The sequence below is a fragment of the Megalobrama amblycephala genome, linkage group LG7 (genome assembly GCF_018812025.1).
Source record: "Megalobrama amblycephala isolate DHTTF-2021 linkage group LG7, ASM1881202v1, whole genome shotgun sequence".
Lineage (NCBI taxonomy): Eukaryota > Metazoa > Chordata > Actinopteri > Cypriniformes > Xenocyprididae > Megalobrama > Megalobrama amblycephala.
In genome coordinates this window covers 11,466,331-11,754,688 of record NC_063050.1, presented here as the reverse complement: position 1 = coordinate 11,754,688, position 288,358 = coordinate 11,466,331, and the positions used below count along the sequence as shown (strand labels likewise).

General features: G+C 38.5%; 7 protein-coding genes and 4 long non-coding RNA genes across 14 annotated transcripts in view; 6 read left to right on the top strand and 5 right to left on the bottom strand.

The window, feature by feature from the left end:
* The window catches only part of LOC125271348 (complement C3-like), a 79,509-nt gene extending 14,855 nt beyond the window's left edge, over positions 1–64,654 (bottom strand). Inside the window, exons 1-33 of the mRNA XM_048195410.1 lie at positions 64,494–64,654; positions 64,225–64,420; positions 63,924–64,092; positions 63,667–63,740; positions 63,458–63,546; positions 63,183–63,265; positions 59,862–59,949; positions 52,510–52,612; positions 52,263–52,383; positions 46,878–46,993; positions 46,027–46,173; positions 45,666–45,869; positions 45,334–45,525; positions 45,097–45,249; positions 44,882–45,011; positions 40,785–40,856; positions 40,413–40,610; positions 24,858–24,960; positions 24,564–24,652; positions 24,319–24,458; positions 23,834–24,046; positions 23,100–23,160; positions 20,291–20,374; positions 17,839–18,042; positions 17,588–17,663; positions 14,232–14,391; positions 5,068–5,163; positions 4,817–4,973; positions 4,465–4,628; positions 859–1,017; positions 599–655; positions 425–515; positions 221–266 (exon numbers count right to left, since the gene is read on the bottom strand). Of these exons, the coding sequence (XP_048051367.1) occupies positions 221–266; positions 425–515; positions 599–655; positions 859–1,017; positions 4,465–4,628; positions 4,817–4,973; positions 5,068–5,163; positions 14,232–14,391; positions 17,588–17,663; positions 17,839–18,042; positions 20,291–20,374; positions 23,100–23,160; positions 23,834–24,046; positions 24,319–24,458; positions 24,564–24,652; positions 24,858–24,960; positions 40,413–40,610; positions 40,785–40,856; positions 44,882–45,011; positions 45,097–45,249; positions 45,334–45,525; positions 45,666–45,869; positions 46,027–46,173; positions 46,878–46,993; positions 52,263–52,383; positions 52,510–52,612; positions 59,862–59,949; positions 63,183–63,265; positions 63,458–63,546; positions 63,667–63,740; positions 63,924–64,092; positions 64,225–64,420; positions 64,494–64,564 (4,106 nt within the window). The 5' untranslated portion in view covers positions 64,565–64,654. The remainder of the gene's footprint in view (positions 1–220; positions 267–424; positions 516–598; positions 656–858; positions 1,018–4,464; positions 4,629–4,816; positions 4,974–5,067; positions 5,164–14,231; positions 14,392–17,587; positions 17,664–17,838; positions 18,043–20,290; positions 20,375–23,099; positions 23,161–23,833; positions 24,047–24,318; positions 24,459–24,563; positions 24,653–24,857; positions 24,961–40,412; positions 40,611–40,784; positions 40,857–44,881; positions 45,012–45,096; positions 45,250–45,333; positions 45,526–45,665; positions 45,870–46,026; positions 46,174–46,877; positions 46,994–52,262; positions 52,384–52,509; positions 52,613–59,861; positions 59,950–63,182; positions 63,266–63,457; positions 63,547–63,666; positions 63,741–63,923; positions 64,093–64,224; positions 64,421–64,493) is intronic.
* Positions 1–132,104, top strand: part of LOC125271359 (complement C3-like) — a 731,185-nt gene extending 599,081 nt beyond the window's left edge. The window contains exons 5-14 of the mRNA XM_048195426.1: positions 124,533–124,623; positions 124,746–124,794; positions 128,523–128,613; positions 128,813–128,902; positions 129,844–129,949; positions 130,238–130,327; positions 130,468–130,548; positions 131,139–131,222; positions 131,384–131,519; positions 131,960–132,104. Coding sequence (XP_048051383.1) covers positions 124,533–124,623; positions 124,746–124,794; positions 128,523–128,613; positions 128,813–128,902; positions 129,844–129,949; positions 130,238–130,327; positions 130,468–130,548; positions 131,139–131,222; positions 131,384–131,519; positions 131,960–132,101 — 960 coding nt within the window. The 3' untranslated portion in view covers positions 132,102–132,104. The remainder of the gene's footprint in view (positions 1–124,532; positions 124,624–124,745; positions 124,795–128,522; positions 128,614–128,812; positions 128,903–129,843; positions 129,950–130,237; positions 130,328–130,467; positions 130,549–131,138; positions 131,223–131,383; positions 131,520–131,959) is intronic.
* Positions 68,831–75,693, top strand: zgc:65894 (uncharacterized protein LOC335798 homolog). The gene is made up of 4 exons (XM_048195427.1): positions 68,831–69,007; positions 69,943–70,051; positions 70,241–70,351; positions 74,159–75,693. The coding sequence occupies exons 1-4, from the start codon at positions 68,951–68,953 to the stop codon at positions 75,214–75,216; spliced, it is 1,335 nt and encodes a 444-aa protein (XP_048051384.1). The 5' UTR covers positions 68,831–68,950; the 3' UTR covers positions 75,217–75,693.
* Positions 82,639–100,562, top strand: dennd1c (DENN domain containing 1C). Of its 3 annotated transcripts, none has more exons than XM_048195415.1 (23): positions 82,639–82,840; positions 83,838–83,902; positions 84,255–84,298; positions 86,078–86,127; positions 86,228–86,347; positions 86,617–86,686; positions 87,194–87,274; positions 87,357–87,431; positions 87,762–87,815; positions 87,905–88,015; positions 91,522–91,622; positions 93,396–93,441; positions 93,534–93,635; positions 93,710–93,835; positions 93,916–94,017; positions 96,044–96,134; positions 96,219–96,259; positions 96,395–96,445; positions 96,994–97,041; positions 97,151–97,270; positions 97,514–97,602; positions 97,678–97,885; positions 99,414–100,562. In XM_048195415.1, exons 1-23 carry the CDS (start codon positions 82,824–82,826, stop codon positions 100,149–100,151), a joined length of 2,550 nt encoding a protein of 849 aa, XP_048051372.1. In that variant the 5' UTR covers positions 82,639–82,823; the 3' UTR covers positions 100,152–100,562. The 3 variants fall into 3 exon arrangements, with proteins under 3 accessions (XP_048051372.1, XP_048051371.1, XP_048051373.1); XM_048195414.1 differs by having other exon boundaries at positions 82,641–82,840; positions 99,411–100,562; XM_048195416.1 differs by lacking the exon at positions 87,357–87,431 and having other exon boundaries at positions 82,641–82,840; positions 99,411–100,562.
* Positions 100,552–103,783, bottom strand: LOC125271390. The gene is made up of 2 exons (XR_007185582.1): positions 103,521–103,783; positions 100,552–101,744 (listed from the first exon to the last, which is right to left on the bottom strand). It is a non-coding gene; the product is annotated as an uncharacterized LOC125271390 (long non-coding RNA).
* Positions 132,105–144,790: 12,686 nt separating the features above from the next.
* LOC125271347 (complement C3-like) lies at positions 144,791–200,505 on the top strand. Its single transcript, XM_048195408.1, has 41 exons — positions 144,791–144,943; positions 145,017–145,212; positions 145,396–145,564; positions 146,068–146,141; positions 152,176–152,264; positions 159,842–159,924; positions 163,620–163,707; positions 164,229–164,331; positions 164,467–164,587; positions 166,664–166,779; positions 166,906–167,052; positions 167,148–167,351; positions 167,481–167,672; positions 167,747–167,899; positions 167,981–168,110; positions 168,366–168,437; positions 168,615–168,812; positions 169,997–170,102; positions 171,653–171,741; positions 171,870–172,009; positions 172,302–172,514; positions 172,662–172,722; positions 172,976–173,059; positions 175,645–175,848; positions 175,965–176,040; positions 176,193–176,352; positions 187,717–187,806; positions 187,916–188,072; positions 188,263–188,426; positions 188,504–188,662; positions 189,077–189,136; positions 189,943–190,033; positions 190,161–190,209; positions 196,870–196,960; positions 197,172–197,261; positions 197,895–198,000; positions 198,274–198,363; positions 198,689–198,769; positions 199,340–199,423; positions 199,584–199,719; positions 200,284–200,505. The coding sequence occupies exons 1-41, from the start codon at positions 144,873–144,875 to the stop codon at positions 200,423–200,425; spliced, it is 4,929 nt and encodes a 1,642-aa protein (XP_048051365.1). The 5' UTR covers positions 144,791–144,872; the 3' UTR covers positions 200,426–200,505.
* LOC125271396 lies at positions 194,828–196,203 on the bottom strand. The gene is made up of 3 exons (XR_007185589.1): positions 196,119–196,203; positions 195,864–195,916; positions 194,828–194,868 (listed from the first exon to the last, which is right to left on the bottom strand). It is a non-coding gene; the product is annotated as an uncharacterized LOC125271396 (long non-coding RNA).
* A 7,498-nt stretch (positions 200,506–208,003) lies between the features above and the next one.
* LOC125271393 lies at positions 208,004–211,408 on the bottom strand. Its single transcript, XR_007185585.1, has 3 exons — positions 211,272–211,408; positions 211,028–211,060; positions 208,004–208,219 (listed from the first exon to the last, which is right to left on the bottom strand). It is a non-coding gene; the product is annotated as an uncharacterized LOC125271393 (long non-coding RNA).
* Positions 211,409–219,636: 8,228 nt separating this feature from the next.
* LOC125271344 (complement C3-like) lies at positions 219,637–250,010 on the top strand. 2 transcript variants are annotated; one of them, XM_048195406.1, is made up of 41 exons: positions 219,638–219,794; positions 219,868–220,063; positions 220,221–220,389; positions 220,898–220,971; positions 221,123–221,211; positions 230,647–230,729; positions 231,556–231,643; positions 232,164–232,266; positions 232,404–232,524; positions 232,660–232,775; positions 232,908–233,054; positions 233,150–233,353; positions 233,483–233,674; positions 233,750–233,902; positions 233,984–234,113; positions 234,376–234,447; positions 234,624–234,821; positions 235,417–235,522; positions 236,042–236,130; positions 236,241–236,380; positions 236,673–236,885; positions 237,020–237,080; positions 237,336–237,419; positions 239,020–239,223; positions 239,339–239,414; positions 239,572–239,731; positions 243,400–243,495; positions 243,609–243,765; positions 244,839–245,002; positions 245,080–245,238; positions 245,642–245,701; positions 245,779–245,869; positions 245,983–246,031; positions 246,594–246,684; positions 246,884–246,973; positions 247,397–247,502; positions 247,795–247,884; positions 248,192–248,272; positions 248,853–248,936; positions 249,098–249,233; positions 249,752–250,010. In XM_048195406.1, exons 1-41 carry the CDS (start codon positions 219,724–219,726, stop codon positions 249,891–249,893), a joined length of 4,935 nt encoding a protein of 1,644 aa, XP_048051363.1. In that variant the 5' UTR covers positions 219,638–219,723; the 3' UTR covers positions 249,894–250,010. The 2 variants fall into 2 exon arrangements, 1 of the variants encoding a protein (XP_048051363.1); XR_007185580.1 differs by lacking the exons at positions 247,397–247,502; positions 247,795–247,884; positions 248,192–248,272; ... (1 more) ...; positions 249,098–249,233; positions 249,752–250,010 and having other exon boundaries at positions 219,637–219,794; positions 245,983–246,050; positions 246,884–246,921.
* On the bottom strand, positions 236,375–238,528 carry LOC125271394. Its single transcript, XR_007185586.1, has 3 exons — positions 238,417–238,528; positions 237,677–237,716; positions 236,375–237,310 (listed from the first exon to the last, which is right to left on the bottom strand). It is a non-coding gene; the product is annotated as an uncharacterized LOC125271394 (long non-coding RNA).
* A 2,147-nt stretch (positions 250,011–252,157) lies between the features above and the next one.
* On the top strand, positions 252,158–287,845 carry LOC125271342 (complement C3). Its single transcript, XM_048195404.1, has 43 exons — positions 252,158–252,192; positions 258,702–258,747; positions 259,704–259,807; positions 259,892–260,087; positions 260,180–260,348; positions 260,979–261,052; positions 261,181–261,269; positions 261,370–261,452; positions 261,553–261,640; positions 261,813–261,915; positions 262,750–262,870; positions 263,013–263,128; positions 264,174–264,320; positions 264,407–264,610; positions 266,216–266,407; positions 266,495–266,647; positions 266,719–266,848; positions 266,941–267,012; positions 267,927–268,124; positions 269,005–269,119; positions 270,758–270,849; positions 270,929–271,068; positions 272,458–272,667; positions 272,788–272,851; positions 272,943–273,029; positions 273,275–273,478; positions 273,579–273,654; positions 274,522–274,681; positions 274,920–275,015; positions 275,259–275,415; positions 275,609–275,772; positions 278,655–278,810; positions 278,994–279,053; positions 279,133–279,223; positions 279,315–279,363; positions 279,654–279,744; positions 279,913–280,002; positions 280,148–280,253; positions 286,631–286,720; positions 286,831–286,911; positions 286,989–287,072; positions 287,187–287,322; positions 287,508–287,845. Exons 3-43 carry the CDS (start codon positions 259,734–259,736, stop codon positions 287,647–287,649), a joined length of 4,950 nt encoding a protein of 1,649 aa, XP_048051361.1. The 5' UTR covers positions 252,158–252,192; positions 258,702–258,747; positions 259,704–259,733; the 3' UTR covers positions 287,650–287,845.
* Positions 287,846–288,358: the final 513 nt, after the last annotated feature.

Genomic DNA, 288,358 nt, shown 5'->3' with positions numbered 1-288,358 from the left:
CGGTCGCCCCTGGAGTCATTATAGTCACAGGAGTTCACCAGCTGTTCCTAGTACTCAGTTTCATGACACAAATGTACCACGGTTGTGGTAAAATCAAACTCGGGCTCTGACCAATTAAACCTAGTGTGAAAACAGCCTAAATGTGCACATGCTAATTAATTACAAATAAAAATGTTTTCTTGACATAAAAATAAATGTATTAGGACATTTGTTCACATACATGAAATCCATTGTGAATCTGTAACTTTCAATGGCTCCTTGTTTTGCTAAAAGGAAAAAAAAGTATTTGGTGATTTTAGTTCAGGTCAGGTCTTCCCTTGGAATATAAAAATAAAATAGTAATAATTACAATTAAAAGCAATACACAGAGGTTTTATTTTAACTCTAAATGTATGGAAAGTGCATGAACTCTTGTCAATCTTACTTTCAGAGTCTTTTTCCATTTTTACACTCAGATCAAAGAATGTACAGTCAGACTTCTTCCCAACAGGTCTGGCGTAGTACAGCGTCAAAACCTGAAAAGAGCAGCACGTCTCAGATTAGATGATCAAGCGTTTTAATCTTGATTTTGATCAAATAAACTCTCATGAACACTCACTGAGAGAGAGGCTGTTCCAGTTCCTCTAGCAATTACACTGAAATCCTGGTTCTCCACCTGTTGAGTGAACGCAGATGTACTTAATTCAGCAGAATAATCAAATCTATGATGTAACCAAACACTATTGACACTGACAATTAAAAATTGTGAGTGACGAATAACAAAACTCCCAAAATTCCTCACTTGCTATGATACAACAAAAACATATAATTGACATGAGCAGCACGCAATTTGAAACGGGAGAGAGAGTTACTACTTACCTTGTCTGACCGCGTAAGATGCGCATTATTTCTGACAATGGTCCATCTGACAGGTCTGTTTCTTCCTATCACTACCAGCTCCACATCCAGATTGAAGTTTTGTTGGTCCTTCACTTGTGTGCGATACTCTGCCACGGCCTGGAACACCATGATGGTTGCCTAGAAAGCACAGAAAAGCATTTAAAGACAAGTGATTTTGTACCAATCTGATAAATGTTGTGCTTTACACGGTTCATAATAGTAGCGCTGCTTTGTTCCCATTTTTCCACAATTGCTGATTAATGTTTCTTATTCGAAACAGAAGGGGCATTGCTTATCAGATAAGCATATTGGTAGTGACACCAGTGCAACAGTCTAACAAAAGCAGTATCACATCCATGGTTCCCATTATGCATTGCGGCATGAAGCATGTCACCGTTGTTGAGATTCATATTTTGATTCTTGATGTCTGTGTGTCTTAATATGGTAGAAATATGTTTTGTTCACCATGTGTTAAAGTAACATCTGATTGCTACAACAATCCTGGATCTATTGTTATAGAATCACAGCGTTTGTAATACAATATTTAAATGCATTTAATGATTGAACTCAAGCTCTATTATTTTCAGTAAATTGTATCTAAACATCTGCTAATTCTTAATAAGAACTTTTGTAGATGTCAAACTGGTTAATAATAAGTGAAGCTGGTAATGCTGTTTGTCTTGTTTAACCTTCGTATGCTGAGATCTTGAGAGATCTGATAATGTTTAATGTTCTTCACCGCAACCGAAACAGCAGCTACCTTTTAAACAAAACAATTTTTTGCTGCATTTACACCATAACTACTGTAATATGGAAGAGATGGGAACCCGTCACGTTATACTCAGATCGGTTCATGACTCGAATTTATGCATTTCAATGGCAACGCTATCAACGCCGAAATGAATCTGAATGAAATGAATGGCATTTTAATTTGCAACATTCTAAGAACATGAAAATGTCCAGTTTCCTTAATGTTAGTAGAATGTTTTTTAAAGGTTAGTATGATGTTCCTGAAACATTCTTTCAATCACTCAAACACCTGCTGTGAACAAACACTGAAAGAAAGAGAAATAAGAACACAAACTTCAACTTTCTTCAGCCACAGCCTTAGATGAACTGAAGATAAAAGACATTAAATCTCTGAAGTTCTGATTAAACAACTCCACAAACAGCATTACCAGCTTCACTTATTACTAACCAGACTGACTTTATTTCTGTCACACATCTGCAGAAGCTCTTATTGAGAATTAACAGAGGTTTAGATGTTGATGTCTTATTCGACAATGTTTAGTTTGAGGTCACTTGGAATGTTACAAATCAACGTTCCTACAATGTTGAATTTTAGATCAAAATTAAGTTGAAAGAACGTTTGAGGAACATTGTACCTTATAAAAACGTTCCTATAACGTCAAGAAAACTAGACATTTTCTACGTTCCCAGAACCAACACTGAATATTTTAGAGAACTTTCTTATAACAAAATTCTGTTAGCTGGGTACCTCCCATCCACTCTATTCTGAGTTTCAGCTTTTACCCTCAGGATCTCGGTTAAGATTTCCTTCTGTTAGGATTAACAGGTACAAACATTAATTTATTCCTACTGCTATCTCTTTTAATAAATTCTGGCATGTAGGTAGTAGGTGGATGTACACTCAAAAAAATATTTCAGTCTAAACTTAAGTTTTATGTAATTGAATTACATTCAAATTTTCCATCCATTTGGATTACATAGTTTTTACATAAACAAATTAATAAACTTAACGTGATTCATATTTGTAAGTCATATGTAAATTAAATAGGCAAGATTTATCTAATAGTATGAGGAAAAATGCCCAGGTTATACAACACTGTTTAGCATTCATGTGTTTGCGCACTACTGAGTTAAAGTACCAGTGAAGCAGTGTCAGAGTTAATAAGATAATTAAGTGATTAATTGAGTGATGATTGATCATTATTGAAGACACCTGATGATAACCAGCAGAATCACCAAAGGAGAAAATCACAATTTTTAAGCCACCATCATGGAGATGAGTGTTTGCTTTAGTTGGGCTCTTGACCCTTGACTATTTCATATTAGATTTTGTTTGGGCTGTTGTAACAGTCAAGCAAACAGAAAAGATGGTCAAGTGGTGTTGGATATGTTTTCACATAATCATTATTGGACTTGAATCTCTGAGTTAGATTTACATTATTGATTAAAACAAAACTGTGATTCTACAGCAGAAGATCAGCTTTTTCCATATAATCCAAAAGATTTCACAAAAGTTGTTCTAAATAAATCTTTCTTTTAGGCACACACAGACATCAAGAATCAGCCTGTGAATCTCAACAACGGTGACAAGCAACATATTCTGATAAACAGATCAACTCTGAACTTTAGAAAACAAACTACTAAAAAGTCACATAAAAACAGCAAAAAAAAAAAAAAATAGTGACAATAAAGGAAATTACTAAGACAATTCAGCTCATAATTTATTCATGCAGCAATGCATGATGGGAGTCATGGATGAATTTTGATTGGTGGCTCCCAGAATGCACTGCAACATGCTTTATTATTCTCACCACTGTTGAGATTCACAAGCTGATTCTTGATGTCTGTGTTTCTAAATGAAAGAGTTTTTTTTTTTTTTTTTTTTTTTTTATTATTATTTTATTATTTCATTTTTATCAGAACAACTTTAGATAAATCCTTCAGATTATATTGAAAAAGCTGATCTTCTGCTGTAGACTCACAGTGCTGCTGTAATCAATAATGTAAATCTAACTCAGAGATTGGGCACTAAATGAGTTCAGTGATTCAGATCAAACAATGATTATGTGAAAACATAACCAACAACACCTGATCATCTTTTTTTCTTTGCTTGACTAGCTGTTACGACTCAGTTACAAAAGCCCAAACAAAATCTAATATAAAAAAGTCAAGGGACAAGAGCCCAACTAAAGCAAACCCTGATCTCCATGACAATGACTTTAAAAAGTTGTTTTTTATTGTCAAAATTGTGAATGTCTCCTTTGATTCTGCTTGTTAACATCAGATCAACTTCCTGACACATTTACTATGTTAAAATCATAACAAAGTGAATGAGTCAAAATTAACACAAGTGTTGTCCCTAAACTCACACACTGATGTGTAAGTGATGTTTTTTTGACTGGACTTGACATGTCTTCATGTTCAGAAGTAGCACAGGTGTTCTATTTAGTTGTTGTTTTTCTCTTTCCTTCAGTGATTCTGTCCGTTAACAGCAGGTGTTCATCACTAATGCTTGATTAATGACTTAATTATCTCATTAACTTCCCTCTTGAATGGTCTTGGTCTCAGTCTTGGAGGGTCTGGTCTGGACTACACCTCTGGTTAACCTTCCTGACACATTTACTGTGTTAAAATCATTGACTCAATGAATGTGTCAGAATTAACACAAGTGTTGTCCCTAAACTCACCCATTGATGTGTAAGAATTTAACACATTTTGAGTCAGTTTTAACACATCCTTTCTAAGAGTGTGACTGACAGCCGCAGCGGAGGGAAGAGTTACCCCCATTACAACTCAACCTACTGCTACAGTCAAATAATGAGGTGTTTATTGTACCTGTGTGGTGCTAGAACCGCCATAATGAGACTGTTGTCTGCCCAGCCAGTGCACTGCCTCTCCTGCTTTATCGAAGTCTTTGGCCTTCACAAGTGCCAGCACAGCATAGGCCGTCGCCTCTAGTGAGTGATAATGCTGTCCAGCGACATTCCAAAACCTACCAGCTAATTCAAACACAAAATAGGAATAGAAACAGGACTATGTTGCCGTTTCCTCTATTTTCTTTATTAAGGTTATTGACACCAACAGGCAGCTATCATTACACCACAAAACTTTGATAATTCTTCCATTATTTACACTTGCGTTTGGGTTAGAATTAAAGCACAACACGTTTTGATGATTTGTCACTGACCTTCTCCTTGGGTGGAATGTTTCATCAAGATGTCTTTATTGAGTTTTTCAGCATTGGCCAGGGCGTAGGACGTCATCGCAACAGCGTAAGGATTGGTCAGTTTTGGAAATCGACCTTCTAAGAAGTCAACAGCCTTCCTGATACTTTCATGCAGACTCTATAAAATTGTGTGTGAGATGTTAAACCAAAGATACAAAAAATCAACTTTTAAATCTTTTTGATGAACAAAACAGTGGAAGAGATGTACTTACACCAACTGCTCCAGCACAAATCTCTCTGCCCTCTTGCATTGCAATCACAACAAAGGCCGTCAGAGAGGCTTCTGCATCTTTGCCTCGTACGTCACCCTGTGTAGTAAACATATCATGAAAATGTGTGTGTGTGTGTGTGTGTTTTACAACAACTAAATCCATGCCCCAGATAGCAAGCAATGATTGGAACAATGTTAAATCAATGTTAATGTTTCAACGTTAACTGCATTGAATCAATATCACTTTTGCACCCGCAATTAATGTTGAAAAAATGTTGAAATTTCAATAAAAAAAAATCAATGGAAATGGCATTGATGTTGGTTCAATATCATGCTTGCACTCTCAGAAAATGAAACACAACAACTACAGCTGACTTAAAGGTGCCATCAAATTGAAAATTGAATTTACCTCGGCATAGTTGAATAACAAGAGTTCAGTACATGGAAATGACATACAGTGAGTCTCAAACTCCATTGTTTCCTCCTTATATAAATCTCATTTGTTTAAAAGACCTCCGAAGAACAGGCGAATCTCAACATAACACCGACTGTTACGTAACAGTCGGGGTGTACGCCCCCAATATTTGCATATGCCAGCCCATGTTCCCAACATTATGAAAGCCATTACACAAGGGCAGCCAGTATTAACGTCTGGATGTGCACAGCCAAATCATCAGACTACGTAAGCAAGCAAGAACAATAGCAAAAAATGGCAGATGGATTGATAATAACTGACATGATCCATGATATCATGATATTTTTAGTGATATTTGTAAATTGTCTTTCTAAATGTTTTGTTAGCATGTTGCTAATGTACTGTTAAATGTGGTTAAATTTACCATCGTTTATTACTGTATTCACAGAGACAAGAGCCGTCGCTATTTTAATTTTTAAACACTTGCAGTCTGTATAATTCATAAACACAACTTCATTCTTTATAAATCTCTCCAACAGTGTAGCATTAGCCGTTAGCCACAGAGATGCAGCAGCCCTGCAATTAAAGATGCAGCAGCCCTGAATAGGCGCATTTCTAATTATGCCCCAAAATAGGCAGTTTTATTTTAAAAAAATCTATGGGGTATTTTGAGCTGAAACTTCACAGACACATTCAGGGGACACCTTAGACTTATATTAAATCTTATTAAAAAAAAAATTCGATGGCACCTTTAAAGCCACACAGCCTGAAATCTACTGAAGATAAAAGAAGACAATAAATCTCTCAAGATCTCAGCAGAAGTTCTTTTTGATAATTAACAGAGGTTTAGATGTTGATGTTTTATTGAAAATGTTTGGTCACTATTTTGGTGGTCAGTGGTTCCTTTAGTTGGGCAGTTTGACTCTTGGCATTTTGTGTGAGTTTGTGGTCTTTGTAACAGTGGTTACCAAAGCACAGAATTTGTTGCAAACAAACCAGAAACAAAGACGATCAGGTGATATAATTTTCATCATCATAAAACAAAATCTTTTACTAATTGGTCAGGAGCAAGATTAATAAACTACTCTGCTTTATGAGGCAGAAAACTATAGCACTGGATCATTTTGTTTTTGGTTCCCTTTAGATACTTCACTTGTACTGCGTATGGGGAAAAGCTCCTTTTTCCTTGATGCTGAAGCCTTTTTCAATAGCGCAGTGTAACTGCACGGCCATTGGTTCAATCATGAAAACTTTTTGAACCAATGACGGTGTGGCGTAGCTGCGCGAGCCTATGGTGATGCAGCGTGCCAAAAAGCCAGCCAAAACAGGCGGGGCTTATGGCTATATAAGCGGCCATTTCGCCACAGGATTTGAGATCTCTCTCCTTCAGCGACGACTGCTCTTCGCTGGATCCTTGCTGAATGCCTTCGCCGCTTGGAACAAGCTCTCTCCGCCGTTGAAGAGGCACCGCAGCAGACCAGCTGAGACAGCAGCGCCGGTGCCCTCGCACACTGTCGCTCTCGAGCCGCCTGCTTCTCGCTTCCGGTCGTTTCTCAGCGAGTCTCCTGCCGCCATCCGGCGCTTCTAAAAGCAGCTATTTCTGCGGTTTTCTCGCCACTGCTAAAAGAGCATTTTCCAGCGGTTCTCGCCACTCTAAAAGAGCCCCACAAACGCAGTTTTCACGGCGGCGACATCGTTACAAATACCGTTCCACAGCTGTGGCACCTGCAGAGCCCCTCTGCAGGATGATGACGGCCACAGTGAGTGCGTCTGCTGCCTGGGCAAGCCCCACGCAGAGGCAGCGCTCATCGAGACTTCATGCCCGCACTGCGAGTGCATGAGTCTCGCTTCTCTGCGCTCGTGGATCGCTTACTTCAATGAAAGCGGTCCCGCCCCTCACGCCCTCCCTTCTTCTTCCTCCTGCGAGCCGGCTAGGAAGAGACAGCGGGGTAGAGGGGCTCAGCGCCCGGACGTGGGAGAGCTCACGCCAGCCCAGCGCCCACATGCCTCTCCCTCTCCAACGAGAGAGCCGTCCCCATCCTGTTTTCCCACCCAGAGCAGAGCAGGTCCCTCAGCTGAAGCGAGCGACCTTGTCTCTTTTGGCGGATCAGAGGATGAACCGTTTGATGACTCCATGTCTCTCGCGGCATCTGAAATGGATCATCTGAAACGTGGCCGCTCACCTCTGTCCCCCCGCGGCTGTGGGCTGGAAGAACAAGAGGGCCCTTGCTTCTAAGCCCTGCAGAACGACCTCCACAATGGCTGGCAGAGCCTACTTGTCTGTGGGCCAAGCTGCATCGGCGCTTCACACCATGGCCATTCTCAAGGTGTTCCAGGCGACACACCTCCGCTCACTGGAGGAGTCCACGGATTTGGCCCTGCGCTATGAAAGCCACGACCCAAGCCATTGGAAGATCCATGGCCAACCTGGTTGTGTTAGAGTGCCATCTCTGGCTCAACCTCACAGAGATTAAGGAGATCGACAAAGTGGCCTTCGTGGATGCCCCAGTCTCTCCGTCCGGTCTCTTTGGGCCAGCTGTAGAGGGGTTCACAGAGTGTTTCACCGCATCACAGAAATTGTCCCAGGCAATTTCCTGCCAAAACGCTCCAGCTCTTCCACTGCTTCAAGTCGCCTCAGGACTGCGCCGACTCAGCACCAGAGCAAGCCGGCCCCCTCTACCTCACAGGCAGCGCCCCTCCAAGGAGCAGCACCAGCGTGCCCACCCCGCTAGATGTGCCACGCTCCCGAGACGCCAGGGACCCCAGCCAAGAATAGAGCTCGACCCGACGCCTCCGAAGTCTTCCTGATCAACCGGGAAGAAAGAGGAAGGGGCAAAGTCCTGCTGCGGCCAGACCACCCCAAAAGCTCTCTCGCATAGCTCCCCCGCTGCCCCGTTCAGTTCCTGGTGTTGGGGATCAAGTGTTTGTAATGCGTCCTTGGCCCACAGTGTTTGCGCCCACGCAAAACGCCGTTGTTATGGTGAACACAATAAATATTTCACATTTTCATCATCAGTGTTAAGGCCCCTGAACAGCGGCCTATCACCCAACATTATCCAACCCCTTGTCACGCGGGCCGAGGCCTGGCAGGCCATCCCCGGGGTGTCAAAGTGGGTCTTGGGGATTATAAATCACGGCTACTCTCTGCAGTTCGCCCGAAGACCCCCGCTCATGTCCTCCGCGCCGAAGTGATGACTCTGCTAAGGAAAGGAGCCATAGAAGTTGTTCCCCTTTCAGAGAGGGAATCAGGTTTCTACAGCTGTTACTTCCTTGTCCCCAAGAAAGATGGCGGTCTCAGACCCATCTTAGAGCTCAGACTTCTGAACCACTCCCTCATGAGACGCAAGTTCAGAATGTTAACGTTGAAACGGGTCCTCGCCCAAATTTGTACCGAGGACTGGTTCTTCTTGCTGGATCTGAAAGATGCTTACTTTCACATCCACATAGCCCCCCATCACAGACGATTCTTGAGATTCGCCTTTGAGGGAGTGGCTTACCAATACACAGTCCTTCCCTTCGGGCTGTCTCTAGCTCCTTGCACTTTTACGAAGTGCATGAACATGGCGCTTTCCCCTCTGAGACAGACAGGAATCCGGGTTCTGAATTATCTAGACGATTGGCTCATTTTGGCCCAATCTCGAACCGAGCTAGACCATCATAGATCCATGCTCCTCAGCCACTTGCAGTGCCTAGGACTCAGGGTCAACTTTGCCAAGAGCTCACTGCTCCCCAGCCAGCGTATCACGTCCCTGGGTGCAGTTTTTGACTCAGTCCGCATGAGGGCTGTAGTCTCGCCAGAGTGCGCCCTGGCAATTCAGCAGCTCGCAGCTTCTACCAGGAACAAAGCCTGTTTCCCTCTGACGTTCTTCCAGAGGATGCTAGGGCTGATGGCTTCCGCCTCCCCGGTTCTGCAGCTCGGCCTTCTACGGATGCAGCCTCTGCAATACTGGTTGAAACTCAGGGTTCCACCTCACGCCTGGCGGCATGGCTGCTTTCGCGTCAGGGTCAATCAGGCCTGTCTGTCAGCCCTGAAACCTTGGACGAACCCCAAGTGGTTCAGTTGTGGAGTTCCCCTGCAGGCGGTTTCCAGAAGGACGGTGCTCTCGACAGATGGATCCAACCTAGGTTGGGGTGCTGTATGCGAGGGCAGACCAGCCTTTGGCTTGTGGTCTCACGAGGAGAGCCATATCCACTGTAGCATCTGGATCAATCAGCCACACAATTATTCATTGTATTTAATGAATTACCCATAAACTCACTCTCATTATCAAAGTTCTGTGAACCCATCCCCCTAAAACTGCAACTAGCATCCCAAACGTAGCTAAACCACAGGCAGAACTAGGTGTCCTGTTACAGATACTTGGACCTTTTACGATCAAGAAGAATTTTGCAGAGACTAGTGACTCTGGCTTCATTCTTTCTGAGAAGGAAAAATAAACTCTCTTAATCCTAGGCATTCTCTATATAACCACTTGGGAAATGTATAAACATGTATCCAATTTTCCCATCTCATGACTTTCCTTTTATAGGTTTTATTCTATGTATTAATTCTCTCTTTTAAACTATTTTGGTATTAATGTTCCATAGTTGCAAATGTATAGTTAACTGAAATCACATTGGTAGCATGTTTGGTATCTACGGACTCCAACTTTCATTCCCTATTTGGTAATTTATGTTACATGTTACTAACTCCGTGACACATTAGTATTATAAGAATCTAGAAAGTTCTTTTCTCATTTATCCAATCCAGTGTCTTATGCTAATATCTTGCTACAGAACAAAGACTCGTAAAACTTCCCTCTGAAAGGGAAACTCATTATTGGCTCAAACACCTTAAGAGGGTGTGACATCTTCACCCCTTATATTCACTGATCACAAGATTAAATCTCTCTCTTCTCTTTTACTGACAAATGCTGATGTTAAGATGAAGCTAGAAGTTTCTACAGAACCCCACGCTTGTGCCAGGCTTCCGCCTAGAAACTTCCATTTACCAAAGATCCTCTGAATCCAACTGGTTCTCTTTCATCAAGAAAATATCAGCCAAGATTCAATGGGAGCCTCCACAAATTGCATTAGGACAGTTTTAATTCAACTTGGAGAGACATGCAAGTATCAAACTTGAGTACCCCTTTTAAAGAAGGGCCTGTTAAAACTAAACTGATGGTTTGGTCAAGGGTGTTGATCTGCTGAATGTCCAACAATGCTGTAACTTCTTGCTTTCCTGTACTCTGCTTTAGCTCTCTCTCTCTCTCTCTTGGTAAACTGTATGCATGTATGTGTGTGAATGTTAGAGTAGTTAAGTGTTTAGTCTAGTTAATAAAGTCTTGTTCATGTCACACGTAAAGTTGTCTGTGTTTTGCGCTCATATGCTGGAGTCCCTATTCATGCAGATCCTGAATACAGGCTTTTAGTAGTACTGTACAATAATGTTGTTATTTCCCATAACCTGGAAATGAACATTTCTTAGAATTAATAAACAATTAACACTGTGTGTTCATTGGACAACGTTTTTTTTTATTATTATTATTGTAGTTTGTTTTGTTTTTTCAAATTGATTGTAATATTAATTTTATTACATTAAGTTAATTTTATTAACTGATCCAAATATTTATAATTAATTATAACTAGTTATGATTAATTATTCATATTTATTTTGAGCTAATTTGCTACACCACATCAACTGCTTCGAGATGCTGGCAGTGGAACTAGCCCTTCACTCCTTTCAGGCGTTCCTGAAGAGGCTCCTCGTCTTTGTCCAATTGGACAGCATGACGGTGGTGTCCTACAAAAATCATCAAGGAGGCCTCTTGTCCAGCTGCCTTTGCGCCCTGGCGAAGCGCCTCCTGGAATGGGCAGCACCCAGACTGCGGTCACTCAAAGCGACGCATATACTTGGCAGAACGAACCTGGGAGCAGATATGCTATCTCGGAGCAATGTCCCCTCGGAAGAGTGGATGCTCCACCCCCAGACGGTTCACAGAATCTGGGAGATCTTCGGGAAGGCAGAGGTCGGCCTCTTCGCCTCAGAAGACAACTCTCACTGCCCAACCTATTTTTCGAAGGACTTAGATGCGCTGGCCCACGACTGGCCCAGCCTCCTTCTTTACGCTTCCCCCCCAATCACTCTGATCCCCCAGGTCATCAGGCGAATCAGGGAAAACAAGCACAGAGTCCTCCTGGTCCCCCACTCTGGAGGAACCAAATTTGGTCCTCAGAGCTGTTCAGGCTTTCCACGAAAGCCCCATGGCCAATTCCCCTGAGACGGGACCTCCTTTCTCAAGCGAACAGGACGATCTGGCATCCCCAGCCAGAACTATGGGCTCTGCACCTGTGGTCCCTCGATGGGAGCCTTTGAGCCTCCCCGGGGACATGCTACACACCATTTCTCAGGCTAGAGCCCCGTCTACACGACGCCTCTACGCCCAGAAGTGGTCGGTCTTCGTTGACTGGTGCTCAGCACGTAACGCCGACCCTGTGGAGTGTGACGTATCGCCAATACTGTCGTTCCTCCAGGAGCATCTGGATAAGGACCTCACGTCCTCCATGCTCAAGGTGAACGTAGCAGCCATCGCAGCATTTCACGCTCCCATTCCTGGCCAATCTGTGGGCCGAAAGAGCCTCATTGTGCGTTTCTTGAGAGGTTCTAGGCGGTTGAACCCCATCCTCTCACTGTTCCCACGTGGGACCTGTCCACGGTCCTCGCCGCTCTCAAAGGGCCTCCCTTCGAGCCGCTGCAGTCAGCTGACCTTCGCCCCCTGATGCTTAAAACTGCTCTGCTACTGGCACTAGCAACGGTGAAGCACGTTGGCGACCTGCAGGCCCTCTCCGTGAGCCCTGCATGCCTTGAATTTGGGTCCAATGACTCTAAAGTCGTTTTGAAACCCAGGCATGGCTACGTCCCTGAGGTGCTCTCGACTCCATTCAGAGCAAAGGTAATTTCCCTCTCAACACTACCTTCTTCCTCGGACGAAAGAGAGGTGGAATTACTCTGCCTAGTCAGGGCATTGAGGACCTACATTGAGTGGTCAAAGCAACGCCTCTCGCATTGGATAGTCGATGCAATTGCTCTATTTTACTCCTCTGTGGGCCTTGACTGCCCCATAAGAGTAAGAGCGCATTCCACTAGAGGGATGGCCTCTTCGTGGGCCTGGTCTAGTGGTGTCTCTCTCAAAGACATCTGTGAGGCGGCCGGCTGGTCCTCGCCGTCCACTTTTGTCAGATTCTATAATTTGGACATCCCGACCTTGCATGCTCGGGTCCTCTCGGTATGATACGACGGCCTCTGTTGAGTTCCATCATCATGCCACTGTCAGGGAGGTATCTCCCTCTCCAGTGTAACTAAGGGTTCGACAGCTGTTGCCCTCTCACTTGTCCTCTGGGCCCCTAGGATATGATGGCGTCCCTGCTGTGGCACGGTGCGGTTGAATTCATTCCCCATACGCAGTACGAGTGAAGTATCGAAAGGGAACATACTCGGATACGAATGTAACGAGTACTGCGTTCTATGCCGTGCCACAAGGCTGCGGCTTTAGTGTCGTTGCTTCAGTCGAATGACCTGAAATCCTATGGCGAAATGCCTGCTTATATAGCCATAAGCCCTGCCCATTTTGGTGGGCCTTCTGGCACGCTGCATCGCCATAGGCTCGTGCGGCTACGCCACACCGTCATTGGTTCAAAAAGTTTTCATGATTGAACCAATGGCTGTGCAGTTAAACTGCGCTATTGAAAAAGGCTTCAGCATCGAGAAAAAAGGAGCTTTTCCCCATACGCAGTACTCATTCCGTATCTCAGGGAACCAAGGTTACGTTTGTAACCGAGAATTTTTCTTTGCAACAAATTTGGTGTTTTAATAAACACTGATACAAAGAACTCACATGAAAAGACAAGAGTCAAACTGCCCAACTCAAGGAAACACTGACCACCAAAATGGTGACCAAACATTTTCAATAAAACATCAACATCTAAACCTGTTAATTCTCAAAAAGAACTTCTGCTGAGATCTTGAGAGATTTATTGTCTTCTTTTATCTTCAGTTGATTTCAGGCTGTGTGGCTTTAAGTCAGTTGTAGTTGTGTTTCATTTTCTGAGAGTGCAAGCATGATGTTGAACCAACATCAATGCCATTTCCATTGATTTTTTTGTTGAAATTTCAACATTTTTTCAACAATAATTGCGGGTGCAAAAGTGATATTGATTCAATGCAGTTAACGTTGACACATTAACATTGATTTAACATTGTTTCGATCATTGCTTGCTATCTGGGTGCAGGACTTCAGGTATTACTTATGTAGCTTGCTACAGTGTATCATTTAAATGTATATAATTGGGCCTAAAATATAATAATTACTACAGTAAAAAAAAATTAAGCAATAATTTAAAGTTTTCATGACTGATTTAGGGTTGGATGCAACAAAATTCTCCCATGGAACACAAACAATAACAAACAATCTGTTATTATAAAAAATGTCAAATTAGATTTTTTTTTTCTTCAAATAATTAAAATGTGTGATGATCACTGGCTGTTCAATTGCACTTGGTTTATTAATACCATGTAAATGTCTGTCCTGTGAAATGACATTCAGTGTATAACTATAAAAATAACAGAATATGATACTCTCTTATCTAAAAATGATAAACATGTTGCAGATGAAAACAAATTAATTGCATCTTAGACATTATGTGTAGGTCACTGCAATTTCTCCTCCCCAGACAAGTTTAAATACAGTAAGTCACAGCCACATTCAACTTACCACCATCTCTCCGTGAATTACAGGTGATTCCTCTTTAAAGGAACCATCTGGCAGTTGTTTGTGGAGAACCAGCCACTTGAGGGCGCTGCAGAGCACATTGTCCTCTATAGTAATTAAATTACTGGCCATGGCGAAGACTTTAGCTACATAAGCAGTCAGCCTTTAACAAACAGAAACAATTAAATTATAACTCATAAAACAAACAAATGACAATTTAATACTAATAACCACTACATGACTTCAATATTCTTCTAAATAACTGAAACATTGCTGGATCTTGTGCTTTTAAATAACAGACATAGTATAATCAATAAATATAAAAAACCCATGCAAGCAAAGATTTCACACAGAAAGAGATCAGTGAATCAATCAAGTCCAAGATGATTACAGCATCATCACAACAACCAAAAACATCAGATCAACATTGTTGTTTTTTCCTGCCATATCAAATGTGTTTTATAAACACTCAATTACAGCAGCCAGAGAAAACTAATGTTAGAGTCAAGAGCCCAACTAAAGCAGACACTGGTCACCACGATGGTGACTACAAACTATTATTTTCAATAAAACATCAACATCCATATCTGTTAATTCTCAACAAGAACTTTTGTACATAATAATTGTACAGAAATAATGTCAAACAGGTTTGTGAACTGGTTTCACACTCAGTGTGGCTGAAGTCAGTTGTAGTTCTTGTGTTTCTGCTCGTCTCTTTTTTTCTGGTCTTGTTTCTCTGTCCTTCAGTGATTCTGGTTGTCAGGTGTTGTCAGTATTTGCGCTGCAAAATATGCAGTTATGATTACAAACAGCATATTTTGCGGCGCAAATACTGTTTAAAACTCCATATTTTACGGCGTTTGACTGTAAACGTGATTAATCTATAGCGTAATTCTGACCCTCTTGGCTTGCGATAGTTTAATCTAAACTCGTTTAACCCTTGCTGATTTAAACATTCAAGAGCCAGAAGACGTGAGTGAGAACTCGCGTGCGCTGTGAGAAGATTTGTGTGTGCGCTCATCTGAAGCGCACGTGGAAACCCGCGTCTCAGACAGCGCGCAAATATTGAGTTCTCTTTCAAGTCTTGCGCTTCAATGGACAAATTCTTACAAAAATTATGTCAACACGCCTGTCTTGATGAGTAGCATATCCTAGCAGTCTGTTATGTTTTAAGTGAACTTATACAATCGAGAAAGACAACACATGTGCCCAGTATCAGTATTTTGGATCCTTGCATTATGTCTTAAAATGACAGAAGAGCAATATTACTACTGTCTGTGTTGTTAATGTTAATCAAACAACAAAAGACAAGGAAATCACTCACTACTCTTGATTGAATAGCTTTTGTAACTTTAATAAGGATTAATCTTTAATTTATAGAGTCAATGTTATTTTACATTTGATTACTTTATTCAGTACTTTATTCTGTATCTGACAACTACTGTTAGATACCTGAAAGAACTGTATTGTATTTGAATCTTTGCTCTACTGTATTTATATGTGCTGTTGCTTACAGTTTGATTATTTGTTCTTATTTTCTTTATTTGTATTTGACAGTACTCCTTTTTCCCCTGAACATCACATATGAACCGTACTGAAACTGTGACCCTAAAATCGTAATAAAAACCAAACCGTGAGTATAATCTGAACCATTACACCCCTAGTAAATATGTACATAATAATAATAATAACTGTACATAATAAATATGTATATCCGGTCCCCACTAATTATTCTAGAATTAAATTAATTCAACAAAGGCAATCTCTTTTACTACATATTTTTGATGGTTCAAATGTATACTCTACATGTTTGACCATTTATGAACTATCATTCACTATATATTGTTTAAGTGACTAATGTGCCCTACTATCACCATTCATGTCTATGCAACCAATAAATAAATTACTACTACAGCACAAAGTTGTTTACAAGAGAATGAATTTCTTCATTGATGTAGTCACTTAATTTTGCACCAGATGTATGCATTTAAATTTAAAATGTACAAAATTTTCTTCTGGGGGGCATGCCCCCGGACCCCCATAGAAGGCCCGATGTCCACCCACCACAGTCGCACTAAATCCTGTGGGAAACACTGTACAGGCTATTAAATGTAACACTGAATCGGTGTTGGAGTTAATGAGATAATTAGGTGATAACGAGCAGAATCACAGAAGGACAGAGGAACAACAAGAACAACAACTGACTTCAGCCACAGCCTTAGATGAAATCAACTGAAGATAAAAGACATTAAATCTCTGAAGATCTGATTAAACAACTCCACAAACAGCATTACCAGCTTCATTTATTACTAACCAGACTGACTTTATTTCTGTCACACGTCTACAAAAGTTGTTATTGAGAATTACCAGAGGTTTAGATGTTGACGATTTGTTGAAAATAATAGTTTTGTTTGATGTCACCATGATCAAGGTCAGTCTTTGCTTTAGTTAGACAGTTTTACTCTTGATTTTCTTAGTGTTTGTTATAACAATAATGACAAGAGAAAATGTGATCAGCTACTGTCAGCTGCTTTATTTTAAGAATATAATTTTCATGTAGTGGCTTAATTCACTAATCTAACGACTGAACTTTATATGAATAAAATGTTAAGTTTGTGTTGGATCTCTTCTAAAAATACAATGATAAAACAGTTTTAATCAAAAAAGCTGAATGAGCTTTAAAACACTTTAAAACTTTGGCAAAACTTCCTCACACACAGACATCAAGAATCAGCATATGAATCTCAACAATGGTGACATGCTTCATGCTGCAATGCATTCTGGGTGCATCATGCAAAAAAAAAAAAAAAAAAAGCATTGCAGCATTAAGCATATCACCATTGTTGAGATTCATTGGCTGATTCTTGATGTATGTTTGTGAGTAAATCTCACTGTAGTTAAAAGTGCTTAGTGTACAATCTGTTTTAAAACTCATTCAGTTTTTCTGACTAAAACTGTGCTGAATCTTTACACAAATCACAATAAAATAAAGTTTTTGTACATGTTAAATTCAGTCATGAGATCAGTGAATTAAACCATTACACAACAATTATATTCTTATCATGAAGCAGCTACTGCATCATATTGTGTTTTCTCTTGCTTTACGTTTTAGAGTGTAATTAATGGTGCGTTCATTAGGGATCTTGTAGCTTGTCTTATATGCTCACAGCAATGTCTGTGAATGTATTGGCAACAGCAAGTCTTGGTACTTGCTCTGCAGCAGCAGCATAGCAAATCTATTCCTCCAAGACCACATACATTAACACTGCCATATCCATTAATACGCCAATCTCAATTACCATGCCAAATCTCTTCAAAAGTTGTCATAACAGAAATCTAACTGATTGAAATGAAAATACCATGTGCTGCTTGGCCTGTCTATCCAGGCTGCGTAGGATCCATCTGGTTTACGGTAACCCAGCTGCCGTTGATAACCTTAATACAAAAAAAAAGAAAGAAAAAAAAGAGAGAAATAAAGAAAGAATATTTATTTGTTTATTTTATATATATATATATATATATATATATATATATATATATATATATATATTTTTTTTTTTTTTTTTTTTATCATAGTTAAATTCCTTTTTTTCTGTTGTATCCTGCTGACCTGTGCTGATATGGTTAACAGCTTCATTACGGCGCTCCATGCCAATAGCCTCCCACTGATTGGTGCTGTCCAGATAATGAGTGGCAGTAAGAGGTAGAGTCATGTAGATCATGTTCTGCTCTCCACATCCAATGGGCTGGACAATAAGGCGACCCATAAAGTCTCCACTGATGGCCTGCTCAACTGTCTGAGAGATCTCTTCACCTGGAAGGATGAAAGAGTAAATTCAGGCTGAATTATTATTATTATTATTATTATTAGCTATCTTTGTTACAATGAGCTGTCATTTATGCAACATTTTCAACACTATGATGTGACTGGTTTTTAACTGACAGCTCAAACAGTCAGTAATCTTTTCAGACTTTGACATTCCCAGTAAATAGTGGATCTGTAAATTCTGGACCTATTTTCCTGCCTGGGAAAATAACACTTTTAAAATATTAATATTGCATGCATATTCTGACTACAATTAGTTTCCCAAGTGTCAAATACAAATAAATAAAGAAAGACTTTATCAACCATCCCAGCTAACAGAATTTTGTTATAAGAACGTTCTCTAAATATTCAGTGTTGGTTCTGGGAACATTAAAAACATCCAGTTTTCTTGACATTAGAGGAACGTTTTTATAAGGTATAACGTTCCTCAAACGTTCTTTCAACTTAATTTTGATCTAAAATTCAACATTGTAGGAACGTTGATTTGTAACGTTCTAAGAACATAAAAATGTTCAGTTTCATGTTAGTAGAATGTTATTTAAAGGTTAGTATGATGTTCCTGAAACATTCTTTCAATCATTCAAACACCTGCTGTGAACAAACACTGAAAGAAAGAGAAATAAGAACACAAACTACAACTTTCTTCAGCCACCGCCTTAGATGAACTGAAGATAAAAGACATTAAATCTCTGAATAAATCTCCATCTGATGAAACAACTCCACAAACAGCATTACCAGCTTCACTTATTACTAACAGACTGACTTTATTTCTGTCACACGTCTACAGAAGCTCTTACTGAGAATTAACAGAGGTTTAGACGTTTGAGGTCACCATCATGGAGGTTGGTGGTTGCTTTAGTTGAGCTCTTGACCCTTGACTATTATAGAGCCGCTTCTTTGTCAAATATTGCAGGTGTTTTTAGAAAACATTTCTGCATTGATAAAGACAGGTAAATCAACTGCTTTTTTTTTTACTCTTGGTATTCAAATTTTATGTGAAGTAGTAATAAACTAAAAAATGTAATAAAAATCGTCTTTAACAATGAAGTGATTTGTGTAATTTTGTCCAAAACTATTTATGTAGTTAAGTTAAAAACAATGCACTTATCAGCACTCATCATACAAACCTCAACAATGGTGACAAAAAAAATCAGCTGCATAATCAAAATTTTATTTAAAAAAAAGTCAAGGGTAAAGCAAACACTAATCCCCATGATGGCGACTTAAACAGTGGGATTTTCTTTGGTGATTCTGCTTGTTAACAGCAGATCACCTTCCTGACACATTTACGGTGTTAAAATCATCACACAAAAAAATGTCAAAATTAACACAATGAGTGTTGTCCCAAAACACAAGCACTGATGTGTAAGACTTTTCTTTTTTTTTTCTTTTTTTTTTTTTTTGGACTGAACTTGACAAAGAGATCATTGCAAATTTTATCTTTATGTTCAGAAGTAGCACAGGAGTTTTATTTAGTTGTTGTTTTCCTCTTTCCTTCAATGATTCTGCCTGTTAACAGCAGGTGTTCATCACTACTGCTGGATTAATGACTTAATTATCTCATTAACTTCCCTCTTGAATGGTCTTGGTCTCGGTCTTGGAGGGTCTGGTCTTGACTACACCTCTGGTTAACCTTCCTGACACATTCACTGTGTTAAAATCATTGACTCAATGAATGTGTCAGAATTAACACAACAAGTGTTGTCCCTAAACTCACCCATTGATGTGTAAGAATTTAACACAGTTTGAGTCAGTTTTAAAACATCCTTTCTAAAAGTGTAAGTACATAGTAGTTAAGGCCACCTAATATAAAGTGTGACCGCATTTACTCCTCTGATGAATGTCAGAATTCATCCCTGACCACCTCTGAATATCGTTTTGGTGATCACAATGTTTCCTGTGTTATTTTTTTCCTGTTCAATTGCTTGTGTGATTGTGACCGCACTTGATGAACAGATAAAATTACAAATTTTTTATGTAAAAAAAAAAAAAAAAAAAAAAAAGGTTTATTTAACAAAAAAAAAAAAAAAAAAAAAAAAAGAAGTGGTAAATAAAAGGGACTGCAATTATTACAAACTAGCCCCAAAAATAAGTATTGTTGTACAGAATTTGTAGTGGAATAGACAGATGTCATCAGATAATTGTAGATCAAGGCTTGAGCTCTCTTTAATCAAAACATGCAGACAACCTTTAAGAAATAATCACTACACATTCATGAAAACATCATTTTTCTTACCAGTAATTGCGATGTAGGTGTTGACAGTTGTGCCTGGAACCTGATCACGTGGTATTTCAGATCTAACCAATATAGGGTTTTCCCCTGTTTGAATTTGGGATGAGAAACAAAGAACGGGATGATGGAGAAGAGTCATAAGTCATGTGCTGATCAGATTTTTACGGAGTCCCTAAAGGGACAGGGTGGTGGAAAAAGTCTGGGATGGGTGGAAAAAATATTTTTCAAAGCTTTTGCATTCTCTTGCAAAAATATTTGACGTTCTCGCACAAAGATTTTTGCATGCGCTCGCAAACATTTAGGTTCTCTCGCAAAACCTGTTGTGAGTTCGGACAAACACTTCCTGTTTAATATCCCTCTAGCAGAGGTTCAGACAGCTCTGTACATTAAAAACACTGTTAGAGCTTGCTGTAGAAAAACGGCCAAATTCTGACAGTAACAAACCATTTTCCATTAAAACAGTAATATACTGTAGAAAATAATGCATTCTGGGTAATATTTGTTATTTTTGAGAAAATAGCCTACAGGAATATACTGTGAGTTAACATCGCTCAAAGTCGACACTCAGAGGCTGCGTTCTAAATCACACCCTATACCCTCATTCACTATTCCCTACATTAGTTCACTAATATAGTCCACTTGACAGAGTGAATGAAAAGAAGAGAGTGAATTCAGACACTGATGAACACCTGATAAGCAGAATCACTGAAGGACAGAGAAACAAGACCAGAAAAAAGAGACGAGCAGAAACACAAGAACTACAACTGACTTCAGCCACACTGAGTTCACAAACCTTTTTGACATTATTTCTTTCATACATGCACTTTTTCAGTGTTTAGTCTTTTAATGGGTATTTTATCTTTATTGATTATACTATATCTGTGATTCAACAGCATAAGAACCAGCAACCCTTCAGTAATCATTTATTTTAGAGAATTTATAAGTCTTATAATGCACAAAATATTTTAAGCTTCTACAAGACTTGCACAGCAGAGACATCAACAATCAGAATATGAATCTCAACAATGGTGACATCCAAAAGTTTTATGTTGCAATGCATGCTGGATGCCAGCATTGCGCAAAACACCCAGCATGCACTGCAGCGTGAATAAATTATGCAGCTTTATTGCCACCATTGTTGAGATTGATGTGCTGATTTTCTAAAATAATGTCTAAATAATGTTGCAGTTTTTTTGTGCATGTGTTTAAAAATAAACTCTTTTTAGATGATTGTTGTTGTAACTCTTGCTGGAGTTTCACAGTGGTGATAATGTAAAATATTAGTCTGTTAATAATGTAACAATAGATAAAACATGGTATGAATTCAGTAAATCAAGAGACTATGTTGTAGTTTGTAGTAAGACAGTTGTAGTTCTGCTCGTATTTATTCCGTTCTTGTTCCTCTTTTCAGTGATTCTGCTTGTTAACAGCAGGTGTTCATCATTAATGCTCAATCATCACTTAAATATTAACTTAATTATCTCACTGCAACAGCATCAATGTTACTTTTACTCTGTAGTGTGAACACTAGAGGATGTTCCTGTGGGGCTGAAAGGGTTAAAGGTGTAAGATAAAAAGACACACACACAAAATGTATTTTAACAGTTACAAACTGTAAGTTAAAAAACAGTTATATACTGGCAACACTGTTGCCAGTAGTTTACTGTCAAATTGAGTTTTGTGGGTCACCATTGTGCTGAAGAGTAGAGCCTGTGCTTAAGTTCAGGAGAAGATCAAGAGACATTGATGATATGCTGCATGTTGTTTTATTTAATAGATGGTGACTGTGTTGTTGCTGATACAATAAAATCTTTTTATTTGAAATGTTTTTTTTTAACTCTAAAGAAATAAGTTCATAGTAATAATATGCATATGTTGCTTCACTGTTCCCTGTGTTGCCCAATGTGTTCCCTGTGTTGCCCAACTCCGGTGAGTTTGGGAACTCTTATGAGTTTTACTTACAGCTCTCACTGATTAATAAAGGCTTTTGCTCCAGTGTTCACCATAACACAAATTCAAAAAAAAAAAAAAAATGAATTCATTAATAAGACAGAACATCTCTTAGCAAGCCTACATTCCATCCCTAAGTTGTCCACTAGATGGCGCCATTGTATCACAAATGAACGATCCGGTTAAATTGGCAGCTCTAAGCAATTCTCCAGTGAGTTTGGGAACTCTCATGAGTCACATGACAGTATGACTGTCTGTGTCAACTCTCGAATGGGTGATTCAAATGATTATAAAGTGGTACAGACAGAGGTGTAAAGTCCAGGGGTCAGAAAGTAAAAGTCCTGCCATATAAGTCCTGCTGTTGTAACTGAATTATGACAGAAAGATAAACAAAGAGAACAGATAGTCAGGTGGTGTTTATGTTTTCACATAATCATTATTTGACCTGAATCACTAATGGTCAATTATCACTCAATTATCTCATTAACTTTAACACCGCTTCAGTGGGTGGAATAAAAAATATGGCAGGACTTTTACTTTCTGACCCCTGGACTTTGTCCAAACTCACAAGTGTAAAAAGTAAAAAAATAAAATAAAATAAAAATTCTTCCCATCCCAATTTTTTTTTTCCACCACCATGTCCTTTTAAGGGCTCCATAGATTTTGTACTTTTTTAGTGAGTAAGAATAGGAGTATCACATAAAGTATAGGAATTCATTCTGATCTCTTGATTAACTGAAACAATAATTATATTCATATTAGTTTTTTTTGTGTGTGTGTGTGTGTGTGTGTGTGTGTGTAATGTTGTAGAACTGAAGTAAAACACAGTAAATATTATTGTGTGGTTAACAGTAAATCTCACCATTCTTAACAGGATTGAGCTCCACATTTTGTCTATGTAATGGAACCAGTACACCCTCCGACTGAGAGAGAGAAAGAGAGAGAGAGTGAGAGTGAGAGAGAGAGAGAGAGAGAGAGAGAGAGAGAGAGAGCGCGCAAGAGAGAAAGTTAAAGGTGCAGTAGGTGATCTGAGAAATGCTAACGTTAGCACCGAAAGTGATCCCACCCTCCCTGCAAATCGCAGTCCAAAGCCACGCCTCCTCCAAAACACAGGAATGCACACACATCTGTTCCCGGCAAAGTGTCGCAAGATATGGAGTTAAACTACCTCATGTCTCAAAGCACATCATTACAATAATAATGAATGTAAACTGTTTGACTGACTTCTGTGCACATTAACTCACCATAGCATGATATGCACTGATGACGTACGATATTTGCACAAACAGGGTGCACGAGGGAATGTAAAAACATGCGCTAACAGGCAGGTAGGACATCGTATTATCTCATTTCCACAGATGATATACTGTATATTTATAAAAAATACATTTAGACCGTTTAACATTGCTATCAGGATATGAGGAGAGTTTCAAGAAGTATAACAAAAAAATGTTTCTGTAGAGAATCTCCTATTGCACCTTTAACTATATGTGGTGCTTTAGTTTATCTATTCAAAATATAACAAACATCTATTGAGTATTATATTAACGAATGACCAAATCAAATGAAAAGAGACAGATTTCACATCAGACGTACCACCACCTTCAGGGTCTTTCTCACTCCATCAGTGTGAACAGAATCATATGCTGAAGCTTTCACCTCAATATGATGATCATCCAGTGTCATGGGAATAATCACATATGAAACTGCTATGCTGGAGCCTTTGTCAACGTTTACTGTTGTTCTGTGTGTGCCTTTCTTACTGGCAGAGCTGCAAACATCTTTTGCCTCCATAAACTCCACTCGCACCTGGAGAAAACAGGAGACCGAGACACAAATCGCTTCAACATCTAGAGTAAATCAAATATTAAAAGTGCAATGATGGACATTTCTGTTTTAGCACAGGGCAGTATCCTACACTTTTTTCAGTTTGAGTCACAGGCAGCTTAAAAACCGTAATGACTCTCAGAATCCATGTATGCTGTCAAATTATTTGACTTCAGCAGAAAATGTTATTATGATGCAGATAGTTTTAATTTACACCATAAATCTGACTATATTTTTAATATCAAATCTGATACCTTCTGCTTCTTTGGTGTATAGTTGTGAATAATGGCCTTGATTTCCAGTTGTTCTCCGCGCACAGCTGAATAAGGCATCTTGAGGTCAATGAAAAAACTCTTAGAAACGACAATCTCCTCAGGTTCTGCCACACAGATGCCTTTGAGGAGGAACACACACAGACACACAGAAGGATTTAAAGCAGCAACTCCAGGATGATGATGTTTTTCAGAACATGGTTCCTGGGTTTACAGCTTCATCTTACCAAGTGTTGGTGACAGACTGACAGCCAAGACCTGCCATGTAGTAATAGAGTCTTTCAGGTAGATCACTTTATCTGTGACTGGTGCTGGACTGGAATATGAGGAAAATACAAGAAAAACTGTTGCAGTACTCTTCTAATGGCTGTTTACCATCAGACTCACACACACACACACACACACACAGTGTCACCAACAGCTCACGAAGAATAAGATTATGTCAATTATTTGCTAAGAGTCACTATAGGGATGTGAACGAGGCTCAAGTTACAGCTTTTGTCTAAAAGTCTCCTACTCACCAATTCTCACATAGATCAATCTCCTCCCAAAGCCAACTCTCAGGGAACTGAGTACGTGACACAATATCATCAGAGTCTGTATAATAATCATCGTCATCATCACCTGTTGCAACAAGAACAAAAAGTTGTGAGAGAACAGACCAGTTAGAGCACACTGTAAAACAAAGGTAGTTTCTTTAACTTTAGAGTTATCATTTTACATTGACTCAGTTAAATTGTATTCACTTAGAATTTCAACTTGACAAGTGTAATTATTTGAAATTATAAAGTTTAGTTAGAATAACTTTATGAAAGAAAAGTGAACTTACTTTTTTTGTTTTCAATACCACTGCCCGTTTATTTCACACAATTTGACTTATTTTCTTAGGTTAAACAAAATAAATACTTATTTTATTTAAATAGTTCTTATGTCAATTAAAATTATTTTATTTCAAATGTTGAGAACTTTTTCATTTAAATTCATTTCTACTGCAAATAATAATTGATCGGATTTCAGCCACTGAAACATCAACTGCAAATCAAATCAATTACATCTCTCAAGATCTGAGTAGTACGGTGGCCGAGAGAGCTCAACGCGCTGCAAATGAAGAAAACACATGCAAATAGAAAAAACACCAGCAAATAAAGAAAACATCTTCATCAGTTTGACAACACATGCGCTGCAAACTCCACAACACTTACAAATAGTGAAACGCGCTGCAAACTCCACAACACTTACAAAAAGACAAATGCGCTGCAAACTCCATGTCATATGTTGTTCTAAACAATACCGTTGCTATGCATACTTGACCTGTAGTGCTGAACCGTAAATAAAGTAGTTGAGTTCCTCCCCAGTGCTATGATTGTTGTGTATATGACATGGTGTCAGAACAGAAGTAAGTCTATCGTTAATACAAAAGGATTATGACATTGAACAACGGATGAATATTTTACAATGGATGTTCTACACTATAAGCCACCTGAGCCATTTGATTTTGACTGTCCTAATGTGAGCGCCGCGTGGAAAAAGTGGTAGCAACGTTTCGCCCTGTTCCTCACAGCATCGGGAAACAGTGACGCATCTTCAGCGAAAAAGGTTGCTATTTTGCTCACGATACTGGGAGAGAGAGGATATGATATATACAGTAACTTTGGATGGGCACCGGCTGAAGGTGATAGAGGCACGGAAGATCGCAATGACTTTGATACGGTTCTCAGAAAATTCGAGCAGTATTCCAACACGAGGAATCCAGTGATGGCTCTCCGTGCACAGTTTTGGGCATACCAGAGGCCTGAAGGACAGGGTCTAGAAGCATTTGTGAATGATCTCAGGACGATGGCAAGTAACTGTCAGTTTACCGATTTAGAGACCAAGCTACGAGACAAATTATTTTTCTCCATAAAAGATCCGGCAATGAAAATGAAAGTAATGGGTGATGACGGCAATGCATCCCTTGAAGTAGTGACACAGCGAATGCGCACGTTTGAGAGCGCTAAGAGGGAACTGGATATGATACAAGGCAAGTCACCGCAAACCCCGGACCAGTCAGTTCACACTCTAAACTCCTACACGCGAGGCAGAGACCGTAGACGTTATCAAGGACGAGGAAAACAGCGCGTGCAGACAGCGCGAGCTAGTAACCACCGGCAGAGTGGAGCTACTGCTCAAGCAACACAGCACACGTCCAATGCATGTAGCAGATGTGGCACAACGCATCAACCTCGCAACTGCCCTGCATATGGTAAGGAGTGTCGTCGCTGTAAGAAATTAAACCACTTTGCAGATCAACATCAAGCCAGAATGTCTAGCTATCGGAGCAGAGGTCGTGGTCGTGGAGCATCAACTGTACACACAGTGGAGTCTGATTTTGAACATTTCTTTATTGACTCAATGACACATGATATCAGTGACTCCTGCTGGTATGAAGAGGTAATGGTTAATGAGGACAAGATTGAAATGAAGCTAGATACAGGAGCAGATACAAACTGTATGCCACTGTCACAGTTTAAACAGCTAGCAGGATACACCAGCATCCCTGTTTACAAGTCTACAGCCAGACTGTCAGGATATGGAAAGCACAGCACAGAGCATATAGGAAAAGTTCATTTAAAATGTGTGACGCGCAAGGGTGCTCAAGCAAGCTATGACTTTTTCCTCACTACTGAAGACAGACCAACCATCTTAGGTCATCAAGCATGCTCTGGTCTACGACTCATTCAAAGAATGGACAACATTGAAAAATCACTAACTCAAGAAGATCTGATTGCTCAGTACCCTGACGTGTTTAGTGGTCTAGGAAAATTCACAGAACCATATGACATTAAGTTGAAGCCCAATGTGACGCCAGTAATTCACCCGCCGCACAGAGTGCCTTTGAGTCTTCATACTCGCCTTAAAGAAAAGCTTGATGATATGGAATCAGCTGGCGTTATCTGTAAAACGTCAAAACCCACAGACTGGGTCAATAGTCTTGTAGTAGTGGAAAAGAAAGATGGTTCACTTCGTTTATGCTGATTTCGAGCCATTAGAAGAGAACACTTCATCAGAGGTGGACATTCCAGGGGTCAGAAAGTAAAAGTCCTGCCATATTTTTATTCCACCCACTGAAGCATTAATGAGATAAATAAGTGATTAATTAAGTGATGATTGAGCATTATTGAAGACACCTGATGATAACAAGCAGAATCACCAAAGGAGAAAATCACAATTTTTAAGTTACCATCATCGAGGTCAGGGTTTGTTTTAGTTGAGCTCTTGATCCTTGACTGTTTAATATTAGATTTTGTTTGGGCAATTTTAACTGCATTAAAACCAAACAGACAAGCAAAGCTAAAAAATGGTCAGCTGGTGTTGGTTATGTTTTTACATAAACATTATTTGATCTGAATCACTGAACTCATTTAGAGCCCAATCTCTGAGTTAGATTTACATTATTGATTACAGCAGCACTGTGATTCTACAGCACAAGATCAGCTTTTACAATACAATTTTTTTTTAGAGTTCTGATTTTAAAAAAAAGGAGAGCTCATTTAAACACACATACATCAAGAATCATCCTGTGAATCTCAACAGTGGTGGCCATCATAAAGCATGTTGCAGTGCATTCTGGGAGCCACCAATCAAAATTCATCCATGGCTCCCATCATGCATTGCTGTATGAATAAATTATGAGCTAAATTGTCTTAGTAATTTCATTTATTCTCACTATTAAAATTTTGCTGTTTTTCTGTGACTTTTTAGTAGCTTGTTTTCTAATGTTCAGAGTTGATCTGTTGATCAGAATATGTTGCTTGTCACCATTGTTGAGATTCACAGGCTGATACTTGATGTCTGTGTGTGCCTAAAAGATTTTTTTTTATTTTTTTGTGATAAGGACAACTTTAAAAAAAAAAAAAAAATCTGTATTGTATAAGCTGATCTTCTGCAGAATCACAGTGCTGCTGTAATCAATAATGTAAATCTAACTCAGAGATTGGGCTCTAAATGAGTTCAGTGATTCAGATCAAATAATGATTTTGAGAAAACATAACCAACAACACCTGATCATCTTTTAACTTTGCTTGTCTGGTTGGTTTTAATGCAGTTAAAACTGCCCAAACAAAATCTAACACTAAAAAGGCAAGGGTCAAGAGCTCAACTAAAACAAACCCTGACCTCGATGATGGTAACTTAAAAATTGTGATTTTCTCCTTTGGTGATTCTGCTTGTTATCATCAGGTGTCTTCAATAATGCTCAATCATCACTCAATTTATCACTTAATTATCTCATTAATGCTTCAGTGGATGAGATAAAAATATGGCAGGACTTTTACTTTCTGACCCCTGGAATGTCCACCTCTGCACTTCATGATCCCAACCAGCTCTGATGTGATCAGCCAGATGTCAGGGAAAACAGTGTTCACTGTGCTTGATCAGACAAGTTCGTACTGGCAAGTTCCACTCACTGAAGCCAGTGCTGACCTGTGCACATTCAGTACTCCCTTTGGGAGATATTCCTTTTAGCGGATGCCATTTGGAATATCAAGTGCCAGCGAAGTCTTGCAGCGGAGAAACCAGATGGTTTTCGGGGACATCCCAGATGTGCATATTATAGCAGATGATTTGATTGTCGCCTCATTAGATGAGAAACAACATGACAAGACATTACATGAGGTGATGCAGCAAGCTAAATACATGGGCTGTAAGTTCAACAAAGAAAAGATCAAATTCAAGAGGTCTGAACTCGTGTACATGGGTCATGTGATCAGCAAGGAAGGTCTGAAGCCTGACGAGTCAAAAGTGACAGCTATAACTGACATGCCAGACCCAACGTCAAGAGAGGATCTTCTAAAGATCATGGGCATGATCAATTACTTGTCACAGTTCATACCTAATCTGTCCACAACGACAACGTCATTACGGAGCCTACTCAAAAAAGACACAGCATGGACATGGGAACCGCAGCATGCAGCAGCCCTCAAGACATTGAAGACACTTATCAGCAGCAAGCCAGGGCTTAAGTTTTTTGACATAACCAAAGACACTGTGATACAATGTGACGCGTCATCGACCGGTTTAGGAGCCTGTTTGCTGCAGGATAATCATCCCATTGCATATGCATCTCGTTCTCTGACCACAGCAGAACAAAATTACTCTCAAATTGAAAAGGAGTTGCTGGCGATCTGTTTCGCAACTGAAAAGTTCAACCAGTACGTGTATGGCAGACCTGTGACAGTACAGTCCGACCACCGCCCGCTCGAGATGATCACCAAAAAGCCACTGCACAAGGCTTCACCAAGGCTCCAGCAAATGTTGTTACGTCTGTTAAAATTCAGCATAGATGTGAAGTACCACCCTGGAAAACATATGTACATTGCGGATACCTTAAGCCGAGCGTATCAGACCTGCGATGTTCCATTTGACAACATAGAGGACGCACAACAGCTACGGGTACACAGCGTCACTGAAGTACTTCCAATGAGTAGCCAAAGAATTGAGAAGATTCAGCAAGCATCAGCCAGTGATCCGACTCTCCAGGCAGTAAGATCAGTCAGAGAGGTTGGCCGTCTCACAAGGCAAGTGTAACTCCCCTAGCACAACAGTTTTGGCAGGTGAGAGATGAAGTATATAACGAGCATGGACTTGTTTTTGTAGGAGATAGAGTAGTAATTCCAGAATCTTTGCAACAGGAGATCATTTCTGCCTTACATGACACTCATATAGGCATTGAGAAGTGCAAAAACAGAGCCAGAGCTATCATGTATTGGCCAGGGATGTCTAGGGACATTCAAGATGCAATTGCTCGTTGCAGTGTATGTGCAAAATTTCCAAGAAGCAACACCCAGGAGCCATGGGCTAATCTGTGCTCTGACATATTTACTTTTAATGGAACAGATCGCCTACTTGTCGTTGATTACTTCTCTAAGTACCTTGAAGTGGTGAGTCTGAAAACCAAGACGGCACAAGAAATCCTCAACAAGCTGAAGTCCCTTTTTGCCAGGCATGGAGTGCCGGACACGCTGGTGAGTGACAATATGCCGTATGCCAGTCATGTTTTTCGTCAGTTTGCTGCAGATTGGAACTTTAACCTGGTGACGTCTAGTCCCACATATCCGCAGTCCAATGGACAAAGTGACAGGTTTGTGCAAACAATAAAACAAATAATGAGAAAAGCAGCAGAGGATGGCAAGGACATTTACAAGTGCCTGCTTGATTTCCGTGACAGCCCTATCAGCGGACTCCAGGTCACTCCAGCACAATTGCTTATGGGTCGCCGTCTCAAGTCTATCTTGCCTGTATCCTCACGTAAACTGATGCCTCAACCCACAGTGCAGGGTAGAGATGAGTTAGTGGCTCGACAACAACAGATGGCACGCTACTATAATTGGGGGAAAAGAGAACTGCCTTCCCTCCAACCTGGTGAAAGCTGCCGCATTAGACAAGGCCGCGTATGGAACCGAGCAGTTGTGGTACAACCTCATACCACCCCTCGATCATACACAGTCATGACAGAAAATGGAGCCACTTACCGTCGCAACAGAATTCACTTGTCTGTGGATCCTGACAAATCAGCATTTCAAGTGACACCGGACATTGCTGACCCAGACTGCACACCTACAGAGCAGAAGGAGACACTAGAGTCCCCTACAAATATTGGGTTCCCCAAGGCATCATCACAGCCGCCAGTGTCAGTTTGTGAGCGCCCAGCCAAGGCAAGATGTTTGCCAAAGAGATTTGATGACTACGTTATGTACAAGTAAAGTTTAAATGTTGTACATGTGTTAGTAGTTACATGTGTTAGTAGTTATAAGTCTTAGCACTGTGATTAATACTCAAGTTAGTGACTTTAGACCAGTTAAGCTACTTTTATACCTAACTGTTGTCTGAAAGATATTATGACTTCACGCAAGATCTGAGGTTAGGATTTTGCTAAGAGATATTTTGGTTTATTATGTTTATTGAACAGGTTTGATGGATAGTATGCACTATGCATTAATACTGTAAGTACAGTGAGAATGCAATTGCGAATAAGCATATGCAAGTTAGTAATGTTGACAAATAATACTTGCTGTGTAATATGTTGAAAATGTTATAAGTTGTGTTATGTCTTTAAAAGGGGAGATGTCATATGTTGTTCTAAACAATACCATTGCTATGCATACTTGACCTGTAGTGCTGAACCAGAAATAAAGTAGTTGAGTTCCTCCCCAGTGCTATGATTGTTGTGTATATGACACTCCACAACACTTGCAAAAAGACAAACGCGCTGCAAACTCCACAACACTTACAAAAAGACAAACGCGCTGCAAACTCCAACACTTGCAAAAAGACAAACGCGCTGCAAACTCCACAACACTTACAAAAAGACAAACGCGCTGCAAACTCCAACACTTGCAAAAAGACAAACGTGCTGCAAACTCCACAACACTTACAAAAAGACAAATGCGCTGCAAACTCCACAACACTTACAAATAGTGAAACGCGCTGCAAACTCCACAACACTTACAAAAAGACAAACGCGCTGCAAACTCCACAACACTTACAAAAAGACAAACGCGCTGCAAACTCCACAACACTTACAAAAAGACAAACGCGCTGCAAACTCCACAACACTTACAAAAAGACAAATGCGCTGCAAACTCCACAACACTTACAAAAAGACAAACGCGCTGCAAACTCCACAACACTTACAAAAAGACAAACGCGCTGCAAACTCCACAACACTTACAAAAAGACAAACGTGCTGCAAACTCCACAACACTTACAAATAGTGAAACGCGCTGCAAACTCCACAACACTTACAAAAAGACAAACGCGCTGCAAACTCCACAACACTTACAAAAAGACAAACGCGCTGCAAACTCCACAACACTTGCAAAAAGACAAACGCGCTGCAAACTCCACAACACTTACAAAAAGACAAACGCGCTGCAAACTCCACAACACTTACAAATGGTGAAACGCGCTGCAAACTCCACAACACTTACAAAAAGACAAACATGCTGCAAACTCCACAACACTTACAAAAAGACAAACGTGCTGCAAACTCCACAACACTTACAAATGGTGAAACGCGCTGCAAACTCCACAACACTTACAAAAAGACAAACGCGCTGTAAACTCCACAACACTTGCAAAAAGACAAACGCGCTGCAAACTCCACAACACTTACAAAAAGACAAAGGCGCTGCAAACTCCACAACACTTACAAAAAGACAAACGCGCTGCAAACTCCACAAAACTTACAAAAAGACAAACGCGCTGCAAACTCCACAACACTTACAAAAAGACAAACGCGCTGCAAACTCCACAACACTTACAAAAAGACAAACGCGCTGCAAACTCCACAAAACTTACAAAAAGACAAACGCGCTGCAAACTCCACAACACTTACAAAAAGACAAACGCGCTGCAAACTCCACAACACTTACAAAAAGACAAACGCGCTGCAAACTCCACAACACTTACAAAAAGACAAACGCGCTGCAAACTCCACAACACTTACAAAAAGACAAACGCGCTGCAAACTCCACAACACTTACAAAAAGACAAACGCGCTGCAAACTCCACAACACTTACAAAAAGACAAACGCGCTGCAAACTCCACAACACTTACAAAAAAACAAACGCGCTGCAAACTCCACAACACTTACAAATAGTGAAACGCGCTGCAAACTCCACAACACTTACAAAAAGACAAACGCGCTGCAAACTCCACAACACTTGCAAAAAGACAAACGCGCTGCAAACTCCACAACACTTACAAAAAGACAAACGCGCTGCAAACTCCACAACACTTACAAAAAGACAAACGCGCTGCAAACTCCACAACACTTACAAAAAGACAAACGCGCTGCAAACTCCACAACACTTACAAAAAAACAAACGCGCTGCAAACTCCACAACACTTACAAATAGTGAAACGCGCTGCAAACTCCACAACACTTGCAAAAAGACAAACGCGCTGCAAATTCCACAACACTTACAAAAAGACAAACGTGCTGCAAACTCCACAACACTTACAAAAAAACAAACGCGCTGCAAACTCCACAACACTTACAAATAGTGAAACGCGCTGCAAACTCCACAACACTTGCAAAAAGACAAACGCGCTGCAAACTCCACAACACTTACAAAAAGACAAACGTGCTGCAAACTCCACAACACTTACAAAAAGACAAACGCGCTGCAAACTCCACAACACTTGCAAAAAGACAAACGCGCTGCAAATTCCACAACACTTACAAAAAGACAAACGCGCTGCAAACTCCACAACACTTGCAAAAAGACAAACGCGCTGCAAACTCCACAACACTTACAAAAAGACAAACGTGCTGCAAACTCCACAACACTTACAAAAAGACAAACGCGCTGCAAACTCCACAACACTTGCAAAAAGACAAACGCGCTGCAAACTCCACAACACTTACAAAAAGACAAACGTGCTGCAAACTCCACAACACTTACAAAAAGACAAACGTGCTGCAAACTCCACAACACTTGCAAAAAGACAAACGCGCTGCAAATTCCACAACACTTACAAAAAGACAAACGCGCTGCAAACTCCACAACACTTACAAATAGTGAAACGCGCTGCAAACTCCACAACACTTGCAAAAAGACAAACGCGCTGCAAATTCCACAACACTTACAAAAAGACAAACGTGCTGCAAACTCCACAACACTTACAAAAAAACAAACGCGCTGCAAACTCCACAACACTTACAAATAGTGAAACGCGCTGCAAACTCCACAACACTTGCAAAAAGACAAACGCGCTGCAAACTCCACAACACTTACAAAAAGACAAACGTGCTGCAAACTCCACAACACTTACAAAAAGACAAACGCGCTGCAAACTCCACAACACTTACAAAAAGACAAACGCGCTGCAAACTCCACAACACTTACAAATGGTGAAACGTGCTGCAAACTCCACAACACTTACAAAAAGACAAACATGCTGCAAACTCCACAACACTTACAAAAAGACAAACGCGCTGCAAACTCCACAACACTTACAAATGGTGAAACGCGCTGCAAACTCCACAACACTTACAAAAAGACAAACGCGCTGCAAACTCCACAACACTTACAAAAAGACAAACGCGCTGCAAACTCCACAACACTTACAAAAAGACAAACGCGCTGCAAACTCCACAACACTTACAAAAAGACAAACGCGCTGCAAATTCCACAACACTTACAAAAAGACAAACGCGCTGCAAACTCCACAACACTTACAAAAAGACAAACGCGCTGCAAACTCCACAACACTTACAAAAAGACAAACGCGCTGCAAATTCCACAACACTTACAAAAAGACAAACGCGCTGCAAACTCCACAACACTTACAAAAAGACAAACGCGCTGCAAACTCCACAACACTTACAAAAAGACAAACGCGCTGCAAACTCCACAACACTTACAAAAAGACAAACGCGCTGCAAACTCCACAACACTTACAAAAAGACAAACGCGCTGCAAACTCCACAACACTTACAAATAGTGAAACGCGCTGCAAACTCCACAACACTTACAAAAAGACAAACGCGCTGCAAACTCCACAACACTTACAAAAAGACAAACGCGCTGCAAACTCCACAACACTTACAAAAAGACAAACGCGCTGCAAACTCCACAACACTTACAAAAAGACAAACGCGCTGCAAACTCCACAACACTTACAAAAAGACAAACGCGCTGCAAACTCCACAACACTTACAAAAAGACAAACGCGCTGCAAACTCCACAACACTTACAAAAAGACAAACGCGCTGCAAACTCCACAACACTTACAAAAAGACAAACGCGCTGCAAACTCCACAACACTTGCAAAAAGACAAACGCGCTGCAAACTCCACAACACTTACAAAAAGACAAACGCGCTGCAAACTCCACAACACTTAAAAAAAGACAAACGCGCTGCAAACTCCACAACACTTGCAAAAAGACAAACGCGCTGCAAACTCCACAACACTTAAAAAAAGACAAACGCGCTGCAAACTCCACAACACTTACAAATGGTGAAACGCGCTGCAAACTCCACAACACTTACAAAAAGACAAACGCGCTGCAAACTCCACAACACTTACAAAAAGACAAACGCGCTGCAAACTCCACAACACTTACAAAAAGACAAACGCGCTGCAAACTCCACAACACTTACAAATAGTGAAACACGCTGCAAACTCCACAACACTTACAAAAAGACAAACGCGCTGCAAACTCCACAACACTTACAAAAAGACAAACGCGCTGCAAACTCCACAACACTTACAAATAGTGAAACGCGCTGCAAACTCCACAACACTTACAAAAATACAAATTCGCTGCAAACTCCACAACACTTACAAAAATACAAACGTACCTGTATCTTTGGAGTTTGCAGCGCGTTTGTCTTTTTGTAAGTGTTGTGGAGTTTGCAGTGCATGTGTTGTCAAACTGATGAAGATATTTTCTTTATTTGCTGGTGTTTTTTCTATTTGCATGTGTTTCTTCATTTGCAGCGCGTTGAGCTCTCTCGGCCACCATAGAGTAGAGGATGATTAAACAACTCAAAAAACAGAGGGCTGTTTCATAAAACAAGATCAGAAAACAAGCCAGGCTTATTTTAGTTAGTCAGACTTATTGTCTATTTATTAATTCTGTTTCATAAAACAAATTTAAATGAGTTCAAACTTGATTTGTAACATTCCAAGCATATGAAAATGTTCAGTTTCCTTAATGTTAGTAGAATGTTATTTAAAGGTTAGTTTGATGTTCCTGAAACATTCTTTCAATCATTCAAACACCTGCTGTGAACAAACACTGAAAGAAAGAGAAATAAGAACACAAACTACAACTTTCTTCAGCCACAGCCTTAGATGAACTGAAGATAAAAGACATTAAATCTCTGAAGATCTGATTAAACAACTCCACAAACAGCATTACCAGCTTCACTTATTACTAACCAGACTAACTTTATTTCTGTCACACGTCTACAGAAGTTCTTACTGAGAATTAACAGAGGTTTACATGTTTCTTTTGAGGTCACCATCATGGAGGTTTGGTTGTTGCTGTAGTTGAGCTCTTGACCCTTGACTATTGTAAAGTTGCTTCTTTATCAGCAATTGCAGGTGTTTTCAGAAAACATTTCTGCATTGATAAAGACAGACAAATAACTGCAATAAAGTGGTTTAATGAACTGGTTATATTTATATATATATATATATATATATATAAATAATTTTCTTTACTTTTGGTATCGAAGTGTTATGTGAAGAGGAAACAAGCTCTAAAATGTAATAGGATTTTTTTTTTTTAATTATTTAGAAGATAAAAACGACACACTTAGACATCAGCACTCATCATACAAACCTCAACAATGGTGACAAAAAAAACAAACAAAAAAAAAATCAGCTGCCTAATTAATTCGTCACAATGCATGCTGGGAACCCTGAATGTGTTTTGTATGCTGGCATGAAGCATGTCACCATTGTTGTATTTCATATGCCGAATGTTGATGTCTGAGATTTATAAGGATAGAAATACAATGATAAAACAGTTTTAATCAGAAAAGCAGAATGAGGTTTTAAAACACATTGTACACTAAACACTTTAAAACTCCAGCAAAACTTTCTCACACACAGACATCAAGAATCTCAACAAAGGTGACATGCTTCATGCCACAATGCATTCTGGGTGCATCATGCAAAAAAAAATAATACATTGCAACATTAAGAATGTCACCATTGTTGAGATTCATACGCTGATTCTTGATGTCTGTGCGTGAGACATTTTTTTAAAGTGCTTAGTGTACAATCTGTTTTAAAACTCGTTAAGATTTTCTGATTAAAACTGTGGTGGATCTTTATATGAATCACAATAAAACAAAGTTCATAAGATATTACTCATATTAAATTCAGTCATAAGATCAGTGAATTAAGCCACTACACAATGATTATATTCTTATCACAAAGCAGCCACAGCATCTGATTGTGTTTTCTCTTGCTTTTCTTGTTATAACAAACTCAGTTAGAGCAGCCAGAAAAACTCTAACATTACAAAGACAAGTCAAACTACCCAACTAAAGTAAACACTGATCACCATGATGGTAACATAAAAAAAAATAATAATAATTCTCTCTTAATTCTCAATAAGAGCTTCTGTATATAGAGTTGTTTAATCCTCCTCTGCTGAGATCTTGAGAGATTTAATGTCTTCTTTTATCTAAGGCTGCGGCTGAAGTCAGTTCAAGTTCTACTCTTTCCTTCGTTCATTCTGCTTGTTAACAGCAGCTATCTTCAATAATTCTCAATCATCACTTAATTAATTACTTAATTATCTAATTAAATCCAACACTGATCCAGTGTTACATTTAACAGCCTGTAGTGTGCACTCTGAACAATGTTCATTTCATCTGGGCTAAACCATGTGGGTCCTACATGGGAGGCGTCCCATGTAGCGCCCCATGTCTTTTATCTTCAGTTCATCTAAGGCTGTGGCTGAAGAAAGTTGTAGTTTGTGTTCTTATTTCTCTTTCTTTCAGTGTTTGTTCACAGCAGGTGTTTAAATGATTGAAAGAATGTTTCAGGAACATCATACTAACCTTTAAATAACATTCTACTAACTTTAAAGGTGCCCTAGATTCAAAAATTGAATTTATCTTGGCATAGTTAAATATCAAGAGTTCAGTACATGGAAATGACATACAGTGAGTCTCAAACTCCATTGTTTCCTCCTTCTTATGTAAATCTAATTTGTTTAAAAGACCTCTGAAGAACAGGCGAATCTCAACATAACACCGACTGTTACGTAACAGTCGGGATCATTAATATGTACACCCCTAATATTTGCATATGCCAGCTCATGTTCACAGCATTACACAAGGGCAGGACGTCTGGATCTGTGCACAGCTGATGTGATCAGACTAGGTAAGCAAGCAAGAACAATAGCGAAAAATGGCAGATGGAGCAATAATAACTGACATGATCCATGATAACATGATATTTTTAATGATGTTTGTAAATTGTCTTTCTAAATGTTTCGTTAGCATGTTGCTAATGTACTGTTAAATGTGGTTAAAGTTACCATCGTTTCTTACTGTATTCACGGAGACAAGAGCCGTCGTTATTTTAATTTTTAAACACTTGCAGTCTGTATAATTCATAAACACAACTTCATTCTTTATAAATCTCTCCAACAGTGTGTAATGTTAGCTTTAGCCATGGAGCACTATCAAACTCATTCAGAATCAAATGTAAACATCCAAATAAATACCATACTTACGCGATTAGACATGCTGCATGATGAACACTTTGTAAAGATCTATTTTGAGGGTTATATTAGCTGTGTGAACTTTGTTTATGTTGTTTAAGGCAAGCGCGAGCTCTTGGGGCGTGGACCACGAGAATTAAAGGGGCCGCACACCCTGAATCGGCGCATTTATAATGATGCCCCAAAATAGGCAGTTAAAAAAATTAATAAAAAAAAAACAAACTATGGGGTATTTTAAGTTGAAACTTCACAGACACATTCAGGGGACACCTTAGACTTATATTACATCTTTTAAAAACATGTTCTTCGGCACCTTTAAGGAAACTGGACATTTTTTAATGTTCTTGAAATGTTACAAATCAACGTTCCTGCAACATTGAATTTTAAATCAAAATTAAGTTGAAATAACATTTGAGGGACATTATACCTTATAAAAGTTCCTGTAACGTCAAGAAAACTGGACGTTTTTAATGTTCCCAGAACCAACACTGAATATTTAGAGAACGTTCTTATAATGAAATTCTGTTAGCTGGGAGGTTTTCTTTTCTTACTGGCTATATGTTTTGTGCCCAAGATTTAATTAGATTGTTTTAAAATATATGAATACATTTCTCTCTTGTTTTGTTTGACAGCTGTATTACCTTTTATGGTTATTAGAAGAGCAGAAATTAAAATCACACTTAAGGCCCCGGTATACTTCAAACGAAATCGAAGAACGAACTGATGTGACGTCATTTCAAACAAAATCAGGCTAAAACGAAGTTTGTTTTGTGTTCTTTTTGGAAGTTCGAAACAACTTGCCAAAGCAAACTTTCAGGAAAAGTTTGCTCCAGCTGCAAAGCACCTTCGTACTACCATTGGTCAGTGACGATAACGTAATAGGAGGAGTGCGCTGAGGCTCCGCCTTCACTCACGTGGGACGCGTCCTTGACTCATTTCGTGTGTTGAGCTCGTCGAGGTAAGAGCTCCGCGGGTGAAAACATGAACACACTGGATAGCCGCTTTATAGTACAAAATGAAGTTGTGCTTTTAAAAACAAAGAGGCACTAACACTGTTTTTCCATGTTTGATACTGTAAAGCTGCTTGATTTTAAGCAATCTATTGAATAAAGTGCTATATGAAGACGTGACATGACTGGAGTGCTACTTTGCAGAGCTCATGCTAACATGTTATGATCAGACACTTTTCTTATGCTTTCTGTAATAAATGCTTGCTGTTTTCTCATTTTTGTTGTGTTTATTTTGTTACCAAGAAGAAAGTGCACGGCACATATTTACATATTCATCTAACCGTCGCTCTCAGCAGTGTGGGCGGAGTCAGATGTTCGTTTACAGTATATCGCTGTTCACGCATTTCGAACTTCGTTTTACCCCTAAACGAAGAACGAAAAAGAACTTCGTTTGAAGTATACCGGGGCGTTTACTTGTAGGTATAAAATTGTACATAAGGCACATTTAATGTCCAACATCAAATATTTTAACAAAATGTATATTTTAGTCAGAATAGTCAGCCCTGTCTGTGAAACCAGGCCCATTTCTCACAGCTAAATCTGTTTAGTTAAAAGAAAATATTTTCATAGTTCAATAGGGCCTCAAGAGTGAAATAGAACATCTGGAATCTCAACATGTCTTAAAATGTTTCAAAACATAAAGCACATGGTGAAAAATGTTGAAAAAGCACATATGCCACCTACAAAATATAAAAAGCAGTTACTGGCCTATAATACACATAATAAATAATTGCAGAAGCAGCTCCTCTAATAGTATCATGATACAGGCATTTTACAGTGTGTCATAATTAAGATATTGTAACCATCTTAATCCATTAAAATACTTACTACGAGCCAGAATCAGCTCCTCCTCTTCTGTCTTCATGTTTTTGCGGGTTTTCATCTCATTGCAGCAGAGCAGGAAGGCTTTGACACACTCTTGCCCGTCTATAATGTAGGTGGCTCTTCGTTCACAGGTGTAGCCGAGTTTATTCTCTCTCATCCCATCAATGCAGCACTGCTTCTGTTCACCAGAGTATTTACCAGCTGAAAAGACAATGTTTGTGTAGTAGAACAATGAGGGGAAAATTAAGCTCCCTAAAATATAAACAGTGAACTAAATGAGAAGGGCTCTGAATCTTTAAGACAGTAAAAAAGCGCAGAAGATACTTTCTGCTCTGAGTGGCAATAGTAAAATCTGAGTAAAATCCAGCTCCTCACCTAGTGTACCAGTGATCTGCAGGATACTCTCAGCCCTTCGTTTTCTCTTTGCAGGGACGGGACACTCAGGAACTAGAGGACAAATCATTTGAATAAATTAGCATATTACACAACAATTTTTATTTATACAGACATTTCAACTCAAGATGGCCTGCAATCTAAGAAGAAATGTGTAGAAAAATTACACATATTATGTGTAACACTCTAGTTTACACATTTTGTGTCAATGTTGCATAGAAATGTGTTGGAAGAGTTTACTACTAGATATATTTATGGAGATGAGAAATAAAAACCCACCCTGTACAGCTATGATCAGCTGTTCGACTGAGCTTTCGATGCTGTTACGAAAAGGCCGAAGCTGATTGGTTGGTTCATGTCACATGACCTGCGATGCGCTTGCGGCATTCTGAAAAGTTGAGATGTTTTCATCTCGCCGCGGCATAGGCGCACCTGGGTAAACGAGCGCACCACACCGCATGTGCGTCGCTTCTATTATGAGCGTTTTATGTCGCATCTACATTTAAAATGATGAATTTGCGTGTGCAAAAGTGATATGTGAAAGGCCCCTTAGTCAAACAATTCAGCCCAACATTAATCAGTGCTGACAAAGATGATGCTTGCCCTGTCCAAACGATACCGTTTGATTAACTGCTCGTCATCAAACATTTCAAAGACATTCTTGCTCCCCTGAAAGATTTGCGCTTGTCTGTCTCCTCAGTGCCATCAAAAGCCCCTACTGGCAACTTCTAACCACTTGAGAGACCTCTCGAGCTGTCTTAAATAACTGGGAGAGAAAGCATGATTCTTAGCTTTAATGTGTAATATTAACACATTACAGGTGTTCTTGGCTGCACAGATTGTGTTGATGCTGTGAACAAATACACAGGTTGTGTTCATTTTAAAACTACACATAATATGTGTAAAACAATTGAACTCTTCCAACACATTTTTATGCAACATTGACACAAAATGTGTAAACTAGAGTGTTACACATAATATGTGTTATTTTTCTACACATTTCTTCTTAGAGTGTGTGAAATCGTGACATTAGAGAAATCGTTATATTAGAGAATTATTAAATGCAGTTTCAAACGTTTTATTTTTAGCTAATTGTCAGTAATTTGGACACAAGTAAATAAATCTGTGTTAGAAAACCACACTGTAAAAATAAATCCTAATTTTACAGAAAATAACAGATTTTTTACGGTCGTTTTCTTTTTAATTATGCTCAAAACTCTGTAAAATTAAAAACAATATATATAAATTAACAACTCACCTGTTATTTTAAGTATTATGACATTAATGAAAAATTCACATTTTCATTTAAATTACCGTATTTTTTATACAGTATTTTTTCTGTTCTCTTAAATTACATACAAATGTATGTAACATTACAAAAATAACCCAGATAGCAACATTGTGTCGGCCCAGATCCGGCCCACATCTGGCACATGTGGCATGATGATCTGGCCCACATGCTGCAATAAATTACGGTCCTTGTGTGGGCCACTTCTGTTTGCCAGATCTGAGCCACAAGCAGGCCACAGCAATGCCACATGTCAGCCAAGAGCAAAGAAATAAACCTAAACTGGACCTTATCTGAGCCACAAAATCTGTGTATATTAAGTATAGAGTCATCTCAGCCTTAACATCTAAACCTCTTCTAATCTCAATAAAAACTTCTGTATAAATACGACAAAAAATAAGTCCATCTTGATCGTAATAATTGAAGCTGCTAATGCAGCCCAGGGCCTCGAACACTAGGGGGCCCCCGAGACAATTCTCTTTCGCATTTTAAAATGCATCATTGTCACTCATCCGAATCAAGAGTCACAGGCACAGCGGACACAGTCAACTCAACATGTCGAATGAAAATGTAAGAAAATATGACAGTGGCACAGCATTTCGTGATTAGTGATCGACCGATATTGATTTTTTATAACCGATACCGATACCGATTATTTGCATGTTTATGTACCTGATAACCGATATGCAGAACCGATATTTATTTACTGTTATACTTCTGTTTTTGACAATTATTACAACACAAATGAGCTGAACAAACCATTTTATTTATAACAATCACTCCCTCCTTGCATACAAAAAAAAACTTTATATTTATACACAAATAAATAGAGGGGTCTGAGTCTGAAATGCTTTCTGACAAAGTGCTGTAACTTATCTATGCATTTACACAAAACTATAAATTGGTCTACTCAACCGCGATCGCGTGTGGAGATAATAAATAATTTCCACAGAGCTGCATTTATTTATATTTGTATTAACTAAATAATGGTTATGTAGTAAATCAAATGATTATATAATCTAGGGTGTTTAAACGAGATAATCTTGTCAAAAATTTCATGCAGTGGCCGTGCTTGAGGCTTCCTGATCATCAACCCATTCAGGTGCTGAGCAATATGAACGAACTTTTTTTTCCGAGACTATATAAAGTTAAACAGCACTTGTCAGTTGGCATTTTATGATCTAAATTTAATCTAACGTTAAATCATGAAATGCCAACTGACAAAGTGCTGTTTGACTATAACTAAATCAATCAACCGCGATCGCGCATGGAGATAATAAATAATTAATTTCCACAAAGCGGTAGGCTATATTTATATGTGTATTAGCGAAATAATTGTTATGTAGTAAATGATAATATAATCTAGGGTGTTTAAACAAGATAATCTTGTCAAAAGTTTCATTCAGTGGCCGTTCTTAAGCCTCCTGATCATCCGTCAGTTGCTAAGCAATATGAACGAACTTTTTCTTCTAGACTAATTGTGAGCAAATACAACAGATAGAGAATTAAATTCAGCGCTTTTATTTTCAACATGCACTCATTCATGTCTGTTTTATTTAATTCATGTAAAGTTACGTCTTTATTGGGGCAGGACATGACGAATTACACTACGTGACTCAATGAGTTCGTCTCAATTGTTTAGAAACAAGCTGCATAAATTAACTGTATCAGGAATTTATGTCTCAGATCTCATTTGTGCATGTCTGTTATGTTAAATAAAGTTGATTAATTAAAGCAAACCAAGTAGAACATATACTTTACCTGTGCACTGAGTTGTTGTTGACTGATCTCCTCAGACGCCCGGGCTGCAATGGCGGAAATCTCAAAACGCCCACAAGATGGCGCCGTAAATCGGCGAATCCGATATTACAAAACCGATACCCGATTATGGAAAAATGCTTAAATATCGGGAAAAATATCGGTAAACAGATATATCGGTCGATCACTATTCGTGATAAAACTGACCGAATTTAAAAGCCGAAAGTTTGCCCTAATCTGCGTTAGCCCAGGGCCCCGCAAAGTCTTAATGCAGCACTGGCCATTGTATGAGCCGTAGTGAGTGTGCTGTGAGATTACACTTTTAGCCCACTGTGATTTAGAAACTGAATTGACCGAAAAAACAATGGCGTCCAATGCCAACCGTGTTAAAAACACACACACACACACAAAAAAAAACTATGCCGACAAATGCTCAAAAATGGCACAACATTGCCCGACGGCTGACCATCAACTTGGTGTGTCCCGGCCTTAAGATGAAATCAACTGAAAATCTCAGCAGAAGATGTTTAAACAACTCCACAAACAGCATTGCCAGCTTCACTTATTACTAACAAGACTGACTTTATTAAGTGAACGAAAATCTCTAACAAATTATGACAATGTGGAGTAAAGAACACAAAAATATAGAAACAGTTAAAATGCTAGAGCAGCATGTGTTTTTTTTATATATCACCAATCATCGCCCAACACTCAGTTTTGGTCTCCCCAACTTGTTGATTAGAGTTGTGTATCCGGTCCTACTCAACCCACTCCGAGCGGGATTCGAACACCGTGATCTCCAGCGTTTGAGCTGGGTATGCTAACAAGGAGGGTAAAGACCACAGCCTCTAGTGTCAGTCACTAGTGTGCCTCTTGAGGCCAGGGGAGTAAGGTTTACACGCACAGCTCGTACTGCCCTACGTCCGTCACAGTTGCACCCCTGACAATAACCCTCAAGATTTTTTTGCTAAGGGAAATTAAGCTAATACAATAATATTTTCATTAGCTGAAAGAAATAATAATAATAAAAAACCTGTTCTGGTGTTTGTTCCTCCTGCAGTGTGTGACTCAAACATCAGACCTGCATCACCGAAAACCCCCATACTGTCCCTTCCACCTCCTGCCGTACAGCCGGTGTCATGTTTCTCTATTCTGTCCCAGATCTAGAGGAGCAAAAAAAAAAACACTAGTTACATGCATTTTAAATCAGAGCTGATTGTGCCATTATGTCTGAGGAACATACTTCACCTGAGTCTGAGTGAGTCTGTTCTTGTTAAGGACATGCACAGCCTTGTCCACCACCACCAGCCCAACTTGAGCTCCAGGATCTCCAGTTATCTGCAGCTTGACCTCATCTCCCGGGCCATAGGTATTTTCCTTGTCCTCAACCTGAAGCTTCAGCTGTCATTAAAATGAGATGATGTGTCAGTAAAACAGACTTAGTTGATTGGTACACCAAGCCATTTCTTGTGATAGTTGACCCACCGTTCCCATGCACGTGTCCTTCACGTCGACCCAGACTGAATCAGACACCACCTCAGTCGAGCCCACATGGTAATAAGCCACGAAGCGGAAGGACGGCACCATGTCTTTGGTTACAGGTAGAGACAGAGCCACTAGAGCTTGTCCTTTCCTCTTAAATCTGTCTGCTTGAACGATCTGACCTTTACTCAAGATCTGAAAATGAGGCAGACGAGTTTACAGTATTTATGATATTGATACAGTTTCAAACACAAGCTGTGGTAGTAATAAAATATTGACAAAATAAATTCATATATTTGTGGTGCAGCTGAATAAGAAATATCCATAATCTTTACCATGTAGGTGAAATCTTGATCTTTAAATCCTGGACTTTGTCCCACATTCAGATAGACTGTCATTGAATCACCGATTTGAAGCTCTGCTGCATCAATGCTAATGTGCATGTAATTCTTGGAGTCGCCTTTGGGAACATAAGCCTGAGCCGTCATCTTCTTCTCTGCCTGCTGTCCATCGCTTAATTGTGGATCTTTGGTTTTTGCCTGTCAATAGTAAATATATTGTTTTCTGATGTGCTGTGTACAATATGCTCCATTTTTTGTTTTGTTTTGTTTTTTGTTTAACTTCTGTGAACTGATCTATTTTCCACTAGTTCACCAGTGAAACTGACTGAACATCAGTTGAGTTTGCAGGTCTTACAGTGATCTCCAGTGTGGAAGATCCTCCTGCAGTGTTGACGGTAACCTTCGCAATGCCATTGGCTTTTGTTTGTCCTCTGACCTCTCCAGGATTGACCTCCACTTCCACATTTTCAGCAGGTGTCTGGTCAGGATTTGTTACATACACCTGTTATAGAACCCAGAGCAAAAATTAATTAAATTGTTCCATAGTTTCTGCAACCTTTCAGGTTCCTTTCTAGTTAACAAAGGCTTTTGACTGTAAATCAGTGGCAGATTTCCAGGATGAGATGTAAAATTACGGGTAAATTTCTTTTACAAGGCTTGACGTTGAGTGTCATAAATTTGAGAAATGCTCAGCTTTATGCAAATGACAGGTGAGAAATGCTGCAGCAGCCAGTTGCTTCAGGTAGTAAGGTCTGTCCCAGCTAACAATTGAAACTAAATTCTAAAAATTAAGTGAACTTCACAGGGGAGCTAAAAAGACATACACGCTTTATACCTTCGCCCACGCTGTCGGAATCCGTTCTTTGGGCCGACGGGTGGTCCTTACAGAAATCTCTCAGATTTCATCAAAAATATTTTTATTTGTATTCCAAAGATGAACGAAATCCTCACGTGTTTGGAACAACATGAGGGTGAGAAATTAATGACAGAATTTTCATTTCTGGGTGAACTAACCCTTTAACAGTACAGCATTTATGGTCATTTCCAATTATTGATATCATTTTAGTGCTGATGTGTTCATTTTATTGTGTGAAAGCAATCGCTGGTTTGAACACCAGATATGGTCTATTTTACCAGAATAGCCAATGTAACAATTTTATAGTAATTTATGGAAATTAATGTCTAACATCAGCTACTGTTTTATACCGAGACACTGAAGGGCATTCCAGGTTTGAAGAATTGTGGTGTTTTTTTGAAGTGGATGGTGTATGGTGACGTCACAATCTGAATGCCTCTCCTTTCTGCTTCCACCATTTCACTGCCTGAAACACACACACACACACAAGGCATATGGCAACGTTGATATTTTCTCAATTTACAGTAAAACTATGTTAGACAAAGTAGATTTCTGAATACAACTTTCTAATTTACTTACAAAAGATTCTGCAAAAAAAAAAAAAAAAAAAAAAAACCCCTTGAGAAGAGATGTTTATAAATTAGGTAAATAGAGCAATTTCTGGAACACTTCTACAGGTGTCTTCCATTCAAATGTCATGGGAATTGAAAACAGCACATCATTGGCAACCCTAAGGCCTACCTTTTTAATTCCCATAGTGAAATATATTGTACTTTGTATTTTGCAAAAGAAACAACTTTATAATAGTCAAGGGTCAAGAGCTCAACTAAAGCAACCACCAACCTCCATGATGGTGACCTCAAACAAAACATCTAAACCTCTGTTAATTCTCAATAAGAGCTTCTGTAGACGTATGACAGAAATAAAGTCAGTCTGGTTAGTAATAAGTGAAGCTGGTAATGCTGTTTGTGGAGTTGTTTAATCAGATCTTCAGAGATTTAATGTCTTTTATCTTCAGTTCATCTAAGGCTGTGGCTGAAGAAAGTTGTAGTTTGTGTTCTTATTTCTCTTTCTTTCAGTGTTTGTTCACAGCAGGTGTTTGAATGATTGAAAGAATGTTTCAGGAACATCATACTAACCTTTAAATAACATTCTACTAACATTAAGGAAACTGGACATTTTTATGTTCTTCGAATGTTACAAATCAACGTTCCTAAAATGTTGAATTTTAGATCAAAATTAAGTTGAAAGAACGTTTGAGGAATGTTATACCTTATAAAAACGTTCCTGTAACGTCAAGAAAACTGGACGTTTTTTTACGTTCCCAGAACCAAAACTGAATATTTAGAGAACGTTCTTATGAAAAACTTCTGTTAGCTGGGTTCACACCTTTACCCCACACCTAGTCTAATTACAAGCATTAGCTTAAAAAAGAGTGTTGTTGTCATAGAGTTTAATCATCATGGCTGTGATTTGGCTGTAGGCCTTAAATAGACTGCAGCAATTAAAATTTGTCAGACTCAGAACTTTTACTAAATTATATTTTATTTTGTTTACTTGTATTTGTTTACTTACTCAACTGTGCTATTTTGAGACACCATTAAATATGAACTAAAATGTGCTTTTAACATACTATTTTTTTTTAGATAGTATGTTAAAAGCACATTTTAGTTAATATTCATGGTGTCTCAAAATAGCACAGTTGAGTACACTTAGATGTTCTTAAGATTATCGTAAGAAGTACTAAAGAAGAATTTTTAGTATATTAAAATGTTTAAAGAATTTGAATTAAAGGGTTAGTTCACCCAAAAATGAAAATAATGTCTTATTACTCACCTTCATGTCGTTCTACACCCGTAAGACCTTCGTTCATCTTCAGAACACAAATTGCGATATTTTTGATGAAATCCAATGTCTCAGGGAGGCCTCTATTGCCAGATCTCCTATCAAACAGCTAAACTGCTGAAATCACGTGAATTTGGAACTCCGAACGACTGAATTGACTCGTAAAATTCCAGAGCAGTGTTTTGAAACTGGTTATCATTAGATATTGTTGAAAAGTCGTTAATTTGTTTAGAAATACTGTGCTCACATTAACTGTTTTAAACATGTTTTTAGTACATTTATGGACCTTGAGAAGTTCAGTGGCTTTGCTCTCAACAGAGGCCTCAGTGAGCCATTAGATTTCATCAAACATACCTTAATTTGCGTTCTGAAGATGAACGAAGGTCTTATGGCTGTAGAACGACATGAGGGTGAGTAATACATGACATTATTTTCATTTTTGGGTGAACTAACCCTTTAATTATTATTAGTAAAGTGGGTGTTTTTTCAGCAAGAATTCACTCTGTCAGTGTTTCTAATATAGTTTGCTATCTAATTTGGGTATTTTAAGTGACTAAGCATCACTCAAATAGCACTGTTTGCGTTCGGACGAGAAGACGGTTATTAGGAGTAAGAGTATATCGTTGGTACAGGACAGGACATCGTTGAAGGACAGACAAAGGTTAGAGCTCTGATCGGCTTGCATTACAAGTTCCTTTTGCACCGAAAGAGAATCGTTGCAACACAAGATAATGCTCTGAGTCCCCGTGTTCCTCTGGCACTGCTGGATAGTGCACCGCGTTTTGGAAGACTTTGTAGCCCGGCGGCGAAGCAAATGAGAAACAGAGCGGGCCACTTGTCATGCTTGATTGCTTTACCCACACCTGGATCGAGGTACTCTGTATTATTTATGTTGCTCATTGGAGTGAAGAGGCCAGTGTGTCCTTTTTATTGGCCTCAACGACTCAGGCCAGCAACGTTAGGGTGGGTGAATGCATGTGTGTGTAGGCCAAGTGGCAACCTCCCCCAATATGGAAGTGACTTAAACTGCTATTCATCGACTGGCCTCTAGGGACAGGCTCCAAAAGTGAGCAGAATCTCATTGACCACTGTAATGACTGAGGCAAATCAGACACAATTATTGGTTAGTTAACCAATAGTTTTAAGCTCACTCTGGAGTCTGTCCCCATCCCCCGGGAAGTTTTCAGTTACAAGTTTATTGCGCTGAGGAATGTGGTTGCCGCATGGAGTGCAGAGTAGAGACACAGAAAATCTACATCTTCCCTGCATTTTCCACACAGAACACAGACTCTATGGCATTAATGTATAGACAGACAGTGCTATAAATGAATCCTTCTCAGGAAATGGTATCCATTATTACTGATGTTGTATTGTACTCATTGTATTTACATGTTTGATGATTGTTAAATGTTATGACCTGCACGGTAACTTCAATCATGCCATGTTTAGTGTCTATGCGTTCGTATCGGGATGATTTAAATGCTTGTGTATGCGGTATGTCCATACCTGTGCAACACATCAGTATTACAAGAATCTTTATTAGTTTTATTCAAAGACTCAGCTTGTTAATCTACTTGGTGTGTGTTGTCACCCGGAAATACAACATCTTCATTGGCCCCCATCATTCCTAAGAGGTTGGACTTTGACCAGAGGTTAAAAGCCAGCGAACCATGCCACTCCTCTCTCTTCTTCCTTGCTTCTGGACGACCGAACAGGTCTCCTTGCGGCCGGCCTCTCTAGGCCCGGCCGCAAGGCTGGTAGGCCCCTGGCCTACAACACCCAGCCATGTGCTCATCACCCAACAGACTGGCAACAACTTCAGACAATAACCTCAAGAGTTATCCTCAACCTGCAGATCCAACGCTCCTCAGCCTAAAGGCATCTTGCAAGTATCGTACATTTTAATGCTAAACAGCGATTTAGTATTGATTTGTAAAGACTTACCTTTGCTATTGCTAACAGAAACTGATGAGTCCTTTCCAGATTATCTTTGACATTTCATGTAGCTCTAGTAACAGCATCTCTTCCGGTTCAACTCTATCATTACTCACTCTGACTTGTGTATGTGTGTGTATGACCCTTTGTGTATGTTATGTTATGTGTTTGTTTGTTAGTTTAGTTATGTGTTTGTGAGTTAGTTAATAAAGATTGTGCACAATACACGTTTGGTTCTGACTCCGTCTGCTAATGAATTGCCTCTTAAGTGATAGATTCGGACTACGTGCTCTGAGTAGTACAGTACAATAAGAAATATTATTTTTCCATAACTTGGAAATTGACATTTCTTAGAATTAATAAACAATCAAGACTGAGCGTTCACTGGACGAACAGGTTAACTGATTGTAATGTTAATTTTAATGTAGCTACGTCCAGTTAATCTGATTAACGGATTTGCATATTCATAATTAATCATAATTAATAATCATAATGAGTTATGAATAATTATTAATATTTCCCCTTTGAGTTAATTTTCGCTACACCACCATGTTAAAATGGCCAACTTTACAGCAGAAAAAAAACATTGTGGTTTTGGTCTATACAGCTCATTTTGCCCTTCATGACAACTCTGAGGGGGTTGTCATGAAGGGCAAATTTCTTAAATTTCTGCATAATTAAGGGCGTGGTCACTTGAGTGACAGGTGAATTGCGCTGCTGTCTGTGGGCCGTCATGTTACCTCAACTAATTCCAGCTGCTGAATTTGGCATCTCTGCCCTGTTTGTGCTTTTTCGGGATTATCTTATACAATTATATAATAATATGGCTTGCTGCGTTAGCGGTCGATACTTGAGACAGATGTGCGTCTCTGTAGATGTGTACACATGCGGAAAATAAACAGAACACGCGTTGTTGGATCGTCTTGGAATTGGCTAAAAGTTGTTTGTGAGATTTACTACAATGACAATGGTGGGAGGATATAAAACTCTGACAGCACTGCTTGGATATTATAAATAAAATCCAATGCTGCATTTTGAAAAATTATACTTTGGATGCGGGCTCATTGTTTGTGAGATATATACGATCGTATACAGTTTTACAACATAAATGCTCCTCAGGTTGCATAATTTCTTGAAGAATGATGATGGAGAGCAGATCATTCCGAAGAAATGTGATGTAAACAATGGATAATATATCAATATTTCATGGATTTAACGCTTTTGTGGACAACAAAATTGTGATTTTCTTTGGTGATTCTGCTTGTGAACATCAGATCACCTTCCTGACACATTTACTGTGTTAAAATCATCACACAAAGAATGTGTCAAAATTAACACGAGTGTTGTCCCAAAACACAAGCACTGATGTGTAAGAATTTAGCCAATTTGAGTCGTTTTTAACAAATGCTTTTTGACACATTCTTAATGTCTGTGTTTGACACAGTGAATGTGTAAAAATTAACACAAGTGTTGTCCCAAAACACAAGCACTGATGTGTAAGACTTTTTTTCTTTTTCTTTTTTGACTGGACTTGACAAAGAGATCATTGCAAATTTGATCTTCATGTTCAGAAGTATCACAGGTGTTTTATTTTGTTGTTTTCCTCTTTCCTTCAATGATTCTGCCTGTTAACAGCAGGTGTTCATCACTACTGCTTGATTAATGACTTAATTATCTCATTAACTTCCCTCTTGAATGGTCTTGGTCTCGGTCTTGGAGGGTCTGGTCTGGACTACACCTCTGGTTAACCTTCCTGACACATTTACGGTCTTAAAATCACTGACTCAATGAATGTGTCAGAATTAACACAACAAGCGTCGTCCCTAAACTCACACACTGATGTGTAAGAATTTAACACAGTTTAAGTCAGTTTTAACACATCCTTTCTAAGAGTGTAGGATCACACACAGGCATGTAAATGTGTATACAGATGTTCAGTATCTGTCATGACTTACCACTTTCTGTTAAAAGACTGACTGAAACATAGATTGATCGTCCAACCAGCTGGTCAATTTTTGGAAAGGTTTTAGTGATCATCTCCCTGGTCAGTTGTGCAGTACCTGCTCCTTTCCTTATCTATTCATATATGAGAAAGACATGAATATCAAAGTAAAAAGCACTTCTAATGCTTTATTTAAGTCATCCTCTAGGTGAAGAGAAATTAGATTGATCTTAACTTGTAAACTGTTTAATTTCTCTCACCTGAACTCTTTGAAGAGATGCAGGAATACTTGTTTTCTTCTCACCGTCCATCACACCAAACACCACAAATGCATTTCCTTCCAACTTCTGTCCGAACAGATACCTAAAAAATAAAATTTCTGCTGTAAAAACAACAGTGCCGATGGCTATCCCTTATTCACATCTACTTTCATTGCATAGAAAAAGAGCAGCTTGGGTGTTTTCTGTTCCACAGAAGAAGGAAATGAACCATTTAACTTTTTAACTTCAGTCTGACCCTTAAAATTACTTTAGTTGGTGTAACCAAATTAAGTCTGTTCAATCGACATTCTTCCAGGCAGCTGTTTAGGGAATCCAAGTCCTATCTATTTGAATGGGGAAATCCTGAAATCTCAAACACTGCTTGTCGGATTTACAAATGACTATATGCACGGAGCATTCTTTAGAACTTCTGCAAGTGATGGTGTTTTGAGCATCAATAGTGTAATACTTTTAGTTTAGTTTATAATCAGAATATAGTCACTTAAATAGCAGGCATGGCATTAAGGTGGACTCAGTATTATTTCAAATACACTATTTGTAAGTTAGTCGGCCGAATCCAACAACAAACTTCTAACAATAGAATTTATTCAAAAGCGAAACTAAGTGAAAAAAACTATTACAAGAAATGGCAAATATGTGCAAATAAATGCTACTCTGCCGCCACCTGCTGGTTATAGTGGTAACTACTGTCTTTTTTTTATTTTTAAATAAAAGTGTTTTCTATCAAATGTTGGATTTCCTACATTTTTAAATGTTCGGTTTTTCAAATGGGGACACTCTCAGAAGGATGAACACATGTTTGTGATCATCACATTAAAAATAACATTTGAAGCGTTTCCAATAGCTCTATCTTTATTTCCTTCAATAAAACTGGTTTAGGGCAATTCCACCGCTATGGACGTGACATTTGGAGTCAAAACTTGAAATATAAACGCTCAAAGAATGTATTTAATACCAACATATTGAACTGTCTATTTATATTTTCATAATCCCTTACTAAAGGAGTCCCAACATTAGAAAAATGTCAGTCTATACAACAGTTTTATATTTTAGATGAGGGAAATACACATGCATTACGGACATGACAAAAAAGTCACCAAGTTTTGGGTAACAACATATTTTTTTAGGAATTCTGTGAATTACATTGTGCGAACCAAAAGTAATACTGCCCACCGAATGAAGAAGGGTTGGCTCTCCACAGAGCATAAAATAATTATTTTATTTCATTTTTCGTGTTCGCATTTATGAGGAAAAAACAACGTTACGGACGTGACCAGTCTGAAACCAAGCTAACAGAATTTTGTTATAAGAACGTTCTCTAAATATTCAGTGTTGGTTCTGGGAACGTAAAAAAAGTTTTCTTGACGTTACAAGAACGTTTTTATAAGGTATAACGTTCCTCAAATGTTCTTACAACTTCATTTTGATCTAAAATTCAACATTCTAGGAACGTTGATTTGTAACATTCCAAGAACATGAAAATGTTCAGTTTCCTTAATGTTAGTAGAATGTTATTTAAAGGTTAGTATGATGTTCCTGAAACATTCTTTCAATCACTCAAACACCTGCTGTGAACAAACACTGAAAGAAAGAGAAATAAGAACACAAAATACAACTTTCTTCAGCCACAGCCTTAGATGAACTGAAGATAAAAGACATTAAATCTCTGAAGATCTGATTAAACAACTCCACAAACAGCATTACCAGCTTCACTTATTACTAACCAGACTGACTTTATTTCTGTCACACGTCTACAGAAGCTCTTACTGAGAATTAACAGAAGTTTAGATGTTTCGTTTGAGGTCACCATCATGGAGGTTGGTGGTTGCTTTAGTTGAACTCTTGACTCTTGACTCCTGTTGAATTACTTTTTTTTTTTTTTTATCAGCAATTGCAGGTGTTTTCAGAAAACATTTCTGCACTGATAAAGAAGATCAACGTGTCTGTTTTAATAACAGACAAACAAATGCACTGAAGTGATTTAAATGATTGCATTTTTTGTAGTTTTGCTTATTTTTGGAATTGAAATGTTATGTGAGGAAGAAATAATAAACTCAAACGATGTGACAAAAATCATTTGTAACACTGAAGTGTCTTGCGCAATATTGTCCAAAACTATTTAGAAGTTGAAAATGACACACTAAGACATCAGCACTCATCATACAAACCTCAACAATGATGACAATCAAAAGAAAATTATTAATGTCACAATACATGCTGGGAACCATGAATGTGTTTTGTATGCTGGCATGAAGCATGTCACCATTGTTGTGTTTCATATGCCAAATGTTGATGTCTGTGAGTGTATAAATGACACAAAACAATGTTTTAAACAAAAAATTAACAATGATAGTGTTATTTAGACACTCACATCAACATTCAGCATCTGAAATGCAACAACGGTGTTACAAATGTTCTTTTTCGCATTTTATATTTCCCAATAGCATTTCCTTAAATCAGTAATTACAGGAAAATTACCATTTTAGTGCTGTCATTAATCTGTTACTAAAACAGACACATTGATCTGCTTTATCAGTGCAGAAATGTTTTCTGAAAACACCTGCAATTGCTGATAAAAAAGCAACTCAACAAATGTCAAGGGTCAAGAGTTCAACTACACAATGTCCATCTTTCTACACAATGCTTACTGTTAAAATAAAGTTTAAAAAGGGGGGTCTTTGATCCCTTTTTTGAAAGCATGAAATATGGTTGGTTGAAAATTTAATTTAAGCCGGGTTCACACTGAGTCCTTTACGATGGTTGCTTGTCAGACTGTACGAACATGATCCTCATGTCACACTGTGGGATCTCAGCTGTCATTAATGTCAGACTGCACGACAGTCAAGACGCGTTAAAAACGGACGCACGCATGAAAACTTGTCCGGAGTTTTAAATCATCAAAACATACACATTCGATGACAGTGAGCTGCGTTACACATGGGACTGAAATGGTGGCTAACAACGACATCTCTATCGTTAATTTTGAAAATGGCTTGTCTTGAAAAATTAAGACAATTTGACATTCGACGTAGGAGAAGTCACACTGGAGGATTTCGAAATTTTTTGAAAATTACCCACCTCCATCGAGATTTCTTGTACTGTATTTGCAAAACTACTGCGCTGGTGAGCGCTGTAGTCCAGAGCTGCGCTTGGAGTATTTACGACAGTGTGATTTACTGAAGGAACCTGTAGGGGGAGCTTCACAAATCTTACTGAGTTCCGCTTTAAAAAGGTGATTTCTAGGGATGAGCAGATCGATATGAAGTATCGATATATCGATACTGACGTTGAGTTAGGGCTGGACAATAATTCAATATCAATATATATCGCGATATAATTTTTTTCGATAACGGTGATATGATTTTTAAACACATTTCCGGTATTTCGATATATACATTACAACATTTCTCACTGACTTGAGGCGCAGCCGTTAGAAAGAGCAGAACGCGATTGGCCATTGGCGTGATGACGTACACCACAGAGACACGCAGCCATCAGCCAGTGCTCAGCGTTAATATGGTTTGTTTAAAATAGCAACATGGAAAACAGACAGACAGAGTTCAGATAATGTATGTTTCAGTCGATGGATGCGCAAAACGTTACAACAACGATAATCAAAAAGCGTGGACAAAACAGTCACTCTTTGTAAACTGTTAACTGCGAGTGCCGTATGCTCTAATGTCCAGTCATTTACGCCGTCATCACCCGGGTGTTGATAGCGCGCGAGCGTATGTGAGACCTGAACAGCACACGATGCTATCTGTTTAAACTAAACTCATTTAAGCTTTGCTGATTTAAACCTTCAAGAACAAGACGCGAAAGAGAACTCGCACGCGCTGTGAGAAGATCCGAAGCGCGCAAACGCTTATTTCAGTCAGCGCGCAAATACTGACTTCTCTTTCAAGTCTTGCGCTTCGGCGGACAAATTCATACAAAAATTAAGTCAGCATGCCCGTCTTGGCGAGTATCCTAGCAAACATAGTCGGCTATGTCTTAAGTGAACGTATAACAGTCGAGAAAGACATCGCATGTGTAACAGTATATGTAGCTACTGGATCGTGCATGTCTTAAAGGGAAAAAAACTATTCCTGCTGCCTGTTTTTAATGTTAAATCAAACAACAAATAACAAAGAAATCACTCACTGCTCTTGACTGAATAGTTTTTGTAACTTCAATAATGATTCATCTTTATTTATTTTATACAGTAAAGATAATATGCAGTGTTATTTTATATTTGATTACTTTATCCATTTTCTGTACCTGAAAACTACTGTTAGATACCTGAAAACCTGAAAAGCACTGTTTATTTTATTTGAATATTTGCTTTATTGTACTTATTTGTGATGTACTTATTTGCTTGTAGTTTGATCGTTTGTTCTTATTTTCTTTATTTTTATTTGACAGTAGTCTTATTTTTAGGGTCACGGTTTCGGTATGTGCACATACCGAACTGTACCAAAACTGTGACCCTAAAACCGTGATACAAACCGGACCATGAGCAATTTGAACCATAGTACCATAGTCAACCTAGTGTCATCAACACTCAACAATGTCCCTGCCCCAGCAATGTGTTTTTGTTGTTTCTCACTGTTTTTTTCTGTTTTTACTGTTCACAATCTTTATCTTGGCTGAAGCACTTTTGTTTTAATCTATATTAAGGATAATAAAATCAGCCTACGTTATAGTTTAATGTTAAAGATATTAATATTACAAAAGTGAGTGAGTCTTATGTTTATTTTTTATGTTTGTATGAAGGCTAAATACAAATAAAAGCTGAACATACATTTATTTCTACTGTTTTTATATCTAAAATATTACATAGTTTTATAGGAAGAGATTTCATAGATTTGGCAAATTCATTTTTCAGACATTGTGGCCGTTCTTGGCAGTTTTTCTGAGGCTATTATATAGTTCATATCGATATCGGAATTATATCGTATCGACCGAAATTAAGAATTATATCGTGATATAAATTTTGGCCATATCGTCCAGCCCTACGTTGAGTATTGAAAGTATCGATACTCAAATGAAAATATCGATACTAAGGTGTGTTTTTTTTAACCAGTGATTTTGTTTATTTAACAATAAATTGAATGCATAAAATATGCATTGGATTGGACAAATAACCTATGTAAGCGAATAATTTGTAGTAAAAGTATTTTTCTGCTCATCTGAACACGCAAATGCTGCAAGTCAGAACCAATCGATCACAGAACGTTCGCTCACTGCCGACACTACATTCAAACGGCTGTAGGGCTGCGTTTAGTATCGTAAGAAACCATTGATGATTTTGGGAAACGCAGCCCAGAACAATGCTTAACAGAAGACAGAAAAATATAATATTATTATTAGTTATTTCACAATAAACAAAATGAAATAGCCTACATAGTTTGTGCATTTACATTTATTTAAAATGAATGTTAAAAGTTCATATTGATATTCTGTCAGAATACAAATGTTTCATTTAATGGGTGCAACATCCTGTCAATGGCAGTCCCTTATGACCATAGTTCAGCTAGGCATAGAGTAGGCTTATTTGTAGATTTTCCATACCAAGTAAACATTTTAACCATGTGTAAACAAAAATATAATCTAATATAATGTTAAGTGTTAAGTATTAATCTTCAATATAATGTTAAGTGGGTATCATAACCCATTTTACTCTTAGTAATTCAATAACTGAATAAATGTTAAAATCTAAAAGTTCATATTAGAGGTATCGTATCGGTATCGATATCGGCGATATTGGCCTTGAAAGTATCGGTATCGTATCGGAAACAAAATAAGTGGTATCGCCCATCCCTAGTGACTTCGACTTCAGTGAAAGTTAAGCCGAGTTCAGACTGCACGATTTTCAAAGCAGTCGGGTCACTGTTCTTTTCACACTGCATGACTATCTTGGCCAGCATTCAGTCGCTGCTGTGTTCAAACTGCACAATGGATCGGCGATAGAAGGTTTCAAACTGCATGACTTTACAATAGGAAGAATCGCCGACAACTCTGTCTGGCACGCAAATTACGTTTCACAACCAAACACACGCGAGACGTGACAAGGAAACAACACGATATCACGCGTTCAAGACCGGAGTTCTCACGTGAGACTGGTCCTGCGTTTCAATCAGCTCCCTAGTTCCCTAGGTCTTGAATCAGTATAATGAAAGTGAATGTGGCTGATACCCTGATCAGTGCCCTGACTACTGAACTAGGAAGCTGATTGAGACACACGGTGGGATTATTATTAAAAATAGTAGTCCGCAAGAAGCTTGAAATACGAATTGCCTGTGCGCTGATTTGCAGCGAAAACAACATAAATAAAAGAAGAATATGGAGAAGGAAATGTTTGGGGAGACTGTGGATTGTGTGTTCTGCAACGACAGTTGGAACTAAATACATAACTTTTCAATGTGCTGCTGTTGCGGATGGTCAAGCAAATGTTTGTGCTTTGTTTTTGTTTTATATAATTGTAATGTTTATCTGAAACGAAGCCATCTCAGATCGCGTCTTTGCTCATTCACACTGCGTGATTGTCACTCGCGTGAACGAGCTCCGATTTGCTTGTGATTTCGGGCATTTGTCGGCGATTTCTCAAAACCTGTCGGCGAGCCAAAATCGGGGCTAAAATCGTGCAGTCTGAACTCGGCTTTACATTAATACACCATGAGATGGCGGCAAAGACTGTCTTTATGAGTGAGTCAGTCAGTCAGTCACAAAGACTTTTATATTAAAATGGACTGAAACACAAAAGTTGATTTTACTTTAAACAACATCATATGAGACAAAGACAAAGATTGCTTTCCTTATTGGACATTCTGATTTAGTGATTATGAATATAAGATTGACCTGAAGAATATAAGCTAGATGCAGGTATCTCTCATAATACTCTACATATTACAATGAGTTTCAATGAAGCGGCTCAATGTTCCTTCGTTACTAGTTCTAAAGTGACGTTTTAGAATTAATAATGAAGGTTTGGGCTCAACTGTTAAACTGTCAACTTGAGATTTGAAACTGTGGCAGAAGGAAGTAGTTCCTCATGAGAAGGCGGGACCTTTTCCACATTGCAGTTTCATAAGTAAAAGGATTGAACCGTCTTTCTATATCTCTATAGTCTAGTTTTTGGTGTAACCCAATGATGTCAGATTGATTCAGTCATTATATTGAATAAAACCAATTAATTTAAATGTTACCACATGAGTCACATTTTAGGAAAAGTTTTGGTTGCTCACTGTACATTATTTTGTAGTTTACATACAAATCTATTTTTAAATCAGTGTGTTCACATATTAAAGATTTATTTTCAATACAGTGAAGCAGAACATGTGTTGTCTTACTTGGCTTCAATGTCGACTGTCAGACTCTGTTCATCCACATAGAAGAACGACTTACTGGGTTTTAGCCTGACTTCAAATGATGGAAGCACTAAAACCAAAAGACAAATAAAAAACATACTCAGAATTTGTCCTCTGCATTAAACCCGTCCAGGTTAGTACACATATTAGGAGCAGAGCAGTGAGTAGTAAATGTACACACACACACAGACCAGTTGGCAGCCATTATGCTGGGGGGTCAGTCATTTCTTGCCAGTGCTGGAATCAAACCAGCAACCTTTGGGTTACCAGTCGAACTCGCAAACCATTAGGCCACAACTGCCCCTCAAGTTATGGTTCTTTCATCTGATTGGCTGAGAGGTCTTTCCAGCCATGCAATATTCTTCCAGTATCGCCACAGTAACCGTTTGAATTACTCCGCTGTCAGCATTCTCACAGCGAGTGAAGAATTAGTTTTGGGTATACCAAACAGGCAATCTTTGGTGTTATTAATCTATTACTTGTTCCAGAGTTAAAGGCATTGTAGGTAAAAAATTTATAAACAACTTTCTTCCAAATTTGTTTAAACTTTCTATATATATCAATGCATAATTAAAATGTAAGTACTCTGATAAAAAGAGTATAAAAATCGAGTGACTCTAGACCGTTTAATCTGTATTAAACACAGCTCATTATTTCCATTCGGGACGAAACATAGGATTGGCTTAGGCAACCATGGCAACCACCCTTTTGCCACACATGACCTGCCCACTTGCGCGCGCACGTTTGATTTGAGGAATTCAAGAGGCACGGATCCTAGGAATACCAAAACAATGGCAGAGAAACAGCAAGCAAAATTCACAGTACCGGCCTATGCAGTTAGTGAAGGCAAACCAGGCAAAAAAAGGAAGACAGTAACAGTACAAGAAAAGGCAATGAACAAAAAGTCTTTGGATAAACAAAGAAACAAAACGCGAGTTAATATCAGCGTGGCTCTCCAGCGATGGCGAGAACTGAGGGAACTCAAGGGGCTGAAAAGTGACTCCTTGATGGCTTTATTTCTGCTGGACAGGTAAATCTTTCTTTTTGTATTTTGATCATACATATTTTTTTGTTTATTTTTTCATGAAGCATGTGTCATTAGCACACGTAGCTGCGTAATATAGCTAACATAACATTACTTAGCGAGCCATAGTAGAGACGATAAATAATCTATAGGCCTAGCTCAAGATGATAGCTATAGTGTTGAATTGTGCATAATTTTGCTTTAGATAACTAAATACATGTTTAACAGATAGTAGGCCTAATGTTACTCCGCATCTAGGAACTTTTCTTAGAACTATATTTACCCTCTGTCTAACTCTTTTACCATGTTCACCTATAAGTTTACCTGCACGTTTTTTTTCGCCTTTGTTTTGTTTTTATATTCTCTACTTATGTTTACTGATGTCTTTATCTTGTATCTGTGTGTGTCGTACACTCTTTGTTGTATGTGTGTGTTATTATTTTGTGTCTGCAATGCAGTTGTGAGTTGATATTTGAGTGTATGTTACTCTGTTTATCTGTAATCAAGACATTTTATAAATGTGATGTAATTGTTGTGTTGATTCATCTTCATCACAGTGTAAATGATGGTAATGGAAAAACGTGTATCATGCAACCTGTTTTTAGCTTTGCCTTATAGATAACTAGCTCGTTAGCGAATCAAAAAATATATATTTTAAACTTTACCAATATCAATATGCTAGCTTGATAGTGAGTACTAAAATACATCTTGTTTGTTTATCTTCATAATTATAAAGTTATTTTTATTACATGTGATTCTGACATGATGTCACTACATGCACTGTGCTCCTTCCTCTCCGCTCGTCTCAGGTAAATAATGCGTCTTCCAGCTCAGTGGTCGGAGTCGCACGTTCATGCGTTTTGGGGGCGTGGCTTTGGAAGGAGCCCAGAAGGGAGGGGGTGGAGTGAATGGAAATAATGAGCTGTCTTTAAAACAGTCGTGAGAGGTCTACAGACACTCGATTTTTATACTTTCTTTTTCAGAATACTTACATTTTAATTATGTATTGATATATAAATAAAGTTTAAACAAATTTTGAAAAAAAGTTTTTTATACATTTTTTACCTACTCTGCCTTTAATAGATTTGGCTTAATGGCTATATTAAGATTCATAACTTTATATTTACATTGAAATTAAATCCTGTACTAACTAAAGTGCTGCTTTTGTACGTTTGACTGAACTGTTTGCTTGTGTTTATTTCCTATTTTACTTCTTATACTGTTATAATAGCTATTGTTGTTCATTTAAATATTGTTCAATAAATACATTTTTATATAAATAACATGCCATATTTTTTCAAGTGGTGCTCGCTGCAGAGCCAAATGACCTCCAGCTCCACCAACCTGTGTAATAGGTGGAGAGTTAGGGTTATGGGTAGGATTATGGTGTGGTTGGACTCGGAGGATGCAGCTCCACCCATCATGCCCACAGTAGGTCGAGAGAGGGGGAGCTGGAGGTTATACTCCACCCATGGCTCGACAGTGAATAGCCTCACTGGTATTGAGTAAGAGTCCGTTAGTGATTCGACTTCAGTGAAAGTTACATTAAAGGTAGGGTATGTATTTTTCAACAACACTGTTGGACATTGTTGATATTTGAAATCAACCCAAACAAACACATCCCTCTCTTCAATGCTCCACCTCCGAAACTCACTCTCCAATCCTAACCACCCTGCTCCGAGTCGGTCTTGAACCCCAGCCCGTCTGCTGCTGTCATGTAATGTGATTCATTCTGGAGCATCAGTGAATGTTTGAACCTTTTGTGATAGTTGAGTTTGAGTCCCTCAGTTGTCCTCAGTGTGAAAAGATGGATTCAAAATCATACAGTCACTGCTGGAAAGGGTTCAAATATGCAAAAGATGCTGGAAAATCAAAGAATTTGTAGGACTTAAAGAATTTTTCTGAAGAACAGAGCTCAGTTTAACTGCTCAGAACAAACAAACGACTCAAGAACAACCATCACAAAACAAACAACCAGTCGTAAATCATCCAGGTATTAAGAATCAAGGGTATTTAAACTTTTAAACTGGGTCATTTTTATAAATTCAGCTATTTTTTATTTTTTTTATCTTGTGGACTTTATGTAAACATCTGTTATGTGAAATACTTTATTCAGGACAGTACTAAATAAAAAATAACATGCAATTTTCATGATCCTTCTTATTTTGTTCAAATGATTAACATTTTTGCATATTCTGCAAGGAGTATGTAAACTTTTGAGCTTAACTGTATATATAGATATACATACACAACATACAGTTTGTTGACACAGGTCTTACCATATTCTTTGACCTCAAAGTCTGCAGTAAACTTCTTCTGAGGAGTGTTTGTGTACCGAGTGACCACCTTCCAGATCCCAGAACTGAAAAATACAGAACATAAACATGAACATATCTGATTTTTATGACATTAAAACAGATGATAATCACAAAACAGATGATTTTCTTATAATTTAATTAGCATTGTCCTGAATTAGACACTATAGGCACTAAAAATGAAGCTTGGTTGGTACACTCAGGTTGAACAGCTTTAGTTCTGTCAGTGTTTTACATACCTGGCAACCTCAGGAATGGCGTATGTTTCAGACTTCATTCCTTTCACTGTATATATCTTCTCTGATGAAACTGTGATGCCTTGTGGATTCTTAAGAAAGACAGAAATTTTTACAGTACCAAAACCACTATGGAATGTCCCCACAATTCACAAAAACAAACGTGTGTGTGTGAGTGTGTAATAATATGGTGCTGTTATATAAGTGTGTACCATGATTTCCACCGTGATTCCAGACTGACTGAGGGGTTTCAGGTTGGGTGTCAGAGAGAAAATCCTGTACTGAACTGCAAAAGTCAAAGCACAAACTGAAATATGAGTTTTGGTTCTTTGGTTTTCTGCAGATTCAAACCCTGATAAAAGCAGCAGTTCATTTAATAATAAAAACAATGATGTACTGCTGATGTAACGTTTAAAGTTCATTGTGCATTAATTCACTCTATATTTCCAATGTTTTCACTGAATCATACCTTTGCTAGCAGGCGTGTAGATGGGCTTGTCTGTCTGTACAAATATATATCCAGACTGGAATGAGACCATGACCACTTTCTCCATATTTTTGGATGGAAATTGAGCTTGAAGATTCACATACTGCTTCTCCAGAGGATCATCAGAGAAGAAGTTCTGATCATCAGGGATCTGAATAACAGATAATGAATTAGTCCATTGCAAATTTTGAATAAAAGAAAAGCATTTTTCAATTTACATACTAAAATGTACGATTGTAGATGAAGAATCACACACACAGTACATTAGATAAGGTGGCCTCACCGTTATATCTGTAAGGATCTGGTAATTGTTTTCTGCCGTCAGTCTCACTGTTTTGGACAGTATCTCCTTGTCTTTCCTTGGGTGGTTCTTCACTATGATCTTTACATCAAAAGCTCCTCCAGAGTAATCCTGAGCCTCGATAAACACGTTCTCTGAGGAACCCACTCTCAGCAAATTAGGAGCAGACAGAACAAACCTGAGGAGATCAAATCAGATCAAAAACAGATCTATTTGTAACTCTATGAGCTAACAGTGTGTTTAATACTCACAGCGGGTCACACAGTGTGAGGAGGGGTGAGGAGAGAAGAACAACAGTCAGCCACAGCAGCTTCACGTCCATCCTGTCTGTCTGTGTGTCTCTTCCTGTGAGCGTCTGTGAACCTGCAGCAGCTCAGATTTATACCCGCCTCCGTGACCCTCACAGAGTCCAAACTGCTATTTCTCTTTGTTTGCTTTTTTTGTTTGCATTTCGTTTTACTGGAAATCACACAAGTAATCACAGACTTAACTCAAGTTCACCCATGTAGAATATACGAGTATAGCAATAGCTATGTTAAAATAACTGTTTTGAATTTTTATTTTTTTACATGGAGGCTTTGATTTCTCCAAGGAACTCAACTCATTTAACATAAACATTCAGAATTAAAAAATAATAGTTCAGATTTGTCGACTATATTTTGTTTAGTGACTCCTCCTGTAAGCTTGTCATTGTTACTTCAGCAAATGGTGACCATTTCTTGTTGCTGTCAGTCAAATAAAGTGCAGATTTCCTGTAAATGATCAGCAAAAAACAGTTAGTGCAACCTTTGGTAAATTGGCAGCTGCTCTGTTGATCTTTTAAGGGTCATGATTTTTTTTTCCAGTGGGGACAAAACATCCAGTGAGCAGCAGTTCTAATGTCACCGGAGAACCGTTTTAGGTTTCAGTAAGATCTGTTTTATTAGTTATTTACAAAACCATCGATGCACTGGTGGTGTAAAGAACCCAGACACCTTAAAACTTAAAATGAAACATCCAGAACATTTTAATCTCCAACCACATATCAATTCAAAAACCTTACAAAGCCAAACTGAAGATGATTCTTTTCTGAACAATTGGAGAATGTTTATTTGTAACCATTTAGAAAAAATTTTGAAAAATCTCCATAAAAATGTAAAAGACTAGGCTGTCCAAACTGCAAATAAACAGAATGAATTAGTTAAGTTAACTTAAAAAGTTGAATATGATAAGTTGCCTATTTAAGTAAGCTCAACTTTTTTTTTTTTTTTTTTTTTTTTTTTTTTTTACAGTGAATATAATTGTACTTACTTTCTCGCGAACACATAAGTTTACTTTTTTTTTTCAGATACGAATGCCAAAAATGCGTTTTTGTTTCCTTTTTAAAGTACTCCGGAATACATTTTCACTGAATTATTCGTTTTTTTTTTGTTTGTTTGTTTTTTTGCTGATTTGATGAAATTATTGTAAAAAAAAAAAAAATAAATATATATATATATATATATATATATATATATATATATATATATATATATATATATATATATATATATATATATACTGTTTATGTAGCCCCTCCAGTTCACACCTGCCCACTCTAAGAGGGACGCAAATCTGTGTCTGAGCAAAAAGAAGCTAACATAGGTTTATTAAATTAGCCTGAATGTTTTTTTTTACTGTAATTTTCAAAATGATTTTTCTACTATTTGTCTTCATATTTCCTTCATACTGAGGTTATTGATTTATTTATGATATGAGAGGTGACAATATCTTGAGAGACAAGCTAAAAACTTTAATTATAATTGTTAAAATAAATTTAATAATTAGAGAGAATCATCACTGATATACAACTTTTAGGGGAAAAAAAAATCACGTGAGCTTATTGTAAATGTTGTATTTATCATGAAATTGAGATACGCAGACCTGGGGATTATTATTATTATTATTATTATTTTTAAACAACTTCAATATGGTCACAGTTAAAATGGTGTTATTTGAGATAAAGACAGCTTTAAAAATTATACTGTTCAATATTTTTAGGCAGTAAGATCATGATTTTACTGGGGACACTGAAACCCAGGAATGACTCAGCTAAGACTCAACATGCACCTCTCAAGAGAAAGATGAGGGAAAGCTGGACCTCTGTTGTCATGGAGATGATTACATCATAGCAGCACTGTTGGTAGTGTTGCCAGATTGGGCAGGTTCCCTCCTGACATTATTCAGAGCAGCGCCATGACAGGTATGAAAGAGAGGCTGTGAGGGATAGACTGTTTTCAAAGGCATCTGCTGTAAAACACTTTATAAAGCTCCTAGATCACTTATAATTTTACACAGCTCATATTATCGGGAGTTTTTTGTCAACTGAAATTTCTTGGAAGATATATTTTTGCAGTGTTTGAAACCTGCAATTGTAGTTATTATGCGGAATTATCTTTACACGGGTTGTGCATCAGCACAGCTCCTCAGCGTGGATGAATCTAGTGTTTGCTGTCGGTCACCATACCGGTGTGGATACTGTACTTCTGAATCACAGATTCTATGTCTTGGAAGTATGACAAAAATAAGAATTTTCACCGGAAAATGTCATCTGAACAAGTAAGTAACATGTCTGCCAATTTTGTTCTGACCAACTGAGAAAACAAGCATCAGGCCTACAATAAATCACGCTGCCAATGATGATTAAATCTAACGATCACTTAGCTCGGATCACGTCAAACCGTGCAAATTATTATTACTGTTATACTTTGTTCTCAAATTGTTAATGTTAACAACACCAGCTTTGCGTGAGTATTTAGTGTGTATTAGCGTTACCTGTAGATTTCAGTTTCTGTAGCCACCTGCAGCATCCTCACATGCCATATAACCTACTAGCGGGGACTCCTTCTTTATGTAAACAGACGTTACGTAATGACTGAAAGACAAATGGCGACATGCTTGAATTTTCCGTGAAAACTCACCAGTACCACCTGAATTATAAAACATTATTACAAGCGTACCGTCGTGAATCAGGCTAAGGTATGAGGAGATAGTTTTGAACACTGCTGGTTATGTACTTGATTGACTCAAAAATTAATTTTTACTCAAAAAAACAGTTACGGACTGCAGATTTAAGTCGGATTATCATACAGCATGTTTTGTAAGGACATCGGCTTTATATTTGAACTGTGATTGGTTACGTTATATGTCAGTCAAACGTCCTCTTGGGCGGCCCTTGGCCATGAAAGCTGCAAAAGAGTCCAGACCTTCTGCCGTCAGTGTGAATGTCTGGCTACATGAGACTAAGTTACCGGGAAAAGCAACGTAATTGACCCTTCGCCGGGAGTTTGATAGACAAGCGATCTAACCAAACATAACGCCGAATCTGCCATGTTGTCAAACAAAGCAGTCAGGAGTTAGATTAACCTCGGTGGACTTGAACTTGAAAGATAGTGTGTATTGACGTCTTTCCGTGTTTGAAACAACATTCCTTCTCATGTTCATTCATGTTTATTTGATGCTATAAATTAACTAGTAGGAAGAGATGATCGGTTCACGAGCTGCTTGAGCTGAGGCGCTACAATCTGTCACGACACACTAAAGAGCCACAAAACGGTTTTATTGTTCGAAATTCTTAACAAATTACACAATTTGAAAGCTGAACAATAATCCAACAACAACAAAAAAGAAAACAGCAACAATAATGAGCTTACAACTTAAATATTCATTTGTACCATTGTGTTACCATTGTGTTAAAGGGTTAGTTCACCCAAAAATTAAAATAATGTCATTTATTACTCACCTACTCATTCGGATTGCGTGTCATACCGCCAAACTGCTGAAATTACGCAACTTTGACGTTACGAATCATGATTCGACATGCTGATTCATAACGCTCCGATGCTTCCTGAAGCAGTGTTTTGAAATCGGCCATCACTTTATAAGTCGTTGTTTCGTTTTTTTTTTTTTTTTTGGCGCACCAAAAAAATTCTCGTCGCTTTATAATATTAATATTGAACCACTGTACTCACATGAACTGATTTAAATATGTTTTTAGTACCTTTATGGATCTTGAGAAAGGAAATGTCATCGCATTTCATCTCCCTATGCAGGCCTCACGGAGCCATCAGATTTCAACAAAAATATCTTAATTTGTGTTCCGAAGTTGAACGAAGGTCTTACGGGTGTGGAACGACATGAGGGTGAGTAATAAATTACATTATTTTTTAAAAATTGTCCTAATCAACCCAGGTGAAAAAATGCTATAATAATTTAAAGTAAATACCATAGTGTTTTTGAACCATACTATAGTAAATTGTAGTATACTGTATATATTATAGTATTTACAACATTTTGTTAATGAATGATACAGCATACTGTAGTATTAATAGTGAACTGATAAGTCTATGGTTCTAGTATGGTTCAAAACACTATAATTACTATAGTATTTTTTTTTTTTTTTTTTTTACCTGGGAACCTTGATTGACATGGCAATACAATTCTATCACATTATTTTTGCAGTTAATGTTTTGGCCGTTTTTTTTTTTTTTTTTTGGAGTGGGCGGGTTTTGATGAGCTTTGGGGTGAAAATCGTCCACCCAATCTGGCAACACTGACAGTTGGAAGCAAGCTGACGGGAGCGCGCACTACGCAGTAGTTTGGGCGAGACAGTAATCCGGAGAGGTTGTGAAGAACGAGCTGTCCAGATTCTACAGATTTTCACCTTATTTTTTGCCTCTTTGAAGTCAACATGCGTGAAATAGTGCACCTTCAGGCGGGCCAGTGCGGGAATCAGATCGGAGCTAAGGTAGAACAGCAAAAATAAACGCCTCAATTTGCTTCGATGTTTTATAATAGGCCTAATCATACCATCAAAATATCGTTTTGCTTTGCGCTGTTACATTTCATGTAACGTTATAGTTTTTGAAATCGTTCCTTTTAGCAGTTCTCGGAATGTTATGGAATTCGATGGCTTTTTAAATTGTATCGCGAACGTTCGGTGAGTTCCTCATGATCCTGCGTCGTATTTGTTTGATGCGTATCTCGCGCCGGCTGTCTGAGAGGGGTGTGGCGGCTGGCTCGCGCTTTAATCGCATTACAATCGCATTACAATCATCTATAATATTGCAAGAAGATTGTTATAAAATAAGCATTTTAATTATAACGACACGTTTAATAGAAAACCTTAGAGTCTATTTTCGTCGTGTTTTCTTCCATTGTGCACTGCAATGGCGTAGTAGACGACGCCAGACATTTTGCCCATGTTCATGGCAAACATTTATTTATTTATTTATTTATTTTACTTTAAAATGTCGACTACAAAGAATATGAGCAGTGGAACTATTATCCTACAGGCTTTTTATTTTATTATTATTATTAAATTTAAACAGTAAAGCAATTATGTTGCAAAACAACGAATGAATGAACAAAAATGTAAAAGATAATGTACAAAACGTATTAACCCATTGTTTTGTCCAGCAAATATTATAATAAATTGTATGCATTTTTAATTGTTTAAAAGAAGTGACAACGTAGCATCTAGTAATAACCTTGTCCTAAGACCACAGTTCAAGCTGTCTGCTAAAAATGTAACTTCATAATATAGTGTTCTTCACAACAGCTATTGTAAAAACAATGTGCCTCAATACTTTATGTAATATAATTTTTGTGACAGCTATCCCTGGCCCTATTACACAGCATCAGTAGTGAGACTTTTTTGGCTTCTATTTTTGTTTCCCTCAGTTCTGGGAGGTGATCAGTGACGAGCACGGCATTGACCCAACCGGCAGCTACCATGGAGACAGTGACCTGCAGCTGGACCGGATCAGTGTTTACTACAACGAAGCTTCTGGTAGGCACATCACCACAGTTTAACACAGGGAATGTCAAATGTCCTGGATTGACCAACTGAAGGACCCTTGCATATCACAGACACACTCCCACCCTATACTAAGTGTTTGTTTTTTCATTACGATTATAAATTAACCCTAATTTTTCCACAATCTCCATACCAACATTCTCTGGTCGTCTGTTTTCCCAGGAGGAAAGTATGTCCCTCGTGCCATCCTTGTGGATCTAGAGCCAGGAACCATGGACTCTGTCCGCTCGGGGCCTTTTGGACAGATATTCAGACCTGACAACTTTGTTTTTGGTATATAAACACTCTCCACTTGTATCTCATTGCATGCAAATATCTGTGTTTGATTTTTGAGTGTTGTTATACAGTGATTCACTTGTACAAGTATAGCTAGGAAAGTTCTAAATGTTGAAGATATCTCTGATATGGATCTCATATTTCAGACATTTTTATAGTGAAATTAAAGGGATAGCCAGAAAATGAAAATTATATTATAACCTTAACTTAATTATTTATGATTTTTTTTTTTTTTCCTTATGTGAAACACTCATGAAAATTTTGAAAAATACAATAAACATCAGTGGGGTCCAGCATTATTTTGTACCCCAAAATATCTTCTTACAGGTTCAGCACAAGAATGAATGTCATACAGGTTTGGAACAACATGAGGGTGAACAAATGATGGCAGCATTTTCATCTTTGAGTGTAGTATCCCTTATAATTTGTTTTAAATTAAAGATAAATCACAGACTCCTAGTGGCAGTGAAAATTAAAAAGTTTTATTTGATTAATTGATAGAAATTTATAAACTACAAAAAAATTACAAGGAAAAACTCATTGGTACTATGCTAATTAGTACCCACAGATCGGCTAATTTTGAATAATTTATATTCATCAACATTAGAATAAAATTACCTGTTGTGAATCCTGAGTAAGGATTTCACTAGCATGATGTGGTTTTGAAATATGTAGTAATTTAGTTTTCATTTTAAAGGGTTAGTTCACCCAAAAATTTAAATTCTGTCACTAATTTCTCACCCTCATGTCGTTCCAAACCCGTAAGACTTTTGTTCATCTTCAGAACACAAATGAAGATCTTAATGAAATCTAAGAGCTTTCTGTTCCTCCATAGACAGCTACGTGACTACCACTTAGATGCTTTAAAGTGGTATGAACTGAGCGGTTTAGTCTAAATTTTCTAAAGAGACACAACCATTTTATATGATGAACAGATTTAATTTAGGCTTTTGTTCATCAACTCACGCATTAGCTGTGCTAAACGGAATCTCAAGCATGATTGCTTGACATGCGAAAACCAATAAGGTTCATTCTTGTGTGTTACGTAGCACATTTGAGCTTCAGCCAATGAGGTTCATTCTTGTGTGTTACGCAGCACATTTGAGCTTCTTCAAGAACCAATGAGGTTCATTCTTGTTACGCAGCACGTTTGAGCTTCTTCAAGAACCAATGAGGTTCATTCTTGTGTTACGCAGCACGTTTGAGCTTCTGCCAGAACCAGTGAGGTTCATTCTCGTGTTGCGCAGCACGTTTGAGCTTCAGCAAGAACCAATGAGGTTCATTCTCATGTGTTAACGCAGCACGTTTGAGCTTCTGCCAGAACCAGTGAGGTTCATTCTCGTGTTGCGCAGCACGTTTGAGCTTCTGCCAGAACCAGTGAGGTTCATTCTCGTGTTGCGCAGCACGTTTGAGCTTCAGCAAGAACCAATGAGGTTCATTCTCATGTGTTAACGCAGCACGTTTGAACTTCTGCGAGAACCAATTATGTTCATTCTCGTGTTATGCAGCACGTTTGAGCTTCTGCCAGAACCAGTGAGGTTCATTCTTGTGTTACGCAGCATGTTTGAGTTTCCATGAGAACCAATGGTGTTCATTCTTGTGTGTTACGCAACACATTGTGCTTCCTCAAGAACCAATGAGGTTCATTCTCATGTTACGCAGCACGTTTGAGCTTCAGCAAGAACCAGTGAGGTTCATTCTCGTATTACGCAGCATGTTTGAGTTTCCATGAGAACCAATGGTGTTCATTTTTGTGTGTTATGCAGAACGTTAGAGCTTCCGCAAGAACCAGTCAGGTTCATTCTCGTGTTACGCAGCACGTTTGAGCTTCAACCAGTAAGGTTCACTCTTGTGTGTTACGCAACACATTTGTGCTTCCTCAAGAGCCAATGAGGTTCATTCTTGTGTGTTACGCAACACATTTGTGCTTCCTCAAGAGCCAATGAGGTTCATTCTCATGTTACGCAGCATGTTTGAGTTTCCATGAGAACCAGTGGTGTTCATTCTTGTGTGTTATGCAGCACGTTAGAGCTTCCGCAAGAACCAGTCAGGTTCATTCTCGTGTTACGCAGCACGTTTGAGCTTCAACCAGTAAGGTTCATTCTTGTGTGTTACGCAACACATTGTGCTTCCTCAAGAACCAATGAGGTTCATTCTCATGTGTTACGCAACAGATTTGTGCTTCCTCAAGAACCAATGAGGTTCATTCTCATGTTACGCAGCACGTTTGAGCTTCAGCAAGAACCAGTGAGGTTCATTCTTGTGTGTTATGCAGCATGTTTGTGCTTCCTCAAGAACCAGTGAGGTTCATTCTCATGTGTTACGCAACAGATTTGTGCTTCCTCAAGAACCAGTGAGGTTCATTCTTGTGTGTTACGCAACACATTGTGCTTCCTCAAGAACCAATGAGGTTCATTCTCATGTGTTACGCAACAGATTTGTGCTTCCTCAAGAACCAATGAGGTTCATTCTCATGTTACGCAGCACGTTTGAGCTTCAGCAAGAACCAGTGAGGTTCATTCTTGTGTGTTACGCAACACATTTGTGCTTCCTCAAGAATCAATGAGGTTCATTCTCATGTTACGCAGCATGTTTGAGTTTCCATGAGAACCAGTGGTGGTCATTCTTGTGTGTTATGCAGCACGATTGAGCTTCTGCAAGAACCAGTCAGGTTCATTCTCGTGTTACGCAGCACGTTTGAGCTTCAACCAGTAAGGTTCACTCTTGTGTGTTACGCAACACATTTGTGCTTCCTCAAGAGCCAATGAGGTTCATTCTTGTGTGTTATGCAGCACGATTGAGCTTCTGCAAGAACCAGTCAGGTTCATTCTCGTGTTACGCAGCACGTTTGAGCTTCAACCAGTAAGGTTCACTCTTGTGTATTACGCAACACATTTGTGCTTCCTCAAGAACCAGTGAGGTTCATTCTCGTGTGTTACGCAACACATTTGTGCTTCCTCAAGAGCCAATGAGGTTCATTCTCATGTTACGCAGCATATTTGAGTTTCCATGAGAACCAGTGGTGTTCATTCTTGTGTGTTAAGCAGCACGTTTGAGCTTCAGCAAGAACCAATGGGGGGACAGAAATCTCTCATACCCCTTTTCCACCAAGGCAGTTTGAGTGCTGGCTAATAGCAGCTCGATTGTAATCTCCATCTATAGACAAATTACGGCGAGCCATGTTTGGATGCCGATGTAGGTTCGCAAAGCCATGAGCATCAACAGTAGTGAAACATCCGCGATTGTTGATAGAAGGCTTGTTCGAGATACATCGGAGCAGAGCGGACCGATTCGGCGGGTGCCTCGGATCCGCGGGAGCATTTGTAGAGCATACGACTCCTTGTTCTTTTGGATCGTTCTCGCGAAGCTTTGATGTCATGCGCCAATCGCTATGCGAGAAGCCGAAGCATCTCAAACGAGCCTGGTGTATTTGTGTTTGGCGCTGCGGCGCTACCTTTGCTGTGAAATATGAGACGTATACAGTGACATAAGACCTGGCTCTGTGCTGGCTCTCTAGCCCGTGGAAAGGCAAACCGGTTCTTAGAAGGCTCGTCAGTTGAACCAACTCCGAACTGGCACTAGTACTATCTCTGAACTAGTGCCCGGTTCATGCTGGTGGAAAGGGGGTATCAGATTTTGTTAAAATATCTTCATTTGTGTTCTGAAGATGAATAAAAGTCTTAAGGGTTTGGAACAGCATAAGGGCAAGTAATTAATGACAGATTTTCATTTTTGGGTTAACTAACCCTTTAATAACTTTGCATCATGAAGCACTAATGGATTTTGTGTCCTGTTGTACTGTAGGTCAGAGTGGAGCAGGTAATAACTGGGCTAAGGGTCATTACACAGAGGGTGCCGAACTGGTGGACTCAGTGATGGACGTGGTTCGCAAGGAAGCTGAGAGCTGTGACTGCCTGCAGGGCTTCCAGCTCACGCACTCGCTGGGAGGAGGAACCGGTTCAGGCATGGGAACGCTTCTCATCAGCAAGATCCGTGAGGAGTATCCTGACCGCATCATGAACACCTTTAGTGTGGTGCCATCTCCTAAAGTGTCGGACACGGTCGTGGAGCCCTACAACGCCACGCTGTCCGTCCATCAGCTGGTGGAGAACACAGACGAGACCTACTGCATCGACAACGAGGCGCTGTACGATATCTGCTTCCGCACACTCAAACTCACCACGCCCACGTATGGTGACCTCAACCACCTCGTCTCGGCCACCATGAGCGGTGTCACCACCTGCCTGAGGTTCCCTGGACAGTTGAACGCTGATCTTCGCAAACTGGCGGTCAACATGGTGCCCTTCCCTCGTCTGCACTTCTTCATGCCCGGCTTTGCTCCTCTCACCAGCAGGGGGAGCCAGCAGTACCGTGCCCTCTCCGTTCCTGAGCTCACCCAGCAGATGTTCGATGCCAAGAACATGATGGCCGCGTGCGACCCGCGCCATGGACGCTACCTGACCGTGGCCGTTGTTTTCCGTGGACGCATGTCCATGAAGGAGGTGGACGAACAGATGCTGAACATCCAGAACAAGAACAGCAGCTACTTTGTGGAGTGGATCCCAAACAATGTGAAGACCGCTGTTTGCGACATCCCGCCCCGTGGGCTCAAGATGTCTGGAACCTTCATCGGCAACAGCACTGCCATCCAGGAGCTCTTCAAGCGTATTTCAGAGCAGTTCACTGCTATGTTCCGCCGCAAGGCCTTCCTGCACTGGTACACCGGAGAAGGTATGGATGAGATGGAGTTCACGGAGGCCGAGAGCAACATGAACGACCTGGTGTCCGAGTACCAGCAGTACCAGGAAGCCACCGCCGAAGAGGGAGAGTTTGAGGAGGAGGGTGAAGAGGAGGCCGCCTGATCACCATCTCATGCACCACCTTCTGATTCATCTCCATCTCCTCTTAAGTCAAGTCAAGTCACCTTTATTTATATAATTTATCTAGTGCTTTACACAATACAGATTGTTTGAAAGCAGCTTACATTGATAACAGGAAAATTATGCATTTCGGCTGTTGTGCAGCTGAAGTCAGTTCAGTGTTGATTCAGTTCCATTGTAACGATAATTAAATATTAAATTAGTTCATTACATCTATAAAGCAGTTCTGCAAAAAATTATGGCATCGTCCAGCTCAGTTCAGTTCTCATACAGCAGCATCAGAGCAGTCAGATCAAAAATACTGTTGAATATTAAATATCCCAGTCCTGTTCTGTTAAACAGAGACAATCCATTCAAATTTTAGTGTGATTCTAATTCTTCTGTGATTCTAGCCCATTCCTTGTTTTGTTGAAATGACCATGGATTCACTGAATAAAGACATGACAAATCTGAAAAAAAGTTGTGCTGTGTGTCTTTTAGAACAAACCTTGAAATAAATGTTAAAATTTAAGTTTAACTGGTTTTATGATTTTATTAGTAGGTCATTCCTGGGATTTGGTAATATTTTAGTCCCCCAGACTTTTTTAAAGTGTTGGTTCACCAAAATGAAATGTTAAAAGCTTTTCACAATTTCTTGGTATGTCCATTATAATGAACAAAAATAATTATTGCATTTAAATTTTATCATAAAATAATGTCATATTTCTGTTGTATACTAAGCATTTTGTCATGTCCCTGAGACACTTAACTAAATTTGTAAATGTTCAGTGTCTATAATTTTTGGCAATATTGTATTTATTTTTTTCTATACTTTGTTGTGAAAATATATTTAAAAAACAAAACAAAAGATATTTTATAAAAAAAAACAGACTGTTAAGTTACAATGTACTTATTTCATTGCTGCCATATATGGTCTACTCTCCTATATTACATGAGGAGCAGTGGCCATTTTGAGCAACAAAAAAAACAACCATGTCGCATATCTGTATATTTGACATTGTGTCAGGGTTGTAAACTTGTGACAGGGTTCAGTTTTTCACTTAATTTACGAATAATTTTAATATATATATATAAGCAAAGGTTTGCCCTGTTGAAGTAGGCTGTTGGGTTTTGTTGGCAAATCTGTCATTAAAATTCTCAAGGACTTTGGAATCCGAGGCCAAGCCCAACGGCAAGCTGTTAACAAGCTGCTGAACAAGCAAGCCTATGGCTTTGGATTAAGGGACATCGGTTGGTCCCTGTAACAATAGGAGCACAGAGTAGGGTAAAAGCAGAAGGGGGCGCAACTGGGATGCCGATGAGCCCCCTGGAGGTGTCATGGGCACATATCTTCGAAGCGCCAAGGAAAGAAGGTGCCCACCTGAAGACCCCAATGAAGCTTTGTACCTCCTTCCTCTTTTCCCTATTACCTCCACAACTGTTCCCCACTCGTCTCAGGAAGGTGCAAAGTAAGGGATATTATCATCTAGTCCTAAAATGTAATATCTATATATATATATATATATATATATATATATATATATATATATATATATATATGAAATATGGTTTCAGTAAAGATATACTTACCAATATCTTGACTTTCAATACGTTCCGTGGATGGGCGGGGTGGTCTCGCATCTTTGTCATCTTTTTCACCCTTGATGAGTTTGCATCCCTGAAATATAAAATTGAAGGCAACGTCTTGGGTATTACCCTAGATTACCCTAGCAACCGCATAGCAACACCTTAGCAACCACCCCGGGTACCCTAGCAACCGCATAACAACACCCTAGCAACCAACAGGACACCTTAGCAACAGCATAGCAACACCCTAGCAACCACCCACGAGTACCCTAGCAAACCTGTTACAGTCTTCAACCCTTCACACTATTCTCAACCTTGTCACATTAATATTTGTTTATTTTTGTTTTTATTTATTTATTTTTTAAAAAAAAGGAAGGTATTTCTTTATGATTGCTATCACCGGACATGAAGGACTAACACAATAAAATTGTGGTTTTAGTTAAACATCTAATTTTATTTTATTTTATTATTTTTTTTATTTTTATTTTTTTACAAGAATAAAGAGACCACAGACACTCAATTTGCCCTTTTAACTTAAGTCCCATAAAAATGTGAAAATTATCAAATGGTAGCCTACATAGTTATTACATTTCTATAAGAGGCACATGAGCAGTAATAGGCCTAGATGTTTGTTTTATAACAAGTTGTGTGTAAAATCCTTTTTAAACCAATTCCATTTTGTCCGTTAAGGAGTTAAGAATAAAAGTTTAAATCTGAATATAAATAAATAAATAAATAAATAAATAATAAAAGGTCTTTAATGCCAGAGGTGGGAATGATTTGTTGGAGGTTTGATAAGCACGATCAGTTAGTTGACTGTCAAAGAGTGCGAGCCGACCGAGGTAAGATGTAGATAAACAATTCAAACAACTTGAGTTTTATGGCAGAAACGTTAAATGACTGACGACTATGAAAAGTAGCCTATTAGACTTTTTTTGGTCAAATTTTGCTGTTCTGAATTGAAAATATAGCCTACGTGTGGACCAGTGGCGATTTCTTTAAGACTGCAAGGGAAGCTCGGCTTCCCTTATAATGTCACAAAATTAATGGTCAAATATGTACTATTGTATTAACATTTTATTGACTAAAAATGCGTTAGAAAACGTTCATCTCAAAGACGAGTTCGTTCAGAATCAGTTACATATAGCAGGTCGGCTGACTCGATTTCCTTCTCATACATTCCCGCAGCGTCACAGTGCATTTCCCTATTGAAGCCCAGCGTCCATTGACTTCAATGGGGCTGCTTTGAACGGTTTTTTTCAGCGCTTCGAAACTAGACGGTCATTGGATAAACGCTGCGATTATGTCCCGCCCACGGACGCTCAGCGTCTCTGGGGGTGAATGGGGAGTGGGCTGGCCCGGTGTTACAATATATTCGGTTTCTGAAATATTCTGTTCCACTGGGTGGCGCTTACGCGAATATTCATGATATCCTGCTAATGTGGGCGTGTCCTTGAGACAACGCGCAAGTGAATGGAACTGAAAATATTAGTACACGCTCCTCAAATTGCAGCTGTTTAATATATTATTTCGAAATGTTAATAAAATATTCTTTTGAAATATAAATCCTTGGAGCTTTGTTTTGATGACAGTCTTCATGCCAGTAGCTACTTAAAGAATGTTATTTTTGTTTAAAATATTATAATTATGATAGGAAATTATAGTTTAGTTTCGTTTTATTTAAAGTTTAACAAGGCAGGATATTGCAGCACAAAACCCTGAAATGTGTCAAACATAACACATACTCAAACAACCTTATGTAGCCTAATTTAATACAATTTCAAAAGCAGTCGAATAAAATAATTCTGATATATAATTTATTTCTGTGAGGTAATGCAGCACAAATGCACAGAAAAAATATACAGCTACTTTACAAGATGACGTTATAGCCTACTTGTTATTATCAACAATGTAATAATATGGTCTTGTTTTGCTTTTGTGATTCCACATTATACTCATCATCTTGAAAGTCGCTGTCTGTTTCAGATTGGATGTGAGAGCTGAAGTCTTGGCAGTGTGTGATCTGGACATGCATGAAGGCTGTTCCTGAGTGTCAAGGCCCTGTTTAAATATTTACCTCAGAAGCTCACATTTTGCATTGCTTCATTTCACACATTGTTTGGAATTTCAATTTGATTTACATTCATAAAGTAATTACTTCTGTACTTGTTATAATATTTAATGTCATTAATATTTATAAAGGCTACAACTGGATTTGTTGTTTTAAAAATTGAAATAAAAAACTAAGAAAAAATGAAAAAATCTTTTAAAAAAAAAAGTCAATTTTCAGAATTTTTAAAGATAATTTTGTACAATCCAAATAAGCTTTAAAGATCTTTAGAAAGGGTTTTAACAATGTTTGTCATGTTTTTCAACTGCACATGCACCTATAGGTCAATCAAGGTCAGTTACAATAACTTAAGAGACACTAAAGAGACCTTTCTACTGACTCTAAAAAACACCAGAATAAAGATGCCCAGGGTCTCTGATCACCTGTGAACGTGCCTTAGTCCTGCTGCAGGAGGTATGAAGACTGCAGATGAGAACAGAGGAGCAATAAACTGCAATGTCTGTAAGATACCTGAGACAGTGCTACAGGAAGACAGAAGGACAGCTGATTGTCCTTCCAGTGCCAAACCACATGCAACTATAAATCCCACCAGACATGTTTGAGAATGTGAATTGCCTTGATGGAAGAGTGGAACATCTCACAGCAAGTTCTAGCAAAACTGGTGCTGAGAATGAGACATCAGACTTTCAGATGTTCATCAAATGTCTATGAAATTTGTTCAGTTTATGTCTCAGTTGTTGAATCTTTTTGTTTGTACAAATATTACACGTTAAGTAATTTGCTGGAAAACAGTTGAAAGTGAAAAACTCAATGTGCACCAATATTGATTGAATAATAATCAAGAAATTAAGGTTGACATCGAATATTCACACCAGTCTATACCTTATTTTTATTAGGACACAGATACATTTGTAGAGGTTTATTTCAAGTTGTCAACACTATGCAGTAGTCACAGAATGACAACGAAGAAAGCAGACTAATCAAACTATTCAAAAAAAAAAAAAAAAAAAAAAAAAAAAATTAAAGCCTCAAATAATAATAATAAAAAAGCTAAACATAAAACACATTAGTGCAAAACAAGGTTATTGGCTCATGTTTGCTCTGTATCCTTACGTTAACCGTTTATCTGAATGCCTGTCCTCTACTCAATCAGGCAAAATAGCTTAGACGATTTATCATATTACACAAACTATGCATTGTTTCGAACATGTGAACTGTTAACTAACATTGTATATTTTATTACCTTTTCGAAATAATCTATTAAACCGTTGCAATTTGAGGAGCGTGTACTAATATTTTCAGTTACAATCGCTTGCGCGTTGTCTCAAGGACACGCCCACAATAGCAGGATATCATGAATATTCGTGTAAGCGCCACCCAGTGGAACAGAATATTTCAGGAACCGAATATATTGTAAAGGTGCGTTCACGCGGCCTCGTAATTCCTGTAGTTACGAGATTCTAACTTGTAAAAAGCGTTCACGTCCTCGTAGAGATCGTAATTACAGCTTGTAAGCTGGGAGTTTTCTGAAAGCTCCCACATGTACCACGTGGCCGCTGTACCACCTGACCGCTGTAGATTCATTTAGGCGTTGATAGTGGTGCCATGGAAACGCTTAATTCCCAGTCAAAGGACGTGAACAGCTCCGAATATAACGTCACGTGTTGTCATTTCAAGATACCAGTAAATACGAGGTGACGTGAACGCAGCTTTACACCTGACTCCGAGCTTCTGCGTGATGATTGGAGGGTCTGTCGAAAGACTGCATCACCTTTTGACTGACAGCGATTCTGTACTATAAGGAATCACTGAAGCTATTCGCGCTCAGTCCCATCATCGCGGATTTCTCAAGTTCAGTCGAAATAAAAACTGCTGCAACCTATTTCTTTGATATTTGCTTGGCGAAATTGCTTGATTTTCATCATACATTTCACACAATTATACACCACATTCCTTGTTTCAGTTTTACAGAGTTTAATATTTTTTTTTTTAGATCGTTCATTCATTCATTCATTCATTCATTCATATAACCTTAGTAGGCTAGGCTATAGCTATAGCGTCGTGGGTGAAACTGCGCACGATGGCAGACGGTGCTAATATTGTCGACCTGATTTTGGCGAAGCCATTTGAAAGTGTTCCTTACGAGGAAAAACTTAGAATTAAACAGCAGGGCAGATCAACACCTAAGATTGATTTAGTGCAAAAGATAGGGAAAAATAACAGGTCTTTTCAGCTCTCCTGGTATGACAAAGTTAGCTGGCTGACTGGAAGTGCTGTGACAAATAAAATGTACTGCTGGCCTCTTGATGAAACCATCTCACGGATGTGTTGTTTGGTCAAAGGTGGGGTTTGGAGATCTGTCTAACTTTGACTTTGTGATTACTTGGTGTTCCTTAAAGACATGGAGTTGGACAGTGCAATGCCTCAGCTTTACAAACTGTTCTCATTAGTGGCAACAATTGGAGCTACATCTGTAGGTGTAGAAAGGAGCTTCTCCTGTTTAAAGCGACTCAAGTCCTACACCCGAAACACAATGGGCCAAGGCCGTTTAAGCAGCCTAGCTCTGCTGGCCATTGAGAGGACACTGGTCAAGTCACTTGAAAAGACTCCTAGTTGGTACGACAGGGTCACAGACCATTTTCTTGAAAAGGAACGTAGGGCAGAATTTACTTTTAAATAAATAGACAATTTTATGATGTAGGCCGAAAATGAGCTTCCCCTCTCTGACAGACCAGTAGCCGCCACTGGTGTGGACGTGGTTCATTCGTAATTGAATGAGAGACAAGACGCGTTAATGACCATTTCAGCATGTTAGATTTTATGATTTCTCGTTTCCACAAAATAAATATGGCAGGTTACTGTGAAAATAAGAGTTTAAAATAAGAAACAATCACAATTACGAGAAATTAAGTCACAGTTTTGAGTAATACAGCGGCAATAATGAGACACAATTACTCACAATTGTGAGTAAAAAATGAGTGATTATAAAGTCAGTTACCTTAGTTTTTTATCTTGAGGTGGAAAGATGGCAAATTAAATTGAAAACGTCCTTAGGAATATTACTAACCATTAAATAATATTTTACTCGCGTTCAGAAAGCTGGACATCTTTACGGTTTCCTCAATTTTCATGCTGATCCTCCACTGAACACTAGAGGGAACCAGTTTGCACAAAAATTGGTACCACTAACTTGGATGTACTTTCTAAGCAATGACACTATTAGTCAAAGAAGCTGTCAGAATATAGTGTGTTTCTGTTTGAGAAAGTGTACGTCTGTGTAAATAGGACAAAGTTACCTGTTTGCTCAGCACATGTTGATCACCCTTTGTGTTAGTCTAAGAGAGAGAGAGAGAGAGAGAGAGAGAGAGAGAGAGAGATAGCAAACACACGAGGAATGATGAGAGCATAAAAAACAGCAGTGATACAATAGAGGAAGTAAGTTCCTGTGTTTCCTCTTCCATGTGTTTGTTTTCAATCATCACTAGGTGAAAGTGTAAGTTTATCGTACACAACACACATTCAACAATTTAACATAATAAAGTGCATGAAATGTTACATACACTAATAAGTGAGCATTTTGAAATAGTCTAATTAAGAGATTTCTGAAGTGATTCAACCTAAAGATGATACCCGATCTACCAGAAGGCAAAAAACTCTAGTTATTATTGAGAATATGCAATTATAAAGTGGATATTATAGCACCAGTAGACCGGCAAACGTCATGTAGGTCTCTCTCTCTCACACACACACACACACACACACACACACACACACAGACACAGATCAGGAAGTGCTGTCTTAAGTTGTGTGCTAGTCGGCGGAATTGGCTGTTTGATGTGAGGATGTGTGTGTGCAGAAGTGTGTGTGTCGAAGCATGTTAATAAAGGATCTAATGACTTTGGTCTGCTGACGCTTGAACACCCCCGAATGGGCCCCAACATACAAGTGCATCATGGGCTCCAGGATAAAGTAAGATTCTCTCCGTTTGTCTCTTGATTTCTCTGTTTGCTCATTTTGTGGTCTCCTGCTTACTTCCTCTTCCTCGCTCTGTCGTTCTCGGACGCGAGGCTTTTCTATCATGTCACGATTCAGCGAATGAACTCGAACACCAAAACAGCAACGTTTGGATAGTGCCGAGTTGAGGTCTGCAGATGGAGAGTTTGGACAGATTTCCAGTGAGATGCGAGGAGAGCAGATGTTCATGCAGAAGCATCACCTCTCTCCGTCCTTCATTTCAAGCTGTCTTGTGGAAATGCACAGCGGCTTCAAAAGTCACTAAAATCTGTCAATGTCATTGCATTAGACAAAATAATAAGTGTCTGTCTGCGCAATGAAATGCTACAGGATGCACGTCACTGTTCTTCATCACTGTTGAAGTCGCATTGTGTCGGAAATCTTGTAGGTGTTTTTGTACTTAGTGGATGCATTAAGTTCACACTGGTGTAGAAATTCACATTAACTATCTTCAACACTATCTATCATTCCTTAGGAAGGAATCATAGATAACATCCCTTATATCGCAAATAAAGACTCCGATCTTTCTCAAATTGTGCTCTGATCTGCCATTAAAAGTCATAGATCTCAATATGAAACATTTCTCTTCAAATTCTCTCAAGAGCAAATGACTGATATTTTGTCATTTATGCAGTTTTTCCTGCCACAAACATGCTGTTAGGATCGTTACATTTGCATAGATGCAATTAAGGCCGGCCGATATGTTCAGAAGTATTTTCTGTTGATGTGCTTCAACTAATTTAGCAGTCGACCACATCCTGCTCCACGCGTGAAGCCGCTGTATTAAGAAACAGAGAAGAACAGAAGATAATGATTCATTGCTGATCCTATTCAGAGTCGCCGGCCATTCTTATATATGTTTCACATCAGACGTGCCTAATGTTTTTCTGGTGTGATTTCAATGATTGTTTTGTAATGATGACTATTTTGCTCGTTGTTTTGTTGTTCTCAGAGAAAACCCTGATAAAACCTTCTACTGGTTCTTTCAAGCCTCATGTCCAATCGCCAGAGATAAAGGTGGGTACCACACACATACACACTGACTAACTGATGTAATAAACACACATGCACGCACAAGCCTGTCTTTTCTGAGAATGGCTTTTCCTGTCACATGACAGAACCAGAAAAACCACACAGCAGGGCTGATACACGCTCATCAGAAAGAGAAAAGGCAGGGGAACTAGTTATCATCTGCTATGAACAGGGTGGTGATGGGAAACACTGACAGTCTAAAGAGAGATGGGGTTGGACCTTTAAGAACCAGGCTGAATAATGTGGATAACTCTGACCTGACTTTAACCACATCCTCTAGTTGAGAAATGAACTGATGTGCCTGACCCGGGTGTGTGTTTTCTTTCTGTTTGAGTAGATCCTGGTGTGCTGTTTCAGTTCCCCGAAGACTTTAATGATGAGGTTAGTCCTCGGGATCATTGTGGTTCTTTCCTTCTGTTTTTTATTTATTTATTTGGTCACAATTTAGAGTCCAGTTCTCACTATTGACTATGACTTTTGCCTCAATAAACTCCTAATCACTGCTTATTAACAGTTTGTAAGGTAGATGTTAAGTTTATGTATTGCGTAGGGTGAAGGGATGTAGAATATCATGCAGAAAAAGGCATTATTAATATCTGCTTTATAAGTACTAATAAAAAGCCAACATCCTAATTTGCATGCTAACAAGCAACTAGTTACTAATGAGAATTGGACCGTAAACTAAACCCTCACTGGTAACACTTGCATCCTCTTCAGTTAAGCATTAGTAAATAGTTAATTCATCATTTATAAAGCATTAATAGACATTAGTAAGCCGTTTATAAATGCAGCTGTAAATGCTTTGTTCTTGATTTATAAGCATATCTATAATGTTTAATAATTGTATTTTCATACTTTATTAATGATCAATTTATAATTTCTAAATTATTATACAAGTATTATACAATCAAGTTATTTAGGAGTTGTCAGTGGTTCATAAGATCATTTAGGAAGTGTAAGTGAATGATTAATAAACTATTTAAATGTACATTTATGCATCTTATTATTTAGAGTAATAGTTACTCAGTGTGTTAATAAATGCTTTATTAACACATATTCCTACTGTAATTCATGATTAATTCAGGTAGTTATAAAACATTTAGTAGTTGTCAGTTAACTATTTTTGTGAACTCATCTAAAGTGAGGACTATTTATGCCTCGTAAAGCTTTTATAAAGGAGGTTTAAAGGCTCAGTTATCTTAAACACAATACAGTGATACAGAACATAGAACTATTTATTTCAAGATGCAAAAAATGAAACTGTACACTGTACACTTGATATAACATGAAAAATAAACCTCTGCAATATATAAAATAATTTGTTTTTGCTTATTTTGTTCTTTTTTGTTGCTTGTTTAGTTCCTTTTTATTTTCTATGATATTACACAGGTTTATTTTTCATCTTATATCAAGTGTACAGTTGTACAGTTTCATTTTTTGCATCTTGAAATCTGTATTAATGTATTGTGTTTAAGATAACTTTAAAATCTCCTTTATAAAAGATTTACGAGGCATAAATTGCCGTCACTTTAGATGAGATCACAAAAATAGTTAACTGACAACTACTAAATGTTTTATAACCTGAATTAATTATGAAATACAGTAGGACACACTGAGTAACTATTATTATATGACTAAATAATAGGATGTATAAATGTACATTTAAATAGTTTATTAATCATTTACTTACACTTTCTATCTTATCACTATATTATGAACCACTGACAACTCCTAAATTACTGGTTGTATAATACTTGTATAATAATTTAGAAATTATAAATTGATCATTAATAATAATAGTCTTAATATATTAATGTACAGTATATTAACAATAGTTTATTATATACTTAGTCATTGTTTTAGCCTTTCTAAACTCAACAGTGAAAAGTATTTTAACACATACGAAAAAAGTGAGGATAGATTTTAAACAAAAGAGGCCTTACCGGGTGAATTTGACCTTCAGCCTCCACATCTGGGTCAAAAAGTCTCATCAGATCCACCAACATCCACATTCTGGTATCAAACACCCACTTTTTATGATCCACTCCACTTCCTGTTGAACTCGGAAATATCTCACGTTACGCATGTAAAGTGGGTTGCGAATGCAAAGCAATATTTGCACAGGCACTGATTGATAATACATCTGCTGTTCTCACACAGGAGTCCCTGCAGTCCTTGCCTCGCTTCTGCTTCCCTTATGACATAGAGAGGTGATAATCATTCATTATAATATTAAATATGGTAATGCACACTCCAGTCTTTTTACCTTTAATGACTGATTAACCGATCGGTCGGTCGGTCGATTGACAGGGCGAAGGACACTGTTGCCGTGCAGCACTTCACATTCGTCTTGACCGATCTGGAGGGATGTCAGCGCTTCGGTTTCTGCAGACTCACGTCCAGCTCTCAGACCTGCTTGTGCATACTCAGGTCTCAAATGCGCAAAATGCACATAAAAACACCTCAGTTTCATCCTCAATGTACATGATTGATGACCCCTTTTAATTATTAAGAAGTCTACTTCTCATGGCTGTTGGCTAACCACACTCACTTAGGTCAATTTTCATGTAATAAACTCTACATTAATGTTAGAGTTATGATCTGCTTTTAAGTTCTTAGTTTTAACTCAATGTAAGTACATAAAAAACAGAACTAGCAGTCATTTGACCTGACTAAAGTGTGATTTCTTTCACTCTCAGTTATTTGCCATGGTTTGAAGTCTTCTATAAACTTCTGAATAATTTAGCGGACTACGCAACGAAAGGGCAGGTAAGGCTTTAACCCTCTCCTGATGATCCATGTTTAAAAAGCTATTTATACACTTACATTAGCAGAACAATTAAGATCTAGTTAAAGTAGATCTTGATAAAGTCTCTTCTGCTCAACAAGGCTGCATTTATTTGATCAGAACTACAGTAAAAACAGTAATATTGTGAAATATTATTACAATTTTAAATATCTATTGTAATATATTGTAAATTGTCATTTATTCTGAATTTTAAGCATCATTTCTCCAGTCTTCAGTGTCACATGATCCTTCAGTAAAAATATGCTGATCAATGTTGAAAAAAGTTTTTTTTTTTTTTTTTTGTGTGGAAAATTCAGCTTTGCCTCCACAGAATTAAATTACATTTCAAAACGAGATTTTTAAATAGTAATGATATTTCACAATATTATTGTTTTTTTTTTACTGTATTTTTCGTTAAATAAAAAAATTCCAAACTTTTGACCGTTAATGTATCTAATGCCATTTTATTTATTTGAACACCCTGGCAGACGAATGAGATGAAAGAGCTGCTCTCTGTTCTCTACAAGCACCCCGTCCCTCCGGCGAACGGCTCCATCACGCTGCAGATGGTAAGTTCCGATTGGCTGGTGGAAGTTCCGTTTATGACATAAAGTGTGACATCACAATCAGGGTCGTTTGTTCTTCACTGAGGGAGGAAAGCTAATGATCCGAACTGAGATGCCTGGCATCTTTGGACACGCCCCTAAAGGGGAGGAGTCAACAGGGGTGAGTCCCTGACCCGCTTTAGAACAAGCCGACCGGACTAAACCTTCACTCCAGCATCTAATAAATCCTAATACAAGCCGTAATATGAGATTGACCTAATCCAGCATGTGAAGCTAACCACAAAAAAAAATAATGACCTTAATCAATGCTTAACTAAAACACTAACTAACTTGATTCTTCTCAAAAAAATAATCACAAAATCTTTGTTCATCTAGCCTAAAACCCTTTAGGCAGACTAACTCGAAGGCCTAACTTCATTTATGTGGTAGCTGTGATCCAACGATGCAATTTAGTTTGGCACTTTTGTGAAATAATGTTTCTCTTCATCAGATCCCGTACTTTATCGCGCCAGATCCCAAGGCCTTGCCCTCTATTCCAGAGAGTGTGAGTTTTTCCCGTCGTTTCTAATCTATGATTTCAATAATGTGTGGATTTGATCTGCCTGGTCATTTCTCGGGTCTTATGTGTTTCAGAGGAACCTGACAGAGCTGGTGGTGGCCGTGGACGTGGGGAACCTGCTGCAGCTCTACGCCAGCATGTTGTTCGAGAGGCGGATCCTCATTTACTGCAGCAAACTCAGCACGGTGAGTTCAGTGCGCAGCAGCTTTTGTGTCTTGATTCGCTTCGGCGACTAAAACTTAAACGAAAACAGTCGAGCGTGGCGCTAGCAACACCAAGGTCATGAGTTCAGTTCAGTTCCCAGGGAATGCATGTACTGAACTGCATACCTTGACTGCAATGTAATTCGCTTTGGATAATATCATCTACCAAAATGCATGAATGTTAATGTGAAACTTAAAAGGAATAGTTCACTCAAAACATCTTTCGCCAGCATGCTGTTTCAATCCATATCCCCAGCTAACAGGGAACATTCACAGAACTTTTGCTAACGTTCTGGCAAGGTTTTATTAAAGTTATAAACAAATGTTCTTCCAGTAATGTTAAAGGATTAGTTCACTTTCAAATAAAATTTTCCTGATAATTTACTCACCCTCAAGTCATCCAAGATGTTCATGTCCTTCTTTCTTTAGTCGAAAAGAAATTAAGGTTTTTGATGAAAACGTTCCAGGATTATTCTCCTTATAGTGGACTTCAATGGCCTCCAAATGGTTGAAGGTCAAAATTACAGTTTTAGTGGAGCTTCAAAGAGCTTTAAACGATACCAGACGAGGAATAAGAGTCTTATCTAGAGAAACGATCGTCATTTTCGGAAAACTTATGACAAAAAAACTGAATTGGCGCTGCATTCGTTCCGTAAGTTAAATAGGGAAGGTGTAGGACATACGAAAGTGCGGTTTTGGTGGAACCACTTGGAAGGCGATCATTTGTCATTATAAAGCATATACATTTAAATTTTTTTAGAAAATGACTGATTGTTTCTCTAGATAAGACCCTTATTCCTCGTCTGGTATCGTTTAAAGCCCTTTGAAGCAGCACTGAAACTGTAATTTTGACCTTCAACCGTTTGGGGCCAATTGAAGTCCACTATAAGGAGAATAATCCTGGAATGTTTTCATCAAAAGCCTTAATTTCCTTTAAACCAAAGAAAGAAGTACATGGGCATCTTGGATGACATGGGGGTGAGTAAATTATCAGGAAAATTTATTTGAAAGTGAACTAATCCTTTAATAGAACATTCATTCAAAATTATCAAGGGCTGTGTTCACAAAAATATTAAGGCTAAAAGTAGCTCCTAACTCTTAAAAAATAATGTCAGTCCTAAATTTAGGACTCCTACATTTTTGCTCTAAAACTATTTCACAAAGCATTTTAGTGTTAAAACTAACTCCTTAATTTGTGTAACATTAGGATTAGTCAAGAGGCCTTCTAAGTCACTAAGACCAAATCACAAACAATCATAAAATGGCAATCTGCCAGCAATCCGCCCAAAGACACTGTACACCATTGAGACGATAGAAGATAGAGTGTTGAGTGCTGAACCTTTTCATCATAAATACAATAAATATATTGATTTATAGATTTTAATCTGTGATGACGTAACATAAAGATTCATTTATATATGAGCAAAATGTGTAGCATGATGGAGAATAAAACATTACGGTCAAGTTGAAAATAAGCGCCGATAACCTTCTGGGCAGCTCACATCACCTGAGTTCGTGTTCCGGCTCGTGGACCTTTCCCAATCCCATCTTCCTCTTTCGCTTTTCCACTTGGCTTTCTGTCTATCATAATAAAAAGGCAAAATGCCAAAAATAAACCTTTGAAAATAAAGAAAAAAGAAAATAATGTCAGATTACATGTGTCAGTTGTTTTCACAAGTTTACACTTACAAATGATCCAATAGAGTATAATAAGTATATTTCCAAGCTCCGAACTCAGAATTTAGCCCAAAATAGTACTCCCCCATATCCTGAGAATATGAACCAGCCAAGAGTGAGGCGTCGGTGTGGGTGAGGGATGCTGAAAACTGTTGAGGTGACTAGGTGTGTCGGCTGTATATGTATGCCTCCTCTCGAGCTGATTACATTCGAACGTACTCCTCCTGAAATTTGTTTACAAAACATCATTTGTCGCTTGAATTTTGCAATCTCTTGAGATGCAGACATGCAAGAGGCTGACAATTAGCTGAACATATTACTTGTTTAATTAGTGACACTTAGCCTACATTTTAAAATCTTTGTTTGAATATGGCAACATGATAACTCGTTCTACAAAATTTCTATTCATAAATCACTGACTCCCCCATCAGCCAATCGTTGTGGGTACAGAGACAGAGTGCAACGCGTCATAATCTGAAAACCACGCCCACTGGGGGGGAAAACAATCCAACCATCTTAAATGAGCATTTAAGGAGCCAAAAGTGGATACAGGCGATTGAGACAGAGCGCGACATGTTATATTACACTGAGAACTACGCCCACTGGAGGGGAATGTAATCAGCGACAGGAAATATAATATATAAAACTGACATTAGGATATTTGACTTAACAGTGACTGAATGTTTACTGCACACGTGGGCTTACTGAGGCGAGTGTCAGGATCCCAAAATTTACATATTCTTCCTGCTGATGCTTCACTTCTTATTGCCTGTATCCACTTTTGTCTCCTTAAAGGCTGGCTTTTACAGTTCGATAGCTTATAAAAACTTTTCTTTATGTTTTTTTTTTTTTTTTTAAGCTTGTTTGTACAACTTGTCACATATCAGTGTTTAAACCTTGTTCTGTTCAGCCTCACACAATACAAAGTCAATGGAGACGGTTGGATTGTTTTCCCCCCTGGTGTGGGCGTGGCCTAAATGTGCTCTGTGTCTCCCTTATGTAGCAGTATGTAGCCCCGCCCTTTTTCAGCATTGCGCTCATTGTCTTTTGACTCCCGGTTTGAATTTCCACAGCAATCTTACGTATTTATGAATAAATTATTATAAGAATTACATATAATATAAACTAAAATCGTCCCGGTATACTGACATTTGTTAAGACATCTGCTTTAAACATTACAATGCTCATGATAACTTTTGTTAACTCTACAATAAGTAAATCCTCTTCACCAGCTAATTTTTCTTTGACAGCAATGCTATAGAAATATACAGGGCTACTGCAAAAAACGGAAGTTCAAAGGCAAAATTCTAAAGATGGCTGCACGCACGTTTCTCTGTCGCATAAGGTCTATAGTTAGTAAGCGTGATGACATCATCCATAGCAACAAGGTCAATATGCTATAATGAAAAGTCATCTTCCACAAATTATGTCAGATTGCTTGATTATCATTTGGAAATCACATATGAACCGTGCAAGTGCACTTTGGTGCAGCTTTCTACATCAACCCAACAAAAGTGTTCAGTGGTCAAATGGACTTGGTTCCTCATCAGAAACCCCAGTGCGAAAACGCCTTAACACCTAACCAGGCATGACACAAAAAACCTACATGCAAAAAAATCTCTTTTTTTTTTTTTTTTATATTAATATTCCAAAAACGAATTAAACATCTTCAGATTGTCTGAGAATTTGTCATTTCTTTCAGCGAAGACAGAAAAGTCCCTTGATACTAGAAAATTTATTGTGTTGCATCTAGTCAGGGCTTCATTAAACATGCACCAAACAGCAGCTAACAGTGTTTTGTGTGTGTTCAGCTCACGGCCTGCGTACACGCGTGTAACGGGATGCTCTTCCCCATGTACTGGCAGCACATCTTCATTCCAGTGCTGCCACCTCATCTGCTGGACTACTGCTGGTATGAGACACACACACGTACATGTGGTTTAAGGGGACTCTCCATGGGCGTAAAAGTCTTTCTCAACTGTGGGTCTCAGGATGATTGACTAATATTTTGCCTCTGCAAAGAATAACTAATATCAATTGTAATATTTATTTATATTAAAATAATGCTTTAAAAACATGAACTCAAAAAGATAACTTTTATTTTAATTTAATTTAATTATTTTTTAATAAATTATTTTTGTAGAGAACAATTGGGAGCTTTTAAATAAGGTCTATTAAAGGAACACTCCACTTTTTTTGAAAATAGGCTCATTTTCCAACTCCCCTAGAGTTAAACAGTTGAGTTTTACCGTTTTCGAATCCATTCAGCCGATCTCCGGGTCTGGCCACTTTTAGCATAGCTTAGCATAGTTCATTGAATCTGATTAGACCGTTAGCATCTCGCTCAAAAAATGACCAAAGAGTTTTGATATTTTTCCAGGCGCAATGATATTATGCAGCATCTCTCACAAATGTCTCCCTGTGCAAGCAGGGGGTCACAGGCGCTGCGTAATATCATTGCGCCTGCTGCACCCATGGTACGGCAGCAAAGTTCCTTGATTATTATGCCAGAATGAGAGTATAGTTCCTAGCCATATCGTCCTAGAAAACCTCAACTTTTCATTTTCCGTCGGTCTTAGTACACGATGTAACTACAGAAGAGTCAAGTTTTAAACTCTTTGGTCATTTTTGAGCAAGATGCTAACGGTCTAATCAAATTCAATGAACTATGCTAAGCTATGCTAAAAGTGGCCAGACCCGGAGATCGGCTGAATGGATTCGCTCAAAAATGGCCAAAGAGATATTTTTCCTATTTAAAACTTGACCCTTCTGTAGTTACACCATGTACTAAGACCCACAGAAAATGAAAAGTTGTGGTTTTCTAGGCCAATATGGCTATACTCTCATTCCAAGAAACTTTGCTGCCGTACCGTGGGTGCAGCAGGCGCAATGATATTACGCACCGCCTGTGACCCCCTGCTTGCACAGGGAGCGTGCCTTGCAACCATGGAGACATTTGTGAGAGACGCTGCCTAATATCATTGCGCCTGGAAAAATATTGAAACTCTTTGGTCATTTTTGAGCGAGATGCTAACGGTCTAATCAGATTCAATGAACTATGCTAAGCTATGCTAAAAGTGGTACCACCAGACCCGGAGATCGGCTGAATGGATTCGAAAACGGTAAAACTCAACTGTTTAACTCTAGAGGAGTTGGAAAATGAGCCTATTTTCAGAAAAAGTGGAGTGTTCCTTTAACATTTACAGATACAACATATAGTTTTAATAATGTATTAGAAATGTTAAATATTAACTAAGATTAATTCATGATTTATAAGTATTTTTCACAGTTAGCTCACATCAACTAATGCTTTTAACAAATGGAACTTTATTGTAAAGTGTTACGGAAAATTGATAAAAATACATATAAAAACATAATGCAGACAGAAGTTATAAATGAAAATAAAAACAAGTAAAGAAAAGAAAAATAATAATAATTTAATAATAATAATAAAGAGCAATCTCAAGGAGTGCCAAACGCTAGGAAAAAAAACATTAAATACATATTAAAAAAATTAAAAATAGGCCTACAGTATATTAATACACACACATACATATATATATATATATATATATATATATATATATATATATATATATATATATATATAAGCCTTTAGGTCAGTGATTGAAAACACATCTTCTGTCAACGCCGATTAATTCTACCTCACCTTCATTTTTTTTAGCGCGCCAATGCCGTACCTCATTGGAGTCCACTCCAGCCTGGCGGAGGTACGACGATTATCTCTCATTTTAGTGTTTTCTCTCAGTTTGTGTCGCATAAACATTCACATTACGGTTCCTTCTGTGTTTCGGTGCGACAGAGAGTCAAGAGTCGAGCTCTGGAGGACGTGGTCATACTAAACGTTGACACCAACACATTGGAGTCGCCCTACGAGGACCTGAAAAAGATCCCGGCCGACGTGGTGAGACTCGATAACTCCTCGCAGGTCTCTGACACACAACGGTTGAAGGTTTACGGCAAACACTGTTTCTGCAGGTGGCGGGACTGAAGGTCAGGCTGAAAAGACAGGCGGCATCGGCCGGGTCAGGGGTCGCTCACGCTTTCCTCCGAGCGCAGGCTCTGCTGTTTGGAGGATACAGAGATGCCTTGCAGTCGCCTGCTGTGAGTGATGAGAGTTTAGATAAACATTAGCCTCAGGTTTATAAATGCTCACTTCAATGTTCCTCTCTCTTACTTTGAAGGAAGGGCCGGTTATGTTCTGTAACGAGTTGTTTCTGAGTCATAAGTCTCAAAGCATGCGGGAGTTTTTGGAAAGCGCGGTTCACCTGCAGTGTTTCAAAGAGGTAACTGCAAACACATGCATCCACAATGTCAGTAACTATCTTTAGGCAAGATACTACAGGCAAAACTGGTATTTTTTCCATGCACTGGTCGAATTTGAGGGCTATTTTGCTTCTTTTAGACTAGTATAAAGAAAACATCCAACATACACATGTAAGTGTTGATTTTATTTGACTTTATTTATTTACATACAGTACAGTCCAAAAGTTTGGAACCACTAAGATTTTTAATGTTTTTAAAAGAAGTTTCGTCTGCTCACCAAGGCTACATTTATTTAATTAAAAATACAGTAAAAAACAGTAATATTGTGAAATATTATTACAATTTAAAATAACTGCGTACTATTTAAATATATTTGACAAAGTAATTTATTCCTGTGATGCAAAGCTGAATTTTCAGCATTGTTACTCCAGTCTTCAGTGTCACATGATCCTTCAGAAATCATTCTAATATGCTGATTTGCTGCTCAATAAACATTTATGATTATTTTCAATGTTGAAAACAGTTGTGTACTTTTTTTTCAGGATTCCTTGATGAATAGAAAGTTCAAAAGAACAGCATTTATCTGAAATACAAAGCTTCTGTAGCATTATACACTACCGTTCAAAAGTTTGGGGTCAGTAAGAATTTTTATTTTTATTTTTTTGAAAAGAAATGAAAGAAAAGAATACTTTTATTCAGCAAGGATGCATTAAATCAATCAAAAGTGGCAGTAAAGACATTTATAATCTTACAAAAGATTAGATTTCAGATAAACACTGTTCTTTTGAACTTTCTATTCATCAAATAATCCTGAAAAAAAATATTGTACACAAATATTTTGTACAATTGTACACATTAAATGTTTCTTGAGCAGCAGATCAGCATATTAGAATGATTTCTGAAGGATCATGTGACACTGAAGACTGGAGTAACGATGCTGAAAATTCAGCTTTGCATCACAGGAATAAATTACTTTGTGAAATATATTCAAATAGAAAACAGTTATTTTAAATTGTAATAATATTTCACAATATTACTGTTTTTTACTGTATTTTTAATTAAATAAATGTAGCCTTGGTGAGCAGACGAAACTTCTTTTAAAAACATTAAAAATCTTAGTGGTTCCAAACTTTTGGACTGTACTGTATATAGATTTAAATTACAATACATAACATTTTCATGCTTAAACCTACATAGATTTGTAACAAATTTGCATAATGCCTGCCAATGGTCTTCACCTGTGAACGTCTACTTTGACCCTCAAACACTGTAGTTGTAACTGACTAGACTAGAAGAATTTGGTTTGTGTCGTTCATCGAGAAGATGCTGTTTTTGGCCCTGACAAGTGAAAAACATGCGCTGCAAGTGGTCGACCTATCACAACAGACTGGGCCATCTGACCAGTCAGAGCAGAGCAGACCAGAGTAGAGGAGTCCCTCAAAAAGAATGGGTTTAGAGAGAATCCTTGATCAAACTGTTTCAGACAGTGTGAGAAAAGAGCTGATGCAACAATGTAAAAAGTTTTTTTTTTTTTTTTGATGATGATGGATGCATGCAAACCTACTGTAGGGGACCTCAAAAACAAAATTAGGAACCTTTAAAATAGAATAATAGGGGCATTTAAAAAAACAAGATATCTGTGGTTAATCAACTGTTAACATTTTATCAATTAGTCTATTTTATGTAATATTATCTATTAGTTAAAATGTCGTAAAAGTAATTCACCGAAAATTCATGCCGAAAATCCACTTTCTTCCATGGAGCACAAATGGAGATGTTTTGAAGAATGTTCAAGCTGCTCTCTTGCATTGAGCTGCAAAAAGAGCACCATAAAACTTTCAAACATAGCCAAATGTTATATTTACAGTTTTCAGAAGTCATACTTGATTCTATGTATGCAACAACCAATTGCATTCGGTGTCATTCTACTCTTGAATATGACATTTGAGCTTACCAATGGTTGAAACAGATATTTAAACAGACTTAAATGTGTAACCGTGACATGACTGCATATTATCTACCATTATAATCTCATTTTGTCCTCAGTTTATTGACGGCCGGCTGGAAATGCTGAACCAGGGCAAAGAGCCAGATGATGCGTTTGAGGAAGAGGTGCTGCAGTGCGGAGCTTCATCAGGTGCGTATTTACATTCATCAGAGAATCAGATTAGTTTATTTTGGTGCTCGTTTTAACATCTCTTCTGCTCTCGATTCCTCTCAGGTGGCTCTAAACTGTGTCGGCAATGGGTGGGAAATTTAAAGGTGCGTTTTACTCAGACAGAAACTATAAAGAGGATGTAGACTACCATAGTACTCTTACTATATTTACACTATGGAAATTTTCAGTTTGCACAGAATACCTACATTTTATATATATATATATATATATCTTTACAGAAAGGGGGAGGAGCCCTGATCGTGACATGGAAGTCTACAGCTAACAAAGCAGTGAGTATATACTTTATGTACACTACTGTTAAAAAATTTGGGGTTGGTAAGATTTTTCATGTTTTCAAAAGAAGTCTCTTATTCTCAAGGCTTCATTTATGTAATGAAAAATACAGTAAACAGTAATGTTCTTCTGAAATACAGTAGTCAACATTTGAAGTGGATCACAAAAGTTCATCAAAGTTGTCCTAAGAAGAAGGTTTTAGGACAACTTTGATGAAAAGTTTTGATCCACTTCAAATGTTGACTACTGTATTATTATTCCAGTCTTCAGTGTCACGTGATCCTTCAGAAATTGTATGATTATTATCAATATTGAAAACAGTTGTGCTGCTTCACATTTTTGTGGAAACTGCGATACAGTTTTGTTTTTCAGGATTCTTGGACGAATAGAAAGTTCAAAAGAACAGAATTCATTTGAAATAGAAACTTTAGTAACATTATAAATGTCTTTACTGTCACTTTTGATCAATTTAATTCATCCTTGCTGAATAAAATTCTTTCAAAAAAAAATTTTACTAACCAAAATCTGTTAATATCTCACTCAGACCAAATATCACAGCAAATTTGGGCTGAAAAACCTCCTGTCATCAAAGGTGAGTTTATATTCTATAAATTATATGTGGTTCCACTTTGTGTACAAAATAAGTGAATTAATTCACATCTCTGTGAATTTACATTGAACCTTTGGATTTTCCCTCTCAGGATCAGACAGAATCTCACATGCTACAGCGGGGCGGGTCTGTATGTGGGACGCACACGTATCGCCTCATCCAATCAGATTGCCTTCAGAACCGTCTACCAATCACACAGCACTTTGGCAGGGTGAGTGACACCTGAAGGCACCCAAATACATAAATACATTAATATTATATACAATTAATTGCATATTTTTAATATTTTATAGAATCAAAGGCAGCAACTTGGGAAAATGTCCATTTCACCTGAGTGTGATAAATGTATCAGTTTGGCTCCATCTTGTGTTCAACCACAGTATAGCACATGCACTTTACTTTCTAAATATGCTTTGTTTATTTTCTATTCTTTCTATCCTGCATTGTTTTTCAGTCTCGACCACGGCGGCCGGCACGCAAACACCCCAGCCATCCGGACACGGAGCAACAGACACAGGATGACAACAACACCTATGAGGACAGGTGAGAGGAGAGGGAACAGATGCATGGAAGCTTTGCCATTTAATGTGTCTCTTTAAAACGCATCTCCCTTTGCAGTGTAACAGAAAGCCCTGAGCAGTGTTCTGGCACCAGCGACATACAGGAAGACGAAGATCTTTCTCTCTTGGCTGACCCGGAGGAGATGGACCTGCTCGGGGAGATCTTCGACACCCTGAGCGCTCAGAGCTCCAGAGAGCCGGGCTTACTGTACGGGACACGCAGCCTCGACCTCTTCAGCTCCGACAGCACCGACTTCATCTCACATGTAAGGCCTGGATTCGTTCACTCTTGTCTCACCCATCTAAACTGTGCTGGACGGGGCATTTGTCAATGACACAACCTGCAACAAACATGCCGCATTAGTCTTTGTTGTTTATGAGCACATTTTTTGTCTCATAACCAAACCATCAGAAGGTATTTAACCCAAGATGTTATGCATTATGTGTTCTAACAGTGGAATATTTTTTTTCCCCATGTGATTTTTTAGACAAAATAGCTCTAATAACAACATCTGTAAAGGAATTAGATAATTATTAAGTGATATCATAAGTGTTAAAACATAAGTGTTGTCATTTTCCATTGTGTTTTTTCTTTAAAAATTATCCATTTCTGCTTCATTTAATATTTCTTTAATTGATGCATTTTTATACTTTGATCTCCAAAAAAATAATTTTGAGTGAACCACTGTCATATGCTCCTCAGTGTTACTCCTAAAAGAAAAAAACTCTTCTAACTGATCTAAAAAGAATACAAATCATAAATGTGTCAAAATTGCATTTATACCCCCCAAAATAAATAAATAAAAATAAATAAATATAAATATATATAAATATTATTTAAATAAATATAAATAATATGTAACTTAATATAAAATTATTTTAAAATAAATAAAATAAATACATACATACATACATACATACTGGTAAACACTTTCAAATAAATTAATAAATGTAATAATTATAATAACTATAATATAATCCCAATGTGAAAATGTGTTTCCATTGTGGTACATTGTTCTGATTTTTATTTTATTTTTTTACTACTGTTTGTTAAATACAGGGTTATCTAACTAAAAAAAAAAAAAAAAAAACATAAAAAAAAATACACATTTTTGTTACTTAAACATTAATGAAATATTACAAAATATTTTTAAAATGTAAACTTTGAAATTTTGCAGCTATTGCCAAGGCACCATTTCTCATTTAGTTTAATTTGAGGTATTAAAACAACTAAAACTGAAAATTAATAAAAGCTCTATGGACATTTAAAAAAAAAAAAAATTTCTAAAACTTTAACATTAAAATAAATGGAAAACTATAGTATTCCAATGGTACTAAAATAACACTGGAACAGTTAACCTGATTTCACAAAGTACAACATTCCAATCAACCAATCATCATTTCCCTCTGATTTTAGGGATAAGTTATGGGTAGGGTTAGGTTTAGGTGTAGGAATATGGCTATGATTCAGTTTTCAGTCAGAAATGTTGGTCCAGGATCAACAAAATAGGTTGACCCAGGAACGTATTTAACTAAAAAATCAGGACATGCAACAGTTAACATCAACATTTAATTATTGTACTGAAGATGCAGTAAAAAAAAAAAAAAAAAAAAAAAAAAAAAAGTTTAAATGTTTAATTCAGCAATTTGCACTTCAGCAAGATTTAATGTTGTGTTGGTCTTACCCGACTGCTGTTTCTGTAAAACTTGAAATAGTCAAATATGGCCGTCTGGAAAAGTAGAAGCACATGCACTTGTCCACACACTCTCACCATTTAATTTCTCTTTCAGAAGGGTTTCGCCAACCCGAGTCAGGAGAGTCTGAGTCAATCTTTTGGAAACAGCGGAAGTCTTATGAGCTGGGAGGAGGAGCTAGAGGAGGGGCCTGGTGGTGAGAGGGAGGAGTCTGATGCCCTGATTGACAGGCCAGAAAATGAGCTTAATGAATTAGAGAAAGACTTGAATGAGTTAGGGGAAAGTCTGTGTTCGGATCTACAAAGTTTAGAAGATGCTTCTCTGGTTCCCGAAGTAGTTTCTCAAGAGGTGCAAGAGGATCAATGGTCGAAAAAAGATGGACAAATGAATGGAACAATGGAGGAAAGCTTGGATACAGAGACGATAGTTGAAGAGAGGACAGAGACGCAACCTGACAAAGAAGAAGAACATCAGAAAGAGCACAAGACCACCATTGACTTGGGGTCAAATGGACCTGCAAATGGAGGAATCGCCTCCGCTGTCACCCTCAATGTAGAGATAGAGGAGCCAAAGGAGAAAAGTGCTGAACCTCTGTCTCCGAAAGTCTCATCTACCGTAGCTCTGTTCAAGTCCAGGTCCTTTACTGACTCGTCTGGTTCCCAAGGAAAGGAAAACCCCGTGAAAAGTCCCATCAGAACCTTCAAAATCAATGTGGGGTCAAAAACAGGTGTGCAGATTGAAGAACAAAGTACGAAATCGCCCGTTACATCAACTCCAGAAGAGCAAGACCAGGCTCCTATTAAGGTCTCCGAGCTGAAGAAGAGATTCGAACATTAGAGAATCATAAATCAAGCATATTGGAGCAAAATTATACTTAAAATGACTTTTTCTCAGATTGTCGAGATTTCAAGTCAACATGAAACGACACTTTTCGATTTTTGTAAAGCAACTGAGTCAAACAAGATAAAACTGATTTTATCCACTGGGTTTGGATTGGATTGTGAAAAGTTGGCATTCTATACTAGACTTTGGGGTTGTGGAAGGACACTCACCTCATGATATGCCGCATGTACCTGTTGGTTGAAACTTGAGCGTCGAAATCAGTCAATACATTTTTCGTTCACAATAAGACCAGAAACATGCATTAAACTGGATCCATTTTGATTTTTAAATGTCAACTTTAAAAAAGTAAACTGTCATCAAAGCCAATTCTGACAAATAAAGCAAGTCCAACCCCTTTTACCTAAATATCTTTAATCATTTATAAAAGGCTTATCAAAGAGAACAAAACAGCAGCAGCTGACATAAAGCAAACATTGACATAAAAAACCGCCCACAAAACTCTCAGATGACATCAGAAATTCAGGACAAAGTTTTTAACCCAAAGATGCATTTTACTGAATAAACCACAGTTACATATTCACTTCATCACATTGTTATGATCAGCATCATCCTAATATTGATACGTTACAGAAGTTACAAAAAGGCAAACATAACACAAAACGATATTTGGCAAAGTGCAATATACATATTTTTCTCTCTACATTTGAAAGAGCTGCAACATAATATTCCTTTCTGGACATTTAAAGCATTTAATACAGTAATGCTGAACTATTTTAGAGGTAAAGCTGCCATGTGTCTCCTTCATATGGACTCACAGGTGAGCAAACCTTAAGTACAAATAAAGTAAACAAAAACGACAAACTGGCTTGGCTGTCCATGTAAATCATCTTTCTTCTTTTGATAAATGCACTTGCCCGTGTTGTCAGACACCAAAAAGTGTTAGCAAAACCTCTTAAAGGCATACTTGAATTCATTTATCACCTATAACAGTGTATTAGAGTGTGAAAGCATTCTTGCATCTCAGTCAAAAACGCTGAATAAATACCCACCACCACTTTGAATGTTCCTTGTTTGTTAGGACTGCACAAATGTGCGTGTGGCATGGCGACTGGACTCCGTATTAACAGCAATGGTACATTATAATGAGAGTTCAGTTTAGGTTTATCAGGTTAACCTTAACAGAGTTGTGGTTAAATCTCTGCATCTTTTCTGAGGGCTGCGTTCAGATCAGTCTCTCCTCTTTGGGCAGTGGGAGAGCGAGACCGGGTTTCTCGGCTCCTTGGTTCTTGGTTTGTTTCCGCTCTTCCGCACTGGGCTGGTACGATCCCTCCATCTGCCTCCTTTTACGAAGCACGCACGAGAACAGAACCACAGCCAGAGCCAGCAGGAACAACGCCGGCATGAACAGGCCCGACACGCTCGCTGAACTCATGATGCTCCACACTGAGAAACAAACACAGACTGAGACATATGTACTTTTGTTTTCCAAGGGTGTGTCTGTTTAAGAAGACACAAGATGTGAGCATCCGTGTGCGTGTGAGAGTTAATAGCGACTACACCGTGGTCATTTTGGAAGGGGATTTTAACCTAGTGGAAGAGAAAGAGAGAGGGGAGAGGTGAATTCCTACAATACACAAACACATTCACAGATGAGAAGATAATGTAAAAAAGGGTCCACTGTTCGGCTGTGGACTGATGGGGTTAATTATTAGTCTGGGAGAACAACACTGACCTACAATTACAAGGACATACTCAAAAACCCTCATATCATTCCAAAGCCATATGGATGAACATGATCAGATTTGTGGGACAAGTGTACAGTTTATGTCAAGTTTAGGCACTTCGGTAAAGCTGGTTTTATATTCGCACATTGGGACTTCTGATAAATTCAGACTTTCCAATAAATGTGCAATAAATTAATGTTTGCGAATTTTAAGCAGCGACATGATATTGATAACCAACGATTGTCAACTTACAACATTTTTCACAGTCGATCAAAATAGGCAAGTATTGTTTTAATGGCATATTTACTTGTGAATGTCCACTGAATGTCCAATGTAGTGTGATTAACAAGGCTATTGAATACAGATGTCCGAATGTGCGAATATAAAACCAACTTTACCCAAGTAGTTTAGGCTTGCAACCAGGGTTAGGTGCTTCTACATCAATGTTATTCACCTATCTTTCCCCTCTGATTTTAGGGATAAGTTATGGGTAGGATTAGGTTTAGGGGTAGGAAGAGGGTTAAGACTAAATTTTCAGACAGGAATGTTGTTCCAGGATCAACAAAATATGTTGATCCAGGAACATGTCTGACTTGGCAAAATCAGGGTGACCATGACTTTTAGTAAATGACTCAAACATTTGTCTGTTCCTCAAACAAAACTGTCTATGACTTCAGAAGTATGGACTGCTGTTATAGTGTTTTACTTGGGTAAAGTTGGTTTTATATTCGCACATTCGGACTTACTAAATTCAGACTTTTCAATAAATGTGCAATAAATTAATGTTTGCGAATTTTAAGCAGCGACATGATATTGACAACCAACGATTGTCAACTTACAACATTTTTCACAGTCGATCAAAATAGACAAGTATTGTTTTAATGGCATATTTACTTGTGAATGTCCACTGAATGTCCAATGTAGTGTGATTAACAAGACTATTGAATACGGATGTCCGAATGTGCGAATATAAAACCAACTTTACCCAAGTTGGTGTTTTTGCATCCTTATGAAGCTTCAGAGCCCTTTCATTTTCACCAGTAGGCTAATGGAAGAAAGAAATCCAGGTTTGGAAATGACATGAGGATCAGTAAAATTACAGAATTTGCAGTACCATAAAATATAGGCTATCGTAAAAGTACCATAAAATATAGGCTATCATAACACTTTTTGGTCACTACCATGATTGTACTGTTTAATATTTGTGCAGTCAAATATTTAAGTGCTAGCATATAAATTGCTTTCTTCCCTCATATTTTTTTAATGCCATCAAAACTATGGGGAAAAAACAAGTGTATGAATTAAGTAAATAACATTTCAGAGCTCAACCGACTTTATGAAGTGATCCTGGCAGATTTATACTCGGGTAACTTTTATATAGCCAATAAAACGTATGTTACTAATTATCTTTACAAATGATTCAACTAATTAAAAAGAGATTTCAGGTGTAAGGTTTACTATTTTCTGGAGATACTGTATTATTAAGCAGACAGGAGTGAGGATAAATGAGCTTTATCTCCTCGTGATGAGACGGTCAGTCAGTCAGTCACGGAATGTAGGCGACGCAGCCGGTTTGACGAGCTGTTCTCAAACACCCTTAGAGTAATAACCATCCGATTGAAAGAGAAACTAAACTCACCTGAGAAAATGGTGTGACATCCGCGGAGGAATTGTTGTTGTTATTATTATTAATCCAAAACGATCACGACCTCAGCGTCCAAGCGAAGAGCCCGACGCAGCCTTGTTTAATCCGCGCGTTCATGACGGGGATTCTCTCACCTGCGTCCGGAAGCGCGTGAACTCGCTGTACCTGTTCCACTCACGAAACTCACTATCTCAACGCCCCCTTTTTTTTCTTTTCAAAAGCGCGCGCTCACACAAACTCATCCACTGCCAAAATGAATGTCACTGTGAGTTCCTCTACCGGGCAGACTGTGATATTAATAGAAAACAAACTTTTTTTGTCGTTATTTTGTTAGGGTGAATTAAGGGTGATTGGGACAGTTTTTGAATTGCCTTGTGCAAGTTTTTTTGTCATAAATGAAAAACATTAGCTCAACACATGATACATTTCTGTAATACTGAAGATGTTAACTATCCATTTGAGGAGGAAACAATGGTATATTATAATGAAATGATGTGTGACATTACACTTTTCTGAAAACTGAGCAAAAAAAAAAAAGGGGTAACATTTGGGTGATTGGAACAGCATATCTTTCCACTGATTTAGCGTAGTTTAAGCATATTTACTGTATTGCACATGTTCATACTTTGATATAATTTTATATGCAATATTTCCTTTTCTGTTCATCATCATTAAGAGTCCATGTTTATTTTTGTTCAACTTTATTTCTCAGTTTGTAAATCCATCCACAAAAGAAGGCTAGAAGTCCAAAAGTCATTGAAAACATTTTAAAATCAAGTAAACAAGTTAAAAAATCTATAGGTCCAAAATTCACACCAAAAAAAATAAATAAATTAAACTGATCCAAAACCTTTTTTTTTTTTTTTTTTTGGTAACATTTGGATGAGATGTTGGGTGGGTCCATCACCAATTAAAGGTACTAAAGAGGATGTTTTATTTTGCAATATTACTTGAAACTGTCTTTACTAACTGATAAAAGACTATTTATTAGGTGCACTGAAAGTAATAATATTAATATACATCATCTGTGCACGAGGTAGGGCCTTAAAACATCAGCCAATCGTTTACGCGATCATCGCGTAAACGATTGGCCCTCTGGCTTGTCAATCACTGCCATGACGTTCCTTGTGAGAGACGAGCGCGGCATGCAATGTTTTTGTCCGGAGACAGGAGTAACAACTGCAGATTATGAGTTACCTGCGGTGAGTCCGACATAATGAATCCACTAACATGACACAGCGAATGCCGGTGGTAAACGCTCGTGTTCCAATACGAGTGTTTACGAGTTTTGGGAGGCGTTCCTTCAAAGGAGGGGGGTTGTTCTTATGCATGCGCTCATTTCAAAAACTCAGTAACAGTCTTTGGTTTCTCAGTCGACGAAAAGATCCTCTTTAGCACATTTAACTGTCTGACAAACACATTTAACCTGCACAAACCTTTCATTACTGCAACAGTAAAATTATTACTTCAATCAGTAAAAAACTACAAAATAAAAAGTGTTTAACTATAATGTTTATATTTTTAGAATTTGGTTGTTTTACTTTAGTAAAATCTAGCTAGTTCATGAATATTTTAGTGTTGATTAGGGCTTGCACATGGTTGGGAACACTGATTTAGAGCATATAGAGCATATACAATGGTTCTCTATTGCAAGGCTAATAATTTTCTTAATTAGCAAAGCATTTAAGCACTGTCCCAATCACCCAAAATTATACTGTCCCATCCACCCAAATTGTGTTTGGGTGGATGGGACAAAATAAAAACAACCTAATTCTGAAAATAGAAACATGATATTAACAATTTTTTTTACTAATTTTGTAGCAGTAGTGCATCATATTCATGTTTCTATCAAAAGTTTGTATGATACAGTAGCTATGACAATTTTAGGACCTTATTATTAAAACTACCAAAAGCTTATGTCATTTTCCTCAGTTCATGCATTTCAGGTCCAATTCCTGTTTGATGCATGCCCCACCCACCTACATGATGTTAGACCAATGAGTGCATCCCATTTTAATTATAGGGTCTCACAGATAGGGCTCAGCAAAAAAGTTTTTATTTTCACTTCAGAAAATAAATTCTATATAGTTATACTGTCCCATTTGACCGTATGTCCCAATGACCCTTAATTCACCCTACTTAAAAATAAGTATTATGTCATCACCATATCCCATTTAATTTTAATCAAAAAAAGTCCCCCTGTGGTGAAAAACAAGTTTTTAATGTCTATGTGATGTTTTTAATACGCTTTGGCTTTAAGACAAATCATGTGCAATGTCATAAGTCAACACCACTGCTGAGTATTTTCTACTTAAAACTGCAGTGAAAAAAAAGACAGTTTCAAGCCCGAGGTTTGACATCGCTGGTGTTTCTGACTTCACAAACTACCCTGTAACCAATCATGTCAATGTTCCGGCGGCTTTAGCATATCATTAACAGGGGCACGTTCAAGCTCACACCGGTGCGCAACGTTTTGCTACGGTTTCCGGGTTGAACGACACGTTTCCTGGAAACGGTGTGCAACCATAGACAGTAAAAGAAATGGACACAGCGACCCCATTGGAACTCAATTGAGAGAAGTGAAGCCCATTTTTAGCGATTTTTAGCACTTCCGTTTCTGACGCGCAGACTCAAACTAAGCTTGATGACGTCCGCAACCTGTCTGACAGATGTAAATCTTCTAGTAGCTGTGCGTGAAAACTGCCATTGTTAATCTTGCAGAGACGGCGAGCTTGAGCGGGGAATTCTTTGGCGTGAGTGAGCAGGAGTAAGTATTCTGATTAATTATTTTGTATAGTATTTTAAAATCTAACGCCAGTACGCCATATTAAGATAATCACCCCGATTGCCTGCGAGCTTCTCCTCCTGTCTCTACGGTAATTTCTCTACTGTGCGACAGAGAGTCGAGTGGTTATGACGCAATCGTTAGCCTATTTTTACAAAAACTGTTTCTACGGGGCCATAATGTAACATAGAAGGTAATGGAGCCCTTTATACATTGTCGTGTATCTTTAGAAATAAATAATGGACAAATGGAGTCTTTAAACGCCTCAGATGTAAAGTTATTCACTGTTAAAGTGACGCCAAAATGAATGGGAGTCAATGGGGATGCTAACGCAAGTGAAGTTCTGCTACAAGATGGCGGCACCTGGCCGACTTCAACTTCCGGTCGACTTCCTTGGGCACTGTGTGCAACGGGTTTGAGATGCGTTTTCTCTTTTTTGGTGGGTGTGTCAGAAATGTCAGCCCAATCAGCGGCAAGATGTATATAACCCACGCGGTATTAAAGAGACAGCTCGCACACTGGGTATTAATGTAACATAAAAATACTTTACTTATATATTTTGCTGTTGTATTGTGAAGTTACACTTTAATAAACTTTTCTATACTCCTCTGATTATATAATGGTAAATATTACAATATCAAAGCACAATAACAGTGATCAGCAATAATGATAAGCCTATTAAACAATAAAATAATATCATAACAGTCTTGGAGGTAAGAAGTGGATTATCCTTCACCTGAAATGTTTGTCTTTTCATCCTGAGATGCAAGGCAAATGTTGTATCAAAATAATTAGAAGTTTTCACAAATCCCTTCACTCGACTGAGATGTTCTCTCTTTTATTCTGGACGGCAAGGGCAGTGGCTGTAACATCGAGGGTACTTTGCTTAAATGTATTTATATCGATATCATCAGGCTCCGAAAATTCTTCAAAAAGAACACAATGGCCTTCTCAGTTGCCATAGTTGCAACGCTTGTGTCATCACAACAGGGTGTTCAACGCGCCACCGTTTCCGTTTAAAAAACGTTTTGCAACGTTTTGTCGGGGCTGAACGCAGCCCAGGTATGCGTAAAGATACCGGGGCCAAGATGGGGTCTTGCTGAGTAGACCTGTTATGCGCACCTGCTCTGATTGAGAAGGATTTTTTTTTGGTCAATGGGTCGTTACTTTGCTCCTATGGCGGATGATTTTACTCGCTAAAAACTGTAAAACAAAAGCTGGAACCCGCCTGTAAGTTTAATGGGCAAAAAACGAACAAATAGGAACTTGCGTGCCTCGTGGAACATGGACAGTCTGATGTCTTGTGAATCTCTTGAACAAACCATGGATGTCTCCGTGCCTGAATCCGGAGAAGCCTCCATTAGATCACAAGATAAGTTTGAAAAGGATTTCGACTCATGTCTTGCTACACCCAGCAAAAGTTCTCCTGGAAAAAAGAAAAAATCTGATAGTGTTGTTTCGCTTACTGAGATATTCGATGCTATTCAGTCCCTGAACTCCAAGCAAGACGCGGTTTTTCAAAAGATAACTCACATCGAGAGCTCCATTGAGATCACAACTGCGGCTGTAAATTCTTTGTCAGACACCGTCAATCGACTCCTTTCATTATATTTTAACAACTCCTTATGCAAGGATCCCAAACTAATTTCAGATTTTATCAGCTCTTTTTATGAAAAACTTTATCAGTCTAACTTTAATTATGACCTTTGTAAATCATTTACTAATGGTATTCAAGATTTGATTCCGTTAATTAGTAATGACTTCAAAAACCTTTGTGATTCCGACCTCAAGAAGGAGGAATTACTGTCAGCACTTCAATATATGAAAAAGGGTAAGAGTCCAGGTCCAGATGGGCTTTCAACTGAATTCTACCAACACTTTTGGAAGGTATTGGAAGATCCCCTTTTCTTACTGTTTAATGAATGTATTAAAAAAAAGAATTTGGTTACTACTATGAAACAAGGATTAATCTCCCTGATTCCTAAGCCTTATAATTGACCTTCTAGATTATTCTGATCAAATTGACTCGGGGGCTCTTATTGTGTTGTTAGATTTCTGTAAAGCTTTTGACACCATCGAACATGGCTTCTTAATTCACTCACTGAAAGTTTTTGGTTTTGGCAATAATTTTATTGATATTATAGAAATGTTTTATAAAGATATTAATAGCTCTATTATTCTTAATATGGGAACCTCTAAAAGATTTGGGATCCATCGTGGCATACCTCAAGGCTGTCCAATCTCTGCCTTTCTATTCTTATTAGTGGCTGAGCTTCTTTCTATTCAGGTTTTGAATAATAAGAACATTCTGGGACTGAAAATATTTGATAGAGAAATCAAAATTTCTCAATTGGCAGATGACACTGCTTTATTTCTGAGAGATAAAAATCAAGTTAAAACAGCCTTGGAATGTATATCTAAATTTTCCAAATCCTCTGGCTTAATGTTAAATCTTAAAAAATGTGAAATTTTATTTATACACGACTGTACAGATCTATTAGTTGAAAACATACCAGTCAAGGACTCTGTTAAATATCTTGGCATTCATATTTCCAAAAATACATATACACGTGAACAACTGAATTTTATGCCTAAAATTAAAAAAACAAAAAATATTTTGAATAACTGGTTACAAAGGGATAGAGTGTTGGGAGAGTGTTGCTTTCCAAAGCTGAGGGTCTTTCCAGATTTGTTTACCCAGCTCTATCCCTTTATGTCAGTGATAAAACCTCCAAAGAAATTAATAAAACCTTTCTTGACTTTATTTGGAAAAATAAACCTTCCAAATTAAAAAAGGATATTATATCTGGCAAAAGAGCTGATGGTGGGTTAGAGATGTTAGATTTTTTTGATATTAACAATACTTTTAAACTTAATTGGTTAAGAAACTGTCAAAGAAATGAAAATTCATTATGGTTCTTTATTCCTCAGTCTATTTTCAAAAAGCTTGGAGGCTTATCTTTTCTACTGAGATGTAACTATCTGCCTGGTAAACTACCAATTAAACTATCCAGATTTTACCAGCAAGTGTTATTAGCCTGGAAAATTGGTTACCACCACAATTTTTCTCCACACAAAATGCTTCTCTGGAACAATTGTCTCATTACCTCTAGGAATAAATCTTTATTTATACATAAATGGTTTGAAAAAAATATATATTTTGTGATGGATTTGTTTGATGATAATGGAAATGTTTTGTCTTATGAAGATTTTATGTTTACCTACAATTTTCCCATTCCATTTAAACAGTTTCAGCAAGTTGTGAAAGCTATTCCAAATGGGTTGAAACATTTAATGAAAAGTCACCTTACTTTTGGAAGTAACGAAAGGAAACTTCCTGAATTAATAGTTGATGGTATAAAACTATTTTCTCACTCCTGTAATAACAAACATGTCAGGTTAATTTTTCAATCCAATCATAAAATCTCTCCTAGAGGGAAATTTTTTTGGAATGCACAAATCACTGATATTAATTGGAAAGAGGCATGGCTAAATCCATATAGATTTTGTATGCTGAATAAAGTTAAAGAGGTACATTTTAAAATACTTCATAAAATCTACCCATGTAAAGCTTCGTTATCAAAATTCATGGATATCGACAGCAAATGTTCTTTTTGCAATGTACACGAGGAAGACTTGGCTCATTTGTTTTACAATTGTGATTTATCTTTAAAATTTTGGTCTGATGTTAGTTCTTTTCTTTTTGCCCCAAGAAATGTGAATTATAAATTATCTCTAAAAGACGTTATATGCTCTTTCACAAACAGAAGCAAAATGCTTGAATTTGTGGTGAACTTCTACATTTTGCATGGTAAATATTATATTCATAAACAGAAATTTGCAAAATGTACTCCTAAATGCGACTTATTTTTAAAAGAGATGGAAGCGCTGAACAAGTCATTAAAATTAATTAAAAGTAAAAAGAATGACATCCTGTTAAATTTTATGGAGGAATTCTTTACACTGTAATGTCCCCACTATGTTTACCAAATTCTACGAATCTTGAATTTGTCAATAAGAAATAGAAAGAAATACTTTTTTTTTTTAATTCTTTACTTTCTATTTGTACTGATGCTGTTTTTTGTTTGTTTGTTTGTTTTTTTCCCCCTTTTTTTTTGAGAATAGGTGACATTTGTCCTGCGATGCATTATTGTTGTATATTATGTTCAATGTTCTGTATCATTTGTCAATTAAAAAAAAAAAAAAATAGCATATCATTAACAATGACCGCTCTGAAGCAGGAGAGTCTCCAGAGAATATCCCAGTAGGCTATATTTTTCTGTTGATATAAAAAAATCTGGTAGATTTGGCAATAGCGGGTGTATGATGTAAAACAATGTTATGATGAACTATATGCCATTCTCGACTGACCTTAAGGTGTTCAAAGCTGTTTCTAGGGATTCTTATTTTTACAACCCCAATAGACTCTATGCATGAACTTTGCTTACGTATTTCCGGTAGAATCTCAGACCGCGTCTTTACTTCCGCATAGCCCATTCTACAGCGAAGTGTACTACCGCCAAAACTCATTCATAAAATTTCTCATTCATAATATATATATATATATATACTAATGAAGACAGTAGTTCGGCTGAACCTGAAACATGTCGCCCTCACGTTGATCTCTCCTGTGAACTAAGTCAGTAACAATTAGTTTTCCACAATTTGTATGTACACTGCACAAACAAGCACTAGGCATAAGGGAAAACATGTAAAATATATGTTTATGTTTAACTAAATATATAAATAATACAAATACTGGTATGACAGGTTAGGAACGGAGATGCTAACGTTAGTCGGATTTGAAATGAGAGAATACTCACCCTCAAAGTTGTCGATGTAGCTCGAAATATATCTGAACCCCTTCTCCTTCTTACTGTTGGGTGTAGTGTTGTCACGGTACCAAAATTCCAGTAGTCGGTACCGATACCATGAAAATTTTACGGTTCTCGGTACCAATTTCGGTACCACAGTAAAATCTATTGGAACTATTTTACTATTTTATATAGACTATTTTAAAAACATTAAATATGATTTGGAGTGTGTGTTTGTGTGTGTATAGGCTACCTCAATGAAATACATTTTGAAATATAAAAAAAATAAATAAATAATTAAATGCTCAAACATCCATTGTGTACTGTTGAAAAAATCAGCATATGCTGGTAAGGTAGGTTTTGAAGCTGTATGCTGGTCAAATGCTGGTCCTAAACTGGTCCTGCTGGTCCATACTAGTCCTAAGCTGGTCCTGGACCAGCATAAACCAGCTCAAACCAGCATACCAGCTTCAAAACCTACTTTACCTGCATATGCTCGTTTTTTCAACAGGAGTAACAGACGTGCGTGTTTATTTTAGCTATTCCGTCAGTGAAACAACACACTACAGCCTGTAAAACTATGAAATAAATATCGGTAAATAATGGTAACCTAAATAATAAGAAAGTTAAATATTATTTCAAAAAGCATTCGTTTTTTATTTCCACACAAAGATGCATCATATATAGCCAAAGTCCCGTTATTACTTTGATATAGCCGCTCTGCGCTTTGAGAGGGATGTGGGACACGAGCAGGAAAGAGACCATTTCTCTTTAATAATATCTTCGTTATCTCCTGATGTTACAAACAACCGACACTTGTTGTAAAAGGTCTGAAGAGCGTGTTTTATCCTCCGCAGGGGAAAGACATTCAGGCTATGTTTGATTTAGCGCTGCTAGAGAAAACGAAAGTAAAAATCACCGGCGTGTGTGAAACGCGCTATACAAATAAACTTGACGCGCCTTATAAAGTCTAATAACAAGCACAAACTCTGTTAAATAGAAACTGACGTGCAAGCAAAAAAGTTTCTGCCTTACAGTGTTTTTTTCTACTTTACCACAGTAAATAATGCGAATAGCCTATAATAGGCCTAAATGCGAATGAAAGAAACGTTTATAATCCCCTGCGTGAGTGAAGATTTGGGAAAAGAAACAGATTCCATGTTCAGTGGAATAACTAATGGAATATTGTTAAATTATCTGCTAATCAGGTGACCAGATCGCGATTCGCAAAACAGAATACGAAGCTTAAATGTATGGACTCACGCACCTCTCTTATTCGGCATTAACCAAAATGTTTCCATGGCTGCGATGTCACATTTAATTTCTAACCTATTATTTCTTCTGTAAACAAAGCTTTGTGCTTCACTCGTGTCATATTCAAGTAAATACTAGCACAGTCCTATCAGTGGGTACCGAATATACCCGGATTCTCGGTACTACCGGTACTACAGAAATGCTGGTATCGTCACATTTTCAAAATTTCAGTACCGACTTGGTACCGAAGTACCGGTACTTTTGACAGCACTAGTTGGGTGTGATGGCTGACTGCCTCACAATACAATTAACATCATTCACGTTAATCGCGGGAAGCTCTTGTAAACGTTTACAGCGAGCCCAGGTGAAAAAAAGTAAATTTCTATAATACACTTAAAGTGCTCTATTTTCGTGCACTAATTTTGTACTTAATATACTAAAAATTCATCTTTAGTACTTCTTAAGATCATCTTGTGAACATCTACTCAACTGTGCTATTTTGAGACAGCATTACATATGAACTAAAATGTGCTTTTAATATACTATCTCTGTATTTAAAAAAATGTATTTAGATACTATAGGCTACGTATATTACATTTGAACCCATAGTGTACTACAAGTGGTAACTAAAACTAAATATATTTTTAACATACAGAGAAAAGCACATTTTAGTTCATATCTAATGCTGTCTCAAAATAGCACAGTTGAATACACTTAGGTGTTCTTAAGATGGTCTTAAGTACTAAAGATGAATTTTTAGTATATTAAGTAGCCTAGCCTACAAAATTAGTGCACGAAAAAAATAGCACTTTAAGTGTATTATAGAAATGTACTTTTTTTTCACCTGGGAGTGTAATTTGCCATCATCTCCACCGAATTCCTCACACAGGCGCAGCACCGGATGTAGATCGGTGGTCTGAGACAAAATGCGGAAGTGATCGTGCATAGAGTCTATTGGGACATTTTTTTTTAAATTTGAATAAAATGAAACTAAAAGACTTTCAAATCACATAAGCCAATATTTTAATCAAAATAGAACATAGATAGCATAACAAATGGGTAAACTGAGAAATTTTACAATTGTATGCACAAAATGGGCTCATTTCAAATTTGATGCCTGCTACAGGTCTCTAAATAGTTGGGACGGGGGCATGTTTACCATGGTGTATCAACTCCTCTTCTTTTCAAAACAGTGTGAAGACGTCTGGGCATCGAGGTTACTAGTTTTTTGAGTTTTGGTGTTGGAATTTGGTCCCAGCCAGCTGCTGAAGAGTTTGTGGTCATCTTTGATGTAATTTTCTCTATAGGTGAAATATCTGGACTGCAGGCAGGCCAATTCAGCACCCAGACTCTTCTACAACGAAGCCATGCTGTTGTAATAGCTGCAGTATGTGGTTTTGCATTGTCCTGCTGAAATACACAAGGCCTTCCCTGAAATACACGTCATCTGGAGGGAGCATATGTTGCTCTAAAACCTTTATATAGCTTTCAGCATTCATAGTGCCTTTCAAAATATTCAAGCTGCCCATACTGTATGCACTTATGCATCCCCATACCATTAGAGATGCTGGCTTTTGAACTGAACGTTGATAACACGCTGGAAGGTCTCCCACCTGTTTAGCCCGGAGGACGCGGCGTCCGTGATTTCCAACAAGAATGTCAAATTTGGACTCGCCTGACCATAGAGCATTTTTACAGGGTTCTTATAAACGATCAGAACAATCGTTCTACAAACCTTGCACAGCCTAGGTACTTCAAAGAGGACCGAGAGCATGCAGGGGATATGGCAATGCCCAAAATCGATCACCCGGACATAGTCAGAGTCATGTAAAATTATAGCGAGTTCAAGCTATTGTCAAACTCAACTAAAAACAAGTCCTGCCAAAAGGCATGAACGAGGTTCTCAGTGAATTGATAATGGTAATTATGCATAAAGAACCTGCGCCTGTAGGGCAGGAATATCCCGAGGCCCAGTCGGCCGCCGCACAAATTTCTGCAATGGACACACCAATGGAAGAGGCCATGCCTCTCGTGGAATGTACTCATACTCCGATGGGACATTGCAGTCCCAAGGAGGAGTAAGCAAGTGCTATTGCATCAACTATCCATCGGGATAGCCTTAGCTTCCTGACCAAATTCCCCTTGGTGCGGCCCCTGAAGCATACAAAGAGCTGTTCCATCTGCCTGAATGAGGCAGAATGGTCAATATAAGTTCTTAAAGCTCTGACTGGGCAGATTAAGTTCAGTTCCTGATTGTCCTGAGAAGGAGGAAGCGTGGAGAGAGTTATCACCTGCGTTCTGAATGGAGAGGAGAGAACTTTGGGAACATAGCCATGCCTTGGCTTCAGGACAGCCTTGGAGTCATTGGGCCTGAATTCAAGGCAGGAGGGGCTCACAGAGAGTGCCTGCAAGTCTCCTACTTGTTTGACTGATGCCAAAGCTAACAGCAAAGCGGTTTTGAGCGACAGAGTACAAATGTCAGCGGATTGTAACGGCTCAAAGGGAGGGCCCTTAAGGCCCCTCAGAACCGTGGACAGGTCCCAGGTAGGGACAGTGAAGGGGCGAGGAGCGTTTAGCCTCCTAGATCCCTTCAAGAAATGGACAACAAGGTTGTTCCTGCCCACTGACTGTCCGGCTATAGGAGCATAAAGGCTGCTATAGCTGCAACATAGACCTTAAGAGTGGAGGGTATACGACCCTTATCCAACAACTCTTGAAGCTTGGGCTGGGGGTGCCAAATCTTTCCATTCGCCTAAGAAAGGAGGTCCCATCTCAGGGGGATCAGCCACTACACCGCTATGAGTAGCTGAGAAAGCTCTGAGAGCCAATGTTGGTTCCTCCAGAGTGGGGCCACTAGGAGGACCTCATGTCTGTGTTCCCTGACTCACCTGATGACTTGAGGGATCGGGGGAAAGGCATAAAGGAGAAGGCTGCGATTATATAGATTGCAACGTGCCCACTTCAGGAGACTTTTTACTAGAATGTAGAGGCGTTTTAACGAGAGCCCGCCCTGGTGATTTATGTAGGACATGACCGCCATACTGTCCGAGCAGACTAAGATGTGGTGCCCCGCCAAGAGCAGCAGGAAGGTCTGAAGGGCTCGGCAGACTGCCAGCATTTCCAGGCAGTTGATGTGTAGCCCGCTTACCTCACACAGGGCTCCCCAGCCTGTTTTAGAAGCATCCGTGAAGATGATTTTTCTCCTGTACACTATCCCCAGAACCTCGTTCCAGCAGGGGTCCTTCCACAAACCCCTGATGCATAAACGCCCAAGTCGCCAGGCGTGGGATGGAACTCAGGGTTTCAGCAAGAACTGTAGGGGTCACAGTTGTAGCAGAACTGTAGCAGACCCTAGCATTCTCTGAAACGCTCTGAGCGATGCACAATGCTCGTGAGTGATGGAGAGGAAATCTTTTTGAGTATGTTTTTTATTTTGTATGCTATCACAGCAGTTAATTGCAGGGGCACTTGAATGGGCCCAGTGCATGCAACAAACACATTGTTTTCAGCACCTGGAACTGAACAGGGTGTCAGGAAGTGCAAACAAGGCTGTTTGGGGGTTGTCCAGCCACAGCGAGACTTAGCCCCCTCCTCTTCCTGTCTGAGGGATCAAGACTACTTCTGAGGTACAGGATCCAGCACTATCTTGGGCCGGGGTACCTGACGCTTCAGGAAGGGCTCGCGAGTGCAGAGAGGCGAGACTCATGCTCTCGCATTGGCAGAGGTGGAAAGTCCAGGAGTCAGAAAGTAAAAGTCCTGCCATATTTTTTTTTTCACCCACTGAAGCAGTGTTAAAGTTAATGAATAATTAAGTGATTAATTGAGAGATGATTGACCATTATTGAAGACACCTGATGATAACAAGCAGAATCACCAAAGGAGAAAATCACAATTTTTAAGCCACCATCATGGAGATGAGTGTTTGCTTTAGTTGAGCTCTTGACCATTGACTTTATAATATTAGAATTTATTTGGGCAGTTTCAACTGCATTAAAACCAACCAGACAAGCAAAGTTAAAAGTTGATAATGTGGTGTTTGTTATGTTTTCACATAATCATTATTTGATCTGAATCACTGAACTCATTTAGAGCTCAATCTCTGAGTTATATTTACATTATTGATTACAGCAGCACTGTGATTATACAGCAGAAGATCCAGTTTTTTTTTCAAAATAATTCAAAGGTTTCATCAAAAGTTGTTCTTAGAAAAAAAGGCTCTCATTTAGACACACAGAGATCAAGAATCAGCCTCTGAATCTCAACAGTGGTGAGAATAATAAAGCATGTTGCAATGCATTCTGGGTGCCACCAATCAAAATTCATCCATGGCTCCCATCATGCATTGCTGCATGAATAAATTATGAGATTAATTGTCTTAGTAATTTTCTTTTCTCTCTATTTAAATTTTTCTGTTTTTATGTGACTTTTTAGTAGCTTGTTTTCTAATGTTCAGAGTTGATCTGTTGATCAGAATATGTTGCTTGTCACCGTCATTGAGATTCACAGGCTGATTCTTGATGTCTGTGTGTGCCTAAAAGAAAGATTTTTTTTTTTGATCAGAACAACTTTAAAGAAATCATTCAGAGTACATTGATAAAGCTGATCTTCTGCTGTAGAATCACAGTTCTGCTGTAATCAATAATGTAAATCTAACTCAGAGATTGGGCTCTAAATGAGTTCAGTGATTCAGGTCAAATAATGATTACGTGAAAACATAACCAACACCACCTGATCATCTTTCCTCTTTGTGTGTCTGGCTGTTATAACTCAGTTACAGCAGCCCAAACAAATTTTAATTTTAAAAAGTAAAGGATCAAGAGCTCAACTAAAGCAACCCCTGATCTCTGTGATGGTGGCTTAAAAATTGTGATTTTCTCCTTTGGTGATTCTGCTTGTTATCATCAGGTGTCTTCAATAATGGTCAATCATCACTCAATTAATCACTTAATTATCTCATTAACTTTAACACTGCTTCAGTGGGTGGAATAAAAAATATGGCAGGACTTTTACTTTCTGACTCCTGGACTTTCCACCTCTGCTCATATGTACACTTTGGGGTGTTAATTTAACACTGGGGATTTTGCTGTGTACTCTGATTATGTAGCCAACATTCTCTCTCTAGGCGCGTCCAGTATATGCGGAGATGATGAGAGTCAGCAATGTCAACTTCATCTTCGCAGCCGACACTGATTCAGAAAACATTACTTTATTAATAAACAATTAAAATCTCCTTGCTGTTTTGGTCACATTCATAATTATTACTTTTGCCGGTTCTTTATGGCAAACGTTATGCGTGCGCTTGAGTGCTATATAGCCTATATTACATAAACGCTCATTATTATGGTTTATTCTCTCCAGTATTTAAGAAATTAAATTAATATAAATGTGATTAGTCAACTAATGGCTTAAATGAATAACTACTAGTCGACTAGAAAAACTTGTTTCACATATTTTTGATCCAGCATGTCACAACGGGTATTCTGCTTTGAGCTCGCGCTCAGCTCGCATGCTCACAGACACACACAGAGCATCGTTCATTATTATCAGTTTAAAATTAGCCTATATTTGTGTAGGCTATGACTAACCGCAGCACACACCAGAGAAAAATCTTTGCAGGTCCTATATGGCTGAGAGAGCCTACTCAGATGAAAACTGCATCAGTGAGCTCAATTATAGTAACGCGGCATTTTTTTTGCCAGTAACGGAAACGGCGTTGTAACGGGAGAAAAAGTAATTCGTTTGATTACTCGTTACTGAAAAAAGTAACGGCGTTAGTAACGCCGTTTATTTATAACGCCGTTATTCCCATCACTGTTTGCTTGACTATCAAACATCTATCCAACATGTGTTGCTAATGTTACACACCGTAACCGTTCTTCATCTCAAAGTCAAACAGCTGCCTTCTAACAATCAGTATCTTTACAAATGCTTTGAAACTCAGAACGTCAGTGGAGTAAGGAATATAGTTCATAACATCGTAATAGACTCGCTATATTGATAAATCTACACAATTTTTCATAGGATAACCTGGCTTCTCTCGAGACTTTTTTTTTATTGCAGAAAGAAACAAGTACAATAAAATCCAATACAGCAGAGCACAACAAAATGTAAAAGTAAAACGAGAGAGAAAGTAGAAAAGAAGAAGAAAAAAAAATTACACATCAGGATCTTCTAGTTTAACAAACTCACTGTCACAGCAGCCAATAAAGACCAACATGTAATAAGAGTGAAGAGCCCGCAACTAATGGAACCACTATTGAAATGAAATTAAATGAAACAGAGTTAAACCCCTGTTAATTCTCAATAACAACTTTTGTAGATGTCTAACAGAAATAAAGTCAATCTGGTTAGTAATAAGTGAACTGGTAATGCTGTTTGTGGAGTTGTCATCCTCTGTTGAGATCTTGAGAGATTTAATGTCTTTTATCTTCTGTTGATTTCATCTAAGGCTGTGGCTGAAGTCAGTTGTTGTTCTTGTGTTTCTGCTCATCTCTTTTTTCTGTTCTTTTCTTTCCTTCAGTGATTCTGCTTGTTAACAGCTTATTAATAGCCTGGATGCCAGCCAAACTTAGCCCCGCCCACAACATTTTGAGGTCGGGGAGTTCGGTCTGGACTCGATCCGTAGAGGAGTAATTATGCCCGAACAGAAACTGTTCGGACCAATCACATTGTCAGGGCGATGATTGACAGATTATCACCAGAAACGTAATCAGCCACGTCATCAAAGAGCGCTTGGGGAGTTTGATTGACAAGCGATCTAACCAATCAGAACTCCGCATCCGCCATTTTGTCCAACAAAGCAGTCAGGAGTTAGAAGATTAACCTCGGTGGAGTTAAACTTGAAAAATTGTGCATATTGACGTCTTTCCGCGTTTGAAACAACATTCATTCTCATGTTCATTCATGTTTACTTGATGCTATAAATGGACTAGTAGGAAGAGATGATCGGTTCACGAGCCTCTTGAGCTGAGGCGCTACAGCAATCTGTCACGATCATGGTCACAACCCATTAAAGAGCCACAAAACGGTTTTTATTGTTTGAATTTTTTTAATAACTACACAGTTTGAAAGCTGGGACTTTGTTTAATATCATAAGTAACCTGCTCTGTCTCGTCTGTCGATGTGTTGTCAGTTTCCTCTTTGCTCCGCGATGTATTTTCCACTCTGTGTGGCGTGACAGCGCCACGGCTTGTCGGACAAAGCAACAGTAACTAAGGGGGGCGGGTCTTTGCGAAAGGTCAATTAGTTTACAACAATGATGGCTGTTGAAGAACTGAGATGTGTAGATTCCGCCATCGCGTCCGTTATAGAAGATATCGACAGCGCATTAATTTTAAAAAAGGAACAGAGGATCGCGATCAAGGCATTTGTCGATGGGAAAGATGTCTTTGCCGTCCTTCCTACGGGATTCGGCAAAAGTTTGATTTATCAGCTGGCCCCGATGGTCGCTAAGAAGAGGTCTGTTGACAACTATGCGTCGCTCAACATACGTCACTTACTCAGTAGCTCTGATTGGTTGTAGGTCTATCCAATTGAGGTCTTTCCTGGATCGGTTGAAATACGCCCCCATAATCAAAGCCCAATGGAGCAGTATCAGACTCATATTCGAACTAGAATTGAGTATGACCACGTCAGGCTAGCTTATTAAAGGATTAGTCCACTTTTAAATAAACTTTTCCTGATAATTTACTCACCCCCATGTCATCCAAGATGTCCATGTCTTTCTTTCTTCAGTCGAAAAGAAATTAAAGTTTTTGATGAAAACATTCCAGGATTTTTTCCATATAGCGGACTTCAATGGGCACCAAACAGCTGAAGGTCAAAATGTTCACTGCAGCTTCAAATTGTTCTACACTGTCCCAGATGAGAAATAAGGGTCTTATCTAGTGAAACCATCGCTCATTTTCTGAAAAAAATTGAAAATTATATTTTTATAGTTTTAACTATAAATGCTCATCTTGAACTAGCTCTCTTCTTCTTCTTCTTCTCTATTAGAATTCCTGCAGTGTAGACACTGCTAAGTGTATTACTGCCCTCCACAGGTCAAAGTTTGAACTCATTTGTATATGCAATATGCTAGTTCAATAGTATATAACAATTAGTTCAAACTTTCACCTGTGGAGGGCAGTAATACGCTTAGCAGAGTCTACACCACCAGATTTCTAATAGAGAAGAAGAAGAGAGCTAGTTCAAGATGAGCATTTATGGTTAAAAACTTAAAACTTATATAATTTTCAATTTTTTTTCAGAAAATGAGTGATGGTTTCACTAGATAAGACCCTTATTTCTCATCTGGGATCGTGTAGAACAATTTGAAGCTACACAGCAAAATCCCCAGTGTTAAATTAACACCCCAAAGTGTACATATGAGTCCATCTGGCCGGGTGTTAAAAAGTAACACTGAAGCAGTGTTAAAGTTAATGAGATAATTGATTGATGATTGAGTGATGATTGACAATTAGTGGAGACACCTGATGTTAATAAGCAGAATCACTGAAGGAAAGAGAGAAAAAAGGTGTTAATTAATGTTTTATGAATGTTTCATTTCAAGTCACCATGAAAGAGGTCAGCGTTTGCTTTAGTTGGGCTCTTGACTCTTTACCTTTTATTATTAAGTTTTATCTGGCTGCTCCAACTTTGTGTTTGTGAAACACATTTGTTATGGTCAGAGAAAATAGCATCTGGTCACAATATAATTTGATGATGATATAATCATCATGTGATGGCCTGATGTCGTTTAGAGTCTAATTCTCTGGCTGTGTGCTTGATGTGTAGCTTTAATATTAATGATTGTAGTCCTGTGATTTTACAGCTTGAGATCTAGCAGCAGTATAATTTTTTTCCTTTTTTTTTTTAAGAATAATACATTATGCACTGAAGTGTCAGTGTTTAAACACACACAGACATCAAGAATCAGCATATGATTCTCAAGAACGGTGACGATGAATAAATACAAAATACTGACAAACAGATCAACTCTGCACTGTAAAAAATTACCGTGATTTTAACAGTAAAAGACTGTAAAAATGCTGCGGTGAAAAACTGTTAATTGGTTTACAGAAAGTTTCCGTACTATATACGGTGAATAACTGTAATAGATCTAACGGTACATTTAATGTAATTTTATGGTAAAATACCGTTAAATTCACAGTTTTTGAAAGTGAAAAATAACAATTCATTGTAAAATTTACAGTGAAAAAACGTAAATTGACATTCCCACAATTCCCTGCGTGACACTTCACATTTGATATATTTTTGTTGAAATAACTCTGTTTCTTCTTAGTTTTTCTCATTTTTTTCTAATCAGTTATGTACATTAGGGTTTTATGTTACATCTAATGTTGTTAAATTAATGTTTATTGCATTTTTAAAATTTCATGCATGTTACCATGATGGTGTTTAGTGTGTGTGTGAATGACACTGTGTGCTCCTTCTATATATTAGTATTGTTCTCCTCAGCTTGTGGAAAAGCTGCTTGTGATGATCTTTGATTCATCATGTGACTCTTATCACCACTGTGTTTGGTGACTGTCAGTGTATTATAAAGATACAAAACAGATATTAGTACTTCATTAGGTTGGTAAATTAACATTATATCAGTTAATGAAATATGTTATTTTACCGTAAATTTTACTGGGATTTTTTTTTACAGTGTACTGAAATCCAATGTTAAATATACATATTTAAAATGTAAAATTCACATGTAACTCCGTAAGTATGTTTACGGTTTGATGTCATTTTTACAGTATTGTTCTGGTAACCACAGCTGCCGGTATTTTTCCGTAGAAACAACGGGATTTTTTTTACAGTGTGAACATCACAAAACAAGCTACTGTCACAACAAAACAACAGAAAAATAAAAGCAAACATGAACAATCTATGAAAATTACAGGACAATTCAGCTGCATAATTTATTCATGCAGCAATGCATGATGGGAGCCATGGATGAGTTTTGATTGGTGGCTCCCATCATGCACTGCAACATGAAGCACTTTGTTTGATTGTCACCATTGTTGAGGGTCATATGCTGATTCTTGATGTCTGTGTGTGTTTCAAAAAAAAACCTTCAGATTATAAAAGCTCTGCTGATCTCAAGCATTAACAGAGATTTACTATAAAGAAATAATATAACATCTATATCACCAGTTAATACTGGATGTCACCAAACTGGATCTCATTTCACAATGAGAAAACACAACCATTATGACTGTGCTTCCCAAAGCATTGTAAACCTAAATTGATAAACTTTGGCTCACAGCACTTTTGGGAAACACAGCTCAGATCATAGTTTCTCTGACCATAACAAATGTGCTCTACAAACACAAACACCCAGCACCCAGAGATAAATTAACGTTAATAAATAGAGTCAAGAGCCCAACTAAAGGAAATGCTTTTCACCATCATGGTGACTTCAAACCAAACTTTCATTAAAACATTAACATCTAAACATCTGTTAATTCTCAATAAGAACTTTTGTTGATGTATGACAGAAATCAAATCAAACTGGTTAATAATAAGTGTAATAATGTTTAATGGCTGGAAGTCAGTTGTAGTTGTTGTGTCTCTCTCTTTTTCTCTTGTTGTTTCTTCAGTGATTCTGCTTATTAACATCAGGTGTCACCACTAATTGTCAATCATCACTCAATCATCAATCAATTATCTCATTAACTTTAACACTGCTTCAGTGTTACTTTTTAACACCCGGCAAGATGGAGTCATATGTACACTTTGGGGTGTTAATTTAACACTGGGGATTTTGCTGTGTACAGTGAAACTAATTTTGACCTTCAACTGTTTGGTGCCCATTGAAGTCTACTATAAGGAGAATAATCCTGGAATGTTTTCATCAAAAACTTTAATTTCTTTTCGACTGAAGAAAGAAAGACATGGACATCTTGGATGACATGGGGGTGAGTAAATTATCAGGAAAAGTTTATTTAAAAGTGGACTAATCCTTTAAGGCTGAGATGACAGCAGAAGTGGGCCGGATCTGGGCCGACACAATTTTGCTATCTGGGAAGCTCCACCCATTATGTTCAGAGAGGGGGAGCTATGCAGTGAGCACACAGTAAAATCCACTCTGCTCAGAGAACATTTGATCCCTCTCTGAATAGTGTTAAAACAACACTGAAGCAGAGTTAAAGTTAATGAGATAATTAAGCTATTAATTAAGGGATGATTAAACATTAATGATGAACACCTGCTTTTAACAAGCAGCCTCTCCAATAAAGACTTCAGGAATCTCTGTTACATCATGGATTTGATTATTCTGATGATATTCACTCAACAGGTGGAGATCAACAAGGACTTCAATGTGACGGCTAGAGGAACTGGATCAGCGACTCTCTCTGTGAGTGTTCATGAACATTTACACGGTCAACAGTGAGATTAAAACAAGGGTATAAACATCTGATCTGCTGAGTATGTTGTGGCAAATTTGATGTTCCTTCAGTTCTGGTCTCAAAGAAAACTCTCAGAGTCGAATCTCCAGGTCCCAGAAGTTTAACTTTATTGACAAGCAACAAAGTGAGATGTCAGCTGCACATCTGAAGCTCTCTAGCCAGGGCACAGTTTTTATACATTTTTCCTTATCTGTTAAAAAACACAGTAGTATAATTCTCTGGTAATATTCACCCCTACAGTTCTTTCCCATGATCTCATTTACAGGTGCTCTTCTCCCTTTCTCTTCCTGGAATCTCCCAAGTACTCCCCAACATTTTCACCACAGTCACGTCATTAATTATACTGCAGGTGTTGCTTACACAAGAAATAATTATCTTTATAAGGGTGGTCGACTGCCAACTATTCTACAGTACATCTTTTGACTTAATATCTCATGGTGGAATTCTGTCAAACCTCTCTCACAGGCAAAATCAAACATTGTATCAAAGACAATCAACACTCCTCGAAGGCAAGAAGCCTTTACCGGGCACCCTTCATAATGATCTTATTAATTTCACAGCCACCTGTGGTCTGGTGGAAAAGTGCCAGCAAAATATGCTTAGTGGCCAAACTAACTTCTCAGATACATCTGACCCTTGTAATCACAGTCACGTAGGCCATAAGGCCTCAAAACACTTCTGGCTTTTATAGTAAGCAAACTAATTCTACAATTGTTTTCTAAAGGATAGATAAAATACTTTGTCATTTCAGGTTTTGACGCTGTACTACGCCAGACCTGTTGAGAAGAAGTCTGACTGTACATTCTTTGATCTGACTGTTAAAATGGAAAAAGACTCTGAACGTAAGATTGACAAGAGTTCATGCACTTTCCATACATTCAGAGCTAAAATGAAATCTCTAAAATACCCAAATGTGTGTTGTTGTTTTTTGTTTTTGTTTTTTAATTATCTTTTTTCACTTTAGCAAAACAGAAAGGAGCCCTTGAAACTTACAAGCTCACTATGGATTTCTTGTACGTGAACCAATTTCCGGTAACACTTTATTTTACAGTGTCATTGTTACATGAAGTTACTATATTAATAACTATAAATTATGCATAATTTCATGCAACTAAAGGCTGATTCATACTTCTGCGTCAAGTGTACTGTGTGTACCACGTGTAGCCTACAACGTAGCCTGATCAAAGAATATACATTAACAAGAAGTGACACTCAATAGAACGTTCCATTGCAACACCGGCGCCCAGCAGCAGCCCTGCGTTTCCGCCATTTTGGGGTGAAAGCGAGTCGGCAGTCCACTAGTTTCTATGGCAATAGCAGCTGCTTTGTTAAATAAATAAATAAAAAAATAGTACATTAAAGCTGAAATCCAACCTTAATGATGACAACACAGAATAAAATACTATCACTAGTGATCATCAAATACAACAGTTTATTTTACACACTTTGTGTTTAAGTCTTCCATTTTTTTTTTTTTTTTTCAAAAAAGCCTTTGCTCTCTAGAAACCCAGTCAGTTTGGGTTAAAATTCTTTAAAAGGCTTATAAACACTGAATTAATACCAGCATATGAAATTAAATTAAGGACATGCATCAGAAAAATTGGGAATGTTGTACAATAAATATATGAATATAACAGCTTGATTTTGCAGTGTCGTCTAATGTCCGTTAAAGCCGTTTAAAGCCGTCTAAAGTCCGTTAAAGTGTCCAAAAGTGTGAATTATGGGATAACGGACACAGCAATGCATCATGTATTATAAGATCATTATGCTTGTAACGTGATCCATTAAAACTTACAATATATATTTCAATTCAGACCTAGACATTATTACTCCACTAGGTCTGAAATATATTGTTCGCTGCAAACATGATGATCTTAAATTTATTAATTATTAATTTACTATTAATAAATGTGTAAAGTTGCATAAAATGGAAATACTCAATAAAGTAGGCTAACTACCTCAGATGGTTGAATGGTTGGATTCCAGAGCTGGTAAAATAAAACATATATAAGACAATACAACATTTACTGTAGGAGCCATACAATTTACTGGTGACTTAATTTAAAAGCTGTTCTATTGCGCTTCTGATTTGGCAGTGAAATTCGCTGATTTTTGGGTGCATACAGAGCCGGCCCAAGGCATAAGCGGACTAAGCGGCTGCTTAGGGCCCCCGTAGCCACCAGGGGGCCCCCAAGAGCATATGAAATGACAGCTTGATCAATTTCAGTTCTAGTGCCTCCGTCCCAATAATACTGTACAACTCGACGTACATTCATATCACATTAGGGTTGCACAATGCATCGTTTTAGCATCGATATTGCGATGTGCGTATCCACGATAGTCATATCAAAGGAATTGCAATGATTAACCAAAGTTACACGTGTTTAGGTCCTGTCACACGGAGCCGCGCAGACGCACATGAACACCGAATTGCTTTCAGACCAGTTCCGCATATTTGTGTTTGAACGGACATATACACGCAGAATTATGTCAAAATGTCCTTGTAAACACAGTTTCTTATGGCTTAGGTAATGCAAACAAAGAAAACGGATGTGTCTTAAAGTCACAGCAGGCTTGCTGCTTTCTGTTTCATGAATGTTAACAAACAACAAAATACAAAGAGAAAATTTGCTTTAACAGATTAATTATATTCAATTCATACAGTGAAGACTATGCAGTGTTATTTTACATTTGATTATTCATTTTCTGGACCTGAATACTTACCTGAAAAATATAAAACACTCATTTATGTCATTTAAATCACCCCAATCGTTCTAGAATTATTCTTTCCAAATAGAGCTATTCAAGTAATCTGTTAAATTTATTTCATATCGCAACATATATTGCAGAAAAACAAAAATCACAATGTCAGTTTTTTCCAATACCGTGCAGCCCTACATCACATGTTAACGCAGCAATAGAGTTACACTCACGGGACACTGCACTTATTCACAATCACAAAAGTTCATTATTTGCATGTGCTTTAAAGCCTTGCCGGTTGAACATTTCATTCATATGCTGTTCTGACATGCGCTTTTTCTAAGAGCAGAAACTTGAAGCGCATGCACACTAAGCCTGTCAAACGTCTGATTGCGCTAATATTGTCAAATACTCACTAGGTTTACATAAACACAGTTGGTTATGTCTAAAGTAATCATTTGAGAAAAAAAATTAATGTGTGTCTTTTTGTTACATGCGTGCAGGTCTTAAAGTGACAGCAGCTTAATATTAAACATGCTGCCGCTTGTCCTTAAAGGGATAGTTCACCCAAAAAATGAAACATTATTATTTACTCTTTCTCATGTTGTTCCAAACCTATATTAACTTCTTTCTTCTGCTGAACATTTAATGAATGTGGGTAACCAAACAGTTGTTGGTCCCCATTGACTTAATAGAAAAAATACACTATAGAAGTCAATGAGGACCAGCAACTGTTTAGTTACCCACATTCTTCAAAATAACTTTTATGTTCAACAGAAGAAAGAAACTCATTCAGGTTTAAAACAACCTGAGAGTGAGGAAATGACAGAATTTTCATTTTTGGGTGAACTATTCCTTTAATGTTAATACATTTATTATTGTTATCTTGTTACAGATCCACCTGATCTGTTCATTTTATGTCTTTATTTAAGTATGTGATTTAATATTGTGCGTTTTGTAAATTAACATTTATTTTTTATATAATAAGATACTGTTTATCTTAAGTTATTCTAACGAGGGGCCCCCAAATAAAATTCTGCTTAGGGCCCAATAAAGTCTTGGGCCGGCCCTGGGTGCATAAGATGTGAAGGATTCTATGGTCCAGTTAGTATTTTCACCCCATAATGGTGGCCACGCTACCGGAGCGCCATCTAGTGGCTATTACCCAAAAAGTATCAAAGTGTCGCCTCTTGGGTTCTAAGCTCTTTGGTCTGATGTGCACTTCTTCTAAAATGTAAGAACGCGTCAATTCTTCGCGGAGCTCAAGCGTTGTGATTGGTCTGATAGAACCCCTCCCTCAGGTTAAAAAACTGGCGCAGAGCAATCGGAGAAGAGTGAGCGTTTTCATCTTCCATAGGAAAGAAAAAATGGTGTTTCAGGGGACAAATGAAGTCAAACTGCAACAAAAATCGTTACCTATTTGCCGCATATCTGCTGCTTCTATTTGTAAGCTTCTCTGACAACGTACATGAGGACACTGCCTACAAGTGGTCTACAGAAGTATGAATGAAAACAAACGCATAGCCTACAGTGTAGGTCCGACGCAGAAGTATAAATTAGCCTTAACCCTAACCCAAACCAAACCAAAATAAACCCTACTCTTGACCCTATAGTAAGTTCATGTAGTTAATTAATATTACTCAGTACTTACATTTATACTTACAGTGTAACAAAGACACCTTAAAATAAAATGTACCAAATTTCCTAATATATTTATTTTTATGTTAAGAAACCATTTTGATTTGTAATTAATCAGCATGTGCTCATTTAGGCTGTTTTCACACTTGGTTTGTTTGATTCGTCTGAGTTTGATCCTGTGCTACATTTTCCCACAATGCAGCTGCAACTTGACAGATAATTCAGAGACGAGCAACTCTACGTTATACTACAATATAATAATTCTGACATCAAATGGACTCGGGTTCACACCAAGAGCTCTAGTGTGAAAACAGCCTTAAATGCAAAATTAGTGGATGAAGCAAACCTGAAGAAATACAAAACCTGTTAATAAAATCTGCTCTTGATCTGTCTATTTTTACAGCTACAAAAGAGATGAAACCGATGCCACCATGACTATTCTGGATATTGGCATACCGACGGGATTTAGGGTGGAAAGCAAAGATCTTGAAGAGGTATCATGATGATAAACACATAAACAAAATATATAGCAATGAATAAATTATTCCATTCTAGAAACAAAAACTCACAAGCCTTGTGGAGCGTCTCAGTTCTAGTAGCATAAATGTAAATAGAAGAGGAATCTAATAAACATCTACAGACATTTTGATCATATCATGTATCGATTTTTACTTCTTGTTTTCTTGTCCTCAGTTGTCCACAGGGAAGGAGAGATACATTCAGAAATTTGAGATGGACAAAGTGCTGTCAGAGCGAGGATCCCTCATCCTCTACTTAGAAAAGGTATTTCAACAGACTGAGTTGACTGATCATTTCATCTCATTTTCTTTTGACCTGCTGGAAACCATGAGCTTTGCTTTATATGTCTATAAAGTATTGTTGAATTCATGATTCTGATTGGCTGACAGATGTTCCAATGTGCTCATTAATATCCAGTAAACTGCATGATCATTTCAATGTTTACACTTTTTTACAAAAAAAAAAAAAAATTCTAAAATTAAGATTTATTTGAATTGCATATAAAATTTCCATTAATTTGGGTTAGATAGTTTTAACATAAATTAATAAACTGAATGTGATTAATAGTTATACATAAAAGAAACATGTAAGATAATGTACACAGCAAAATGCCCATGATAAATGAACACTGCTCACTTGATGATCTCATTAACTTCAACACTGCTTCAATGGTACGTTAACTCTGTAGTGTGCACACATGAACACTCAAAGCAAAATCTCCAGTGTTAAATTAACTCCCAAAGTGTACATATGACTCCATCTTGCCGGGTGTTAAAAAGTAACACTGAAGCAGTGTTAAAGTTAATGAGATAATTGATTGATGATTGAGTGATGATTGACAATTAGTGGAGACACCTGATGATAATAAGCAGAATCATTGAAGGAAAGAGAGAAAAAAGGTGTTAATTAAAGTTTTATGGAATGTTTCATTTCAAGTCACCATGAAAGAGGTCAGCGTTTGCTTTAGTTGGGCTCTTGACCTTTTTTTATTGCTGTGTCTAAAGGCAGTGTTGATTTAACATGGACATTTAGCTGTGCTATTACATGAATCTCACCTGTTTAATTTGTGTACAACTGACAAATATTAATCACATTAAGATTATTAATTTGTTCATGTTGTAACACTATAACCCAAATATTGTACACAGCTTCATTGTACAATATGATATGTAATCATAAGTTTGCTTTGGTTTCTGTATTTTAAGGTTTTGCGTAAAGAATCACAAAGAATTGCCTTCAGAATGCACAAGATTCTTAATGTGGGTCTGCTTCAACCTGCTGCAGTCACAATATATGAATATTACTCACCCAGTAAGTTTTTGGTGCACGTGAATAAACACATACATATACTTTCGTTTAATTAAACTGGAGCTCTCAAATTAACATAATTTCTCAGTTCCAAATCCTGCACAAAGTCTGATCAAAGATTTAGTCATCTGCCACAATAATTCTTTTGAATAATCTTCATTTGGGAGCTTTTCTCAGCAAATATTGTAACCTATTACCGTATTTTCCAGAAAATAAGTCGCACCAGCTCAAAATTTGCATTTGCATATCATGAAATTAATTAAACCCAAGTATGTTTTTTTTCTTTTCCAGATGCACGCTGTACAAAGTACTTCCACCCTGAACGGAAAGACGCTGCTATATACAGACTATGTAAGGGAGACCTGTGCCAGTGTGCAGAAGGTATTATCACAAACACACATAAGAACACTGCAGGAACAGTGTAAAGAGATCATATCCTGAAGCATTGTAGCATTTTATTTTAATGCTTCAGGGGTTGTTGAAACAACAACTGTATGAACTGTCAACTTCTCTTAACACAGAAAACTGCAGTTTCCAGAAGAAAAACGGTGTTGAAGATGATGAGCGTTTGGTTAAAGCCTGTGAAGCTGGCATGGATTATGGTAAATGCATTCAATTCTCTGTGTTAATTCATGCTCATGAATGTCATACTTCAAGAAATTAAGATTCATTATTCACACACTTTCATGTTGTTCTAAACCTGAATGAGTTTATTTCTTCTGTTGAACACAAAAGAAGATATTCTGAAGAATGTTGGTAATCAAACAGGTGACGGTAGTCATTGATTTCCACAGTATTTTTTGGGGGTTTTTTTCTACTATGGAAGTCATTGGCTTCTGTCAACTGTTTGATTTCCAACATTCTTCAAAATATCTTCTTTTGTGTTCATCAAAACAAAGAAACTCATACAGGTTTGGAACAACATGAGAGTGTGTAAATAATGAATCTTAATTTTTTAAATTGGACTTGTGTACTGTATTCCAAGTCTCCTGTGTGAAGAACAGACACAAGTCTATGTTGTTATTCACTGAATATACTACCTTCCTCTGAGCTGTTCACTCAAGAACCTCTGTAACTGAATAGTCAGTGAGCAGTGAACAGGGGGCGTATAAATGCAATTTTGAAAAAGTTTGACCTGCATGAGCCTTACAGCTCTACATTTAGATAACAATATAACATGTATATTTGACAGTTTATAAAGTCACAGTGGTGGGGATGGATCTGGCACAGGACTCTGACATCTATCACTTGAAGGTGGACCAGGTGCTGAAAGAAGGTACAGTTCAATATTCTCTCTATGTTTCTCCACTGATCATGAAATGCATTTGAAATGTCTGATTCCAGTTAAATGATGTTTGTCCTCTCAAATACATGTTCAGCATGAGGCTACATTGCATTGTAGTGAAAGTGTTTCCTAAACTCTGTTCTGTCCTGTAGGCACTGATGAGGATGTTGAGGGGAGAGTCAGATCATTTTTGGCTCGTCCCAGTTGCAGGGAAGATTTGGATTTGTTAGAAGGCAAGTCGTACCTCATTATGGGCAAATCCTCTGACCTGCCAAAGCTAGGAGGAAGGTAAGTGTCCACTGTGTGTCTGTAAATAAATACAAAAAGCTCAGGCAAATGCTCTTAAAGTATGTTCAACGTTGTTATTTGCTCAGTGATGTGATGCTCCAATTTTGTCCAAATTTATTCAAAGTTATCTTCTGTTATTTAAAAGATGCATTAAGAAATATAGTTCATACAAAAATGGCTTGAAATTGAAGAAAAAAGCTGAAATTCTTTGTATGGAATTTTAATGGCATAACCATTGTACAGGAAATCTTTGTGATACTGAAAATGTTTATGCAAATTTACTCATTTTGAAAAAAAATGTTTTTCAGAAATGTATGAAACCAACATTTATACAATTTTTTTTTTACCACCTTGGACATCGTTATTTGTCATTGACTGTTATACTGGAAATTATTCATGTGTAGCCAAGTCTTTTATGTCTTCACTTTTCTGTGTTTTAGTCTGCAGTACATCTTTGGAGAGCAGACCTGGGTTGAATACTGGCCCACAAGAGAGGAAAGCCAAAATAAACAATACAGGGATCAATACATCGGCATCTCTGAACTCGAGAATAGCCTCCTCAAAGAAGGATGTGCTACATAATTATACATTTGTTTATTACAAAAAAATAAATAAATAAATAAACATCCCTTGCAAACTTTCAATAAATCTTCATAATAAATAATGTTTTGTCCAAAATACTTCTTGTAATTTTATAAAGAATGCAGTGACTGAATAAAAACTGGAAAAAAAAAACAAACAAAAAAAAAAACAAACAAAAAAAATGTTTGTTTTGGACTCCAATTATTCCTCGTGTGATATACAGTGCCTGGCAAAAACATCCATTATTCTTTTGTCACTCTGAATTACAAATCCAAAACTATCACTTGTTTTGTGTGATATTTTAAAATTGTGTCTCAGCATAATAATCATAAAAGACATTTGCTGCTCTGGATCATAACAATAATTCAAACAGGGAACAGGTGAGTGTACTATTGACACAGCTCTCCTTTTTAAGCACTACAGTCCAGCTAGTGATGTTAAAGGGTTAGTTCACCCAAAAATAAAATTTTTGTCATTAATTACTCACCCTCATGTCGTTCCACATGTTTTTGTGCACAAAAAAGTATTCTCGTCGCTCATAACATTACAGGGAAACCCATGGGTATTAAGACCTGTATGGCTTAACCCCTTAACTGTCACGGTCCCGCTGGCCGGACGCCTCCCAACCAGCACACCCATGTTTAGCACATGGTTTAGCCCAGATGAAATGAACACTACTCAGTGTGAACACTACAGGCTGTTAAATGTAACACTGAATCTGTGTTGGAGTTAATGAGATAATTAGGTGATAACGAGCAGAATCACTGAAGGACAGAGAAACAACAAGAACTACGACTTCAGCCACAGCCTTCGATGAAATCAACTGAAGATAAAAGACATTAAATCTCTGAAGATCTGATTAAATAACTCCACAAACAGCATTACCAGCTTCACTTATTACTAACCAGACTGACTTTATTTCTGACACACATCTACAAAAGTTATTGAGAATTACCAGATGTTTAGATGTTGATGATTTGTTGAAAATAATAGTTTTGTTTGATGTCACCATTATCGAGGTCAGTCTTTGCTTTAGTTAGGCAGTTTTACTCTTGACTTTATTAGTGTTAGTTTTTTTTGCAGCTGTTGTAGCTGTTTGTTATGGCAATAATGACAAGAAAAATTGTGATCAGCTGCTTTATGATAAGAATATAGTTGTCATGTAATTGCTTAATTCTCTTATCTAATGACTGAGCTTTATATGAATAAAATGTTAAGTTTGTGTTGGATGTCTTCTAGAAATACAACAATAAAAATATTTTAATCAGAAAAGCTGAATGAGTTTTAAAACACATTGTACACTAAACACTTTAAAACTCCAGCAAAATGTCCTCACACACAGACATCAAGAATCAGCGTATGAATCTCAACAACGGTGACATGCTTCATGCCACAATGCATTCTGGGAGCATCATGCAAAAAAAAAAAAAAAAAAAAAAAAGCATGTCACCATTGTTGAGATTCATAGGCTGATTCTTGATGTATGTTTGTGAGGAAATCACACTGTTGTTTTTATGTGAGTAGTGTACAATCTGTTTTAATTCTCATTCAGATTTTCTGACTCTGTTGGATCTTTAAGTAAATCAAATTTTACTGCTACATACTGCTCTTATTAAATTCAGTTATAAGATCAATGAATTAAGCCACTACACAATGATTATATTCTTATCAACCACTTCATCTGATTGTATTTTCTTTTGCTTTTCTTGCTATAACAAACTCAGTTACAGCAGCCAGAAACTCAAACATTACAAAGACAAGTCAAACTACCCAACTAAAGTAAACACTGATCACTATGATGGTAACATAAAAACCCTCAAACAAATTTCAATAAAACATCAACAACAAAAAAACTCTCTCTTAATTCTCAATAAGAGCTTCTGTATATGGAGTTGTTTAATCCTCTGCTGAGATCTGGAGAGATTTAATGTCTTCTTTTATCTAAGGCTGCGGCTGAAGTCAGTTGTAGTTCTAGTGTTTTCAATTTTTTCTGTTCTTGTTTCTCTTCTCTTTGTTCATTCTGCTTGTTAACAGCAGCTATCTTCAATAAGTAATTAATTACTTAATTATCTAATTAACTCCAACACTGATTCAGTGTTACATTTAACAGCCTGTAGTGTTCACTCTGAACAATGTTCATTTCATCTGGGCTAAACCATGTGGGTCCTACATGGGTGTGCTGGCTGGGAGGCGTCCCGTCAACGGGATCGTGACAGTTAAGAGGTTAAAATAACGTAAATTATGTCTCTTACTGAAATTTGTAGTAGAAAATTGAGACAACATAAATATAAACTAGGGGTGTCGCAGTATACCGGTATTGACGATAATCCTGATATTCAAAGCATGAAATATCGACATTGTGTTAATTTACGGTGTGACAAAATACCAGTAGGGCTACTGGCGATAACCACAATGTTACCACTCTTATGATATCATGACACGTAAATACTCCAGTGCCAATACCTGGTTGACCTCTCAGGTGGCAGTATTGTACCTTAAGGGGCCGTTCACACAAAACGCGTTTTTTCTATTCCAATGCGCTACTTTCCCATTGTTTTTCTATGTAAACGCACTTGACGGACGTGCATGACCGTTACGCTCGTGTCTCGCGTCTTTTGCAGCGCCTAAAGCCTCGTTTACACTGCACGCGTGTGCGGCGCGTTTACGGCTACCGGAGCTTATACGTGACCACTCTAGTCAATGCTCGTGTTTACACCAGCCGCGCCGCGGTGCGTTTTAGAAGCGTCCCAGGAGCGGCTCGACGCGCCGCTTCGCTAAAGATAGGCGCCTCGCCTATTTTTGACGGACGCAGCGTCCAAGACGCGCAGCTCAAATACAAAATAAAGTCAAAATAATCACCCTGAGTAAACTCCCGCTCATATTTCACATCAATAGGAGGCCAGAAACTGAAGACAAGATATTCGAAGTTGAAAAACTTGAAATTTCTTTGTTTTTGTTGTCCGTAACTGGAATTTTAAGTGTATTAACTTCATCTGTATGGCTACAGCAAAATAAAATATGGCATAGCAATAAACACAATTAAAAAAAATATAAAACCATTTAGCCATTAAAGGTGCTAAAGAGGATGTTTTGTTTTATACATTTTTGCAATATTACTTGAAACTGTCTTTACTAACTGATAAAAGACTATTTATTGGGTGGGCTGAAAGGAATAATATTAATATACATCATCTGTGCACGAGGTAGGGCCTTAAAAACATCAGCCAATCGTTCCTTGTTAGAAACGAGCGCGGCTGTGCGCTCCAGTAACTTTCCACACTCCACAGGCGCTGCATGCAATGTTTTTGTCAGGAGACAAGAGTAACAACTGCAGATTATGAGTTACCTGCGGTGAGTCCGACATAATGAATCCAAAAAACACGACACAGCGAATGCCGGTGGTAAACAAACACACGTGTTCCAATACTCGTGCACGAGTTTTGGGAGGCGTTCCTTTGAAATGAGCTGTGAAGGAGGGGGTTGTTCTTACGCATGTGTTCATTTCAAAAACTCAGTAACAGTCTTTGGATTCTCAGTCGACGAAAAAATCCTCTCTATCACCTTTAAAAACATGAAAAAAATCAACGAAAACAACGTTGGACAGACAAATCTCGTGTTCTCGCGAATCCAGCCGCTTCGCTTCTGAAACGCTTCTGGTGTGAGTTGACACTGCTCAGAGGACGGAACAAAACCTTACCGGAGCCGTAACGCGCCGCACACGCGTGCAGTGTAAACGTGCGTTCACACCGCCGCCGACGGCAGGGTCAAAGTAAGTGACAAGTCGCGTCAACCAATCGGAAGCCTCTCAAGCGAGGACCTCTACATTCCAAATGGTTGCCGCCGAACCGCGTCATAGCTCATTACCATAAAGTTAACCTGATTTCAATTCTCCTCGACGCTCTCACCATCCAAGACGCGCCGCGCCGCTCTCGCCGGAGCTCGCCGCCGGCTCTCATTGAAAATGAATGACTAGCGTCACTTTGACGTTCTCGCTGCCGGCGGTGTGAACACACAGTAAGGGGCCGTTCACACAGAACGCGTCTTTGCATCTAAAAACGTGAGACGCAGCGCTCAGGAGTGGTTTTAAAAAAAGCGCAGCATAGAACGCGAGAGTCTCGAGACACGCCTTTGAGACGTGATGCAATAACGACAATAACGGAAATAATAGAAATAGGCAAACTGCAGAATTTACAGATACAAGTTTTGACATGGAAAAAAAGAAAATAAGATAACTAGATAAAACTAGATTTAAGTTGGCTTGAAAAAGCTTAGCCAGAAAGTTTGAAGAAGTTTTAAAAGTTGGTAGTATTTTGAAGCTTTTCAGTTTGAAATAGTTTAAGTTTTAGAATTGTAGTTTTAAAAGCTAGATAGATAGCTAGATAGGTACACAAAAAGATGGATAGATAGATAGATTTTAATTTGCTATGTGGTTGCTAGGGTACTCAGGGTGGTTGCTAGGGTGTTGTTATGCGGTTGCTAAGGTACTCGGGGTTGTTGCTACGGTGTTGCTATGCGGTTGCTAGGGTACTCGTGGGTGGTTGCTAGGGTGTTGCTATGCGGTTGCTAAGATGTCCTGGTTGGTTGCTAGGGTGTTGCTATGTGGTTGCTAGAGTACCCGGGGTGGTTGCTAAGGTGTTGCTATGTGGTTGCTTGGGTAATCTGAGTGGTTGCTAGGGTGTTGCTATGCGGTTGCTAGGGTACTCGGGTGGTTGCTAAGGTGTTGCTATGCGGTTGCTAGGGTACTTTGGGTGGTTGCTGAGGTGTTGCTATGCGGTTGCTAGGGTACTCGGGGTGGTTGCTAAGGTGTTGTTATACGGTTGCTAAGGTATTTTGGGTGGTTGCTAGGGTATTGCTATGAGGTTGCTAGGATATTCTAGGAGGTTGCTATGCTGTTCTGGGTGGTTGCTATGCGGTTGCTAGGTACTCTGTGTGGTTGCTGTGCTGTTGCCATGGTGTTCAAGGTGGTTGCTTGGGTGATCTGGGTGGTTGCTATGATAGATAGATAGATAGATTAGAAAGATAGAAATAGATAGATAGATAGATAGATATAGATTAGAAAGATAGATAGATGATAGATAGATAGATAGATTTAGTTTGATAGATAGATAGATAGATAGATAGATTTAGTTTGATAGACAGATAGATAGATAGATTTAGTTTGATAGATAGATAGATTTAGTTTGATAGATAGATAGATAGATAGATAGATAGATAGATAGATTTAGTTTGATAGACAGACAGATTGATAGATAGATAGATAGATAGATAGATAGATAGATTTAGTTTGATAGATAGATAGATAGATAGATAGATTTAGTTTGATAGACAGACAGATTGATAGATAGATAGATAAATAGATTTAGTTTGATAGATAGATAGATAGATAGATAGATAGATAGATAGATAGATAGATAGATAGATAGATTTAGTTTGATAGATAGATAGATTTAGTTTGATAGATAGATAGATAGATAGATAGATTTAGTTTGATAGACAGACAGATTGATAGATAGATAGATAGATTTAGTTTGATAGATAGATAGATAGATAGATAGATAGATAGATTTAGTTTGATAGATAGATAGATAGATTTAGTTTGATAGATAGATAGATAGATAGATAGATTTAGTTTGATAGATAGATAGATAGATAGATAGATAGATGATAGATAGATAGATAGATTTAGTTTGATAGACAGACAGATAGATTTAGTTTGATAGATAGATAGATAGATAGATAGATAGATAGATTTAGTTTGATAGATAGATAGATAGATTTAGTTTGATAGATAGATAGATAACGGAATATTATGTATTATAATTATATATTATAACACATATCATGTGTGAGGCGCTGCAAAAGACGCGAGACGCGAGCGTAACGGTCATGTCAAGCGCGTGTTTACATAGAAAAACAATGGGAACGTAGCGCATTGGAATAGAAAAACGCGTTCTGTGTGAACGGCCCCTAAACGAGGCTTCACACTGAGCACCGCGTTTTTAAGACGCCGTGTCAAGTTAAAAGAATTTCAACTTTTACACGCAAAATCCGGAAGCGAGTTAGCATTTTAGGACTTCCGGTTCCAACGCCGTCAAGTGTATGGGTTTTTTGAATGGGTTTTTGCTAAATCGCCTGAAATAAGGTCTGTGGTTAACAAAGCTTCTAAATATTGTCACGTTTTGATCTATGACATAAAACACACCAGTTATAACCCGCTTGTGATTTTTTTTAAACTTTTACTGTGTCTTAAAATCGGCGGTTGCTAACAAATTGCTAAAAGGGACTACTTCCTTTGGCGGGGACTTTAGACGTCATCATTAAAAACGGGACATTTGGACAGCATTTCTCATGAAAAAGTGGACAAGTATTAATAACAGCGCAGATCATAATCAGCGAGCATGTTTTTAAATGAAGTTGTTTTCTAAATAAAGTTTGAGGAAGCTTGGTGGTGACGTTGATCCGCGACCATGGTGTGCTGTAGTCCGTTTATACCCTACTGTTAGCCTTTTATATCTGACGACTTTATTTAGGTTTCAAAATCTATAAATGTTGTGTTCACTTGTAAAGATTATCTTGATAGACAAAACGTGTAAGTGTCATAACCCTTTGTTAAACACAGAGCTTATTTTCTGCGATTTTCCAAAAGTCTATGGGAAAAATGCATAGGCTTTCGATCGAGCGAACCCACGCGCTGCTAACTTCCGGGTTGGCCTACAAAAACGCGTCATCCCTGGGGCACTCTATAAAGTAAGCTCAACAGTATGGGAGTTTTACAGCTTCAAAGAAAACACTCTGCAGGATTTCCCTAGCTAGGGTGGCAACACCACCAACCTATTTGTCATATATTTAAATAAAGGGTGATTCTTTTAATAAGTACTGCATTTTCTTTACTTGTCTTACTCAGCGTGATGTAGCTATGCATGCAGTTATATGCCCTCAAAATTTAAGATACACGGGCATTTATGCAGACGAGTTTTTGTCATTAACTTATATCATATGATGTGATGTACAGTATCACACGTGCTCTGTAAATATATTAATTAGGGATGTCCAGATCCGATCACGTGATCGGAAATCGGGCCCGATCATGTGGTTTCAGACTCGATTGGAATCGGACGTTACCTCCCGATCAGGACTCGGATATATATGTATATATATTCTCATTATTTTTAACACATCTATAGTGATGCGGTGGCACAGAGTTAGGCCTGTTTCACACTGCAAGCGTAAGCGGCGCGTGAGTAGCGCATATTTTTTTTCAGCGTGCATGTCAACCAACGGATGCATTCACACAGGCAGCAGGAGCAGCTCGTAAAGGCAGGAACACACCAAGCCGACGGTCGGCCGTCGGGTAGTTTTTCTTCGTCGGCCGACTAAGTTTCCTCGGTGTGTTCCGCACCGTCGGCTGAAGTTGGTCCTCGTCGGCTTTGTTTCAGCTGATTTGACATGTTGAATTGGCGTTGGACCTCGTCGGGCCGTCGGGCCATCTGATCATTCTGATTGGCTGTTCAGCTACTGCCGCCTGCTGTTTCGGAAAGGCATTTCATCTCACGCAGGCGCAGAACTGATGTGCTGCTTGGCCGTCGGCTGTTTAGCGTCGGTTTGGTGTGGCAGGGCAACTTTGGACACAGACGCTGCCGACGTGAGCCAACCCCGCAGTCTGCTTTCGTCGCCACTAGTTCGTCGGCATCGACTTGGTGTGTTCTGGCCTTAAAGCGTCAGGCAGGAGCGTCGCGTAAGCAGCAGTGCTGCGATCGTCTCGGCACAGAGTCTATCCCTGTGTCTCAATCAGCTCCCTAGCTCTTTAGGTCGTGAATCAGTATATAATGAAAGTGAATGTGGCTGATACCCTGATCAGTGCCCTGACTACTGAACTAGGGAGCTGATTGAGACACACGCTGCGCTGCTGACGCGTAATTAAAGTGAAAGCACACTTTTGATGGACAAAATAAATATAATTTCACACAAAAAGTGTTCAAAATGCACACAATACGCATGTCTAATGTGTTTTAACAAGAATTTGAGTATGACAGAAAAGAAAATTAAGAATCAAAAATAATAATAGATTTACCCATTTAAACTTGTTTTTTATTATTCAGTTTGGGTTAAAGTATGGTGTATTATAAAAAACTAAAGTAAACTAGCCAGAAAATATGATATATATAAACATTATTTTAGTTATTACACAGACTGCAGCATACCCAAATCAAACCAAATATATTTGTTTTTATATTAGCCTTTTTTTATATTTACTGTTGCACTAAAGTGAAGTGAAGTGAACAATTTATGTTATTTATTACTTGATTGTTCAAGCTACCTCACAGAAGTGCTCTGTTTGTAATTAAATAAAAAATAAGGAACGTCCTGGATCTGTTTTTTTTCGCTCTTCTTTATTCTTTTTTTGATGTATTATAGAAGTATCGGATCGGGACTCGGTATCGGCAGATACTCAAAATCAAATGACTCGGACTCGGACTCGAGGGCAAAAAAACGGGACATCCCTAATATTAATGCCACTTCTCATTCTGTGTCACCTCTGTATTGCAAAGATGGATTTTGTTGATAATGATTTCATTTGATTGGTAACAGCCATAATTTTTATTTCTTCAGGTCTTAAAAAGGTCTTAAAAAGCCTTAAATTTGACTTTAATTCGTCTCATTAGCACAGTTGAGTACACTTAGATGTTTTTAAGTATACTGCATGAAAATATAGCACTTTAAGTGCATTATGGAATTGTACTTTTTTTTCACCTGGGTTGGTCGGGACTCGGTTGTGAAACATTTTGCGACACAGTGCTTTAACTCTTTTTCACCAGCAAAGGTCATCGTTGAGCTTTTTGAAAAGCTTTTGAATAATGAACCTTTTTCCTATACAACTGTTTTAAAAGCTTCACTTTACATCTTAGAATTTCTTGTGTCTCTGAATCCTCAAACTTCCTGACTATTTTCAAGTTTACAAGAAAATATAACAGCTTTTATAGAATATTTTATAGCAAACTGCTCCTCTAACTTTTCAAATAATGTGTTCTATTTTAAACAGGCTGTGTTTCAAGATGGGGAGACTGTTGGTGAACCTAAGTTCAAAATCTCCTATACCATGACGGCAATGGTGGCAGATGTTCTCTCCTCTGTGACAGATTTGAAGCAGAGCATGGACATGAGACTGGACAGAACACACATCATGGCTCCACAACAAAGAACATCCCGACCACAGATCATATTTCAGACATAGCGATTTTCACGTTTCAAGTAGCTGCATCTATACACATCGCATACACACACTAGCATTCTTCTCTGTAAGGCTGTTTAACAATTAATCGTGATTAATTATATCCAAAACAAAAGTTTGTGTTTACATAATATACGTGTGTACTGCGTGTATTTATTTTGTATTTTTGTATTTATTATACAGAAGTAGACCAGGCATGGAGAGACTGGTGATTTTTAAGCTCTTGTATTGTTCAGGTTAACAAAGCATTTCATCAACAGAATGAATTATGTACAGGCATTAGATCAAAAAACGTATGTAAAAAAACAATCTTTGTCAGTTTTTTCACCTTTTGAAAGTTTGATCTACAATTCAAAGTTGAAGTTAAAAAGATGATTAAAATGGATTTGAAGAATGCTGGTTTGTAAAGATTCTCAATCATCCAGGTACAGTAATCTGGTAGTTGAGTCATGTCAAATGGACTTCTTCCTTGTCAGATTGTTAGGGTTAGAGAGAAGTCCTGTTGACGTGACTCAACTACCAAAGAAGTCTTTAATGATTAATCGCATCCAGATAATATGTGTGTACTGCATATATTTGTTTTGTTTTTATAAACACATACACATACATGTACATATTTAAGAAATATTACTTATTTAAGAAAAAAAAGTCAATAAACATTTATGTATATTTTAATTATATATAAATGTATACATTGTAATAAGTAAAACATTCTCAACTTTAAACTAGTGCTTTTCACCAGGGCTCAACATACTTGTTACACAGCTATGCAATGAATTGAGTGCAGACAGGAAGAGCTTTTTTTTTGTTTAGCTTAATTTGTTCCTTTTTACACCTGTTGTTTTGCTACATAAGACAAATGTTACAAATGTTAAATCTTGAGCAAAACATATTCATCAACAAACCTCATTCCAGTCCATCTTACATCTTTGGTACATTTCAACCATGAAAAGATCAATAGAGCAGCTGCCAATTTACCAAAGGTTGTATTTACACGACAAGCACAATGATTTACGGGAAATCTGAAATGCACTGCTGAGAAACCTTCAAACTCTTTATAAGTCTCCTGTCTGATGCACAAAACTTCACTCAGTTCCACAACAGCTCTGTTTCTACAGCTTTCTATGCAGAAAGGATGAGCACATGGAAACATGCTTTTTTTCACAGTAGTTTCACACTCTTAAAACAGATGTGTTAAAAACAACACAACCTGTGTTATATTTTAACACACCTGTGTGCCTAGTTAAGGACAACACATTTTGTGTTACTTTTAACTCAACCAGTGTGTTATTTTTTCTAAATAAAGGCATAAAATATTTAACACACTAATGTGTGTGTGAGAGAGAGAGAGAGAGAGAGAGAGAGAGAGAAACAACACTGTGTCCAACACAACATGTGTTAACTATCATCCAATCATCTGCTACGTCACTCCACAAGCCGTTCAGCAAGTTTGTGCCTCTTTCTTCATCGGTGGATGACTTAACACACGGGTGTGTTAAGATATAACACAGGTTGTTAAAACTGACTCAAAATGTGTTAAATTCTGTGTTAAATTCTTCAGTGTGTGAGTTTAGGGACGACACTTGTGTTAATTCTGACACATTCACTGAGTCAATGATTTTAACACAGTAAATGTGTCAGGAAGGTGATCTGCTGTTAACAAGCAGAATCAAAGGAGAAAATCACAATTTTACCATGTTACCATCATGGAGATGAGTGTTTGCTTTAGTTGGGCTCTTGACCCTTGACTTTTTAATATTAGATTTTGTTTGGGCTGTTGTAACTGTTATAGTTAGACAAACAAAGAGAAAAGATGATCAGGTGGTGTTGGTTATGTTTTCACATAATCATTATTTGATCTAAATCACTGAACTCATTTAGAGCCCAATCTTTGAGTTAAATTTACATTATTGATTACAGTAGAAGATCAGCTTTTTCAATATAATCTAAAGGATTTCTCAAAAGTTGTTTTGATCAAAAAAAAAAAAAAAAGCTCTTTCATTTTGAGACACAGACATCAAGAATCTACGGAGCCCCTAAAGGGACATGGTGGTAGAAAAAAAAATGGGAAGGAAGGAAATTTTACTTGGTGGTGGAAAAAAATTTGGGATGGGAGGATTTTTTTTTTTCAAATCTTTTGCGTTCCCTCGCAAAGATTGCGTTCCCTCGCAAAGATGTTTTGCGTTCCCTCGCAAAGATATTTTGTGTTCCCTCGCAAAGATGTTTTGCGTTCCCTCGCAAAGATGTTTCCGTTCCCTCGCAAAGTTATAATCGTTCCCTTGCTATGAGCTCGGACAAACACTTCCTCTTTAATGTCCCGCTGGCTGGCAGTGGTGTTTCAGATAGTAACATACGTTAATAATGCACACAAATAATGCGCGGCTCATAGAGTTTGAACTTGTTGGACTCAAAAATGAATGCAGTCAGTGCTTATGTCAAGCAGTTCGGTTGGTAATATATTCACAGATTCGAGCTTCCCGGATTAATAACTCGTGAGCTAAACGTTGTTAAAACACAAATGCAGCTACTTCCAATCATAGTAACCTAGACAACAAGCTACAACAACCCAATTTTCCTCAAATGTGTTTTATAATTATAACAGCCAAAACAAAGTCTAATGTTAAAAAGTCAAGGGTCAAGAGCCCAACTAAAGCAAACCCTGATCTCCATGATGGTAACTTAAAATTGTGAATTTCTCCTTTGATTCTGCTTGTTAACAGCAGATCACCTTCCGGACACAATGAATGTGTCAAAATGAACACAAGTCATCCACCAATGAAGAAAGAGGCACAAACTTGCTTAACGGCTTGCGGAGTGACGTAGCAGCAATGTGATTGGATGATAGTTTAACACATGTTGTGTTGGACACAGTGTTGTCTCTCTCTCTCTCTCTCTCTCTACACGATCAACTTAAATTGACACAAAAATGTGTTAAAATAGCCATAACACAAAAAATTTGTTATTAATTAACACATCCTTTTTGAGACTGTGAGTAAAGTGCATTTTCAGACTCATGAACACATAATGTCTCATAGTTGACACATTTGTCTAATAAATAGTTTTTTATTTGGGACTTTTGGAATATAATCTACCAAGTATCTTTTTTTTAAGGGAGACAATTATGTCTATAGTTAGAGGGTTCATGATTTGCAACCATATTATTCTCGGTACGTCGTTTCATTGGTTTGAGTTTGCAGGGGATGCATGTAAACATGTTTAAAAAATTAATAATGGTAGGTGACAAATGCACATGATATTGAGGCACACAGCATCATCATAATATTTTAATACATTTTCCTCACACACAAATACTAATAAACATTTTTTAAGTGCAATTGTTGGAGCTGCTTTTGTAATTTTGCAAATCCTGCAAAAAATCTTTCCAAGATCCTCCCCTTCCCAAATCTGTTGCCTAATCACCATGGGGTGCCAGAGAGAGAGAGAGAGAGTAGTTTGGACTCTGAGGGTCACGGAGGCGGGTATAAATCTGAGCTGCTGCAGGTTCACAGACGCTCACAGGAAGAGACACACAGACAGACAGGATGGACATGAAGCTGCTGTGGCTGACTGTTGTTCTTCTCTCCTCACCCCTCCTCACATTGTGTGACCCGCTGTGAGTATTAAACACACCGTTAGCTCATAGAGTTTCTTATAGATCTGTTTTTGATCTGATTTGATCTCCTCAGGTTTGTTCTGTCAGCTCCTAATTTGCTGAGAGTGGGTTCCTCAGAGAACGTGTTTGTGGAGGCTCAGGATTATTCTGGAGGAGCTTTTGATGTAAAGATCACAGTGAAGAACCACCCAAAGAAAGACAAGGAGATACTGTCCAAAACAGTGAGACTGACTGCAGACAACAATTACCAGATCCTTACAGATATAAAGGTGCCATTTTTGTGTGTGTGTGTGTGTGTGTGTGAGCAAAATCATCCTGTGTGATTTATCATCTAAACTTGTACAATTTAGTTTGTAAATTATTATTATTATTATTATTATTATTATTATTATTATTATTATTATTATTATTTTTCAAATTTGCAAAGGACTAATTCATTTTCTGTTCTTTAGATTCCTGATGATCAAAACTTCTTCTCTGATGATCCTCTGGAGAAGCAGTATGTGAATCTACAAGCTCAATTTCCATCTAACACTGTGGAGAAAGTGGTCATGGTCTCATTCCAGTCTGGATATATATTTGTACAGACAGACAAGCCCATCTACACACCTGCTAGCACAGGTAAGATTAAGAGAAAACATGGCAAATATAGAGCGCATTAAACCACAAAGTGAAATTTATTTGTTACATCAGCATGAACATCATAAATATTCTGTACTTTTGAACATATACTAGCAATTAAATTTAGGACAGATGGAGTGTGAATGGCATCTGGGTTGTTCCACGAAATGACTGCATTTGCCTTTTGGAAGGTTTTTTTTTTTTTCTGTAGTTGTCAGACAAGTGAAAATAAATTGCATTTTGCCTCAAGTCATCTCAAGTTAAATAAAAAAAGCATGTGTATATGTTGGAATATAAGCCATGCCATCATAAAGCCATTACAAGCCAATTGGATTTTTGTTGCTATCATACCTATAGTAAAATGCAAGTATTGCTTAGTAAAAAAGTTGTTTATGGTGTCATTTTTTAACACACTGAATGGCAAGTGACATAGATATGTATAAATAAAACAGTTAAATCTATCAAACAAAGTATTTCATATTTTGCTTTGACCTTTTTTGCAGTTCAGTACAGGATTTTCTCTCTGACACCCAACCTGAAACCCCTCAGTCAGTCTGGAATCACAGTGGAAATCATGGTACACATTTATATAAGTGCACACGCACACGCACACATACACATTCATTCATTCATTCATTCATCCATTCATTCACTGTAAAAAATTATCCTGTGAATTTACAGTAAAATTCTGGCAGAAAAATACCATGCACTCAATTAAAACTCGAGTCAACTAATTTCATTTGCAGAACCTTCACTAATACTTCAGTGAAATTAACTTGTTTCATTTAATAAATCTGAGTTTTAGGTTTTACAGTACATTGCTATTTTTTCATTTAACTCTGTTAAATGTTAAATTACTGTTTTTCTGCAGTTTGTTGCCATAAATTAATTTACAGTTTATTACTGTTTGATATGCTATAATATCGCCTCTGATAACTGCCTTCATTGTCTCCCAAAGGACCGAAACAGATACATCTCCTTTATCATTATTTTCTAAAAAAGATATTCACAAAATTTAACATTGTTTAACAACATATTATTAAATTTCCAGGCAAAGTTTCCTCTAATAAATTTAATCCTTAAATTAAGAGAAACCGGAGAATGGTCTGATAACAATCTATTGTGATATTCAGCTGAAACTACATATTGCAACAATCTGGAATTAATTAGGAAAAAGTCAATCCTTGAATAAGTTTCATGGACTGAAGAATAAAATGAAAAATCATGATCTGTGGGATGTAAAGTTCTCCAACTATCTATTAAATTTAACTTTTGCATAAAATTGTTTAGTACACCAGCCGATTTAATTGTAATGGTTTGACGGGGATGTGTGTCTAACCTAGCATTTAACACACAGTTATAATCACCAGGCATGATGACTTGTGAATGCATAAAGTCTGGTATGATCTTGAAGACATTCTCAAAAAAAAACGAGAGTTAGGTCAAAGTTAGGACCATACACATTCACTAAAGTGATGGGTAATGAATTTATCTCCCCACATATGACCCAGTACCTGCCATTCCTATCTTTAAAGTCCCCCGTAGTCAAATATTTTATCCCTTAAAACTCATCTTTGATCACCAAAATGACATATTAAAAAAAAGCGTGTAAACTTGTAAACCCTTGTCTCATTTAATATACACGGATCTATGAATATGCAAATTAGCCCCACCTCCACTCTCTCAGCCGTTTTCCTCTGTGGACACGCTAATGGATGCTTGACAATTTCGTTGCTTTTAGGTTTCAGATTTAAAAAAAACATTCAGATGAAATCCTGCAGGGGCCCTTGCCTTCCTCGTACATGAAACAAATGCACATGCTTGAATAAGCGTGGACTTCCATCGTATTTACTTGAACTTATCAGGAAGGCTAAAATTTATAATGGACTGAATAGCTCTCTCAGAACTTGGCGTGCGATTCCACACTGACTGAACATGCACACGAATCACGGTCACACGCACACGCTCAGAGCAATATTCTTTTAGCTATGTTTATAGTAGGCAATAAATGCCTGAGAGCAGCCTTCTCTTAGGGGTTGTGGCAAGCGGTGTGCCCTGTCAATCTGAAATGGATGGTCAAAGCTCTCCTCGCCCAGCATATTCACCAGGAGATGATTTACATTTATTCATTTGGCAGACGCTTTTATCCAAAGTGACTTACAAGTGAGGAACATAACAAGCGAGTCATCGTGACGAGGCAAATCGACACAAGAAGCTCACAATACAAGTTTTAGGCAGTGCTTAGAGTATCATAAGCTACAATAGAGAGGGATTAGAGGAATTGAAAGGATAGGTAAGAAAAGTTCTTTTTTTTTTTTTTTATGATGAGGATAAGTGCTCACAAAAGAGATGAGTTTTCAGCTGTCTTTTGAATATTGCCAGGGATTCTGCATTCCGGATGAAGACAGGAAGATCATTCCACCAGCAAGGGACAGTGAGAATGAGAATGTTATGGAAAGTGATTTCGTGCCTCTCTGTGGTGGTACCACGAGCCTTCGCTCCTTTAATGAGCGTAGGCTTCTGGTAGGAGTGTAGACTCGTAAGAGTGAGTGGAAGTAGGAGGGTGCTGAGGCTGTGGTAGATCTGTAAGCAAGCGTCAACACCTTGAATTTGATGCGAGCAGCAAGTGGGAGCCAGTGCAGAGAGATGAAGAGAGGCGTGACGTGGGCTCTTTTGGGGTCGTTAACCCTTTAACTGCCCGTTTGACCAAATGGTTGAGCACATTTTGATTCACTATATTTAATCAGAGGTGGGTAATCCAGGGGTCAGAGAGTAAAAGTCCTGCCATATTTTTATTCCACCCACTGAAGCATTAATGAGATAAATAAGTGATTAATTGAGTGATGATTGAGCATTATTGAAGACACCTGATGATAACAAGCAGAATCACTGAAGGAGAAAATCACAATTTTAAGTCACCATCATCGAGGTCAGGGTTTGTTTTAGTTGAGCTCTTGACCCTTGACTTTTTAATATTAGATTTTGCTTGGGCAGTTTTAACTGCATTAAAACCAACCAGACAAGCAAAGTTAAAAGACGGTGTTGGTATGTTTTCACATAATCATTATTTGATCTGAATCATTGAACTCATTTAAAGCCCAATCTCTGAGTTAGATTTACATTATGAATTACAGCAGCACTGTTTTTCTACAGCAGAAGATCAACTTTAACAATACAATTTTTTTTTTTTTTTTTTAAAGTTGCTCTTTTCACACAAAGAAAACATATGTCAGGCACACACAGACATCAAGAATCAGCCTGTGAATCTCAACAACGGTGACAAGCAACAGATTCTGATAAACAGATCAACTCTGAACATTAGAAAACAAGCTACTGAAAAGTCACAGAAAAACAGCAAAATTTTAATAGTGAGAATAAAGAAAATTACTAAGACAATTCAGCTCATAATTTATTCATGCAGCAATGCATGATGGGAGGCATGGGTGAATTTTGATTGGTGGCACCCAGAATGCATTGCAACATGTTTTATTATTCTCACCACTGTTGAGATTCACAGACTGATTCTTTATGTCTGTGTGTTTAAATTAGCTCTTTTTTTTTTTTTAAACAGAACTTTAAAAAAAATAAAAATAAATGCATTGATAAAAATTATCCTCCGCTGTAGAATCACAGTTCTGCTGCAATCAATAATGTAACTATATTGTGTAATCTAACTGTATAATCTAATAATGTAAATCTAACTCAGAGATTGGGCTCTAAATGAGTTCAGTGATTCAGATCAAATAAGGATTATGTGAAAATACAACATACAACATCTTTTAACTTTGCTTGTCTGGTTGGTTTTAATGCAGTTAAAACTGCCCAAACAAAATCTAATATTAAAAAGTCAAGGGTCAAGAGCTCAACTAAAACAAACCCTGACCTCGATGATGGTAACTTAAAAATTGTGATTTTCTCCTTTGGTGATTCTGCTTGTTATCATCAGGTGTCTTCAATAATGGTCAACCATCACTCAATTAATCACTTATTTATCTCATTAATGCTTCAGTGGGTGGAATAAAAATATGGCAGGACTTTTACTCTCTGACCCCTGGATTACCCACCTCTGATTAAATATAGTGACTCAAAATGTGCTCAACCATTTGGTTGAGCGGGCAGTTAAAGGGTTAAAGACGAGACGTGCTGCTGCGTTCTGAATCATTTGTAGAGGCTTGATTGTGCATGATGGCATGTTCTGTTAGAAAGGGCCTGATTTTCCTGATGTTGTATAGTGCAAATCTGCATGACCAAGCTGTCTTTGCAATGTGGTCTTTGAAGGTTAGTTGGTCATCAAGGATTACTCCAAGATTTCTGGCCGAATTTGATGGGGTAATTGAGGATGTAGCTGGATACTGAAATCATGCTTTAGAGTCAGTTTGGCAGGGAAGACGAGAAGCTCAGTCTTAGCCAGGTTGAGCTGCAGATGATGTTCTTTCATCCATGCCGAGATGTCCGCCAAATAGCTTGAGATTCGTGCAGCTACTGTAAGATCATCTGGTTGGAACGAAATGAAGAGTTGTGTGTCATCAGCATAGCAATGGTAGGATAAACCGTGTGCCTGTATGATGGGATCAAGTGATGTAGTGTAAATGGAGAAGCAGATCGAGCAGAATGAGAATTGATGATTTGGAATCAGCCTTTGCAATCCGCAAGGATTCAGTGACCGACAGTAGTGCAGTCTCGGTTAAGTGGCCACTCTTGAAACCAGATTTATTGACGTCCAATTGGTTGCTCTGTGAGAGGAAAGATGACACCTGGTTGAAAACAACTCGTTCAAGTGTTTTTGCTATGAATGGTAGGAGAGAAACAGGTCTGTAGCTGTCTTCAAGTGATGTGTTTATTGTGGGTTTTTTTAAGCAGCGGGGTTACCCGAGCCTGCTTGAATGTGTTAGGGAAAGTGCCAGTGTGGAGAGATGTGTTGATAATGTGTGTAAGTACTGGTAAAAGTGTTCTTTAAGATACATTTGTTATGGCAAAAACGCCAAGAAAATGATGTGATCAGTTGTTGTTAGTTATGTTTTGATTATGACATAATAATGTAATGTTTGATTCACTGAATTCATCCAGTGTCTAATCTCATATCAAACATGTGTTATATATACACCTTAACTTTACATTATCAACAACTACAGCAAAAGATCAAGCAGTGGTGAGCAATCAATTATGAAAAATCTTTAAACTCATCATTTACAAAAAAGGTTTGATCTACAGCAGCAACTAGACACACACATACATCCAGAATCAGCATATGAATCTGATTGAATCTGATATGAAACGGTGACAATCAACAAAAAAGAAACGGATTAACTCTGAGCATTACTAAACACACTACTAAAAGTCAACACAAAAACAACAGCAAAAATTAAAGCAAATAGTATGAATTAGAAAAAATAACCAGACAATTCAGATGCATAATTTATTCGTGCTGCAATGCATGCTGGGAGTCATGGATGAGTCTTGTAATATGCTGGTACCCAGCATGCATTGCGGCATGAAGCTTTTGATCGTCACCATTATTGAGATTCATTTCGATTATTGAAGTGTCTGTGTGAGTCTGAATGACATAGTACTTCAAAATGTTTTGAGCACAAACTGTTTTCAAAATCCTTTATATTTTCTGGTTGTCACTTCACTGATAGATCTTCTTCTATAAAATCACTGGGTTACCATAATTAAAAATATAATACATCACCCATATAATCATAGATTAGACTCTGAATAAGACTTGTGAACTAGGACATTAAATGATGATTGTGGCCATTAATAAACAGACAACATCGTCTAATCACATTTTCTTCTTTCTTTCTTTCTTTCTTTCTTTTATTTATTTATTTATATATATATTTTTTTTTGCCATAACAAATGTATTTTTAAGACACAGTTACAGCAGCAAAAGAAAAAAAAAACAGTGTTCTAAAGTCAAGGGTCAAGAACCCAGCTAAAGCAAAACACTGATTTCCAACATGGTAACATCAAACGAAACAATAAATTATCAACATCTAAACCTCTGTAACTTTTTAATAAGAACTTCTGTAGACAAATAACAGAAATAAAGTCAATGTGGTTAGTAATAAGTGAAGCTGGTAATGCTGTTTGTAAAGATCTTGAGAGATTTCGTATTTTCTTTTAACTTAATTTGATTTAATCTTTTTTTTCTATTCTTGTTGTTTCTCTTTCCTTCATTGATTCTGCTTGTTAACAGCAGGTGTTCATCAGTGTCTGAATTCACACACCTGTTTCATTCACTCTGTCAAATGGACTATATTAGTGAACTAATGTAGGGAATAGTGAATGAGGGTATAGTGTGTGATTTGGAACACAGCCTCGGAGTGTTGCCTTTGAGCGCTGTTAATTCACAGTGTATTGCAGTAGGCTACTTTCTCGAAAAATGTCAAATATTACCCAGAATGCATTGTTTTCTAAGGTGTATTACTGTTTTAATGGAAATCAACATGTTACTGTTGGAATTTGCCTGTTTTTAACAGGATTTTGTTTTTACAAGTGTTTCATTCATTCATTCATTCATTCATTCATTCGTGACCGCTGTATTGTGCATCATTGCACTGATCTCAGTAGACACATTGGTAATGCTGATATCTGTGTTTCTTAAGAATCCACAAGACATCACGGTTTCATCAGAAAAGATTTATCCAACGAAAGGGATAAAGTCCGGACAATACGCCATTCCTGAGGTTTCCAGGTGTGTAAAACACTGATAGATGTATTGAACCTGAGTGTACAGATCATAATTTTTATCTGTCTATGGTAGGGTTCCTCAATAGGTGACCCACAAGAGACAAATGTTTGGTCCGAGGGCCTGTGCTGAAGCCAAATGTTTCTGTTAATGTAAAGTTACTGTAATCATGTTGCTTGTGTGAAATCACTGAAATTCTTAAGCAGTGTCATTGACAACTTGCACCATGTCTACACCAGATGCGAACAGCACTACATGATGGGTCAAATGCAAATATAACAAACTAAAATTAGTGACACTCTTTACATTGGATGTGGCACAGCGTGATGTGATGAGTTGCCAAGAGTAAACAAATACCCTGTTCTATTTCTGATGTATTCAACATGTTTGTGCTACTTCGTTAGTTTGTTTTGATGCCTCCAGTGTAGAAAGCCGACAACGGCTGGGCCTGGTGATAAATTTCAATTCGAGATTTGATTTGATTGATTTGGATGAATATCAAGTACAGTACATGGCAAATTTTCTCACTGAAAAAAAAAAAAAAATCTCTTAGCTAATGCTGTAAACTATACAGGGAGTCAGTTGGTGCTGCATTACTAATATTGAAGGTTTAAATTAACTGATAAATTAACAACTTACAAAGAAGTGTTTTATAATAATAAAGTTATAATAATTACATAATTTTGTTTCTACTCTAATTCTGTCACGTATGTTCTGTTTACCTCATTTCTGTCTTCTCTGCATTAGTCCTCATTAGTCACTATGGTTTCTATTTAAGTCTTGTCAGCTGCTCCCGTTTAGTAGTCATTATCTGTGTATTTAAGTTCCTGTCTGTTCTGTGTTCTTTGTCAGTCATTGTTGGTATAACCCGAAATGTTCTCCTGTTGGATTAAAGACTGTGTTTTCTACTATTCCCTTAGTCGTGAGTTTTCTAAGCCACCAGTTCCGTAACAGAATGACTGAGCCTCAAATCGAGTATAAAGAATTAAAGATGGACTCACCAGCCTTGCGACTTCTCCTCCTCCCAGAGAGCAGGCCTTATTTGGACTACTTGTCCTGGATATGATCTGGTATGGGGACCTCTCTCTCACAGCCAGCAAGCCTGAGGCGCCAACTGAGGTTGTTTCAGGACCGGAGAACATCAAAGCCCCGGAGTCGATGCAAGCAGGTCAGTCCACCACAGAGCCAGGAGCAGATCTAGACCTGATCGATCTGTGGTCCACGGATCCAATTCCCACCCAAGTCCCCACTCTCGAATCCTCATTGTCTTTGCCAGTCCCATCCGGTTATCTGGATGCTCCGGTCCCATCCGGACATCACCTTCTGCCTGTAACCCTGCCTGTCTTCCTGGTCCCATCTTCATCGCTGGTCATGACCAGCCCCCTGGATCCGTTGGTACTACCGGTGTCGTCAAGCTCCTTGGCTCTGTCCCAGCCGCTCACTCCGTGCAGCTCATCCTCCTCGCCTCGGGCTTCCCTACCACCAGCTCGGCCAGAGGCCGAGTCCCTGGATGCACTTCGGGCCTCCAGGCCCACATCTCCACCTCGATCTGTCAGTCCGTCACCATAGCCTCGGCTTACCACTCCCTCATCGCCTCCATGGCCCGTCTGTCCGGATGCTCCGCCTGTCCGCCTGCAGTCAGGACTCAACCCTGGCTCCTCCCACCGTCAACTCCACCGTGGTGCCCATGGTCAACTCCTCCAGGTTGCTGTCTGTCACCAGCTCCACACCCTCCATCGAAGCCTCTGCCCTCTCTCCTCTTCATAGACTTTGTTACGGCGCTATAAATAGGAAGCAGATGCAATCACACTCTGTTTTTCGCTGAGGAGACAACTAGTGTCCGCACTACAGCGAGGGCACAGGAACTGTGGTGACGGGACGTACGTCTCCATTCCCTCCTTCAGGGAATGAGGGTTACGTACGTAACCGAGACGTTCCCTTTCAGTCGGTCACGTTCGACGTACATCAGTAGTGACCAACGAATTGGGATCCCAAATAAAATGCCACAGTTACAGACCCCTTCCAGCACCCTGTGCAAGCTCTAGCCACTGGTGTGGAGAAGGGGGCGAGCTTACACCGAGAGAGTCTACTGCTGTTCCGCAAGACCCACTACAGGAGACTTAGACAACACTGGGGAAGCGAACCCATAGGGGATGCTGCGGAGACCACTACCTACCATGCAGGGGAGGAATTTACATGGAGAATACACATATGGACTGGCCGTGGGCAATACGCATATGGAGTCCCTGGGATGGCTCCACCTGAGCAGAGGGGGAGAATCATCGGACAGGTGACAGCAGAGCTGGCTCTGCTAAGGGAAAGACACAGGCTCACTGCAGGGAGTTAACTGTGGACAATACACATATGGGACCACTCACATGGAGGACGTTTGGCCTAGCATCAGACACTCCGCAATGTCCGAGCTGAAAGGGGACGCGGAAGAACTCGACAGGGTTCGCCAAGCGGGGAACTCGACTGGAGTAAATGATGCACGTATCCGGCCCAGGGGGTGGGAATGGCATTGCAAGTCGACACTTAGAATGGGCTCTTCGCGTCTACCGGCTAGTGGAAGCGAGTACACGGGAAGAGACCGGCTCTACATGAAGGCTATAGAATCTAGCAAACTTGTTAGGTGTCGCCCAGCCCGCAGCTCTATAGATATCGGTCAGCGAGGCGCCGTGCACCAGCGCCCAGGAAGAGGCCACTCCTCTGGTGGAGTGGGCTCTCAACACGAGCGGGCAAGGCACGCCCTGGGATTCATATGCCAGGGCGATGGCGTCCACTATCCAGTGGGCCATCCTTTGCTTGGAGACAGACTTTCCCTTCTGCTGGCCTCCGTAACAGACAAGAGCTGATCTGAGGTCCTGAACTTCACGTTCTGTCCACGTACAGGCGTAGAGCGCGGACGGGACAGAGCAAAGCTAGGGCTGGGTCTGCCTCCTCTGAAGGCAGCGCCATTCGCCCGGAAGTGAAGTGCCGTGAGAGCTCGTCGGCTGCACGGTTGAGCATGCCTGGGACATGAATGGCACAAAGCTACCTCAGATGCTTCTGACTCCAAGAGATGGTGGGAGAGTTGCGACATGCGGCGGGAGCGTAGACCACCCTGATGGTTGATGTACGCAACGGCTGCAGTGCTGTCTGAGTGGACCAGTACGTGCTTGTCTGTCAACAGCTCCTTGAAGTGGCTCAGTGCAAGACATACTGCTAGCAACTCGAGGCAATTGATATTCCACTGCAGTTGAGGCCCCAAAGGGTAGGACCTTGTACTGATATGCCCGACCCTTTGAACGCAAACCGTAGAAAGGGTCTGTGTCGAGGCATAATCGAGACATGAAAGTACGCGTCCTTCAGGTCGATCACTGCAAACCAATCCTGGGGATGGATGCATTCGAAAATGCGCCTCTGCGTAAGTATCTTGAACGGCAGCCTGTGAAGGGACCGATTCAGGACACGCAGATCCAGGATTGCCCATAGCTCACCGCCCTTCTTGGGTACAATGAAGTAGGGGCTGGAGATCCCTGACTCCATATCGGCTGGAGGGACTGACTCGATTGCATCCTTTGCCAGGAGGACAGCAATCCCCGCCCGGAGAACAGGTGCATTGTCCAGGAACACACAAGTGTAATGGACACCCCTAAACACCGGGGGATGCCAGGTGAACTGAATCGCATAGCCGAGTCTGATGGTACGAATGAGCCAGCGGGATGGGCTGGGAAGTGCTAGCCAGGCTTCCAGACACCGAGCCAGCGGGACCAAATGCACCACAGACGTACCGGGCATGGGGCAGCGAGGTAGAGTGCTGGGACCCGACACGGACGGCATAGCGGCCCCAAGTGGGGTCAGACTCTGCAAGGTGGCAACCTGCTGGCGAAGTGAGAGGGGGCTGAGAGTGACGAGGCGGGGCCTCACGCACTGCCAGCCGCGCCCTCTTGGGACCTGGAGGATTAGAAAATAGTTCTACTTCGTGGGTACTGCTGGACTCTGGAGAACCAGCGGCGGAAGCAAAATTCTCCACCCGACCCTCCTCTGGGGAGGGAGCAATGCGGGCATCGTCTCCCGAAAGAACTGTTAACCTTAGCTCCAGGTCGCCTGTTTCTCCTGGACCGCTTTTCGCTAGCCAACTGGCAGTGCGCGGTGCGCGGTGCGCATTATGCAAATATCGCACACCAATTCCATTGGCTTGTTTTAGTTCACTCGAAGCTGATAGGGCTCTCTGGCGATATCCCAATTCATTGGTCACTACTGACGTACGTCGAACGTGATCGACTGAAAGGGAACGACAGATTTATTTAAACATACATTAAATACTGAACAGTAAAAACTTTGTGATATGATTTTGTAATATAGTGCATATTTAGCAAAATGCACCACTCTAAAGTTAATTTTTCGAGCTGACTAATGAGTTTATGGCCACTGAATGGCTTTTCTGAGGTAAAAGTAAACATTTTGTACTTTTTTATTGATGTCTTTTCACGGTTAAAAGATTAATTGAGTGATTACATAAGTCATGATGTGGATTTCGGTAAGTTGTACTGTGTCTTTTAACATACCTACGGATGTTAATTCATGTTTATTTCGCACTGTAACTAGTAGTAAAGCAGAAGAGATGATCCTTTCATGTGCGTTACGCGCTGCCTTTTCACTTGATCTGAGGAGGCAACTGTAATCTCCATATTAAACCACATTAAAGAGCACCAAAAATTTATTTATTGTTTGAATTTCATAATAAAAAGGACAGAATTTGACAACTGAGACTTTGTTTCATGTCAAAAATAATAAAGCACAAAGCTTAATCTGATTTATTGGATGAGAGGTGCACTATAAAGTTCTGCTCATTCATCAGCTGAAAACAGCATAGACTAAAAGATTTATTTTAAAACGCATAGTTCCCATGCTTGATTCTGATTGGTTGACAGCCAATCAGAATCCACCCTGCTTTCTCTCATTTAGAGATCTCATTTAAAGTGGCAGATGACATTATTGTAGTGCGCACTTTCAATAAACAGAATGTTATTGTATGTTGGTGTGGACGCTAATAATAATAATAATAATAACGACCTATGATGTCACTACCAGTATGACCGAATAAAGGGGCGCTTGAGGAACACATCTTTCTTAGTCTTTAGGAGTGTGTAAGACAGAAATTCCAAGGGTGGAGCACGTTTGACTCATCCAGCAAGCTGGATATGATTATAGGATGCATTCCAATTACTACTGAAAGTGACTGGTAAGAAGCTTTGTGCTTCTTTTATTCTTTCTTGAGGGATAGTAGTCAATGTTTGTACCAGTGCGTTTGGCTTTCAAGGGAGTTAAAGGCACTCATAGCAACGCATTCATGGCAGCAGACCCTGTTTTCACTTAATTTCTCGATAGAGCGATCTAGAAGAATCTAGTGTTTTTATGAGCACGTATGGCTCTCAAGGGAGTTGAAAAATGATCGTAGTGATGCATTCATAGCAGTAGACTTGTTACAGAGATAAGAATCTAGAGTTTGAACAGAGCGCACAGCTCTCGAGGGAGTTATGCTGTTTGGTGTGGTCGCTATGCTTGACTCTAGTTCAGGTCCCGTGGTCACTAATGGTAAGTCCTTTCTTTTTTGGACTCTTCCTGCTCTGAATAAGGTGGAATGTCTAATTCTGTGGAATTAGATGCAGAGTGAGATGAGGCAGATGTTATTAATAAATCTGCCAACTCTGCTGTCCATACACAGATGACAGTTAAATTATCTCCTAAAGAGTTTAGAGTCCCTTTCTAGTTGAGCTCTCTTTAAGTCTAGCGTGATTTATTCTCCCCTTGCTCAAGAGGATCATTATACTGAGTACTTAGCTCCCTAGAATTTGTTGTACTTTTGTATCTAGTAAGGCTCTTTGCAAGCCTCCTTGATAAGTCTAGAGAGTTGGTTAGTATTCCTCTTGCTTAGGGGGTCATTATGCAGAGTACTGCGCAGTCTACATTATCCTACCTTAGGCTTTCGGTGAGCCTCCTTGACATAGAACGGTAGGTTGAGTTTGGCACTCCCCTCGTTTTAGAGGGTCGTGCAGAATGCCTTGCTCCCTAGAGCCCTTACAGCAATATTATCAAGTAATTGGATTTAAGCCTCCTGGATAAGCTGCCTTTGTGCTCATGCCTGTGCAATACTCCCCTCGTTTGAAAGGGGCCGGTGCGCTGAATGCTTCACTCTTCAGGGCTAGTTAATCATAGGCCTTCTTGAGCGTCCTTTATTAACCACACTTAGAATCAAGTTGAAGGATTTTCTGTGGGCCTCCTTGATAAACTTACTACAGTGAGTTGGTTAGTCATTATGCAGAGTACTCCACTCCCCCAAAGCTATGTTTAGTGCTCTGCAGGTTACTCCTCACATTAGAGGGTTGATATGCTGAGTCCCTGCTTTCTAGGATTTCCGACTGTGGAATTCTGTATGAAGTGCTAATTGCCTGTTGTAGTACCTTCTCATAGGAGGCATCTGTGAAAGTGCTGAATTAGGCAGACATATTGTTGGCTTCCTCTGCTAGGATAGTGGAAGTCAGCCTCCCTGGTGATTCTATGGGTTAATGCTCTTATGTCCCCCTGAGGTGACAGGCCATGGTCTCTTTTGTGCCTGGCCGCATTCCCTTAAAGGAATCTTTTCATTAGGTAAATGATTCCCAGCCTTTGCACTCAGCCCTTGGGCCAAGCTCTACCGCTTGGGGACTTTCCTTGTTTAGGGTGTGTAGCTTGGCCAATGACCAGCTTGCTGGTGCATACCTTTGGGAAATATGACTCTGACAGTGAGGTTAGGAGAGTCAGCTTTTTGAGTGCTTAGTCACAGCCAATAAGGCATGCATTCCAATTAGCATGGCGGAACTGAGTATTTGTTCTTCATAGCATCTTATTTAGATGCAGTGTGAGCTCTTATTTTTGAGCTCTGTTTATGTCTCTGTTTACAAATGAAGACAATTAATAGTTCATTTCCATTGCCATTAAAGTGAAATAATGGAACATAAACATACAAGCTTGATACAAATACTCATTTTAGAACAAAATTTCAGATGGCACTTAGAGGCTTTTGCATCTGAAGTCTTCAAATGTAACCTAGGTTCTCTGGGAAGGGGAATGAGACACTGCATCTTGTTGCCATGTTTCTGGGATGCCTGCCACATCTCCTTTATAAAAATCCAAATAGTTTTTGTTCTTGGTTTGAATGGGCCTTTAGTCTGACAGCGAAAGCATTGCAAGTGTGAAGAAAATAAAACTAAAGTAAAGCTAAAAATAGACAATTCAAAAGTGAATGGACTGTACAATTTTGTTTTATATTGCCTGGCCACCACAACATAAAGCCAATGTGTTGTTTATGCAGGAAGACCGTGACTGTAAACTGATAACATCAAATAGCATTTCATAACATTGAGGTTCGTGGCCCTTGGCTATGTAATGTTGAAAGAATTTGGCCCTTGGTAAAATCTAATTGAGGAACCCTGGTCTATGGTGTGTACTTCAGGACATTACCTACTAATTCATCAAACCCTGTTCATGATCTATTATCATCTGTTTTGATGTCATGAATTCAGACGTGTATGTTCCTGGATGTGTTTTGTATTTTTCAGTCTTGGGATCTGGAAGGTGGTCACACGGTTCGCAAACACTCCTCAGAAGCAGTTTACTGCTGACTTTGAGGTCAAAGAATATGGTAAGTGTAACATAGTCCACTGGAGGAGAGCATAGTGAGAACCCAAGTGCAGTTTATTATAATCCAAAACATGAATAGAATACAAAAATAGTTACTTGATGTAAACTAACACTCACCAAACAGCAAGTTACACAAACAAAGCTAAAAAAGAAAACAATGAAACATGATGGCTATCTATATAGGACTAATGACAAACAAGGAACACCTGTGAACATTCAAGACAATCACAAAACAGAACTGATAAACCACTTGACTAAATCAGCCAATGACAACATTTTGACAACATAGGCTTGTTCGACTAGAAATTGTGTCTCACTTGAGTTAGCACCAACGCCATGTGACTGTGTGGCATCAAAGTACCGCAAGAGCGATTTGAGATCAGCGATTCGAGCGTCTGAATCAGCCAGCGCAGTTTCTCAAGAGGAGCTGCATGCTGGATTCCCCACATGACTACGATCATGTGTGTTTTGTGTTTATTGTCACACCTTCAGTTCCAGTAATGCTCACAAATCTATATATTTATAACAGTTAAAGCTCTTTTCATGTAGTTGCAATGTTATGTTGTGTCATGTTTATCAAAATAAAACTGATAAAAAACATAGACCCCACTACATAGGTATTTAAATAATATATGCTTATGTTGAACTTTATTCTTGTACAAACAGACGCTGTTAGCAGTAGCCTACATAAAGAATTGAATGAAAATGTCTCTGAAACATCTGTGTATTAGTCAAATATTGCATTTATTTCACTTCAGCTGCCGCATACAGGTGGGGAGGAGCTGAAAACGTTTTCAGCTCCTCCCCACCTGTATGCGGCTATTCTCGGCAATCGGTTGCATCCAGCCGCTGCCGATGTCGACCACACCTATCAACTGTGGCTGGAACCGATCGGTGAGAGTAGCCGCGTGCAGGTGGGCAGAAGCTGAAAACAGAGACGTGAAGTTGGACACTTTCTGCTTCTCATAGTGACATTCAAGCTGTGTTTGCATACTTTATCACAGCTGAAGTGAAATAAATGCAATATTTACTCTACATAATGACTAACCAACTCACTGTAGTAAGTTATGTTGTGGTGGCCAAACGTTTTCAGCTCCTCCCCACCTGTATGCGGCTATTCTCTGCAATCGGTTCCCACTGAGCAAATTACGTCCAGAAGACGTCTTTTTGAGGTCTTGTCTCAGGTTGAAAAGACGTCCACTGAGGGGCCAGAATGAAAGTTTTTATGACGTCTTTTTTTGACGTCTTCTGGACATCCGATATAGACGAGCACGCAGAATTACCAAAGGAGAAAAATCACAATTTTTAAGCCACCATCGTGGAGATGAGTGTTTGCTTTAGTTGGGCTCTTGACCCTTGCCTTATTAATATTAGAGTTTGTTTGGGCTGCTGTAACTGAGTCATAACAGCCAGACAAGTAAAGAGAAATTATCAGGTGTTGGTTATGGTCTCACATCTCTGAGTTAGATTTACATTATTGATTACAGCATCCCTGTGATTCTACAGCAGAAGATCAGCTTTTACAATATGATTCAAATGATTTCAGAAAAAGTGTGTTGAACAACAACAAAAAAATTTCCTTTTAGGCACACACAGACATCAAGAATCAGCCCGTGAATCTCAACAGTGGTGACCATCAAAAAGGATGTTGCAGTGCATTCTGGGAGCCACCAATCAAAATTCATCCATGGCTCCCATCATGCATTGCTGCATAAATAAATTATGAGCTGAATTGTCTTAGTAATTTCCTTTATTCTCATATTTTATTTTGTTCTGTTTATGTGACTTTTTATTAGCTTGTTTTCTAATGTTCAGAGTTGATCTGTTGATCAGAATATGTTGCTTGTCACCGTCATTGAGATTCACAGGCTGATTCTTGATGTCTGTGTGTGCCTAAGATAATTTTTTTTTTTATCATGTGAAATCCTTTATGTTATATTGACAAAGCTGATCTTGTGCTGTAGAATCACAGTGCTGCTGTAATCAATAATGTAAATCCAATTCAGAGATTGGGCTCTTCATGTGTTCAGTGATTCAAGTCAAACAATGATTATGTGAAAACATAACCAACACCTGATCATTTCTCTTTGCTTGTCTGGCTGTTATGACTCAGTTAACTGCCCAAACAAACTCTAATATTAATAAGGCAAGGGTAAAGAGCCCAACTAAAGCAAACACTCATCTCCACGATGGTGGCTTAAAAATTGTGATTTTTCTCATTTGGTGATTCTGCGTGTTCGTCTATATCGGATGTCCAGAAGACGTCAAAAAAAGACGTCATAAAAACTTTCATTCTGGCCCCTCAGTGGACGTCTTTTCAACCTGAGACAAGACCTAAAAAAGACGTCTTCTGGACGTAATTTGCTCAGTGGGTTGCATCCAGCCGCTGCCGATGTCGACCACACCTATCAACTGTGGCTGGAACCGATCGGTGAGAGTAGCCGCGTGCAGGTGGGCAGAAGCTTAAAACAGAGATGTAAAGTTGGACACTGCTTCTCATAGTGACATTCAAGCTGTGTTTGCATACTTTATCACAGCTGAAGTGAAATAAATGCAATATTTACTCTACATAATGACTAACCAACTCACTGTAGTAAGTTATGTTGTGGTGGCCAAACGTTTTCAGCTCCTCCCCACCTGTATGCGGCTATTCTCGGCAATCGGTTGCATCCAGCCGCTGCCGATGTCGACCACATCAACTGTGGCTGGAACCGATCGGTGAGAGTAGCCGCGTGCAGGTGGGCAGAAGCTGAAAACAGAGACGTGAAGTTGGACACTTTCTGCTTCTCGTAGTGACGCTTGTGCTGCGTTCACATACTTTATCACAGCTGAATTGAAATAAATGCAATTTCGTTCCCTCGATTTACTAAAACGTACGCACGATTTACTATTTCATTCCCTCGATTTACTAAAACGTGCGCACGATTTACTAATTCATTCCCTCGATTTACTAAAACATGCACACGATTTACTAATTCATTCTCTCAATTTACTAATTCTTTCGCACGATTTACTAATTTGTTCCCTCGGTTTACTAAAACATGCACACGATTTACTAATTCATTCTCTCAATTTACTAATTCTTGCGCACAATTTACTAATTTGTTCCCTCGGTTTACTAAATTGTGCACACAATTTACTAAAACATGCGCACGATTACTATTTCGTTCCCTCGATTTATAAACCATGTGCATGATTTATAAATCGAGGGAACAAAATAGTAAATCGTGCACACAAATTAGCTTACTATTTTTTCCTGCATGTCATGTCTGGGGCTCCGTAATTTTGTGTCAAATTGTTGTATTTTGAGGTAAAATCATACCGTATATAGCCTATTGTATTGTTATATTGTGTTGTTATATTGTGTTGACAACTCATCAGTTAAATATTTACCATCTTATATTCTGCATAATTGGGTGTTTTTAAATAAACAGTGACAAAAACTATGCATACCCTCTATTCACAAGGGGAGCACATGGCAAGATCACATGAGGAGCAAGGAAATCACATGACAACAGGAAGCACATGGCAAATAAAAACAAACATAGCAATTAAACATGAAGCATTAACATCAAAATAAAACATGAACCAAAACAAGACATGACAGTAAGATGTGTATCAGAAAACTGAATGTTGTGTAGAAATAATAAAAATTAAAATAATGTATTTATATATTTGTGTGTCTGTTGGTTTTAGTGCTTCCAACATTTGAAGTGAAATTAAAACCCAGTAGGTCATTCTACTATGTGGATGATCAGAGTCTGACAGTCGACATTGAAGCCAAGTAAGACAACATATGTTCTGCTTCACTGTATTGAAAATAAATCTATGATACGTGAACACACTGATTTAAAATATATTTGTATATAAACTGAAATAATGTACAATGAGTAACCAAAACTTGGTCCTGCTATTCTAGTGTGTTTGAGGTAGCATAACTTCCAAAGTAATTAAGACATTTATCTTAATCTCAAAAGGCATGTTTTGTTGTTGTTATTGTTTGTTTTTCCTCGAGTTATGGTTATTCTCTAATTTACTGGTAGTATTAATATTGTGTCAGTTGTGTCAGTCATATCCCAGTAGATCTGCCCTATAAAATATGGGGTGACATTTCAGATAATTATTGGATTAGGTATTATGAACTAACAAAAATATATTTTTACAGTATTTATTAATCTTGCTTAATTTTAATAATTAAATACAATTCTATAGTACTATAGTGCAGAATGCACATAACCTGTGCTGGATCAAGCACAATCGTCATCACCATTCAGTTTTTACAGCGGAAATTTTATGTTTTTATAGGTACCTGTTTGGACAGGAGGTGGAAGGAAATGCATTTGTGATGTTTGGTGTGATGGACGGTGAGAAGAAAATAAGTATTCCTGCATCTCTTCAAAAAGTTCAGGTGAGAAATTAAACAATTTACAAATTGGGATCAATCTAATTTCTCTTCACCTAGAGGATGATGTAAATAAATCATTAAATAGATTTTTACTGTGTCTTGTAGACTGATGTTAATGTCTTTCTCATATATGAATAGATAATGAAAGGAGAAGGTACTGCAGAACTGACCAGGGAGATGATCACTAAGACCTTTCCAAACATTAACCAGCTGGCTGGACAATCAATCTATGTTTCAGTCAGTCTTTTAACAGAGAGTGGTAAGACTCAACAGATACTGTACATCTGTATATGTTACAGTGGTATCCTAGAGAAGGCGATGAAGGCAGGAGTAGGAACAATAACGTAGTTTAATGACATAAAGCAGTCAGGATACACGTAGAAACAAGTAACATACAACAATACCGGACACTGGACTGAAGACAGGGAGGAACTTAAATACACACACTAATAAGAAACAGCTGGGGATGAAATCAGTGTCCATGGTGAATAACGAGTGGCGGGAGCAAAACACAAAGGAACACGTGACAGTCAAACAACCTGGACGAGACGGTGAACGTAACAGTAGCTCCCCCCTCCGGCAAGGCGCGTCCTCGCGCCGTGGAGGAACATCACAGGGGTGGCCGGAGGGGGCTCTGGAGGTGGGCGGAGTGAAGGTGATGGAGTGATGAAGGGAGGACGACGATCCCCTGGTGGCGTGGGTGGATGACCGCTGGCACAGACCCAGAGCTCCCCACATCCGACAGTCCACGGCCGGGTAGATGGAGGGCGGAGTCCAGATGCTGAAGGGCGGACTGAAGGCATCTGGGGGATGACCGACGGAGACTCGGCAGGTGGATTCTGGTGCGCAGACGGAGAGCTGGCGAACTCCCGCGACGTTGCTGGCTTAGGAGACTGCGGTGATGTACAGGCGACGATCAGCGGAGGTGTAGCTGGAGATCCCGAGGGCTGCGGTGACGTCGGCTCGACCGAGGACAGAGGCGACTCCGAGGGGAAGGAGGAGCCCTCTGTAGCCGAAGGGGTGGAGGGACGGAGAGTACTCGACGTCTCGAAAGTCCGTGGCGGAAGAGGAGGACGACTGACCAAGGGGGAGCCGGCCGGACGAGGGAGGCCGGAGGAGCCGTCAGTCGGAGGGTCTCCGGCGGAACCGTAGCTGGGAGGAGCCTGGACGGAGCCGGCTGGTCGACGGGCCGAGATGGAGCGACGAGGACGGCAGCTGGAGGCGAAGCCACCGGAACCTCTGGCCTATGTGCTGCTGGTGGGAGTGTGACCTGCGGCTCTACGTCACAGGGGTTCCCTGGAGACGGCGCAGGGCAGATGACATCCAGCAGCGATGTAGTAGGAGGACTGGCTGAGCGAGGTGTTGACAGCGTCGATAGGGAATCTGTAAATAAAACACAGTCCATAGTAATGTCTCTGTTAGATGACGAAGGTAAACATGACGGGTGGGTTTGGGTGGGCGTAGACTCATCGCTGAAGTCAATCAGCCAGTCCTCCCTCTCCGTAGTCGAATCTCCCTCGTCCGCAGATGTCGTGGGCTCACACCCCTGGTCAGACGTCTGGTGGAGTTCCACTTCCATGGGCGCTGGTAACCTCTGTCCTCGGGGTCTCGGGATCTGGCTGACCTGTAGCTTCCGGTGGTAACTCTCCGTCTGCGGGGGGCTCCCACGAGTACTCCGCGGTCCGTGGGGAAAGTACGGGCTCTGGGTCTGGCTGTGCTCTGGATCGGGGACGAACGCTCTCCAGACACCTGATAATGGCTTCCATCCAGCAGAGTCCGGAGGTGTCTGGGAGGTCCAGGGGATGATGGTAGTTGGCCCCGATCCAGAACAACGACTTCAGGGTTTCGTCGTCAAAGGGGCAGGAGAGTGCAACACTGATGAATTCCTTGGTGAATAAACAAAAATCGTGGTTATTCTGTGCCACAAGCGTGAATCTACCGCAGAAATCCATCTTTCATTTTTGGATCCGGTATTCTGTTACAGTGGTATCCTAGAGAAGGCGATGAAGGCAGGAGTAGGAACAATAACGTAGTTTAATGACATAAAGCAGTCAGGATACACGTAGAAACAAGTAACATACAACAATACCGGACACTGGACTGAAGACAGGGAGGAACTTAAATACACACACTAATAAGAAACAGCTGGGGATGAAATCAGTGTCCATGGTGAATAACGAGTGGCGGGAGCAAAACACAAAGGAACACGTGACAGTCAAACAACCTGGACGAGACGGTGAACGTAACAGTATACACATTTACATGCATATATGTGAGTGTATATGAGAGGCTGATCATGTGTGTGTGTGTGTGTGTGTGTGTGTGTTTGTTTCAGGCAGTGAAATGGTGGAAGCAGAAAGGAGAGGCATTCAGATTGTGACTTCACCGTACACCATCCACTTCAAAAAAACACCACAATTCTTCAAACCTGGAATGCCCTTCGATATATCGGTAAAAAAAAAAAACATTGACTTTATGAACCTGAAGGGTTATAGGAACTGAGGAACAATTTTACGAATATATTAATAGGCATGATGATGGCTAATGTTTTTTTTCTTTGTCTTGGTTTTATAAAAGGTCTATGTAACAAATCCTGACCAGACCCCTGCTGAAAATGTGGAAGTGGAGGTCAATCCTGGAAGAGTCAAAGGTCATACAACAGCCAATGGCATTGCAAAAGTAACCGTCAACTCTGTAGGAGGATCTTCCAGTCTGGACATCACTGTAAGACATAGAATGCATGATGTAGAACAAGCTATTTGTTTACAGTTATTTGTAGTTGCTGTGAATCAGCAGGAATATTTATTAATTTATTTCAGGCTAAAACCAAAGATCCACAATTAAGCGATGGACAGCAGGCAGTGAAGATGATGAGGGCTCAGGCTTATGTTCCCAAAGGCAACTCCAAGAATTACTTGCACATCGGCATTGATACAACAGAGCTTCAGATCGGTGATCAAATGAAAGTCAATCTGAACACTGGACAAAGTCCAGGAGTTAAAGATCAAGATTATACATACATGGTAAAGATTATGGTTATTTGTTATTCATTTGTACCACCAATGCATCAATTACATCAGTATTTATTTTCTACAACAGCTTGTGCTTGAAGCTGTACAAAGTGCTTGTCTTTTTTACTTGTTCATTTTCAGATCTTGAGTAAAGGTCAGATCGTTCAAGCAGACAGGTTTAAGAGGAAAGGACAATCTCTGGTGACTCTGTCTCTACCTGTAACCAAAGACATGGTGCCGTCCTTCCGCTTCGTGGCTTATTACCATGTGGGCTCGACTGAGGTGGTGTCTGATTCAGTCTGGGTCGACGTGAAGGACACGTGCATGGGAACGGTGGGTCAACTATCACAAGAAATGGTTGACGTGCCAATCAACTAGGTCTGATTCAGTGTCTTTCATTTTAACAGCTCAAGCTTCAGGTGAAGAACAAGATGAATACCTATGGCACAGGAGATGAGGTCAAGCTGCAGATAACTGGAGATCCAGGAGCCCGAGTTGGGCTGGTGGTGGTTGACAAGGCTGTGCATGTCCTTAACAAGAACAGACTCACTCAGACTCAGGTGAAGTATGTTCCTCAGACATAATGGCACAATCAGCTCTGATTTAAAATTCATGTAACTAGTGTCTTTTTGCTCCTCTAGATCTGGGACAGAATAGAGAAACATGACACCGGCTGTACGGCAGGAGGTGGAAGGGACAGTATGGGAGTTTTCAGTGATGCAGGTCTGATGTTTGAGTCACACACCGCAGGAGGAACAAACACCAGAACAAGTATTTATTTTTCCCCCATTTCTTATTCTACAGTTTAATTTACTGAACAAACAGATTCATGAGGGTTCCTGTCGTTGGTCTGATCTTGAATGTTGTACTATGATTTTTCTCTTAAGTTGTTTGGTTCCTTGTGTCATGGTTCCCTGTTTTTTTGGAATATCCATACTTGATTAGATTTAACAGTTCTTGCTGCTCTTGGGTTCTTTAACAGCATTTTTACAATATACTAATTCATTCAAATGAATTGTCCTGTAGTGCCTGAGTGTCCCGTCCCCGCAAAGAGAAAACGAAGAGCTGAGAGTATCCTGCAGGTCACTGGTACACTGGGTGAGATTTTACTATTGCCATTCAAATCAGAAAGTATCTTCTGGGCTTTTTATTACAGTGTTAAAAGATCCAGAGCCCTTCTCATTTAGTTCATGATTTAAGTTTTAGATAATTTCGTCTTTCCCCCAGTAGTTCTCCTACTTCCCTCATTGTTCTACACTAACATTGTCTTTTCAGCTGGTAAATACTCTGGTGAACTGAGGCAGTGCTGCATTGATGGGATGAGAGATAATAAACTCGGCTACACCTGTGAACGAAGAGCCACATACATTGTAGACGGGCAAGAGTGCGCCAAAGCCTTCCTGCACTGCTGCAATGAGATGAAAACCCGCAAAAACATGAAGACAGAAGAGGAGGAGATGATTCTGGCTCGAAGTAAGCATTAACTGTTTAAGGTTGTTCCAATATCTTAAGCTGCCGGATGGCTCCACCATCTCGTGCAGTGCTCTGTGTCAAAATGTAAAGGTTTTACAGTGTTTCCATGATGTTTACCTCAACTGTAAGTGGCACTTACGAAGAAACTGTAAACTGGCGGTCATGTCTGTTAAGCTTTTTCTGTAATTTATAATAGGGAAGGCGTAGGAAGTATTGTAAGGTTTTTGAACTGCGTGAGTTTTACACTTTCAATTCAACGTAAGTTGAATGTGAAAGGTGGTCTCGCAGAAGCTAGATATTTTACTTCATCATTTTTAATTTTTTTTTTCACAAATGCATCGCTTTGCTTCAGTAGGCCTTTTTTAACTCCCCGGAGCCATGTGGAGTATGTTTATGATGGATGGATGTGGATTGGAAGCACTTTCTTCAGCTCAAACTCATTGGTCTCGCTCACTGCCATTATAAAGCTTGGATGCGTCAGGATATTTATTAATATATCTTCCAATTGTGTTCGTGAAAGTTGGCTTGCTTAGTTGGGGACACTTGACATTTGATATTCAACAGTGCTTTGATCTGCCTGCCTTGATACCATTTTCTTTAAGAGCTGCTGTGCAGCCAAAATTATATACCAGTTATCACTGTAAAGCTGCTTTGACACAATCTGCATTGTAAAAAGCGCTATATAAATGAAGGTGAGTTGAATTGACTTGATCAGAAAGAAGAAAGTCATATACACCTAGAATGGCTTGAGGGTGAATAAAGCTTGGGGTAATTTTCATTTGAACTAATGAACTAATCCTTTAAATATCAGCTATAAAGCAGATGTACAGAAGACCATAATAAAATTATCCTTCAGAGTTTGATGGTTATTTTTCATGGATTACACATTTAAATTAGTTAAAAACTACAATGTCTGGTCTCTGCAGAGGATAATCTGTAAGCTTTTATTTCTCTGGATTCATTAAGATAAAGCTGACTTACTTCAGTAAGCACAGAATGAAGCCATTCTCAACTTGAACATGATTCCAGTGGCAGTGATTGATACTGGTATTTTGAATCTTGGGTACTTTGGAAAGTAGGAACTGTGGATAATACTGAAAGTGGATAGTCATCAGACAGAATATTGATGAAATTTATTTGATTATCATTATCTGATGAGTTATTGTTTTTATCTATTACAACAGGTGATGATGATGATGATGACTATTATACAGACTCGGATGAGATTGTTTCACGTACTCAGTTCCCTGAGAGTTGGCTTTGGGAAGAGATTGATCTATGCGATAATTGGTGAGTATTGTAAGAGACTTTTGGACAAAAGCTGTAAATTAAGCCTCATTCTCAAAACAAAGAACATATATTGTTTCTCAATGATTCTTAATATTCTGCATTTTATGCACTGATCTCCACTAGAAGGTTTAGTTTTATCTGCAAAGAAACTGGTTCAAAGTCAACAACATGAAATTACTTCCACTAGTGTCATTCATAAATGTTAATAAAAAACAGTAATAGGAACTTCTAGACCAGAGAGGAGTTTAGAGCCTGACTAAATATTAGAGCTGGAGACAGTTTGAAAATAATGAAAATGAGTGCGGAATACTTTTTTTTTTCTTTTAAAGACAATGGTATTTAATGTGCTTCCTTTATTTAGAAAACACCTGAAACTTGTTTTTCTGGTAAGACATACAGTAATGTTTTTAGGTTGCCCAGCTCATGAAGCTTTTTAGCCTGATATATGGATTTAGATGGTAAACAACCATTAGAAGAGTATTTCTAAACTATTTTTAAACGTACATGGCTCTGTTTTGGAATCACAAACCAAATTTTAAAAATCTAGGTGTAATATTTGAAAGTTTTTCTTTTGACTCATGTTCAGTACACTGTAAAGAACTCCTTTTTTCATCTCAGAAATATTGCTATACTCTGCTCTGTTATCGCTTTCTGTGACTGAAAGGCTTATTAATACTTTTGTGTTTTCCCACACTGACTATTGCAACTCACTGCTGGCTGGGGTTCCTAAATCCACACTTAACAAACTGTAATGTGTGCAAAATTCAGCTGCTAGGATCCTGACCGGAGTCAGGAGAAATGAGCATATTACACCAATTCTCAAGTCCTTGCACTGGCTTCCGGTCAGGTTCCGAGTTGATTTTAAAGTCCTCATGCTTACATATAAGGCACTTCATGGTCTGGCCCCCCAGTATCTGTCTGCACTTTTAACGTTATTCACACCCAAGTGTCACTTACGCTCCTCACAAGCTGGACTATTGGCAGTCCCACAGACAAGGCTGCGTTCTGTAGGGGAAAGGGCCTTCTCATCTTACGCTCCTAGGCTTTGGAATGCACTCCCTCCTCACATCAGAGATGCACAGAATTTAAATATTTTTAAATCTTATTTAAAAACTAATTTTTTTAGGGTAGCTTTTTCTTTATTGTCTTGATTTTTAGTAAATTGTAAAATAGGCGCTATTATTAAATATGAGTCACATATTTCAGGTCTAAACAACTACATTCTCGTCTAAAAAATTATTAAAACAACAGTTCGTGGCACAACAAACAGTATAAGCAAAAATTACAGTGGATTTGCTCAGCTACCATGACGGTCACTTCTAGCTGAGTGATACAAACGGTGAAAAGGTAGGAGTGCTGTTATCACCGTATATGTATTTATATGTATAACTTGTTTTGCTTTGTGTGTGTTGTATTCTCATTTGCTTGTTTTATGTAAAGCGCCTTGAGAAGCTACTTTAAAGGCGCTATATAAAAATAAAGTTGTTATTATTATTATTAGTAGTACTTCAAAATTTGTAATTTTTAAATGTAGTTTTCTCATATTCCAGTCCAGCACCAGTCTCAGATAAAGTGCTCTACCTGAAAGACTCTATTACTACATGGCAGATCTTGGCTGTCAGTCTGTCACCAACACTTGGTAAGGAGTTACCAAGAAGCTGCAAATGCAGAATACATGGTCTGAAAATCATCGTTATCACAATCATTATCACCCTGGAGCTGTTGCTTTAAAGCCTTCTGTGTGTCTGTGTGTGTTTGTCCTCAAAGGCATCTGTGTGGCAGAACCTGAGGAGATTGTCGTTTTTAAACAACTTTTCATTGACCTCAAGATGCCTTATTCAGCTGTGCGCGGAGAACAACTGGAAATCAAGGCCATTATTCACAACTATACACCAAAGAAGCAGAAGGTAGATCCAGTTTGATATTAAATAGTCAGATTTATGATATATAATAAAACATTGTGCATTGTAATAACCATTTCGGCTTGAGTTCACATAATTTACTAATGACAGCATACATGGATTCTGAGAATCATTTCATTTTTTAAGCTGCTTGTGACTCAAACTGAAAAAAGTGTAGGATACTCATCATTGCTAAAACATATTTAACACATAAAACACATTCATATTTGATTTACTTTGGAGGAAGTTTCCTCTAGATATCGAAGCGATTTGTGTCTCATTCTCCTGTTTTCTCCAGGTGCGAGTGGAGTTTATGGAGACAGAAGATGTTTGCAGTTTTGCCAGTAAGAAAGGCAAATACAGAACAATAGTAAACGTTGACAAAGACTCCAGCATAGCGGTTTCATATGTGATTATTCCCATGACACTGGGAAATCACATGATTGAGGTGAAAGCTTCAGCATATGATTCTGTCCACACTGATGGAGTGAGAAAGAGCCTGAAGGTGGTGGTACGTCTGATGGGAATTCTGTTTCATTTCATTTGGTTGTTTTTTACAAATAATAATCAATAGGTGATTGTCATATTTTGAATAGATAAACTAGAGCATTACAGGTAGTTAACTCTCTCTCTCTCTCTCTCTCTCTCTCTCTCTCAGTCGGAGGGTGTGCTGGTTTCATTACAAACCAAAAACGTGGAGCTCAATCCTGTTAAGAATGGTGAGATTTACTGTGAACCATGGAAACTTTATTCTTCATCATAAAATCATTTAATGTCAGTTTACTTCTATCTAGTCAAGACAAAAACATCTAATTACGAATATCATTATAGTTCCAGCCAATCGAGATCACAATCACCTGCTCTTCTTCTTGCTCAATACTCAGCAGATGTGTGAAAATCTGATCAGCACATGACCCATGACTCTTCCTTCATCTTCCTGTTCTTCTCTGTTTCTCATCCCAAATGAAACAGGGGAAAAACCTGTAGTTGTTAAAGCTGAAATACCACCTGATCGGGTTCCAGACACACCTGCTAACACATTCATCAAAATTACTGGTAAGGAAAAAGGTGTTTTCATGAATGTTCAATGACTATTTCTTAAAAGTTGTTGCATGTTTTGTTTAACTAGAGTTAAAAAGCCTTATAGCTACAATCATTTGGGTACATCTGTATTCCTCAATGTCCACAACAAATTTGTATTACTTGTCAGTGTTGATTAAGTTACTTCAAAAGAGTAATTAATTACTAATTACATCATCAATGTTGTATTTAAAATACATTTCTAATTACTCTGTCTGAAAAGAAATGTAATTACTCAATAAGTAACTTACTAATTACTTAAAATCCCTATAAACCTTGACAGGATAGACAATAGAAAGGAAACTCCTTTAATAATTTAAGCCAGGTTCACACTGTGCTATTTTGGCCATGATTTGGTCGTCTGAGACACATTTTGAGAATCCTAAAAGATTCCTGTAATCCTAGGCTAAAATCTGTAGTCTTTGATCGCTAGTTTGACATGTTCACAGACAGCCGATTAATGACCGCTGCGATCAAATTTTACCTCAGATTAAATTCTGGCAGTGTCAGAAGATTTGGCACACAGTCCTGCAGTGTGACTTCTCCTACGACGAATGTCAAATTGTCTTCGCTTTTCAAGATAAGCCATGATCAAAATTAACGCTAGAGATGTCTTTTTAGCCACTATTTCAGTCCCATGTGTAATGCAGCTCACAGTCACAGAACGTGTATGGGTTGATGTAAAACTCCGGACAAAATTTAATGCGCGCATCTGTTTTTGACGTGTCTTGACTGTTATACAGTCTGACATAAATGACAGCTGAGATCCCACAGTGTGACATAATGTTCGTACAGTCTGATAAGGAACAATCGTAAAGGACTATTATAAATCGCACAATGTGCACCCGGCATTAGTCAAACATGGAATAGTTTAGCCTTTTATAGCTTTTTAAACCATTCTAACTTTATTAAAACATACTATAATTTTATTTACTTTATAATAATTAAATTTTTTTGTAACAAATAGGGATGTTACTATACCAAATATCTAGTAGTTGGTACTGATACCACCAAAAGTGCACAATACTCGATACCACAGTAAAAATATATAAAAATACAAATAAAACAATGCTATAAATTTTTTTCCAGGTAGGTCTGCACTCGCTTCTTGGTGCAAAGCTGCGAACTCAAGCGTAACTGCACTACAGCTAACAATTTTAAAGAGGCAGTGTTCACTTTTACCTTTAGATAACAAATTTAGATTTTAAATTCAATATTGATTTAAACAGAAGTAACTGTAATTAAATTACCTAAAAATGAACAGTAATCCCTTACTTTACTTTTTCAGTGGATAAGTAATTTAATTACAGTAACGCGTTACTTAGTAAGGTGTTACACCCAACACTGCTTGTTGTATGAAGATTGTATCGCAGTACGTCATGCTGAGGCTGGTTTGTAATAATTGTAATCAAGCTTTTGTCACTGCATGTGCCTCATCCAATTGAGTTTTCGTGTTCCACTTACATAAATGTGTCTCCACAAAACAACATCTTCAGTCTCCAAGCTATTTTCTCCAAGGACATTCAAAGAAAATAAGCAAAAAGCTGCAGTGGTGCATTTTGTATCATTCATTAGCTTAATTCAAGCTGCTTTCTGTCAATTTTGCAGATTGCTAAAAACTTTGGCTCCCTTCACTTCTGATCCCCATTAGCACATTTCACTGTGGGACTTGGTTCTAAAGTAGGGTTTTACATTAGTCATCTGAAAATTTTAAATTTGCGTTTTGTAAATGCAACCTCTGTTTAAAACATTTTAATTCGGTGCAACTCAAAATGAGTTGTTCAGCAGTAAACTGTCCTAACCAACCTACAGGATCTGACGAATCACTGAGTTTTTTTTTTTGGAAAAAGCAGGTGATCGTTATCTGGCAGTTACTAATTATTTTTATGTGTATAAAATAATAATTATGAGGACAAAACTAATCCTACTCTAGTTAATTAAAGAGCACTGTTGTAGAAACCATTCAAAAATAGAATCCTTGCCCTGTATGGTATCCCTGTAGAAGCTGATTAGGACAAAACTCTGATTAACATGGAAAAGATTTTGTGTTGGGTCTGGTTAGGACATGTTGTGAGTCTTCTGATCTCTCCTCAGGACGAGCACTGTCTATCCCACACTCTAGTTCAAACCACAGCCTGGGCGTAGTTTATGAAAATAAATATTAATAAAATTTTAATGGAACACACTAGAAATGTATTGCACGTAAACAATTTCCATATACACTATTTATAGGGGATGTTACAATGAACAATTCTTGACTGTTGACAATTCTTTCAGTTTTCTTTTATGGAATATTGTAGTATTTATTGTAAATTATTTATCTGTGCTGATCATTATTATTTTAAATGAATATGCCCTCGTAATCTTTAATCAAAGTAATTGCATCCCTCTTGCAATGACATCTCTTATTACGTTTTACTGGCACAATGGCAGGACAACCTGTCACTCACATGAGATGAACCAGTAACAAACCACAATAATCCAATCAGTTCAGCTCATCATAAAAAAAATAAAAAATAAAAAAAAAATCTCAGCCTGAATTTCCTCTTTTATCCTTTCAGGTGAAGAGATCTCTCAGACAGTTGAGCAGGCCATCAGTGGAGACTTCATGGGTCGTCTTATTGTCCAGCCCAGTGGATGTGGAGAGCAGAACATGATCAGTATGACTCTACCTCTCACTGCCACTCATTATCTGGACAACACCAATCAGTGGGAGGCTGTTGGCATGGGCCGCCGTAATGAAGCCGTTAAACATATCAACACAGGTCAGCAGGATAACAGATTTAAAGAATTTGACTATGGTTTGAAATAAAATTAAAAAATAGGAAAACAAATAATAAACAAATAAATATATTTTTTCTTTATCTTTTTTTGTATTAAGGTTATCAACGGCAGCTGAGCTACCGTAAATCAGATGGATCCTATGCTGCCTACCTCCAGAGGCCGAGCAGCACATGGTATTTTCATTTCATTTCAAATCAATTTAATTTGTTTTTATTTATTTTCATGCCCAGTTTCTCCTGTCATATTTAATTATTTTATGTTTTTATGATTATTAGTAACAAATTATTATTTGCTACCAATTTGCATTTGTTTCTGTCTATTAAAGGCTGACAGCGTATGTGGCCAAAGTCTTCGCCATGGCCAATAACTTTGTTGCTATACAGGACAATGTGATCTGCAGCGCCCTCAAGTGGCTGGTTCTCAACAAACAACTGCCAGATGGCTCCTTTAAAGAGGATTCAGCTGTAATTATGAGTAGTATGATGGTAAGTTGAACATCACTATGACTAGAGTTGGGAATTGAAAATCAATTTCAGAATACCTAAGGTCAGGAATCGGATACTTGTGATCAAATGAAAATTTTGATTCTGCTTATCGATTCCTGTGTGCGCATTTTACAGTTTTTCTCAATCGATTTGACACATTTCTCCAAACTTGGGTCAGCTTTTTTTATTGGCTTTACACAATTCACAAATATTTATATACGATTTGTCCAAACACAATAAACAAAACTCTGGAATTTATCATATTATCAAATGCACTTAGTATGTTTTTAATTTGCCCCAAAATTATAACTGCTTGGTTAATAATAGACACAACACAAGAAATCCAGTTCCCTTTCACGGTCGATGTACGTCAGTAGTGACCAACGAATTGGGATATCGCCAGAAAGCCCTATCAGCTTCGAGTGAAACTAAACAAGCCAGTGGAATTGGCATGTGATATTTGCATAATGCGCACCACTCCCGGCATGTGGGTATAAATACGGTAACGGATGCAATCGCACTCTGTCTTTCGCTTCTGAGCCAACCTGTTGTGTTCCTGCCATTGACTGAGAGTGAACTTCTCAAGCCTGTGAAGAGCCTTTGTTTTGCAGTGCTGGTGTTAAGGCACCCTACAGCGAAGCCGCAAGCTTTACACAGAGTGAGCTTCTCAAGCTATTATAGAGCTCTCAACTGCTGTTTTCACAGCATTGTTTCTGCCCTGTTGGTTTGCGATTTAGTCCGGATCCTCTGTGCGTGTGGCTCGGGGAGTGGTGTACCTGCAGTAACATCGCAGCTGTTCCCTGTGTGCTTCAGCACAAAGAACAAGAGCTGAATTTCCCCCTTCTAAAAGAGCTTATCAGACGAACCCTGCATCTTTTGCAAGATGTCATTTCGTCTGTGCGTTACTGGATGCGGTCGTTCCCTGGTCCCCGCTGATGGTCACAATCTCTGTGTCACATGCCTGGTTGTTCAGCATGCTGAGGCATTCCTTTGTTCTCAGGGAGCAGGGGTCCCCTCCCCTATGCTCCATTCGGCCGTTTTCTCTGGCTCCGGTCAGGGGAATGGCGCATCGGCGTGAAGGAAGGGTGACTCGAGGATCACGGTTAGGGCTTCCCCGCTCTGCGGGCCCCTATCCCCTCTACAACACTGGGGCCTGTGGTGTTGCTGGAGGATCTTGCTGGTCCCTTTGTCGAGCGACCAGTCGTTTCCTATGGTGCGCCGACAGACGAACAGATGTCGATTGCAGCATTGGAAGGTGAGCTGGTGGCCTCAGGATAAAGACTTGGCTGCGTTGCCTCCCTCCGGGACCATAGCGTTGCCCGAGCCCAATCCCGAGTTAGGCTATTCTTTCCCGGGCCACCTCAGCTGGACAATTGGTTTCTCGCGGCGGCCTGTGCTGGTCCTCAGGGTCCTGCCCCGTTACCATTCTTTCCGGAAGTGCATGAAGAGGTGACCAAATCTTGGAGAACGCCGTATAGCGTTCGTGCCAGGCCTGTGTAACCCCTCTACCCAGGTCCTACTTGCCACGCTCTGCGCAGGCCTCGAACCTGGGTCTCTGGCATGGGAGTCGGACACTCTAACAAGGAGGCTAAAGGTTGCAACCTCTAGCATCAGTCGCTAGAGCATCTCTTGAGATCAGAGGAGTGAGGAACTACTAGCTGGCCTCCGTTACACCTGGTCCCTCTTCCGCCTTCACCACTCTGTATGGCGGGGAGGCTAAGGAGTACGCTGGGATCCCCCCAGTCGAGCATGCTGTTGCAATGCAACTGTGTCCAACGACCGCTGGTTGCTGCAGTGAACCGTGTTTCCCATCCTGGGCCTGTAAATTCTCCTCAAGCTTGACGGAGAAAGCTTACAGAGTCTGTTGGCAGGCTGCCTCTGCCTTGCATGCCATGGCCCTGCTACAGGTCTATCAGTACAAAGTGCTCCTGGACATGCCCCAGGGAGGTCTTGACCAACAGCTGCTGGGGGAGCTGCGTGCTGCCACCAGCCTTGCCCTTCGGGCGACTAAGGTGACGTGGCGCCCAGCCTGCTCAGACCCCAGCCAAGCCAGGTGGCAAGAGATCAAGGAAGCGATCCTGAGATGGGCGACTTGGAAGAGAGGATGTCAGCTCTTCGGGAGATGATTCCTGCATCTCTCTCTCCCCTGGAGGAGGGCCGGGCGGAATTTGTGTGTCGTATTATCCCGCCGCTGGCTCTCCAGAGTCCAGAAGTACCCACCTTTTCACAAAGAGAGCTGTTTCCCAATCCTCCAGGTCCCAAGATGGAGATATGAATATGAAAGATATGAAAGTTTGTGTCCTTCAGGTCGATTGCTGTGAACCAATCCTGGGGACGGATGCATTTTCTGCGTAAGCATCTTGTACGGCAGCCTGTGAAGGGACCGATTCAGGACACGCAGATCCAGGATTGGCCGTAGCTGCTGGCGAGTTGAGAGGGGGCTGAGAGTGGCGATGTGGGGCCAGCAATGCCCTAAAAAGGAAAGGCAGTATGTTCCGTGTCCCTGTGACACCGAACTGCCACCGTACCATCACGCATTGGTCGGACCCTTTATTTCTGCAGGCAGGAGTTCCCCTCAAACAAGTGTCCAGGCATGCTGTGGTCTACCCAGATACCTCTGCCACCAGGTGGGGAACCACGTACAACGGGCATGCAGTGTCGGGTCTGTGGATGGGGCCTCCACTGCATTGGCATATCAGTTGCCTCGAGTTTCTAGCAGTACATCTTGCACTGGGCCGCTTCAAGGAGCTGTTGTCAGACAAGCATATACTGGTCCACTCTGACAACTCGCAACTGGTCAACTCGCCCGCCATCTCTTGCTATGGAGTCAGAAATATCTGAGGTCGCTATGTGGCATTTACGTCCCAGGCGTGCTCAACTGTGCAGTCGACGAGCTCTCACAGCAGCTTCCACTTCCGGGCGAAAGAATTGGCATCCCTAATGTCATTTGGGAGAGAGTTCCACTGTTTTGGAGCATACGATGAAAAGGCCCTGTCACCCCTGGATCGTAACCGTGTTTTGGGGACAGATAAGGGACCGTGCTGTGAAGATGAATTGCAAGTTGGTGTGTAAGATGTTAAAAGATCTGCCAAATATTGTGGAGCCTTATATGTAAGCATTAAAATTTTAAAATCTATACGGTATTTAACAGGAGGCCAGTGCAACGTCTTCAAAACAGGAGTTATATGGTCAGTTAAAAATTATAGCTGCTGAATTCTGCAAGTATTGCAATTTGTTAAGAGAGGATTTGGACACTCCAGCAAGGAGAGCATTGCAATAATCAATTTGTGAGAAAACAAAAGAATTAATCAATTTTTCAGCAACAGAAAAGAACAACATAGGCCGAATACGTGCAGTATTTCTAAGATGAAAAATTAGGTCTTTACCGTGTTCTGGACAAAAGGCTCGAATGACAGAGTGACGTCAAAGATAACACCAAGATTTTTTAGTTTACTGTGTAGCTCTAGGGCAACACCATCAACTGAAAGATCTATAAAAGCAGCATTTCGCAGTTGGTGGGGAGATCCAAGAAGCATAACTTTAGTTTTAGAGCTATTCAGACAGATACAATTTTTAGATATCCACAACTTAATCTCAGAAATACAGCTGGAAAGATGAGGGACATTCACAAATTGACTAGGTTGAGAATGTATATAAATCTGAGTATCATCAGCATAGAAGTGGTAGCAGAGGTTAAGGGATCTTAATAGCTGACCAAGAGGATAAATATTAATGCTGAAAATCAGGGGATCAAGAACTGAGCCCTGTGGGACACCAGTACAAACAGGGTCCACATCAGATCTGAAACCATCCATAAAAACAAATTGAGTGTGACCTGTAAAATATGACCTAAACCAATCTAGGGCAGTTCCAGATACACCAAAGACAATTTCCAGTCTATTTAGTAAAAGCATGTGGTCAACAGTGTCAAAGGCTGAACTAAGATCGAGTAAAATGAAAATCGAGAGACCGCCAGATTTAGAAGCTAACAGTAAATCATTAACCCTTTCGCACGTAAGTTTAAAATATTCTGGCTGACCCCCAGCATGAGTTTTTTAAGGCGACCGTTATTTAGAACGTTTCACTTTATGGTTTCCATGGTGACGCGTCATTGCTTGTTACGTGACACACCGCAGCACTGTATGAATGATGATCTTCTTTAATTTAATTTTTCCTTTTTTATTCAAAATATTCACAAATTTGTTAACTATAGCATGAAATATCTAATATTCTGATTGCCAAATATGTGCAAGTGGATGTGTTTTGCTGTTTAAACACCTTTATAATGATCATGTTAGTTGAGCCATATGCGCTATGGGCGCCGCCATGTTAGTTTGCGCCGCACAGAGAATCGAATCTGTTGGATTTACAACACGTTAATTTATCCACTTCTCCCGAAATACATGAAAGTAAGTGTGTCTGTGAACTGGGGAAGAATAGAGTAAGCTTTAAATTTACTTTCACAATGTGTATCTGATATGAATAAAACCTGTTGTCTTATTATAATGGAAAGGGTTGTTATTTCTGCCTCTATAGACATCATTGTGTATTTTACAAACTCCACATATATTGTTTTGTTAGTACTCATGTGTATTTAAATGTCTGAAACCTAAAATAAACATTATTTGGTTGAAAACACTGCATATATGTAATATATGAAAAGCGCTGCGCGCGTCCGTCTCTGGTTTAGCGCCAATTAAAGCGCACACCCATTTGAATTTGGCAGTTGATCACGTGATGCACTGAACGTTCTAATCACACCGGTGTGATCGTACACGTCAAAGGGTTAAATTGCAGATGAAATCAAAATCGATCCTATTTACTTTGTTAGTGCATATTACTAGTCTTGTGGTGAACAATTAATCCGTGCAAGTTAAAACACAGAAAAATCTTTTTTGTCGCGGTAATCTTTAATCAAAATCTGAAAAGTTACTGAAAAGAATGGCGTTCCTTCTCTGATAACGTTAGTTTGACGGCTTGGGTTGGAAACACGTAAACCACTCTTCTGCGACCGTGTGTCTGCTATGAGCGAGATATGGAGAGGAGGAGCGCTAAAGTAAAACTCTGCCCTCTGTTCAATATTCTGTTTCACTTGGAAATACGTCACAACACTTGAGAAAAGTCGTTTGCAACTTCCGGTTCACGCGGACTTTAACAACTTTAACCAGGGCTGTTTCAGTGCTGTGCTGTGCAAACCCAGATTGAAGGGGCCCAAACAGATTATTGACTGATAAATGGTTGTGTAATTGAGACGAAACAACACCCTCTAAAATTTTAGCAATAAATGGAAGATGAGAAATTGGACGAAAGTTACTGAGATTGTTCGAATCACTGTTTTGCTTTTTTAATATGGGAGTGACAGCAGCAGTTTTAAGTGCTGTTGGCACAACACCAGTAGCCAAGGAGTCATTTATTATAGTAAGAACAACAGGGCACAAGTAACCAAAACAGAATTTAAATAAAGTAGAAGGCAGGGGAGTATAGAAGTGAAAGCTTTCATACAAGATACCTGTGCACAAAAGACTCAGAGGTGACTAAAGAAAAGGGGTTACAGGAAAAACTTTGCGAACGTTATTAATTTTTAAATTGAAGAATTTAAGAAAATCATTGCATGTCTGAACTGACGCAGTTTAGGTATTCGCACCATCTACTTTCAATAGACTGTTAATAATGTGAAAAAGGGTTATTATGATTATTATCAATAATCTGAGTATGAATAGTATGAAGACCTTGCAGTGTCATTTTCTGCTTCATATTGGCCCAAACTGGTTTTCCAAGCTTGATTAAAAAACTGACAAGCCAGAACCACACCATTTACGCTCCAGTTTGCGACATTCCACCTTCTTTGAATGCAAATCGTCATTATACCAGGGAGCTGTATGTACAAATGAGAAATTGCGTGTTTTAATAGGTGCAAACATGTCCAAATTGGCAGCAAGAGCATTATTAAGTAAAATAATTTTATGCTCAGAAGGGACAGAAGACAAATCATCCAGGCATGCATTAATAGAATTAGAAAAAGCTACAGGGTCAACTGATTGCCATTTATGGAAAGAGACAGTACGTGCAACAGACCTTAAAGCTGCAGTAGGTAACTTGTAAAAATGTATTTTTTACATATTTGTTAAACCTGTCATTATGTCCTGACAGTAGAATATGAGACAGATAATCTGTGAAAAAATCAAGCTCCTCTGGCTCCTCCCAGTGGTCCTATTGCCATTTGCAGAAATACACCGCTCCCGGTAAGAAACAACCAATCAGAGCCAGGAGGAGTGTCTTATCAAGCTCTTGTGCACGCTGATCACACCCCTCTCGTGCACAGCGCGTACAGGCGTTCAAATTCAAGATTACCGGTGTGCCGCAGCTTTGCTTATGGCGGACGAACAATCCAAAACTGCCAATTCCTTGAGTGGCACCTGCTCATAAAATAAAGACGGGTAAACAGAAAAAGACAGATGACGATGATAAAAAAGCCAAAAAGAAAGAATTAGATAGAGCCCGAAATAAAACGAGGGTAAATATCGGAGCGGCTTTTCCGAGGTGGAGGGAGCTACGTGTCCTGAAAGGATTAAAAACCGATGCAGAGTTAGCCACATTTCTGCTTGACAAGTAAGTATCCCTGCTCTTCCCCGTCTCCCACGTCCCCTGCCTGATGCTCCGCGCACACCATGGCTTCCTCTTCTCCACACCCGTTGACTCCTCGAAGTCGCTATGGGTGTGAATTCCTCGTCGGAGCCCATTGACTCAGTGTCAAAACTCTAGCCGCATAACATACAGATAAAATGTCACGCACTGTGCAAAGCAACTATTGAAACCTACTAATTCAGTGGCTTGTCATGTTGCTGAAATAATGTACTAGCAAACCTTATTTAGCATTACATATCGATAGAATAATTACTTGCATACTGTAACGTTAGTTACCGTTATATTATCTTACTAGCTATTTATTACTTATAGAAATAGTGCAACGTCATATAGTTACATTACATGTATTGCAAAATACGTAATGTTTTGAGGACCAAGTTTGTAGTCAAAGTATGGGCAGGCCATAGTCAATGTAAATCATATTGTTGATGTTTCGTCCGTACCAGTGAATGTGTCATAACTGTTTATTGCTTGCTTACTAGCCTGTGCGTTCACGGCAGGCTCCGTTGTGATGGGGGAGGAGCTGTGGAGGGAGGGCTGTAGCGCAGCAGAGAGCACCTGTGAGTTGTGCTTGTTCAAATTTTCAGGCTAAATCAACATTTTCTAAAAACTCCCTACTGCAGCTTTAAAGAATTAAAAAAGATGCCTGAATTATCAGAGAGACCAACATCTACAGTAGAGATATTTGACACAAAAGCATAATTTGGAAGTAACTATATGGAAGTAAATTAATGCCAAATGTTTTTGAAATAAAAAGCATGTTGAATTGCACTAATTGAAAAAAAAAAATGCATTACATTAGCTGTGCTTGCATTTAGATGCATTGTATTTTTAAGGCTTGCATTTTTATGGGCTGAAATTCAACATGGTTGTATATTTAAGCTGTGAATATTTCAATTAAAAATATTTCACACACATTTTCATTATTAAAAATTCAATAATTTATATTATTGAATAATTTATATACCTTTCAGATTTCACTTCCAAAATATTCATTCTGTTTAAAAATACAACCTAATTCAGTGGTTCAAATTCAGCAGAAAATTCAACATTTCACATCCGGGAACTGCAGGAAAAGCAGTAGAGTACCGATGCACGATCTCCATCTGCTGTTAGTCTTCTTAACCGCTAGCGGCTGTTTACGAAGACCAGTATGGCTATTAAGTCATCATTCATTCATAAAAACGGATTTACAGAAATAGAGCAAGTGGTAAGTGAATGTGTGATGATTATCAGGGCTAGTATAAATGCAGAAAAGCTGATAAAGACACAAAAGCTGCGTTTAATTCAGTATCTTTATGGTTACTTTCCCTGTGTAGGCTACAGCTTTCTCTACAGTGAACGAGATTATAACATTATTGCCCAATGCTGGTGTACAGATCAAACGTTAAATCTGAGGTAGACATATATTTCTCTCTGTTGTTAAGTTTCCTTAACTTGCCTATTTTGGGGCATCATTAAATATGAGCCGATTCATGCTGCGGCCCCTTTAAATATGGCGCTTCCCTGCCCACGGAGCTCGCGCTTGCCTTTAACAGCATAAACAAAGTTTACACAGCTAATATAACCCTCAAAATGGATCTTTACAAAGTGTTCGTCATGCATGCTGCATGCATGCGTCGGATTATGTAAGTATTGTATTTATTTGGATGTTTACACATGATTCTGAATGAGTTTGAGGCTGTGCTCAGTGGCTAACGGCTAATGCTACACTGTTGGAGAGATTTATAAAGAATGAAGTTGTGTTTATGAATTATACAGACTGCAAGTGTTTAATAATGAAAATAGCGACGGCTCTCTTGTCTCCGTGAATAAACAATGGTAACTTTAACCACATTTAACAGTACATTAGCAACATGCTAACGAAACATTTAGAAAGACAGTTTACAAATATCACTAAAAATATCATGTTATCATGGATCATGTCAGTTATTATTGCTCCATCTGCCATTTTTCGCTATTGTTCTTGCTTGCTTACCTAGTCTGATGATTCAGCTGTACACAGATCCAGACGTTAATACTGGCTGCCCTTGTGTAATGCCTTTCATAATGTTGGGAACATGGGCTGGCATATGCAAATATTGGGGGCGTACACCCCGACTGTTACGTAACAGTCGGTGTTATGTTGAGATTCGCCTGTTCTTCTGAGGTCTTTTAAACAAATGAGATTTATATAAGAAGGAGGAAACAATGGAGTTTGAGACTCACTGTATGTCATTTCCATGTACTGAACTCTTGTTATTCAACTATGCCGAGGTAAATTCAATTTTTAATTCTAGGGCACCTTTAACACAGCTTAATGGACTCGTACAGTGATATAAAAGACCAAACTCGCACCTCATTTGTGATGTAAGTTATACTATATAGGCTCCAAGAAAGCAGATACTGATATAAAGTTGGTTTGATGTTCACAAATTTAGGGACCGTCTCTAAAGTTACGACATTGGTATTCACATTTCTACCTTAAATAGCGTTTAGAGAAAGAGAATGACTTACAGTCACAAAACCAACTGTAAAGTGGCCAGAAGAAGGGAAAGGCTGTCTCCAAGCAGAGGATGGCCCACTGGATAGTGGACGCTATCGCCATGGCTTATCAGTCCCAAAACGTGCCTTGCCCGCTCGGGTTAAGAGCTTACAAAACGAAGGGGTAGGGGAAAGGGGAAAGGGGAAGGGGTAGAAAGGGGATTGGGCATTATAAACAAATTTTATGAATATCAGTTTTAAAGCAGTTGAGATAAATAAAAACTTTCACATGGCAGTTTGTATATTCTCAAATGTCAGGTTGGCACAACTGCAAATATGTCTGTTTTATATGAATTGTGAAGGTAATAACATTAAGCCCGATAATGCAACATCCAGAGGAAATCAATAGATCATTGTGGTGAAGCGAAAATGTTTGTAGATCTCTCTCACATACTGATAAAAACTGCTAATTGCAAGAATAGGTAGGTTGGTACACTTCCCATGTCAGGTGGTACAATAATATTATATATTTACAAATATTTGGTTGTACCACCTGACCAAAAAAATAAAAATGAAAATAAAAAATGAATTTAAACACTTTGAAATGTTAACAACTGAAACTTGTTTAAACACATTGTTCATGACTCATAAATATGCATTACTTTGGTTATGAAAGAGTTTTAAAAAAATAACTTTTTTGAAGCTTTATTTGCTCAATAAATATTATAATAAACATGTATTTTCGTTTTCGTTTCGTATTTGTACATCCACAGCTGAAAATTTTCTAAAATCAATAGACAATATGCCTGTAGTTTTATTTACTTTTAATAAATGCATTACTAGAAAAAAAATGCAGTGCTATATTTTGCTGTAAAGTTGAACTGTTTGGTTAAGGTTAAGAGTGTGCTTAGTCCAGAAAGTAATTAATGTAATTAATGAGAGAATTTTCATTTTTGGGTGAACTAACTCTTTAACTGTTTAACTCTTAAGTGAATGTAAACAGCTGAGAAAGAAAATGCATATGTAATACATTGTTAGACCTTGCCAGGCCAACACTGTTGCCAGTAATTTACTGTTGATTGTACAGTTATTTACTGTAATCTACAGTATGTTACTGTAAAAACACCATGCACTAAATTAAAATTTGTCTTACATCATTTCATTAGCAGAAACCAACTGCTTCAAATTTACAAACTAATATTTATTATATGCTAATAATGTGAGCATATTACTATGAACTTATTTCTTTAGAGTTCTCTAAAAAACATTTAAGATATTTTCACTTAAATAAGTTGATGTTTTGTTGAAAATGTTTGGTTTGATGTTACTATTGAGGAGTTCAGTGTTTGCTTTAATTGAGCTCGTTACCCATGATTCTTTATACATCCGTTTTTGTTTTTTTCTCTGGCTGCTTAAACTATTTTTGCAAGTCACATTTGTTTTGGCAGAAACAAATGTGGAGGAAAAAAATAATTGAGTGCTAATAGTTATGTGTTGGTGAAGACGTAACCATCACATTCACTGAATTCATGCCGTGTTTTAGGCATTGTTACATCACTAACAGACTAATATTTTTCATGATCACCACTGTGAAACTCCAGCAAGAGTTCCAACAACCATCAGCTAAAAATAGTTTATTTTTAAACGCCATGCACAAAAAAAAAAAAACAGCTGCAGCTTTATTTAGAAAAATCAGCACATCAATCTCAACAATGGTGGCAATAAAGCTGCATAATGTATTCATGCTGCAGTGCATGCTGGGAGTTTTGTACTATGCTGGCATCCAGCATGCATTGCAACATTAAACTTTTGGATGTCACCATTGCTGAGATTCATATTCGGATTGTTGATGTCTCTGCTGTCCAAGTTATGCAGGATATCAACGTATTGTATGCATTATAGGACTTATATATTGTTCTAAATAACTGATTATTGAAGCATTGCTGGTTCTTACGTTGCTGAATCACAGATATATTACAATCAATAAAGATAAAATTCCCATTAAATCAAAGAATAAACACAGAAAGTCCAAGATGATTACAGCACCATCACATTCCTGTAGGCTATTTTCTCGAAAATGACAAATATTACCCAGAATGCATTGTTTTCTACAGTATATTACTGTTATAATGGAAAATGGTTTGTTACTGTCAGAATTTGGCCGTTTTTCTACAGCAAGGTCTAACAGTGTAGTATATTGGATCTGTGCATTAGATCTTAAAGTGAAAGCAGTATTTTTGCTGTACTTTATTCCAGGGTGGCGTACGAGGCTCAGATGCCTCTCTGACGGCCTTTGTTGTGATTGCCATGCAAGAGGGCAGAGAGATCTGTGCTGGAGCAATTGGTGTAAGTACATCTCTTCCATTGTTTTGTTCATCAAAAACATTAAATTATACATTACTGATTTGTTTTTTATTTTTCTCTTGGGTTTAACCTCTCACACACACTTTTATAGAGTCTGCGTGAAAGTATCAAGAAGGCTGTTGTCTTCTTAGAAGGTCAACTTTCAAAACTGACCAATCCTTATGCTGTTGCAATAACGTCCTACGCCCTGGCCAATGCTGACAAACTCAATAAAGACATCTTGATGAAACATTCCACCCAAGGAGAAGGTCAGTGACAAGTCATCAAAAAGTGTTGTGCTTTAATTCTAATCCAAACTCAAGTGTAAATAATGGAAGATTTTTTAAAGTATTGTGGTGTAATGATAGCTGCCTGTTGGTGTCAATAATAGTAATGGAACGAATAGAGAGGCAACAGCAACACACTCCTGTTTCTATTCCTGATTTGTGTTTGAATCAGCCGGCAGGTCTTGGACTGTCGCTGGACAGCCTTATCACTCACTAGAGGCGACGGCCTATGCTGTGCTGGCACTTGTGAAGGCCAAAGACTTCGATAAAGCAGGAGAGGCAGTGCACTGGCTGGGCAGACAACAGTCTCATTATGGCGGTTATAGCACCACACAGGTACACTGACATCTCATCATTGTACTGTGGTAAACAGGTGTAGAACGTGTCTTTGAAAGCTTTTCTGTGCTTTCTAGGTGACCATCATGGTGTTCCAGGCCGTGGCAGAGTATCGCACACAAGTGAAGGACCAACAAAACTTCAATCTGGACGTGGAGCTGGCAGTGGCAGGAAGAAGCAAACCTTCCAGATGGACCATTAAAAGAGAAAATATGCATCTTGCACGATCAGACAAGGTGAGGAATAACTCATCTATCAAACTGTGTGCTGCTCATGTCACTTGGATGATTTTGTTGTATCATAATAAGTGAGGAATTTTGGGATTCTGTCAATAGTGTCGTTTGGTCAATAAATCAAGTGGTGCTCACTGCAGAGCCAAATGATGTCCAGCTCGACCTCTATCAACATAATGGGTGAAGCTTCACCTAGTCCAGCTCCACTTATGTGAACCTAATGAGTAGAGCTTAAAGTAATTAGGTTTAGGGACAGAGTAAAGTTAGAGTTAGGGTGTGGATGGACCTTCAAGCTCCACCCATTATGTTCAGAGAGAGGAAGCACTTCAGTGAACAGCCTCTAAAAATAAAGACTTCAGGAATCTCTGTCACATCATGGATTGTTAGATGATTATTCTGATGATATTCACTCAACAGGTGGAGATCAACAAGGACTTCAATGTGACGGCTAGAGGAACTGGAACAGCCACTCTCTCTGTGAGTGTTCATGAGCGTTTACACGGTCAACAGCGAGATTAAAATAAGGGTATAAACATCTGATCTGCTGATTATGTTGTAGCAAATTTGATGTTCCTTCAGTTCTGGTCTCAAAGAAAACTCTCAGAGTCGAATCTCCAGGTCCCAGGAGTTTAACTTTATTGACAAGCAACAAAGTGAGATGTCAGCTGCACATCTGAAGCTCTCTAGCCAGGGCACAGTTTTTATACATTTTTCCTTATCTGTGAAAACACAACAAAGTAGTATAATTCTCTGGTAATATTCACCCCTACAGTTCTTTCCCATGATCTCATTTACAGATGCTCTTTTCCCTTTCTCTTCCTGGAATCTTCCAAGTACTCCCCAAAACCAGTCACTTAATTAATTAAACTGCAGGTGTTGCTTACCACAAGAAATAATTATCTTTATAAGGGTGGTCGACTGCCAAGTACTCTACATCTTTTGACTTAATCTCTCATGGTGGAATTCTGTCAATTGATAGTCAAACCTCTCTCACAGGCAAAATGAAACATTTTATCAAAAACAATCAACACTCCCCAGAGGCAAGAAGCCTTCATGTGGCACCTTTAATAATGATCTTATTCATTTCACAGCCACCTGTTGTCTGGTGGAAAAGTACCAGCAAAATATGCTTAGTGGACAGACTTTCTTCTCAGATACATCTGACCCTTGTAATCACAGTCACGTAGGCCATAAGGCCTCAAAACACTTCTGGCTTTTATAGTAAGCAAACTAATTCTACAATTGTTTTCTATAGGATAGATAAAATACTTTGTCATTTTCAGGTTTTGACGCTGTACTACGCCAGACCTGTTGAGAAGAAGTCTGACTGTACATTATTTGATCTGACTGTTAAAATGGAAAAAGACTCTGAATGTAAGATTGACAAGAGTTCATGCACTTTCCATACATTCAGAGCTAAAATGAAATCTCTAAAATACCCAAATGTGTGTTGCTGTTGTTGTTTTTTATTATTATTTTAATTATCTTTTTGTCACTTTAGCAAAACAAGAAGGAGCCCTTGAAACTTACAAGCTCACTATGGATTTCTTGTACGTGAAACAATTTCCGGTAACACTGTTTTACAGTGTCATTGTTACATATGTTACATGAAGTTACTATATTAATAACTATAAATTATGCATAATTACATGCAACTAAAGGCAGATTTATACTTCTGCATCGAGTGTGTAGCCTACAACATAGCCTGATGTGTACCTCTTCAAAAATGTAACAACACGTCAATTCTACGCGGACAGCAAGCGTTGTGATTGGTCTGATAGAACCCCTCCCTCATGTTAAAAAACTGGCGCGGAGCACATATCTTCGATATGAATGAAAAAATGTTCTGTTTTAGGGGACACACGCAGTCATACTGCAACAAAAGTCGTTACCTATTTGCCACATCTCTGCCACTTCTATTTGTAAGCTTCTCTGACAACGTACATGACAAGCTGCTTCTTCTTCGGCTTTTGCCTTGATACTCAGCATGACCGCGGACACTGCCAACTAGTGGTCTGCATGCACGTCGACACGGACAATGACGCAGAAGTATAAATGAAAACAGACGCATAGCCTACGGCGTAGGTCCAATGCAGAAGTATAAATCAGCATTAACCCTAACCCAAACCAAACCAAAATAAACCCTACTTTTAACCCTATAGTAAGTTCATGTAGTTAATTAATATTACTCAGTACTTACATTTATACTTACAGTGTAACAAAGACACCTTAAAAGTGTAAAAAAGTAAAAGTGTAACAAAGTTTCCAAATATATTTATTTTTATGTCAAGAAACCATTTTTATTTGTAATTAATCAGCATGTGCTCATTTAGGCTGTTTTCACACTTGGTTTGTTTGATCCTGCACTACATTTTTCCACAATGCGGATGCAACTTGCTCTTCAAGGACAGATAATTCAGAGACGAGCAGCTCTACGTTATACTACAATATAATAATTCTGGGTAACACTTTAGAATACTGTATCGTACTTACTGCATAACTAATAAGGAATTACTGCAGAATTAATCGGTAGTTCTTCATTAACACTCAAGTAACTACTATTAACTACTAAGGAATATGTGTTAACTAATCAGTATGTCATAGCATTTTTTAATTGTGTTAAGTAACTATTAGTTAATCAGTAACTAATCAATTCAGTCATGCCTCCTGAAGAACTACGATTAAGTAACTACTAATTCAGCTTCAGGAGGAATAACTATTAAGTAACTATTAATGAACTGTGAAACTCAGTATCAGGTTATGGCCCTTTCTTCTTTACTACTAATGTTAGTTGATTTACTTAGATTTATGCCTACTGTACTGATATATATATATATATATATATATATATATATATATATGCTCTGAAAATATTGTTAAACATTCGTTCATTTGCGCCACTGTATGTTTCTGTCGGTGGGTGCTATAATGTTGCACGTCTTGCATCACATGCAGGTCAAAGTTTGAGCGCACACATGTAATATCTGTGAGTTTTGTAATATCTCGCGTTTTGCAAGAGAAAAGGGACTGGGATTCCAACTGTCAGCGGAGAGGTACATCGCTCTCGCATTATAACAATGCGCTGGCGACACTTAAACTAAACACTGTAGATACCACATTAATGAACTGTAGAATTAGAAGAAAGTTGTTTATTCATTTATGTTTTTTAAACGAATGGTGAATTCTTCTTGTTTTTCCTCGTGCTCGACCATTTCCGTGGATGGCGCTTGAGAGTGTTAATTTTTTTATTCAAGTGTTGTCTGCAACCAGAAAATCAGGATGGATCCGTGACCTGCCAATACCTCAGGTATGTTTATGGCCTTTTATATATTTTGTGTCTGTTTTTACTCAAGATATTTCACATTACTATTATAAAGTGATGCCAAATGAGTTCTGTATTTAAGGCAATGATCATTACCACATCATGCTCAAAGAATTACTTCAAACCCACTGATAATTAATAAAGAATTACCACATCATTCTCAAGGAATTACTAAGAACCTGGAACAGTATTCTAAAGTGAAAACAATGGGAACCCATTGATAATTAATGAAGAATTACCACATCATTCTCAAGGAACTACTAAGAACCTGGAACAGTATTCTAAAGTGAAAACAATGGGAACCCATTGATAATTAATGAAGAATTACCACATCATTCTCAAGGAATTACTAAGAACCTGGAACAGTATTCTAAAGTGAAAACAATGGGAACCCACTGATAATTAATGAAGAATTACCACATCATTCTCAAGGAACTACTAAGAACCTGGAACAGTATTCTAAAGTGAAAACAATGGGAACCCATTGATAATTGATAATTAATAAAGAATTACCACAACATTCTCAAGGAATTACTAAGAACCTGGGACAGTATTCTAAAGTGAAAACAATGGGAACCCATTGATAATTAATGAAGAATTACCACATCATTCTCAAGGAATTACTAAGAACCTGGAACAGTATTCTAAAGTGAAAACAATGGGAACCCATTGATAATTAATGAAGAATTACCACATCATTCTCAAGGAACTACTAAGAACCTGGAACAGTATTCTAAAGTGAAAACAATGGGAACCCATTGATAATTAATAAAGAATTACCACAACATTCTCAAGGAACTACTAAGAACCTGGAACAGTATTCTAAAGTGAAAACAATGGGAACCCATTGATAATTAATGAAGAATTACCACATCATTCTCAAGGAATTACTAAGAACCTGGAACAGTATTCTAAAGTGAAAACAATGGGAACCCATTGATAATTAATGAAGAATTACCACAACATTCTCAAGGAACTACTAAGAACCTGGAACAGTATTCTAAAGTGAAAACAATGGGAACCCATTGATAATTAATGAAGAATTACCACATCATTCTCAAGGAACTATAAGAACCTGGAACAGTATTCTAAAGTGAAAACAATGGGAACCCATTGATAATTAATGAAGAATTACCACATCATTCTCAAGGAATTACTAAGAACCTGGAACAGTATTCTAAAGTGAAAACAATGGGAACCCATTGATAATTAATAAATAATTACCACAACATTCTCAAGGAATTACTAAGAACCTGGAACAGTATTCTAAAGTGAAAATATCCTTGTGCATAAGTAATAAAGCCTAAAGTAGTACTAACATAAAAAATGTAATTTTACTTTAAAAGATGACACATTTTAAGAACATTTACATTTATTGCAGTGTTAATAACATTTTCAAAAAAAAATAATTTATATTTCCATACAACAAAACAATGAAAAAAGTGAACACTAAAACAAGAAAACAATACCAAAATTTTACATCAGATTACTAGGAACTTACCAAATATAACAACAGAAGACAGCAAATATGTGTATGCCTAAACTTCAGCTTTCAGCCAATGGTTCTCTAATACATCTAATTCATGTTATTTTTTTCTGGCAAAGGTCAATAAGCATGCCATTCTTCTTTTTTTCCTCAATGATGCTTTGAAGTGGCTCCCTTGTGCACATTTCTTTGCACTGTTTGGCAAACTCTGACAGTTTCTGGAACTTTTCATGCAATGTCTTGTAGGCGTCAGCATCACAATACTCCAGCTCTGCTATCGCTGCCGTATCCACAACCGTTTTTCGATCCACCCCACACTTGTGGTACGACACATTAATGTCCTAAGACACGAAACGATCGGTTTTTGTGAGAAACCGAACGGTATTTATATCATTTTTTAACTCTAATACACCACTATGTCCAACTCATAGACAGTAAAAGAAATGGACACAGCGACCCCATTGGAACTCAATTGAGACAAGTGAAGCCCATTTTTAGCGATTTTTAGCACTTCCGTTTCTGACGCGCAGACTCAAACTAAGCTTGATGACGTCCGCAACCTGTCTGACAGATGTAAATCTTCTAGTAGCTGTGCGTGCAAACTGCCATTGTTAATCTTGCAGAGACGGCGAGCTTGAGCGGGGAATTCTTTGGCGTGAGTAAGCAGGAGTAAGTATTCTGATTAATTATTTTGTATAGTATTTTAAAATGTAACGCCAGTACGCCATCTCTCTTGACATCTCCCCGATTGCCTGCGAGCTTCTCCTCCTGTCTGTACGGTAATTTCTCTACTGTGCGACAGAGAGTCGAGTGGTTATGACGCAATCGTTAGCCTATTTTTACAAAAACTGTATCTACGGGGCCATAATGTAACATAGAAGGTAATGGAGCCCTTTATACATTGTCGTGTATCTTTAGAAATAAATAATGGACAAATGGAGTCTTTAAACGCCTCAGATGTAAAGTTATTCACTGTCAAAGTGACGCCAAAATGAATGGGAGTCAATGGGGATGCTAACGCAAGTGAAGTTCTGCTACAAGATGGCGGCACCCGGCCGACTTCAACTTCCGGTCGACTTCCTTGGGCACTGGTCCAACTGCCTTCATCCTTCCATGACGGAAGTGATCTCTAGCACACGTTGAAGTCTACGCGCGCGACATCACTTCCGTCTAGAATGCAATTTGACCTTATTAACATGGAGGATGAAGGCAGTTGGACATAGTGGTGTATTAGAGTTAAAAAATTATATAAATACCGTTCGGTTTCTCACAAAAACCGATCGTTTCGTGTCTTAAGACATCAATGTGTCGTACCACAAGTGTGGGGTGGATCGAAAAACGGTTGAAAAAACACTTCGAAGCATCATCGAGGAAAAAAAGAAGAATGGCATGCTTATTGACCTTTGCCAGAAAAAAATAACATGAATTAGATGTATTAGAAAACCATTGGCTGAAAGCTGAAGTTTAGGCATACACATATTTGCTGTCTTCTGTTGTTATATTTGGTAAGTTCCTTGTAATCTGATGTAAAATTTTGGCATTGTTTTCTTGTTTTAGTGTTCACTTTTTTCATTGTTTTGTTGTATGGAAATAGATGTTTTTTTTTTTTTTTTTTAAATGTTATTAACACTGCAATAAATGTAAATGTTCTTAAAATGTGTCATCTTTTAAAGTAAAATTACATTTTTTATGTTAGTACTACTTTAGGCTTTATTACTTATGCACAAGGATATTTTCACTTTAGAATACTGTCCCAGGTTCTTAGTAATTCCTTGAGAATGTTGTGGTAATTCTTTATTAATTATCAATGGGTTCCCATTGTTTTCACTTTAGAATACTGTTCCAGGTTCTTAGTAATTCCTTGAGAATGTTGTGGTAATTCTTTATTAATTATCAGTGGGTTCCCATTGTTTTCACTTTAGAATACTGTTCCAGGTTCTTAGTAATTCCTTGAGAATGTTGTGGTAATTCTTTATTAATTATCAATGGGTTCCCATTGTTTTCACTTTAGAATACTGTTCCAGGTTCTTAGTAATTCCTTGAGAATGTTGTGGTAATTCTTTATTAATTATCAATGGGTTCCCATTGTTTTCACTTTAGAATACTGTTCCAGGTTCTTAGTAATTCCTTGAGAATGATGTGGTAATTCTTTATTAATTATCAATGGGTTCCCATTGTTTTCACTTTAGAATACTGTTCCAGGTTCTTAGTAATTCCTTGAGAATGATGTGGTAATTCTTTATTAATTATCAGTGGGTTTGAAGTAATTCTTTGAGCATGATGTGGTAATGATCATTGCCTTAAATACAGAACTCATTTGGCATCACTTTATAATAGTAATGTGAAATATCTTGAGTAAAAACAGACACAAAATATATAAAAGGCCATAAACATACCTGAGGTATTGGCAGGTCACGGATCCATCCTGATTTTCTGGTTGCAGACAACACTTGAATAAAAAAAATTAACACTCTCAAGCGCCATCCACGGAAATGGTCGAGCACGAGGAAAAACACGAAGAATTCACCATTCGTTTAAAAAACATAAATGAATAAATAACTTTCTTCTAATTCTACAGTTCATTAATGTGGTATCTACAGTGTTTAGTTTAAGTGTCGCCAGCGCATTGTTATAATGCGAGAGCGATGTACCTCTCCGCTGACAGTTGGAATCCCAGTCCCTTTTCTCTTGCAAAACGGGAGATATTACAAAACTCACAGATATTACATGTGTGCGCTCAAACTTTGACCTGCATGCGATGCAAGACGTGCAACATTATAGCACCCACCGACAGAAACATACAGTGGCGCAAATGAACGAATGTTTAACAATATTTTCAGAGCATATATATATATATATATATATATATATATATATATATATATATATATATATCAGTACAGTAGGCATAAATCTAAGTAAATCAACTAACATTAGTAGTAAAGAAGAAAGGGCCATAACCTGATACTGCGTTTCACAGTTCATTAATAGTTACTTAATAGTTATTCCTCCTGAAGCTGAATTAGTAGTTACTTAATCGTAGTTCTTCAGGAGGCATGACTGAATTGATTAGTTACTGATTAACTAATAGTTACTTAACACAATTAAAAAACGCTATGACATACTGATTAGTTAACACATATTCCTTGGTAGTTAATAGTAGTTACTTGAGTGTTAATGAAGAACTACCGATTAATTCTGCAGTAATTCCTTGTTAGTTATGCAGTAAGTACGATACAGTATTCTAAAGTGTGACCTAATTCTGACATCAAATGGACTCGGGTTCGCACCAAGAGCTCTAGTGTGAAAACAGCCTTAAACGCAGAATCAGTAGATGAAGCAAACCTGAAGACCTACAAAACCTGTTAATAAAATCTGCTCTTGATCTGTCTATTTTTACAGCTACAAAAGTGATAAAACTGATGCTACTATGACTATTCTGGACATTGGCATACCAACAGGATTTAGGGTGGAAGGCAAAGATCTTGAAGAGGTATCATGATGATAAACTGATGAAGTGTTGCCTCACATTTACAGTATGAATAAATTATTCCATTCTAGAAACAAAAACTCACAAGCCTTGTGGAGCGTCTCAGTTCTAGTAGCATAAATGTGAATAGAAGAGGAATCTAATAAACATCTACAGACAGGACATTTTGATCATATCATGTATTGATTTTAACTTCTTGTTTTCTTGTCCTCAGTTGTCCACAGGGAAGGAGAGATACATTCAGAAATTTGAGATGGACAAAGTGCTGTCAGAGCGAGGATCCCTCATCCTCTACTTAGAAAAGGTATTTCAACAGATTGAGTTGCCTGATCATTTCATCTCATTTTCTTTTGACCTGCTGGAAGAGTTTCGCTTTATATTTCTATAAGATATTGTTGAATTCTTGATTCTGATTGGCTGACAGATGTTCCAAAGTGCTCATTAATATCCAATAACTGCATGATCATGTGGTTCTTTTTCAATGTTTACACTCAAAAGATAAAAAATAAAAAAAATATTTGAATTGCATATAAAATTTTATTCAATTTGGGTTACATAATTTTATCATAAATTAATAAACTGAATGTGATTAATACTTGTCAGTTATACATAAATGAAACAGGTAAGATTTATGTAATGGCATACAGCAAAACGCCCATGAGAAATGAACACTGCTCATTTAATGCTCATTTAACACTGCTTCAATGGTACGTTAACTCTGTAGTGTGCACACACATGAACACTAGGCAGTGTTATTTTAACATTTTGCTGTACCGTTACATAAATCTTACCTGTTTCATTTGTGTATAACTGAGAAATATTAATCACATTCAGTTTATTAATTTATGTTAAAACTATATAACCCAAATATTGTACACAGCTTCATTGTACAATAAGATATGTAATCATAAATTTGCTTTGGTTTCTGTATTTTTAGGTTTTGCGTACAGAATCAGAAAGAATTGCCTTCAGAATGCACAAGATGCTTGATGTGGGTCTGCTTCAACCTGCTGCAGTCACAATATATGAATATTACTCACCCAGTAAGTTTTTGGTGCACGTGAATAAACACATACATACTTTCGTTTAATTAAACTGGAGCTCTCAAATTAACATAATTTCTCAGTTCCAAAGTCCATCCAATGATTTAGTCATCTGACAGAATAATTCTTTTTAATAATCTTCATTTGGGCACTTTTCTCAGCAAATATTGTAACCTATTACTGTATTTTCCAGAAAATAAGTCACACCGGGTCATATTTGCATTTTCATATCATAAAATTAATTAAACCCATGTATGTTTTTTTCTTTTTCAGATGCACGCTGTACAAAGTACTTCCACCCTGAACGGAAAGACGCCGCTATATACAGACTATGTAAGGGAGACCTGTGCCAGTGTGCAGAAGGTATTATCACAAACACACATAAGAACACTGCAGGAACAGTGTAAAGAGATCATATCCTGAAGCATTGTAGCATTTTATTTTAATCCCTGTCCACTTGTAATGTTAGTCAAAGTGTCAGATTTAGTACTAAATCTAGTACTTAAAACAGGCCTGAACAGGCAATGAACAGACTCTTGAGGTTGGACTGAAATCTTCTCCTTCACATCTAGATTTAACCCTTGGAAAAAAGTTAAACATTCAGTTATGATTTACAGTTGAATTTGAATGAGAGGGGAAACCTAACCCTAACCCTAACTGTTTGAACTGTCAACTTCTCTTAACACAGAAAACTGCAGTTTCCAGAAGAAAAACAGCGTCGAAGATGATGAGCGTTTGGTTAAAGCCTGTGAAGCTGGCATGGATTATGGTAAATGCATTCAATTCTCTGTGTTAATTCATGCTCATGAATGTCATACTTCAAGAAATTAAGATTCATTATTTACACACTTTCATGTTGTTCTAAACCTGAATGAGTTTATTTCTTCTGTTGAACACAAAAGAAGATATTTTGAAGAATGTTGGTAATCAAACAGGTGACGGCAGTCATTGATTTCCACAGTATTTTTTTTTTCCTACTATGGAAGTCATTGGCTACAGTCAACTGTTTGATTTCCAACATTCTTCAAAATATCTTCTTTTGTGTTCATCAAAACAAAGAAACTCATACAGGTTTGGAACAACATGAGAGTGTGTAAATAATGAATCTTAATTTTTTAAATTGGACTCGTGTACTGTATTCCAAGTCTCCTGTGTGAAGAACAGACACAAATCTATGTTGTTATTCACTGAATATACTACCTTCCTCTGAGCTGTTCACTCAAGAACCTCTGTAACTGAATAGTCAGTGAGCAGTGAACAGGGGGCGTATAAATGCAGTTTTAAAAAGTTTGACCTGAGCTCTACATGTAGATAACAATATAACATGTATATTTGACAGTTTATAAAGTCTCAGTGATGGGGATGGATCTGGCACAGGACTCTGACATCTATCACTTGAAGGTGGACCAGGTGCTGAAAGAAGGTACAGTTCAATATTCTCTCTATGTTTCTCCACTGATCATGAAATGCATTTGAAATGTGTCTGATTCCAGTTAAATGATGTTTGTCCTCTCAAATACATGTTCAACATGAGGCTACATTGCATAATGAAAGTGTTTCCTAAACACTGTTCTGTCCTGTAGGCACTGATGAGGATGTTGAGGGGAGAGTCAGACCATTTTTGGCTCGTCCCAGTTGCAGGGAAGATTTGGGATTGGTAGAAGGCAAGTCGTACCTCATTATGGGCAAATCCACTGACCTGCCAAAGCTAGGAGGAAGGTAAGTGTCCACTGTGTGTCTGTAAATAACAGCATTTGCCTGAGCATTTTGTATTTAAAGTATGTACAATGTATGTTGTTAACTGCTCAGTGATGTGATGCTCCAATTTTGTTCAAATTTATTCAAAGTTTTGTTCTGTTATTTAAAAGACGCATTATGAAATATAGTATATATAAAAATTGCTTGGATACACATAAATAATGAACAACATTTCTAAATTCAAATTTAATGATTTTTGTGAGGCTTTAAGTCAAAAATTGTCTTATGTGGTGTGACTGTCAAGAAACTGAAGAAAAAAGCTGAAATTCTTTAAATGGCATAAATGGCATCGTGCAGGAAATCCATTTGACACTGAAATTGTTTATGGAAATGTAGTCATTCTGAGAAAATCTGAGAAAAAATATTTGTTATAAAATGGTAAAAATGTTTTTCAAAAATGTATGAAACCAACATTAATACAATGTTTTTTAGCACCTTGGACATCGCTATTTGTCATTGACCCTTATACTGGAAATTATTCATGTGTAGCCAAGTCTTTTATGTCTTCACTTTTCTGTTTTTTAGTCTGCAGTACATCTTTGGAGAGCAGACCTGGGTTGAATACTGGCCCACAAAAGAGGAAAGCCAAGATAAAAAATACAGGGATCAATACATCGGCATCTCTGAACTCGAGAATAGCCTCCTCAAAGAAGGATGTGCTACATAATTATACATTTGTTGATTACAAAAAATTAAACATCCCTTGCAAACTTTCAATAAATCTTCATAACATTGTTTTGTCCAAAATACTTGTAATTTTATAAAGAACACACTGACTGAATAAAAAATGAAAAAAAAAAAAAAAAAAAAAAAAGTTTTGTTTTGGACTACAATTATTCATCGTGTGATATACAGTGCCTGGCAAAAAACATCCATTATGCTTTTGTCACTCTGAATTACAAATCCAAAACTATCACTTGTTTTGTGTGATATTTTAAAATTGTGTCTCAGTATAATAATCATAAAAGACATTGCAGCACGTTTTGGACTGGGCATTGTATGAATTATGTAAATACCATTTCAGAGCTCAACCGACTTTATGAAGTGATCCTGGCAGATTTATACTCTGTACAAATGTACCATTTATATAGCCAACAAAACGCACTCGGTTGCTAACGTAACCTTGGTTCTCTTAGATATGGAACGAGTGCTGCGTCTATGTTTAGCTAGACTTTATGGGAAAACTCCTTTTTCTCCGATTTGTGAAGAATTTTTAAATCGCAGTGTAGCATCTGGACAAATCAGGCACACAAGTATTCATTATATTTAATGAATTACCCATAAACTCACTCTATCAAAGTTCTGTGAATCCATCCCCCTAAAACTGCAACCAGCATCCCAAATGTAGCTAACACACAGGCAGAACTAGGTGTCCTGTTACAGATGCATGGTACTTTTATGATCAAAAAGAAAGTTGTAGAGACTAGTGACTCATTCTTTCTGAGAAAGACAAATAAACTCTCTCAATCCTATGAATTCTTTATATAACCACTTGGGAAATGTATAAACATGTATCCAATTTTCCCATCTCATGACTTTCCTTTTATAGGCTTTATTCTACACTGTTAGACCTTCTCAGGCTTTTTTTACAGTATAATACTGGCAACACTGTTGCCAGTTATTTACTGTAATCTACAGTATGTTACTGTAAAGATACCATGCACTAAATTAAAACTTGTTACCTCATTTCATTTGCAGAAACCAACTGCCTTAAATTTACAAACAAATTTTTATTATATGCTAATAATATGGGCATATTATTACTATGAGCTCATTTCTTTAGAGTTCACTAAAAACATCTCAAATAAAAAGATTTTCACTGCCTCAACAACTACACAGTCACCATCTGTTAAATAAAACAACATGCAGCATATCACCAATGCCTTTAGATCTTCTCCTGAATCTAAGCACAGGCTCTACTCTTCAGCACAATGGTGACCCACAAAACTCAATTTTTCAGTAAACTACTGGCAACAGTGTTGCCAGTATATAACTGTTTTTTAACTTACAGTTTGTTACTGTTAAAATGCATTTTGTGGGTGTGTCTTTTTATCTTACACCTTTAACCCTTTCAACCCCACAGGAACATCCTCTAGTGTCCACACTACAGAGTAAAAGTAACATTGATGCTGTTGCAATGAGATAATTAAGTTAATATTTAAGTGATGATTGAGCATTAATGATGAACACCTGATGTTAACAAGCAGAACCACTGAAAAGAGGAACAAGAACAGAAAAAATAAGAACAGAAACTTCAACTACAAGCAGAACTACAACTGTCTTCCAGCCATTACACATTATTACACTTATTACTGACCAGATTAACTTTATTTCTACAGAAGATCTTATTGAGAATTAACAGAAGTTTAAATGTTGATATTTTGTTGAAAATGTTTGGTTTTATGTCACCATTGAGGAGATCAGCGTTTGCTTTAGTTGAGCTCTTGACCCATGACTTTCCATACATCAGAAAAAATCGTTAAGAGCTAATAATTATGTGAATTAGGTGAAAACAACCATCACATAGTCTCTTGCTTCTCTGAATTCATATAATGTTTTATCCATTGTTACATTATTAAACAGACTAATATTTTACATTATCACTACTGTGAAACTACAGCAAGAGCTCCAACAACAATCAGCTAAAAATAGTTTATTTTTAAACACCATGTGCACGCACACACACACACACACACAAAACAGCTGCAGCATTATTTAGACACATACAGATATCAAAAATCAGCACATCAATCTCAACAATGGTGGCAATAAAGCTGCATGCTGGGAGTTTTGTACTATGCTGGCACCCAGCATGCATTGCAACATTACACTTCTGGATGTCACCATTGTTCATATTCTGATTGTTGATGTCTCTGCTGTCCAAGTTATGCAGGAGCTCAAAATATTTTATGCATTATAAGACTTGTATATTCTCCTAAACAACCGATTGCTGGTTCTTACGTGTTGAATCACAGATATAGTACAATCAATAAAGATAAAATAGATCTAACCCTGATTTAACACACCCAATTCAACTCTTGCAGTCTCTACTAATTAGCTGATGACTTGAATCAGGTGTGTTAGATGAGGGTGACATGCAAAATGTGCAGTGGTGGGGGGTCCCCAGGACAGGTTTGAGAAACACTGGTTTAGACCACTTTAATACAGCCATTTGTCTGTTCTTAGAACAGACATGTTAATCTTTTTTTATTAATGCAGAAATGTTTTCTGAAAACACCTGCAATTGCTGAAAAAGAAGCAACTCTATAACAGTCAAGGGTCAAGAGCTCAACTAAAGCAACCACCAACCTCCATGATGGTGACCTCAAACAAAACATCTCGGGCTGTATTCACAAAACATTTTATCTTACCACTAAGAGTTCTCCTAAACAGCAGTAAACGTTCTTAGCTAAGAGTTTTCTCTTAAAACCTATTCACAAAGCTGCTGAGACAATCTTTTACTAAGGAATAGACAGAAGTCTTAAGCTAAGAGTAAGGGCGGGGTTGACCTCGTTGCTATGGAGTATACACACAGTGACTGGCTAATGGGGAGGAGTCAGCGATTTAATCATAGAAATATTGTAGAATGAGGTGTCATGTTTACATATTAAAATAAAGTAAAAATACAAATGTTTAAAATACAAATGTTGCCCTATTCAAATAAATATAATAAAATTAATAAAAATGTTGCCATAGTCAAAATAAAATGTTGCCATAAAAGTTTTAAAATGGGCTAAATTCCAAGCTCGGAGCCCTCGATCCCATTGGACAGCACACCAAATATGCTTATTATATATATATATATATATATATATATATATATATTTTTTTTTTTTTTTTTCATGAGTTTTCATGAGTGTGATCTCATGAAAACCATTGCCACAGGTAATCAGACAATATTTATTTATTTGTTAAAGATTTATTTTTGCCATCTTATTGTAGATTCAAATCTATACATCAAAATGTATTGCATTTATGAAGAAAAGGTTCAGCACCAAAAGCTCTATCGCTATTGTCTCAATGGTGTACAGTGTCTATGGCTGGATTAGGACTGTTTGTGATTTGGTCTTAGTGACTTAGGAGTCCTCTTGACTACTCCTAATGTCTCACAGATTTAGGAGCTAGTTTTAGCACTAAAATGCTTTGTGAAATACTCTTAGAGCAAAAATTTAGGACTCCTAAAATTGGGACTGACATGCACATTATTTTTAAGAGTTTCTCCTAAATCGGCAAGTTAGAAGCTACTTTTAGCCTTAAGATGTTTTGTGAATACGGCCCCTGAACTTCTACTAATTCTCAGTCTGGTTAGTAATAAGTGAAGCTGGCAATGCTGTTTGTGGAGTTGTTTAATCAGATCTTCAGAGGTTTAATGTCTTTTATCTTCAGTTCATCTAAGTCTGTGGCTGAAGAAAGTTGTGTTCTTATTTCTCTTTCTTTCAGTGCTTGTTCACAGCAGGTGTTTGAATGATTGAAAGAATGTTTCAGGAACATCATACTAACCTTTAAATAACATTCTACTAACATTAAGGAAACTGGACAATTTATGTTCTTGGAATGTTACAAATCAACGTTCCTAGAATGGATTTTAATGTTCCCAGAACCAACCACTGAATATTTAAAGAATGTTCTTATAACAAAATTCTGTTAGCTGGGAGAGCTGTTGAGTGATTTTTCTCTTTTTCAGAGAAAAAAAGATCTCCCAGTTTTAGAGAGTGGGAGATTTAATAAGCTGCATTCACATTAATGCACAGGTATCTTTTGAAATATAAGATGTAGTTTGTACTGTTTGTTTGATCCCCTTAGACATAACTGACTGTGTTTGCATTACTTTTGCATCATTAAAGCATTTTGAGATGCAAGTATGTTTAACCACTTAAACGGAGTCGTGCACAGCCGCACACGCGAGCGCTCTTCACAAAACGCGCGTCAGCATTTGAATTTGACATAACGACATAGCTGAGGCAGCATTCATAGAGCATTTGTATGGAAAATACCAGCAGGCGAGACAACACACTGCAAACATAAGGAAAGCACGTGTTTCTCATAGCGCATTGCCCACTGGCCTCTGACCATCATGACCTTCTAATCATCCCCATACACTGACTGGCTTCATTGCATAGTGTGCCAAGTTGATGCTTCCTCTGCAGACCGCTTACTCTCGCGTGTCACGTGACGAGCGGGTAATCACAGCATTTGCAATTTAAATATTGCGTTTTGTCATATCGCGATGTTATCACAAATGCGATTAATCGTTCAGCCCTACTAGTGATAAAGATGAATTAACGATATTAAGAAGAGGATCTATGATCTCTGGAAGCATCTCTTTCAATAGCTTAGTTGGTATAGGGTCTAATACATGTTGTTGATTTTGATGATTTAGCAAGTTTGGACAATTCTTTCTCTCCTAAAGCAGTGAATGAATTGAATTTTTCCTCAGGGACACTACAATGCACTATCTGACACGATACTGTAGTAGACGGTTGCATGGTTATAATTTTTTCTCTAATATTGTCAATCTTGCAAGTAAAGAAGTTCATAAAGTCATTACTGCTGTGCTGTTTGGAAACATCAGAAGCTGAAGCTTTATTTCTTGTTAATTTAGCCACTGTATCAAATAAATACCCAGGGTTGTGTTTATTTTCTTCTAAAAGATTTGAAAAATAAGCAGATCTAGCAGTCGTTAAGGCTTTTCTTTACTCAATCATTCTCTCTCTCCACAAAATGCAAAAAACTTCTAGTTTTGTTTTCTTCCAGCTGCGCTCCATTTTTCTGGCTGATCTCTTAAGGGCCAGAGTGTGCTCGTTGTACCACGGTGTTGGATTAATTTCCTTAATCTTTTTTAAGCGCAAAGGAGCAACTGAGTCTAATGTGCTGGAAAAGACAGAGTCAATAGTTTCTATTGCAACATCGAGGTCTTCTAAGCTGTCTGGATATGCAAAGGCAATGAAACTGATCAGGAAGATTATTTATAAAGCAATCTTTAGTGGTAGAAGTGATGGTTCTACCATATTTGTGGCAGGGAGGCATAGCAGCCTTGACTTAATGTAGTGGGTTAGAAGATAGAAAATATCAAATTAAACAAGATACTGATTTAGATGAAAAACTTTGTCATTTAACCCTCATGAACATATATAACATGAGAAATTTTACTTTAATTCTTCAGAATTGTTCTGTAAATCCTTTACTTTTTAACACAGTCTTATGACTTTTATAGTGTACCCATTTATTACTGTAGCCCACTTTTTAACTGGTGATAACAGAAATGACCTACTAGTGTCTAATAGTGTTACAACACCTCAACTTATATTTTACTCCCTGGAGAAACCAGACACATTCGAAAATAGCATTAACATTTATTTTCATGTAGTAATACAAAGAATATAGGTGTATGATTTTTTGGGGGGAAATATAATGTTGCTAGTTAATGTAAAGTTGTTATGATTAGTGTCTTGTGTTGTGGACTCTTATTTTGAAGTACTGTATAGTTTTGTTTGCATTGTTCCTGTATTCTGACTTCCTGTTTTTAGTTCCTGTTTCCTTTGTTTCATTGCCTGCCTTACCAGTTTCTATAGTTAAATGGACAGTTCACCCAAAAATGAAAATTTGATGTTTATCTGCTCACCCCCAGGGCATCCAAGATGTAGGTGACTTTGTTTCTTCAGTAGAACACAAATGATGATTTTTAACTCCAAACGTTGCGGTCTGTCAGTCGTATTATGCATGGCAATGGGAACTCCATCTTTAAGAGTAAAAACAACATGCACAGACAAATCCAAATTAAACCCTGCGGCTCATGACGACACATTTGTAAGACTTGATTTTCCTGCTAGACAAAAACAGAGATCAAGCATCCTGCAATAAAATAATACAACTTATCTGGAAAAAAGATCTCAAAGAAGTAGCAAATGACAATGCCTTGCCCTAACCCCAAAAGGACAATGCCTCCCCCACAACACACACACACACACACACACAAACACACCTTCCCTTCCCCCTGACTCAAGTCACTGAAAATTCTTCAAGACATATAATGTAACTTGTGTATCTATTGTTTTGGAAAGGAGCATGTGGGCACATCATGGGACCTTTTGATTTTTGTCTATCAACTGGCTGAGCAAGTTGCAGTATCGTGACTAAGAAAACTGTGTTTTTGTATGAGCAAGCATGTGGCGGTTCGACTCAAATGCATTAGTAAACTCTGCACCCTCTGACTAAGATCAGAACTGGCGAGTTTGTGATCGTGAAAAGAACTTAACAGCCGAAGTGACTTTTCTAAGTGATATGGGTCCGTAATGAAAGAATAATTGAAAATATGAGATACCCATAATAATCAAATATCTAAATTAATACATAACAAATGATTTTTTTCTAATTGGAAACACAACCTAAGAATAAGAATCATTTGAAATTGGAGTCAGATTAAACGAGTGAAATTAAGTGAACTTCACAGAGGCACTGAACAGGCATACACGCGTTAACCTTCGCCCAGGCCGTCGGATTCCATTTTCGGGCCGATGGGGGGTTCCTTACAAATTGGTGACATACCCTCCATGATCTCCCATATCCTGTTGGCGAGTGTCTTTTCAGTGGAAAATTGGGATTTGCAACAAGTAAGAGGCTTGATCATATTCTCCTTCAGCTGTTGTGGTAAGTCCATTCTTATTTGCCTTTTAGAAGTGTTAAGGGAAAGATAGCTGCATCCTATATAGACACATTTGTAGAATGGGTCGGCATACCCACACTGTAAGAAGAACACTGTAAAATGACCAGTAACTTGCTGGCAGCAATTAGCAAGTAAGTTGCTGTGTTCTATTTCACAGTATGCTTACTGTAAATGTAATCACAGTAACTGTAATTTTACTGTAATAATAAACACAGTAACAAAATAATAACTGTAAATCAAATCACAGTAACTTTTTTTACTGTGTTTCTTTTTACAGTAAAATTACTGTATAATAATAAAAAAGTAACAAAATAGTTACTGTGATTACATCCACAGTATGCATACTGTCGAATAGAACACAGCAACTTACTTGCTAATTGCTGCCAGCAAGTTACTGTACATTTCACAGTATTTTATTATTACTGCTGTATTTTTTATCACAGCAAATATAAGATTACTGTAAACTGTTTTTATTGCGTACTATAAAATGAAGACATGATTTTTGTCACAAAATGACATTTATTTTAAACATTTTAAATGTGAAAATACATAGGCATAAAATATTTTACATTATATACACATTTATAGGCTATACATTTTTATTATTTGGTATACAGCACTCCTAAACATACAAATCCATCATCTTTTTGAAGTTGAATTAAAATGTCCAGATACAATTGGTAATAAATAAAACAGAAAGTAAATATAATTCAAAAACTGTAGAATTTTAAGCTTCAAAATCCTTAATACCGACTTTATTCCTGAATGGGAAACTTCCTTCTGGGCTGGAGTCGTTTCCTGCAGTGGAAGAAATTAGTAATTAATGTAGACGACTAAAGGCAAGACTGATGATGAAGGCTTGATGACAATGTATACAAGTTGGTCTGGCTAAATTAAACAATCCAGTCAACATTAATATTACTATGTTGACCATATTAACTAGTGTGGACATGATAATGAGTGGGCCTCAATCAGCTCCCGAGTTCAGTAGTCAGCACTGATCAGCCATTTTAAGGGCTGTCTCAGTCACAGAATCTTTCCAGTGCACTGAAATATTCACTTCCTAAAAAGTCCCACAATGCACCATGAAAATCAGGGAGCAACAATGCTCACTATGCTCCCTTAACAGAAGTTCTGAAGCATGAAACTTCGATCACATGAGCCAACTCACTAAACATAACGACACATAATCACTAGACAGGTAATAAACATAATCGAACTGACATTTTTATCCCTGAATTGATGCACGTATACGCAACAAGAAAATGCTGCTGTTCATGAATACCAGAAGTTGAAGTTATAAAATAATGACATTGTGTTGTCGCCAGAACTAGAGACATCTGAGTCCCAATGTGTGAGCCAATGTCTTTTTCTGTTCTTACAAGTGCCCGGATTCATGTACACCATATACTGATTCACAAGTTAGGGAGCTGAGCTGATGATCCCAAAATTTCATGGCCATGTCCTGTGTTGAGGAAACATCATCTTAATGCATAAACAAACCTGTATGACTTTAGCAACATGGGATAGTCATAAAAGGAGATTATTAATTGTCACCATTTCACCCTGTTTGGATTTCTGTTTTGCACCATTTCCCGCCACTAGTTTGTCACCATATTTACTGATCACTTTCATCATCACTGTCAGCTGTGTTACAGTACCCACCTCATTTGTCTGTGTATTTAAGTCTTGTGTTTTCAGTTCATTCTTGTCCGGTATGGTTCTATGTATGGTTGTGTCTTGTGTTTTCTAGTTTGTGGCTTTACTTGCCTGTGGATTTATTAAAGACTGTTCTACCCATTATCTTCCTCTTCGTGCATATACTAAAACCAAACTGTAACATTAATAAATTTACTATAAATTTAAACACTTTTTATTTTCAATTATGGCATAATGGCTACATTATATTGTATTATATTAACATGTATGGTATCTTCGTTGTTTTGGGTTCTTCCCTGTTGTACCTAGTTTCTCAGTCTGTTTGATTAATCATTCTGTTCACCTGTTGTCTCATTAATTATCTTATTAGGTCCCTTTGTTTGTTCATGCTTATAAGCCCTTAATTTTCCCTTAAGCCGAGTTCAGACTGCACGATTTTCAAAGTAGTCGGGTCACTGTTCTTTTCACATTGCATGACTATCTTGGCCAGCATTCAGTCGCTGCTGTGTTCAAACTGCACGATGGATCGGCGACAGAAGGTTTCACACTGCATGACTTTACAAAAGGAAGAATCGCTGACAACTCTGTCTGGCACGCAAACTACGTTTCACAACCAAACACACGCGAGATGTGTCAAGGAAACAACGCGATGTCACGCGTGCAAGACCAGAGTTATTATTATTATTAAAAACGGTAGCCCGCAAGAAGCTTGCAATACGAGTTGCCTGTGCGCTGATTTGCAGCGAATATAAGAAAAAGAAAAGAAAAATATGGAGGAGGAAATGGTTGGGGAGACTGTGGATTGTGTGTTCTGCAACGAGAGTTGGAGGTAAATTCATAACTTTTCAATGTGCTGCTGTTGCCGATGGTCAAGCAAATTTTTGTGTTTTGTTTCCGTTTGGTAGAATTGTAATGTTTATGTGAATGAAGCCATGCTTGCTGATGTTGTGGTCTATAACTCCTCCCCGAACTCCCCGCTGCTCTGTATCTTGCTCTCTCATTGGCTGTCGGTCATCGCCGATGTAGTTTTCAGTCAGAACACTTTTCACACTGCAGGATTTTGAATCGCCGACAGGTCCAGATATTTAGCATGCCAAATATCTCACGGGCGTCTGCGACTCGTCAGCGATTCTCTCAGATCGCGTCTTTGCTCATTCACACTGCATGATTGTCACTCGCGTGAACGAGCACCAATTTGCCTGTGATTTCGGCCATTTGTCAGCGATTTCTCAAAACCTGTCGGCGAGCCAAAATCACGGCTAAAATCGTGCAGTCTGAACTCGGCATTAGTCTTCATCAGTTCTTGTGACAGCTAGCATTTCTTTTTATTCCTGTTTTCTAAGCAGTCATCATTAAAGTGTCCTTGAATGTTTCCTCATCTTTGTGACTTTCCTAACTACGCATTGTAACATTTATACTATATTATTGTCACACAATGGGTGTGTGTGCCGGCAGACAGAAAAAGACTATTGCAACATTGAATACAAATCCAATACCAAGTGTAATAAATCCCCCAAAGACAACACAATCCACTAAACAGGCAGAGTGACACACCTTAACATAATCGTAACACCAAACAGAGAATGGAGACAAGGCACAACTTAATTAGTTAATACAAATGAGACTAATTAATCAAACACAGCTGAAACCAAATGAACTAAAGACAGTTACTATAGAAACAAATGAAAAGCATGTGACTATATGGTCATGTAGATTTTTACACTAAACTTGTTGCCTTGAGAACATATGAACTTGAGGTCATGACAACACATCGAATGGCCACAACACAAGGATGTACGTTTGTCATATCCATTTTGTATCAATGAAGTGTCATATTGATCAAGTTCCCAAACAAAACACATTGAACCAGTCACCATATATTATAATGCTCATTTCTCTTATCTGTAAAGCACAACTCGACATATTGGATGCATAGTTATTACTTACCTGAAATGACTGTCGTGGTTTCTTTGATGCAGCCTGAAAGAAAGGGGTTAAACAGTAAATGAAGGGTCCTGTGATGATTAAATACAAACACAATGACAATACAATGGCATATTATGCTTCCACAAGGCAGGAATTCACTTTAAAAAGCTAGCATCTATTCTATGTAGCTGCTGTATTTTTCCTGGCAGAGAAGCTCAGAAAAACATGATCCTTTGAAAAATGTTGTGCTGTTTAAAATCCTTACCTGTTGCTGCATTTTACTTCTGCCCGCTTCGTTATTTGATTCATCATGCCATAGCTAGAAAAACAAGAGGAAACAGCTAGCGCACTTTGCTAACACACATGCATGTGCATAGAGTTCCAGTTTACTTTTATCCAGCAATGTTACTCCACCAAACTGATGACATCATCAAATATTGACAGATAAAAAAAAAAAAATCTATAAAATTTACATGAGCAAACAGCTATGTTTGTAATGATATGGCTTACTAGTGCCGCTCTCTGCATCTCTCTCCTGGCGCACTCCTAAACACAAGTGAATTTACATGAGGACGCCTCGGTAAATTAACCTAACATTGCAAAATATGAGCAAAGTTACCTTGTTGAAGTCAAATCCTAAAGAAATTGTGGAGTCTCCTCAGTTTCTGCTGCTGAAAAAAGTCCTGCTCAAAATTTCTTTATTTTGATTCACAGCAAAAAATAAATTTACTGTAGAATTTACCCACCATTAAAATGTAACCATGATGCTTTGCAGATTTACAGCAACATGCTGTATACAGGTTCTACAGTAAGGATTTGTTCATTTTACAGTAATAATGCTGTGAAAACTACAGAAATTTGTTACAGTGCAGATTTAAAACCGGTGATTGAGATCCGGTGGGGCTAGTGAATTAGACAACCACATTTTATCAGGGACATGATAGCGGCAGCGTAGGTGAGAAATGATATCCCTTGCTTTAAACTTTAAAGATCTCCTTGTTTGCCCACGCAACAAGAGATTAACTTTAAATTGGAATAACATCATCCAAATTTTTTTCTGGTATTCAACAGAGGGCTGTAAATTAAAACCTAAATTCTGAGGTAAAGAATGCTCAGCTACATGTTTATTTGTTTTGCTGCAACAACGTTGCAACATTGAAAAATAAGCAAATGGTCACGTTGTGAAAAAATCTTGTGATTAGATAAACCAAAAGAGATAACAAGGGAGAAAAATCTCTCACTGGAATCCTTTGTGTGTGAAATGTAAAGCTGGACAAAACAGAGTAGTGAAACTAAAAAATTTCAAAAGAAAAGATTTGGGTATAATTCTGTCTCAGTCCTGGAGAACTGCTGCTATGCAGAAGTCCTAGAGACTGCAATTGTGAAAATACACTAAATGTTAAAACTGATGTATATAATGATAATTATGATGTCACTGAGAGACATTCAGAGGACATGCTCAGCTTGTTTTTGTTTCATAAAAGAAATTTAGCCATAGAATAAGCATCACTATACTATTGAAATTGTTCAAGAGGTGCTAAGAAGGTTTACGACTGATGCATAAATGGTGTAAACAGTACGGGTTAAGGCTCAGTCTTATAAAAAAATATCTTTTACCTTGGTCTTAGTTCAGAATTTTAAAAAATACTGCACTCTTGTATGTTGTTCAGTGTCTCAAAAGAGACTGAAAAAACAAACAGACCAAAAATTAATCTTTGTACTCTCAATCAGACCTGTTTGTCCAACCTTTTTTTTTTTCATATCCAAATAGATTCTCAGAGGAGTGTAATTGATAACATCTTAGCCCAAAAATAAGAAAATTGTGTCCAATTCTATATTGTATTGTACAAATGATTTGACCCAATATTCACAGCATCAAAGTCTATAACTGTTTCCAGTTTGTCTTGTTGCTGTGAACAATGCAATGCCATCACAGCTGTAGCTGCAGAGCCATATGCCTTCTAAAAAGATCAGTGAGTCACTCTTGACAAATTATTGAGCCAAGACCCTCTTGATACCAGCAAATAAAATTTGTTTTAATGTATACTGTTTTAATATAATATAATTTATATTATGATCACATCATGATATATATTATATTATGATAGCCAGGGATGGCCTTTAATCTCATGATGATTCAAGCAATGGTGTGGAAGAAGAAAGAACTTTGGGAGAGAAGCAGAAGGAATTAGAATGTAGTAAGATGGAACCAGAATGAAGACAGATGTTGGGAGCACTATTAGTGCTGAAAGAATTATGAGGAATCAATGGAAGGATTCAAAGTTGTAATTGTGTTAGACACGTTGTGCGCACAGAACACACATTCTAGTTGTTTGTGCTACTACATGTGCACCTAGACTTGCTGAGTTTATTCTTTAAAACACATGACTGCTTTACTGTAAGTGATGCGTGACACACTTAGGTTTAAGGTTGTAGATGCTATGCATTCTAGACCATGTGTCTTGTGTAAGTTGGAATAACTGTAGTACTGAAATTGTACAACAATTTCAAGTTGTATGTGTGTCTATGTTGAATTTTTTGTCTCCTAAGTGGAACACTCAGTTATCTTCCGTATAGCTGCAGTTACACCATATACAGGAGCACAGAATTGCCATAAGGCTACTACGGAGCCCCTAAAGGGACCTTTGCAAAAATAAAAAAATGACGGAGTTTCGCGTGCTCACGAGATACTTTCGCGTGCTCACGAGATACTTTCGCGTGCGCACGAGATACTTTCGCGTGCTCACGAGAAACTTTCGCGTGCGCACGAGATACTTTCGCGTGCGCACGAGATACTTTCGCGTGCTCACGAGATACTTTCGCGTGCGCACGAGATACTTTCGCGTGCGCACGAGATACTTTCGCGTGCTCACGAGAAACTTTCGCGTGCGCACGAGATACTTTCGCGTGCGCACGAGATACTTTCGCGTGCGCACGAGATACTTTCGCGTGCTCACGAGAAACTTTCGCGTGCGCACGAGAAACTTATGTCGTGCGCACGCGTTACAATTTCCGGTTTGTGTATACTATAACCTACTTCATTTGTGCGTCACTGCCTATGAAGAATGCCAGAGTATGGATGCACATAAACTAATAAAGATCATGAAAATTAAAGAGAAAATGAGAGTGGATGCACATGAACTAATACAGCTGTATTTGCTCAAAATCTGGCTTTCTTAGACCAGATCGTCTAGGATGAATCCTACGGATAAAGAAAATGCGAGTATGGATGAATTAATAAAGATCTATTTGCTCAAAATTATAAAGAAGAAGATGGTATGGACGCACATGAATTATTAACGATCTATTTGCTCAAAAATATGCAGAAAATGCGAGTATGGATATGCATACACTAATAAAGATCTATTTGCTCAAAATTATAAAGAAAATGCGAGTATGGATGAATTAATAAAGATCTATTTGCTCAAAATGATAAAGAAAATGCGAGTATGAATTAATAAAGATATATTTGCTCAAATTATGCAGAAAATGCGAGTATGGATGTGCATAAATTAATAACGATCTATTTGCTGAAATGTGGCTTTCGTAGGGCAGTTTATATCACGGCCTTAAGTCTGTCTGCTTTAAAGCATTCTCTGTGACGGCCATGATATGAATAGTTGTGTGCATTGTTCTTTTTGCCAAGTTAAAAAAATAAATAAATAAGGCTGATACAGTAAAAAGTGCTCAAAATGTGGCTTTCGTTAGGGAAGTGCGTCATTTTTCAAGGACTTATGTCCATTTGTGGCATCCAAGAATCGCGCTGGGAAATGGGCTCAGTGTGCACTGTCATAATGCCACGTTTAATGGTTCATGAAAAAAACATTGGTACAGTAAAAATGATGAAACTTTGTATTTCGTTAGGGCAGTAGGCCATATTTATATTTTCCCATGTAAAAGTACTGGAACTGTAAAATGTAGGCGTACTAAAATTTCATATTTCACAAGATCAAACGGCCCTTTATTAAACCACTTTGTCGGATTTAACGCATCCTTACAGGTGGCAGAGACATGCTTATTTTCTCCATTCAATTCAAACAGCGCTTATTGCGAGCAGAGCCATTGACATAAAGCACTTTAGATATAAGGAAGGCACGTGTTTAATTAAAACGAATAATTAGCTGGATTCATCCTAGACGATCTGGTCTAAGAAAGCCAGATTTTGAGCAAATACAGCTGTATTAGTTTATGTGCATCCACTCTCATTTTCTCTTTAATTTTCATGATCTTTATTAGTTTATGTGCATCCATACTCTGGCATTCTTCATAGGCAGTGACGCACAAATGAAGTAGGTTATAGTATACACAAACCGGAAATTGTAACGCGTGCGCACAACATAAGTTTCTCGTGCGCACGCAATACATTTCTCGTGCGCACGCGAAAGTATCTCGTGAGCACGCGAAACTCCGTCATTTTTTTATTTTTGCAAAGGTCCCTTTAGGGGCTCCGTAACAATGTGCTTCACAATTGCATTAAATAAATTGTTAAAGAACTTCTTTATCTTCTATCTGTGCAAGGATCTTTAATGAGAAAAATTACAATGCCCAGTATTTATCAACTAAAACAACAAACCTGATCCTAAATCCATTCAAGATCAAAACAGGAATTAAAAATTGATTCTATTGATCTGTAACCCAGTGACAAGGGGAGGTACAAGTTTTGATTTTCCTTTGCAACAAAAGCACAAACAAAATGGACAAGTGTTAGCAAACTCCTCTCTGGAAGTGCTAGATCATATGGGATCTGATCAGGGAAGTTATTTTACTGGACATGTAATAAAAGTTGTGAGGAAAATGTTAATATCAGGCAGAAACTCTTCTGTTTTTACAGATGACAGAGGTCCAAATGATCAAGTATTTGAATGACACCATAAATACCAATTGCTAAACAAACAGCACAACACCACAAAAGATGATCTGGTGCCATAATCACAGATCTAGCTATTGTGAGATTTCCCCCAGGAGACCCGGGTGTCATTATGCTCACAACACAACAGAATGTGTAAACACAGCTGCAATAGCAACTCAAGGTGCAAGATTCTCTGACCATGCTTAAACACCAGCAGTCAGATCTGACCTATAACATTCAGTTTTATCTGGCCTTTTTCTTTGCAGAAGCATAATCATAATAATGATCTATGTCTCTGTAATCCAAAACAAATTTTCTTCTAATGGCATACAATCTTAACAGATGAAAGCCATTTGCAACAACTGTCTGGATAAGACCATTTAAGAAAAACTAAGATGGCACCATCTGTCTTAACACAATTTGTTTAAAGGTTCAAGGTCAACTGTTTTTTTCTGTGTGTCTGTTTCTCTTTCAGGACTGACAGCTGCCATTTTAAGGGCCAGATTCCACAAGGGTGTCTAGTCCCGCCCGTATTGAGCTATGATACACAACTTTACTTGCAGAAGATGGGAGTGTAGAAGCTTCAAGAGGCCATCCACACCTCATAACACGAATAGATACGTGGCCTCCCAGTGTAGAACTGGAACTAAACTATGTAACACAAATTATGGTAGGATAGACACCACCCATCTTCTACACAAACATACAGAACACACACACTACAAACTCACAACATCTCTACCTGGCATAGATCATAAGACTATCCAGACGAAAATTATTCACATAATGCAAATCTAACATACATCATTCACCTTCATACTTATAGGACAAGGGAAATTATTGCCATAATTTCTTTTCTTTTTTAATTGTGTCAATTTTGAGGTGTTATGGAAGCACTGTAATATGCAGGACATGTGCATGGCTTTAGTCACACATCAATTCATAGAATTTCTGATCATTCAAATTCCATTGATTGAATTTGCCCCGAGGGGCCAGGGGTGGTCTGCAAGACTTGATTTTCCTGCTAGACAAAAACAGAGATCAAGCATCCTGCAATAAAATAATACAACTTATCTGAAAGATCTCAAAGAAGTAGCAAAGGACAACGCCTTGCCCTAACCCCAAAAGGACAACGCCTCCCCCACCACACACACACACACACACACACACACACACACACACACACACACCTTCCCTTCCCCCCTGACTCACTGAAAATTCTTCAAGACATATAATGTAACATGTGTATCTATTGTTTTTCCCTTTCATGTTTGGTATCATTTTAAATGTCTCAGTGCGATTGGTAAAATGGTCTCAATTTCACAGCAGTCACTGGTATTATGAAGAAGATTGAAAACTAAGGAAAATTCTGTCCTCTTTTTGGGTGGTGCCTTTTGTGAAAATCCACTCCTCTTTCCCCAAAACAGGTGTTGGTGTAGTAAATATTTATAACCCTTTTGTTCTTGTCCTGGTATAAAAGGTAAATTGGAAAGCAGTCAGGGGGGATTTTCTGTAGCCAGAGACCCCCATACAGTGATGGGCAAGTGTCTTCAAACACTAATCCATCACTGTGTGTGTATATGCATTTCAATTGATGTTATGCATTCATTATTTCTGAATTGGCTTCTAATTGTGCAACTATGAAATTGACATTTTTACTTAACAAATAAAATGTTATATTTGATTTACTCTGGATTCTTCTGAAATCATTATGACCAGTAGATTATTGGAGTCCATATTTCCGCAAATCTGCGTCAGGATAGATTAAAACTAAAGGCTCAATGAAAGGAGCATGTGGGCACATCATGGGACCTTTTGATTTTTGTCTATCAACTGGCTTAGGAAAACTTGAACAAGCATGTGGCGGTTCGACTCAAATGCATTAGTAAACTCTGCACCCTCTGACTAAGATCAGAACTGGTGAGTTTGTGATCGTGAAAAGAACATAACGGCCGAAGTGACTTTTCTAAGTGATATGGGTCCGTAATGAAAGAATAATTGCAAATATGAGATACCCATAATAATCAAATATCTAAATTAATACATAACAAATGATTCATTTCTAATTGGAAACACAACCTAAGAATAAGAATCATTTGAAATTGGAGTCAGATTAAACGAGTGAAATTAAGTGAACTTCACAGAGGCGCTGAAAAGGCATACATGCGTTAACCTTCGGCCATCGGATTCCGTTTTTGGGCCGATGGGGGTTCCTTACACATTGATGTCCTAAGACATGAAACGATTGGTTTGTGTGAGAAAACGAAAAGTATTTATATAATTTTTTAACCTCTAATACACCACTATGTCCCACTGCTGTGTGTGACGTCTGAAAACGCGCTCTGATGCCGGAAGTGATCTCTCACGCGTATACATCAGTGAGTGCGAGAGATCACTTCCGGCGTCAGAGTGCATTCAGATAAACATCAAATTTTCATTTTTTGGGTGAACTATCCCTTTAATCTTGTTTGTTGCCATAGCAACTAATCACCTTCACCTGTCCCTTGTTATCTTGTGTATAAATAGCCCTTGTGTTCTTCAGTCATTGTTTGTTGTTACATTTAGATGGACTGCATTCTTTTGATCCGTATCTTCCCTAGCTCTTTGTGTTCCTTAGTTCTTCATGTGTTGTTTGTTTGTTATAATAAACCCTGCATATCAGTTCTACCCCTGCCATCTCTTTTGTTCCTGCCAGTGTTACAAAAGTTAAATGTTGAGCAAAACATATTCATCAACAAACCTCATTCCAGTGCATCTTACATCTTTGGCACATTTGCATGAAAGTAAACAGTTCAATAGTTCTCTTGACCACGAAAGATCAATAGAGCAGCTGCCAGTTTACCAAAGGTTGTATTTACACAACAAGCACAATGATTTACGGGAAATCTGAAATGCACTGCTGAGAAATCTTCAAACTCTCTGATGCACAAAACTTCATTCAGCTCCACAACAGTTTGACCACAGCTCTGTTTCTACAGCTTTCTATGCAGAAAGGAAAGAGCACAGGCTTTTTTTCACAGTAGTTCCATGAGTGCATTTTCAGATTCATGAACACATAATGTCATAGCTGACACTTTGCCTAATTTTTATTTGAGACATTTGGAATCTAGTCTACCAAGTATCTTTTGTAAGGGAGACAATTATGTCGGTAACACTTTACAATAAGGTTCTTTAGTTAGACATTAGATAATGTATTAACTAACATGAACTTACCATGAGCAATATATTTGTTACTGTATTTACTAATCTTCGTCAATGTTAATTAATTAAAATACAGTTGTTCATTGTTGTTTTTTTCATGTTAGTTCACAGTGCATTAACTAATGTTTACAAGATTTTAATAATGTATTAGTAAATTTTGAAATTAACATTAACAAAGATTCATAAAAGCTGTATAAGTGCAGTTCATTATTAGTTCATGTTAACTAATGCAGTTAACTAATGTTAAGTAAAAAACCTTCCTGTAAAGTGTTGCCATGTCGTCTATACTTAGAGGGTTCATGAATTGCAACCATATTAGTCTGGCTACATGGTTTCATTGGTTTGAGTTTGCAGGGGATGCATGTAAACATGTTTAAAAAAATAAATAATGGTAGGTGACATGCGCATGATATTGAGGCACACAATTTTTTATAAATGTTACTAATAAATCTTTTTTAAGTGCAATTATTGGAGCTTCTTTTGTAATTTTGGAAGTCCTGCAAAAAATCTTTCCAAGATCCTCCCCTTCCCAAATGTGTTGCCTAATCACCATGGGGTGTCAGAGAGAGAGAGAGAGAGAGAGCAGTTTTGGTCACGGAGGCGGGTATAAATCTGAGCTGCTGCAGGTTCGCAGACGCTCACAGGAAGAGACACACAGACAGACAGGATGGACGTGAAGCTGCTGTGGCTGACTGTTGTTCTTCTCTCCTCACCCCTCCTCACACTGTGTGACCCGCTGTGAGTATTAAACACACTGTTAGCTCATAGAGTTACTAACAGATCTGTTTTTGATCTGATTTGATCTCCTCAGGTTTGTTCTGTCTGCTCCTAATTTGCTGAGAGTGGGTTCCTCAGAGAACGTGTTTGTGGAGGCTCAGGATTACTCTGGAGGAGCTTTTGATGTAAAGATCACAGTGAAGAACCACCCAAAGAAAGACAAGGAGATACTGTCCAAAACAGTGAGACTGACGGCAGAAAACAATTACCAGATCCTTACAGATATAAAGGTAATGCCATTTTTTTTTTTTTTTTTTTTGCTTGTGTGAGCTCATCTGTGAAGATTCATCATCTAAACTTGTACAATTTAGTTTGTAAATGTTACAATTCTTTTTCTTTTTTTTCCTCCCAAATTTACAAAGGACTAATTCATTTTCTGTTCTTTAGATTCCTGATGATCAGAACTTCTTCTCTGATGATCCCCTGGAAAAGCAGTATGTGAATCTACAAGCTCAATTTCCATCCAAAACTGTGGAGAAAGTGGTCATGGTCTCATTCCAGTCTGGATATATATTTATACAGACAGACAAGCCCATCTACACACCTGCTAGCACAGGTAAGATTAAGTGAAAACATGGCAAATATAGAGCGCATTAAACCACAAAGTGAAATTTATTTGTTACATCAGCAGTACATCATAAATATTCTGTACTTTTGAACATATACTAGTAACTAAATATAGGACAGATGGAGTGTGAATGGCATCTGGTTCATTCCACGAAATGGCTGTATTTGCTTTTTGAAAGTTTATTATTATTATTATCACTTGTATGAAGTTGTCAGACAAGTAGTAATTGCATTTTGCTACAAGTCATCTCAAGCTAAATTAAAAAAAAAGCATGTGTATATGTTGGAATATAAGCCATGCCTTCATAAAGCCGTTACAAGCCAATTGGATTTTGTTGCTATCATAGCTATAGTAAAATGCTAGTAACGCTTAGTAAAAAAAGTTGTTTATGGCATCATTTGAATTTGAACACATTGAATGGCAAGTGTCTCAAATATGTATAAATAAAACAATCAGTTAAAAAATTTTCAGTTTTTGCTTTGAACTTTTTTTGCAGTTCAGTACAGGATTTTCTCTCTGACGCCCAACCTGAAACCCCTCAGTCAATCTGGAGTCACGGTGGAAATCATGGTACACATTTATATAAGTACACACATACACATACACATCCATCCATCCATCCATCCTTCCGTTCATTCATTCATTCATGACCGCTGTATTGAGCATCATTGCACTGATCTCAGTAGACACATTGGTAACGCTGATTTCTGTGTTTCTTAAGAATCCACAAGGCATCACAGTTTCATCAGAAAAGATTTATCCATCAAAAGGGATGAAGTCCGGACAATACGCCATTCCCGAGGTTTCCAGGTGTGTAAAACACTGATAGATGTATTAAACCTGAGTGTACAGATCAAACATTTTTATCTGTCTATGGTAGGGTTCCTCAATAGGTGACCCACAAGAGACAAAGGTTTGGCCAAGGGCCTGTGCTGAAGCCAAATGTTTCTGTCAATGTAACGTTACTGTAATCGTGTTTCTGGTACGAAATCGCTTATAATTCTTAAGCAGTGTCATTGACAACTTGCACCGTGTCTACACCGAATACGAACTGCACTACACGATGGGTCAAAAGCAAATATAATAAACTAAAATCAGTGACGCTCTCTACATTGGATGTGGCACAGCGTGATGTGACGAGTCGCCAAGAGTAAACAAATACCCTGTCATTTCTGACGTACTCAACATGTTTGTGCTACTTCGTTAGTTTGTTTTGATGCCTCCAGTGTAGAAAGCTGACAACAGTTGCTCCTGGTGACAAATTTCAATTCGAGATTCAATTTGATTGATTTGGATGAATATCAGGTACAGTACATGGCAAAATTTCTCACGAGAAAAAAAAAAAAATCTCTCAGCTAATGCTGTAAACTATACAGGGATTCAGTTGGTACTACATTAGTAATATTGAAGGTTAAAATTAACTGATAAATTAACAATTCACACACAAGGAAGTTTTTATAATAATAATGTTATAATAATTACATAATTATGTTTCTACTCTAATTCGCTTTTTGAAAATAAACATTTGAATATGGGCTTTCATAAAACTTGACAGATTTATTCAAACATACATTAAATATAAACAGTAAAAAAATATAATTATGTAATATAGTGCAAAATTCACCTCTCTAGAGGTGACTAATGAGTTTATGGTCACTGAATGGCTTTTCTGAGGTAAAAGTAAACATATTGTACATTTTATTGATGTCTTTTTGATGTCACTGATTGAGCGATTACATAAGACATGATATGGATTTCGGTAAGTTGTACTGTATCTTTTAACATACCTTATGATATTAATTCATATTTGTTTCCCACTGTAACTAGCAGTAAAGCAGAAGAGATGATCCTATCACGTGCGTTACGCGCTGCCGCTTCACTTGATCTGAGGATCTCCACATTAAACCACATTAAAGAGCACCAAAATGGTATTTATTGTTTGAATTTTGTAAAAAAAAAAAAAAAAAAAAAAAAAAAGGACAGAATTTGACAGCTGAGACTTTGTTTCATATCAAAAATAATAAAGCACAAGCTTAACGTGATTTATTGGATGAGAGGAGCACTATAAAGTTCTTGGTTGACAGCCAATCAGAATCCACCCTGCTTTAAAGATTTCGATCATTTAAAGTGGCAGATGACATTATTGTAGTGTGCACTTACAATAAACAGAATGTTATTGTACGTTGGTGTGGATGCTAATATATAATATAGTTCCCTTTTGTATGGGAACTCACACTGCATCTGAACAAGACGTGTCTGAAGAACGTGTCTAAACGTGACAATTGTATTGACCGATGACAGCCTATAATGTCACTACCAGCATGACTGTAAAAATAAAGGGGCGCTTGAAGAACACGTCATCCTCTTCTTCATCTTTAGGAGCGTGTAAGACAGAAACGCCATGGGTGGAGCACGTTTGACTCATCCATCAAGCTTGATATGCTCTTATGATGCATTCCAATTACTACTGAAAGAGACTGGAAAGAAGCTTTGTGCTTCTTTTATTCTCTCTTGAAGGATAGTAGTCAGCATTTGCACGAGTGTGTTCGGCTCTCAAGGGAGTTAAAGGCACTCATTGTCACGGTTGCAAACACGGAGACAATAGACAGATCCAAGTGCAGGTCAATTTAATGGGTAATCCAAAATCATGAGTCCAAAAAACAAGCAAGGGTCATAAGCCAGTTAAACAGTCCATCCATAAAACAGGTACAAAAACAGGGAACAAGAAAACAACACAGACCAAGAAATGTGAACTGAAAACTCCATGACACGAACAGAAACCAACAGGATATAAATAGACAGACACTGATAACATAATACATAACAGCTGGTTGTAATGAAGTGATAATGAGATCATGAGTCCGGCAGTGCGTTATGGGTAATGAAGTCCAAGGGGTGAAAACAAGAGTCCAGGATGGAGTGCCCTCTAGTGGCTGATTAGGGCACTCTCACTAATGATCATGACATTACCCCCCCTCAAAGGAGCGGCTACCAGACGCTCCACCAGACAAAAAAGAAAAAAAACAAAAACACAAAAACTCAGGAGGGAGGTGGACAGGAGGAGGATCAGGGGGAGGGATGGCGGGCCAGGTCCAGAGTCCCCAACTGAAGGCCAGGGCGGTGCTGGAGGAACTGACCAGGCGGGCGCCAGCAGGCCTGGAGTCCTGGCCAATTGCCAGGGTGGCGCTGGAGGAACTAACCAGGCAGGTTCCCGCAGGTCTGGGGTCCAGGCTGAACACCAGGGCGGCACTGGAGGAACTGACCAGGCTGGTTCCAGCGGTTCTGGAGTCATGGCTGAGTGCCAGGGTGGCGCTGGAGGAACTGACCAGGCGGGCACTGGCAGGTCTGGATTCCTGGCTGAGTGCCAGGGCGGTGCTGGAGGAACAGACCAGGCGGGTCTCAACGGTTCTGGTAGCCTGGGCAGAGGCGGCAGGGCAGAAGGCTTGGACGGCGGCGGCAGGGCAGAAGGCTTGGACGGCGGCGGCAGGACTAGCCAAGGGTGCTTCGTGGCCATATCAGGGCGAGCGGGCAGCTCGGTGACGGCCTCCGTGGCCGTATCAGGGAGAGCGGACAGCTCGGTGACGGCCTCCGTGGCCGTATCAGGGAGAGCGGACAGCTCGGTGACGGTTTCCGTGGCCAGCTCTGGCTGCTCAGGAGGCAGGGCAAGGCCCTTAGTTGGCGCCGGCAGGGCAAGGCGCTTCGGTGGCGCCGGCAGGGAAAGGCGCTTAGTTGGCGCCGGCAGGGAAAGGCGCTTAGTTGGCGCCGGCAGGGAAAGGCGCTTCGGTGGCGCCGGCAGGGAAAGGCGCTTCGGTGGCGCCGGCAGGGCAAGGCACTTCGGTGGCGCCGGCAGGGCAAGGCGCTTGGAGAACCAACGAACAACCTCTAGAGTGGTCTCCAGGCCTTGTAGGATGGAGGAAGCCCTTTTCCTCCTTCTCCTCCGCTTATGAGGGTGAGGCGGTGGCTCACCCAAAATGGACTCACTGGCTGGAGTGGACTTACTGGCTGGAGCGGGCTCTGTAGTGGACTCACTGGCTGGAGCGGGCTCTGGAGTGGACTCACTGGCTGGAGCGGGCTCTGGAGTGGACTCACTGGCTGGAGCGGGCTCTGGAGTGGACTCACTGGCTGGAGCGGGCTCTGGAGTGGACTCACTGGCTGGAGCGGGCTCTGGAGTGGACTCACTGGCTGGAGCGGGTTCACTGACTGGAGCGGGCTCTGGAGTGGACTCACTGGCTGGAGCGGACTCAGTGACTGGAGCAGGCTCTGGAGCGGACTCACTGACTGAAGCAGGCTCTGGAGCGGACTCACTGACTGAAGCAGGCTCTGGAGCGGACTCACTGGCTGGAGCGGGCTCTGGAGTGGACTCACTGGCTGGAGCGGGCTCTGGAGTGGACTCACTGGCTGGAGCGGGCTCTGGAGTGGACTCACTGGCTGGAGCGGGCTCTGGAGTGGACTCACTGGCTGGAGCGGGCTCTGGAGTGGACTCACTGGCTGGAGCGGGCTCTGGAGTGGACTCACTGGTTGGAGCGGGCTCTGGAGTGGACTCACTGGCTGGAGCGGGCTCTGGAGTGGACTCACTGGCTGGAGCGGACTCAGTGACTGGAGCAGGCTCTGGAGCGGACTCACTGACTGAAGCAGGCTCTGGAGCGGACTCACTGACTGAAGCGGGCTCTGGAGTGGACTCACTGACTGAAGCAGGCTCTGGAGTGGACTCACTGGCTGGAGCGGGCTCTGGAGTGGACTCACTGGTTGGAGCGGGCTCTGGAGTGGACTCACTGGCTGGAGCGGGCTCTGGAGTGGACTCACTGGCTGGAGCGGGTTCACTGACTGGAGCGGGCTCTGGAGTGGACTCACTGGCTGGAGCGGACTCAGTGACTGGAGCAGGCTCTGGAGCGGACTCACTGACTGAAGCAGGCTCTGGAGCGGACTCACTGACTGAAGCGGGCTCTGGAGTGGACTCACTGACTGAAGCAGGCTCTGGAGTGGACTCACTGACTGAAGCAGGCTCTGGAGTGGACTCACTGGCTGGAGCGGGCTCTGGAGTGGACTCACTGGCTGGAGCGGGCTCTGGAGTGGACTCACTGACTGAAGCAGGCTCTGGAGTGGACTCACTGACTGAAGCAGGCTCTGGAGTGGACTCACTGACTGAAGCGGGCTCTGGAGTGGACTCACTGACTGGAGCGGACTCACTGACTGGAGCAGGCTCTGGAGTGGACTCACTGACTGGAGCGGACTCACTGACTGGAGCGGGCTCTGGAGAGGGCTCACTGGCTGAAGCGGACTCACTGACTGAAGCGGGCTCTGGGCCTTGAATGATGAAGGACGCCTTCTTCCTTCTCCTCCCCCTCCCTTTACCGGGGTGAAGCTGAGGCTCAGTGCCCACCTCCCCTGTGCCTTCTGAAACGGATTCCTGGGCTGGAGCATGCACACTGCCTGGTTGACTCGGTGAGGTCCATTCTCTCCGATGGCGGAGATATGCGGCAAATCTCCAGAAGTCTAAAATCCGTAGCCCTTCCATCTCACATTGAGGCAGAGGATCGTCAAGGCAGCAATTAAAGAAATCCTTCAAAGCCGCATCATTGTACCCCAGCCCCACCGCCATCGTCCAAAAGACCTTGGCGAAGCATCCTACCTCCCATCCCTCTTGGCGTAGAGCCCTCACCGCCCGCAGTTGATCCGAACGCTCCCTGGTAGTGGCTGGAGGAAGGATACGGAACCCCACACTGCTGGATCCTTGCATGATGGAGTTTTCTGTCACGGTTGCAAACACGGAGACAATAGACAGATCCAAGTGCAGGTCAATTTAATTGGTAATCCAAAATCATGAGTCCAAAAAACAAGCAAGGGTCATAAGCCAGTTAAACAGTCCATCCATAAAACAGGTACAAAAACAGGGAACAAGAAAACAACACAGACCAGGAAATGTGAACTGAAAACTCCATGACACAAACAGAAACCAACAGGATATAAATAGACAGACACTGATAACATAATACATAACAGCTGGTTGTAATGAAGTGATAATGAGATCATGAGTCCGGCAGTGCGTTATGGGTAATGAAGTCCAAGGGGTGAAAACAAGAGTCCAGGATGGAGTGCCCTCTAGTGGCTGATTAGGGCACTCTCACTAATGATCATGACACTCATAGCAACGCATTCATGGCAGCAGATGGCAGCTTGCTTGTTTCTTGATAGAGTGATAAGAACCTACTGTATTGTTGAACGGAGCATGTTTGGCTCTCGAGGGAGTTGAATGCATGCTTTGTGATGAGGTCACAAGGAGAAGCTCCACCCTTGTAAGCATTTTTATGAGCATGTATGGCTCTCAAGGGAGTTGAAAAACACTTATAGCGATGCATTCATAGCAGTAGACTAGTTACAGAGATAAGAATCTAGAGTTTGAACAGAGCGCACAGCTCTTGAGGGAGTTATGCTGTTTGATGTGGTCGCTATGCTAGACTCTCTATTGACATTGAGTGCCTGCAACCTGTGGTTCGGGTCCCACAGTCACAGTAGCATCATACGGGATCGATCGCGGGGGTTGTCGATGGAGCGCGGGAGGAGTCTAATGGGAAGTCATTCTTTTTGGGACTCTTCCTGCTCAGATTAAGTTACCCATATAATCACAAGAGTGTGCTTTTCGACTCTACAAGCCACTTAAACATTAGTGTCTTGTTGAATGGCTCTCAGTTATCCTCCTTGATAAGTTGATATTTGGCTGAGTGTGTTTAGCATGTTGAGTAATCCTTCCTTAAGAGCTTAAAGGGTTAGTTCACCCAAAAATGAAATTTCTGTTTTTAAGTACTTACCCTCTTGTCGTTCCACACCTGTAAGACCTCCGTTCATCTTCAGAACACAAATTAAGATATTTTTGATAAAATCAGAGGGTATCTGATCCACACATAGGCAGCAATGTCATTGCACCTGTTGACGTCCAGAAAGGTAGTTAAAAACATGGTTAAAATAGTCAACGTGACTACTGTGGTTCAACCTTAATGTTATGAAGCGACAACAATACTTTTTGTTGTTATACGCAGTGAACTCAGTGCAGGCTTCCTTGTTTATGTCCAAATGCCAACTCAGTATTGGCCGAAGCTGAACACGTGAGCAGCACGACATATGCATGTGATGCTGACACAAGATCCAGCCAATAATGAGCTGGCATTCGGACGTAAACAAGGAAGCCTTTTAAATATCTTAATTTGTCTGAAGATGAACGAAGGTCTTATGGGTGTGGAATGACACGAGGGCGAGTACTTAATTACAGAAATTTCATTTTTGTGTGAACTAACCCTTTAATTTATTGTTAGTCAAATTGTGTGGCTTTCTGTGAGCCTCCTTGACAAGCTTAGTTATGGTTGAGTGTTGTTAGTACTCCCCTCAGTTTGAGGGTCATCATGCCGAATACTCCGCTCCCTAACAGCTCTATTTATTGTTTGAGTCAAACTGATTGGCTTTCTATGAGCCTCCTTGAGAAGTTTAGTTATGGTTGAGTTTTGTTAGTACTCCCCTCATTTTTAGAGTGTTGATATGCTGTGAACTCCATAGGGCTGGACCAACGTTTTTGGCTAAGGTAAAATAAGATCTGCCTTCTGATGGTTCGCTTAGGACTTATTGTCAGGTTAAATGGCCCTCTGTAGGCCTCCTTGACAGACCTTAGAATGTTCAGGCATTGTTAGTACTCCTCTCGCTTTAGAGGGTCATTATGCTGAGTAACCGCTCATTAGAGCTCCCTTCTTCATGAGCGTGAGGTTGAATGGCTTTCTCTAAGCCTCCTTTAACTGCTTTATCCTAGTTGAGAATTGGTAGTGCCCCCCTCATCCTGCTGAGGCCTCCACTCCTCAGAGCTCCGCATGGTTATGTACCATGGTTTCTTAATCAGGCTCCCTCTCATTTTAGAGAGTCATTCTGCTAAGGCCCCTGCTCGATAAAGCTCCTCCTTCTAGATAGTGGCACTAAGTCGCAGGGCTCCTGATGAGAAAACCTAAAGCCATAGCTGCTGACTTTATATAAGAGTGGTACTGGGCCTCTTCTCATCTTGGATAATCGTCCTGTTGAGGCTTTCATTCCTCTGAGCCCCGCAGGTTAGCAGTGTCTGGTGCCAAGGCTCTCTGTGAACCTCCTTGATAAATCTGTTTTTAGTTTAAAGGGTGATTAGACCTCTCATTTTAAAGAGTCATTCTACTAAGGCATTCACTCCCTAGAGTTCCACCTAGATCATGTTGCCAAGTGGTACAGCTCTCAGTGAGCACCATTAGTAGGGCTGCTTTTTTTGTAAAATGGTGTAGTTATGCTCTTCTCATTTTAAAGAGTTATCTTATTGAGGCCTCCACTGTCTAGAGCTCTTCCTTCTAGACAGTAGCATTAGGGCTCATTATGAGTGTTCTTGGTCACTGTCCTTAGGATAGAGTGTTGTTAGGCTCTTTCTCCTCTCAATTAGCTGAGGCCTCCGCACCCCTGAGCTCCAATAATCTGTCCTTAGTATAAGGGTTTGATTACCTCCTCTTATTTAGAGAGTTATTCCACTTATTAGAGTCCATTTCTAGTTGAGCTCTCTTTAGGTTGAGCTCTCTTTAGGTACTCCCATTTCTTAAGAGGGTCGTTATAAAGAGTACTCTGCTCCTTAGAATTTGATGTACTTTTGCTTTTGCAAGCCTCCTTGATAAGTCTAGCAAATTGTTTAGTACTCCTCTTACTTAGTGGGTCATTATTCACAGTACTGTGCAGTCTACAGTATCCTATGTTAATCTTTTGGTGAGCCTCCTTGACATACAAATGTAGGCTGAGTTTGGCACTCCCCTCGTTTTAGAGGGTCAATTTGCAGAATGCCTTGCTCCATAGATTCTTTACAGCAATATTATCAAGTGATTGGCTTTAAGCCTCCTGGACAAGCTGTCTTTGTGCTCTAGCCTCTGTAATATTCCCCTTATTTGAAAGGGGCCGGTGTGCTGAATGCTTCGCTCTCCAGGGCTAGGTAATGGTAGGCCTCCTTTATGAACCACACTTTAGTATCAAGTTGAAGGATTTTCTGTGGGCTTCCTTGATAAACTTACTACAGTGAGTTGGTCAGTCATTATGCAGAGTACTCCGCTCCCCCAGAGCTACGTTTAGTGCTCTGCAGGTCCTGGAGAACCCTTTTTCGGGCTGAGTTACTCCCCACATTTGGAAGGTCGATATGCTGTGTCTCTGCTTTCTAGGACTTCCATCTCTGCAATGAAGTGGTTATTGTCTGTTGCAGTATCATCTCATCAGAGGCCTCTGTGAAAGTGCTGAATCTAGAGATTCTGCTTAGGCAGACAGGTTGTTGGCTTCTTCTGCTAGGATAACGGAAGTCAGCCTCCCTGGTGATTCTAGGGGTTGATGCTCTAATGTCCCCCTAAAGTGACAGGCCATGGTCTCATTTGTTCCTGGCCATATTCCCTTAAAGGAATTTTCTTCATTAGGTAAATGATTCCAAACATTTGAGCTCCGCCTTTGGGCCAAGCCCTACCACTTGTGGACTTTCCTCGTTTAGGGTATGTAGCTTGGGCAGTGGCCTTAGGGGATAGTGTCACTGGCAGCTTGCTGGTACGTACCTTTGTGAAATATGACTCTGACAGTGAGGTCAGTAGAGTCAGCTTTTTGAGTGCTTAGTCACAGCTGATAGGGCATGCATTCCACTCAGCATGGCAGAGTGGGTATTTGTTATTCATAACGTCTAGTTCAGATGCAGTGTGAGTTCCCGTTTCAAAAGGGAATGTCTCGGGTTACAAAATGTAGCTCATTGCGATGCTTCAGGGATGCCTGCCACACCTCCTTTATACTTCTCCTAATAGTTTTTGTTCTTGGTTTGAATGGGCCTTTAGTCTGACAGCAAAAGCATTGCAAGTATGAAGAAAATAAAAGTAGACACTAAAAATAGACAATTCAAAAGTGGATGGACTGTACAATTTTGTTTTATCTTGCCTGACCACCACAACATAAAGCCAATGTGCAGGCAGATTGTGACTGTAAAACTGATAACATCAAATGGCATTTCATAACATTGAGGTTCGTGGCCCTTGGTTATGTATTTTTGAAAGAATTTGTCCCTTGGCCAAACTAATTGAGGAACCCTGGCCTATGGTGTGTACATCAGGACATTATAGCGACATTACCTACTAATTTATCAATAAACAGCAACAAAACCATGTTCATGGTCTATTATCATCCGTTTTGATGTCATGAATTCAGACGTGCATGTTCCTAGATGTGTTTTGTATTTTTCAGTCTTGGGATCTGGAAGGTGGTCACATGGTTCGCAAACACTCCTCAGAAGCAGTTTACTGCTGACTTTGAGGTCAAAGAATATGGTAAGTGTAACAAAGTCCACTGGAGGAGAGCGTATAGAGAACCCAAGTGCAGTTTATTATAATCCTTGCATACTTTATCACATCTGAAGTGAAATAAATGCAATATTTGACTAATACACTGATGTTTCAGAGACATTTTCATTCAATACTTTATGTACTGCTTACAGCGTTTGTTTTTACAAGAATAAAGTTCAACATAAGCATACCGATGTAGCGGGGTACTTTTTTTGTCAGTTTTATTTTGATAAACACGACACAATATAACATCGCAACTATATGAAAAGAGCTTTAACTGTTATAAAAACAGATTTTTTAGCATTACTGGAACTGAAGGCGTGACAATAAACACGAAACACACGTGATCGTTGTCATGCGGTGAATCCGGCCAATCGTGAAACAGCTGTGTGTTCATCAGCGCTCGTGCAGCTCCTCTTGAGAAACTGTGCTGGCTGCCTCAGGCGGCTTATCTCGAATCGATCTCGTGGTACTTTGAAGCCATACGTCACAGTCACATGGCGTTGGCGCTGTCTCAAGTCGGACAAAATTTCTAACCGGCATGCACTGCTTCAAGTCAGCCGCCGATCGGTCTGTGCGGCGCTGCATCAAGTCGAACAAGCCTAATGACAACATAACACATTCACAAGGGGATCACATGGAAAGATCACATGAGGAGCAAGGACATCACATGACAACAGGAAGCACATGGCAAACATAGCAATGAAACATGAACATGAACCAAAACAAGACGTGACAGTAAGAAAACTGAATGTTGTGTAAAAATGTGATTAAAATAATGTATTTATATATTTTTGTCTGTTGGTTTTAGTGCTTCCAACATTTGAAGTGAAATTAAAACCCAGTAGGTCATTCTACTATGTGGATGATCGGAGTCTGACAGTCGACATTGAAGCCAAGTGAGACAACATATGTTCTGCTTCACTGCTTTGAAAATAAATGTTTGATGTGTGAACACACTGATTTAAAATAGATTTGTATATAAACTGAAATAATTTACAATGAGCATCCAAAACTTGGTCCTGCCATTCCAGTGTGTTTGAGGTAGTATAACTTCCAAAGTGACTAAAACATTTATCTTAGTCTAAGGCATTTTTTTTTTTTCTCAAGTTGTGGTTATTCTCTATTTTACTGGTAGTATTAATACAGTATTGTGTCAGTCATATCCCAGTAGATCTGCACCATAAAATATGGGGTGAATTTTGTAGATAATTATTACATTAGGTATTATTAAAAAAAAAAAAAAAAAAAAAAAAATACAGTGTTTATTAATCTTGCTTAATCTTAATAATTAAATACACTTATATAGTCCTATAATATGTAGTAATATATTATCCAGAATGCATAACCTGTGTTGGATCAAGCACAGTCATCGTCACCATTCAGTTTTTACAGCAGAAATTGTATGTGTTTTTATAGGTACCTGTTTGGACAGAAGGTAGAAGGAAATGCATTTGTGATGTTTGGTGTGATGGACGGTGAGAAGAAAACAAGTATTCCTGCATCTCTTCAAAGAGTTCAGGTGAGAGAAATTAAACAGTTTACAAGTTGGGATCAATCTAATTTATCTTCACATAATGGATGATGTAAATAAAACATTAAATAGATTTTTACTGTGTCTTGTAGACTGATGTTAATGTCTTTCTCATATATGAATAGATAATGAAAGGAGAAGGTACTGCAGAACTGACCAGGGAGATGATCACTAAGACCTATCCAAACATTAACCAGCTGGTTGGACGATCAATCTATGTTTCAGTCAGTCTTTTAACAGAAAGTGGTGAGACTCAACAGATACTGTGCATCTGTATACACATTTACATGCATATATGTGAGTGTATATGAGAGGCTGATCATGGGGTGTGTGTGTGTGTGTGTGTGTGTGTGTGTGTGTGTGTGTGTGTGTTTGTTTCAGGCAGTGAAATGGTGGAAGCAGAAAGGAGAGGCATTCAGATTGTGACGTCACCGTACACCATCCACTTCAAAAAAACACCACAATTCTTCAAACCTGGAATGCCCTTCGATATATCGGTAAAAAAAAAAAAAACATTGACTTTATGAACCTGAAGGGTTATAGGAACTGAGGAACAATTTTACCAATATATTAATAGACATGATGATCGCTAATGTTTGTTTTGTTTTTTGGTCTTGGTTTTATAAAAGGTCTATGTAACAAATCCTGACCAGACCCCAGCTGAAAATGTGGAAGTGGAGGTCAATCCTGGAACAGTCAATGGTCATACAACAGCCAATGGCATTGCAAAAGTAACCGTCAACACTGTAGGAGGATCGCCCAGTCTGGAGATCACTGTAAGACATAGAATGCATGATGTAGAACAAGCTATTTGTTTACAGTTATTTGTAGTTGCTATGAATCAGCAGGAAAATGTATTTATTTATTTCAGGCTAAAACCAAAGATCCACAATTAAGAGATGGACAGCAGGCAGTGAAGAAGATGACGGCTCAGGCTTATGTTCCCAAAGGCAACTCCAAGAATTACTTGCACATCGGCATTGATGCAGCAGAGCTTCAGATCGGTGATCAAATGAAAGTCAATCTGAACACTGGACAAAGTCCAGGAGTTAAAGATCAAGATTATACATACATGGTAAAGATTATGGTTATTTGTTATTCATTTGTACCACCAATGCATCAGTTACATCAGTATTTATTTTCTACAACAGCTTGTGTTTGAAGCTGTACAAAGTGCTTGTCTTTTTTACTTGTTCATTTTCAGATCTTGAGTAAAGGTCAGATCGTTCAAGCAAACAGGTTTAAGAGGAGAGGACAATCTCTGGTGACTCTGTCTCTATCTGTAACCAAAGACATGGTGCCGTCCTTCCGCTTCGTGGCTTATTACCATGTGGGCTCGACTGAGGTGGTGTCTGATTCAGTCTGGGTCGACGTGAAGGACACGTGCATGGGAACGGTGGGTCAACTATCACAAGAAATGGTTGACGTGCCAATCAACTAGGTCTGATTCAGTGTCTTTCATTTTTAACAGCTCAAGCTTCAGGTGAAGGAGAAGATGAATACCTATGGCACAGGAGATGAGGTCAAGCTGCAGATAACTGGAGATCCAGGAGCTCGAGTTGGGCTGGTGGTGGTTGACAAGGCTGTGCATGTCCTTAACAAGAACAGACTCACTCAGACTCAGGTGAAGTATGTTCCTCAGACATAATGGCACAATCAGCTCTGATTTAAAATTCATGTAACTAGTGTTTTTTTGCTCCTCTAGATCTGGGACAGAATAGAGAAACATGACACCGGCTGTACGGCAGGAGGTGGAAGGGACAGTATGGGAGTTTTCAGTGATGCAGGTCTGATGTTTGAGTCACACACAGCAGGAGGAACCACCACCAGAACAAGTATTTATTTATTTTTTCCCCATTTCTATTCTACAGTTTAATTTACTGAACAAACAGATTCATGAGGGTTCCTGTCGTTGGTCTGATCTTGAATGTTGTACTATGATTTTCCTCTTGAGTTGTTTGGTTCCTTGTATCATGGTTCCGTTTTTTTGGAATATCCATACTTTATTAGATTTAATAAATAGTTATTGCTGCTCTTAGGTTCTTTAACAGCATTTTTACAATATATACTAATTAATTCAAATGACTTGTCCTCTAGTGCCTGAGTGTCCCGTCCTTCCAAAGAGAAAACGAAGAGCTGAGAGTATCCTGCAGGTCACTGGTACACTGGGTGAGATTTTACTATTGCCATTCAAATCAGAAAGTTTCTTCTGGGCTTTTTATTACTGTGTTAAAAATCCAGAGCCCTTCTCATTTAGTTCATGATTTATGTTTTAGGGAATTTCGTCTTTCCCCCAGTAGTTCTCCTACTTCCCTCATTGTTCTACACTAACATTGTGTTTTCAGCTGGTAAATACTCTGATGAACTGAAGCAGTGCTGCATTGATGGGATGAGAGATAATAAACTTGGCTACACCTGTGAACGAAGAGCCACCTACATTATAGATGGGCCAGAGTGCACCAAAGCCTTCCTGCACTGCTGCAATGAGATGAAAACGCGCAAAAACATGAAGACAGAAGAGGAGGAGATGATTCTGGCTCGAAGTAAGTATTAACTGTTTAAGGTTGTTCCAATGTCTTAAGCTGCTGGATGGCTCCACCATCTCGTGCAGTGCTCTGTGGCACAGTGTGAAGGTTTTAAAGTGTTTCCATGATGTTTACCTCAACTGTAAGTGGCACTTTTAAAACTGCCATGTCCATTTTTCCACATTTAAGTCAATTCAGTACTGCTTTATATAATAAAGACTGTTTCAAAGCAGCTTCACAGTAATAAACAGGAAAATAAGTGCAACGTTTATCAGTTTTGAAACAACTTATAGGATAAGTTCACTTTCAAATGAAAATTACCCCAAGCTACTCACCCTCAAACCATCCTGGGTGTATATGACTTTCTTCTTTCTGATAAACACAAATGGAGATATATTAATAAATATCCTGACGCATCCGAGCTTTATAATGGCAGTGAGCGAGACCAACGAGTTTGAGCTGAAGAAAGTGCTTCCATCCATCAAAAGGCCAGACCGCTTTCCATATTCAACTTATGAAGAACGTGCAAACTGGCATCGCTGTCAGTTAATATTAATGAAATTTATTTGATTATCATTATCTGATGTGTTATTGTTTTTATCTATTACAACAGGTGATGATGATGATGATGACTATTATACAGACTCGGATGAGATTGTTTCACGTACTCAGTTCCCTGAGAGTTGGCTTTGGGAAGAGATTGATCTATGCGCGAATTGGTGAGTATTGTAAGAGACTTTTGGACAAAAGCTGTAAATTAAGCCTCATTCTCAAAACAAAGAACATACATTGTTTCTCAATTATTCTTAATATTCTGCATTTTATACACTGATCCCCACTAGAAGGTTTAGTTTTAGCTGCAAGGAAACTGGTTCAAAGTCAACAACATGAAATTACATCCACTAGTGTCATTCATAAATGTTAATAGAAAACCAGTAATGGGAACTTCTAGACCAGTGAGGAGTTTAGAGTCTGACTAAATATTAGAGCTGGAGATAGTTTCAAAGTAATGAAAATGAGTGAGGAATACATTTTTTTTTTTTTCTTTTAAAGACAACAGTATTTAATGTGCTTTATTTAGAAAACACCGGAATCTTATTTCCTGGTAAGACATACAGTGATGCTTTTAAGTTGCCCGGTTAATGAAGTTTTTTAGCCTGATATGGATTTAGATGGTAAACAACCATTAGAAGAGTACTTCAAAATTTGTCATTAAATGTAATTTTCTCATATTCTAGTCCAGCACCAGTCTCAGATAAAGTGTTCTACCTGAAAGACTCTATTACTACATGGCAGATCTTGGCTGTCAGTCTGTCACCAACACTTGGTAAGATGAAGCTGTAAACCCAGAATACATGGTCTGAAAAACATCATCATCATTATCACCCTGGAGCTGTTGCTTTAAAACCTTTCGTGTGTCTGTGTTTCTCCTCAAAGGCATCTGTGTGGCAGAACCTGAGGAGATTGTCGTTTTTAAACACCTTTTCATTGACCTCAAGATGCCTTATTCAGCTGTGCGCGGTGAACAACTGGAAATCAAGGCCATTATTCACAACTATACACCAAAGAAGCAGAAGGTAGATCTAATTTAATATTTAAAATATAGTAAGATTTATGGTATATATTAAAACATTGTGCATCATAATAACCATTTCGGCTTGAGTTCACATAATTTACTAATGACAGCATACATGGGTTCTGAGAGTCATTTCATTTTTTTAAGCTGCTTGTGACCGACAAAAGTGTAGGATACTAATCATTGCTAAAACAGAAATGTCCTTCATTACACTTTTCATATTTGATTTACTTTGGAGGAAGTTTCCTCTAGATATTGAAGTGATTAGTGTCTCGGTCTTCTGTTTTCTCCAGGTGCGAGTGGAGTTTATGGAGGCACCAGATGTTTGCAGCTTTGCCAGTAAGAAAGGCAAATACAGAACAACAGTAAACGTTGACAAAGGCTCCAGCATAGCAGTTTCATATGTGATTATTCCCATGACACTGGGAAATCACATGATTGAGGTGAAAGCTGCAGCATTTGATTCTGTTCACACTGATGGAGTGAGAAAGAGCCTGAAGGTGGTGGTACGTCTGATGGGAATTCTGTTTCATTTCATTTGGTCATTTTTTACAAATAATAATCAATAGGTGATTGTCATATTTTGAAACTAGAGCATTACAGTTAGTTAACTTACTCTCTCTCTCTTTCTCTCTCTCAGTCGGAGGGTGTGCTGGTTCCATTACATACCAAAAATGTGGAGCTCAATCCTGTTAAGAATGGTGAGATTTACTGTGAACCATGGAAACTTTATTCATCATCATAAAATCATTTAATTAATGTCAGTTTACTTCTGTCTAGTCAAGACAAAAACATCTATGAATATCATTATAGTTCCAGCCAATCAAGAGATCACAATCACCTGTTCTTCTTCTTGCTCAATACTCACCAGAAGTGTGAAAATCTGATCAGCACATGACCCATAACCCTTCCTTCATCTTCCTGTTCTTCTCTGTTTCTCATGCCAAATGAAACAGGGGAAAAACCTATAGTTGTTAAAGCTGAAATACCACCTGATCGGGTTCCAGGCACACCTGCTAACACATTCATCCAAATTACTGGTAAGGAAAAAGACGTTTTCATGAATGTTTAATGATTATTTCTTAAAAGTTGTTTGTATGGTAGTAGAGTTGAAGCCTTGTATCTACAATCATTTGGGTACATCTGTGTATTCCTCAATGTCCACAACAAATTTGTATTACTTGTTGTATGAAGATTGTATCGCAGTACGTCATGCTGAGGCTGGTTTGTAATAATTGCAATCAAGCTTTTGTCACTGCATGTGCCTCATCCAATTGAGTTTGCATGTTCCACTTACATAAATGCGTCTCCACAAAACAACATCTTCAGTCTCCAAGCTATAAGGAAATCCAAAGAAAAAAAGCAAAAAGCTGCAGTGGTGCATTTTATGTATCATTCATTAGCTTAATTCAAGCTGCTTTCCATAAATTTTGCAGATTGCTAAAAACTCCCTTCACTTGTGATCCCCATAAACACATTTCACTGTGGGACTTGGTTTTACATTAGTCATTTGAAAATGATTAAAAACATTTTACATTTGGCTAGTGACAGAGTATGTTTTGTAAACACACCCTCTGATTAAATTTTTTTAATTCAGTGTAACGGTTCCTTCATTTTCTTTTTGTATTTATTACAAGTCCTGCCGAATGATATGTGTCGATCTTGAAATATGACTTCAGTCATTTGTTTTGGACAACAGTTTAAAATGGCGATTCAGTAATACAGTATTTAAAAATATGGAGTATTAATGGAGAAGTCGTGCTCTACACGCCCTCACTGCTCTGCCTAACACTGCACTGCACTTCTTTATCGCCCTTCACAAGATTGATTGGTCAATAATCAGTGTAAAAAGGCTATTCAGTAATGTAGCATACAATATTTATTAATATATTTAAGGCCGCATCCGAAAGCTGATTGCGTAACCTCAGCGTGACGACACTGTAGAAACCTTTCAAAATTAGAATCCCTGCCCTGTCGTGTATCCCTGTAGAAGCTGATTAGGACAAAACTCTGATTAACATGGAAAAGATAGCCTACCTTTTATCGTGTGTTTCGCGTCTGGTTAGGACATGTTGTGAGTCTGCTGATCTCTCCTCAGGACGAGCACTGTCTGTCCCGTGCTCTAGTTCGAACCACAGCGTGGGCGTGGCCACTACTGAAATAAAACCAGGAAATATGACAAAATCTTAAAAACTGGGCTTCCCGACTTTGAATATTATGAAAATAAATAAAAACTATGATATTTTAATGGAACACACTAGAAATGTATTACATGTATATACATGTATAATATGAATTTTAAATAGGTATTAAATTAAAATGGACAATTATTGACTGTTGACAGTTTTTCAGTTTTGTTTTATGGAATATTGCAGTATTTATTGTAAATTATTTATCTGTGCTGATCACGATTGTTTTAAATTAATATGTCCTCGTAATCTTTAATCAGATTAAATTGCATCCCTCTTGCAATGACATCTCTGATGACGTTTTACTGGCACAAGGGCAGGACAACCTGTCACTCACACGAGATCGACCAATAGCAAACCACAATGATCCAATCAGTTCAGCTCATCATAACAAAGATAACAAAAACTGAGAAAAAAATCTCAGTCTAAATTTCCTCTTTTAACCTTCCAGGTGAAGAGATCTCTCAGACAGTCGAGCAGGCCATCAGTGGAGACTTCATGGGTCGCCTTATTGTCCAGCCCAGTGGATGTGGAGAGCAGAACATGATCTACATGACTCTACCTCTTACTGCTACTCATTATCTGGACAGCACCAATCAGTGGGAGGCTATTGGCATGGAGCGCCGTAATGATGCCATTAACCATATCAAAACAGGTCAGCAGGATACAACAGATATAAAGAATTTGACTATTTTTTGAAATAAAAGAAAAAATAGAAAAACAATTAATAAACATATAAATATTTTTTTCTTTATCTTTTTTGTATTAAGGTTATCAACGGCAGCTGAGCTACCGTAAATCAGATGGATCCTATGCTGCCTGGATAGACAGGCCAAGCAGCACATGGTATTTTCATTTCAATCAATTTAATTTGTTTTTATTTTATATTTTTCATGCCCAGTTTCTCCTGTCATTGTTTTTATTTTATTTTATGTTTTTTTTATGATTACTAGTAACAAATTATTATTTGCTACCAATTTGCATTTGTTTCTGTCTATTAAAGGCTGACAGCGTATGTGGCCAAAGTCTTCGCCATAGCCAATAACTTGGTTACTATAGAGGAAAATGTGATCTGCAGCGCCCTCAAGTGGCTGGTTCTCCAAAAACAACTGCCAGACGGCTCCTTTAAAGAGGATTCAGCTGTAATTCATGGAGAGATGGTGGTAAGTTGAACATCACTATGACTAGGGTTGGGAATTGAAAATCGATTCCAGAATACCTAAGGTCAGGAATTGGATACATGTGATCAAATAAAAATTTCAATTCCGCTTATCGATTCCTGTGTGCGCAATTTACAGTTTTTCTGTAAATTGATTTGACACATTTCTCCAAACTTGACTTGACTTGGTATGTTTTCAACTGGCTCCAAAATTATAACTGCTTGGTTAATAATAGACACAACACAAGAAATCCAGTTTTCCTATCTGTTTACACATTTATCACAATTGCATAATGCAACAGGGAAAGTATGAAAGGGAAAGTATACATAGAGCAAGAAAAGAATAAGAATATGCAAGAGAAAGGGAAAATAAAGAGGTGTAAGCATAAAGGTGGTGGTGTGGGTAGAGGAAGGGGTGTAATGAGAAGGAAGGGAAGAGTGGAACATATAGAGGGAGATCATATGAGGAGAGGAGAAATTAGGAGAAGAGAAGAGCTGAGTATAGTGGAGGACATTGGTATAGTGGAAAGAGCAGGGGCACTGAGGCAGCACGAAGTGGAGTCTGTGTGTGCTGTGCAGCACTTACCTGGTTCCAGGGTGGGACAGAGGGTGTGCGAGAAGGCTTGGTGGCAATCTCGAACCACACACTGCTGCCCAACTGGGAAAAGAGCAACCTCCCCCCTGTGCAGAGGATCTCTTTTCTCGGTATGGAGTTGGACTCTGTCAACCAGACAGTCAGTGTTGAACTGCTTGAATTCGTTCAGAGGCAGGACAGCGGCCCCACTGAAATTTTTTCAGACACTCCTGGGGCATATAGCATCTGCAACTGCAGTAACACCGCTCAGGTTGCTTCATATGAGGCCACTTCAGCACTGGCTTCACGGCCGAGTCCCAAGATGGGCGTGGCAGAGCAGCACGCACCGGGTGTCCATCACCCCGTACTGTCACCAAACCTTCAGCCCATGGTCAGACCCTTCATTTCTATGGGAGGTAGTCCCCCTAGAACAAGTGTCCAGGCATGCTGTGGTATTCACCGATGCCTCTGCCATGGGTTGGGGGGCCACATACAATGGGCATGCAGTGTCGGGTCTGTGGACAGGGCCTCAACTGCATTGGCACATCAACTGCCTCGAGTTGCAAGCAGTACGTCTTGCGCTGGGCCGCCTCAAGGAGCTGCTACATGGCAAGCATGTGCTGGTCCTTATGGACAATACTGTGACCGTTGCATACATCAACCACCAGGGTGGTCTGCGCTCCCGCCGCATGAGCTTCAGGACCTCAGATCAGCTCTTACGGAGGCCAGCAGAATGGAAAGGCTGTCTCCAAGCAGAGGTTAGCCCACTGGATAGTGGATGCTATTGTCTTGGCATACCAATCCCAAGACATGCTTTGCCCATTCGGGTTGCGAGCACACTCAACTAGAAGTGTTGCTTCCTTCTGGGTGCTGACTCAAGGCCCTTTGCTGACAGATATTTGTAGAGTTGCAGGCTGGGTGACTGAACACGTTTGCTAGATTCTATAGTCTTCGCATAGAGCTGGTATCTTTCTTTATATTCTCCCCCCAGTGGCCAGTAGCACAAAGGATACTTCATCTATTTCTCCAGTAGAGTTCCCCAAAAACTGTCTATTTAGAGTTCTCCAGAAATGGCTAACCCTGTTGAGTTCCTCTGTCACCCCCTGTTGTGGAGCGTCTGATGCCAGGCCTACACTCGTATGCATTGCGGAACCTGTGTTAGGCTGGGTGTCCATATGTAGTGATCACTGCGGCAATCTCATATGCGCATTCTTCCATGGTAAGGCTACCCAGTCCGGCTCGCCCGTGTCTTTCCCTCGACAGAGCAAGCTCTGTCATTTCTGCTGCTGTTCTTTCCCCCTTAGAACTAGGCTGGAAACACCCCAGAGACTTCCATATGTTGTACTACCCTAATTGGTTAGTCCATATGTGTAACAATCACATTTTACCTTCCTACAGGCAGGATGTGGCCTCCGCACCATCCCCTTCCCTTCAAGGGCATGCTTTCCCAGCATTATCCAATAATCACACTGAGTGAGTCTTGCGGAACAGCAGCGACTGACCTACTCTGCTTAGAGCCCTCTGGCCCTCTTAAAACACACAAGCTGAACAAGCTAATCAATGTCTTTAGGATTACTAGAAAGCTATAGGCAGGTGAGGTCTCTAAGGGGACATGGTGATGAAAAATATGAGATGGGTGGGAAAATCATATTTCACTGCTTTTGCGTTCACTCAGAAAACGTTTGTGTTTTCTCGCAAGACTACTGCTTTCCCCCGAGAATCTTTGCATTCACTTGCAAAATCACTATAAAATTAATATAGCCTTTCCTCCGCACCTCATTATTTCAGTTACAAAAGTTTTTCGAGTGAATACAGAGTTTCCTAGAGGAACTCAAGTTTTTTTTTTTTTTTTTTTTTTAATTGAGTACTTCCCTGAATAAGATATTTCAAAGGAAAGATGTTTGCCAAGTAACAAATGCCCAGCTTGAGATCATGCATTTTCATTGTTTGGAAAAGAGCAGAAATGGCATGGAGAAAAATGTTGTTGCATCCAGCCCCACTGTGATAGTGACCTTAAATTTGTCTTCCATCACTGTTTTTACTGTGTTCATACTGTTCCTATGCATTTTATAATAGTTACATGGGGTTTGCTGTTTTATATTTCCTGTGTTAGCTGAGTGGGAAGGGCCTTAAAGAAAGCATAGACTGTAGGGGAGCGCTCATTTTAGCTATTTATGGAAATGTTTGTGCAAATGTATTAGTTGGTTTTATCCATCCTATTTATTGTATTTATTGATTTGTTTGAACTCATTCTTAATCATCTTGTGTATATATTCATTAATCATATGGTAAGGCAAGAGAAATATGTTTTATTTATTTTAACTATATTTATTTGCACATTTTTGCACATCTGCTGTTAATAAACATCTTTTTGGATGCCAACATTGCCCCATGTTTTTCGTCCTAGTGTGATTCTCCTGATTCTCCTCGGGTCCTTATCACACCCACTTAAAATTATATTAAATATTATTATTTATTATAAATCTGTGCTTGTGTAATACACTTATGAATAATGAACCAAATAAAGATACATTTGAAATGCCTAATACTGTCACAGTTTGTTAAATTTCTGCATGGATTCAATTGTTATCCATTGATTGGTTGATAGGCCTAGTAAAAAATATTTTAGCTGACTACATTTGCTGATTCGGGGTAATTTATATAACAACAGTGTACTAAAAATGGAAAAGTATTTCCTTTGCATTTTTTTTAGATGACAATGTTGTCAAAATGATCCCTGTTCACACGGATGCGCGAAACGACTAAAAGCGCTGTGCTCTGCTGCCAGGCCAGTAGTTGGCGATGTCACTTTGTAAAGAAACACTACGCGCCTATAGACTGAACACGTAACACACATGCGCATGATGTCAAACGTTTTCACAAATTCAATTGCACAGAGATGGTATTGTTTTCAAAAACGTGCACTTTGAATCCTTTTTTCAAAAATTGTGTTTTCAGTTCCCCAAAACATCATTGGCATGTAAATGAATGGCCAAAATGCATAAAATGTTTTCCGGTTTTTAGTTGAAAATGTTGTGTAAACTTCCCTTTAATCAGATAAAACACATTTTTGTGATGTTGTTTGTGCTTTATTCCAGGGTGACGTACGAGGTAAAGATGCCGAAGCCTCTCTGACGGCCTTTGTTGTGATTGCCATGCAAGAGGGCAGAGAGATCTGTGCTGGAGCAGTTGGTGTAAGTACATCTCTTCCACTGTTTTGTTCATCAAAAAGTTTAAATTATAAAATTAACAGCTGATTTTTTTCCCTTTTTCTCTTGGGTTTAATGTCTTACACACACTTTTATAGAGTCTGCATGAAAGTATCAAGAAGGCTGTTGTCTTCTTAGAAGGTCGACTTCCAAAACTGACCAATCCTTACGCTGTTGCGATGACGTCCTACGCCCTGGCCAATGCTGACAAACTCAATAAAGACATCTTGATGAAACATTCCACCCAAGGAGAAGGTCAGTGACAAATCATCAAAAAGTGTTTATACAAGCTTTATACAAGATGGAACAATTCTAACCCAAACCCAAGTGTAAATAATGGAAGAATTATCCAGAGGTGTAAATAGCACCTGAAAACCATACTTGAATAAAAGTACAGATACCTTACATTGAAAATGGCTCCACTACAAGTTACAAGTCACCAATTCCGATATGACTTGAGTAAAAGTCTTAAAGTATCTGATTTTAACAGTACTTAAGTATTTTACTCACGCTGAAAATAAGAAACAATTGATTTGTAAGATGAGAAATCAAGATTATTTTCTAAAATCAAAATTAAACTGAACACCTCGATATTGCAATAAATCAAGGTGAACTTTTAAATCAACAACTTTTACTACAAACTACAAACTCTCAAGTCTCAGTTAAGCTCAAGTGCAAAAAAAAGGCCATAAGTAAACCAATATCCTTCAAAAAGGTCTCGTCAATATAGCAAATAAATGAAACAATGTTAAATAAAATTAAATAGTCAAAGTCTAATGTACGTGCTGGTTTGAGCCTCATCACCAGCTGCAGGCATTTCCTCATCTCAAAAATCAAACACCTGCGATCAGCAATTACCTACTAATGCACTTACATTCACACAAAGTATTCTTGTTGACAAGTTTGGGTGAGTAAAGGCAAAGCCTACAATATATAGTACCTTCAATGCCCTTAGATGGCGATATCGCTTCTTTATAGCAGAAACAAACTGCTGCAGAAAAAGTTAGGTGCCATGCAAAATGTAGTGTGTAATTGCATTACTCATAACAAATGTAGTGGAGTAAAAAGTACATTTACTTGTTCAAAAATGTAGTCAAGTAGAGAGTAAAAGTTGCCAATATCTTTGATACTCAGTACAATTACAAAGTAACCAAAAAGATACTTGAGTACAGTAACTAATTACTAATTAAATACTTTACACCTCTGGAATTATCAAAGTATTGTGGTGTAATGATAGCTGCTTGTTGGTGTCAATAACAGTAATGGAACGAATAGAGAGGCAACAGCAACACACTCCTGTTTCTATTCCTGATTTGTGTTTGAATCAGCCGGTAGGTTTTGGACTGTCGCTGGACAGCGTCATCACTCACTAGAGGCGACGGCCTATGCTGTGCTGGCGCTTGTGAAGGCCAAAGACTTTGATAAAGCAGGAGAGGCAGTGCACTGGCTGGGCAGACAACAGTCTCATTATGGCGGTTCTGGCACCACACAGGTACACTGACATCTCATCATTTTACTGTGGCAAACAGGTGTAGATCTTGTCTTTGAAAGCTTTTCTGTGCTTTCTAGTCGACCATCATGGTGTTCCAGGCCGTGGCAGAGTATCGCACGCAGGTGAAGGACCAACAGAACTTCAATCTGGACGTGGAGCTGGCAGTGGCAGGAAGAAGCAAACCTTCCAGATGGACGATTGTCAGAAGAAATGTGCATCTTGCACGATCAGACAAGGTGAGGAATAACTCATCTACCTGCTTCAAATTGTGTGCTGCTCATGTCATTTGGATGATTTTGTTGTATCATAATAAGTGAGAAATTTTGGGATTCTGTCAATAGTGTTGTTTGGTCAATAAATCAAGTGGTGCTCACTGCAAAGCCAAATGATGTCCAGCTCGACCTCTATCAACATAATGGGTGGAGCTTCACCTAGTCCAGCTCCACTTATGTGAACCTAATGAGTAGAGCTTAATGTAATTAGGTTTAGGGACAGAGTAAAGTTAGAGTTAGGTGTGGATGGACCTTCAAGCTCCACCCATATGTTCAGAGAGGGGGAGCACTTCAGTGAACAGCCTCTAAAAATAAAGACTTCAGGAATCTCTGTTACATCATTATTCTGATGATATTCACTCAACAGGTGGAGATCAACAAGGACTTCAATGTGACGGCTAGAGGAACTGGATCAGCGACTCTCTCTGTGAGTGTTCATGAGCGTTTACACGGTCAACAGCGAGATTAAAACAAGCGTATAAACATCTGATCTGCTGTTTTCAGGTTTTGACGCTGTACTACACCAGACCTGTTGAGAAGAAGTCTGACTGTACATTATTTGATCTGACTGTTAAAATGGAAAAAGACTCTGAATGTAAGACTGACAAGAGTTCATGCACTTTCCATACTTTCAGAGCTAAAATGAAATCTGCAAAATACCCAAATGTGTGTCGTTGTTTTATTTGAACTATCTTTTTGTCACTTTAGCAAAACAAGAAGGAGCCCTTGAAACTTACAAGCTCACTATGGATTTCTTGTACGTGAACCAATTTCCGGTAACACTTTATTTTACAGTGTCATTGTTACATGTGTTACTTAAAGTTACTATATTAATAACTATAAATTATTCATAATTACATGCAAACCAAAATAAACCCTACACTTGACCCTATTATAAGTTCATGTAGTTAATTAATATTATTCAGTACTTAAATTTATAATTACAGTGTAACAAAGACACCTTAAAATAAAGTGTAACCAAATTTCCTAATATATTTATTTTTATGTCAAGAAACCATTTTTATTTGTAATTAATCAGCATGTGCTCATTTAGGCTGTTTTCACACTTGGTTTGTTTGATCCTGTGCTACATTTTCCCACAATGCAGATGCAACTTGCTCTTCATAGACAGATAATTCAGAGACGAGCAGCTCTACGTTATACTACAATATAATAATTCTGACATCAAATGGACTCGGGTTCACACCAAGAGCTCTAGTGTGAAAACAGCCTTAAATGCAGAATCAGTAGATGAAGCAAACCTGAAGACCTACAAAACCTGTTAATAAAATCTGCTCTTGATCTGTCTATTTTTACAGCTACAAAAGCGATAAAACCGATGCCACCATGACTATTCTGGACATTGGCATACCGACGGGATTTAGGGTGGAAAGCAAAGATCTTGAAGAGGTATCATGATGATAAACACATAAACAAAATATATAGCAATGAATAAATTATTCCATTCTAGAAACAAAAACTCACAAGCCTTGTGGAGCGTCTCAGTTCTAGTAGCATAAATGTAAATAGAAGAGGAATCTAATAAACATCTACAGACATTTTGATCATATCATGTATTGATTTTTACTTCTTGTTTTCTTGTCCTCAGTTGTCCACAGGGAAGGAGAGATACATTCAGAAATTTGAGATGGACAAAGTGCTGTCAGAGCGAGGATCCCTCATCCTCTACTTAGATAAGGTATTTCAACAGACTGAGTTGCCTGATCATTTCATCTCATTTTCTTTTGACCTGGAAACCATGAGCTTTGCTTTATATGTCTATAAAGTATTGTTGTATTCTTGATTCTGATTGGCTGACAGATGTTCCAAAGTGCTCATTAATATCCAATAACTGCATGATCATGTGGTTCTTTTTCAATGCTGACACTCTCTGTAGTGTTCACACACATGAACAATAGGCAGGGTTAATTTATCATGGGCATTTTGCTGTGCATTATTACATAAATCTTACCTGTTTCATTTGTGTACAACTGACAAATATTAATCACATTAAGATTATTAATTTGTTCATGTTGTAACACTATAACCCAAATATTGTACACAGCTTCATTGTACAATATGATATGTAATCATAAGTTTGCTTTGGTTTCTGTATTTTTAGGTTTTGCGTAAAGAATCACAAAGAATTGCCTTCAGAATGCACAAGATTCTTAATGTGGGTCTGCTTCAACCTGCTGCAGTCACAATATATGAATATTACTCACCCAGTAAGTTTTGGTGCACGTGCATAAACACATACATATACTTTCGTTTAATTAAACTGGAGCTCTCAAATTAACATAATTTCTCAGTTCCAAATCCTGCACAAAGTCTGTTCAATGATTTAGTCATCTGCCACAATAATTCTTTTGAATAATCTTCATTTGGGAGCTTTTCTCAGCAAATATTGTAACATATCACTGTATTTTCCAGAAAATAAGTTGCACCAGCTCAAAATTTGCATTTGCATATCATGAAATTAATTAAACCCATGTATGTTTTTTTTTTTATTTTTTTCAGATGCACGCTGTACAAAGTACTTCCACCCTGCACGGAAAGACGCCGCTATATACAGACTATGTAAGGGAGACCTGTGCCAGTGTGCAGAAGGTATTATCACAAACACACATAAGAACACTTCAGGAACAGTGTAAAGAGATCATATCCTGAAGCATTGTAGCATTTTATTTTAATCCCTGTCCACTTGTAATGTTAGTCAAAGTGTCAGATTTAGCACTAAATCTAGTACTTATAAAACAGGCCTGAACAGACTCTTGAGGTTGGACTGAAATCTTCTCCTTCACATCTAGATTTAACCCTCGGAAAAAAGTTAAACATTCAGTTATGATTTACAGTTGAATTTGAATGAGAGGGAAAAAACAACAACTGTTTGAACTGTCAACTTCTCTTAACACAGAAAACTGCAGTTTCCAGAAGAAAAACGGTGTTGAAGATGATGAGCGTTTGGTTAAAGCCTGTGAAGCTGGCATGGATTATGGTAAATGCATTCAATTCTCTGTGTTAATTCATGCTCATGACTGTCATACTTCAAGAAATTAAGATTCATTATTTACACACTTTCATGTTGTTCTAAACCTGAATGAGTTTTTTTCTTCTGTTGAACACAAAAGAAGATATTCTGAAGAATGTTGGTAATCAAACAGGTGACGGTAGTCATTGATTTCCACAGTATTTTTTTTGGGTTTTTTTCTACTATGGAAGTCATTGGCTTCTGTCAACTGTTTGATTTCCAACATTCTTCAAAATATCTTCTTTTGTGTTCATCAAAACAAAGAAACGCATACAGGTTTGGAACAAGATGAGAGTGTGTAAATAATGAATCTTAATTTTTTAAATTAGACTTGTGTACTGTATTCCAAGTCTCCTGTGTGAAGAACAGACACAAATCTATGTTGTTATTCACTGAATATACTACCTTCCTCTGAGCTGTTCACTCAAGAACCTCTGTAACTGAATAGTCAGTGAGCAGTGAACAGGGGGTGTATAAATGCAATTTTGAAAAGTTTGACCTGAGCCTTACAGCATGTAGATAACAATATAACATGTATATTTGACAGTTTATAAAGTCACAGTGATGGGGATGGATCTGTCACATGACTCTGACATCTATCACTTGAAGGTGGACCAGGTGTTGAAAGAAGGTACAGTTCAATATTCTCTCCATGTTTCTCCACTGATCATGAAATGCATTTGAAATGTGTGATTCCAGTTAAATGATGTTTGTCCTCTCAAATACATGTTCAACATGAGGCTACATTGCATTGTAGTGAAAGTGTTTCCTAAACACTGTTCTGTCCTGTAGGCACTGATGAGAATGTTGAGGGGAGAGTCAGACCATTTTTGGCTCGTCCCAGTTGCAGGGAAGATTTGGGATTGGTAGAAGGCAAGTCGTACCTCATTATGGGCAAATCCACTGACCTGCCAAAGCTAGGAGGAAGGTGAGTGTCCACTGTGTGTCTGTAAATAACAGCATTTGCCTGAGCATTTTGTATTTAAAGTATGTACAATGTATGTTGTTAACTGCTCAGTGATGTGATGCTCCAATTTTGTTCAAATTTATTCAAAGTTTTGTTCTGTTATTTAAAAGACGCATTATGAAATATAGTATATATAAAAATTGCTTGGATACACATAAATAATGAACATTTCTAAATTCAAATTTAATGATTTTTGTGAGGCTTTAAGTCAAGAAAAAAGCTGAAGAAAAAAGCTGAAATTCTTTAAATGGCATAAATGGCATCGTGCAGGAAATCCATTTGACACTGAAATTGTTTATGGAAATTTAGTCATTCTGAGAAAAACATTTGTTATAAAATGGTAATAATGTTTTTCAGAAATGTATGAAACCAACATTTTTTTTTAGCACCTTGGACATCGTTATTTGTCATTGACTGTTATACTGGAAATTATTCATGTGTAGCCAAGTCTTTTATGTCTTCACTTTTCTGTTTTTTAGTCTGCAGTACATCTTTGGAGAGCAGACCTGGGTTGAATACTGGCCCACAAAAGAGGAAAGCCAAATTAAACAATACAGGGATCAATACATCGGCATCTCTGAACTCGAGAATAGCCTCCTCAAAGAAGGATGTGCTACATAATTATACATTTGTTTATTACAAAAAAATTAAACATCCCTTGCAAACTTTCAATAAATCATCATAATATTGTTTTGTCCAAAATACTTGTTGTAATTTTATAAAGAACACACTGACTGATTAAAAAAAAAAAAAAAAAAAAGAAGAAGAAGTTTGTTTTGGACTCCAATTATTCATTGTGTAATATACAGTGCCTGGCAAAAACATCCATTATTCTTTTGTCATTCTGAATTACAAATCCAAAATTATCATTTGTTTTGTGTGATACTTTAAAACTGTCTCAGTGTAATAATCATAAAAAGACATTACAGTACTTATAGGACCGGGCATTGACTTTTTAATGATATATATATAATATATGTTTCTACTCCAAATCATTTTTTGAAATATAAACATTGGTGGTTGTCATAACATGTATTTATGACTGATTTATTCAAACATACACTAAAGTGGGTTAAGTTGAAAAAAAAAAATGATTATGTAATATAGTGCATGCTCCTTACTACAGATCATTTTTATAGCTAATGGTCATTGAACTGCTTTCCTGAGGTGAATGTAATATTATGTGACATTACAAGCTGTTACTGACGTCTTTCCGTGGTGGAAAAACTGAAATGGAGAAATGGAACAGATTTCGGTAATTTGTACTGTATCTTTCAACATACTGTCTGATGTTCATTCATGCTTATTTTGTAGTAGTAAAGACGAAGAGATTTATAAGGAATATATACCCCCAAGCCCTGAAAGAATTATCATTCAGATTGTGAATCTGGAAGACATCTGTGCAAATAAAGGCTAAATTATTCCAAGGTAAAAGAAGAAAAACACAAATTAGCTCTGTGGCAATATTATTCTAATTTAACTGTGCTGAAGTACTGCAGTAATAAATCATCCATAAAATCATCAAACATAAAAATTACACTGCAGATGCCAGAAGACCAATCAGATTAGACTTAGGGCTGGATTTACTAACTGTTTGCGCCAGCGCAAACACTCTTTTGGCGTTAAAAAATACTGTCAGGATTTACTAAAGACAAGCAGTTAAAAATTAGAGCTGAAAAGGCATGGACACATTTATTTTTGCGGCTGACCTTATGCATTTGAAGGAGTTTCTCTTCAGATGCAAAATTTATGGGAGGAGAATAATTTAACCCTCTAGCCCTCTTCGTTTAGGAGTCACACTTGACTTTTTTACTGTCAAAAGTGACCGAAGCCTTGAAAAGTAACTTTTTTGTTTTTCAGGAAAACCAATGTAATATATTTTTATTCAATAATATTTTTTGATTATTATATACAATTTTGAGGATTTTACGATACTGTATTTTATGCAATATTTATACAATTTTTATTAGCTATTTTTCCCCATTGAAAATAATACACAATTTTTTTTCTAGTAAAATTTTACATTTTTTTTTTTTTTCACTTAAAGCAGTATTCCATGTCAAAATAGAGACAAGGCATTTAAAATCCATTTTTTTTTGAAGGTAGATTATTTGGTGGGAGTAAAAAAAGAGAAACTTATGCAATGCCATGTTGTAACCACTAGATTCATATATAGTTCTATTTAAAGTGGCTTTTAAATTCTCTAGTGGTTTGTAGGCCAAATATTTTTTTAAGTTTTGAATTTGGATTAATACTTAGACATTCTTAAAGACTACTTTTTGTCAAGGTTTAGATTTTTTTTGGTTTGAAATGTTGATTTGAAGTGTCTGTTTTTGCATTAATTTTACTACAGTCAAGCCTGAACACAGAGGAGGGCATTTTGTCACACATAACATCAAAAGTCAATAAAACTATAACAAAAATGAACAGGTATGCTTTATTAAAGCTTAATAAATCTGGGTCTGATCTCATTTCAACCTCTTATTTGAGTTTTGGCTCAATTTTACCATATTGTTACAGCCAAACTGGTTCATTTGTGTGTGTATAATGGTGTGTTGTGTGTTTGAGTGGGTGTTTCTGTTTTGTACTCTCAATGTTTTTGTGTGTAACCTCTTTCTTGCTGTTAATTTTTTTACTGCTTTGTGGCTGAATTATTGATTTTATTTCACACATTTGCATAAACTTGCTCTGTCTTATAGTTGTGCTAGTCCATATATATTTGTGTGGGGGGTGGGGGGTTGGTTGTGTCTATTTTGCAATATTTACATTTTATTGTGTCACTCCTTCATTGCTGTGCACTTTTTTTTTTCTGCACAGTTCATGATTTGTAGTTTGTACCAACAAAAGATCCTCTGAGTTTTCGTATTTTTTCGTATTTCCCATTCATTTCCTATGTCGGTCATTTTTGACTGCAAAGAAGGTAAGTGTGACTATTTTTTTTTTTACAACCCTTTAACATGTCCGAATAATGTCCTACGATTTTTAACATTTCAAAATCTAAAATGTTATGTTAAAAAATGACCGAAGGGGGCCAGAGGGTTAAATGAATCATGCAAGGTGATTTACTAATTGTCACGATCACTGTCTGCCCCTGTCTAGTTCCGGACTCCATTTCCCATCATCCCCCTCGCCAGTCACATGCTCACACTCACCACCAATCAGCATCGGCCACATCCACCCTTGCACACCTCACTGATCACCACAGCCAGCTGCAGCTCATTTACAGGACTATAAAAGTCTGTCACACACACCACCTCACCGCGAAGTCTTGATTACACAGTGTGTCATTTCCGAGCATTATCATTCCTGTCTGCCTGTTTGTTGCCGTTACTGCCTGTTCCCTGTTTTTGACCCGTTGCTGCCTGTCCTGATCATTGCCTGTCCCTTGACTACGACTCTGCCTGTTCCTCACTGTTCCTGTTTGTTCCTGTTTTGACCCAGCCTGTTCGACCACTCTCACTTGTAAATAAATGCTGCACTTGGATCTCCTGCCTGAGTCTCCATTTGTTACAGAAGACTTCGCCAACTACGATCCAGCCAGTGAGCCCGCTCCAGAGCCCGCTCCAGCCAGTGAGCCCACTCCAGTCCCGCATGCTCTCCCTGTCAGTCCTATGATGGCCAAGAGGACTGTCTTCACTTTTTATGTTTTGGCTGTCCTGCGTGCGCTGAGGATGAACTCGAGCTCTATGGACTTTGGAACAGTCTGCCAGCCCGAGCAGCCTGCTGCCGTCCCAGAGCAGCCCGAGCAGCCCGCTGCCGTCCCAGAGCAGCCCGAGCAGCCTGAGCCCGCTGCCATCCCAGAGCAGCCCGAGCAGCCTGAGCCCGCTGCCGTCACCGAGCTGGCCGCTCTCCCCGATTTGGCCACGGAGGCCGTCACCGAGCTGGCCGCTCTCCCCGATTCGCCCACGGAGGCCGTCACCGAGCTGGCCGCTCTCCCTGATTCGGCCACGGAGGCCGTCACCGAGCTGCCCGCTCTCCCCGATACGACCACGGAGCACCCTTGGCCACGCCTGCCGCCAGCCCTGCCGCCAGCCCTGCCGCCAGCCGGCCGCTTCGCACTCAAGCTCGCCAGACGCTTCGCAAGCAGGTTCGTCTGTTTCAACGCTCTCAAGTGCGTCTGTTTCAACGCTCTCAAGTGCGTCTATTGCAACGCTCTCAAGTTCGCCGGTTGCTATGGACTCATATTCGCCGATTGCAACGAACTCATGTTCGCCGGGTGCAACGCAGTCAAATGCACCGGTTGCCACGCACTCAAGCCCCCTGGACGCGATGGACAAAATGGCTACTTTGCCAGTGCCCACGGGCAAGATGGCCGCCCCCTCGGTGATTAAGGATGTAGGGGGTGTTCCAGCCATTGAGTCCGCTCCAGAAACCGCTGCAGCCAGTGAGTCCGCTTCAGAACCTGCTTCAGCCGGTGAGTCTGCTCAAGAATCCACTCCTACCGGTGATTCATCACCTCACCCTCGGAAGAAGAGGAGGAGGAGGAAGAAGGCTTCTTCCCCTCTTCAGGGCTCGGAGGTCCTCCTCGAACCCGCTGTGGGTCTGGTGACCACTCCAGAGGTCTTCCTTGCCCTGCCAGCACCACCCAAGCTCCTTGCGCTGCCAGCGCCACCCAAGCTTCCAGCCCTGCCAGCGCCACCCAAGCTTCCAGCTCTGCCAGCGCCACCCAAGCTTCCAGCTCTGCCAGCGCCACCCAAGCTCCCAGCCCTGCCAGCGCCACCCAAGCTCCCTGCGCTGCCAGCACCACTCAGGCGTCTTGCCCTGCCGGCTTCACCCACACGCCTGGCCCTGCCGGCGCCACCCGAACTCCTTGCTCACGAACCTGCGAAGGGCCCCGCTGAAATCCCCAAGAACTTTTTGGGGGGGGGCAGTGTACCTGAGGGTGGGGAGCTTGTGGGTGGGGATCCTGCTCAACCATGGCCGTTAAGGGCCCCTGAACTGCTATGTCTGCAGAGTCTATGGACTCTGACCCGCTGGGGTCACCTATGAACTCTGACCCGCTGGGGTCACCTATGGACTCTGACCCGCTGGGGTCACCTATGGACTCTGCCCTGCCGTGGCCGCCTGAGCCACCTGACCTGCCGTGGCTGCCTGAGCCACCTGACCTGCCGTGGCTGCCCAAGGCCCCGGACCCGCCGTGGCTTCCTAACACCCCTGACGCGCCGTGGCTGCCCGAGGCTCCTGACCCGCCGTGGCTGCCCGAGGCTCCTGACCCACCGTGGCTGCCCCCGCCGTGGCTGCCCGAGGCTCCTGACCCGCCGTGGCTGCCCGAGGCTCCTGACCCTCCATGGTTGCCCAAGCTCCTGGAACCTGCACTGGAGATCCGTTCCCGTTCCCCATTAGATCTCCAATGCACCCCCCCCCTCCCTTATTGGTGTCCTCTACGGCGCGAGGACGCGCCTTCCGGGAGGGGGGCGCTATGTCACGATCACTGTCTGCCCCTGTCTAGTTCCGGACTCCATTTCCCATCATCCCCCTCGCCAGTCACATGCTCACACTCACCACCAATCAGCATCGGCCACATCCACCCTTGCACACCTCACTGATCACCACAGCCAGCTGTAGCTCATTTACAGGACTATAAAAGTCTGTCACACACACCACCTCACCGCAAAGTCTTGATTATCCAGTGTGTTATTTCCGAGCATTATCATTCCTGTCTGCCTGTTTGTTGCCGTTACTGCCTGTTCCCTGTTTTTGACCCGTTGCTGCCTGTCCTGATCATTGCCTGTCCCTTGACTACGACTCTGCCTGTTCCTCACTGTTCCTGTTTGTTCCTGTTTTGACCCAGCCTGTTCGACCACTCTCACTTGTAAATAAATGCTGCACTTGGATCTCCTGCCTGAGTCTCCATTTGTTACACTAATGATAATTTACTGGTATATGTGCCATTATTTACACCCCCTTGGTGATTTCACCAAGTACAACATATTCCTGGATCAACATCTCTGTTGGTCCTGGAACAACATTCCAATCAACCAATCAGATTTAAGGGACAAGTTTACCATTATGTCAAGTTTAGGCTTACAACCAGGGTTAGGTGCTTCCACAACAGTGTTATTCAACTATCATTTCCCTAATGATAGTTATGGGTAGAGTTAGGTTTAGGGGTTGGGAAAAAGTTAGGACTAAATTTTCGGATAGGAATGTTGTTCCAGGATCTACAAAATATGTTGATCCAGGAGCTTGTCTTAATTGGCAAAATCACGGTGACCGAAAAGGATCCGGCTGCGTCTGTGTTCTTTAATTTGCACGTCGTCAGTAGATCATGCTCAAAACTTTCCACTCCCATTGGCGCTTTTTTGGAATTGCGCTCTCACACTAACTTGCCCTGTTTAGTAAATCTGGCCCATAGTCATGACATCATCCTAAAGGGAACCCACTCACCCAGTGGCACGGAAAATGTGAGAGTTCAGTTCACTCAGGATAACAAGTTCAGATTTAGCCTCATTGAACAGGTGATAAATGTTGAGAAAACAAAATAACGAATATTTAAAAAAAAATAGCTTGAAAAAGTGAATAAATACATTATATTGAATGCAATTTGGTTATCTTATAAGAGAAGAAAAAAGTGGTCTGTTAAAGATCCATTACTTGTCTACACTGTTAGACCTTGCCAGGCTTTTTTACATACTACTGGCAACACTGTTGCCAGTAATTTACTATTGATCGTACAGTTATTTACTGTAATCTACAGTATGTTACTGTAAAGATACCATTCACTAAATTAAAACTTGTTACCTCATTTCATTTGCAGAAACCAACTGCCTCAGACTGCCATTTAAATTTACTAACTTTAATTATATGCTAATAACATATACATATTATTACTATGAACTTATTTCTTTAGAGTTCAAAAAAACATTTCAAATAAAAACTACACTAACAACTACAGTCACCATCTGTTAAATAAAACAACATGCAGCATATCACCAGTGTCTCTTGATCTTCTCTTGCAGCACAGGCTTAAACTACAACTAACAGAAACTACAACTGTCTTCCAGCCATTACACATTATTACACTTATTACCAGATTAACTTTATTTCTACAGAAGATCTTATTGAATATTAACAAAAGTTTAGATGTTGATGTTTTGTTGAAAATGTTTGGTTTGATGTTACCATTGAAGGAGATCAGCGTTTGCTTTAGTTGAGCTCTTTACCCATGACTTTTTATACACCAGTTTTTGTTTTTTTCTCTGGCTGTTTAAACTGTTTTTTCAAGTCACTTTTGTTATGGCAGAAACAAATGTGGAGAAAAAAATCATTGAGTGCTGATAGTTATGTGTGGGTGCAGACCTAACCATCACCTAGTCTCTTGATTCACTGAATTCATACCATGTTTTATCTATTGTTACATTATTAACAGACTAATATTTTACATTATCACCACTGTGAAACTCCAGCAAGAGTTCCAACAACAATTACCTAAAAAGAGTTTATTTTTAAACACATGCACAAAAAAGCTGGAACATTTTTTACACACACACAGATATCAAAAATCAGCACATCAATCTCAACAATGGTGGCAATAAAGCTGCATAATTTATTCATGCTGCAGTGCATGCTGGGAGTTTTATTCAATGCTGGCATCCAGCATGCATTGCAACATTAAACTTTTGGATGTCACCATTGTTGAGATTTATATTCTGATTATTGATGCTGTCCAAGTTATGCAGAAGCTCAAAATATTTTATGCACTTTAAGTCTTATATATTCTCCTAAATAACTGATTATTGAAGTATTGCTGGTTCTTTTGCTGTTGAATCACAGATATAGTATAATCAATAAAGACAAAATACCCATTAAAAGACTAAACACTGAAAAAGATCAGTGAATTAAAGGTGCTAAAGAGGATCTTTTCGTCGACTGAGAAACCAAAGACTGTTAGTGAGTTTTTGAAATGAGCACATGCGTAAGAACAACCCCCCTCCTTCACAGCTCATTTCAAGGGAACGCCTCCCAAAACTCGTGCGCGAGTATTGGAACACGAATGTTTACCACCGGCATTCGCTGTGTCGTGTTAGTGGATTCATTATGTCGGACTCACCGCAGGTAACTCATAATCTGCAGTTGTTACTCCTGACAAAAACATTGCATGCGGCGCCTGTGGAGTGTGGAAAGTTACTGGAGCGCGCAGCCGCACTCGTCTTTCACAAGGAACGTAATGGCAGTGATTGACAAGCCAGAGGGCCAATCATCGCGTAAACGATTGGCTGATGTTTTTAAGGCCCTACCTTGTGCACAGATGATGTATATTAATATTATTCCTTTCAGCCCACCCAATAAATAGTCTTTTATCAGTTAGTAAAGACAGTTTCAAGTAATATTGCAAAAATGTATAAAACAAAACATCCTCTTTAGCACCTTTAAACAAGTCCAAGGTGATTACAGCATCATCACTACAGCCAAAAAACCTGATCAACTTTATGTTTGACTTTTTCTTGCCATATCAAACATGTTTTATAAACACTCAGTTACAGCAGCCAGAGAAAACTAATGTTAGAGTCAAGAGCACAACTAAAGCAGACACTGGTCACTATGATGGTGACTGCAAACTTCAATAAATTTTTATTTTCAATAAAACATCAACATCCATATCTGTTAATTCTCAACAAGAACTTCTGTACATGTATGAAACTGGTTTGTAAACTGGTTTGACACTCAGTGTGGCTGAAGTCAGTTGTAGTTCTTGAGTTTCTGCTCGTCTCTTTTTTCTGGTCTTTTTTCTCTGTCCTTCAGTGATTCTGCTTATCAGGTGTTCATAAAGTGTCTGAATTCACTCACTTCTTTTCATTCACTCAGTCAAGTGGACTATATTAGTGAACTAATGTAGGGAATAGTGAATGAGGGTACAGGGTGTGATTTAGAACGCAGCCTCTGAGTGTCGACTTTGAGCGATGTTAACTCACAGTATATTCCTGTAGGCTACTTTCTCGAAAATGACAAATATTACCCAGAATGCATTGTTGTCTACAGTATATTACTGTTTTAATGGAAAATGGTTTGTTACTGTCAGAATTTGGATGTTTTTCTACAGCAAGGTCTAACAGTGCATGTAAATTGGCTAGATGGACCTAGTTCAACCAAATTATTGAGAGAGAGAGAGAGAGAGAGAGAGAGAGAGAGAGAGAGAAAGAGAACTGAACATGTTCAGTTCAGGACAGTGGTGTGTTTCACTCCAGTGTAAACTCTGTCAGGGAACCTAAATAACCAGGTGAAACGCTTTCAACAGTATGAACAGGTTTTCCCCAATATGAATTTATTGGTTCACTTTGAAACTTTTGGAAAGGTGGACCAACACTCAGATAAGTTCCTAAATGTATTTTCTAGTGATTTTTAAAACTCATACTGTAATTGTTACTGCTTGTCTGTGCTGTATGGATGCTGTAAATAGTGTTCAACACTATTCTGTATTCATGTTCACAGGTTGAGGTACCTCTTGGATGAGAACATCATTCTGGATGTGATACAGGTTCTCGTGTTTTAGCATCACCTAACTCGCCAAATCGATCCCCATCTAAATGTTTTCATGAGCTTAAATTTGTTTAGTAATCTATAAAGGCCTTAAATACAGTAAAACAGGAACTTGCTTTCAATTCTCATGAGACGTTTACAGATAGAAAGCATCATATAATAATAATAAAAAAAAAATAGCAAGTGAAATACTGGAGGATGATTTCATTTTGCATGTCAACAAGTCAACCAAGCTAAAAAGGTACTTTTTCTCTCATATGTTGGAGAGCTTCTTTAACATGAACGATTATTGCATATTTATATTATTTTTTATATTGAGCAATTGTGCTCTCTAATTACAAGTTTACTATGAGTTTGCATATGAAGGTACAAGCCCTTTTGTGAAATAACTGGGTGAAGAAATCAGGAAGTCAGCAAATTCTAACATGCAAAAAGTTTGTTTGGCTAACATATCTTTAATTTATTTTTAAATTAAGATATTCAAGAAGCCAGTTACAAAAATAACTTGTTGCATGTTTAATGTATTTTAGACATGCTCTTATAACATAACAAAAGCATAACAAGATTTTGTTGGGTGCTTCTCAATATCTAAACCGATGTTCCCTTCCACCTTTGTCTTCCAGCAAAGAAAGAAAAGAAGAATGTGCAAATAAACAATTGAAGCAAACATTATCTTTGCCATTGCAGGATTTTGTTTGTCACCCTTAGTCTGAAGATTATAGACACAAGCAACCTTTGTTGTGAAACTGGGTTTTAGGCAACCAAGAATGTAACAGTTAACAGTCTTGAACGCTTTCTTTTGCACAGAGTTGCACAACACAAATGTACACCAATGCTCTTCTGCTTGATCATACTTCAGTTACTCAACAGTTAGCTCTGAGAACAATGATGATATCTTGAAATGAGGAGGGATGTAGATGAATTATAAAAGTCGAAACAATGTTCTCATTTTAGTCACTAACAGAGACAAAGGTGCAGGTGAACATGATGCATGTGGACGTAGTGACACTGACTGCCATCGTTCTGTGCTTTCCTTTGTTCACATTATGTACCCCACTGTAAGTAAATTAATTTTCGAAATGTCCAAAAAAGGATTATTTCTTGTAATAGACAAATATAAATCTTAATTTTCACTTCCTCAGATATGTTTTGTCAGCTCCTAATTTGCTGAGAGTGGGTTCCTCAGAGAACGTGTTTGTGGAGGCTCAGGATCACACTGGAGGAAACCTGAACGTAAGGATCATAGTAAAGAACCACCCAAAGAAGAACCTGGAAATACTGTCCAAATCAGTGACACTGACTGCAGACAACAATTACCAGATCCTTACCGATATAAAGGTGAGAGCTCTGTAATAACTGTGCAGTGATGTCTCATTCTCATTATTTTATTAACAGATTTATTTCAGGTTGACTGATTTTCTGATATTCAGATCCCAGGTGATCAGAACTACTTCTCTGATGATCCTCTGGAGAAGCAGTATGTGTATCTACAAGCTCAATTTCCATCCAGCACTCTGGAGAAAGTGGTCATGGTCTCATTCCAGTCTGGATATATATTTGTACAGACAGACAAGCCCATCTACACGCCTGCTAGCACAGGTAAGATTAAGGTTTATTTTGTGGATGGGTCATAACCCAGATAGCAAGCAACCATTGAAATAATGTTAAATCAATGTTGTGTCAATGTTAACTTTTGCACCCGCAATTAATGTTAAAGTTTAAAAAAAAAAAAAAAAAATCAATGGTAATGGCACTGAATCAATGTTACAGTGTGATGTTTATTCAACATCATGCTTGCACTCTTAGAAAATGAAACACAACTACAACTGACTTAAAACCACATAGCCTGAAATCAACTTAAGATAAAATAAGACAATAAATCTCTCAAGATCTCAGCAGAAGTTCATTTTGAGAATTACCAGAGGTTTAGATGTTGTTGTTTGAAAATATTTGGTCACCATTATGGTGATCAGTGTTTCATTTAGTTGGGTAGTTTGACTCTTGGCTTTTCATGGGAGTTTGTGGTCTTTGTAACTGTGTTTACCAAAACATCATTTTTTTGCAAAAGAAAGTCAGAAACAACGATGATCAGAATGAAATAGAATCATAAAATAGAATCATTTACTAATCTTATCCCTGACCAAACGTGGTTGTTTGTTACTTTGTTATGCATTCGATTTTTACATAAAATGAAGCTTATGAAGTAATATTTGACAATTTATTTTCCAGTAAATTACAGGGTCTTCTCCTTAACTCCTGATCAACATCCATTTGATGGAGTTTCTGTCTCAGTCGATATCATGGTACTCAGTTAAATACTTTACACTCATAGATGAAATAACTGAACCTTAACAAGCACCTATATTGTCTTATCATTGCTTCCACTTGACATCATAGCTAAATTTGTGTTGCATTTTTACTGTTTAACAAGAATCCTCAAGGCATCACACTCGACAGAGATAAGTTCCTTCCAAGGGGAGGCATCAGGACTGAAAACTTTCCTTTGCCTGAAATTGCCAGGTTTGTTGCATTACTCAGTAAAGTTGAATTATCAGTTATCATAGTGCAGACAGTCTCTGTGATTAAGATTCTTGTGTTTTCTGCTGGTTTTGTTTTGAAGTCCTGGGGTTTGGAAGTTGATTGCAAAGTACTCAAATACACCACAAAAGAACTTCACTACTGAGTTTGAAGTTATGGAATATGGTAAGTTTACTGCCTCATCTAGAGAACAAAATATTCTATTGTTAAAGCTGTATGAAATATTGAATAATCGTTTTATTTAACTTTTGTTTTATTTTTGTAGTGTTGCCGAGCTTTGAAGTGACCTTAAATCCAAGAAAACCCTTCTTCTATGTGAATGAGCGCTCTCTGACAGTAGACATATCAGCTAAGTACGACGGGAGATTAGTTGTTTATTTTACTGTTTCACTGTGCAAAAATCTAATCTAGTACTCTTCAGTAGTAGTTTTTCTAGTATAATCCATGTGTATTTTTAATTTCTGTGACATAAGTTGTTTCAAGATTTTTCACAAGGGATGTTTGACATTATATTTGTTTTGTTAGGTACCTGTTTGGTAATAAGGTTAGAGGAAGTGCTTTTGTGGTGTTTGGTGTGGTAGACAATGAGAAGAAAATCAGCATTGCTGCCTCACTGCAAAGAGTTCAGGCGAGTCATGCTTATACATTTATACTTTGTAATCACAGATAACACAAACATCTTAATTTGGAGACAAAAATGCATCACTTGTACAAGTATGTTTGTAGTTCACCATAACTGCAGTTTCAGTATGAATATGCCTTTTTCTTTTAGGGTAATTATTTAACAACAGAAATATGAGATGTAAAATTCATATCGCAATCCTAATGTAATTACAAAACAGGGTTTGTGAGTACTTTTACAGTACTGCTGTAAAATAGTAAAAAAAATATGTTTAATTTTATACATAAAAAAAAAACCCATAATTTATAAAATAGTAATAATGTGTATGTCACATGAGGTTTCTGTTTAGTGGACTTGTATTTTTTGTACTTCCTAGTTTTTCCTGTGTTAGTTCATGTTTCCTTTGTCCCAGTCCATTGGTTGCTATGGTTACTAATTTGTTTATTGATTAATCCAACCTTTTTCTTGTTTTCTCCCTCCCTTTAGTCTGAGATAAATAGCCTTCATTATCAGTTGAAATTTGTACGTTCTTGTCGATATTTAGTTTGGTATTGTTACTCCTGTGTTATCATGTGCTATATTGTTTATAAAAGTAACTGCTGCGATTAGATCCTGCCTCAAGATCTCTTCTTCACTGTAACCGAATGTAACAGTATAGTTCTATAAAATAGTAAAAATGTAAAAAAAAAAAGAAAAAAATAATAATAATAATAATGATAAATACATTTATAAATAAAATTGTATTAAATAGTAAACCTTTAAAAAAAATAATTTTATAAAATAGTAAAACAAAAACAACAGCAAACAAACAAACATTTGTCGCCTTTTGTCTCTCTGTAGATATTTGATGGAGAAGGAGAGGCAGAGTTGACAAGAACAATGATCAAGGAAAATTTCCCAGACATCCTCCAGCTAGTTGGGAAGTCTCTTTACATTTCAGCCAGTGTTTTAACAGAAACTGGTAAGAAAATTGAACTGAGAGGCTGCAAACTTTGGATTTTTGTTTGAGAGTTGCTAGGTTTTTAGCAGCACAATGGTGACTTTTCCATGGTTGACTTCACCTTGAAAAATGTCTAATAACTGTGTGTGTGTGTGTGTTTCAGGCAGTGAAATGGTGGAAGCTCACAGGAGAGGCATTCAGATTGTGACATCACCGTACACCATCCACTTCAAAAGAACACCACAATTCTTCAAACCTGGGATGTCCTTTGATGTCTCGGTATAAAACCATGGAAAAAAAAATAAATAAATAAATAAGAACGGGATCAACCCAGCTAACAGAATTTTGTTATCAGAACATTCTCTAAATACTGTATTCAGTGTTGGTTCTGGAAACAATAAAAACTTCCAGTTTTCTTGAAGTTACAGGAACGTTTTTATAAGGTATAATGTTCCTCAAATGTTCTTTCAGTTTAATTTTGATTTAGAATAAAACATTGTAGGAACGTTGATTTGTAACCTTCCAAGAACAGAAAAAATGTTCAGTTTCCTTAATGTTAGTAGAATGTTATTTAAAGGTTAGTATGATGTTCCTGAAACATTCTTTCAATCATTCAAACACCTGCTGTGAACAAACACTGAAAGAAAGAGAAATAAGAACACAAACTACAACTTTCTTCAGCCACAGCCTTAGATGAACTGAAGATAAGACATTAAATCTCTGAAGATCTGATTAAACAACTCCACAAACAGCATTACCAGCTTCACTTATTACTAACCAGACTGACTTTATTTCTGTCACACGTCTGCAGAAGATCTTATTGAGAATTAACAGAGGTTTAGATGTTGATGTCTTATTGAAAATGTTTAGTTTGAGATCACCACTATGGAGATCAGTGTTTGCTTTATTTCAGCTCTTGACTTTTCTTGTGTTGTTTTTGTAGTTTTGTTTCTTTCAGTGTTTGTTCACAGCAGGTGTTTGAATGATTGAAAGAATGTTTCAGGAACATCATACTAACCTTTAAATAACATTCTACTAACATTAAGGAAACTGGACATTTTCATGTTCTTGGAATGTTACAAATCAACGTTCCTAGAATGTTGAATTTTAAATCAAAATTAAGTTGAATGAACATTTGAGGAACATTATACCTTATAAAAACGTTCCTCTAACGTCAAGAAAACTGGAAGATTTTACGTTCCCCGAACCAACATTGAATATTTAGAGAATGTTCTTATAATAAAATTCTGTTAGCTGGGATACTATCCTCCGCTGGCCTCAGATACATGATGCTATTGTTTAATGTTTCTTTTTATTTCTTAAGGTCTATGTAACAAATCCTGACCAGACACCTGCTAAAAATGTGGAAGTTGAGGTCAATCCTGGAGGGGTCAGAGGCAGAACTAAAGCCAATGGCATAGCGAAGGTTACCATCAATACTCAGGGAGGATCTTCCACACTGGAGATCACTGTAAGACCTGAGCTTGAGTGAAAAAACTCAAAGTCTCAATGACTTTTCAAATTTTGCAAACCTGCAAAATAATTGTTTATTTCCAGGCAAAGACCAAAGATCCACTATTAAGCGATGATCAGCAGGCAACAAAAAAGATGACGGCTCAGGCATACACGCCCAAAGGCGGCTCCAACAACTACCTGCACATCGGCATTGATACTGCAGAGCTTCAGATCGGTGATCAAATGAAAGTCAATTTGAATCTGGGAAACAGCCCTGGCGTAATAAACCAGGATTTCACCTATATGGTGAGGATCACATGATGCAATTGGTGCTCATACACTAATTTGTATATCCTAGATGTTTGATATCAATATTTTTACATCTATTTAGGAGTGAGTTACTATGCAAATTATATTTATACATGTGAATGTATTACAATTTTTTTTCTTTTCTTTTTTTTTTTTTTTTGAAAACCTACATCATTTCTGGAGTGTAAGTGACTTAAAGGGTTAGTTCACCCACAAATTAAAATTATCCTATGAATTACTCACCCTCAAGCCATCCTAGGTGTATATGACTTTCTTCTTTCAGAAGAACACAATCAGAGATATATTAGAAGCTAGTTGTTTGAATATATAAAGTTTTAAATATGGATATTTTTCCTACAAAAACGCATCCCTTCGCTTCAGAAGGCCTTTATTAACCCCCTGGAGTTGTATGATTTATTTATTTATTTTTTTTTAATGGATGGATGCATTTTTTCAGTCTTCAGAATTTGGCCTACCATTCACAACCATTATTAACCTTGGAGGAATAAGGATATTTTTAAATATATCTCTGATTGTGTTCTTCTGAAAGAAGAAAGTCATATACACCTAGGATGGCTTGAGGGTGAGTAAATTTAATAATAATAATAATAATAATAATTTTCATTTTTGGGTGAACTATCCCTTTAACATAGTGACACTTCTTAATACAATTTAGATGAAATGGTTTGTGGAATAAATATTTACTTAAAGGGATAGTTCACCCAAAAATGAAAATTTGATGTTTATCTGCTTACCCCCAGCGCATCCAAGATGTAGGTGACTTTGTTTCTTCAGTAGAACACAAATGATGATTTTTAACTCCAACCGTTGCTGTCTGTCAGTCGTATAATGCTTGTCAGTAAGGGTAAAAAAAACTTGCACAGACAAATCCAAATTAAACCCTGCGGTTTGTGACGACACATTGATGTCCTAAGACACAAAACGATCAGTTTGTGCGAGAAACCGAACAGTATTTATATCATTTTTTACCTCTAAAACACCACTATGTCCAACCTCCACATCCGGTGTGTGAGGTCTGAACGCGCTCTGACAACGGCAGTGATGTCTCGCACTCATTGAAGCAAAGCGCGAGAGATCACTTCCATCATCAGAGCGTGTTTTTTGACCTCACTAACCAGATGCTGAACGCAGTTGGACATAGTGGTGTTTTAGAGGTAAAAAATGATATAAATACTGTTCAGTTTCTCACGCAAACCGATCGTTACATTTCTTAGGACATCAACGTGTCGTCACGAGCCGAAGGTTTTAATTTGGATTTGTCTGTGCATGTTTTTTTGACTCTTATAGATGGAGTTCCCATTGACACATATTATACGGCTGACAGACGGCAACGGTTGGAGTTAAAAATCATCATTTGTGTTCTACTGAAGAAACAAAGTCACCTACATCTTGAATGCCCTGGGGGTAAGCAGATAAACATCAAATTTTCATTTTTGGGTGAACTGTCCCGTTAAATAACATCCTCCTGTGGATGTGTTAAAACCATTTATCACAATTTTATTCATTTATATATGTGTTTATAATGCCACTCTACTAAATCTATGTAATTTATGCTGGCTATATTTATCTTTATTCCTACAGATCTTGAGTAAAGGTCAGATCGTTCAAGCAGACAGGTTTAAGAGGAAAGGACAATCTCTGGTGACTCTGTCTCTGCTTGTAACCAAAGACATGGTGCCGTCCTTCCGCTTCGTGGCTTATTACCATGTGGGCACGTCTGAGGTGGTTTCTGATTCAGTCTGGGTCGACGTGAAGGACACGTGCATGGGAACGGTGGGTCAACTGAGAAACCATGACCAGGAAAAGTTCTCTCACTACCATCAACATTTCTGAGTATCACTTTACTGTTTTTAATCGCAGCTCAAAGTCGAGGTGAAGGACCAGGCGCAATATGGCCCTGGAGATCAGCTCAGCCTGAAAATAACTGGAGACCCCGGAGCTATAGTTGGGCTGGTCGCTGTAGATAAGGGTGTATATGTCCTTAATGACAAGAACAGACTCACTCAGACTAAGGTAATTAACCTCATGTACAATAACTTCAGCAGTTCCAGGCTTAAAATGACCTGATCTCTTTCCTGCTTTAGATCTGGGACATCATAGAGAAACATGACACCGGCTGTACGGCAGGAAGTGGAAGGGACAGTATGGGGGTTTTCAGTGATGCAGGACTGATATTTGAGTCCAGCACTGCAGGAGGAACAAACACCAGAACAAGTATTAATTGTTTGATTCCTTTAGTTGGAACTAAGCAGTTTTGTTTTCTTTTGTGCTCTATATTTCTAAACAAATCTTTGATGTTCTTGTAGATACAGAGTGTCCTGTCCCGTCTAAGAGAAAACGGCGAGCTGAGAGTCTTCTGCAGCTCACCACTACTTTGGGTACACTCTCAAAAAGGATGTGTTAATTAATAACACATTTTTTTGTGTTATGGCTATTTTAACACATTTTGTGTCAATTTAAGTTGATCATGTGTAGAGAGAGAGAGAGAGAAAAAACACTGTGTCCAACACAACATGTGTTAACTATCATCCAATCACATTGCTGCTACGTCACTCCGCAAGCCGTTAAGCAAGTTTGCATGTGCTCTACTTGTAATGAGAAATGCTGATGAGAATCAACAAAAGAGAAGCTTTAAGGGCTCCCTGCGTTTTTCCATCAAAATAAATAAATGGTTTAACGTTTAAAAAAATGAAGAAATTAAGCCAGCCATAAGTATTAGTATTGCAATTTTACAGTTGTAAAGTAAAATATTATTATTAGGGTACGAGGACCCTCTTGGAATTGCATTTATTTTTGTTTATAATATTATTATTTGTTATGTTATATAATTTTTCTTAAATACTCAATTTGTTGAGTTTTGTTAGTGATTTTTATATTTTTATTTTAGTAGTAATAATAATAATTGTTATATTATTATTTTATTAAAAACTTTAATTTTGTATTTTACAACAGTGAAATATTTATTTTTTTATTTAATAATAATAACTATTAATAATTACTATTATTATTATTATTATTAATTTATAGCCATATTATTTTTGGCCTTTTTTATACAATAACACATTTTGGCCAAATTGTGCAGCCCTACAAACAAGCACAGGAAACCTGGATTTTTTTTTTTTTACATTTGCATTTTAAATCACATTTGCAGTTTTTATCAGAAAATTTGCAGTTAGATTTCCCTCCAAATCGTGCAGCCCTATGTTTTATTGAAGATCATATTATGCAGTTTCTTTCCTTCTGCCCTCATTGTCTGCTCTCCACCTGTTTGATACTAACATTGTCTTCTCAGCTGGCAAATACTCTGGGGAACTGAAGAAGTGCTGCGTGGATGGCATGCAAGAAAATGACCTTGTCTACACATGTGAACGGCGAGCCAGCTTCATCTTAGATGAAGAAGAATGTGTCCAGGCCTTCCTGCATTGCTGCAAAGAGATCAAAGACCACCGGACAAAGTACTCGGGCGAGGATGAGATGTTTCTGGCCCGCAGTGAGATTTTAGCCTCATTTGCAAATGTGTTCTCTCAACTCTCATGCATGCAGTGATTTCAGCAAGAGAATTTTCCATTTGTGTAACTCTCAAATGCTTCTTTCTTGATTTTTTTTAAATTTATTTATTTATTTTGTTTGTGCTAAATTTCAAATACGCATTATTATAATATGTAGAAACATTTGTACACTTTAAGAATGCATGTGGGGTTAATTATAGCTGTTAGTCATCCACAATATTATGATCACAAATTCTCATTTTATTACAACCCAATAAACTTATCTTTAGTGCGATTTATAGATTAATTGCTTTAATCATTATCATTTTTCTCCAATATTAGACTCTCATCTAATTCTTTTTTGTAGCTTAAAATTGAAGTAATTATATAAATACATTACCATTTAAAAGATCAGTAAGATTTCTTGTTTGTTTTTGAAAGAAGTCTCTTTTGCTCACCAAAACTGCATTTATTTGATCAAATATACAGTAAAAACAGTACTATTGTGAAAAAAATATTGCAATTAAAAAAAACCAAACATTTTATTACTATATAGTACTATATTTTAAAATGTAATTTATTCCTCCATTCAAAGTTGAATTTTCAGTTTCAGTTCTCTAATATGCATTTGGAACATATCTCACTATTATCAATATTGAAAAAAGCTCTGCTTTTTTGTATTTTTGTGGAAACTAAAATACTTTTTTTTTTTTTTTTTTTTTTTTGATGAAATAATTTTCATTTAAATAAATAATTAAGCGCTTAGTTGAAATTTTGTAAGATTATAAATGTCTTTACTGTCATTTTTTGATCAATTTAATGTGTTCTTGCTGAATGGTCCCAAGTCTTTGAATGGTAGTGTACACTAGTTTGTTTGTTCAGGCGAGGAAGATGAATTTGATGATCAACCAGATGACGTGTTGGTACGTACACAGTTTCCTGAAAGCTGGCTCTGGGAGGACATCACTCTACCTACTTGTCCTTCAAACCAGTTGTGGTGAGCGAAAGAATATATAGCTAGTTAACGAATCAATTGAACTTGACTTTTTGTGGAACTGCAACTCTGTTCTTCAAAAAAAAAAAAAAAAAAAAAAAAAAAACTTTTATACTTTTATATGTCTTAGAAATGAATCAGAAATCAGCTTATAATTTCTATGGTAAATATTAAAATGAAAACTAAAGTGTCAGTGAGCAAATAATGCAGGAGATTAGTTTGCAAAATCCTGAAGGGACTGGCAATGTAACGTGTGTAACGATTATGTTCTGTTTGCTTTGTTCCTGTCGTTTCTGTATTAGCTCTCGTTAGTCTGTATGGTTACTAATCAGTTAATCCTTGTCCAGCTGTTCCCATTTAGTTTCCTCATGTTCCTTGTGTATAAATACTTCCTGTTTGGTTCAGTTTGTTGTCGGTCATTGACTATGTTTATGTGCTTGTGTTTAAAGGATTAGTTCACTTTCAAATGAAAATTTCCTGATAATGTACTCACCCCCATGTCATTCAAGATGTTCATGTCTTTCTTTCTTCAGTCGAAAAGAAATTAAGGTTTTTGATGAAAACATTCCAGGATTTTTCTCCTTATTGTGGACTTCAATGGCCTCCAAATGGTTGAAGGTCAAAATTACAGTTTCAGTGCAGCTTCAAAGGGCTTTAAACGATCCCAGACGAGAAATAAGGGTCTTATCTAGCAAAACCATCAGTCATTTTCTAAAAAAAGTAAATGTATGTGCTTTATATAAACAAATAATCAACTTACGGAATGAATGCAGCATCAGTTCCATTTTTTCCGTAAGTAGAATAGGGAAGGCGTAGGATATACAGCGTAAGCTTTTTGAAGAATACGAAAGTGCGGTTTTGGCAGAACCACTTGGAAGGCAAACATTTGTTTATATAAAGCATATACATTTACATTTACATTTTTTTTTTTCGAAAATTACCAATCGTTTCACTAGATAAGACCCTTATTCCTCGTCTGGTATCATTTAAATCCCTTTGAAGCTGCACTGAAACTGTAATTTTGACCTTCAACCGTTTGGAGGCCACTGAAGTCCACTATAAGGAGAATAATCCTGGAAAGTTTTCATCAAAAACCTTCATTTCTTTTCGAAGAAATGAAGAAAGAAGACTGAAGAAAGAACATGGACATCTTGGATGACATAGGGGTGAGTAAATTATCAGGACAATTTTATTTGAAAGTGAACTAATCCTTCAAATGATTCTCCAGCGAACTCCCGTGTTTCTGTCAATGGATTTAATAAAGACTGTTCTGTTTATTCTTCTTCATTGTACGATGCATCTACACAGCCAGACCGTTACAACGTGTTGGTGGCTGTAATGAATCTCACCACTATGGAGTAGCATACAAAGACAGTCTTTAATCATAAATCAAAACCAGGAACACGCAGGACGTAGATATCAACAACCGTGTAAACTGAAATGAGTGCTTAAATACACAGGGTAAAATAATTAACTGAAACAGAAACAGGTGCGTAACTAATCAGAAACCATGGAAACAAACAAGCAAAGGGAACATAGGTAAACAGGAACAAAACAGAACCAAATCAGAACAAGCATACTCCTGACAGGCTATAGATGTTGAAAAGATCTGACCATGACAGTCTCTTTGTTTGTGTCTAGTGATGAAACGACTGCCTTAAGGACTGGAATATATCTGAAAGACTCCATCACAACCTGGCAGATCACAGCCATCAGCCTGTCCAAGACCCTCGGTAAAAAGCACAGATCTTGTTCATTTGTTATCCTGTCTATTATTTGCTGTTTTTTGACACTCCCTCATTTTATCTGCAGGAATATGTGTGGCAGATCCTTATGAGATCACCGTTAAAAAGGATTTTTTTATTGATCTAAGGATGCCTTATTCAGTGGTGCGGAATGAACAAGTGGAAATAAAGGCTATTGTTCACAATTACAGCAATCAGAAGATTAAAGTATGTGCAGTTTACTAACAATGTACATTGTATTAACTCTTTAAAGTCTACTTGATATGCAAATTTCTAAGGCCTCTAAATGATCAAAATATGCCTTCTGACATCTGACTGATAGTTTATACTTTTTTAGCAAGTAAAAGGCTTGCTTATGTAATACAAACGTCCACCTTAAGCTCATGGTTCATATGTCTTTTTGCTGTGAAAGCTTTACTGATTTGTATCAAGTAAACGTAAGAATAACTTTGATATTGTTAGTAATATTTCAAGAACATACTGAACTGAAGAATCTTAAATTTATGTTGTTTTTTTTTAAATAGAAAAATGTGAGTATCAAATATGATCATCTGGCTTTTGAGGAACGTTTATTTGTTAATCTCTCAATCATCATTGTATTGCTTTGCATTATACTGTATGTTTTAAAACTACAGAGTTTTGATCATAAAATTAAGCATTTAAAGGGTTAGTTCACCCAAAAATGAAAATTCTGTCATTTATTACTCACCCTCATGCCGTTCCTCATCTGTAAGACCTTCGTTCATCTTCAGAACACAAATTAAGATATTTTAGTTGAAATCCGATGGCTCCGTGAGGCCTCCATAGGGAGCAATGGACACTTCCTCTCTCAAGATCCATAAAGGTACTAAAAACATATTTAAATCGGTTCATGTGAGTACAGTGGTTCAATATTAATATTATAAAGCGACGAGAATATTTTTGGGGCGCCAAAAAAACAAAATAACGACTTATTATTTAGTGATGGCCGATTTCAAAACACTGCTTCAGGAAGCATCGGAGCACAGATGAATCAGTGTGTCGAATCATGATTCAGATCGCTTGTCAAACTGCTGAAATCACGTGACTTTGGCGCTCTGGACAGCAGATTCGACACACTGATTCATCTGTGCTCCGATGCTTCCTGTTGCTTTATAATATTAATATTGAACCACTGTACTCACATGAACTGATTTAAATATGTTTTTATCTTGAGAGAGGAAATGTCATTGCTCCCTATCGGATTTCAACTAAAATATCTTAATTTGTGTTCTGAAGATTAACAAAGGTTTTACGGGTGTGGAACGGCATGAGTGTAAGTAATAAATGACAGAATTTTCATTTTTGCGTGAATTAACCCTTTAAATATTATCTTAGACATGTTATTGGCAGATATAGAGTGGCAACTAATATTTATATGAGTATCTGCTATACTGTACTGTTATAATTGATTTTAGATTACAATCATCAGAATTTTTGTCCATAAATATCAGCAACTGCTACAAATTGCATATTTTTGTGGTGTTTGTCTGAGTATTATTTCATATGTATGGCTTTATGATGTTAAATTGTCCAGTTGTTTCTCCCCGTGCTGAAGACCTCGTTTTGTCTTACCAGTCAGTGCGTATCAAATTCAAGACTTCAGAGGGTATTTGCAGCAGCGCCAGAAAAAAGCAGAACAGCAGGATAACAGTTGCCGTCGGCCCCATGTCCTCCACAGCCGTTCCTCTCATCATCATCCCCATGGATATCCATGAGCAATGGATTGAAGCTGAAGCATACAGCTCCAATCGCAATGACGCGATTAGAAAGAATCTGAAGGTGGTGGTGAGTCTACCATGTCAACATTTAGAGGAAAGCTCTGGTGATTTCTACAGCAATCTGTCCTCAATTACTTATTTCAAGATTTTCAATGCGTCCACCAAGTTGTGTTCGATTTTCTTTCAGTCTGAAGGTGTGTTAACCGAAGTGGAAGAGCGAGTTGTGGAGATCAACCCCTCTGAGCACCCAGGTGCAGGTTCTTGAGAAATACATGCTGAATATGCAATGAAAATGATGGTTGAAATTCTCTTCAAACACCCTATACCATCTTTATCGAACAGACGGCGTGCAGGTCGTGGCGATGAGGAGTGACATCCCACGTCGAAGGGTTCCCAACACACCTGCTTCCACACTGATCACAGTGATAGGTGAAAATCTTATTGCAATTTCATTCTCTGAGGGACCTATGAAATCCATTTTATTTTTTCCTAAACTCTTTTTAATGGTTAAATTTTAGTGATAAAAAGCATGAATAATAATTAAAAGGAATTTAACATCAATTTATCAAAAATGTAACAAAATTGCCACTAGATGTATCAGTTTATGCATGCCAACATGGTGCAAATATGACTTTCAAAAGCCAATCACAGTCATTTGCCTTCCACGCTCGCAGGTGAAGAGATAACGCGTACAGTCGAGCAGGCCATCAGTGGACATTTTATGGGTCAACTCATTGTCCAGCCCCATGGATGTGGAGAGCAGACCATGATCAGTATGACTCTACCTGTCATTGCCACTCATTATCTGGACAGCACCAAGCAGTGGGAGGCTGTTGGCATAGACCGCCGTAATGAAGCCGTTAAACATATCAACACAGGTCAGCCTCAACATTAACTTTAATGTGCTCCCAATCGTTAAATTGAGTTAAAGTGCTGAGCACGTGTCACTATGTCATCAATTTTTTTTTTCTTGTGAAGGTTATCAGCTGGAGTTGACTTTCCGTAAATCTGACGGGTCCTATGCTGCCTGGTTACACCGGCCGAGTAGCACATGGTGACATAATGCTAAAAAATAACAGTGAAAATAATATTTCAGTGTTCGCAAAATTCAGCACTGATTAAAAAATATCTATTTCGACTTTAAAGGATTAGTCCACTTTTAAATAAACTTTTCCTGATAATTTACTCACCCCCATGTCATCCAAGATGTCCATGTCTTTCTTTCTTCAGTCAAAAAGAAATTAAAGTTTTTGATGAAAACATTCCAGGATTTTTCTCCTTATAGAAGACTTCAATGGGCACCAAACAGTTGAAGGTCATTTTCTAAAGATTTTTTTTTTTTAAATTATATAAGTTTTAACCAGAAATGCTCATCTTGAACTAGCTCTCTTCTTCTTCTCCTCTATTAGAATTCCAGCAGTGTAGACGCTGCTAAGCTTAATACTGCCCTCCACAGGTCAAAGTTTGAACTAATTTTTATATGCAATATGCTAGTTCAATAGTATATAACAATTAGTTCAAACTTTGGCCTGTGGAGGGCAGCCTCATTTGAAGCTACAGTGAAACTAATTTTGACCTTCAACTGTTTGGTGCCCATTGAAGTCTACTATAAGGAGAATAATCCTGGAATGTTTTCTTTAAAAACTTTAATTTCTTTTCGACTGAAGAAAGAAAGACATGGACATCTTGGATGACATGGGGGTGAGTAAATTATCAGGAAAAGTTTATTTAAATGTGGACTAATCCTTTTAAAGCAGCTCTACAGAAGACAATAGTGTCATTATTCATATCACTTCAGTTCAGTGTTGATTCAATTCAGTTCAATAACTGTAAACATTGCGAAGCTTATCAATTATGAACAAATACTGAGCGATAATAATTGCGTTTCTTGCATTATACTTAATCTTGTGTCCATTTACAGGCTGACAGCATATGTGGCGAAAGTGTTCGCGATGGCCAGCGATCTGATCGTCATAGAGGAGAATGTGATCTGCAGCGCCCTCAAATGGCTGGCCATAAACAAACAGCTGCCAGACGGCACATTTAAAGAAGATGCCCCTGTGTATCACAGCGAGATGGTTGTAAGTTTGTGAATTTTTTTACAAAATTCCTCTTCAAAAGTAAAGTACAACAGTTGGAGCCCCTAAATTTATTCCCGAACATTATAAGAACTAACAAGTACAATGTGTGAAAGTCAGCCAAACCGTGAGCTTTTCCTGGCTGCGTGTAGCACCTAAAACTGTGCACTTCAGAATAATCCCAACATTCTTATTATATCAGTATACAACATCTTATTATTTGAGTGTATGTTAATTCCAGGGTAACGTACGGGGAAAAGACGCTGATGCCTCACTAACTGCATTTGCCCTAATTGCCATGCAAGAGGGGCACAAGATCTGTGCTCGATCTGTCCAAGTAAGTGTGATTCCTAAACAAACAGCACTGTCAATATGTCTAGTACAAAAATACTAAACTGTGTTTAGTGTCTCGCTCACTTTCTTGACAAGCGTGCACTGCAAGCAGAGAGAATGTATACTCCCGTGTTCTTTAGAACATTTGCAGTACATGCAATACAATCGAACTCTGATTTGGACCAGGTAATCGAACCAAGTATGAAAGCACCCTGAGTCTCACTGAGTCTCTCTCTCTCAATACTAGAGTCTTCAGAACAGCATAAACAGAGCTGTTAATTACCTGACGCTGAGAGTTCACAGTCTGACCAGCACTTATGCTGTCGCTATAACTTCTTATGCTTTGGCCCATGCTGGAAAACTGGAAAAAGACATCCTGATGAGTCATTCCACCGAAAGCAAAGGTAAGTAATGTTACAGTCTGTCAATGATTTTACATGATTGTTTAAATAAAATAAAAAAAGAGTTGTTTGTGTCAGTTGTTTTCCAACAATTCTTAAACTTTTATAACTTTTTGAATCACTTTTGTATAAAAATGTGTGTTGTAACACATATTATTATCAAAAAAATCTAACTGTGATATTACGTTTTGTTTAGATGGCATATATTGGCAAGTTCCTGGGCAGCACCATCACTCTCTAGAGGCCACAGGTTATGCAGTTCTTGCCCTGGTGATGGCGAAAGATTTTGAGAAAGCCGGAAAGGCAGTGCGTTGGCTGGGAAAGCAACAAACCCGCTTCGGAGGTTATGGCACCACTCAGGTATTTCATCAAGTGACTAACAAATGAATGGTTTTTCTGGACTGACTGATTTTTATAGCTTACAATTTACATTGTCCTCTTCATTTTGTTCCTTGTGTCTGGATTTCTTCACATTTGTTCACCCCTAGGAGTTATTTTATTTAAAAGGATACTGCATTTTATTGATATACCAAGGAAATGTCACTTAAGTGGCTTATAGCTATACGCACACCCACATTTTCACCCAGACTGAGAAATGCTTCAGAAGTTTTGAATGTCTGAACGATTGCGAAATTGTGAGATTTTAGTGCCCACTTTCAATGTTTGGAAGAAAGCAGCGTGGACATTCTGTGAAAAAAGTAGGTTTTTCTGTTAGAAAACCAGGTTTCAAAAGATTCATTTTAATGCTAAAAGTTCAGTGTTGCGTAAACTAATGGGAGCTGAATACTACAACATAGAGCCGCACAATTGTGGATAAATTGAGAATTGTGAATTTTTTTTTTTTTTTTTCAAATCACGGTTCTGAACAGACAACTAAACAAAATATGTAATTTACTAGAGGTTCTGACAAAATGTTAAAGGGTTAGTTCATCCAAAAATGAAAATTATGTCATTAATGACTCACCCTCATGTCGTTCCAAACCCGTAAGACCTCCGTTCATCTTCGGAACACAGTTTAAGATATTTTAGATTTAGTCCAAGAGCTTTCTGTCCCTCCATTGAAAATGTATGTACGGTATACTGTCCATGTCCAGAAAGGTAATAAAAACATCATCAAAGTAGTCCATGTGACATCAGTGGGTTAGTTAGAATTTGTTGAAGCATCGAAAAAACATTTTGGTCCAAAAATAACAAAAACTACAACTTTATTCAGCATTGTATTCTCTTCCGGAATCCTTTCCATTGAATTGATTCCATTTAATTGATTCCATTTAACTGATTCCATTGAATCCTTTCATCTGATGGTGTTGGTAATGCACTTTTACATCGCCGTGGTTGTTTAGGACATCCACGACATTTTGAAGCATTGAAAATACATTTTGGTTCAAAAATAACAAAAACTACGACTTTATTCAGCATTGTATTATTGTATTCTCTAAAAAGTCACATAAACAGAACAAAATAAAATATGAGAATAAAGGAAATTACTAAGACAATTAAGCTCATAATTTATTCATGCAGCAATGCATGATGGGAGCCATGGATGAATTTTGATTGGTGGCTCCCAGAATGCACTACAACATGCTTTTTGATGGTCACCACTGTTGAGATTCACAGGCTGATTCTTGATGTCTGTGTGTGCCTAAAATGAATTTTTTTTTTTTGTTGTTCAACACCCCTTTTCTGAAATCATTTGAATCATATTGATAAAGCTGATCTTCTGCTGTAGAATCACAGTGCTGCTGTAATCAATAATGTAAATCTAACTCACAGATTGGGCTCCAGATGAGTTCAGTGATTCAGGTCAAATAATGGTTATGTGAGACCATAACCAACACCTGATCATGTCTCTTTACTTGTCTGGCTGTTATGACTCAGTTAACAGCCCAAACAAACTCTAATATTAATAAGGCAAGGGTCAAGATCCCAACTAAAGCAAACACTCATCTCCACGATGGTGGCTTAAAAATTGTGATTTTTCTCCTTTGGTGATTCTGCGTGTTCGTCTATATCGGATGTCCAGAAGACGTCAAAAAAAGACGTCATAAAAACTTTCATTCTGGCCCCTCAGTGGACGTCTTTTCAACCTGAGATAAGACCTCAAAAAGACGTCTTCTGGACGTAATTTGCTCAGTGGGAATGCTGAATAAAGTCGTAGTTTTTGTTATTTTTGGACCAAAATGTATTTTCGATGCTTCAACAAATTCTAACTAACCCACTGATGTCACATGAACTACTTTGATGACGTTTTTATTACCTTTCTGGACATGGACAGTATACCGTACATACATTTTCAATGGAGGGACTGAAAGCTCTCGGACTAAATCTAAAATATCTTAAACTGTGTTCCGAAGATGAACGGAGGTCTTACGGGTTTGGAACGACATGAGGGTGAGTCATTAATGACATAATTTTCATTTTTGGGTGAACTAACCCTTTAATTGATGCTGTCTATTTAAAGGATTAGTTCACTTTAAAATGAAAATCACCCCAAGCTTTACTCACCCTCAAGCCATCCTAGGTGTATATGACTTTCTTCTTTCAGAGGAACACAATCAGAGTTATATTAATAACTACATTTTTATTTAATTTGAATTGAATTATTTAAAAAAATGGTTTGAATGAATGATTCAATGACTCACTGATCCATTACTGGATGAATCTGTGTTTGAACAAATCTCTTGAATGAATGATTCAATGACACATTTTTTTAAGTCACTTGTCGCCACCTACTGGCTTAACGATGTAATCAATGCAGTCGTTATCTGAAGCACAAAATTACTTTCAAAAGCTGCTTTACTCTATTTTAATCGCTGCCATAGACGTAAGTGTTTACACAACTATAAACTTTTATCCCAGTATGTCCATGATAATTTGAACATTTGTGACACAGAAAGAACAATACTGTGTGGTTGAAAAGCACACAAAACACAAATTTATCAACAGACAGCTGAATCGCTGTCATTTAGTAATGAGATAGCTTGGTGTTTGAATCAAGATCACGATTAATCGTGCGGCTCTAATACAACAGAGAAACTACTTGGTAGTGGAGGATAAAATTCACTGGAATGACACTTCCTACAGACTATTTGGGAACTTTATGATAAAAAAATAAATAAAAATAAAATACAAACATGCCTAAATGAAGTGGTATGTATTATGTTAATTGGCCAGGTCTTTTAATTTGATACCCCAAAACATTTTTGTTTTGTTTTGTTTTGTCTGATTACCCATTTGTTTAGGCAACAATCATGGTGTTCCAAGGCGTGGCTGAGTATCGCATCCAGGTTAAGAAGGTAGACATTAATTTGGACCTGGAGCTGGCTGTGCAGGAGAGATCAAACAACAAGAAGATCGCTATAAGACATTCCAACCTTAATCTTGCACGCTCTGACAAGGTCTGGAAAATGACTGAATGAACTTATGTTTGTGCTTAAAAACAGCACTCAGTTAGCAATAGTATTGTTGAGAAATAGAAATAAAATGCATACAAAAGTCTGATTCACATGTTGATTGTGTTAAACGATTCACCTAAAAGTGTGTTTTCTTTATCGGTCTACTTCATGGACTGAATGCCACAGTTCGACATTACGAAGAGCTTCAACATCACCGCTCAAGGGACTGGGGTGGCCATGCTCTCGGTAAGTGTGCACGAACACGCTCGTGAAATCTTCATCGGAAAATTGTTTTGTGTTAAAAGCTTTTGTCCTTTCCTCGCAGGTGTTTTCTCTGTATTATGCTCTGCCTGAAGAGAAAGACGATGACTGTAATGTGTTTGATCTCAGTGTGACCATGGACAAACAGGATGAAGGTAGTATTGATCGTGAGAATGTGACGTGACTAATTTGAACTGCTGTGTTGTAAAATAAAGTTGGATTATGATGCTTTCTCTCTATATGAAGTGTCCTATGATGGAGCCACTGAAAGTTATAAACTTACCATTGAATACATGTGAGTACACAAATATCCTAACTTTAAACAAGATTCACAGACCATTTGTCCCATTTGTCTTTTCTGAAATGTTCAGAAAGACCAGAAATAACATGTCCAAATTTATCAAGAATGTTGTGGCATCAAACTTTGTAATACTTCTATAAAAAGGGGCGAAGCAACGTTAAATGATGCTTTACATGTGATCATTTTGCACAAGCGCAAGCTGCAAAAGCAGCAAATAGAAAGCGGCACTGATGGTTAGCGCCAATGTCATCAATCGGTTTGCATCACGTGTGCCTCCTTTGCAGTTTCAAGGACCCGTTAAGAAGCTCAACCATGTCTATTTTGGACATTGGCCTGCTGACAGGGTTTAAAGTGGATGAACGTGATCTTTCAAAGGTAAATAAATAGTGTCAAGGAATGTGAAAGTTGAAATTGTATAAACAGAATATTTACGAGTCCAACATATTCTTCCATTATAAATGCTATCAAATTCATTTAATTGATATTTTATACTTGATATCACACCTGTTTTTTGTTTTTTTTGCTCTCATGATTTTCCATCAGTTGTCTTCTGGTAAGGATAAGTACATTCAGAGCTTTGAGTTGAACAAGGAGCTGTCAGAGCGAGGATCTCTTATCATCTACATAGATAAGGTACAAGAACACTATAATGTGTTGCATTTCTCTTTTTGTGATCACAACTGAATTCTTTCTCCTTTGTGAGCAATTTGGTAAATTGCTGTTTGGCATAGGTAATGTTTTAATAATTCATTTTACTTTCTACTTAATGTCTTTTTAGGTTTCTCATAAAGAGACGGAAAGAATTGTTTTCAGAGTTCACAAGATCAATGAAGTGGGAATGCTGCAGCCTGCCGGCGTCACTGTGTACGAGTACAACACTCCAGGTACATTACAGTTGCGCACATCCAGCATACCAACATTTGTGTCAAGAGGAATAGAAGAGAAAGCATCTAACTAGGGGTGTGGCAAGATCTTGTGCTACAAGATCTCACGATATTACATTTTTTTAAAAGCTAAAAGCTTTCTCGTGATATCAGCCTTTTGGAGTTTGCTTATGATTATTCATACAAGAAAGTAGAACTGAAGTGACATTTATAGGTAGGATTTTATGTCAAGACACCTGTAAAATACCAGAAGTGGTGCATTACACATATTATTAGACTGTAAGGCTGTACGATATACAGTTAGATAGACAGTTTTAAAATTATAATAAAGCATTAGACTGGGTAAACCCAGCCTGATCTGCCGGCAATTTGATTTCATTTCATTACATTTGACAGTCATTTCTACTGCTTCTGTTACACTTTTGCGGGAACCAATCACAGACTGGCTTTATCCACCTTGCTCGCTATTGGCGGGTATAACACGATGACGATAGAGGAGCGACAGCAAGCACAACCGTCAATCCAATTCCTTTTAACCTCTCGACGATGCTGAATGACTTCTTTAGTTTAGCAAACTAATCGCTCGAGTGGGTGTAAATACCACTCACATTCATGTTTTTTTTTTTTTTTGCACAAACTGCTCGATGCCATTGCTGCTTCTGCAAACCGCTGATCAATGCTACAAACCAATACAAACTAAACCTGTCTGGAGTTTTCGCGTCGCTCTGCAAAGTACGTCACCCGGATCGTTGATCTGATTGGTTAAAGGACTATCCAATTGCGTGAATAATGCTCGTTGATCACGCCTCTTGTGCAGTAGAAAATACATACAGACTCCCCAGACCAATGTTCAATTTTAAATTGAGCTTGGTCTGGTGATAGCCAGACAAATAAAGCATAGCATTATTGTGAAATCACAAACGCTGCGGTTCAAATACAGGTCCTTCTCAAAAAATTAGCATATTGTGATAAAGTTCATTATTTTCCATAATGTAATGATAAAAATTAAACTTTCATATATTTTAGATTCATTGCACACCAACTGAAATATTTCAGGTCTTTTATTGTTTTAATACTGATGATTTTGGCATACAGCTCATGAAAACCCAAAATTCCTATCTCAAAAAATTAGCATATCATGAAAAGGTTCTCTAAACGTGCTATTAACCTAATCATCTGAATCAACTAATTAACTCTAAACACCTGCAAAAGATTCCTGAGGCTTTTAAAAACTCCCAGCCTGGTTCATTACTCAAAACCGCAATCATGGGTAAGACTGCCGACCAGAAGGCCATCATTGACACCCTCAAGCGAGAGGGTAAGACACAGAAAGAAATTTCTGAACGAATAGGCTGTTCCCAGAGTGCTGTATCAAGGCACCTCAGTAGGAAGTCTGTGGGAAGGAAAAAGTGTGGCAAAAAACGCTGCACAACGAGAAGAGGTGACCGGACCCTGAGGAAGATTGTGGAGAAGGACCGATTCCAGACCTTGGAGGTCCTGCGGAAGCAGTGGACTGAGTCAGACAGGTGGACAGGTGCCGCATTCCTCAGGTCAAGCCACTTTTGAACCAGAAACAGCGGCAGAAGCGCCTGACCTGGGCTACAGAGAAGCAGCACTGGACTGTTACTCAGTGGTCCAAAGTACTTTTTTCGGATGAAAGCAAATTTTGCATGTCATTCGGAAATCAAGGTGCCAGAGTCTGGAGGAAGACTGGGGAGAAGGAAATGCCAAAATGCCTGAAGTCCAGTGTCAAGTACCCACAGTCAGTGATGGTCTGGGGTGCCATGTCAGCTGCTGGTGTTGGTCCACTGTGTTTTATCAAGGGCAGGGTCAATGCAGCTAGCTATCAGGAGATTTTGGAGCACTTCATGCTTCCATCTGCTGAAAAGCTTTATGGAGATGAAGATTTCGTTTTTCAGCACGACCTGGCACCTGCTCACAGTGCCAAAACCACTGGTAAATGGTTTACTGACCATGGTATTACTGTGCTCAATTGGCCTGCCAACTCTCCTGACCTGAACCCCATAGAGAATCTGTGGGATATTGTGAAGAGAAAGTTGAGAGACGCAAGACCCAACACTCTGGATGAGCTTAAGGCCGCTATCGAAGCATCCTGGGCCTCCATAACACCTCAGCAGTGCCACAGGCTGATTGCCTCCATGCCACGCCGCATTGAAGCAGTCATTTCTGCAAAAGGATTCCCGACCAAGTATTGAGTGCATAACTGAACATAAATATTTGAAGGTTGACTTTTTTTGTATTAAAAACACTTTTCTTTTATTGGTCGGATGAAATATGCTAATTTTTTGAGATAGGAATTTTGGGTTTTCATGAGCTGTATGCCAAAATCATCAGTATTAAAACAATAAAAGACCTGAAATATTTCAGTTGGTGTGCAATGAATCTAAAATATATGAAAGTTTAATTTTTATCATTACATTATGGAAAATAATGAACTTTATCACAATATGCTAATTTTTTGAGAAGGACCTGTAAATGTATGCGCTGTTGCACTGCCTCAGTGGCACAGTTAACAAACTCCATCTCTGCATAAGCTGTGAGTTTGGGATGATAATGTTAGTCTGGGTATGCAATATGCGCCATTTCACCAGATTTGTAAATTGTAACACAATCATTTATATACATACGCAAACACGGGAGAATAACCCTCAAACAGAGTTTGCATGTTTTGATGTACACGTTCATGTTCAAGAAATTACAGTGGCTGTAGAATTTCTATCATAAAGAAGTGGCTAATGTCAAAGATAAAGTGAACATTCAAATTAAAGGGTTAGTTCACCCAAAATTGAAAATAATGTAATTTATTACTCACCCTTATGTTGTTCCACACCGTAAGACCTTTGTTCATCTTCAGAATACAAATTAAGATATTGTTGATGAAATCCGATGGCTCAGTGAGACCTCTATTGAGAGCAAAGCCATTGAAACTCTCAAGATCCATAAAAACATATTTGAAACAGTTCATGTGAGTTCAGTGGTTCTATCTTAATATTATAAAGCGACAAGAATACTTTTTGTGCGCCAAAATAATGAATTTTCAACATTACCTAGTGATGGCCAATTTCAAAACACTGCTTCATGAAGCTTCTGAGCTTTATGAATCTTTTGTTTCAAATTAGTGATTCGGATCTCTTATCAAACGGCTAAACTGCTGAAATAACGTGACTTGAAATCGTGTTTGAAATCGGCCCATCACTATATATGGTTAAAAAGTTGTTATTTGTTTTGTTTTGTTTTTTGGCACAAAAAAGTATTCTTGTCGCTTTATAATATTAAGATAGACCCACTGAACTCACATGAACTGTTTCAAACTGATCTGTTTGATCTGTTTTTTAGTACCTTGCTCTCAATAGAGGCCTCACTGAGCCATTGGATTTCATCAACAATATCTTAATTTGTGTTCCGAAGATGAACGAAGGTCTTACGGGTGTAGAATGATATAAGGGTGAGTAATAAGTGACATTTTCATTTTTGGGTGAACTAACCCTTTAAATGTTGTTTGGACAGTATTAAAGGGGACCTATTATGCCCAGATGTACAAATCCGATTCCAAAAAAGTTGGGACACTGTACAAATTGTGAATAAAAAAGGAATGCAATAATTTACAAATCTCATAAACGTATATTTTATTCACAATAGAATATAGATAACATATCAAATGTTGAAAGTGAGACATTTTGAAATGTCATGCCAAATATTGGCTCATTTTGGATTTCATGAGAGATACATATTCCAAAAAAGTTGGGACAGGTAGCAATAAGAGGCCGGAAAAGTTAAATGTACATATAAGGAACAGCTGGAGGACCAATTTGCAACTTATTAGGTCAATTGGCAACATGATTGGGTATAAAAAGAGCCTCTCAGAGTGGCAGTGTCTCTCAGAAGTCAAGATGGGCAGAGGATCACCAATTCCCCCAATGCTGCGGCGAAAAATAGTGGAGCAATATCAGAAAGGAGTTTCTCAGAGAAAAAATGCAAAGAGTTTGAAGTTATTATCATCTACAGTGCATAATATCATCCAAAGATTCAGAGAATCTGGAACAATCTCTGTGCGTAAGGGTCAAGGCCGGAAAACCATACTGGATGCCCGTGATCTTCGGGCACTTAGACGGCACTGCATCACATACAGGAATGCTACTGTAATGGAAATCACAACATGGGCTCAGGAATACTTCCAGAAAACATTGTCGGTGAACACAATCCACCGTGCCATTCGCCGTTGCCGGCTAAAACTCTATAGGTCAAAAAAGAAGCCATATCTAAACATGATCCAGAAGCGCAGGCGTTTTCTCTGGGCCAAGGCTCATTTAAAATGGACTGTGGCAAAGTGGAAAACTGTTCTGTGGTCAGACGAATCAAAATTTGAAGTTCTTTTTGGAAAACTGGGACGCCATGTCATCTGGACTAAAGAGGACAAGGACAACCCAAGTTGTTATCAGCGCTCAGTTCAGAAGCCTGCATCTCTGATGGTATGGGGTTGCATGAGTGCGTGTGGCATGGGCAGCTTACACATCTGGAAAGGCACCATCAATGCTGAAAGGTATATCCAAGTTCTAGAACAGCATATGCTCCCATCCAGACGTCGTCTCTTTCAGGGAAGACCTTGCATTTTCCAACATGACAATGCCAGACCACATACTGCATCAATTACAACATCATGGCTGCGTAGAAGAAGGATCCGGGTACTGAAATGGCCAGCCTGCAGTCCAGATCTTTCACCCATAGAAAACATTTGGCGCATCATAAAGAGGAAGATGAGACAAAGAAGACCTAAGACAGTTGAGCAACTAGAAGCCTGTATTAGACACGAATAGGACAAAATTCCTATTCCTAAACTTGAGCAACTTGTCTCCTCAGTCCCCAGACGTTTGCAGACAGTTATAAAAAGAAGAGGGGATGCCACACAGTGGTAAACATGGCCTTGTCCCAACTTTTTTGAGATGTGTTGATGCCATGAAATTTAAAATCAACTTAAAATGATACATTTTCTCAGTTTAAACATTTGATATGTCATCTATGTTGTATGCTGAATAAAATATTGAAATTTGAAACTTACACATCATTACATTCTGTTTTTATTCAAAATTTGTACAGTGTCCCAACTTTTTTGGAATCGGGTTTGTAAATTAAGTCTCTGATGTACCCAGAATGTGGAGCTTCAAGAGCTCATGCAACAACAAAACAGGACAATCTTACGCACTTAAATTGTCAGTTGTGGTGTTCAACCTTGTGTGTTCGAAGCGGAGTCAGACAATGATGCCTACAGAGCCAGAGAATATATGCTACATGGAGATAGAACAGGTATAGTTTAGTGTAATTACATTCATAACTTACGTTCATGTTGTCATCTTGCTTTTATCCACTATTAGTACAAGCCAGTTGTAGCGGAACCCGTCCGAATGATGGCCAAAACTTCACTGATGAGTTTTATGAAGTTTATTGTACATCACACAAAAAAAGCATCCGTTTTTACTCCAGAAAACCACCTTAGAAGCTGAAATAAAGTGCATGCTCTCCCCTTCATTACTGCCGTAACTAGTATCGCTCCGGAAACTATAAGCTGGATCACAATAAGTTGGTACTGATTCCTCCTTGAGGAACAACTTTCTAGCAAAACCTGTTTTCTGTTGTCCCTTTGTATTGACCCTGGTTCACAAAGCAGCCTAGGGTAAAATGATTCATGCAGATATAAACGAATTTAGGTTTATTGGGGCACATTCCCTTCAAAGATAAAATTAATCCAATGCATCTTCAGCGGCTCAGGAGTAAATGAAGACTGTTATGTTCACTCTTACATCCAACAACAAAACACCTGAGTTGCTTACGAGACATTCTTGTCTCTACAGCTGATCCTGGATAAAATGGCAGACAGTGTACAACTCACTGAGGACAGGGTCTATGCTAATATGGCAGAGTTGTGGGCGGTGCTTTATTTGTGATGTCACAAAAGCTACAATCTGTATTCTCTTCCCAAATACTGTGTATGATTCAACTAAATGACAGTCACATCAGTGCTCACACCTGAAAAACTCAAGAATACGCACTGTTATCAAAATTGCGCTTTAATTCTATGGAAATAAAAAAGTATTACATCGATAGGAACATTGGACCTCTTCCCTTATGCTTTATGTACTTCTGGAGCAAAGACTTGATTTTTTTGAGCAGTGTAATATGATGACACATGCAAGTGTCTGACCCACAATATCAACTTTGACAACATAGTGTTTATCTAAAAAAATGCAGTGATTTTTTTTCTGTTTCCTGAAAAGTAGCGGGTTTAGACATACAAGGTTTCCGCTTGACAGTGGTGATATGCTGCACTTTAATCTTACTTCTTCACTTTAATATTTTAACAGATAAGCGTTGTGTGAAGTTCTACCATCCTCATAAGAAAGACGGTGCATTGAACAGACTCTGCAGTGAGGAGCTGTGCCAGTGTGCGGAAGGTATGTACACTTACATTCGTTAAACGCAAGATGAACATACAACATGCTTTAAAAATAGAATTTCATGAAGTCTCCATGAGAAAGAGTAAACGTATGAAATATTCTGACAGAGAACTGCAGTTTGCAAAAGAATGGAAAGATTGATGAGGACAATCGTGAAGAAAAGGCCTGTGAACATGAAGTGGAATATGGTAAACAGAGCTTTTATAAAAAAAAAAAATGTTCAGAGCTGTTTTGTAGATGATCATGTCACACATTTGTCTTATAGTTTATAAAACCAGGCTGTTGCAAATGAGCTTCTCACTGCACGCAGACATCTACAACATGACAGTTGAACAAGTGCTAAAGGAAGGTATGGTTTGAAATTTTCTTGTGCAGTTTCTTTCAGATTTACTGTGTCAGTGACAAACTGGACATGAAAGATGTCAGCTGTTTCATGACTTTTTCCATGTGTGTCTGTTTTCAGGCACTGATCCAGATGCTGAAGGGAGTATGAGGTCATTCTTGGCTCATCCTTACTGTAGAGACTTTCTGAAATTTGAAAGAGGCAAGACGTACCTGATCATGGGCCAAACCAAGACCCTTCCAAAGATTGGTGGAAAGTATGACATTTGGAGGATGTTTTCGATTTGGTTTATGTGGAAATTGACTGATACTATTCTTGGCGCTCCAGTTATGAGATGTTTGACAATAATGCATTTGCATTTTGAGCAGAAATCTTATTATGGCTATCTGCTGTATGGATGCTCCTAATGAAAACATTTCTCACTTATCTCAATCATCTCAGGTTGCGGTACCACTTGGGTGAAGACACCTGGATTGAATACTGGCCGTCAGACAAGGAAGGCCAGACGGCCGAACATCGAGCAAAGTATATCGGCCTCACCTCGCTCGCCAACAAGCTCAGCCGATTTGGATGCTCCACATAAGCATTTTCATGAGCTGAAATTCATTTACTAATCTTTTAATTCTAGTAGGCCTATATTATTTCCAGATTTACAAGCATTTACAGCCTTTTTGTTTTAAAGTTCATGCAGTATGCTCAATTAAATTAGTTCAACATAATGTCTATCAACTGAAATATAATCATTTAAAGCCATTTGTCAAATAAAATTTGCAAACATACAACAGTCTGTATTCATTTCTTTGCAATCGGATGACATCAATATAACAGAATTAACTTCATGAGAAGGATTCACAGTCACTTTTATGAGGGATTCAATTGGAATTTAAAGGGTTAGTTCACCCAAAAATGAAAATTCTGTCATCATTTACTCACCCTCAAGCTGTTCCAAATCTGCATGAATTTCTTTGTTCTGTTGAACACAAAGGAATATATTTTGAAGAAAGTTTGTAACCAGGCCACTTTGGGGCACCATTGACTTCCATAGTAGGAAAAAAAAAACTACTATGGAAGTCAATGGTGCCCCAGAACTGTTCAGTTTAACACATTCTTCAAAATATCTTCCTTTGTGTTCAACAGAACAAAGAAAATTATACAGAAACAGCTTGAGGGTGAGTAAATGATGATAGAATTTTCATTTTTGGGTGAACTATCGCTTTAAGTATGTGCTGATTGTGGAAAGGAAGGATTGGGTGAAGCAAAGTGAATTTTCATAGCATAGCATTTTACCAAAA

Excerpts from the sequence above, each read along its gene's own strand:
- LOC125271344 (XM_048195406.1), top strand. The coding sequence starts at position 219,724 with ATGGACGTGAAGCTGCTGTGGCTGACTGTTGTTCTTCTCTCCTCACCC. Across the intron at positions 233,675-233,749 it reads AGGACACGTGCATGGGAACG|CTCAAGCTTCAGGTGAAGGA; the intron begins GTGGGTCAACTA and ends CATTTTTAACAG. Across the intron at positions 236,381-236,672 it reads ATACACCAAAGAAGCAGAAG|GTGCGAGTGGAGTTTATGGA; the intron begins GTAGATCTAATT and ends TGTTTTCTCCAG.
- LOC125271347 (XM_048195408.1), top strand. The coding sequence starts at position 144,873 with ATGGACATGAAGCTGCTGTGGCTGACTGTTGTTCTTCTCTCCTCACCC. Across the intron at positions 173,060-175,644 it reads CACATTCATCAAAATTACTG|GTGAAGAGATCTCTCAGACA; the intron begins GTAAGGAAAAAG and ends TTATCCTTTCAG. Across the intron at positions 188,427-188,503 it reads GCGGTTATAGCACCACACAG|GTGACCATCATGGTGTTCCA; the intron begins GTACACTGACAT and ends TGTGCTTTCTAG.
- dennd1c (XM_048195414.1), top strand. Across the intron at positions 86,128-86,227 it reads TTCCCTTATGACATAGAGAG|GGCGAAGGACACTGTTGCCG; the intron begins GTGATAATCATT and ends GTCGATTGACAG. Across the intron at positions 96,260-96,394 it reads AATGGGTGGGAAATTTAAAG|AAAGGGGGAGGAGCCCTGAT; the intron begins GTGCGTTTTACT and ends ATATCTTTACAG.
- zgc:65894 (XM_048195427.1), top strand. The coding sequence starts at position 68,951 with ATGCGTGAAATAGTGCACCTTCAGGCGGGCCAGTGCGGGAATCAGATC. Across the intron at positions 69,008-69,942 it reads GGAATCAGATCGGAGCTAAG|TTCTGGGAGGTGATCAGTGA; the intron begins GTAGAACAGCAA and ends TGTTTCCCTCAG. Across the intron at positions 70,052-70,240 it reads TTACTACAACGAAGCTTCTG|GAGGAAAGTATGTCCCTCGT; the intron begins GTAGGCACATCA and ends CTGTTTTCCCAG.
- LOC125271342 (XM_048195404.1), top strand. The coding sequence starts at position 259,734 with ATGATGCATGTGGACGTAGTGACACTGACTGCCATCGTTCTGTGCTTT. Across the intron at positions 261,916-262,749 it reads CCTCACTGCAAAGAGTTCAG|ATATTTGATGGAGAAGGAGA; the intron begins GCGAGTCATGCT and ends GTCTCTCTGTAG. Across the intron at positions 272,852-272,942 it reads CAACCCCTCTGAGCACCCAG|ACGGCGTGCAGGTCGTGGCG; the intron begins GTGCAGGTTCTT and ends TTTATCGAACAG.